Source organism: Pseudonaja textilis, chromosome 3 (genome assembly GCF_049901715.1).
Source record: "Pseudonaja textilis isolate UNSWEBS1 chromosome 3, rPseTex1.2, whole genome shotgun sequence".
Taxonomy (NCBI): domain Eukaryota; kingdom Metazoa; phylum Chordata; class Lepidosauria; order Squamata; family Elapidae; genus Pseudonaja; species Pseudonaja textilis.
Window position 1 is genome coordinate 33,385,975 of NC_141992.1, and position 268,714 is coordinate 33,654,688.

A 268,714-nucleotide genomic window follows, 5' to 3' on the forward strand; every position below is an offset into this window, starting at 1 on the left:
ATTGGGTGAAATAGCTAGTATTGTATTCTGGTAAACAGAAACATAATTCAGAACATCACTGAAAGATTCAAGTGAGCTGAAAAAATAAAAATACATCTAATAGACATACGCCAAAGCCTTTACTAAAAGGCAAAAAAAGTACGCAGAGATAAAGAGGCATACTTGGGTTACTGGAAAAGGTTTTGTACGTTATGAGTATGATATGACTGGAAGAAAGGAAAATTCATTTTTATGTACTCTATAATAGTCTTTGCAGCTGGGGAAGAAGAAAAATATTGTGCAATTTCTCTACATACATCATAATTTTGCACCCGTGTATAGGTTTAGGAGATAGCTGAATAGATAAAGGATGACACACTGCTTAACATTTGTATTTACATTCATTGGAGGGGAAGGAATTACAAGTAAACAGGCATACAATGAGTAATATATAGAGATGAATGTATATAGTACCTAGGAAACAGTGCCAGCTGTTTGTCTAACATATTTGTGGTTCTGTGCCAGAAGCAGCTTAGGAGGCAAAAGCCTTCAGCATGTAACTGATTTAAGGTTTTATCACTTTCAGACAACAGTACAGGTGGGAAGTTTCTAATCAACTAATTAAGGTCATAGGTCTAACTTTGTTAACTTGCTGTTAGCACTTATTTGGGAAGCTCAGATCTATATTCTTCTTCTGGAGGAAAGCTCAGATATGCAAAGGGGAGGGGCAACATTTGACTGTCTGCTGGATGGAGGTCATGAAGACAAAATGGAAAACACATCCTCCTTTGGCTGGATATCTGGTAATTCTACGCCTATGTATAAAGGATGCATAGCTTTCGTATCACAAATGCAGCTAGATAATGCAGAAGCCCAGGATTACCATAGACAATTCACTAACCATTCAGACCTGAAGTTGAAAGAATAGCTTGATTTACTAATAGAAGCAATGTTTGAAAATTCTTTCAACTAGGCCAAATACTGTACAAATCCATATGGTAAGCAGGTCTTTAGGAACTTCACAATTTCTTTCTCTTCATATAAAACCTGAGCTTGTAACAGTTTGAGTTCCAACAACTAACATAATGATTCGCTGTAATGATTCAGTCTACAGTAGATCATTGAAAAAAAAAAAACCTGAGGCTCTCCGAACATAAAAACAATTAAATGTACTAAAAAAAAAACCCCAATATATCCATATTCTAAATCCACTGAGGGGTAAATATAATTTTCTGCACATATTATATTTTAATTGCAAAACTCTAGCTTTGTTTAAGCTTGAATATTTTTAAGAAAATTGAAGAAAGGTCAGTTTCAAACATATTAAGGCATAAAGCAGCAGGATGTTATTGCTGAATGGAATATTCACCGGTTGATATTCAAATTCAGGCTATAAAATTTAAAGTTAGGCTGGACTGAGTATTTTATTAGCTAAATTCTATTCTCAGTGTAACAAGGGGGAGGATGTCCACCAATCCTTTACAAGAGCCTTCATATCAAAGGTGAAAGGTAATGTAGGAGCTGCAGAAGGAATGCATGAAAATAACTTTTTGTTTTCTCTAGTGGGAATATGTATCTTTCTTTTATGCCACAGAAACAGTGGTTCATGGAAGGGCAAATCTGTAGCCAATCCATCATATTTTTAAGTTAAAAATGTAGAATTCTTCTGAAACATACTCTGATTCTTTGGATGGGCCTAAAACAAAAATTATACTTTAGAATTTAATATTAGTTCTTGCAATTAACAGAAACATGCTAAGTTAATGTATAAAGTACATATTGTAAAATTCGGTAAAGAAACAACAGACTGTTTTAAACAAATAATCCATAATATCTGATTACTACAGGACATAAAAATGCATACAAGTTGGCTTCAGAGAAGCTGGAAAAGCTTTCCTCTTACAGTTCCTTTTTGTATCTTTATGGTTCAAAATAATTTTCTTGTGTTTCATTGAAAGCATAAGACCTATATTGTTTTATAATTGTTTATTATTAAAATGATGATCAAAATATTCATAACATTAAAATATTGTAATATTTATTGTGCTAATGAATATTTAGCTCTAAATCAATATATCATACATTCATCAGCTGTCATGATTAAGGAATTATGGAATAAACCCTTCATAGAAAATATATGAATTTCAAGCAAGTAGCACAAGATCTTTGCCCCTCTAAGTTTATTTTATATATTTACTCAGAATATATATGAAGCTATGGGTTTTATTCACTGGTTCATTTCACAGTTGATGGTTTGCACTAGTGTGGAAAGAATACACTTGTGAATACCAATGATCCCATTTTTAATTTAAACAACACTGCCTGAATACTAAGGCTAAAGTTAGTGTGAGGAACAACATTTTCATGAGATCAACAAAGTATGCATGGGGAATGGGCTCAGCCATCTATATCACAGACATCAGTTTTGGCCCTGAATATTTCTGCAGCAGGATATGCTGCTCCAGAATGGAGTACACATGCAAAGCTAGCTGACATCACTGTCAATGAAGCAGTACACACAGTGGCAGGATGCCCTAAATCCACACCAATTGAGAAAATGTACCCTCTTGCTGGTATTGTTCCACCCAGGATTAGGAGAGAAGTAGCAGCAGATGCTGAGAGAACCAAACAAATGATCTCTGACATCCTCTGCAGCAGGGTATGAATATTTAGCTCTAAATTAATATATCATACATTCACCAGCTGTCATGATCCTCTGAATGCCCCAAACTCATCGACTTAGATCTAGGAAGAGGTTGTATGGTAGGAGCATAAAACTCTATTAGAAGATGGAGGACAGAATTCCTGGAACAAGAAATAACCTCAAAAGAGAACACGGCTGAGGGATTTGATCTCCCGATGTTACTTGGAAGACATTGAGGGTGGGAGTGTCTAAAAGAAAGACCAACATGCTCAGGTGGGGGTTGCTGGCAGATAAAAACATGCAGTATGAAAGTGGGGAGAGGCAGAATCCAGCCCATTTGTTAGCCTGTCAATTACTACCAGTAGAATGGACCAAGAGTGATTTGTTTCTGGTCAAAAAGGTAGCTTCATTTTGGAAGTTTAAGATTAGATCTGGGCACGAAATAAATAAAAATTACTCAGGCCTATTTAGTACAACTTCTCTCCCCATCCCTTGAGGAAGCATTTCTGAAATGGGCGGCGGCACATTTCAAACAGAAGATAAAACCTAATGAAAATTGGTTATCCCTCCTTGTGCAAATTTAGAAAATTTACACTTATAAAGCCAATGCTGGAGTCGGTGAAGTTTCAGATAATTTTAGAAAAATGATTTATATTGTAAAACTGAAATCTACCTGTTAGTTTCTTGATTTTTAAATCCTAAGGTATTTTTGTAAGTTTGCTATATAGAATAGTGATGCTTAAATTAACATTAAAATCATGTTATTATTTACACAACTTTCTCAAATTCGCAGTAAATATACAATTTTGGGTAAAAATCTAGAGGTATTTTCCACTGCAGTTTTTCAAAGGCACTATGCAGGCTTACTCTATAATTTTACAGAATATCTTTTGAAGAAAGTTTGGCTAGAATACATGCACACACACAGAATTGAAGGAATATACTAACTCACTCAAAAAGTTTTACTTTACAATTTAAACCACTACTGTTCCTGTCTAAATCCTGATTTTCATCATCCTTATTCCACCCTTCTTTCATTGGAGTAAGTTCAGGAGCAACCACATCACCATCCTATCAAATAATAATAAAAAAAAGAAATTAAGTTTTGCATTTCAGGTCAACTGTTAAGATATTTTGTCATCTTCTCTCCTGACAATTGTAATAAATATGTGTACATTTAAGGGATAAAATATTACCAGGCCTGACATATCTCTGTACATGGTAAATCATGATTTTTTAAATTTCACAATGATCTTTTTTTATTGTTAATGAAAATACTGATTTCATGTAAATAACATTTTAATTTCTAGTAAGCTCATTAATATAATTAATATAGCATATGAGCAGGATTCGTGTCTTGCCAATGCTTATTGCAGTAGCCCATTAAAAAGTATATCGTAAAGAATTACACTTTCCAAAATTTTCAGGAGGATGGTACATTATGAGTGTACCCTCATTCACATTTGAACATCTTACCCATGGTTTAGTGAATTGCTTATCCATACACCACTTAACAAAATATTTTGTAGCAGCCTCAATTATCTTTGTATCTTTTTTTTTACAATAAACTCTGATGATCTGCTCTGCAAATTTTTCCGGGAGCAGCTTTGAAACCTTAAAGATAGAAATAATTAAAACATTTAACTTCAGTGACTTTCCTGATCTTTCCCAAGCAGTAAAAAAAGATAATTGAAAACCATTATAAAAGGAGGATCCAATATAAGCAGAGCTGGTGTAGAGGATTCACCCTTTAAAACCAAATATCATTATTGACTTATGACCAGTTGCTTAGCAACTATCCAAAGTTACAAAGAACCCTCCAAAAAGTACTTTTGACCCAGATTTGAAGCAGCAATGGCTGTTCTCCTCCCCAGTCACATATCATATTTTGGGCACTCAGCAACTGGTCCACATTTACGGTTATTTGCACAATCCTACAATCACTTAACCATGATTTGCATTCCCCCCTCCCACCAAGCAACCAGCATTTGCTTCTGATTTCTAGCAAAAAATGGCCATTGAGGACAAAGGATTCACTTAATGATTGCAGGGTTTGCAGTACAACCACAGGGTTCATGTTATAACTGCTATAAAAAACACTGTAAACTCAGATATGATCACATGATAACCTCATGACTTCTGAACATAATCCTGGGCTCAATTATGCTCATAAATCAAGGACTACCTGCAATATAATGGCTATTTTAAAACCAACACAATAAACTGGCAAAACCAACCAATCCCATTTTTACTTACTTGTTCTCTTGTAATTTTAATTGCCTGAGTGATGTCATACTTGCAGTAAAAACGAACACTATTGATGGGATTCCTTTTTTTCATTCCATAATCCATATCAATAACCTTTATTTATACGAGGAATTCAAAATAAAGCACATTTAACAACTTATATACATACACTCTAAGAAAGCAAAGTAAGATATTCTATTAAAAAACACAAAACTTGAGCTTGGTTGTTTTCTTGCAGACGTTTCGTTACTCAAACTAAATATCTAGCACTGATGATGTTACCTAGTTGGGTAATGAAGGATCTGCAAAAAAACAAGTGACCTCAGAGAGCACAAAGAACCACTCATTTCAACTCTGAGCTACAAATATTCTCCTTTACCAGTAAAATAAAACCAAAAAAGGTGCACCTTACTTACATCAACAATAAAATCTTCAGCCTTCAGTTCCACATCTTCAGACATTGTCATAGGTTTGGAATTAACAATTTCAGCACACAATCCTTCATAATCTTCCTAGAAGGCATAACATTTTAAACTTTTTATTGAGTCAGCAGACAACAGTAATTTCAGAAACTTGATTAATATCTAGAAAAATATTTGAGTTATGTGTATCATTTACTGCAACAAATATAGCATTGCTATAACAGTATATCTACAGTCTATTGATATCATATACATATATATACATATATATTTACATACATACATATACATACACACACACACACACACACAAGTTGTAGCAACGTTTCGGCAGAATCTCATCTGCCATCATCAGGCTTCTGTATAGTGTTCATCTGTGAGTCAGACTTTTACAGTGGTTTCAGATTTAAATTTGGGGCAGCCTATTGCTGCGCCAGAATGGTTTTTTCTTCATCCTGATTGGTTGGGAGTCTTGGTCTGTGTTTATTGGTCTTGGAGTTTGCTGTGTTCTGCTTGATTGGTGTTTCTAATATCTTCTGCCTCCAATACAGGAATGATGTATTTGATCATGAACAACTCAATCATGATGATCTTTATTGGAGTCTAGTCTTGCATTTATACACATTTTTAGTTATCCTCCATCACTGGTTAACTTTGGTTACTGCTTAACTTTCGTTACTGTTTAGCACAGTAATCCATACAATTAATTATCTCTAGTTAAAGTCTAACATATGTTTACTTCCTCTCTCTAATCCTCCTTTAGATTAGTGACTTTGTTTACCTGAGTTGTATTTGCTTGGAAACATTCTTTATCTGAGGTTTGCCACCCGAGATTGGAACATTCCTGCAATTACAACTCTACAACAGACGAACACAATACAGGAGCCTGATGATGGCAGATGAGATTTTGCCGAAACATTGCTACAACTTTAAAAGCACAACTATAATGACATGGGAAAATACCCGAACAAAGCTGAATACCATACATGTAAGTACCCGTGAAAACTTAAGAAAATAATAATATATAAGAATATATATATATTTCAAAAGAGTAATTACATCACCATCTGTTTTGGCAAGAGCATTCTGAACTCTTCAGGTGGACTGAAGTTGGGAGTGAAGCTAATCTCCATTACAAAGAGAAGGCAAATATAGGTTGGTGTATTTTAGTATTTGCTATTTCAGGATAAAAACTTACAATAACATTTTTCTTGAAAATATACAGTATGTAATTGAAATATGGATTAAACAAAAAGTATGGCTCATATGCTCTAGCAGCCCCTAAGGCACATGCAGTATTAAGATGCAGCACTTTTATGAATGAAAAGCAATGATTTAATTTCACAAAAAGAAAAATAAGAATATTAGTTATGTATCTGAACTATGGAATGAAGAATTGGAAAATCCACAATCTAATATAAAATTATGAAACATGAAACATAATTATTAAATATGAAATGAATTTATTGGAAAATTCACTTTTGAAATAAAGGTTTTGGGGAGGTTTTTTTTTAAGTGCCTTGTACCTTACTGAAAGGTAAGAATGAAGTATATGCCTTTTGAGAGCATGTGTGCCTGCACAACAATTTAATTCTACTGCTAGTTCCAACAGAAGTTACTGTATGTCTTGTACATACAAATGGAAATTGCAGTCATGCAAGCTTCCTAAATGAGCTGCTTTATTGTTTCATGAGATGTTTAATTTGGGCCAATTCACCTTACAAATTATCACTTTTGAATACTTTGCAAAAATTAAGTATGAGTAATAAACTATACTATAAGAGTTGTAAACATAATGCTTGGCTACACACAGCAATTTTTAACTTTTTTGCAAACAATTAAAGAAAAGAGCTCCAATGTATGCAAGAGAGCAAATTTAAAGGTGCTAATAGAACAAATATAGATGAAGCAACTGTTTTCTTTATTTCCTGTGATGGCTGTCTGCCTTAGACATTTTAATTAACTCATTGAAAATTCTGTTGCAAAAGGAAATTCAGTCTGTTTCAACTAATTGCAAAGGGAGTTTTTAATGTTCAAAAACATTTTGTTTCTTGCAAGTTTACTACCAAGTAATTACAAAATGCTGCCATCTCATCTTTTCTTTTGCAACTGGAACGAAAGGGCTCATTCCCATGATTTTCTATGACCCAAACATTGAAACATTAATTATGATTAGACAATCCTTGCCTTGTTGGTTATTGTTTCATAAATATTTCCTTCCCAAACAAGGAATAAAGTTGGGCAAAAAAAAGCAGTCAGAATAGAAGCGACTGCTTCCAATTTTCTATTGCCTTCCACATTGAGTTTCCTTATGGGAATCTGTCAAGGAGCATTGGAAATCTGCCTTTCCCTCTCCCATTTCCTTCCCTTCCCTTCCCTTTCAGGTAGGCAGAATAAAGATCATACATGATAGCAGCCACAACTTTCCCAAATTTTATCTCTTGGGAGTTGTGGGCCCTAGATTTTGGACGCCCTCTGTAAGTTAGTCCATTGGAAGTAACTTGGTTCGGGAATTGTTCTATGATGCACCATTTCAACCAATTAAAGGACATGATAAGAGTTTTAATAGTATAGAAATGGAGCACCCAAGCTATTAAGAATTATGTTTAAAGGTTAGCACCTTTAAAACTCTATATGGCACAGACCAAGGTTATCTGCAAGATCACCTTTTTCTAAGGATGTCCACCTGTCTTGCCAGGTCTGATAGGTTGGGCACAGTTCTCATCGCTTCCCTTAAACATTGCTACCTTATGAGAGTGAGGAAGCATGCATTTTGGGTGGCAGCCCCTGCTCTATGGAACGCTCTTCTCCCTGAAGTTGGGCAGGCCACTGCTTCCCTAGCTTTCAAAAGACCACTGAAGACCTGGCTTTTCCTCCAAGTGCTGGCATAGGATGAGGTAACTGCTAGAAGTTTGACTGGATGCCAGGCTTTTTTGCTTATAATGTTTATTGTTTTAGTGATTTTTTATGTGGTTTATATTCTTGATTGGGAGCTACCCAGAGTTTGGTATAAGATGGGCAATTATAAAAATGTTTTAAATAAAATACTTAAATGCATACATATACATATACCATTTTGGACCATCACATCAGAAGTAGCAGTACACTGGTTCCTGCAACATTTTTAGATGTCCTCAGTCATCATTCCCTATTTTTAATGATCCAAATCTCAAAACATTGCCAAACTTTAGCAATGTTAGCAAATCTTTAGCAAATCTCTTATGAGAGATTTATATTTAGAAAATATAAAAGATATAGAAAATGAATAATTGTTCAATTATTATACTTAAATGAATTCATACAATGAAATGATTTAACCAGTGCAAATTGCCTCAACCTTTTTAACTTCCTCGCCCTCTGGTGGCTGTGTTTCCCCCAAGCATTTAAAGAGATCGCGCCGCTGTACTTTACACAGAATTTCACGTGCATCACTCAACTCTGGTTCATCAGAATGTAGAATCTTCAAAAAGATTTCATCTGCAAGAAAGCATTATGTAATTATTCTCACATATATTTTGTTAAAAATTTCAATAATAAACAATAATACAAACTAAAAGAAAGAAAAGAGAATAGAAAGAACAAAATGTGAAAAAAAATAAAGAAAATGAAATGAAATAAAGAAGTGACTTCCAACCTTCATTACAAGTATAGACAAATTTAGTAACTCTTCACATCTTACATGGCAACAAATAGATAGCTCTTCATCCCATATCCCATCCCTTATCTATAAGCAAACCCATAAAACATCAACTTTTCAATCCTGGTGTTAGCAAATAGTTTGTAAAGGGTTGCCAGAACTTTGTAACAAAATCTTACTTTAACCTTGGTCAAATAAACCAACCTGTGGTTTACTCACCAGTTCTTCGGTCTTTGCTACAATCATCAGCTCTTTAATGCCTTAATTATTAAAGCTAGCTATAAATATTCTTATATCCATGAAAAAAATAAGAATATTTTTCCTAGTCTAAAATAGTAACCAGTAATCTCCCACAAACAGAAATGCTCATTTTATTTACAACTTTTAATCCAACTGAAGAATCTCACTGATAAAATGGAGGAACAGGGTAAGATCTTTTTTTCTCATTCTCTAATTCCACAAACTACTTCTGAACTGTGGACTACATAATTGGAGTACCCTGCAGAAATACCTGGTTTTTGAAAGGATTTGCAGTTTCAATGGAAACACGTTGCCACAACACTGAAACCTGAGAAAAATACTTCTCATACTTAGTGTGATAAGAATTTATGCAGAATCCACACATTCACCTGTCAGCTTGGTGTAGGCTTCCATGTCTTCCAGTGCTGTAGAGATCTGGAACACTTTTCCACCTGAGCCCTTTATTTTGATATGTGGATCAGCCTTTAAAAAGGCATCAGTAATCCTAATATGAAATAAATACAAACTGGAAATTATTAAAAACTGGGTTTCTAGAAACTATAGATTTAATTATACTTAAATATAAACAATATTTACCTACTTCAATGAAATCTACTTTGACAATGATTAAGAGAGAAAGGAAAGGATTTGTTCAACTGAGCTAGATTAGCAGAGAAAAAGTTAATGGGGTATATTAATTTATTAAAAATCTTTTGAGAAATCAATGACACTTCTAAGTATATTAATTGTATGCAACTTATTTATAAAAAGTACATCTAAACATCAAATCTTATTGAAGCATTTCCCTCCCTAATCATGTAGAAATATAACTTCTTCAAATAATACCTTGTTCATTGCAAATGTATACAGATTTAAAAATATTAAAATGCATATTTTTATAAGGATTGATTTAATCAACAACTCCCACAGAGTAAATCCTTTCAAACTTACATGGTTTCAATAACGTTGACAACTTTGTGTTGATATGCTCTGCGGTACAGACAGTTTCGTGTGTGGAACATGTCATACAAATTTCCAACCTCCTTTTAAATATATAAAAAATATTATTTATCTATTAAAACTATAATTGCAAAACACTTCTTGAACACTTCTTGAAATTCATTGACTGTTGCAAAATATTTGTATGAGAGTTCTATAAAGATAAAATTATTTTAATCAGTAAAAAAATATCCAACAGTTATTTTTGCAATCAACATTGTTTTGTTATTTAGTAGAAGACTTTTCTATCATTATGTTTCAGATATCCAATCTTATATTTTAGTAGAACCATGAGGCAATCCTTCTGCCTGTAATATGAATTCTACATTCAGCATTTAAAATGGCAGTTCATGGCTAAAATAGCCAGTCCAGTCGACCTGAAAGGTCCTGAGGGAGCCCTATCATCCTTCAAAGCCTTGATCTTCTTTCCCTTCAAAGAGAATTTGAAAATTCAGGTGAAATAAAAGAGCCCATGGGGACACTTCTGACCCTTATTTGTCTTTGATGGTGATGAGCATGGCACTAAATCTGCAAAAATAGAATAAATAAATAAGCCATCTAGAGTCGCCTTGAGACAAGATGGACAGCAAACAAATCTAATAAATAAAAGTTAGAGATTACATAAAAAGGCATCTTGCCTTGACTTTTATTATTCTGCTCTTTAAATTAAGGCTTTCACTGCTACTCTTTCACCATTCAATAAACCCACTAACTTTGGCAAGCAAAGAATTACAGCACTTCAGAGGATTAACGTCCTTGCCCAGAAGATTATTGGTTGCCCTCTCCCCTCTTTGGAAGAGTTTTGTAGCTCCCACTGCCTTAAGAAAGTTCAAAGCATTCTCAAAGATCCATCTCATCCTGGGCACCCTTTTTTTTTGAACCATTACTATCTGGCAGACAGTACAGAATAATAAAAGCACAAATAGGCTGAAAAACAGCTTCTATCCCAGGGCAGTAGCTCTGTTGAATTCTATTGTATAGTGCAGTGTTGGTGCAGTGTTGGGGGGGCTTGAGTGTATAGAATGTGAAGGATGTGTGTTATTTTCATGGTCCTGATGTGCACTGAAGATGGTGTTTGACTTAGTTGTATGAGGTGCAATGACAATAAAGTAAACTAAACTAAACTAAATTAGCTTTCTAATCTTTGGAAGTCAGAATTTAGACTTCTAAGAAATCCACTTCTAAAACTTTATTCTTCTACACAAGAACTATAACCTTCTCTTATTCCTGCAATGTAGTATTCTCTTATTCCTGCAGTGTGTACCCTAACTGATATTTTTGTGAAATATACAAAATACACAATCTGTCCAAGGAATTTACCTTATCACGGGTACAAATATGCATCATATCTTCCACTTCGCAAACCCGAGCAAATTTAATGAAGCGCTCATAATCAAAATTGTTTTGAATTCCAAGATGATGACAATCCCTGAGTATATTCCAAAAAGACAAATAAGATCATTCAATCATATATTTTTTTAAATCTAGTTTGCACGTGAATACATTTACGATTCTACTAAATATTATTGCACACAAATTAACATACAGTACTGATTTAAAATATCAGTAAAATAAAGCAAAACAAAATTATTAGCAAAATTATTAAACCAAAACAGACAATGAACATGAAATAAATCAGTAATTTCAACGTTATATAGCAATCTGCAGTTTTAATGTTCACTTATTTGATTTTCCTAAGCAGTTTTCCATGATATTAAGCAATTCATAAAAGTTTATAAAACAATATTCTTTCTATCTATCTATCTATCTATCTATCTATCTATCTATCTATCTATCTATCTATCTATCTATCTATCTACACACTTAGTTTTAAAGTCATAAGTATCATCTGACCAACATTCTTTCTCATTTTCTACCATATTTTTCTCTACTATGAATAACAGATCCAAGTATCATTTCGCTGAGAAAAACACCAAATGTAGAGTAATCAGGGTGCTTATTTCTACTCAGCTTCCTCTACAGCTTTTTGATATATACTGCTCAAAAAAATAAAGGGAACACAAAAATAAGATATCCTAGATCTGAATGAATGAAATATTCTCATTAAATACTTTGTTCATTACAGAGTTGAATGTGCTGACAACAAAATCACACAAAAATTATCAATGGAAATCAAATTTAGCAACCCATGGAGGTCTGGATTTGGAGTTACACTCAAAATTAAAGTGAAAAAAAAACCACTACAGACTGATCCAACTTTGATCTAATCTCCTTAAAACAAGTCAAAATGAGGCTCAGTAGTGTGTGTGGCCTCCATGTGCCTGTAAGACCTCCCTACAATGCCTGGACATGCTTCTGATGAGGTGGAGGATGGTCTCCTGAGGGAACTCCTCCCACACCTGGACTAAAGCATCCCCCAACTCCTGGACAGTCTGTGGTGCAACGTGGCATTGGTGGATGGAGCAAGACATGATGTCCCAGATGTGCTCAATTGGATTCAGGTCTGGGGAACCGGCGGGCCAGACTATAGCATCAATGCCTTTATCTTGCAGGAGCTGCTGACACACTCCAGCCACATGAGGTCTAGCATTGTCTTGCATTAGGAGGAACCCAGGGCCAACAGCACCAGCATATGGTTTCACAAGGGGTCTGAGGATCTCATCTCGGTATCTAATGGCAGTCAGGCTACCTCTGGCGAGCACATGGAGGGCTGTGCGGCCCCCTGAAGAAATGCCACCCCACACCATTACTAACCCACTGCCAAACTGATCATGCTGGAGGATGTTGCAGGCAGCAGAACGTTCTCCACAGCGTTTCCAGACCCTGTCACGTCTGTCACATGTGCTCAGTGTGAACCTGCTTTCATCTGTGAAGAGCACAGGGCGCCAGTGGTGAATTTGCCAATCTTGGTGTTCTCTGACAAATGCCAAATGTCCTGCACGGTGTTGGACTGTAAGCACTACCCCCACCTGTGGACATCGGGCCCTCATACCACCCTCATGGAGTCTGTTTCTGACCGTTTGAGCAGCCACATACACATTTGTGGCCTGCTGGAGGTCATTTTGCAGGGCTCTGGCAGTGCTCCTCCTGTCCCTTCTTACACAAAGGCGGAGGTAGCGGTCCTGATGCTGGGTTGTTGCCCTCCTACAGACTCCTCCACATCTCCTGATGTACTGGCCTGTCTCCTGGTAGCGCCTCCATGCTCTGGACACTATGCTGACAGACACAGCAAACCTTCTTGCCACAGCTCGCATTGATGTGCCATCCTGGATGAGCTGCACTACCTGAGCCACTTGTGTGGGTTGTAGACTCTGTCTCATGCTACCACTAGAGTGAAAGCACCACCAGCATTCAAAAGTGACCAAACCATCAGCCAGAAAGCATAGGAACTGAGAAGTGGTCTGTGGTCACCACCTGCAGAACCACTCCTTTATTGGGGATGTCTTGCTAACTGCCTATGCTTTCCACCTGTTGTCTATTCCATTTGCACAACAGCATGTGAAATTGATTGTCAATCAGTGTTACTACCTAAGTGGACAGTTTGATTTCACAGAAGTGTGACTGACTTGGAATTACATTGTGTTGTTTAAGTGTTCCCTTTATTTTTTTGAGCAGTGTATTATTCTGCAGAATCAATAGAGATAGTGCTATCAGTCAAGATAGTGTAGAGGTGGAATGAAAATAATTGAAAATTGGCATTTGTATGGATATCAACCTACTTTACACAGAACTAAATTTGATACTAACTATGGGCTTATCAAAGATTTCCCAAAGTGATCGAATTAATAGCTTAATTTCTTCATTTATTTATTAAACTACATGATATAGCTTGAGGTAAGATTGAACTAAGATCTACCCATTTCTTGCTGACTTTTTATATATATGAATACATTTTTATATCTTCTGAAGGATACACCTTACATTATTTATTATTTCTGTGTATGCTTGCCTTTCCATCAAGATTAAATCTAAAATAATACATAATACAAATAGCATAAAAACAAATCACATAAAATTGAAAGAGTCTAACTGCAAAGAAAAATACATTCCTGTTCTTTTAAAAATGGGAAAGAATTACTTTGTTGAAGGCGTTGTAGGCAAAACTCTTTCAATAACGCTTATAAAAATGTTTTCAAGTCTAGTAAATAGTATAAAGTTTCCATACCTGGCAAAATAGTCCCATTTATCAACATCAATGCCACTTGTTTTGTTAGCTACTATTTCATAAAGAAAACTCTTGTTTTTGAAACGACCACGATAGGGCCACTGTATGAGAAGGACAAAAATGTAAGTGAATACTGTCTTCTAATCAGTACCTACACCTATCTCATGGTGAACAATCAAACCAAGATTTTTAAGCAGTAACTTTCCAAAATTTTGCAAATGCTGCAGCATATTAATTCCTATAATCAGTATTTTAACCATAAATAATTAAAAAGTAGATAGTCCCAGTCCAGCCCAAGACAGTGGGGTATGGGGGCTGAGCAGCAGCAGTAATGGGAGAAGGGAGGCAGCAGGGGACAGGACAGTGGTGAAGTATTGGCATTGGGGACAGGGCATCAGTGCAGCATCGGAGGTGGACAGCAGGGGGCAGGGCAGCAGTGACCATCCACAACAGCCCGTTTCTTGTGTGGCTCTTTTGGAAAATTGCCCACCTGTTACAAATGTATTCCATAATTATTCCCATTGCTGCATTATGTCTGTTTAAAACGTTTTGCATCTTTTTTAACATGCAATGTTTTATTTGTTCTGTCTCCATGTCTTATCTGAGTAAAAGCTTATATATGGATCCTACTGGGTGTCTTTATTCTGTATGACATTTCAAAATTTTCTTAGAAGCCCTGCCTCATTTTTGCATTCAGTTTTTAATTTTAGAACAACGTTTAAAGTAATCCATATTTTTTATTTGAACAGGATTAAGGGAAAAACATTTATACATATATTCTAATGATGGTTCTCAACATGTCAGCAAACAACACCTTCCACCCTCAGAAATGTCAGGACTAAGCCTGGGCCTTTCTGCATGCAATGGTTTGCTCCGCTACTGAACTCCTGAACTTTATATATTAAAAATAAGTAACTAACAAAAACTAATGATCTTACCTTTTGCCCCTTTCCTTTTTTGATCCAAGTTCATTCTAGTAAACTGCACAATATCTAGATAAGATCCAGGAATATGAAAAAAATGGAACTTACCTCTTTGCCCCCACTTTTCTCCTGAACAGGACTATCTATCTGTTCTTTGATAAAATGTATGTCTTCATCAAGCTTGAGACCATACTTTTCCATAGCTGGCTTTAAGTTATTGGAATCAATTAAGTGTTCAAACATCTGAATGGAAGCCTGCTCATGCTGTAAATATATATAGATAGATGTTAAATCACCTTTTTAAAGAGTATGGCATAAATGTGCCAGGGAAGCCTACAATGCTTTTTAGTTTTGGCATCTTATGATTGCTATTTCATTTGGTTAGCAGCGTTTGGAGAATATCAGGTCATCTAGGCTTTCTTTCAGTGACTTTGCCTCACAATTGGGTAGGTCTGGTGCTGGTTCCCACTTCCACAAGTAATGCTGCTAGCTTTTCCCACTACAGTGATATCTATTTATCTACTTTTCATTCTCTTTCAAACTGCTAGGTGGGAAGGAGCTAGAGGCAAATGATGGGAGCTCACTCTACCACGTGGTGTCATGGGTTCAAACAGCCAGAGTGCCGACCATCTTTGGCAGATATATCCAGGGTTATTAAGCTGCTGTGCCACTGTGCTCCCTTATGTTAAGCACCATATAAACTATCCATCAATCCAGCATAACTGATATTTCATCAAGAAAAGCTAGAAGCCCTTGTTTAAAATCTCCACAATGATTTAAATTTGGCTTATGAATCCCAGCTATTGAGATAATACGTCACAGTTTTAAGTTTGTATGTATTACAAATAATATTTACAGTAACTACAGTTATTGTTGCTTTTCTATCCATTCAAGGAATAAGCAGAATAAGACATTTGCTCATTCAGAGAGTTGTCAGCTTACGACAGATCGCTTTTGACCAGAATGTTGACTTTTGCTATCTTCAAAAGAGACTTTTGTCTTTCAGAAACACACGGAAAGGCAAAGACACTCTTACAAAGACATCAAAATCCATATTCTGGGCAGAGAGAAACACTGGTTTGAAAGAGGAGTTAAAGAGGCCATCTATGTTAAAAATGAAAAGCCCCCTCTCAACAGAGAGGGAGGGATGACACCACCTATCTCCTGTTTACAACACAGTCCTTCCAGCAATTCCACACCAGTGATGGGATTCAAATTGTTTTACCACCAGTTAGGTGGGTGTGGCTTGGTGGGTGTGGCTTGGTGCTTTCCCTAATGCCAGTGCACAGCTTTCCCCGCACCAGCTGAGACCTGCAGCACCAATCAGCTGAGAGGATAAAGAGAAAAACGCAGGGGCAGGTAGGAGGGCCGATCCTACCTTTTCTCTTCTTTTTCCTCTCAGCTGATTGTCAGGATTTTTTCTCCTCCTCTCAGCTGATAGTCGGCTTTTTTTACTACTGGTTCCACAGAACTCACCTGAACTGGTAGCATACCACCAATGTTCCACACCCATTTGCACTTCGATTTAGGTGACTCTGAGGACACAGATAAACCTCCAATTGACCTCAATGACTCTCAGAGAGCTAATGATCTATTCTCACAGTGCTAACGACAAGGTGACTGCAAAGAATATAAATCCTTCCATTCCTCACCATTCAGTCAGAACGGAAGAAGCTTTTTGGATAAGAAGCGAAATGTTTTCAAGAAAAACAATCTCAAGGAAGTCCAGTTGCCTCTTGGAAAAGCACCTTTGGGACAACCATGACCTGGATGATTGAGAATCTCCATGAGCCTGTCTCACCTACAGTACATATAAATTTAATAAATAAAATAATATCCACCTTCCATTCTAATCCTGGGCGAGCAAGTGGAATGAATCTTCCATCAAACATATGCGAAAATGGTCCATGACCTAAAAGTAAAGATTATACAATTAATCTTTGGCAGAGTTAAGATGTATTTGTATGTCTTTAAATGCATATAGATATACTCAGATACATAGACAAATGTTCCTCAAATCTATTAAAGCCAAAGTTTTCACTTATTGTTTATTGAACCTGAGTTGGTCATTTTTTAATCCACTCCCTCTCTCTCTGATTAACAATTATATTAGAATTTAGGATTTAAGTTTCAAACTCTTTTCAGAATATTGGTGTTTTAATTGTGTTGAAAAGACCATGTTGAAATAAGTAATTTAATTTATAGAGTAGAACTTTAAAATTTAAAAACAATATTAAGCCAGAGAAACAAACTAGAAATAAAAAATGGCATGTTCTTCTTGTTACATTATTGAAAATATGGTTTGTAATCATCCTCAAAACAGGAAAACCTTATCATTTGGACTTACTATTTGTGCTAATTGATAATACACAAGATGTATCTTTCTAACAACTGCATCACATATTAAGACCATGTTTAGTTTTCTTTTCATAGAATAATTATGCTAAATTATTGCCAGAGTTTCCAAGGCAAGATCCTCCTGCCTTACCTTTCTTTTAGATGTTTCTAAATATTAACATTAAATGAGTATTATTAAAAAGCTGGCATGCTGCAAAGCAAAACATTAGCAATGACATTAGTCATTTACAGAGTTATTTGTGTAAAGAAATTCAGAATTTTGTGTTGAAATTCAGAATTCAACACAAATGTGGTGGCTAGCTATGTCTTAGGTCTTTGTTATAAATGAACAAAGTAATCAGGGACCTGAAAGCAGGCAGCCTGAGGAACTGGACAGTGTAGGAGGGAAACTTTAATGAAGTACAACATTGTAATAATATTCCTGACAAATTCAATTGCTGGTCATAAAAACTATCTATTCTGTAAGCTTTATAGTTTCCTGTACAAAATAATGACAGCTGGGGGTAAAAATAAGATTTGCCACTGTAAGCCCAAATTAAAACTATATATCCAAAGAAACAGTGGCAGAAAGCTAACAACAAAATAAATTATTTTGAACTGAAAAGCTCCAATCAGCAGCAGCAGAAATATACTCTTGTGGATGATTAGCTCTTTTTGTTTCAGCATACTTGATGGGATTGACCTTGTGACTTTCTATCTATCTCATAGGATTTGGGATGGACTGTCACCCCGCCTAGATTATTTCTATGTCATCTTCAGGCACATTCCATTGGTTGACAAACATTGAATTACCACACTGAATTATCGGTCAAAATAATGAATTCTAGTTGAGGCATTTCATAATTAAATTGACTTTTGTAATCCCTTTGTATAACCTTAGCCACTTTAAGCTCAGCAACCACATTTTAAATACCTGACACAGTTTACATCAAATTAGTATATTATTTTAATACAACTGTTAAAAGTGTTACAAGAAATAGTTTGAAATGGTATGTTTATATATGCATATTACTTATTAACAGAACTTGCTTACCCAAGTCATGACAAAGTCCAGCAATTTGAACACAGAGAATATCCCTCTGATCAATATTCAGTTCAGGTTGTCGTTCTTGCAACGCCTGCACCAAACGGCCTGCAAGATGACTAACACTTTTCCAGAAAGGGAAGAAATTAACTTTTCTATGTCTTGAGTTTAAGATTTATAAATAAAATAGGAATTTAGGTGACAAAAACAATGCAATTATGAGCTATGCTATAAGGCTTATTTAAATTCTGAATTTCCATATTATATAACAGAGAATGTTTCATGTTACTGATCTTTGTTTTAAATAATGTGAAATGTGAAATTTAATGTGAAACAAGGAAGAATATATATTTTTCTCATTTTTAAAGGAAGAAAACAATATCTGCATATTCTTGCCTGTATTTTATATACACTATGTAGAAACCAGTTTTCTTTAGCTCAAGCAGAAATTAAGAAAACTTTTCCTCTATCTCTTGAGCATGAGAGAGCACCATGGAGCATAGAAAGCCTACAATATAGAGAGTCTCTCTTCAAAAAGCCTAGTTTTACTAATGGTATACAACATAATAAAATGCATTATACTCAAGATACTGGCTACATAAACTAAGTAGCCTTTCTTTTCATCTACAATTATTAGTGGTGATTCCCAAAGTTTAAGAAAAAATATTACGTATTGTAAATTTTAAGAGTATTTAAATATGTGGCATCATAAAGCAAAATTTAAATATAAAAATCTCCGTCAATGGGAAACATATAGCAGAAACTGTTTTTTTTTAAATTCAGCATAATCATTTTACTTATACAAAAGCAATTTCTGTGTATAAACTAAGTAAACATTACTCCTTACCCAAGAGAATGTTCAAAGCGATTGTGTGATGCTCCTGGGAAAACATAGTAAGCGCCACCCAACTGTTTAATATATCGTAGACGCTGAAACTGAGGTGTGTCAATGATGCGAACAAGAAGAGGATGCATTTCAATATGTCCATGGATTGGGTCATTAAATACCTGGAAAAAGCAAAACAAAAATTTAAAATATCAGTTAATCTATAATAAATAATATTTCAATCAAGAAATATTCTAATTTCTAATTTTTCTAATTCTAAAAAATTAAGATAAACACAGGTAGTTAAAGTCCTGACTCACAAGTAACGAATAGCCCAAATGAAAATCAACAGGGACAAATTAACCACCCATATAAAACAAAAGTGGAAAACCCTAGGCCAGGATGAGTCACATGCTACCCATGCCTGGTTTAGTGAAGGGGAAAAAGTCCTGATATGTCATGTTATGCCACCGTGATGATGCAGTTTGACACACACATCCCGCCCTAGGCTAATGATTTAAATGTTCGCTATTATCTTTCTTCTTGCATTCCCAGAACTACTATAGATGGTTACTCTCTTACCATCTTGAGCAGATTTTGGGCAGAAAATAAAGCTTGCAGAGCAAGGAGGGTTTTTTTTTTTAAAGTTATCTGTTCCAAAAATATTACGAAAGTTCTGTTTTTTTGTTTTTTTGTTTTAAAGCAGGGAATTTTAACTTTCCAGATTTCCAGTTTTATCATTGGATTAATCTAAACTTCAATTTCTTCACCAAATTTAAGTAATTCTCAAAATAATATGGTCATACTTAGAAAGTTAATGTTGTCCCCATTCATATCCTGCCAAGAACTCACTTCTGGTTTTACTCAAAAATCTCCCTTTCTTACATTAGAAGACACAAGACATATTTGGATGCTGCTGGGAAAGCTTAAACCAGGTCTCAATTATCAGGAGAAATTGACACTTTAACATAACTCCAGTTTGAGAACTGCAGGTAATAAGTGCTTATTTTCCTGCAATAATCTTCCCTGTGTTCACAGTTACATATATAATTAAGGACCTGATGTTCTGCTTAACTTTGTTCTGGTTGTATTGGATTTTTTTGCTTTGTTTATTATAATGATTTATTATGTGCTATCAGGTCAATGCTGACTTTCAGTGACCATATACTTTTTCCAAGGCACTCTGTCTTAGTCCTTAAAGTCTTCCAAGTCTCTTGCCACTGGTCATCTTCCTTTCCTCTTCCTTTCCACCCTTCCCAGCGTTGTAGAGTTCTCCAGAGAGCTAGGCCTTCCCATAATGTGTCTGAAGCATGACTTAAATCTGATCACTTGTGTTTCAATTGAGTGCTCTGGGTTGATTTCTTTAATGGCCCATTTGTAGGATTATCATGTATAAAGTAGGAGGCTATATGTTTTCCAAGCAAATATATCAAATTAATGAAATAACTTGTTATATTAGGTCTGTGGTGGCGAACCTATGGCATGTGTGCCAGAAGTGGCACGCAGAGCCATCTCTGAGGGCAGGCAAGACGTTGCCCCAGCTCAGTTCCACTGTGCATGCGAGCAAGCCTCCCGTTAGCCAGCTGATTTTTGGGTATCTGCCATGCATGTGTGGGGAGCAGGGAGCATACGGGAGATGCTTGCGCATGTGCAGGGGAATGGGGGGAGCACGGGAGGGTCATGCATACATTGCATTATAGGTGCAGGTACGCATGCGTGCTCTCGCATGTGCACATGCGCACTTTCAGTACACAACGACAAAAAAGTTAGCCATCACTGTGCTAGTGTAGTCTTACACTAAATTAAATGTTCCAGTGCACACAGAGGCATAGAAGAAATTAACATATCCAGTTGATGAATAGCAGTGAAAGACAATTTCAGCATTCTGTTGGCTATTATTTTTATCATTTAAAGATTATAGTTAAATTAACAAAAGGTATATTTTTTATGCTGGACATCCATATATCCTTTCAGAAAGAATGTAATAGGGATTCAGCTAAATATTGGAGATGTGTAATTCAAAACACAACATTGGTTCATACGATCCCATCCCGTTCATGTCAGAAGCACCTAAGGTGCTTCCAGATTTAAAAGATTAGCTGGTAAAATCACCGTTGCCCAGTTGGGGGCCCTTTCATATCCTGTAAATGTGCCCACCAAAGTGGTACCTATCTATCTATTCAAGATTGCTCACTTTTGAACTACTAGGTCAGCTGGAGATGAAATGACACAGCAGCACTCGGGTCTCTGACTAATCGTCAACCCAGAATCCTAACCACCACAGTCCTGTGGGTTCATATGATATGGCCTTCTGTTACTGTGACTTCCTTTTAAACAACTGTTATTTCACATATTAATTTTGTTTTAAAGTTAATTGAATTTTATAAACACTAATCTTCTTTTGAATTATATAAAAATGATTTAGAAATTAACGGAGGGCAGAAAACAGATCAGGTGGTTTAACCATTGTAAAACAATATCTAAACAAACAGGAAAAATGAAAGCATGTCTATTCTCTACCACTTATACAATGTCTAAAGACTCTTACATTCTAACAAGGCTATTTTATGGACAGGAGATCCAATTCCAAGTCTATTTAGAAATTTGGATTGAATTGTAGCTTGTTTCCCAATGTCAAAATAAACTGGCTTAAGTATTAAAATAATATAGCATTACAAGATAATTTTGTTTGGTACATTCCTTTTTCAACATACAGAATAAATAAAGTGTTTGTTCACCTTTGTTATATCAGTGTAACTTTGACTTTGTGCCAGTTTGCGCATACAAATTAGCAGCTTCTTTTTCACTCCTGTAGCACTGAAAATGAAGCATATAACATGACTTAAACAATAATAAAATATTTTATTTAGTAATGAAGTTAATATGGAAGCTAAATTAACTGCTACTAAGACATGAATTTTATAGATGTTTTTAGCAAAATATCTTCTGGCAGAAAGCGATGGTGATAAATCACTCATTTTTAAAGGATAACGTCATGAAGAAAAAAGACATTTATTCCTATTCTAAAAGAAAAGTTACATTTACATTTCCACATTAATTTTATTAATAACAACATATACATATTTCACTTTCTCTTTTTACCCTGAGCAATGTCCTGCACAGTGTAACTATAAAATGGTAAGCATAAAATGATATATCCTCATTTACATCCTGCAAGCAAAGCAATATCCATAGTTAGTATGCTTTATGGCAGTGTTGAATCAATGATGTATGGCATCCCTAAACCACAATGACAAAAGCAAGAAACCTTTGGCAGAAGTCAAAAGCTTCTTGGTGCTGGCTCTCCAAGAGATAGGCAAGTCCCTCAGAACAAATCTTGAAGAGACTCAGAGAGGCTGAAAAGACCTGCACAACTTTGATTGGTAACAGTTCTTATCAAAAAGGACACAGTTAAAAGAAATAAGGTTACAAGGGTCAAGAGAAACAAACAATAGGGTGCAGAAACAGGATGTAAAATTAGAAAATAGAGAGAGACGGTAAGAATATAAATTAATAGCATTAAAAGGGCAATGCTATTGTCCTTAGATAATAAGATAAAATATAAAGTCTTATTTAAAAATAAGACATTACTAGCAATAAAAGGTCACACAATGCTGTATCATCAGGGATAAACTTTACTTTGTTATTCACCAACAAAAGTTACTAATTGTTATAATAAAAACATTTTTGTTCAAAAGACAGATGCGAGTGTACTGTCTGAATGTGTACTATCCATGAAATTATACAGCATGTACCAGAGAAACTTGTCACAATGTATCCAGAATTGTCATTTTGGATAAATGATTTGTGAATTCGCTCTCTAGCAACACAATGGGAAGACAAATTTATTTTGTGGGGGCAGGATATAAGCAAAGTTTAAAAACAGAGGTTAAATGTTTGGTATGTATTATGTTTATTCTTTTTCCTGTATTTTTGCTTTTTTATATCTTCATTTTTTTGTGTGTACCAAAACAATATAAAAAAAAATCTTCCAAAAAAACAGCATCTGAAAATGAAAGTCACTTAAATATATTATAGTATTTAGGCAACCAATAATAACCAAAAATGCAGGTGCAGAAGACATAACATTCTTATAATTTCTTCAATTTGAATAGATAAAAAGTTGCTTACCAAATTCCCATTTTTTCAAGATCAGATTCAGTGAGACCTGGTACACCTGAACCATCTATTTTATGTTCTAGGGAGTTAAATACATAAACTTTAACATTTCTTTCTGAAATTGTCATTTTGAAATTATTTGACAGGTTACAATTAATCTGACTACAGGACTACAAGTAATGAATAATATATACATTAATAAACTTGAAATACAGTATTGCTTTGATTCAAGCAATTACACATTCTTCAGAGAAGCCGTGAAAATATAGTGTATGAAGAGACTACTAATCCATGTTAGTAGTTTATTGAGAATCAGGCAACATAAACATTTAATAATTATAATTAAACGCACATATATCCTGTGAATTATGTTCATATTACTGTAATAAAGTGATTCTCCTTGTTCCCTAAATATAGATAAACTTGATATTACATTTATCCTGGAATAAATTAGCATAACCAAAAGACATCCAATATATATTCCAAAACTTCCCTGTGGATACAGGAAGGAAACAGGAATACAGGAATCCATAAGGAATGTGGGTCTTGCTAGTACCCTGAAGATTTGCTGATTGTATGGTAGTTTGATCTTGCTTACTTATAAGATAAGTACAACATACTGAGCAGAGCAAGCTATTCTATGCCAGAGCGTCAAGTATCACAGCCGCCTAGATTCAACTCAATTCACAACTCAATTCTTATTGGGCACACCCTCTAATATTACTGCAGGGGAAATAGTAATCTCAGAAGACTATGATTTCAATATCAGAGCAGATGATGCTTACTATGAAACAGAGAATCCAAGTGAATATATAACAATATATTGTCTATCCCATGTAGTTTGATTATAACATGTTTCTACATATTAATCTCCTTTGCAATGATCTTGTTTTTTGCCTATTTCATGGATAAGTCCACGCAGATTTTTTGACAACAGTGGAGAAGTTTTCCATTTCCTTCTTCTGAAATGTTGACCTGTCAGTTATTGTTTTTTTTTAACCTAGTATCAGGATATTTGATTAGAGGATTACTGTCTGACCTGCCACAAACTTAAACCTCTAAATACAAGTGATCCTTGGCTTCATTTGTTGAGAAAGATATAGTGTTATTAGAAGTGCACTGCAGTAGTGCATAGCCAGAACTGAGAATCAGGTGCCAAAATCTCTAAGCTCAATTTTTCCCTCCCTTAACTATCTTGAATTGCCCACCCCTGTGCAACCAGAAAGATTCAAGCAGGCTTGTCCAAGCACAGATTGGTAGGCAGCTGGTATGCCAGGTGACTTTGAAGCCGAAACTCCCAAGAGATACAGCATTTACTTTCACTTTCCCCCTCGCTTCACCACTCGCCTTAATTCATGGCAGTCTGTTACAATAGAGTAGAGCAAAGCACAAGCAAGCATTAAGATGGAAGCTGACTTTTATTAAGATTCTGAAACCAAGTCTCACTCTGTTTTCTAATATATTGTTAGCCTTCTTACTTTTCACAAGTCTTGAAGATAGCTTACCCAAGGAAATGAGATAAGGCATGCATTCCAAGGATAGCTTCACTTTAGATAAAAGTAATCTCAGAAAAGCCCTAGCAAGGAAGAAGGGAAGGAAGGGAGTCCCTTATACAGAAAAATGTTGATACAAGAAAGGAGTGACCGAGTAAGGGAGTGATATTCTATGGGAGGGCTGATTGTAAGGCATATAATGTGTGCTAAATGGATGGGGAGGGGGCTCTACAGTTCTCATTTAATGGACTGCTATCATTCTTGAAAAACAAAGTACTTAATTTCATCCTGTTGTTTCTTTGATCCCAATTCATGACAAACTTGTTAAGGAATACAATTCCAACACAATTTAACCTAGCCGTCTCCCATCCCACACCTGACCCTGGTTAGTTTCCAAACCCAGGCAAGCCACCATCTGCAAAATCTCTACTGTATCACCTAGTATAATTATTTTTATAGCCAGACTCTGAAAAATTATACTTAAAATCCTACAGGTTGGTCAGCATTTAATATAATTATCATAATACATTCCAGGAAAACATTAGTTTTACTAAGTGATAAATCTGAACACTGACAGGGCAAGTCACTAGACTAGAATATAAACTGGCAACAAACCACCCCTCTTACTAGCACTGATGATGCTATCTTGTTTGGGTTATCTTTTTATCTTGTTTGGGTAATGAAATGTCTGCAAGAAAACAAGCAAACTCAGAGAGCACCAAGAACCCCTCAGATAATTTTGAATTATATTTTCTAGAAATTCATTTCTAGAGTCATATTTCTAAGATAGTAATAAGTACAGATTGCCTGTATGTAAACTTAATATATCATCTGTGTCTTATAGGATTAGGCTACAAAAAAAATCAATAATAACCCAAACTCACCCAGTGAAGAACCTCATAGCAAACAGAGTTCAACCTGAGTTCCAACCTCCTAATCCACTTACCTAAAAACTCTTTATAGTATAACCTAAGCAAGACAATTCACAGGAATCTAGAGAAAGCAAGATCATTGTTAGGTGATTTCAATTCAAATATTATTCAGACATTAGCAATGATCAATTAAGAATTGGCTATAGCAACATTAGGAGGCAAATGAAACTATTGCTTCTGGAGGTGAGTTCCACATGCAGGACTAGAAGCAGTCTGGAGCCATTTCTTCATCAATGATTGTTGCACTGATGTAACCATAACAAAAGCAGGCCTGATATTGCTGCTCCTTGTCCAAGGGCAGTATAAACCAAAAGTCATGACATCATCCAATAGTAAACAAGGTGAGTAACTAAATTAATAAAATTCATTTTAAATAATCAGCATAATAGAATGTTTGTAAGCATATAAATGTTCTCATTGGAAAAAATGGTCTTTTTTCACAATGGAACCTATGTTTTGGATAGAGTTAATGGTGGTTTAAGATAAGATATTGGAATACAATCCAGTTGCTACAAATCTTGGATTAAACCAACAGCACACCATTTTAATTCATTTTAAAAGTGTGCTGCTTAGGTCCCTAGACGGCAGCGTTTAAGAGAAGGGACCTAGTGTTTATCCACTCTATTTTACCTAGAGGTATGGGCAGATACCCTCAAGAGAGGGGATCCATAAGTAGCCTAAGCTCATGCCATTTATGGCTTTAAAGGTGACAACCACCATCTGGAAAGAAACTGGAGCTATTGAAATAATGTTGAAATATGAGCAAAATGTGAGGCACCTAGAACTGCAAATACCACCACATTCTGGAGTTGTAGTTTCCAGATAATCTTCAAGAGCAGTCCCATGTAGAGCCATTGCAGTAATTCATCTGGGAACTGACCCGGGTTTGAGTGACTGTGAGCAAAGTATCCCAGTCCAGGAATGACTGCAATTGGTGCATGAGATGGATCTGTCCAAAGGCCATGATTACCACTTGTCCACAAGCAGAATTTTCAAGTCCATGAGTAGCCCCAAACTGTGCCAGCTGGTCTGGTGGAATACCAGCCTGGCAAGAATCAAAATGACATATGCCTGGACTCAAGAGTCCCAACAATCCAGAGCCACTTGCTACGGCTAAGTTGAAACTGGCTCTTCCTCATCCAAACCCTAGCAGCTGGCAGGCCAAAAGCAGGATAGTATCATTTAGCCAGCAAGGAACAGAGATGTACAATTATGTATCCTCAGCATATTGATACTGCACCTGTGAGATTAGACTGAAGCTGCTGTAACTAAAGATAAAACAGGTGCAAAAGCAGAGAAGACAAAAGCCAGGAATCTTATCTAAAAGATCCCTTCAGGGAAGTAGATAAGAAATAAAGTCATTAAGAAAACAAAGGAAAATATCACTTGAATCAGTCAAAGGAAGTTGGGCCCAAGCCATGAAAAAAGATACAATCCCAGCTAACCAACAAAGCAAGAACTTTGGGGAATAAAGAGATCCTAGCCTATTCCTACAGTCTTCTTTTGATTCAGACTTGGCAGCCTTGTTTAGTAGGACGTTGGAATGTATGCGTGAGAATGAGTTTTGCTGTTACTTTAACTGTGTCTCTGTGTATTCCAAAGAACACGTTGTGCCTCAGTGTTTTCCTGAAGGTGATTTCTGTGTGTCCCTAGTTATTTCCTGCTATTGAACAAAGATATGTGCCTTATCTACTGCAGATACATCTATTTGGAAAATCCATTTAGGAAGCAAGGGAGGCTTGCAAGATCTGCATGTAATACAGTGCAATATTAGATGACCTCTCTCTTGAGATGTTATATATTACTGCTTCCTTCAAGGCAGGCAGCACCAGCTCTTTCCATGATAAGCATTAATTATCACATGGACCCAGCTGTGAGTGATCTCTCAAGAGGCCTTATTTTTTATTTATTTATTTTGTATTAGATGTTTTTTATCCCACCTTTATTTTATAGGTAACTCAAAGCGGCAAACATATATAATATTGATGGACCCAATCTGGGTTGGTCACTGGGGACCAGAAGTTTAGTCTTCTGAGCTTTTGGACTCATGCTGGAACCCATCCTTGGGGAATTTCTCTCTCACCAGAGACATTCTGGTGCAACACGTTCCAGTAAAAGAGAAGTTCCTTCCAGCACGAGTCCAAAAGCTCGGAAGGCTAAATCTCCGGTCCCCAGTGACCAACCCAGATTGGATCCTGCAACATTCTCCTGGGACACATACATTTGCCTTCATTTGTGAGACACAGTATTCCTTCCTTGTTCTATTTTCCCTACAACAACTCTGTAAGATGAGTTGGACTGAGTGAGAGTGACTAGACCAAAGTTGCCAGCCACTTTCATGGCTAAGGCTGAACTAGTTCCTGGTTTCTAGCCTGCTGCCTTAACCACTAAACCAAACCAGGACAGGGCACAGGTATAAAATTTAGGCAGTACAGCTTACAGCCCCATGGATTCTGTCCAACTGTTTTGCATTAATTGGCTGAAGTGTTTCCGAATTACTTCCAAAGAATCTGCCCAGTTGGCATCTTAATTCCAAGAAAAGTCAAGCAACTTTATCCAACAGATGCTGAAAATATTCCTCACAGTGGCACTACAAAGGCTCCCATAGTCTTCCCTCCTTACCCAGAAAAGACTTAAGAGGGCTGTCCATTTGCCCTAGACTACAAAGAACAGCCCATCATCTGGGTCATTTCCTAATATTGATTTAAATCAGGGATCTCCAACCTTGGCAACTTTAAGGCTGGTGCACTTCAACTCCCAGAGTTCCCCAGCCATCTTTGCTTTGCTGGCTGGGGAATTCTGGGAGTTGAAGTCTACCAGGCTTAAAGTTGCCAAGGTTGGAGACCCCTGATTTAAAGTGCTACCCAAATATACTTGAGAAGACAGACAGCTATATGCTATGGAGTTTGTTCAATTCCTTTCCTACCAGCACTGTGGGAGTAAGTGGGAGACAATTCCTAACACATGACTGTGGAGATTCTCAGTCACCCAGGTCATGGTTGTCCAAAGGTGCTTTTTCAAGGGGCAACTGGATGCTCTGGTTTTTCTTTGAAGATGTTTTGCTTCTCATCCAAGAAGCTTCTTCAGCTCTGAAGACCTAAAAAGCACCTTTGGGAAATCCTAGTAGAGTTTAAATATGCCGAGGCTGCCTTTGAATGTTACTGGGAGAGGGGAGAAAACATCACTTTAACAGCTGCACAACTAAGGGTGGTGATTCAAGCTCTCTCATTCATGGCTGAAGACCAAATGAAGCCAAACACAGCAGGAAAAGGCCAGTGTATAGGTATAAGAGCATGTCAGTGAAACCCCCTTTGATTCTGAGGTATTTTTTCACCACTGCCCTCTCTCTAGAGCACCCAGCATGAAAATAAACCTGCCCCTTGTTCCCTGGCAATGACAGGCATCACTTTTGGAGTGCCCTGCCCCAAACAAAACTCTTCGAAAGAAAAACCTTTCTGATTCTAGGCAAAATCACATCAGATATTGTACAATTAGCACAGGAGCCCACCAGGATTGTGTGCTCTCTCCACTTCTCTTCTCTCTATACACCAATGACTGCATCTCAAAAAATCCCTCTGTTAAAGTACTGAAGTTTACAGATGATACAACAGTGATTGGTCTCATTGGAGGCAAATGACAAATTTTGCATACAGACAGGAGATTGAGCCTTGTGGTACAACTAGAACAATCTGGAACTAACCAAACTCAAAACCGTAGAAATCGTGGTAGATTTTAAGAGAAACCCTCCTATACTACCACCTCTTACAATACTAGACAGTACAGTATCTACAGTAGAAACCTTCAAGTTTCTAGGGTCTATCTCAAGACTTAAAATAGACACCTAACATCAAAAATGTCATTAAAAAACGACAATAAGAATGTTCTTTCTGTGCCAACTCAGAAAGCTCAAACTGCCCAAGTAGCTGCTGATACAGTTCTATAGAGGAATTATTGAGTCTGTCATCTGCACCTCTATAACTGTCTGGTTTGGTTCTGCAACCCAACAAGACAGACACAGACTTCAATGGATAATCAGAACTGCAGAAAAAACAACTGCTATCAACCGGCCTTCCATTGAGGAACATTCTATTGAGGACCTGTATACTGCACAAGTCAAAAAGTGGGCTGTGAAAATATCTACAGACCTTACACATCCTGGACATAAATTGTTTCAATTTCTACCCTCAAAACCAGGCTATAGGGCACTGCACACCAGAACAACTAGACACAAGGACAGTTTTCCCCCCGAATGCCATCACTCTACTAAACAACTAATTCCCATAACGCTGTCAAACTATTACTAAGACTGTATTACTATTATTCTCCTCATCCTTCCTATTACCTATCTCCTCCCACTTATGACTATAACCACGTTGCTTGTATCTTTATAATTTATATTGTTTTATTTATTTGCTGGTATGTTTTGATTGCTTATTAATAACCTATGACTATCACTAAGTGTTGTATCTTATGATTCTTGATGAATATATTTTTTCTTCTTTTTATGTTTTTTATGTACACTGAGAGTATGTGCACCAAAGACAAATTCCTTGTGTGTCCAATCACACTTGGCCAATAAAGAGTTCTATTCTATTCTATTCTATTCTATTCTATTCTATTCTATTCTAATCTAATCTAATCTAATCTAATACTATTATATTTTATTCCTTCTTTCGGCAAATACCCAGTAACCGCCCATAGCAACACTAGGTGGCGGCTCCTCAATAAACCTTTCCCTCCTCAAATAAAGGTTTCCCGCGGCCCGGCCCACCGTTCCACTTGCCGGCTTTCCCGCGCACCTCGAAAACACTGCAGCTCCGCATCTTCCAAGCCCTGAGCCTGAAGGAAGGCGCACAGCTGCTCCGTGTCCCAGAACCGAGGACAGAGGTGAACGGAACCCGCCGAGTGTACAGCGGTAACGCCGCGCTTTTGAGGCGTCTGGAAGTCATCGGCTGGGCTGATAGGCCGGGCCCGCTTAAGGGCGCCTTCCCGGTTACAGTTCGACATTGCTCTGCCGCTCTGACAAGGAGAACGGCGAGCAGCAGCTTTTCTTCGCTTGCGCGGGCTCCGGACCCGCCCCTTGGCTACCTCACCACAGCGAGGTGGCGGAGGGAGGGAGCCACATGACTGTCGCTGGCCTCTCCGAGTCGGGAGGGGCGACCAGGCAGAGGGACCCTTGCGCGGGGAGTACCGCTGCAGACTCGCTCTGCCACGTTAACAAGAGATAGAAACGCGTGGGAGTAAGAGCCGACCTTCAAACCACGACCCGCCAGTGGACCCATCCATTCGCCCACTCCTTGATATTTTTGCCTCCCCCGCCCCCTTTTTGAGAAATGAGCAATGGCTCAAGCTGATGGTGATATCGGGACAAAGGGGACATCTCTACCCAGTTTCGGAGGTCTAAATCGACCTGCTTGTCGGCTGTTCCGTGTTTTCAAATAAAAAGGCAGTAGTGCTTTTTTTTAAAAAATACACACTGAAGTCGCTACAAATTTAATATCTAACAACTAGTGTGGTTCCATTATTGTAATCTCCCTTCCCAAAACTCTTCTGATGTGTTAGCTTCCATTCTCGACGTTTCCTCTCCATGCAAAAAATGTCTCGGGGAGGGCACCCTCCCCTCCTCAGACATGAGTGTGTACCTTGGGGCCATCGTTGAGGCCTGGTGACCATCAGTTTTCTTAGCAAGATTTAAGAAGTGGTTTGCCATTGCCTGCCTCCTAGAGCTGAAAGTGACTGGTCCAGTTACCCAACTGGCTTTGGCAGGACTAGTCATCTGGTTTCTAGCTTGAACCCTTAACCATTACACCAAACTGGCTATCATTCTCAAATTTGAGCCTTTCCTACATATTGTCAAATGAAACTTCAGGGAATGCACTTTTCTTTTCCTACAATTTGTCTCATTCTTCTTAGACATCCATTTTGTCCAACTATTAAGAGGCAGCATAAAGGTACATAGGTAGGACGTGAACTGAATTGACATTTTCATTGGAGCTGCTTTCTTGCAAACTTATAAATTATGATTTTCCAACATATAGGCACACAAGCCCTTCTGATTTAGTGCAATGGAAATCATAAAACAAATCTTAAGTCCTAAATCAAAATATGTTATTTCCTTTTGTATTATTCACTTCCTTATCCACATGTCTTGGCAGATGGTGATCTTTATCTCTGAAACTAAAAAGGGCTGGGCCCACTTCTTGGATGGGAAAATGCCAAGAGACAAAGGATGGATTAGAAAATAATTTTTAAAAGCTTGAAATATAGTAGCAAATTACTTCTGCAGATTGCCATTAAAACTAAAGCAGGACATAAAAGAAGAAATATATTGATTTTAGAGAAATAATGATATAAGTCTTATAGATAGTGAAATAAGTGTATTAGCAAGAGAAAGAACAAGGAAATGTGAAATGCTAAACCACAGGATCATCTGCAGGTCACTCATATTTGTCAAGCAGGAAGCTTTGTTGCAGATAATCTTGCAACAAAACTACAAGCACACTGCCGGAAACTAGAAGCTGTGGAAATTCGCCTTTGACATAGATTAGTGAGAGGGGGAACTATTTTGCTACTGTAGCCTAGAAACAAGGGGCTGTGTTTCAAGTAAATATATGTGAGTGTAAAATCTATAGGAAGTTGTTCAGATGTTGCTTTGGCTAAATTGCATCGGAACCTTTGTGCAAATAAAACTATTTCTGATTCCAAGGTCTGAGTCTTGTAATTTCCTGCAACAAAACTGCATGATTGTATCAATTTATCAAACGTGGAGCTTGATTTCAAGGCATTTTACAGTACTTTAAAAAAAATGCCTTCCCAGAGTAATATCTAGAATATAGACAAAATAGAGTAAATTGCAAAATACATGTGCAAATACTGAGTTCTTAAAAATCCTTCCTCAGAAAAAAAGATAAGTAATGCAAAAGACAGGAAGAAAACAAAACAAAGACAGATTGGTACTGTAGTTTTAAATTCACATGGCATTTGCTGTGTTTTAAAGAGCAAATGTTTTGTGGCCAAACTACTCCATGATCAATTGTTGCTTGATGTTGCAATGTACTGTTACGCTAAATGTTGCAATGGTCAACCTTATAAAAGTGATGGATGGACAATCTAATGTTGCCATGTGATAAAGTGCTGACTGTGTGGAAAAATACTGGCTGAAGAAACGAAAGTTATATGGGAGATAAAAGTAAGTGGCTGAGGAAACGAAAGTTATATGGGAGATAAAAGTAACTGGGCGGGGCTAAGAAGTAGGGGCGATAAGACACCAGCTATGGTATAGTTTTTGCATTAGCATAATTATGTAGAAAGCTTCTTTGTTTCTGCTATGACGTGTGCAAGTAGCCTATAAAAGGAGTACCCACCATTATTAAAGTGCCTTTTCATCCCGAGTAAACACTGTGTCCGTGTGTTTATTTATTTACCATGAGAAGGCCCAGGGCTCTGAGTTCAGACCCTGTCGTCGCCAGGAGGCAGGCAGTGAAAAGCCACAGCTTGAAATATTTATTATTTCTATATTTGTTTCTTAAAGTGATGGAAAGCTGATATCTCCCTCCCCTAACACCTTTATGTTAGAAATATATCTAAAATTTAGAAGCATATGGGCCGCTAGTGTGAAAGGATCACGAATGCTTGCTCAAGTAAAACCACAGACATATCACTGGGCAAGGCAAAGCTTGGGAAAAAGGGAATTTAGGAACTATTAATTATACTAATTATAGTATATTTTACTAATTGTTACTGGAAATTAGGGACAAATGTGCTGATTGCTGCTAGATAGTGCTGATGTTACTAAGCAATATTGGCTGAAGTATTGGTAACATGGACAAAGTGGGAGTGATCCCCCTTTTCTGTGCAAAATAAAATATTTTTTAATCTTCACCTCAGAGCTTGTTTTCATTGGCATTGCGATTTGGGCAAACCAGTTTTCTGGGATTACAAAAGCCTCTATCACCATTGTTGTTATCTATTATTCATGTGCACTGTCTGTATTTTGAAATTTAGGGTGGGAAAATTGAGCAGTTTGGAATGGAAAAAAACTCTGGCTAATGTGAAACAGATGGAAATGGAAGATATTGAAAAAGAAAATAAAGCTCAGAGAATATTAAGAATCCAACAATTCAACTCTGAACTACATATATTCCTAAATGGAAGGATTCCATTGTTCCACAGTCCACTATAAATGGAAGAATATGAGAAAATGGAAAGCAGAGCAGCTAATAAGAGGCATGAAGTAAAACAAAACAAAACTGTATAGCCTGATACATTTAGCGAGTACTGAATAAAATAAGAAATTACTGTTCTGTAGTATGGGCCAGCAACTATTAATCTTCTTGAGAACCAAAATTTGTATAGATAAAAATGAATTTGGATGTAAGATATGATTTGTTTTAAAGATGTATATTTATATTTAATTATACTGGGAAATTTTAAGATTAAGCATATTCATTACCAGTTATATAGGACTAATTGTCAATTTACCCTATTGATATTCCTTGAATTCTGATATGTGCATTTGCATCAAGAACAGAACTGAGGTACATTAAACTCAAAAGCACAAATAACTTGGTAGATGACAATCATGATGCAGCCAGTGACAGTTCTTATATGTATTGCAAACTTTCCTCTCTCTGTGTGCATCTCTGTGTGTAAACATACATACATTATATGTTATAGAACTTACACTCTGGAGGCCTCGTTTTAGTTGTTTGAATGGTAATGAAAATTCTGGAGATAAGGCAAAAACTGGAAGAAAGGGGATCCAATCCAATCCAAAAGAGATCATAAAACATTTCAAACATATATTTTAGCTAACCGAAGTAGAGAGTTTATTCAAATATTAGAGGTCTACAAAGAAAATAAAGGACTATGTTCTGGCTTTCAAGTATTTAAGGGCAACTAAAGTATTATAATACTACATAGAATATAACAGTATCTAATGACAATCTACACACTGATGTTTAAGAAGTTTTAAGATTATCTGATAAACATGAACTAAAAAAGTGGAAATGTACACCTTTATCCATAGAAGCATAGCTATACACCATGTGCATTATTAGGCAAGTGAGTATTTTGACCATATTGTTTTTTTATGCATATTTTCCACCTCCAAGCTGTATAAATTTGAATTCTTAATGGATATAAGCATATCAGGTGATGTGTATTTGTGTAATGAGGGAGGGTGTTACCTGAGGAAATCAACAACCTATATCAAGGTGTACATAATTATTAGGCAGCTTCTTTTCCTCGGGCAAAATAGGCCAAAAAAAGTTAAACATTACTCTGAAAAGTCAAACATTGTAAAAATTCTTTCAGAGGGATGCAACACTCTTGAAATTGCTGAGATATTGGGGCATCAAACGTTTTGTTACAAATAGTTAACAAGGTCACAAGAAACATGTTGGGGGAAAAAGATGCACATTAACTGCCAAAGATTTAAGAAGAATCAAACATGAACCCATTATCCTCCAGTGCTGTCATATTCCAGAACTGGAACCAGAAGTACAAGGTGTTTAATGCTCAGAGACATGGCCAAGGTACAGAAGACTGAAACGCAACCACCACTGAACAAGACACATAAGTTGAAATGGCAAGACTGGGCCAAGAAATATCTGAAGACAGATTTTTCAAAGGTTTTATGTACTAATGAGATGACAGTGACTCTTGACGGACCACATGGATGGGCCCATGGCTGGATCAATAACAGGCAGAGCCCACTTCAACTCAGATTCTAGCAAGGTGGAGGTGGTGCACTGGTATGGGCTGGTAATATTAAAGATGAGCTAGTTGGATCTTTTTGGGTTGAAGATGGACTCAAAATGAACTCCCAAACCTACTGCCAGTTTTTAGAAGACACTTTCTTCAAGCAGTGGTACAGGAAAGTGTTGTGACTGGGAGGTTTGAGCCTGCTGTGCGCTTTGAGTCTGATGTGTCAGAAGACACAGGTTCAAGTGATGAGGAGGGTTTGGCATTGGGATTTGAGCCTGCTTCAATGGGAGATGCAGACGTGAGCCAGGAAGATGAGGAAGTGTCAGAATCATCATCCTCTCCCGAACCTTCCACATCAGTTATGCCTCAGGTGTCAGCAGCTGATCCACAGAATGTGCCAGAGTCTTTGAGTGATGATCAAACTGACGAATGTTGGGTTGATGCAAGGACTAGACGTAGGCTGAGACGTCAAGCACAAATTGAAAGGAAACATCAAATCAGAGACTAATTAGAGAGACTGACACGCCCCTTCAAGGAATATAAGGAGGCGTGTTAGCTAGAGATCCTTATTCAGGTCAAACTTTGTTAATTACTTTCGCAGTTTGGAAGAAGCCTTCTGTTTGCCTTTCGGATTTGATTTATCGTGCTGCTCGTTATCTGGGTTGGTAGACAGCTTCTGGGAAAGCTGCCAACGACAACTACAGAGGAAAGTTAACTCTGTTGTTCCTGATATTGTCTGTTCGCGCTTTTTCCTTTGGACATTTGGACTCTCACCTTGTGGCCACAGGTGAGACAGAACAGGAAAGTGTCTGCATCTTTCAAGAAGACCATGATTTTTATGCAGGACAATGCTCCATCACATGCATTGAAGTATTCCACTGTATTACTAGCCAGTAAAGGCCTGAAAGATGAAAGAATAATGACATGGCCCCCTTCCTCACCTGATCTAAACTCTATTGAGAACTTATGGGCCCTTCTTAAACGGGAGATTTACAGTGAAGGAAAACAGTACACCTCTCTGAACAGTGTCTGGGAGCTGGTTGCTACTGCACAAAAAGTTGATCGTCAACAGGTCAAGAAACTGACAGACTCCATTAATAGAAGGCTTATATAACTGTTATTGAAAAGAAGGCTATCTATATTGATCACTGATTTTTTTTAAATGTCAGAAATATTTGTTTGTACATTTTGAGTTGTTTATTATTCTCACTTTAAAAGATGAAAATAAATTGAGATAGGCAAATTTTCATTTTTCATTTAGATGCACAATAATTCTGCACACTAATAGTTGCCACCAATTGGGCATACATAGATATTCTCCTAAGAAAGCCAACATCTTACTTTTTCTTTCTTAAATATTCAGGTTTGTGGTTTCATAACATTTTGAATTGACCGAGCACTGTAGTTGTTCAATAAAAAGATTAATCCTCCAAAATACAACTTGCCTAATAATTGTGCACACAGTGTAGAGGGTAACTGCAAACAATACCTTTCTGTACAATTTACATTATTTGCCAGCCATTTCACTTTCATGCAACTTTGACTTACAAACTGATAGAATATTATAAAAGATTAAAACAGTGACAATAAATACATTAAAAAATAAAGAAATAGCTAAGTTAGCAAGGAGTATATAACCCAGTACTCTAGAAAGAGACACCCTGTTTGGGTCCCACAACAATCAACAAAACGAGGTTTTAAGGCCCTTAGGCCAAAAGGGTGGGGGTCACATTCACATAAGGAGGGATATGAGGTTCCAGAGAGTGGGAGCTGCAGCAGAAAAGGCTCTTCTCCTGGACCACACCAGCTGAAATTCCTTGGCCAATGGAGTCTGCAGCATGCCTCTTCTGCTGGGATGGTTGCACCGGCAGAAAGGGCGTGCTGTGAACCCTATTTGGAAGTTGGTGGAGTAGTGGTGCAAGGGAATGTAGTTTGGATTCCCACCAAACAGTCCAGACTACATTCCGTCACATCAGGTGAGGCTGTATCAAGCACATGGAACCAAGATGTGGGCATATGGGTACATGTGAGAGAAGACAGAGGTGGTAAGTCTATTTTAGAGTTTATATTTTTTTTCAAAATCATGGGAAACTGTAAGGCTTATTTATAACAAACATAGCCAGGTGAAGGGGGATTGGGGGAGGATGCCCCAAAGTTTTTTTTTAAAAAGAAGCAACGTGCACGAAAGAAAAGGTCATTATCCCTACTCTCCCAGTTATTTCCTGTTTTAGTGATTCCCTTGGTAGTTGAAATGTAACATGCCTCAGCATTTGCTCTATTGTATCAAAGGCAATAGGGGAACACTTTTGGTAACTGGAAGAAGTTTTTCAAAGGAAAAAAGGTCATTCATTCCTCTGAAAACATAGCTCACACATTTTTTTGAAACATTTAAATGGATAGTGTTGATACATTTCCTATTTAAATACACAGAATGCTTGACTTGTTTTCCCTCCTTCATCATCTTCAAACTAGATTATAAACTTACCAAATGCATCTATACTCTGAATAAACTAAGATTTCTGATGGGAAGATCCTGACTTGGGTCTGGGTAAACATTCATTTCTAGTGTAATTTGGATTTATGATAAAAGAGATCAGTACTATTACAAAGCTTAGGGACTATCAAAAATACTTGCCTTGTGTGCTAATTTCTTCATTTTTAGTAAACAATCATTGAGGTACTGTAATTCAAATACATAATTTTCATATGGTTCAAGATAACGAAACAGATTAAATCAGATCAGAATGAAGTTTTTTTTAATTAAGAAGTTCTATTTACAAGGATAGATCCAAAGTGTTAAGTTCTCAAAAATAAAACCAATTTTTAATCTGGAACATCAATCATATATCATAGTCAACTTATAATTAATACAAAAAGTATAATACAAAATTCAATATAAATTAATGCATAATTAAGCCAAATTTCAGCACCAAACTTTTAATGTTAGACCTGAGAATAGGTCTATTGGATAGATAAAGAAAGAAAGCAAGGATATAACTAGAGTTCCATGGGTAGTAAGGCAAATCTTTGGGAGGTTGGGGCTTCCATCCAAACATTAGTCATCAACATGGCTATATTGGAAGTGGGTAGACCTATTCTGATGATGGGTGGGGGGGAGGCTTCTTTCAAAAGTAAGACATTAAAACTGACTAGGAAAGAAAGGTAAAAACCAATTGCATATAATTGAAACAACTATACTCTGAGTATAATTTTATGCCATACTCTGTGATAACAAGCCAATATTTCAAAAAGTAAAACATTTTTCTCCCCAAAACAAAAAAACACTTTTTATAAATATATATAAGTCTATTGTAAAACATTTTTCAGCGTATTATTTGGCTTTGTGGTGGTTTATTAAATGATAGATCTGAATGCATTATACTATGGAATACTAACTAAATATAAAAATCCTTTTTAGCTTAAACTGTTAGATTTTAGATTAAACTGTTACAAAAGCAATCTTAACAAAACTTTCTATATATGAATCAGAAATACAAAATATTTTATGGTTCTTACTTTTAATAGTTAGAATGATCCTTTATGATGGAACTTCTACCTTTCTATATTTTCATAAAATATTTCTAATGAATTTCCCTCTTTATAAAAAAAATCAGCATTTTTTTTAAAGTAGCCAAATAGAATACAGTTAAAACCTTATAATATTTCATATTGATTTTATGCATACACTTAATTTGATAAGGCTTATATTTTGTGTAGATACTACACAAAGGAAAGTAAGCTTTTCAGGTTGAAAAAATTATTTTAATAGAATATTACAATTTACAGCTGCTTAGCAGGTGGTTAGAGCTATCAAGTAGTTCATTAAAGAAGGCTGGTGTACTTTATAATATTGAGCCATAATTTTCCTTGACTTAGCAAAAGTTTTGATAATGCATAGAAACAGTATTTTCCTAGGAAATCATTTTCAGTGTTTCCTAGGTTTTGGGGGGATGAAGGGAGAAAAAGAAATCTTAAGTTTATAGGGGTTTTTTTTCTGCTTCTCAACAAATATTGGAAAATCTTTTTCAAACCTAGCCAATGGTAAGATAAATACAGCAACATGGTAACTTTTTTATCTTTTATACAGTAGAAATATTTTCCATTTTAAGAGCAGAGGAAGATACCTGTTTAGACAATGCTTCAGCCTTCCCTTGAATGAGAGGGAAGAAACACTTGAGATGCCACATAGTCAGACACAACTGCATCTTAAATAAGCAGCTATAATATATCATGTACAGATTCTCCCTGTGAGAAACCATATTACTGTATTTCCCCATGTATAAGCCACCCCCTTTTTCCAAAATTTTCAAGCCCAAAAAGTAGGGGGGTGGCATATACAAAGCAGGTACACTTTTTATACGTGAAAAATGCATAAAATAATAAAGTAGGAATAAACTGGTTTTCCAGCAGTATGCTATACTTTTTTGTAAAAATTGTAAGTGATGATACGATTACGAGTGCGAGTACGCGATAGAAATGCATACGCTAGGCATCGGCCTGAATGCTTCGTTCCTACTCTCGTTCCGATGCGTAGATTGCTAGCGTCGCCCGCACCGCCGACGCCATGACCGGGTTGTAGATCTAGACGGCGCGGACGACTTTCGTCTGAAGCTTTTTCTTCTGTCGCCGCCCGTACGGACGCCGCCCGGGCTTGGCGGTGACCGTCCAGTCGACCTGCCGGCGATCGCGGGGCAGACGGTGTTGTAGCACCGTCGTTTTTTTTCGTGCGACTTGCAAGATTGTACACAGTACTCGTTGCTGTGTTATTTTGAAATTCTAAAATGGCTGAAAAATGAAGAGACAAGCCTACACTGCAAGCTTTAAGTTAAAAGTCATTAAGTTTGCCAAAGAATTTGGTAATCATGCAGCTGAGCGGGAATTTGGACCTCCACCAGATCGGAGGGCAATCATCAGATGGAGAAAGCAGGAAGAGAAACTTCGAAAAATGCCAAGGATGAAAAAGGCATGTTGTGGAAAGTCTGCCAAGTGGCCACATTTGGAGAAGGAATTGAAGACATGGATAGTTGAGCAACGTCAACATGGTGTAGTTATTACAACCAAGATGATTTTGCAAGAAGCCAAAAGAATAGCAAGAGAAAAAGAAGTTGAAAACTTTACTGGTTCAGCAAATTGGTGTTATCACTTCATGAAGAGAGAGAAGCTGTCAATGAGGACTCGCACCAGACTTGCTCAAAGAATGCCTGAAGATTATGAAGCAAAAATAGTGGAGTTTCATAAGTTCATCATCAACCTTAGAAAGGACTGGAATTACGATGTTTCTCAAATTTATAATATGGATGAAACTCCAGTCACATTTGACTGTCCAAGCAACAGAACAGTCGATCTGAAAGGTGCCAAGACAGTTTCCATAAAGACAACTGGAAATGAGAAGAACAGATACACTGTCGTCTTGGGTTGTGCTGCTGATGGAACCAAGCTAAATCCAATGTTGATTTTTAAGAGGAAGACTTTCCCTAAAGAAGAAATTCACAACGGAATACTTCTTCACATGCATGAGAAAGGCTGGATGGATACTGATGGTATGCAAATTTGGTTCAAGAAGATATTTGGATGCCGACCAGGAGCTCTGCTTAAGAAACCGGCTTTGCTTGTCTTCGATTCCTTCAGGGGACACTTGACTGAGGATGTTAAGAATATTGCCGAGACTATGAAAACCCAACTTGCGGTTATTCCAGGTGGCCTGACTTGTCAGCTTCAGCCCCTTGATGTTTCCATTAATAAAGCTTTTAAGGTGGCACTACGAGAAGAATGGAACCACTACATGACGACGACAGCAGGAGACAATCTTACCAAAACTGGTCGACTGAAGAAACCATCAATTGGAGAAGTTTCGAAGTGGGTAAAGAAGGCTTGGGACAGTGTGAAGATCGAGATCATTGTCAAAGCCTTTAAAAAATGTGGAATATCTAATTCTCTTGATGGTTCAGAAGATCATTTGATATATGAAGATGACGATGAAGATGACACAGAGGAAGAAGAAGAACTGTTAGCTAAATTAGATGCCAATAATATTGAAGAAGACGTGGAATGTGATGGAGCAGATAGTGATGATGAGTGTATGAGTGATTATTATGAATCTTGAATTTTGTTTCTTTGTAAATTTTCTTTCTTCATAACTTGTTTCTCTAATAAAATATTTTTTTCAAAACTTCACAGTCCAAAAATTGGGGGGGTGGCTTATACAAAGGGGGTGCTTATACATGGGGAAATACGGTAATTATAAATGCATGTTACTCATATCATACACATACCAAGAGGACTGCTTCTGCACTATAGATGCCTATGCACCTCTTAAACTCTATATATACAAGGAATGCATCCATTTATTCAACGGGGGCTCAGTATCACTTTAGGAAATTAATTTATAAAAAAGTAAGCCGATATAGGCTATAATGAAAGTATATTTTTACACAATTGTCCTAGTAGCAAAGCTAAAATCAATTACTTCAAATCCTACTCCAACTCATCCTGTACAAAGATTGCCATTCTATTAGGAGCTAACAGTTCAGTGCTTTACAGCAGTGGTCCCCAACCTTTCTGGCTCTGCAGACCACGGGCAGTGACAGTGACAGGAGGGGAGAGGGGATGCTTTTGTGCAAGCAGTGAGTGTGTGAGTGCATGCATTTGCACAAGTGGCAGGCATATGCACCTGTCACTTGCGCAAATGGAGCTGCCTGCGCTCACATGCTCCCCAACTGCTTGCACAGGCCACGGCCCAAGGGTGGGGACCCCTGCTTTACAGAACAGCTTATTCAAAGCATTTATCCAACCTTTCAAACAGGGGAAATATCTCCATTCTAAATTACAACACCTTATCTTACTGTATTAATGATTACCTTATCTTATTTTATATTAAAATAATGCATAGATCCTAATATTCTTTTAAACAATACCAAAAATGTTTTGAAATGAACCACATAACTTGCCAGCAAATAATAGACATTGTAAATGTTGAGAAAGCCAACTTAAATCAAGATTTTCTCACAAGCTCCTACTTTCACATAATTATCCCAATAACCTTTTAATAACCTTAAAATGCATTATTTAATATAGCTGTGATCAAAACCTTCAAAATAATGACATAAATTCAGAGTATAAAAATCAAAATTCATAACTGCCATAAATTTTGTTTTGATAATGGAGCATCTTAAAATTTTAATACACTGATAACCGTCTACCTACAAAACATAAAAACTTTAGGAAGGACAGAGAATTGAGTCACAAAAAAACTTTAGTGCTCACAGCATCTTTGCTGATTTAATGGTTTGCTCTTTCACTGACAACATCTTGAAGACGTTTAAGTAAAACATCATCATTCTCCTGACAAAGTCTCTTAGCTGGTGAGTCTGTGTCACTATCAATTGATATTGCTCTCTTCTTAGGTCTCTGTCCTTCTTGTTTAATCATATTGTTAATTTCCTTCAAACTCTGTCAAAATGAAAACATCACAATTAAAAATAATACTAAATTTCACAGTTAAAAGAGCTTAATATGTTTGATTAGGTTTTGATTTTTCAAAGTACATTTGTATACTGCAATTAATATTTTCATGTAATAGTCTAATTTTTATCACTGTCAGACCTGCTGCAACTTAAATCTCTAAACTGAATGATCCTTGGCTCCATTTGAGAAAGATATCATTTTATTAAAAGCTAGTGCTTTGCAATCGCATGCCAAAATTCATAAGTTCAACTTTTCCCTCTCTTAGCTGCCTCCCCCACTACACACACACACCCAAATAGTTCAAACAAGATGTTTTGAGAATGGCCATTTCAAACATAGGTTGGTATGCAGCTGCTTTCTTCTCCCAGCTGGATGACCCTGAAACAGCCTTCAAGGAGGATGTGGGGTGGGGAATACAGCAGTTACTCTCGCTTTCCCCAAGCAGCAGTCACTTTCACTTTCCCCCCAAGCAAGGCTCCCCTCCTATCCACCCTCCCCAGAGTTCTTAGCAGACTAGTCACCTCATGGTATCAAAGTATAAGCTGAGTGAGGTGGCAGTTGACAGTCACTTTCAAATTTTCAGTCTAATATTTAATTATCATATTGCTATCTAGATCTTTTAAGAAAGATCAGAAAGACTATACTGAAGTCAACATTTAAGGATTACATTTTTAACTCTTAATTGTAAAAAAAAAAATCTTACCTTAGAGGGGCTCCCATTAAATTTATATAATAATGCACTCTTAGGTGTTAGACAAGAACCATTCTTGTGTGGTGAAACATAAAGAGAATGTTGCTGAGAAATTCGCCGAGGAGATATCGGTAGTTGTTTAATGCTGGGGAAGGGGGAAAGTGGAGGTGCTTCCACCTGGGGAGAAAAAAGATTACACTTACTTTTTATTATAACTTGAATTAATGTGTGTTAACTTTGGCACTCTTTTGCATCTGAGGGCTGCTCTTTTAATATTATTGTTTTTATTCCTTCTGGCATCCAGGCAGGACAGTGATATTTCACGATTTCTTTTCCCATAGTACTAGTTGTGTATACGAAGGGTTACACAATTGGATTTTTGTTTGCTTCTGTAATGCAGTTATGGTGATTTTTTTTATTTTGGATACATGTGTTTTCTCAGTTAACTTCTCTTCTAACTGAAGCTTAAAAAATGAGTCATTTCTCTGCTCAAGTTATTTTATACTCCAATTAGCTGATAGCTCTTTTTTCTTCACTTAAGATTTCTAGAAACTGTAGCCATTATTTAGCAAAAACTAAACCAAAATCATCATCAGATAGTTCAGCTGAACTCCAGTTTTTGTTACAGAGATTTTAACTCACAGTATGTTTTTCAAACATTTTAACTTCCCATTAAAATATGAACATTTAGAACATGGTATGTGAAAGGAAAATTATCTGTGAAATACAGATAAATTATTTTTAACTTATGAGTTGCATTTATATCTTGCCTTTCTTTCAAGAGATCAAAGCATGACATATTCACCCTGTGAATTTAATACTTGTAATAACCCCAGGAAATAGATTGGTGACAGTGACTGGTCCAAAGTCATTCAATGGGCTTCATAGCTGAAGAAGAATTTGAATCCTATTTTCCCCACTCCCAATTACTATTCCACAACAATTAAAAATATGCTATGTTATATAATTAAAATAAAAGAACCATGGATTCTTGAATATTAGGAAAAGATGACTGAATTAAGGTGCACGGTCCCTATTTTTTTATTTGCATTTTTATATGCTTTCAAACTGCTAGTTGGCAGAAGCTGGGACAAGTAATGGGCACTCACTCCATTACGCGGTACTAGGGATTCGAACCGCTTAACTGCTGACCTTTCTGATTGACAAGCTCAGCGTCTTAGCCACTGAGTCACCACATCCCTATAAAGATAATATAGATAATATATAAATAAATAATATAATATTATAGAGATTAGCCTCAAAAAAAAAATGAAAGCAATTTGCAATTATTCCAATAATAGTAGATAGAAACTTTATGTTTTGAAGTACATTATAAGACTGATCTCCCTTGGTTACTAAAAAGATGTTTAAAGGATTAGAAAGATAGTGTAGTAATTAAGTTGTTGAGCTAGGAATAGGGGGACCTAAACTGGGCATCACCTGCTGTTGAAGTTTAATTGATTAAATGTGATTAAGTTTTAGGAAATTTTAGCTAACCCATCCTTATATATTATCTTTGATTTTTTTTCATTTGCTTTAAGTTCTATATTCATACAAACTATGTGATAAATAAGAAGTTTAAAAACTTAGAAAGATAAATAGATCAATTAGTGCAGTTAATGAATCCTAAAAATTGTCGTATTATTCAAATTCACATTTGTTGAAGTGATATTTCTATGGAAAATAGGAAAATTGGTTCCAGCTTAATGGAAATAGGCAATTAACATTTTAAAATATATATGTAACATGCTTATCAATGATTACTGAACATCATTAAATGATAAACCACATGCACTGCATACCTATCTCTTGTATTCTGGTGTAGGTGTTCAAAATGAGCTGCTTTTTTAAGCTTCTCTTGAACAAACAACAGATTTCTTTTAGACAACAGATTGCAGAAAGACTTAAAAGATTTTTAAATGAATTTATCGATCAAAACTGCTGCAAAAAAAATATCAGTCACATGACCACACCTACCTAGCCATGCCCACTTAGCCACGCCCACAGAACCGGTTGTTAAAAAATTGAATCCCACCCCTGGAGATTACTAATATCGGAAGGACATGATTTACAATTAGGAATCCCACTAGTACTTCCACAGGCATTACATGCTCTACTTAAGGTATGGATAAAAATTAAACAGCAACATTACATAAAGACTCCAGCATGGCTCTCAACACTAGAAGCATTAGTGCACCCAAACTTTATGAATTTGAAGAAAGTTATTACATACAAAGAATTATTAAATTAAAAAGGGGAACTAAAATCCAGACAAGAATTGAAAGAAGAAGGGATGCAACTTGAATTGTGGCCGTACCTGCAAATCCAATTAAGATACAGGAAAGATAAAAATGAATGGGAGATATAGAGAGAATGTGTAAAAGCAAAAAAGTACAGGTGGAAAATAAAGGTATGGATAGAAGAGATGATTAGCCAAAAAGTAGAGGTTAGACCAGAAATGTTCCCACTGGAAATTATTGATGAGAAATATAGTAAAGGAATAACATATTTAATGCTACATATAATGACTGCTGCAAGATTGGTGTATGCCCAAAACTGGAAGAATGCTATAATTTATGGCCAAAATGATGGCCAAGAAAGTTGCACTGTGTTCAACTGTTTTTAATGTTTACTTAATAATAATTTATATTAAAAAAGGAAAGGAAAGGTAAAAGTTGTCCTCTGAGGGAGAATATTCTCTAGCTGAAGATTACTATTGAGATGACCAGCTTTTCTTAATCATATAAGCTGGGAATCTGGTTTTCAATTATAACCTCAATGGGTGTATACTGTTAGAGGTAATCCACTCCTCTTAGTATCTAAGATAAGTGTAAAATAAACAGTAATCGAACTATGAATCCATATAGAAATTTGAGATTCACATACCATATAATCATGGTTGGAAACATATTTCAGTACAAAGTTTATCACTTTTTTTATATAAATAGTGTTGTAAAACATTATAAGATCGCCTCTCTCTTCTTTTTCCAAATCTCTATAATCATTCATCTTCCTGCAGACACCTTTGAAAGGAAGACAGAAGGCAAGATAAATATAATTAGCTTCTAAATTTAAAAAGGGAAGCAGAAAATATGTTGTCTTTACACAATGGCTATTTTTCCTCCCTCCTCTTTCCACCACCTTCCCAATCTGCAAAATCAAAGCAAACACCAGTAGATGCTTTATTTGGAAGCAAGTCACAAGAGGAATGTAAGTTAATCTTATATACCATAGAGTTGTAGACTAAATAGTATTGCAATAAATATGGATTGACCTAGTGCACATATATGATATCACCAGATTGCCATGTGTTGAATACAGACCGGGTCCCCTACCCACCACTGTCAGCACAACACATTTCTGTATATAAGCTATATGAAGAAAAGAAAAAACCAGTAAGAAGCCATGGCTAAATGTCATGTCAGGAATTAATTTATACTGAGAGTAAACCTATTGAACATGGACATCCTTCTGAGTAAGTACACTTACGTTGGGAAAAATATTGAAGAAACAGTAACATATTTTGAAACCACATGTTTTTTAGAATAGATTTAATTCTATTTCTGGGACTGTTTTCTATAAAATCCAAGTCACTGCAAATATCATGAACTAAAATGCTTTACTTGATCAAAAAATGGTCACAATGCAAATATCTTGATAATATTTGTTAAGCCCACAGGTTAAATTTTCAGCTATATTTTCTTATTTGTTTTATAACATGGTTGTTCCTATTCTCTCCTTTATGTAATAGTTGGCCTTTAAATATGTTAGAATGTTTTAATTTACGATTATATGGAAAGAATTTAAATAAAACAGTATTTTCAAACCTATAGACATATTTAAAAAGAACAAAATTGTTTCCATCTAATTTTGAATAATTAGGTAATATATTCTAAATGTTACATATTCAAGAGAATCCTGTTGTCAAGTATACATTTTAGCTTTAAAATAGTATAATATAATTACCACCGTTACCTTCATTTGACATGCTTTCATATTTTACATCTATTACATCAGTTTGTACTTTTTTCAGTAAGACACTTCTGTATACCTAGAGAAGCAAAGACATCAAGATTTTGTAATTTGAGGGAGCATGATTGGAACTATTCTTAAAACTGCAGATAGCATTTAAATAACAAAATATTTATAAATATGCTGAAATATACTTACATAGCTGTTAGCTTGTGGCTGATTTCTATAACTTTTCATTATGTCCTGAAAAGTTCTTTCTTCTTTAGACACCTGAGCAAGAAGCAGTTGCAACTAATTAAAAAGAAAAGGCTCCTACTGATATACATAAACCTAAAATAGCTTTTCACGGCATTTTCAAAGAAGAATCATTGTATATAGCACAACTAGAAAAAAACCCATTCTCTATTCTTTCTGAATCTTGTTAAAAATTTTGAACTCAAATATCATAGAGGTTCACACTAATAAAATTGAAGTATTTAAACTAATTCCACATCTTATTTGCTTAGCAACTGCTAGCTAAGTTTCTCACTTCTAACAAATTAGAGAACATGATTTTTCTTCCCATAATCTACTATTTGATTTTCATATTCATTTTCCACCAATCACATAATTTAGAATTTAAAAAGCTCAGTTAAGAGGAAATTACAGATTGCTTCAAACAATCACAAATACTTTAGATATGAACTGAAATAAGATTGTTAGGAACTGCTGTATAACAAAAATCTGATAAGCTACTAGTGGCAGTAGTAGTAATTTTATTTAACATGTACTTGCAGAGAAAAGTATGTTCTAGAAAAGGACTAATTATGTATAAAATGCAAGGACATCTAATCAAACTTCTCTATAATTATGCTATGCAGTACTTCAGAAAAAATGTAAATTATTTCAAAGCTTGCAAGAACCAATATAGCTCTAAAGCAGCAGTGTCTTCTTTAGGGATCACAGTACATACTGGTTGCTAGAAATAAAAAAGATATTATTGCTTTAAAGAGTTGCACACAGGAGCTACATTTGTGTTCCTACTATCTTTTCCAATTTATTTTCAAAGCATAATCTCTTTTTTTGCATATAACCATCTGTGCTGTGGTAATAATGGAAAATAGCCTATTACCTATTGCAGCAGTATCCTTTAGCTGGCCAAAGGAAAACATTTATTTAGAGTACCTGGAAACAAAGAACCTAGGAATATGAAAAACATTTTAAGAATATTTGTTCTTTAAGCAATTTATTAAAATAAGGTATTACAAAATTCATTCAATAACATTAAAAAATTACATTTTGAAGGACCTCTTACCTTTGCCATGATATAAAAAGCACAGAGAAGAAGCTGATCCAAGTGTCTCTCTTTCATTAGATCTGTACAATGGACTAACGTGAATTCAAAACAAGTCCATATCTTCCCTCGTAAATCATTGGAAACATCCAGTTTTGAGCATAGATCACGTAATCGAACACTTGCCAAATTGTACACCTAAGAGGAAAGGCCACACTAAGTTATTTTTGTTTGTTTATTTTCAGGAATTTGAATCCCTTCTGAAAAATAGGTAGTGGTATAATGCAGCTAATTTAAATTTTTTGCAAGTTTATGATTATAATGCTGAAAATTACTGTGTAATTTAATTATTTTCAGGCATCCTTTGAATAATGACTGGATCCAAAGACTCTTTTTAACATGAGATTTTATTATATACATTATAGTTGCTTGACATTATTCAAATTGATAGTATAGAACATAAAAAAATTTGTTTTATATTTTTTGTTTTAAATATGATTTTACATTGTGTAAGCCACCTTCAGTCTCCATGGGCGCATAGGCTGCAATATAAATCAAATAAATAAATAAATAAATAGAACATAAAATGTAGAATGAAATACTGAAACAAAACTGAAAAAATAAAACATTAAAAAATCATAAGGAAGAATTTTCAATAGCTCATTTCCCCGCTTCTTTAGCCATGTTCTTAGCCACTAATCGCTATGCTGGTATTTGTACTTTTCTTGAAATATTGGTCAGGTACACTCAAATGGCTGATTGACGATGTATAACATGGCAAAGCACCTAGACAAGTAGCCTCCTTTACCCATGTCTTTTTATTGACTAAATATTGAATAAATAAGATAAAGGCAGGTTTTGCTACACAAGCTACGCAAATGTGGAAATAGTAATCATTTTTTATCTTGAAAACTAAAACTCAGGAGCCTTTACATAGGAATTCTATCAAGCTTTTAGAAACTCTATATAAAAAGCAACTATCAGATTACTCCTAAAGATACCAGAGAAATATGGCATGACTACTAGGTCTTATCAAATGATGTGTTTTTTTCATCAATTTTTTTCTTCCATATTTATCAATTAAGCCAGAAAAGGTATTAGCCAAGCAGATCTCTGTGCATACAGGTGTTTGCTTTTTGTTCCCTTACCATTTTCATTTTTTCTACTCTTTGAGGATGTAAGACTATTCTTTTTTTGCCTTCTACTTTCTGAGGTCATTATTAATAACTTTCTTGCTTTTGCTTATTAATCATGTCATCATCAGTGATATTAAATATCACTGAACAGTGATATTGTTAAATTAGAACAATTAATCAGTGAAAAGATTTGCTTCCAGAAGTTGTGAATGCTCCAATACTGGAGGTTTTTAAGAAGAGATTGGACAATCATTTGTCTGAAATGTTATAGGGTTTTGCTTAAGAAGGGTTTTGAACTAGAAGACCTCCAATGTCCCTTCCAACTCTGTTATTTTGTTATACTGTATGTTTCCTGACTTGAAATTTATTTGCTAATGAAGGTCTATGATTATTGTTTTAAATAAGTCTCAAATATTCTGGAATATTGATTCTGTTTCTCCTTCATACCCTTCTAATTTGAAGTTTCCTAAAGTTCAATGGACCTACCGTATGTGTGACTTCCTCAGCATTTTCAGTTATGTATATGTTAAATCTGAATGCACTATAGTCAGTTTATTCCAGATCAAGTGAGGAGTGCTACTCAGAATTAATCCTAAATTGATTTCACAAGCAACTCTATTAGCGCAGTTTTTAAAGAGTTTTTAGAAAGTTAACCTCTTTATCGTTTTTATGAAAAGTTTTGGAACTATCTCGTATACTAGTTGGATATCTCTCTTATTCTAATTTCAACATCACTTTGAGAATTTTAACCAGGGAAATACTCGAAATACAAAAATAGTTTAGGTTTCCATCCATAACTATTCTGCAGGTCATATATTTCTGGCTTTTAAATTGTTATACTATTGGTGCAACACATTGGTAAGGTGCGTATTTTCTTTTTCTTAAAGAGTTTGAATCCAGACATACACTTAAATTCCCTGTTTTGATTTATAAGTTTCTAACATCAACATGTAAGCTCTGCACAAAAGTACCTTTCCATTTTTATGTTACAATTCTTTGTTCTTTCTGACAAGTTATATTCTACTGTGGATTCATATTTGAGTTCATCTCATTGTGATTATAAAAAACTGAATTATCACAAACATTTTTATTTTCTGGAGATTATCTATTATAAGCAGAATAGTCTTCATTTCATGTTAGCTCTCAATGTGTGTTGTGGTTTTAGTAACTCTATTTTTATATAGCTTTTACTGATTTTAACATGTTTAGATTATTTTTACGAAAGATTTCTGCTAGTGGTCATGGTGGAATATTATTTTAATACAAAACATATTTACAAATACATTTTACCTTTCTGAAAAAAAGTGCTAGGGATCCAGTTTTCTTTGGCTTGTTTCCTGTTGAATGAAAAGGTTCACTTGGAGAAGGCTGACTTGGACAAACAGTCATTAAAGCATCAGCACTGAGTGGGACTTGTCCAAAGCTGTCCACTTTAGAGTCTTCAGATATATTGACTGCAATAGGTATCAATGTGATCCTTCCTGTCTCATTTGTATTACCTAAGATATACACAAATGTTATTGACCTGTTGTAATATCCTTTCTTAGGCTAGAATAAACATTCTGAAAATGCATATTAAGTCAATACAGAAGACTCTACATCTTAATACAACCTTAATTTTTTTCAACAGATTAATGTAATTTAGGAATGGTGATTCATGGGCTTACTGAAGTTCCTCATTGTTGCCTCAATAAACACTGCATTTTGTATTTACATTAATGTGTATTTGTCTCTAGCTATTCCTATGATACAACATAAAATGGAGTCAAAAAAATTGGCCAGCCCTGAAATATTTCCCCATGGATACCTCCAAAGCAATGCACTTGTACAAAGATTATACCTAGAAGTAACTAAAGATTTTTTGCTACCCAAGTGAACTCATATTTTATTTCCACACTTTCATCAGGGACTGCCCAGTGATAAGAAGCTAAATTATTTGGATACCAAATACACAAAACGCTATTAAGTAGCTTTCCCCCCCTGCTGGTAAAAAAATGTAACACTAAATTGAACAACATTTTGCTCTTTTTTCATACCCATGTAGGTTGTTTAAGACAATTATTTCAAAAATGTTCCAAAAATGTTCACTACCATTACCCTTTGCCATTAAATATTCTAACAAAAACTGTATTATTTCATACCTACCGTGTAATGGGATTGTTACTTTTTGTCTTGTTACTGCAGTTTGTGCCATACTTAGAGCAATTTCATCAGGTGAAACAGGCATATGCTTGTCTGTTGTCAGCTTCATTGCTTCAGCATATTTTTTTTCTGCAGGTTTTGTGGGAGGGCTTTCATCTCCAAAAAGCCTTCTTTTAGCACTCCCTGCCATAGGAGAATTGTAACGATCATGAATAGAGATTGGAGACAATAGCTGCAAATCTAAAATAAAAGAGAAAAGCATTACTTCAAAATGCAGTAAATCAGAGGAACAAAAATATTTTGTGTTCGGAACTATACAAACTAGACAGTGTTCAAAAGTGGAACATATAATAATGGAATTAGTTTCCATTTTAAAGTAAATTATACTACTATATTCCACTGGAATATTTTTTGAGTTTATATAAGTTGTCACATTTATATCTAACTGAATTTTTCAGTTCTCTACAAACCAAGGAATTTACTAGAAAATGTAGTATACTCAGTTTGTGTAAAATAAGGAGTAAAGAGACAACATTATCTGAAGGATCTGTTCTTTGACAATTCACTCATTTAGAATTCCTCTCCCCAAGGGACATTGAAAATCATGACTATCACTCAGCCTTCTTTCATATTGCTTTAGAATCCATTTCCTGGTACCAATTATTGTCATTTCAATTTGGTTGCACTTTCTCAAACACATGTTACTGAAAGGGATAAGCTTTCATGAGATGCAGCTTATTTCATCAGATCATAGAGTAACTAGGCCAGTGGTGGCTAATCTTTTTGGGCTCCTGTGCCAAAAATTATGCGCACGCTTGCACACTTGCACTCGCATGCCAGCACCCAGAAGGCAATGCGCGCGCCCTCAGGCCCCCTATGCATGCACATGTAATCCCCACCCACCCATCCCCGCCACCCTCTTATCTGCATTGTGCCTCACAACTGATTTTTGGCCTCCCAAAGGCTTGAGGAAGGCTTCTGCGGGTTTTGCAGGCCCCAAAACAGCCCTGTTTCATTACTTCCTGTTTTTCCGAAAATACCGGAAGTGACAAAATGGGGCTAGTTTTCGGCCTGCAAAGGATGCAGAAGCCTGTAGAAGCCTTCCTCAAGCCTTTGGGAGGCCAAGAAAGGCCTTAAACCGGCTGAAAATCAGCTGTGAGGCATGCACATGCCCAGTGAGGTAAGTTTGCCTGCAGCTCACGTGCCAGCACAAATGGCTCTGCATGCCATCTGTGGCACGCATGCCATAGGTTCCCCATCATGGAACTAGACTGATCTAGGATTTAATATGGGATGGGGGGAAGGGAGCTGCGGGGTTATATTGATGCAGGCTACATATGAGAAGATTCCAAGTATCTTATCAATTAACAGTTGTAACATGTTAAAATCAATTGTGTTTGTGGAGACTTTCTGAGATTGCTTGAAACTTTATGTATGTGAGTCCAACAATCTCTTCAATTGTGTTTATTAAAGACTCATTTTTTCCAAAACACTCTCTTTAAGGTCTGCCATAGAATGTCTTAAGAAGTTGAAATGTTCAGATATTACTTTGTCCTTATACTAAGTCCTGATATCACATTGTGGCCATTAATTATTTTAATACAAGTCTGTCCCATCTAGAGAGGCACTGCTAACAAATCATGGTCTATAATCATATTAGAAGAATAGCATGTGAAGGCACCTTTAATCTTGAGTATGAACTTGTTGGGGCCTGTGAAAGTATAATTGGTATAGATTTGATGCTTTAAAAAATCTGAGTTTCTTGCAAGGACTGGGCAAGGGAGGCCCATAGTGGATTGATACATGTACAGAAGCATACCTGGCATATTTGAGAGGTCACTGAAAGACAGTTTGGTATAATGGTTAAGATATCAGACTAGAAACTAGGAAATTGAGTTCTAGCCTCACAAACCTTAGTCCAGTCTCTTCTCTCAGCCCTAGGAAGAAGGAACTAGTAAGTGACTTCTGAAAAATGCTGCCAAATACTGTAAACCTGCAGGGGGTAGTTGCCAGCAATCAAAACTGACTTAAAGGTATAATGTTTCCCCTGTCACTATTGCACTAAAATAGATTATTGATGCATCAGCAGCATTGGGCCACATTCATACTTGCAGCTAGCCTCCTCACTGTCTTCAACAGTATTTGAAGTATTTGCCTGTACACAGGTGGATAGCCTTGGTATGTCATGGTGGAGAACTGGATGGAAATGACAATTCAAACAAGTTTAGTTACAAAATAACCAGTTCTCTTTTCATAGTCTAGTTTTCTTATTTCCAAGCTCATATCCTTTCCTGTTTTTCTTTGGATGTTTTCTACAACTAATGCTTAAATGTAGAAATATTACAGCACTAACAACATTGAGGTAAAAAAACTTTAGTTGTATGGTTTTCAGAAAGAAAAAAATAAATTATGTTTTGTCTGGATTTTAATTAATTTAATTCTATCACTGTATGTCTCTAAGCAGATGTTCTTTTAGATATAAAATAATTCAACTTACCTCGCCTATGACTGCCCTCATGATTTGTCCGAACCTCTTTTACTCTGGGGTGCATGATAGGAGATGCTGGCATCATAGGAAGATATCCTAATCCTTTTCCTCCATTTCCTGTTTCAAAATTACTCGGAAATATTACCTGTAGAAGAAAAGGTAACAAGTTCAAAAGGTAAAAAAATCATATTGTTTTACAGTTCTGTTATAACTCATGTTTTTAATACAAAGAATTGAGCCTTCACATGTTTTAGTCAGACAGTATTTCCAGCATTTCAAATGAAAATGATATATGTATTAGAATAATTTTTCAGTATTAAATATGACTTATTTGCCAAACAGCATACTTCTTCACAGCGTGGAACTTCATCTTCTGAGGCTTGAAGGGCATCCCAAAGTACAGAGTTTTCTCTCCAGGCTAGATTTTCAAGTATCTGTTCCTCAATGCTGTTGAGGTGTTTTACCATATCTCTGGAGAGTCCTTCTTCCGAACGAATCAATACTTCAATCACCTTAAGTGCAAAAAGTAATTTAGTCACATACATACATAATACAAATCCAAATTTTATCTACCCCAATGTAGGAGCACAAAATACTTCATGTGCATTTCATTTTACAAATTTAAGCATTTGTGATTTTTCACAGCAAATGATTGTTTAAAATATTTATTTTCCTCAGAATAGTTTTTAAAAGACCATATATAATACCACTTTCTTGCATATCTTAAGCTTTTCCTGTGCTTACCTTATAGAAATAGAATGGCTTGACATTAAGAATATCAATGATCCAGGGAAAAGTTCTTGGTGAACCATATGCAAACAGCACTATTTCAAAACAACATGCAAGCAAAGAGCAATGGAAAATATCTTGTTCTAAAATGGTCTAGAAAGAAGAAGAAAATATTTGAAACCTATAATCATACAAAAATTATTATTGTTTCTTTTTAAAATTTTAAAAATATTTGGAATACCAAATGGATTATTTGGAATTATCTGAAGTTAGATTTTATGGAAATTACTAACATCATAAAGTAACCATGATACTCAATTTTCTGAGTATGAAGAGCTCCAATATTACAACTCATCACAATACTTATTTATACTGCAGTGAAGCAGCCAAAGTTAAGCATTGATACAATAAGCAAAGAACAATAGGTGCCATTGACTCATTTGTTGAATAATGATTAATAGAATATCAAAACATCAATGTCTTAGAAACATGTTGATAGAATATTGCTACTGTGTTTCTCACAAAATAAGGCCAGGCCTTTTTTTTTTTGACCCCTGAAAAAACAGCTAGGCCTCTTTTTGGGGGTGACTTAATTTCCTCCCCCACCTAGAGCGGCCCATTTGCATGTACCTCGCCGCGAGGCCGCTTCTATCAGCCGACGAAAGCTCCCTGAAGGCAGAGTCCCCAGCTGCTTCAGGGCAAGGCGTGGCTGCCTGTGTCCCCTCGCCTTTAGGCAGTCTCTTTCAGGCGATGGAAGCTCCCCAAGTGCAGTCATCGGCCACTTCGATCGGCCAGTAGAAGCGGCCTTGGGGCGAGCGCACACACACACTCCCCTCGCCGCAAGGCCACTTCTATCAGCCGACAAAAGCTCCCTTGAAGGCAGAGTCCCCAGCCACTATCGGCCGATCGAAGTGGCTGGTGACTGCACTTGGGGAGCTTCTATCACCTGAAAGAGACTGCCTAAAGGCGAGGGGACATGGGTAGCCATGCCACGCCCGAAGCAGCTGGGGACTGCCTTCAGGGGGCTTTCGTCAGCCGAAGCAGCCTCACGGCGAGGGGAGTGTGTGTGTGCGCTCGCCCCGAGGCCGCTTCTACTGGCCGATGACTGCACTTGGGGAGCTTCCATCGCCTGAAAGAAACTGCCTAAAGGCGAGGGGACACAGGCAGCCACGCCACACCCTGAAGCGGCTGGGGACTCTGCCTTCGGGGAGCTTCTATTAGCTATCAGGGTATTCTAGTCTAGGCTACCTTCAGGGCACTCCTAAAGGTAAATTTTCTCCCCACCCCTCTGCCCTTCCCCCACATTTCTCTTCACCTCATGTAGTTCTAACGAACGATGTGAGAAATGGCAGGGAAACGCATGGTTTAAATAGTCCTAAATTTTGGGGGCGGGGCTTAATTTCACCTCATGCCTAGAAAGCATGCTGGGCCTTCCTATTGGTGGAGGCCATATTGCTGGAGAAACACGGTAATTTGAGAAATCAGTTTTATTTTCTTCTTTTGCAAAATAATCAAATCATTATTACAGAACATAATTCATTTTTCGCACCCATTAGTTCACTATCCTTGTATAAGATCACAAGATCACTGAATTTAAAAAATCCCTTTAATATATAAATTTTCAACTCAATGGTATGATAGTTATTATTTTGAACTTTGAATTGCAATCTAGTTTTCCATCACCCTCCCCAAATTTAATAAAACACGGTACCTGCTGTTTGAATTATCCACCAGAAAGCAAACATTTAAAGGACATTAAATACAATGGCCCTGCTACTAACACAATGTCTAAAAGAGGTATTTTGGAATCCTTTAAGATTTGTGAGAAATAACAGAACTTTAGCCCAATGTTATTTATTTCTTTGTGGAAGAAATTTCTTTACGAAACCCATCCAAACAGATTTGTTCAGGAATATTTCAGTTCATGTAGATTCTGGAGAATCATAGCTTTGAAGAACATTTTTCACAATAAAATATCATTTCCAAAATAAGATAATTCACATGTGAATTGAATGAAGTAACAATAATCTGTGAAAAATATCAGAAGATGTGAGAAGTACCAAAATGGGACATTTTTGACAGACCATGGAGCCTTCATATAGAATGAGGTACAGGTAGTCCTCAACTTATGAACACAATTGAGCCCAAAATTTCCATTGTTAAGCAAGTTGTTAAATGAGTTGTGCCCCATTTTATGACTTTTTGTGATGACCTGGACCATGGCACAAAGGCAACACAATCAGATAATCAGTAGGAATCCCTTAATTAGCTCCAACTTTGCCCCCAATGTCCTGGTTACCTTCTGGGCTGGAAAAAAACTCTCCCAACCTTTGGCTACAGAGAATCAAGTCCAAAATGTGGTCAACAAAAATTGTAACCATAACTCCAGTCAAGGCAAGATGAGGTAATTAGTCGGGCAGGACAAGAGAAGGAATTCCAGACAGCAGTAATGCAACATGGTTGAGAGGATGCCAGGAATGCAGATAACCAAAGTCAACACAAGATAAACTCACGTTTGTTCCCAGAAGATGCCACACTCAGAATGCATCTCTTTTAAACTCTTCCCAGGTGTGGCTAATGAAGGTAATCAGGGCCCTTTCCTCCCCCGTAAGCCATACAACCCACGTTGCTCTCTTCTCTGTTCCTCCCTGCATGCCCTTGGATGAAGATGGGGTGGGCCTGGGTCTTCCTCTGAACTCCCTTTCCCTTGTTCTAACTCTCCACTGCTCTGCCCAGCTGGATTTTGCCCTTCTCCAGCTTCCTCCACAGCCAACAGAGCCACACTCCCACTCCCTGTCAGCTGTTCGTCTTCCTCCTCGGATTCAGACTCCGACAGGGGCATTATATCTTTTTTGCCATGGTTGTTAAGCAAAGCACTGCTTAGTTGTTAAGTAAATCATGTAGTTGTTGTGTGAATCTGGCTTCCACCATTGACTTTGCTTGCTAGAAGATAGAGCTAGGGATGTTACAAATAACCCATGGTCAGTGCAACTGTCATAAATACATGTCAAGTTGTCAGGCACTCAAATTTTGATCACATGACACAAAACAGGAGTCTCCAATCCCCCAGGCCACAGCCCACTACCAGTCCCTAGCATGTTTGAAACCGTGTCACACAAGTGATAGACAAGCATGCTTGAAGCTGCATACCTGCACTTGTGTGAGCGACAGGCAAATGTGCATGCATGAAGTTCCACTCATGTGAGTGGAGCTTTGCACACATGCACAAGTCCCCTCCCAGGCATGATATTCCCCTCTGAAAAAAAAAATCTGAAAAGTAGCCAGGGGTGCCTTTTTTTCCTGACCTCGCCCTCCTCCCCAAATCTAATCAACCGCCCCACACCGCCGACAGGATCCTGGAGGCACCAGATCCTAATTATCAACGGCGGGAAGGGAGTAAAAAAAGAAACGGGAAAAAATTCAGAATTGTTAATCAAGGGAGCTCCGGTTCTAGTCGCCACTCCAAGCTCTTTTTTTTTTTCCCCTCCACGCGACTTCCCGCAGGGGAATTTTCCGGTAAATGAACATTGCTTTCGCTCTCCGGAGGGAGCTGCAGCTGTCTGGCTCTTTCCACATCTCCGCATCCCTGGGAACCCCCCCACCATGCCACCCCCGTCTTCTTCCCTTCTCCCGCCTTCCCCTGCCTCGCAAGGTAGGTAGCCAAGCCGCTGTTCGGCTTGTCCCCTTGCCAAGCCAGCCAGCCAGCCCGCACGCCCGCTGCAGGGATGATTTGCCACCATGGGAATGAGGCTCGACACTGCCTCTCCAGACTCCCTCCAAAAGGGTTTAACGTTTGCGCAGCTCTTACTCCCTGGCGAGAGAAACCAACGGACACAGGGAGGCAGACCCAAAATTCGCCATCCATAACACATTTTATTTTTATTTTTTTCTTTCTTTCTTTTTTTTGCATGCCTTGAGAAACACAACTTCCTTCTCCCAACCACCCAAAAGAAGATGATGACAGCGGGAGGCAGGAGTCACTTTCTCCCTTGCAAGCCCCCCAGCTCCCGGGGCTGGCGAAAAAAGCAAGAGCCCTTCTTACAATCTCTGTCTCTGTTACCGGAATACAGTCAAGCCCTTTCCAGCATGCGCGATTCACCACCGCCGCTTTGCACCTTGCAAATACAAAAACCACGGAGGGCTCCGGGATTTTGTTTTTGCAAAGAGCAGCACGAGCAAAGAAGAGCAGCCAGCCAGCAATCTGCTACCGGTAATCCAAACTAATAGCGCTGCTTATTGAGTCGGAGGTGGGGGGGGGAGGTAGGAATTAGGGGGAGGGGACAGAGGGGGTGAGGAACAGGAGAGGAGATGCCTTGGAAACCATGCAAGAACTTTTCTGCTTCCGATTACCCCCATGCTTACAAGTTGCAAAGGAAACACGGAACTCAAAACAGCCCAGCTGCGCGGCTCGGCTCGGTTCGGGTCTTCCTCCCCACCACTTAAAAACATGGAGTTCCAGCGCTTCCCACGCTTGCAAGCGGAGAGAACCGGCTGGCTTTTTTCCACCGACTAGTAGCAACTTTGCAAAAAAAGCATAATAATGATAATAATGATGATGATGATGATGATCGGAAAATAAAAAAATTGGAATTCCGATTTTAGTCGGAAGAATATCATGTATGCCTCCACTTTGCTTGCGTGAGTGGAACTTGGCATGAGAGTGCATGTACCCACCACTCATGCAAGGGGAGCTTCATGTGCAATGAAAGGACCCACCACTCGTACGCAAAACTTCATTTGTGTAAATAGAGGGTCCATGTCCACCACTCGCAACAATGGAGCTGTGTGCACATTCACCCACTCACACTCAACCTCCCCGTGCCATGCCTACAAGCTGTAAAGATTGGGGACCACTGATCTAAAGGACAAAATGAACTGGAGGAAAAGTAATATAAATGAAGACTGATGTGCTCAAGCTACTTTATATTGATATTTGGTTCAACTACAGAATTGTTGCTTCTCAAAAAATTGACAAGGTTAGTGTCTCCAGTTCTTCTCAAAACCTTTTAACCAGAAACACTAAAACTTACTTATGAGATCTTCTCAGTATGTGCTCCATCAAAAAACCTTGTATAAATTTAAGCCAAATTCTATTTTTAGAATGAAAAAACAATTAAAGCAAATAACAAGTGAATTATGAAACCGTTTGATTTTTTTAAAAAATATTCTATTATTTTTCTACATAGTTCTGAACTTACAGACATGTCTTTGCCAGGCAGCCTTCTCTTTTCTTGTATCATTATAGTTTCCAAACTTTTATAATACAAAATTTCTGCCAATTTTAATCGGTGAAGAGCGAAATCTGAAAAATTAAGTCAAATACTGATGTTTAATGATTAATAATGCATAAATAAAAAGATTAAAAGCTTGTCCAGTTTATCTGTAATTTTTCTATAAAACAGTATGTGACTTTATATTGATAAAGAAGGCATTAAAGGCACATCTTAAAGAGTAAATTGTATGCAGTATTATCAAACAACAATTTCCGCTATTTTTAGTATTTATATTTGAGTAAATGAATATAGACCTGTTAATGCAGGAGATATTTAATAATAGTTAGAAAAACCCAGCATAAAACCTGTGGATAAATATATGCCAGATTTGTTATAACTTCTTATGTAAGTAATTTGTTATTATTCTATAATATTCATATATGCATATACATATCCAGATAGATAGATAGATAGATAGATAGATAGATAGATAGACAGACAGACAGACAGACAGATATACATACAGATATTGATCACAATACATACTATATACATAGTGGAAGAGAGTCTTGATAGTTAACAAGGTTGATACTATATGATATAAAGCTATTACAGAAACTAATTGTTCTGTCTCAAAAATTGTGAAGCCTCCTCCCAGAAGGTAACAAAAAAAACTGGTCATGGAGAGGATGTGTAGCGTCCCTGACAATACTGTGGACCCTGGTCAAGCATCATTTATATGCTATATCCTGGATAGAAGGAAGTGAACTTCCAATAATTTTTTCTGCCATCTTCACCACTCTCTGCACCACCTTCCTGTCTGAAATAGTAAGACTTCCAAAGCACACAATAATACAATGCGACAGGATGCTTTCAATCATGACAGGATGCTATAATATTATATAATTGATGTTATTTAATAGATTTAGAGGTCACCAAATTCTAAAACTGTCTTTAGTCCTGTTTGTACTCTAGAAAATCAATCATTATTTTGTTTACTTCTATAAAACTAGCAAAATGGAACAAATTTTCTCGATAAAATTCTAGACAAGGATTTTCATAAGAATAAGCAATTTTAGTGGAACCATTTCATTTCCAGACTCTTCAGAGGAATATAAAAATTCTTGAGCAGAATGTTTTAAGTCTTCTTTTGTAATACTTTATACCTTCAAAGTTATAATATAGAGAACAATCAGAGTCATCTGTGAAATAAAGTTTGCATTTTTATGGTAGTAATTGTTCATCAAAACAGGGACCAACAATATATAATTTCCTACATTCTATGCAGTTAATTAGCTGTTAATTAACTCAATTAACACACGTCCAATGTGTATCTCTGAGACCGAAGAGAGAAATATTCTTTTAATAGCTTTGGCTTTGCGACATATAATTTTTTTCATGTTCTTACCTAAATGGCATACTAGTTGATTATTGACAGAGAGAGTATAATTCTGACGGAAAATATCACCTATCTTTTTTACTCTTTTCAGGATATTCTCCATAGGATTCCGTATACATGATCTATAGTAGAATATAAAAAAGACATACTTTAAACATGATTAGCAAATAGCATCATGTTTAAAATAAAACATTAATATGCATTCAAACTAATTACAGGTGATGTAATATTTTTTAAAATAAACTTTACAAACAAAAAGTCTCCCATGATCATTTTAACAAATAGGTGCTTAATTTTCCCTGGTATCATTTGAGGTTACAATTCAGGAAACATAGCATAGTTGTTTATTATCAAATAAAACATCAAATATTCTAAGATATCATCAGAAAAATGAAAGACAGAAGTTAGAGATATGAGCAACATAAAGCAAATGAAATACAACTTACTCAAAAATAGCTACAAGCTGTTCACTTGGTGCATTTTTCAACCCTGCTACAATACTTTGTAACCGGCTCACACTCTGTGTTGCAGAAGCAACTGGTGTAATTACTGATTCCTTCTCTTTCAAATAATTCCTGCCAGTTAAAGGGGTTGATGGTGCAAAGGATCTTTTCTGAAAGTCAAATTAAATTTGTTTAAATTGTTTTGGCCAACTGGGTAGACCAACACCACTATATAAATTTCAACAATTACAACATTACAACAGATTCATTCTCAGACTTTCCTATGACAACAGGTCTTTTGTGCCAAAATCTATTGAGTTTCAGATAGTCTGAAATGGGTGGAGAATATCGCTGTTCCTCACACAACCCTCCCGCCTCCAAATCTTTCAATTATATGCACAATGAATTATGTATGACCTGTAAAATTATTGGTTTCAGCTAATATGGCAAGTCTCTATCCATCATGGTGGAAATAAACCTTAATCATTTTCAGTCTATATACCTCCTACATATTCAGTTCCTGACCTCTGAAAATCAGTTACGTAATAGTTTAGCAGTAAGTTCAACATACTTTCCACATATTTGGCAATATTCATTTATCTGCACTAAAAACAGATTAACCATTCCAGCGGTGTGAGAGCACCATAGAAAGATCCTTTTTTCAAAATTTTTATAACTGCTTGCCATGTCAGAGATAATTAATGACTAGGCTAAAGATATTCCATTCCAGTTATTCTTTAATATTCTTTAAGACTATAACAGATGCATTTGTTTAAAACAAATTACCTCAAAATGTTGTTGAAGATGACATTCAGCATGAGCTCTTATATTTCCGCATGGTGTAGCTGCACAACATTTTTGAGGTGTTCCAATTTCTTCTTCTGCGTCTGCTCCCAAGAAAATTCTTTCATCAAAATCACCTTTTGTGAGAACATATTCTTCATATTCTTTATTCAGGGCTTTGCTTAAAAAACAAGTAATACGTAATGTTGATTTATTATTCCTTATTAATATATACTCAATTATATTTTTTCTTATCTTCCTGCTGATTAAAAAAAATGAATACATTGATGTGATAGCAGGGGAAATGAAGCACCCACAATTGTATTATATAAAGATCTTTAAAACTCCAATCTTCTTTCATGATGCTGGAAACATTCTGATTAAATGCTTAGAGACCGCTCTGAGAGGGACCAACAGACCGAAGCTGTGGACGGTTGTCTGGCCCAAACCGGTTGTTGTATGCCTGCCGTTATGCCTTTTTGAATTGCCAACTCCATCCATGCTCTCATGCTGGCGGGGATTTCCTCCGGAAGTTGCTCTTCCTGACAAAGGCCAGCTGCAGTTGGTGTAAATGTCGCCTCCAGGGCCCTCCTTGGGGTGGGCACAGTAGAGGGGGCCTCTTGGAGAACCTGTCTAGCTATGCTGTGCCTTCTAGACAAGTCCTGGGGCAAGGGCTTGGGGCCTGAGCGGTGTTAGGAGGAATGTGTGAGGATGATGCAGCCTGTCCCGTTTCCCTGGTACGTTTTTCGACCTGTTTTTCTAAGTTTTTCCTTTTCAGCTGCCTTGAGGGCTTTTTGGGCTCCGTGGACTTGTCCTGGGTCTTGGATACCACTCTGGATTTAGAATTGTAACTGCTTGCCATTATAGATCTTGTTTGTCAAGCTCAATATTTAAGGAGACTGTGAGGTGTGGTGGCTGGCACACCTAGGGGCCTGCTCCCTTAAGGGGCATGTGATCCTTGTTAATAGTTATTCCCCCTTTGTTTCTTCTTCTTCTTCTTTTTTTGTTTTGGGAAGGTAATGAACCCTCCTTCAATTTGCTTCCGAATTGATTAAACTTGCAATTGTCCAATGAGAAGATTTAAGAGAGAAATTTGAATGAAAACCAATTCTAGAAACAATTTCAGAACGAATTCCAATTTAGGTGCAGAACACCCCCTCAGACCAATATCCTGTAATAAGGACAAAGAGGCCTGCAACTGGCAACCTGCACAGACATTAAAACCTATTGCATATAGTTGAGCTGCTTAATTGGTTGCTGTGAGGCTGAGCCAGCAGACTAAAATTCGCTACCACCCAGAGAAACTGGGGGTAGGGAAGCCTTTCCCCAGGTCCCCAGGAAGGGAAACCTAGCAGGGAAAATCCTCCCAGTCAACAACCAGACCGATGGAATCGCCATGCGGCTGACTTAAAATGGCGGCCACCTCATGGTGCGATGTGGGGAGAGCAGCTAATCATTGCCCGATCTGCCGCAGGCAAAACCGCTCAGTGGGAAGGGTACAGAGGCTAAGTCTCTGCCCTCGAAGATGCTCTGCGGGGGAAAACTTCAGTCGCTGTCTGTGCACTCGTTGTTGGGAGCTGCACCAGACGATCAGAAAGAAGATTTTCTTTTGTTTGCGGTTTTGGAGGCTTTCGCCTCAAGTGAAATCAGATCGTTCAGAGCAGCAGGTAAACGATCGGAAAGATAAGCCTCTGTTCTTTTTTTGAGAGCCTCTGTTCTGTTTTGAGGCCGCCGCCTCCATTGCGCTTGTGCTCTTAATCTTGCGAGCAATTTAATAAGTCCCGACGGCCAGATGGTAATGTGGAAAGCCTACGGAAGCTACAGAGGTTTCTAATGAATGAGGGATTCCCCAAATGTAATAAAGCACCAAACCTCGGTCTGTAATTCTCTGAAATTTCTAGCTTTATTCCAGCCAAAGTACAAACTGCCTGTTTCTATGAAGGCTGAGCTAAAACTGGGGGCGCTAATGAGGAGTCCCATGGAGGAGGAGGAGTGTCCTCACAATTAAGCCCAGTCTATTTTGGAAGAGACTGAAGCACCTCCCACTACTGGATGCTCTGAACAGCTCATGGGAGAATGGGGTAGTTTCAAAGTTTTTTTATTTCTAGGACTTGAAATCTAACATAAATAAATTCCCTAAATCCTATCCATAGCCTGTTCAGGGTAATTATAATATGGTTTCACCTAACATTCATAAATACTCCCCAACAGCAATTCACCTTATATCCCAGAGACAACAGTAAAAACATTAGTATTAAAAATCCAGTGAGCAAATATTCCAACAGCTACCATGTTTGTTATTCAAAATCAATCTAATTTGCATGCTAAAATCACACAGAACAGCCACTTTTAGAATATTTTAATATATATTTTAAACAGTGTGATTAAACAAAACACTTACTTGTTATTTACAAAGTTGCTTGGATCCAAGAGACAATCTCCTTTTAAAATCTAAAATCATTAGAAAAGCAGAAACAGATAAACAAAAACGTATCAGATTATTTTCTGATAGTCTAAGTAGTTTGTTGTAGTTAGGAAACTAGAATTGAATATTGCTTTCTTTTATTAAACTTTTTTAAATAAAAGAAAGCAATATTCAATTCTAGTTTCCTAATTTTTTTATCCACTCATGCAAAGCTCATAAGCTTCTAGTTTATTATGTCAGAATTAATACTTTATTGTGAAGATAAGTGTTCTCCTAGAGAACTGTTACTATTCAAACACTGAGTAAAATTGAAAATAAATAATAAGCCCACCTCTCTGTACGTCAAAATTGGATTGCAATACAGGTAGTCCTTGACTTACGACCACAATTAATCTCAAAATTTCTGTTGCTAAGCAAAGCATTTGTTAAGGGAGTGTTCCCCATTTTATGACTTTTCTTGCCATAATTGTTAAGTGAATCACCAGAGTTAAGTTAGTAACATAGTTGTTAAGTGCATCTGGCTTTCCTATTGACTTTGCTTGTCAGAAGCTTGCAAAAGTTGGTCACATGGCCCTGGACCACTGCAACTGTCATAAATGTAACTCAGTTACCAAGTGTCTGAATTTAGATCATGTCACCATGGGGATGCTGCAATGGTCATAAGTGTGAAAAATGGTCAGAAGTCACTTTTTTCGGTGCAGTTGCAACCTCACTAAATGAACAGTTGTATGTCAAGGACTACCTGTACCCATACTGTTACTAAACAGAGAGACCATTGCAGGAATGGGATCCGACCGGTATAACTACCGGTTCGGTGATTTACCTTTTGCACGTGTGAACATTGTCAGCTTGCAGCCTGGACAGCTGAGCAGCGCTGCACGCAGGTGCACAGCAATTGGAAAAGCACTTTTTCCCTGCTTTTTCAACTGCAGCTGTGCCACACAAAGCAGCTGAGGTTGAAAAAGCAGGAAATAAAGGTCAGGTAAGAGCCCGGGCAGGCGGGTGGGCTAAAACAGCAGCAGACATAGAACCGGTTCTATGTCTGCTGTTCTTTAGAGCTACCAGTTCTACAGATCCAGGCAGAACCAGTAGAATCCCACCCCTGGACCATTGGTAATTGTAGAAACAAATGCTTTCTTTGTAGATGCCTTCAATAGAGAAATCATAATCAACTACCAATCCTAATATTTCTTTAATTTTAACTATTTATATTGTAGGCTCCAACCTAAGCACTGTTCAGCTTTATTGTTCTTGAACTCCTAGAATTCTCAACTATGGCAATGCTCATGGAGAATGCTGGGAGTTCCAGAAGTCCATATTTCTGAAAAATATCATGTTGGTGAAGATGCCATATTGTAATACACTAACACACTGTATAACAGTGTTGGTAGAAAGGTTGTTTGTAAGAGTTGAATTGCTTGATAGCACTAATAAGTACAATAGGCAGAGTGTTTCTAACTTCTGATCAAAGCCAGAAGAAAAAGGGTTTTTGGGGAAAAGGTAAATACAGTGCTATAATTTACAAGAGATAAAGATTGTAGTCAGAGGTGATATTCAGCCAGTTCAGACTGGTCCTGGCGTACCAGTAGCAGAAATTTTGACTAGTTCAGAGAACTGGAGAACCTCTAGCTGGCTCTGCCCACCCACCCCCACCTTTACTTCTCTTACATTCCCTTGTTTTTTTAGCTCAACTGATTTGCATGGCAGAGCGGATTGTCGCGCCTCAGCTGAGCTAAAAAACAGCAGAACTCACCAATGTTGACACAGAGGGCGGTCCTTGAGCCCTGCCCGCACACACACAAAGCGCTCTCTTAAAAGCAGCAAGAAAAAAATTTGGAAACTCACCAATTGTAGTTTCATAGCTAAATCTTTGACAGTACATTTCCAAGTATTCATTTAAAATGAACATTCCAGATAAAAATTGTTCCTCCTAGCCATGAAAACTTTAAACACAATTACATGATTAGTTACTCATAATTACTTTTGATTGTATACCTTCCTATCATAGAGCTTTGAAATATATGGCTTAAAGTAATGTTCTTTTATGCCTTTGGCATCTACCAAAAGTCCATCATGTAATTCACACAGTGTAGAAATAATGCATGGTGGCCTTTCAGAAGTTCTGGAGTCAGTTGTATGAAAGTCTTCTTGCAAACCTTTACAAAAAAAGAAAAGAAAAGCTCAATAAATTTATTATGTATTCATTTTTAAAAACAAATTAAAAGTTTGCATTGTAGTTGGGAGAAGATAATAAGGAATGTACCTTTGAAAGATGGATTTATTAAATCTTTTTTATATGGACACAAAAGTGCACTTGCAAAAACCATATCCAAGCAGCATAAAAGTAAATGATATGAGTTCACTAGATCATCTCCAATCATACTGAAATTACCTTTAAAACAGAATACATCCAGTCATTTAACAATACAGCTAAAATATTTAATAAAAAACAGGCAATAAAGTTTAGTCATTATAAAATTACCCTTTGTGTAGACAAATAGAGTCCAGCAGAAGTTGAATAGATCTTTAGCACTACAGGGTACCCGTCTGTTGGAAGAGAAGTCTCATTTTAATTCTAAATTATTACTTAGAATTACTGAAAATAACACAGAAGACTTAGATTCTATTACTTTTAAGAAGAGCCATAAATGATTATAGCAACTTAACACACCATTTTGGTATGTTCAAGCATCTGCTACCATACCAATCCTATTGTATCCATGTTTTTACATATACAATATTCCATTAAAAGGTTCACACCATATTATACAAGCCCTTTACTTTCTCAACTACATTACTGAGAAAGATGTCTTGGAGTCTGTATACCAAGGAATTTTATAATATCATATATTTCTATTGCTCACTTTACTTTTTTTAGCAACATGAAATCAAAAATATCACAAAACCTTTGAACATCTTACCTTTGTTTCCTGCTTCTTTGAAATTTAGGTTGTTCTTCATAAGGATTTTTAAATATATCTAAAAAGATTGGGGTATATTTTTTGAATATTACTGTGGACACTTCAAAGTTTCTCTCCAACTTCTCTATTCTCTCTCGAAATTCTTGACACAGGTTTGACATGTCCATCCATTTTTTCATTTTACTAAAAAACTGAATTAAGCTTAAAAGAAAACAAATCAAATTATATATTTAATTTCCGTAGATATTCTCAGTCTATTTTATAACAATTTCATTCACAATGCATTAATACAAGTGTATCACTTAATGTTAATGAACACAGCTGAAAATGCAAATAGACTTCACTAAAACTGCTAACTGTATTAATATCAAAGTCATTAGGTAAACATGACTGAACCAGCTAATTATAATCCTGTAAAATAGGCATGTGAAAAATGGTGATTAGCATTACTCGGTGTACTTGATTACACTGATTTGTTGAACAATGGTTTATGAATACACTAACAATGGCTGGATTCATACTATACACTAAATCAAACAAAAATCACATTATAGTTTAATATTTAATTATTTGACTAGACCGCCTACTTACATAAAGTCTTACGTCCAATATATTAATGTTATTCTTTCTTTGGAATTCTTAATAAAAAACAAGATCAAGTCTCTGTGCTACTCTTAACAATGACCTTAAGTCATTTTTATTTGCTTTTGGTTTAGCATATTGTATTTACTCAATTATTGTGGCTTATAAAATACCATAAAGACATTTTTCTGTCAGTCATCGTTCCTTATCCCTTACAACATACCATGTCTTAGACTGATCTGTTCAGTTAATATAATTACTATATCCCTCTTTACCTTGCTGCCTATGATCCTTAATAAGAAACAGTAAATACATTTAACGCTGAACTGTTACATAACCATTTTAATATCACAACAAAAATGCTTTATTTAGGTAACAATTGATAATGCTTTATTTAGGTAACTAGTAACATAATCATTGTTATAACATTAACCAAAGTGCAGATACCAAGTTCACTGAAATTCCCACAAGGAATGTTAATCTCACTTGTATCAGGGGTAGACAATAAGAATAGGCATTCATTTATGCAAGCTTTGAACTGAAATTAAGATTTCTATTGCACTTTTAGACTAGAATGGCACAGGGAATATTGTTTAAAACAAAAATACCTTAACTTTGCAGAACGCAGAATTCTGGTCAGTGAGACACAATTTCCTTTCATCAAACTACTTCCTACAGTAGGCACTACACTTCTACGGCAAGCAACATAGAGAGCACAAGCCAACCAATGTATAACGTCTCCCTGCAAAAATACGTTATTTACAGTCTTTAGGAGTAATAATGCTGATTATAGTGTGAATAAATACTCACTTTTATAAACCAAGTAGCTTTATAAATTATTAAGAGCAATTCTGATTTGGTAGATGAAAAGTTTTTTAATGTATTTAATTTACAACATTAAATGTAAAATTTAATAAATACTTCTTTAACTCAAGCTATGTTATTTCACTTTATTAGAATATTTTAATTGTTGATATTTTAAATTTAAATGACTCCTACTGTTATAAGAGATTGTGCCTAAATATAATTTTATTTTCATTCAGTGTTTTATGTTTTTATGCTTATTCATTTTACTGCTTTAAGCAGCTTTCTATTCTGATTATTGGATGAAATAAAGTAAAATTTAATTAATTTTTTTATCTTTAAACTCCCTTTGGACAAAACCACTGGGAGGCAAGTTCTTTGAAAGATCTATTAAAATATATGAACTACATTCTGATATGATTGCCAGTTTACAAAGAATAATGGTGTACAGCATTTCACGTGAAAAAAATTACTTCATTTTTCAATTGAATTCTCAATGTCATAATTCTCTGCCTTGCATAGTCACATGAAAACAGTTCTTTTAAACCAAAGAATCTAATAACTACCAGTAGTCCTCAACTTACAACCATTTGTTCAGTGGCCATTCAAATTTATGATAGTGCTGGAAAATTGGACTTGCAATATGTACCTGAAGTTACAGCTGCTGCAGTGCCCCCAGCTTCATGATTAAAATTCAGCCACCTAGCAGCTTGCATGCACTTATGACCTGCAGCTTTAGCTGGAAATGGGAGGTTTCCAAAGGCTTTATTTTAATCAAAAAAAATCTATCATTCAATATTTAACCCTATCCTATTCCCAAGGACCATTTATTCAATTTGAGAAGTGAAATTCTGTCCGGAGGCCAACATTCCAGCAACTCAGGCTACCTATCTATTCTATTAGCAGACATTTCTTATACAGATAGTCCTTGACTTATAACCATAATTGTGCCCAGCATTTCTGTTGCTTGGTGAGACATTTGTTAAGTAAGTTTTGCCCCATTTTACAACCTTTCTTGCCGTAATTGTTAAATGCAGTGCAGTGGTTAAATTAGTAAAACAACTGTTAAGTGAATCTGGCTTCTCAATTGACTTTTGTCAGGTTGCAAAATGTGATCATGTGACCCCAGGACACTGCAACCATAATAAACGAGTCAGTTGCTAAGAGCCATGGTGGCACAATGGTTAGAATGCAATATTGCAGTCTAATTCTGCCAACTGCCACCTGTTTGATCCTGACCAGCTCAAGGTTGACTCAGCCGTCCATATTTCCGAGGTTGGTAAAATGAGAACTCAGATTGTTGGAAGAAATATGCTGACTCTGCAAACCACTTAGAGAGGGCCGTAAAGTTCTATAAAGCTGTATAGAAATCTAAGTGTGATTGATGTCTGAATTTTGATTATGTGACCATGGGTATGCTACAAGTCATAAATGTGAAAAATGGTAATAAGTCACTGTTTTCAGTGCTGTTGTGATTTTAAATGGTCACTAAATGAACTGTTATAAATTGAGAACTACCTGTACCTGTTTCCATTTTGATGTTTATGAAGGTTTATCTATAATTCAAGTGATCTTTATACATCTTGAAGGTATTTTATGTTTTGTCCCAAGGCTCCTCTGAAATTCTTTTGTGGATTTTGAATTCCTTTATTTCATTAGCTAGTCAAACAACTACTATGTATGTGTATAGAAATTTAGCAGGTATTTTAAGAAATCTAACTGAAACAGTAGGAAAATAAAAATATTATAAGACTGCAGAATGAAAGCTCAGAGGATGATATTGAAGATTGCAGTATCTTTTATTCCAATAAACTTTATTAAAAGTGTATTTTCAGTATTTAATGCAAACCCCACAAATACCAAAATAAACTAAAAATTATGCCAGCTTTTTAACATATCTCACATGACATGTGAAAGAAATGTGTTATACTCTGCCAGCTCATACATCTCATTAAAATGTAGCATAAAATGAAACTGGAGACATATAAAAGAACATTATTTCCTTTGTTGTGGAAATACCTTGTTTGGAATTCCATAATCTAGAATAGTGTAAAAATCATTGATTTGCTCAATAACTCAGTTTTCTAGGTTCATACAATATACTGAATCATAAACCTTACAATTTGGAGTCACATAACATGACTCCAAAAGTTATAACTCTAAGTTATACATTATAATTCACTATTTTTATACTTCATCATATCAAGGGATAATCATCCTATATTTGGAAAGTAATTCTTATTAGTTAATAACTTTTTTCAATGTGATTAGTATTCAGTATTTACATGTTAAGACTTCTAAAACTGTAGTACAGAAAAAGCAAGGCTCCATAATTCCTACTCCCTGAGGCAATATTTTAATAACATCTTCAAGGAAATGATCAAATAAAGAGTTAAAATAACACAGCACAAGAAGTTCAGGCCATCTGCATTTTTTTTCCCCTTGGTATTCCGCTTTCTATCAAACTCCTTCCCGGGCTTTTCTGTGACTTATTTGCCTTGAGTTAAATGGTTCTTCTGTGGATCTCAGAAGATTTAAGACTCGTCAATGATCGTTCTTACTTCCATGTACCTTTGGCGAGCATTCATCCTTTCCGACGTCCACCCATAAGGCCGCTGAAGGTCCCTGGGTCACGATTAAGTGCTTAAAAAGGCAGTAAGAAAAGCCTCCTCGGGAACGGGACACTTGGCAGCCCCGCTCAGGACATGCCCTAGTCGAGTGTTGCCGAGGCCCACAGGAGCCCCAATCTTGGATTATGTACACGCAAACACACACATTCACACATACACACATACACCAAGAACAAGGAAGCCCCGGGCTCTGCGTTGCCACCTGGGCATTTAACCAGCTGCAGGGATTCAGCCGGCCGGCCAGCCACCCAGGTACCATCCCCTTCCTTGACAGACAAGCCGCCTCCCCACCTCAAGGCTGTAGGTGCCCCGCAAGGCTGTGAAATCTCGAAGAGCTGCCGAAGCGCTGTCAACGTCCAGATTGAGTTCCTGACACAAATGGTTGAGGGCGGCCCGGACAGGGCACTGCACAGCGGCAGCCTCCTCTCCTTCCTGCGACATGAGAGCAACCGTCCCCTCAGCCATCGGCGCCGCTCCTCTACCCACAATGCTTTCCGCCGAGCGCGCCAAAACCCTCAGCCTGTAAGTGGCCAAGGAGACGCCCTTTCCGCCCCGCCCCTTTTCCCCTTCCTCGGTTACGCGAGGCTGGCGGCTGGTCGGAGCCTTCGCTTAGCGGGTGCTTACGTCATTGTGTTTTGCATAGCCTCGAGCATCTTTGAGAACGGCGAGGGAGGTTCGCGCAATATACATTGTGGCTCCTGCATGGTACCAACTCCGACCTTGGCAACTTTAAACCTGGCGGACTTCAACTCTCAGAATTCCCCAGCCAGCCGGAGGCTGGGGAATTCTGGGAGTTGAAGTCCGCCAGGCTTAAAGTTGCCAAGGTTGGCGACCTCTGAACTACAGGACGTTTGCCATTCCTCTTCTTAGGCACAGTTAGCGGGGAACAATGCCGAGAGACGTTGATTCTCGGTTTTATTTATTTATTTATTAGAATTTGTCGAACAAAAACTGACAAGAAGAATAAAAGGGACGTGCATAAGCGCACCAACGTGCCTAATTGTCCCTGTCCTAATGTTCCCTTTTATTCTTTCCCATTTCATGTAATCGTGATTATACTTATATCTGTTATCTAATACATGCTTGACAAATAAAAGAAATAATTACTATTGACCTCACCCCTTTCCTAAGAGGACTGTAGGGGGCGTGCATAAGCGCACCAAAGTGCCTACCATCCCTGTCCTATTGTTTCTTTTATTTTTCTTATATATATTTTTCTTATACCCATTTCATGTATTCATAACTATGTGTATACTTATACCTATTATCTTGTAAGCAATTGACAAATCAAATAAATAAAATCAAATAAATAAATAAATAAAAATGAAAATACAATGACAGGGATGATAGGCACTTATGCACGCCCCCTCTACTGACCACTGAAGTATGAAGTAAGGTCTGCAGAAGTCAACTTGTGACTTTAACTTTTAAACGCTTGGCTTAGAGCAGGCTTGTCCAACCCGTGGCCCGCGGGCCGCATGCGGCCCAGGTCGGCTCGTAATGCGGCCCAGTGCCCACCCCAACCTTCGTGCAAAAGGACAAGCCAGCGAGGAGGAGGAGGAGGAGAGGCAGGCGCGAGGCGGGGCGAGCGCCACGCCAAGCAGCAACAGAAAAGGCGGGCGCCGTCAGAGCCAAAATATCTGATGAGCACCTTGAGCACTCACTGAGAATTGCAACAAGTGCCATCGAAGCAAATATGGATGCATTGGTGGCTGAGAAACAATGTTAAACATCTCACTAACTTCATTTCCAAATAAATTTAATATGTTAACTATGTTTTCTATGGCTTTTTTGGATGATCAGGTATCGTTACTGTTATTTTATTTTATGTGTGGCCCAAACCAAATTTTCATCTTCTAATGTGGCCCAGGGAAGGTGAAAGGTTGGACAAGCCTGGCTTGAAAGCCCCTTTTTCACAATTTGCAGGGAAGAGTCCAGCCTTCTCAAATGGAGTGCTATCGGGTGCAAAGGCTTAGGAACAATTGTTACGTCTAAGTAACACCATTACTTCATAATTCTCTGGAGATGGTATGTTTTTATAGAAGAAGAATATTATATATAACCTGAAATCCAATAATCTCAGATGGTAATAAATACAGAGATTATTAATAGCACTTACCTGTGTATATTGGTTATGATACGTTATTGCGTTTATTTAGGACAGTAACATCCAAGAGGGCATATTCGTCATTAATAGACAGAATTCATTCACTCCTGCCAATATGAGTACAGGTAGTACTCAATTTACAACTACAATTGACACCTAAATTTCCATTGTTAAGCAAGGTGGCGGTTATATGAGGCATACCCAATTTTAGGACATTTCTTGCCATGCTTTTAAGCAAATCACTGCAGTTGTTAAGTGAATCATAGTTAAGTAACTCTAGGTTCCCCTCCCCCCACTTGACTTTGCTTGTCCAGAGCTGCCTTTGAATATCACAAATAGTGATCACATGACTGCAAACATTGTAAATACATGCTGGTTGCCAATGTCCAAATTTTGATCATGTGACTGGGGATACTGCAACAGTCATAAGTCACTTTTTCAATATTGTAACTTTGAATGCTCACTAAGCTTTATGTTGAGTAAAAGAAAACACTTTTTCTTCCTGGCAGTTCCGGTCAACCTGATATTATTCTAAATTTGGTAAGACCTAGTTATGTAATGGGCAGAATGAATAACCTTTTTGGAATAGAAGGAAGAGAGACTACTGAGACCACAGTCAAATACAGGTAGTTCTTGGTTTAAGTCCATGGTAACAACTGAAATTTATGTGTGACCTATGCCAGCCCTCTGATCCATACATGGTCTGCACTCAGCCTCCCACACTCTCCTCTTCTCCGCACCACACATGTCCATCCCACAGCATTCCTGCAGTGGGAATCCTGTAGCTTCCTGCTAAATGACCTACCCATGTCTTGGAGTTGCAACAGAAATTGGGAAAGCCAGATTTGCTGTCACTAAGCAAATCAGTCATGATTTCACATTTCACAACATTGCTTAGATACAGCAATCTTGGTTCCAATTACCATGGTAGCCAGAGAATTACCTGTAAAGCCAGAAGTTGGGAAGAATTGCAATCCAAGTAACACAGAGGGAGAGAAGAGAGAAACACATCCAGATTTGCAATATGTTACTGTAAACATTTAATAAAAGTAAAAGTGCATATTGGTATGCACTGCTTTTCTAATCTAGTCTACCTTGAAGAGCCAAGTTTCCATGTTTGGAGTCATCCCACTCAAGAACACATCTGGCATGGTATAATTGTAGCCATATTCCCTTTATTTCTCCAGCCAACTTGGCTGAAAAACCTTTGAAGTTGAAAGTTGGCATTATTGAATAAAATCTAAGACTTACTTCTTGTGGCTCGCATGGCTACTGTTGTTATTTTAATAAGCACAATTGGTTTGTGTAATGCCTGAGACTATATGATGGGGTGATTTCTATTTAGAATGTTCTCATTTCAACACATTCTGGAAGACCAGCTGTGTTGATTTATTTGAAGAATAAATAAGTGGTGGCAGTTTGAAGACCAACTTATTCTACAAGTAAGACAAAACCTAAATTCATGTATTAAGATGGTCACGGTATACTGTATTGATTAAGATGTAAGTAAAAAATGGATTGGATACACAAATACATACAACCACAAAGAGAACAAAGAAAAAGAAGATGACAAATTTGACTTGCTTGGTTAGGAAAAGTCAATAACTATATTTGTTAGGGACTGGAAACTTTTCACCATTTTGCTGAAAATAGAAAAAACAGGCATAATGTAACCTAAGATAGGATAAAATATAAATGCTGCTTATATTTAAAATTATAACTGCTGTAAAAAAGATCAAAGCCTTCTTTCTTTCCTCTCCGTCCCTTTTCTTTCTTTTTCTGTCTCTTTCTTTTATTTACTTATTACTTTTACTTATTTATATTTTCTATTTCTTAACCTCCCATCTCCTTCAAAGAGGAACTCTGAGTGGTGTACAATATAATCAATATATAACAATGTATAAAATTAACATTAAAATCAGAATTAAGATTTAAAAGTTTTAAAATTATAAAAAATATAATAAAAATTCAAAAGGTGAAAAATTCCAAGATGGGTTAGCCAATGTTAATACAGACGGGGGGGTGGGGGGGAAGCAGGGTTGTCTCATAGGGCTATGCAGCCCCACATTCGTGAGGGACTCTATCCCCCATGCCAGGCTGCATAGTCAAGTTTTGACCACTTTGCAGAAAGCCAAGATATTGGTGGCTAAGTGCAGAATGTTCCACATTGCAGGGGCAGCAGCAGAGAAGCTCTTCTTCTTAGTCCTTGTCAACCAAAGTTCTTTGACTGACGGAGTCTGCAGCATACCTTCCCTGCTAGAATGAGTGGAAGGGGCTGATGTGATGGGATAAAGCTGGTTCCATAGATAGCCTGGCCCTATGCTGTGTAGGGTTCCATAGGTGATGACCAATACCTTGAATTGAACTTGAAAAGCAAACTGGCACTTAGTGCAGTTCACATAGCAAAGGTATTATGCCCTTCTTTGAGGACTCAGTATGGCTCACGTGACCACATTCTGCATCAACTGAAGCTTCCAGATACTTTTCAAGAGTAGTCTCATGTAGAGCCCATTGCAATAGTCTAATTGGGAAATAGCCACAGCATGAGTGACCAACGGAGAGTCTCTCTGTCCAGGGAGTGACTGGTGCACAATGTAGAATTAGATAAAGGCTCTCCTGGTCATAGCTGCCTCTTGCTCTTTGAGCAGGAGCCATTAATCCAAGAGAATCCCCAAGTTATAGACCGGGTCTGTCTGGGGTAATGCAACCCCATCCAGGACCAAAGATGATAAACTCCTGGATACAGAGGGGTCCACCACAGCCTCTCTATCTTACTAAGGTTCAGTTGAAGCCTTTTGTTTCCCGTTCAGACCCCGAAAGACTCCAGGCACTATGAAAGGACATCCACTGTATCATTCACTATATCCGGGACTAGGATATATACCTGGGTCTCATCAGTGTATTGGTGGTACCACATCCCATGGTGATGGATAATCTCACCCAGTGGTTTCATTGTAGACATTAAAAAGGAGTGTAGCATTGAGTCCTGTGGGACCCCACAAAGAAGGGGCCATGAGCTGAACCTCTCACTCCCTATTAAAATTGATTGGGACCAGCCTCGGAAGAAGGTGAACCAGCACAAAATTATGCTGACATGCCCAACTCCCAAAATAATACCATGGTTGAGAGTATCAAAAGCCACTGAGAGGTCATAGAAGAGCAAGAATGAATGTACCATCTCCATCCCATTCATGCCGCAGATCATTCCTGAGTGTAACCAATGCAGTTTCAGGCCCATATTTATGAGCCTGGTTTCAGATATGTGCCTGAAACCAGACTGAAAAGGGTTCAGATAATCTGTTTTCTCCAGGGTCTTCTAGAACTTTTTGCAACTTTTCCATCCACCTTTCCTAGAAAGAGAATGTGGAAGACTGGACAAAAATTGTCCAGCATAGTAGGGTCCAGGAATGGCTTCTTGAGTAGGGAGCAAACCAGCAGCCTCTGACAAGGATGAATTCACCATCACTGTAACCCACCCATCTACTTTACTTTTCTTTCCCCTTTTCTTAACTTGGTACTGTTTTATTTTGTAAAAAAACTTTAATAAAAATTAGTTTTTAAAAAGGACAAAGAAACAAATTTGATGCCCCAATTAACAGTAATGAAACCAGCTTTCCATTGTAAAAAATACATGACAATTGAGATTACAAATGGAACATCAGCTATTCCCTTACCAACAATTACTGGTACGTTTGATGGTCATGGTCCAAGACTCTATCAAGGTATCTATGAATATGATTTATATTTTTTTAAATTGGAAATTATTGCCTACATATAACCCACCCCCTTTTAATACTCTTGGTAATTTATGATGATTTTTAAAAAAATCATTTATGATAGGTGTAATAAGGATCTAGAAACATCTACTGGATTTATAGAGATCTAAGGAGAACCACATGGATTAGAAAAATTATTGCCAGTTTTGGAAAAGAGAATATGCTACATTTAATACCAAAATAGCTGCTTATATACAAAAGAGTTGTCAATTTTATTAACAAATATCTGCCTATTAAAAGTCTTATGTGGATCCAGGTGTTTTAAGTCAAGTAATTTTTCTTTCTTTCTGTTGTCATCCATGTCACCTTTTGCGTACTTGTTTTATTAATGGATTTGATAATTCCATTGTCCAAGAATTGGCAAAAACATCCTTATCCTGTTTCTATATAAAGGTTACTTGTTTTTAAAATAATAATTCATAGCGAAGGAACTATAATCGAAAGAAACAGAATATTGTACTGCTGAATTTTTAGGGAATGTTCTTACTATATGCTGTCAATCTACATTATCAAAAAAGAAAAAGAAAACATTAAGAACCTAGAACCTTTTGGTGCTTTAATTACTATATTATTCAACTGAATTGCACGTACTACTGTTGTACTTCATTTACCTAGGCCATAACACATTTGTTATACCTTTTAGGGTACTTTAATATTCTAAATTAATTTGACTGCCCTCTAAAATTTGTTTAAGTTAAACATGCACACAAATTTTCACCTGGATTGTGGAATGTTTTTAATGATTTTGAATTTTTTTCCACAGTTCTCCCCATTTTCAAGAAACTAAACCCTGCATAGAATGCTTTCCAACTGAACAGAAATCTGAAGCTAAGGCAAATTGAATATATGCAACAAGCTTTTAGATTTAATTTCAGTAATTGATCAATTGAAATATAGGGAACTTGCGTTTTTTATTTTCCTAAAAATCAAATTCCCTTCTTTACCTTGTTCAAAGAGCTTAAGATAAGACCAGCAGGGTGGAGAGGTAGAGGTAGCAGGAATGTGATATAATCTGCTATTTAAAAAGCTGCCTAGTTTTGACGCTGGTTCCAAGACCAGGTTTGGGTTCACAATGTGGAATCTTTTCTCAGTAATAATGGTATTTTTAGATACATTTCCTTCCTGTTTTGAGATAGGAAGTAAATACTCAACCTTATTCTGATAAACTGTTGTTTTGTTGAGATAGCAGGAAGATAGCACCTCAGTTGTGAGTCACCGAACAAGGGGCAAATGAGAATTCATATATCATGATAAAACTCTGAAAATATGATTTATAAACTATAATTGCTAAATTTAGCTATGTTAACACTAAGCAAACAATATTAATGCTTGGCAAGATTTCTGTACCCCTTCTCTGATGATAGTGACAAAGTTCATCATACTCAAAAGTTTTCTATTCAGATCAAACGTGACAGTAACTGAGTAGCTTATCAGCTGATGCTGGATCAAATTAAGATATAAATAATGGAACTAACCTCGTAGGTTCTTTCTCTTTAAGAGAAAGTCCATTGATGAGCTTCAATTCAAGTCCCTATCCAGCTTCAAATTTCTTATATAATTTTTTCATTTAAAACATTGAGTGTAGTTGATGTATTATTGCAGTGATTACTATATATTACAAATTTTACAATGCATGCCTATAATGAAATTGATTCTCTTGAAAGATATCTGCTTAAATAGCATATTCTAAATAACAACTTTATTTTTATATTAAATCCTGTCATCCAAGATTCGGGTTTTTTTTAAAACTTCATATTCTGGTTAACTTATTGCACACACAGATTTTGAATGACAACCTGTTTATCTTACACAAGTATACTATTCCTGTTCTTAAAAAAATAACAGATTTAAGAAATCAGAGCAAGCATGTTCATTAGTGATTTTTCTTTTGGAAATTTAATATCGAAATCATTTATTGGCATCTTCATTGTAGCACATTCTTCAAAGAGATTCTCAGGATCTCAGCTGGTGAAACTACCACATTTTCCTCTTGCTAGTTAAAACATGCTGTGCAAATTCAGTGAATGATATGCATGAATTACTAGAAGATTATCCTAATAGTGAACTTCTTTGCAAATCCATAGATACACGAACTAGAAATATTCTAATTATATAGCTTGGGCTTCTCACCATGGAAAAGTACTATCCGATGTATGGGATGGCTCAAAAATATTACTGTTGTTTAGTTTTTTGAATTATGTGTAAATATTCTATAATCAGAGAAATACCCTAAGCTATTTTTAACCATTACAGAGTTATCGCAGCAGGGTATTCTTGGGTCAATCAGATAGAAAATATGAAAGAAAGAAAAGCTGCAGGCCAAAACAGTGCTCATGCTAAGAAAAAGGCAATTCATGTTTAGTTCCAAATCAAGCAAAACAATCAGAAATAAATTTCCTAGAAAAAGATATGTACATTTTTTTTGCAAGGCTCAGCCAAGTTTTTTTAAAAAAAGAAACACATAATATAGGCACTAAATTCAAAAATTAAAATTTTGACCTTTAAATCTATGCATTGTACAAGCACAGACACTTTATTTTAACAGCACATCTTTTGGTGATTTATGTTGGTGTGAGTGTTCATGAAGTAAATGAGAAATTCGCATATGTTTTTAAAATGGATATGAAAAAAGCCATTTATGCCTTTCACTGTAAATCAGCCAGAATAGCTTCACACTGCAAAATGATCACATATTGAAAGTCAAACGAAGCCTACAAACATACATTAAAAAAGAAAGGACAAGGTATATAGAACATGCTGACAAACTAAAATTCAGTTTCAACCCTGTTCCTTATAAATGTAACCCTGCCACACATTCGTATATATTACAAGTAGACTCCAGATAGAGATTTGCATCCATTGACAGTAAGGCTTTCAAGATATATGAAGTTTTATAGCATTTGTATTTTAAGGATTTAGGGCAAGTACATGGTTTTTCTACTAAATAAAAAGTTAGTAGCACTTAAAAGGTTCAAAAATATATCAAGTGATTTTTTTTTACATAAATAAATTATATTGATTTTGGATTTAACAGCTGAAAAAACCCTCTTTGCTTCCATTGGAGGCAAAGCTGAACAAAATGTTAGTCAAACAGAGATAGCAGCACTTCTAAGAAATCTGTCAATAGTCATACAGTATCTGTCCTATACAGCTGTATTAAATAGGGTCTATAATATTATCCAATTGTTCTACAACAGTGTAACCAAATTGTGTAATTTGTTGATATTGATTCCAACCCAATAGTATAAATTCACCGCAACATGCAGCCTTAATTTTAATTCATGGGTAACAGACTTCTTTGAGATGCTAATTTTAACATGTACACACTTTAAAATCCCAAATGTATAAAAGACAATGAAAAAAGCATCATAAATAAATAATGCAAACTGAAATAGTTGTCAAAAACATTTGGACCACCTGATAAATTAGCAAACGGTAAAAGGAAAAAAAAATACAGTAAATTGTGACAAACCAAGTGTGAAACCGAATACTAGCAAACACTCCCAAGCCCCTTTAAATGGTCTGCCATTTAAACATCGCACCACATTGTTTTTCAAGTCTCAAATCACGAGCTATAAATTAGAATAAGCCCAAGTGAAAGAAAAGTGACACAGGAGTGGGAATAAAGATAACTATGTAAGAAATGCTTTTGGGTGCAATTCAATGTTAAAAATTGGCGTATGATTTTAAACAGTTTCATTTAAAACACAAACGTATATGTGGAGATGCTAGGAAATATCATTTAAGAGTGCAAGGGCTCAAGAGGAATGGAAAGAAATAGCAAAAATGTTTTCACAGTCTGATAAAGAAATGAAGGATAAAGCCAAGTTATGAAACTTTGACAATCCCTGCCAAAGGCCAACTTTGATGGAAAAATCCATTCCACAGCTTTAAAAAAAATCAGTTTTCAAATTTTTCACAAAGAAAGAAAAAAATGTTAAAACTTAGGTCCAGTTCCCACTTAAGAAAATTTCACTGCTTTCTTCTTCCCTGGGGGAAAAATGCCAAGTGCCTTTGTGAGAAATGGGTAGTACAAAGTTGAAAAAATAATTGGTAGTTATTATAACCCTCTTCATGCCACTGTATTTTTTTTTAATAAAGGTTAAGTTGTGCATAAATTTCTCAGCAGGAGCTGAAATGGGCTTGGTATCTAAAGAAAAAAAAAACTGAAATGCATCTTAAACATAAAACAGGATTTTCTTTTAGAAATATAAAAGTTAAGTAATCTTTCCCCTTACAGCAGTTTGTTTCCAAAACTTTGTAGTGTGAACAGGAAGAAATTATATATCTACTATTAATGCCTTAAAAAAAGAAATGAATATATGCATTTCAATCATTAGTTATATACTTCTGTCTATACTACTATTCTAGTAAACATGATAAAATAGGGAAATACTTTAAATCAAAAAATACACATTAGCACTTACTATAGCTGTGCTTTTTACTCCAAAATACAAGATTTGTTTTTTTTTTTAAATTCAGTGTCATTGTAAAAACATCAACCTTTTCCTGTGTTCTTCTGTGTTTTCCTCTAAAAGAAGCATTTTCTTTTACCAGATTTTTTTTCTTTTACACAAGCAAGCAGTTTGGGGAATGACCACATACTTACTTACTATTATTTGGAAGAAGGGAGGGATGACCAGTTTTAGAGATGATCGGATACCTTACTAATGTTTGAAAGAAGGGAAGGGTGAATGAATAGTGGACAAATGAACCAGAATTCTGTTCCTCCCACACTAATGTTAGAACACTGCTTATTTCTATGGCAAGACCTTGCAACTATTAAAATGTTACCATAGTTTTCTTACCAGGAATTAGGTAGATAATATTACTTACAGAAACACAGTTTTTATGAAGGTGAGGTGGGGACAAAGAGCAATAACAAATATTTATGGAATGAGAAACAAGCCACAATATTATTTTCAGGGAAAACAAAAACAAAAAAAATCTAATTGATATCTTTAATTTCTTTTAACTCCTCCTCTTCCTCCTCCTCTGCTGGTACATCACGTTCATGCTCCATTGACACATATGGTATTTGTTCTGTACAGTTTTGCTTGTTAGCATGTTCCTTGTCAGATATTGAGAGTGTTTCTGGTTCCACATTTGCTAATTCCCCTTTAGGTTTCTTTTTTTTCCTTTTCTGACTTTCTAGGTTTGTTGCCTCTGAGTGTCTGGTTTGTTGAAGTCCTGGCAAGGCCATACCAATACCAGGAGAAAGAAACATCGAGGGATATATCAATCCAGATGACATTCCAGGAATAAGAAAGGGGTTAAAGGCTACAGGACTACTGGTTGTTATTGCAGGTTCTGACTGATCAGAAAATGAATTAGGACTCAATTTGTCTTCAGAAACAGTTTCTATTTTTAAACCTTGGGTATTCTGTTTGTCTTCAGTTTCATTTTCTGAATGTATTGTACCACTTTTAGTTGTGCTTGCTAATGAAGTTGGAGCAGTTGAAGTACAAGTAGTAGCTATTGATGGATTAAGAAGTCCTCCAACACCAAACATCTGTGGTACAGCAGCCATGCCTGGTAACATCATTGGCAACATACTCAGAGTACTTTTGACATCCTCACCAGCAGGTACTGCTGCAAATCCAGCAGGAAAGCCAACCAGTCCAGCCAGAGGAATGCCTTGCATGTTTCTCATACTCTGAAGTCCTACTAAATCCATTCCAGCTATAAGTCCATTCATGAATAATGGTCCCATTCCAGACGAAGCATCTGCTCCTATTCCTGGAGTTTTAAAGAGTTCACTTCTTGGCCTTCTTCCTCTTCGTCGAGGTCCAACATCTCGGAGTACAGGCTCAGTGAGAATACGATTAAACTTGCTTTCAGGTAAAAAACCCTGAGAATGGAAAACAAAACAACATTTCCACAAGTTATTGCTAAGGATAATGAAACTCTGAGGTTAATGAGTATCTTAGCTGTATTTCCTACAGTCTCAAACATCATTATGGACAATGTGGAGACAAAGTGCTATTGGATTAGGAAAGCAGTCTAATCCAGGATCCTTTCACACACTAGTCAATGGTATGCATATCTACTCAGAGCTTCCCCACTGAATTAAACAGAACTTATTTCTAAGTAAGTGGATTTGGAACTTCAGCCTCAATTATTTTATTGCAGATTATACTCCATTATACTGGAATGCTATTCATTCTGTCCCTTACACACTCATTTCAAGAAGAATCTAATTCTTTTAAAAATGTTGTATTCTTATTCAAAAGTTAGCCAAAAATATTATTGCAGTCATTGTAAACTTTTGACATTATTTTGTCAATGCATTATGGATGACATCCTGAATAGAAGGAATCATATGAATCATAGAATACCTTCTCAATGAAATCCAAAGAGTTTAGTGAGGAAAAAAAATAATTTAAGTTATTACTTGATATTTTGGCTAACTGTTCATACAAATGAAGCATCAGTGCAAAAAGGCAGTTTGACAGGGGTTGTTGAGCTACGTGTCTAAATAAAAATGATTCACTTATACATAAGGACAAGCCATAATATTTGCATTTTGGCTTAACATGTTGTATGAAACCAAGTACTGTATTATACTTTGTGGCTTAACATAATGTGTAAACTCAGTGGTGGTTTATTCAAATGATCAGTGGTTAAAATAAATGTGACTTAGGTCAATCTGACAACTTGGCCATTCAGTATATCTCATATTTAATTACCGACGTCTAGATCTACAACTTTGGTCATGACGCCGAAAGCGGTGCGGGCGACGCTAGCAATCTACGCATCGGAACGAGAGTAGGAACGAAGCATTCAGGCCGATGCCTAGCGTATGCATTTCTATCGCGTACTCGCACTCGTATCATCACGTACAATTTTTACAAAAAAGTATAGCATACTGCTGGAAAACCAGTTTATTCCTACTTTATTATTTTATGCATTTTTCACGTATAAAAAGTGTACCTGCTTTGTATATGCCACCCCCCTACTTTTTGGGCTTGAAAATTTTGGAAAAAAGGGGTGGCTTATACATGGGGAAATACAGTATACCTCAGGGGTATCATTAAAATAGTATTGCAGTTGCATATTGTTGGGTATATGGATACACCAACTAGGTTTGGGTGACTAAATATATAAACCTAGGTTTAAGTGTTTGTAGCTTTAAGCACCAAACTGCAATGTAATTAGATAATTAAGGATGCGGTTGCAAGCAGCAATAAGAAGCAGTGAGAGAAACGTAACACTTCCTGGTTACTGGTTCCTGGTCACTGGTCCTGGTCTCTCTGCTGTCTGCTGCCTGCTGTTTACTCCTGTTAGAGACGTCTGCTTGTTGGCTACTGTGCTTGATACCGTTTCTACTGAACAAAAGGACTGTTTACTTGGTGAGCTGATATCCTGTGTATACTCAGCGTTGTCTTCGAGAGAAAGGTATCGGAAGGAGAAGATTTACAAGCAGATAAAGACTTTGTACTGACTAGTTAATGAACTAAGTTACTGGATGGATATATTGGAAAATGACATATGGACTGAATGACAATGCTTAAACTCTAAATGAATTAAATAACTATTTAAAACTACAAACAGTGTGTTTGTCTCCAGTGTGTGTATACTCTTGGGCCCAGCCTCTCTCTCATTTGGCTGCCTGGCTTGACTGCTGCTGTGCACTCTGCTTGGGGGTTTGTCCCCAAACACTAACATTGGTTATGGGCCCAGCAGTGAGCACAGTCTAACTAACCAGGTTATAGCAGAGAGAGTTGGGGTGAGTTGCTCATTACTGTAAAAACAAACTGTTTGTTGAATAGTTATTTATCTGAGGAGCAATGGCACAAGTAAATTTGCCAAGTCTGTCCATGATATCCAGACTAGATGGAACAAACTATGTTTCATGGTCAATGAAATGTAGTTTACTGCTACGAAGAGAAGGTTTGTGGGACATAATAACAAACCCACCAGATGTATCTAACTTAGATCCTACTGTTGAAGAGGATGCCAAAAAGATACAAGACTATAAACAAAAGAATGAGCAGGCTTTATGCATCATAGGACTGACTCTCTCTGACCAGCAACTGATTCATATCCGTGGAGAGGAAAATGCTGCTAACTGCTGGGAGAGTCTCAGGAAGATTTATGTTCGAGACAGTGTAGGAGCTCATATCAATCTTACACGGAAGCTGTTTAGAACACATCTTGAGAAGAATGGAGACATGTTAACTCATTTAAACTGTATGAAAAGCATTTTTCATGAATTACAAGAAAAAGAGCTTATATTTAATGAGTTGCAAAAAGTATACATCATACTGTCTTCATTGGATCGAAGCTATGATGATTTTGTGACTGCTTTAGAGGTATTGCCAAAAGACAGTTTATCAGTAACCGAGATTACTGGCAGGCTATTAGAAGAAGCCAGAAGAAGGTTTGAACGTGACCAGCTGAGAGAAGATAAGCCTAATAAAGAAGTGAAATTATCTTCAAAGCTTGAAAGAAACCAACTTAGTAAAGTAAAGCACCCGGAAGAAGAGAATTTATCTTCGACGGCATACACAATTAAAAAGTGTTTTAATTGTGGAGGCAGAGGACATTTGGCAAGATTCTGCAGAAAAGAAAAAAGCCAGAATGTAAAGAAGCCAAAGAAATCCTTTGAACTAGCCACGTTTAGCAACTGTGATGTGAAGAATGATTTATGGGTGGTGGACAGTGGTGCATCCCACGAGATAAGACAAAGTTTATAAAAATGTCTACAAGCTCTCAACGTAAATCACTCGCTAACAGCTGGCACCTCAAGGCCAAGGGTGAAGGTATTGCATACCGTCCATGTTTAAACCAGAATATAAAAATGTTGTATGTACCACAGTTAAAGATGAATTTACTTTCTGTAAGAGTATTAGATAAACTAGGTTATGTAGTTACATTTAAGAATAATAAGTGCATACTTGATAAAGATAACAAAAGGGTAACTGCAGCTTTAAATGGAACTTTGTATGTATTACATGATAGTAAGAAAGGGGAGGCACAGACTGTATTTAACAATACAAAGCCTCATAATGAATGTATCCATTTATTGCATAGGCGTTTGGGGCATGTAAATTTTAAAATGCTAAAACGTACAGTAGAGTTATCTGAAGGAATAAGGTTAAAACCCTGTGATAAATATTTGCGTTGTAATGTCTGCTGTGAAGATAAGAGTAAAATATTGCCTGCAAATAGGCTAAATGGTTTTAAAACTAAAGAACCTTTAGAAGTAGTATTTGCAGACATTATAGGTCCAAAGAAACCCAGTATGTGGGGTGCTCGATATATACTGAGCATTATGGACCATTACTCTAGATATGGGTTTTGCTACCTAATGAAAAGCAAAACTGAAACATATCAACATTTCTTCAACTGGTTAAAGTTTGCAGAAAGAAAGACTAAACGGCAACTAAAAACCCTGGTGACAGATAATGGTACGGAATTTGTTAATAGCAAATTCCAGAATAGATTAAAGGTAGCTGGAATAGAGCACAAGAAATCTGCACCATACAGACCACAACACAACGCATTTATAGAGAGAAGAGGCCAGACACTACAGGCAATGGTTAGAACAATGATAACTGATTCTGGATTACCTGATTCTGTGTGGGGGAAGACTGCAATGTGTGCCAATAACATATTGAACAACGTTGTTAACTCAACTACTGGTGAAATACCATTCACCATGTGGCATGGCAGGAAGCCTGATCTGAGTTACCTGCACACATTTGGTGCACCAGCATGGGTGCATATCCCTACACAACTCAGGCGTAAAGGGCAACACAGAGCTAAACAATTCTTCTTCGTTGGTTACCAAGCTAACCATAGGGCATATAGATTTTGGGAGAAAGGCACATCTAAGGTGTTATGTAGTGCCAATGCCCAATTTCTAGAGCACGTAGGATGGGATAAGTTAGAACAGGATAACAATAAAGAAGTGATTATTGAATCCTATAGAAATCCCATTAGGTATCCCTGTAACTTTAAAAATAAGGTAAAGAGAGAAATACAGGAAGAAATTGTGCCCATAGAAGAAGAAATAGAACCAATAGCTGAGCAAGATGAGGAACAGGAACAGGTAGTAATTCAAAAAAGTCCTCATACAAGCCCTGTAATTCCCAGAAGAACTACACGAATTTCTAGACCGCCTGATAGATACCAGGCTAATACAGTGTGCCAGGTAAATAGAGTTCCAAATACTGTGGATGAAGTAAAAAGGTATCCTACTAAAGAGAAGGAAAGTTGGTATGCAGCAATGAATAAGGAATTGAAATCCTTGAAGGATATGAAAGTATATGAAAATGTGAGATTACCTGGTGATATAAAACCCATTGGCTGCAAATGGATTTTTAAGATAAAAACTGATAAAGATGGAAATATAATCCATAAGGCAAGATTAGTAGCCCAAGGTTTTAGACAAAGTGCCAATGACTATGATGAAGTATTTGCACCTAGTCTTAAAGCAGCAACATTAAGGGCAGCCTTAGTGTGGGCAGCAAGCAAGAAATATATAGTTAACCATTTAGATGTGGAAACTGCTTACTTGCATGCTCCACTAAGACATACTGTATATATGAAAAAGCCTATTGGTTTTAAAGGTGAAAATAATAATAATTGTTGGTTGTTAAAGAAGAGCCTCTATGGTCTTAAACAATCGGGCTATGAATGGAACCAGTATATTGTAAAGGAACTGAACAATATAGGGTTTAAAGCTGGTTTAGCCGATCCATGTATGTTTAAAAGGGAGACAAATGGTAAAATATCATTATTATTATTGTTCACTGATGATATTGCCTTGATTACTGAGACTAATGATGAAGCAAATAAAATTATAGCATCATTAGCTAAGAAAATAAAAATCAAGCAATTAGGGGAGATAAAGAGATATCTAGGTTTAAATATAGTGAAAACACAGAAAGGTTTTAAGATATCACAGGAAGATAAGATATCTAAATTGCTAATAGATTATAAGATGGAACTTTGTAAGCCTGCAAAGACTCCAATGAGTCAGGATATTTGCAAAATGGATACTCAAAGTCCCAAGTTTGATAAGGCAATATATCAATCTTTGATTGGTAGCTTATCATACATTAGCAATTGGTCAAGGCCAGATATAGCTTATGGTGTTAATCAGCTGGCACGACATAATAATGATCCGCTTCAATGTCATTGGAATGCATTGAAGAGAATCTTAAGATATCTTAAAGGAACATTACACCATGCACTATATCTAGAACCAAAAGGTGATCTCATATTGAGTGCTTATGCAGATGCTAGTTTTGCATCAGAAAGAGACACAAGAAAGTCGACTTCAGGAACAGCCATAATGCTGGGTAAGACATTAATAGGTTGGAAGTCAATAAGACAACAGCATATAAGTTTGTCTACTATGGAGGCAGAATTCTCCTGTTTATCGCTATTATGTACTGAGTTAATTATGTATAAACAAATGATGAATGATATGGGTATAACTGTAAATTATCCTATAATTGTACATGAAGATAATCAGGCAGCAATTCAAATGGCCACAAATATTGCAGTGAAAACTAGGAGCAAGCATACGGATTTAAGGTATCTAAACGTTAGACAATCTGTAAAGAGTAAAATGATACAGCTGGAGTACTGCATGTCGGAGGACAATATAGCTGATAATTTTACTAAAGCCCAAGGTGCCATTAAGCACCTAGAGAGTTGTGAAAAGTATGGGTTTAGATTGTAAAGGTATTATATATTTATATCACCCAAAAGGGGAGAATGTTGGGTATATGGATACACCAACTAGGTTTGGGTGACTAAATATATAAACCTAGGTTTAAGTGTTTGTAGCTTTAAGCACCAAACTGCAATGTAATTAGATAATTAAGGGTGCGGTTGCAAGCAGCAATAAGAAGCAGTGAGAGAAACGTAACACTTCCTGGTTACTGGTTCCTGGTCACTGGTCCTGGTCTCTCTGCTGTCTGCTGCCTGCTGTTTACTCCTGTTAGAGACGTCTGCTTGTTGGCTACTGTGCTTGATACCGTTTCTACTGAACAAAAGGACTGTTTACTTGGTGAGCTGATATCCTGTGTATACTCAGCGTTGTCTTCGAGAGAAAGGTATCGGAAGGAGAAGATTTACAAGCAGATAAAGACTTTGTACTGACTAGTTAATGAACTAAGTTACTGGATGGATATATTGGAAAATGACATATGGACTGAATGACAATGCTTAAACTCTAAATGAATTAAATAACTATTTAAAACTACAAACAGTGTGTTTGTCTCCAGTGTGTGTATACTCTTGGGCCCAGCCTCTCTCTCATTTGGCTGCCTGGCTTGACTGCTGCTGTGCACTCTGCTTGGGGGTTTGTCCCCAAACACTAACACATATATTAGAAACTATTCTACTTGTCCATGAAAATAGAAGGGTAGGGAAAAGAAGATAAAACAAAAAAAATGTTTATTAACTGTTCAGTTATCACTGTGCTGAAAAAAGTGACTCACAACTGGTCTTTGCATAATACTGTCAGCATCCCTGTGGTCACATGATCACAATTTAGGTGCTTGGCACCATCATGTATTTATGCATAATGGTTGCAGCATTCACCATTTGCAAGCTTCCAAGCTGGCTTCTGACAATTCACTCAGTGAATTTGTTTAATGACCACAGTGTTTCACTTAATGATTGCAGCAAAAAAGATTGTAAAATAGGTTGCAGTCATACGATGAGTCATTTAATGACTGCACTGCTTAGCAATAGAAGTTTCAAACCTAATTGTGGCTGTAAATCAAGGAATATCTGTAATGGCACAGATTTTCCCAAATGTTTTTACTTACTGAAAGCTTAACTATGTCAGACCAGTCTGCTGCAACAGCATACTCCATGTTTGCATCAAGCCACCTTGGTAACTCCTTCAAAGCTGGTGCCATGGCTCCCCCTAACTGCAAAACAACAGGGAAAGAGTGACCGCTTTTGCATACAACCTCTAAGCCACAAAATTAAGCATTCAAATATTTAGCTCGCTACTTATTTTTCTTGTCTTTTTAAAAAAGAGAGATTCGTTTAGGTTATGCAGTTAATACCTTATACAAGAAAATAAATATCTACTTTCCCAGCTTACTCTGTACTAATGAATGCCACAATGTGGGAAGACACTTCAGACAGAAAGAAGAAATATAGTTTATACAGTATTTAAAACAAATACTCTTAAAGGGGAGGAGCAACTAATATTTGTTCTTCCTCAGGAAACTTTAGAGGCAGTAATATAAAAATCCTAATCATGTTCAGGAGACAGTTTAAAACTAAAACTGAACTTTTACAAAAACTGTCTAGAGCTCTCTGTTCTTAACAATTGCTCTACAAAGAATTTTTACCTTTATTTTACTAGGAAAGAACCTAGTGATATAAATCAAATATTATGTATTTACTAACCAATATGAACTCAACAATGTGATGAGAGGTTTGTCAGGTGATAAGACACAAAATTCAAGGTGTTAGAATCTAGCTTATATGTGCTTTCCTAAGGCTATAGCATGAGAATAGTGGTATAAATTTCCACCTATTGCTTGTGTCTCTATTTAATTCCTACAATGCATTCTGGGGAAATCACCTTAATACTACCTGTTTTCTCAGCCAACAAATTAATCAGCAAATAATTGTAGCTTGCCATATAATACTGCTAACTAAACTTTCCAGGTTTTAATAATCAGTTTGCTGAATTGATACAGTTCCAACCTTTTTTTTAAAAAAAAGATTATCTTTCCTTAGCAATTCCCAATTTCAGAAAGAAAGCAGTCTATAAACACCAGGCCAAGGTTTTTACAAGAACCATATCTATTTGGAGACTAGAACACTTATACTTAAATTATTCTAGTGCTACTCCTTTCGCATATGCAGTTCAAGTGCACAAAGCACAGAACTGTAATGAAGAAATGAAAGACAAATCTTAGAATTTTCACTCCCTTCCCTAAAAGGAAATGGACTGATGAAGACCCAGATCAAATTTCCAGATTGTGGACTGACTGACTGATTGGAACGGTATGGTGTAAAATAAAGGCAGAAAAAGCTCTACTGTCTCAAGCCAAAGACTACATTATTTGTAAGAATGCTTCCACTTACCCTCCGCCCTGTGCCCTTGTGCACCACAGGCACCCGTTCCTCTCCAGTGAGAGAATTTATGTCTAGCTTGCTAGGATCTTTACAACGCTGCCTTCTCTGTTTAGGCTTTTCTATAAAATTCTGAAAGGAAAAGAAAGAGTGAATATGAGTGAATCCCAAATAATACTGTCCAGCATTGGAATACAAAACTTGCACTTACTGTGCCAAAGCCAGGGATTTCAAGGGTGTAATCAGACTGCTGTCTCAGCCAATCCAGAAGACTCTTGTTTGGAACAATCTTATCTGTCTGGACATTAGTAGATGGAACTGTCTGTTGACTTGAGGTAGTTATAACTGGCCCATCTGAATTAGAATTACTTGTTACAGTCTGACCTTCATCTTCCTGAGTAACATAAGGAGGAGAAACAGAGAAAAAGGCATGCTTCAGATATAAATTCTAATGTATAGATGTAGATTTTTACTGCATAAATTACAATTGCTTGTAAGGAAAGAGGGATTTAATCTTTCAAATTTTGTATTTATCATTATTTAATCTGGGTTAATGATTGCATAGAAACTTTCAGAAAATTAGCTCTTCTCCCACTTCAGCTTAATGCTATTATTTGACCCCGCTGAAGCCCCATAAGTATTAGGATCCCAACTGTTCTTAGATTTATTATATGTATTACTTGCTCTTAATGCAATAAGACACAATTGCTTTAATGCTTTTATTGGACTTAATACCTAAAGGAAAAAAATCCACAGAATAGGGATATGGTGTAATAAGATAGCAGTAGCAGCCGAGAAAGAAAAACATGTCTGGGGAAGATGGGAAGAAAATAGGCACACGCCTCTCCTCCAATCTGGAAGCCTATGTTATTCTTGGCTATGCTGGAATCTATCAAGGTACTGAGAATGAAGGACCTTTCACATGTGAAGGATGGCCAAAAGATTTACTACACTTTACTATTGCTATGTGTTGCTTGTCAATAATTGGTTTAGACTCCTTTCATCAAAGCAACAAGGAATAGTACTTTTGAGCTATTTGATTAATTTGTCTGAGTTGTTCTGCTTATAATAAAACTTTTCAGTTTTTTAAAAGATTTGACTATCACATCGCACTACAATAAAACAGTATATGATTGCTTTATTTGTGTTAATTACTAATTCTATTTGATGTATCCTCCTGTTTTGGGTATGTGGTATTATGATGATCAGAAAGGATATTGAAAGAGGAGAAAATAATCCACACGGTTCAGCTACAAGACTAAATCCATCGAAGCTAAACCTCTAGAACCTTTTGCCAAGAAAGTCTGGCAAAAAAAAATAAGAAATTCATTTCTGATCAGCAGCAGCTAACAACAGCATGTGACTTTTAATAAAATATGTTAGAGAAGATGCCACCAGACTTTTTCTGATTTTTTGACAATGTACACCTAACACAGCTGTCCTCCTACAGAAAAGCCTGGGAAATTCAAACTTGAAGTAACTAATCAAAAGCATCCAACTGCCACCTCCTCAGGTGAGTTCCTAAAAGAAAGGAGTCCCACTCCTTTAGGTTTTGTTCTTTTGTCTTTATTCCAGGAAGAGATGCCTCAGCTAAGCAGGGGTGGGATACTACTGGTTCTGTCCACCTCTGTAGAACCGGTAGTTCTGAAGAGCAGCAGACAGAGAGCATACATAGAACCGGTTCTATGTCTGCTGTTGTTTTGGCCCACCCGCCCGTCCGGGCTCTTACCTGACCTTTATTTCCTGCTTTTTCAACCGCAGCTGCTTTACGCAACAAGCTGCGGTTGAAAAAGCAGGAAAAAAGTGCCTTCTCAACCGCTGTGCACCTGCATGCAGCACTGCTCAGCTGTCCAGGCAGCTAGCTGATGACGATATACACGTGTGCACAAAATGTAAAATCACCAAACCGGCAGTTACACCGGTCGGATCCCACCCCTGCAGTTAAGTAAGAAATATCATCCAGCCTGCAGAACGACTGGAGAATTGAAAGGAAATCACCATCTAGAAAAAAATGGAACTAGATGGAAATTAGGCTTGGCTAAAAATATTGTATCATGGATTAATGTGAGCTGATTCCCTGTATCTTAATCTTATCTTGCACTGAGAATGTGTCTAGACATAAGGATTCATGTCTGGAGATTAGCTGTGATTAAAGCAGGATTCATGAGATTTTACATTTCTCCATTGTCCTAAATTCTCATTTAGGTGCTTAACCTTGATATACATAACCTTATCTTCTGAAACCACCAGTTTCATTCTGATGGTGAATTTAGCTTACATTTCAGCCACTCTACTGGCTACAAAAAAAGCAAGAAAGCTGGAAGCAAAAAGAAATGTTTCCAATTGTATTCCTCTAAATTTTACACAGAGTAATTTTCTCTGTAAAGAGAGACAGGTGACATTGGCCAAAAGTACTGTCTCCACATCCAGGATTGTGAAAGAGTGCAATAGTAGGGATTATGGGATAGTTGATTCAGGAAGCCAGAAGGGTTTAGTTGTTTATCATGATAGATTTTTTAAAACTATTGCTAGTGAGCTTGTCTTTCTGCTGAGTCTGGGTCTCCAAAGCAGCTTTCAACAATTGTAGTCTCCAAAGGCTGTAACAAGTGCCCACTGGGAGTTTGGTCCATTGTCCAAAGGAAAGTGAAAATAAGAAATGAGTATGGGGATTTGTACTCACAGGCAGCCCTGTATGGAGGCTTCTCTCCTTCAAAAGTATCAGGTCAATCCCTTCCACATTTTTTCTCCTACCCCGTCGTCTTCTGATAGCGGCATCATCTCTTCTTAAGCTTCCATTGACAATCTGCCCCGTGACAGGATGAATAAGCCCCGCTTGAAGGATTCCAGACAAGTCCATGCCAAGGGAGCCCTGCAGAGCATTCATTGTCCCTAGCTTAGGTATATTTGTGCTCATGGAAAACGGAGTGCTGCTTGCTGAAGTTCCATCTGGCACTCTTGAGAGATCTACTGTATCCCGCCAGCCATTTAATGCAGCTGAAGGATGGGAGTGGGAGGCTACCAGCTGATCAAGACTCCGGTGCTTGGCATCTCTCTCCAGTTCAAATTCATATGATTGCCGGTGCTTGGATTCATCTTTGACAAAGGTGGGAGCCAGAAAAGTTTCCTGTGGTTAAAACCAGAGTCAGAAAAGTCACTTTTTATGATTAGCGGTATACATAATGTACACCTACAGAATCTATAGCAGCCCTTTACAAAAGGGATGTCTCCATGGCCGTAACAGTTAGAAAAGTTGACTTCTGCTCCTCCATCATTCCCTCCTTTGCCGAAAATGTTAAGAAAATTGTCTTGAAGAAAGCAACAATCTCCTCTAGAGTGGTAGTATCACATTCAAATTTAATTTAAATTAAAAGCAGAATTAACAAAGTATTCATATCTTATATTTTCCCAATATATTCAGGGAACTCCCATTCAATTTTTTTCTACAAACATCAAAGAGATGCAACTTCCCACTAAGGAGTTATATCACTAACTGGATATTTGGATCACTAATAAATAATGTGAATGAGGTCTCTCTGGGAGCTTACATTAATGGCCTTCATTGTCTGCCACATAACCTTAATACACCAAATATATCAGTACATTACAGTGAAACAGGAAATATGCAATAGTTTTCTCTGTAGCAACAGAAATCTGAAAGATGATACAAATAACTTTTAATAGAATGAATATGCAAGCTTACCTTTGGGAGCTGTGTAGCTAACACTCCATTGCTGAAACTGGATTCAGAGACTTCTGGTTCAGTATAGCCACTCCTATTGCAAGTACTGCTGACTAAGGCAGGAGTGGGCATTATATATGGTATGTCAAAAGATTGACTGGAAGAAGGCCACTTTCCCTTTAAGATTGCATGACAGATGTTGTCAATACGGTTAATGATCACCCGATCCTGCCAAATAATAGATATTCTTCGTTCAGTTGTATATGTTGGCATACTCTCATAATGCGTGGGAAAAGTAAAATTAGTGAACATTTTCAACCTAGAACTCTTTTCATATAGGATGTTAAGAAGTTGATTGAGCTGTGCATTTACTATTCTGTTTATCAAGAATATTATCATGTCCCAGGCCTGGGAATGCAGACACATAGTCACTCTTATGAATACAGTACATACCATATGAAGAACCTATGCATTTAAGAGATAGCATGTTACAAAAAAGTATGAGATTATTAGTTTATATCTATGAAGGCAACGATAGGTTTCTTCAACATGATACTCTCTTGGAATTGCATTTTAGGACGAGGGAATCAAGTTGGGGAGGCAAATAAAAGAAAAGATGGTAGATACTATGAAGGAAGATTGCCACCAAATCTTACTGATTGAATGGCCAATGATGAAATGAGATGAACATCTCTTCTTGTCTTTTTAAAAATAATATGTACTTTAAAATATTTTTTTTCAAAGGAGAAATGACCTAATCTTTATAAATATGAAAAACAGGGAATTAGTACTACATACGTTCACAAAGGAAAGGAGTTGTGAACTTGACTGACCCCCTCCAAATGATGGCTTGCCATTAGAATCACACATACCAAACATCTTACTTTGCATAATAAAACACACAAATAGCTGTAGAAAGTAACATGCATGTCTATCAAAACAGAGTATAACATAAGTAGCATGTCAGAAGAATGTCCAATTTACAGAAATAAATCAGAGCTACGTAGAAAACATCGTTAGTTTCATATTAATTGGCACCTTCCTGTATGAAGTATAGAAATAAAGAAAACTTTAATATGGTTTCTGCAGTTTAGAATGATCTGTGAATCCAGTCAACAAGACAAACCTGAGATGGCTGAAGACTCATTAAAATAAGTCCTCTTTTCCAATGAGGAGGACACCATTTTTTCACTTGATTTATCTTCCTTAGAGAATGCTCTAAAACAGGGGTCCCCAACCACCGGGCCGCGGACCGGTACCGGTCCGTGGATCATTTGGTACCGGGCCGCAAAGAAAATAAAAATAAAATAAAAATGGCGGCTTTCTTCGCCTTCGGTGAATGCTGCTGGGATCAGGGATCAAGGACTCAAATGAAAGAAGGGGAGGGAGGAAGCAACCAAAGCCTGTCCTGCTCTCCGGCTCAGCGGCTTTGGTTTCCTCCCGCCTCATTCTTCTCTCAGTCACTCTCTTGCTCCTCCACCAGCCCAGGAAGAAACTGCTTCAAAGAAGCCAGCAGGGTAGCTTTTCCTGTCGGCGCAGCTCCTCCGAAGCGCCCATTCACCCCCACCCCACCGCCCGCGGTTCAATCCAGTGCTCCGTTCTGCCTGCCTGCCTGCCTTCGTTTCTGGTTGTTTCGGAGTAGCTTTGGCTGAGAATAATAACTATTTGCCTCTTTTACTCAGCCGAAGCTGCTCCGAAACAACCAGAAATGAAGGCAGGCAGGCAGGCAGGCAGAACGGAGCACTGGATTGAACCGCGGCGGCGGGTGGGGTGAACGGGCGCTTTGGAGGAGCTGAGGGATAAGGCTGAGGGAGGGAGACAGACACCTGAGGGATGAGGCTGAGGGAGTCAGGGCTGAGAGGCGGGGCTTCTCAGCCATCCTGCAGGGACTTGTCCTGAGCCTCCCTGAACTTGGTGGTTTGCTGGCAGACGTTTTATTACCCAACTAGGCAACAACATCAGATGTTATCTAGTCAGGTAATGAAACGTCTGCAAGCAAACCACCAAACTCGGACTCCTCCCCCTCCCCCCTCCTTGAAAAAGTGTCTCCCCCCCCGGTCCTTGAAAAAGTGTTTCTGCGTGAAACTGGTCCCCGGTACAAAAAAGGTTGGGGACCACTGCTCTAAAAGATAAACCTGGCAAACCATATAATTCCAGATACTGTTGATGTAGAAAAAAAAACATCTTGAGAAGATATGGAAAGTTACTCTCAGTTCTCACTGAGCATTGATCTAAATCCTTTATTTATGCATACTGAAAATACAAAGTTACCTTGGGCCACTCTGAGAAAGAGTAGAGTGTCTTCTCCTGTAAAAGTTGAGCTATAGTAGGTGCCCGAACATCATGAAGTTCATCACTGTCCCCAGGAACAGCAAATGCCGAGCTCTTACTTTCATCTTCAGAAAACTTCTCAAAGCCATCTAAAATTACAAAAAAAGTAGACTTGAAACTACTACTGTACATTAATGACTCTCAACAAATGACTGAAATAAAATATACTTTGATGTCAGTTGCAGTATTCACTGTTTCGGGGCTTTCTTCACTCCTAAAATAGCCCTTAGACATATACTGCTTCATAGTGCTTTATAGCTCTCTCTAAGCGGTTTATCTGGGTCCTCATTTTACTGACCTCAGAAGGATGAAAGTCTGAGTCAAACAGCAGTACTGTTATGCAGAAAAATGTCTAAATATGGATTAGAACTTGAAATATAAAATGAACAGTAAACACTGTAATAGACTACAGATCTGAAACATTCCTGAAGAAAATAAAATATTCATCAAATAATTTAGTGAACTCTTCAAACTTGACAACAGATTTCAGACACTGTAGCTAATAGTTAACTGAAAAACTAAACACTCAAAGATCACACAGCAGAAAACCTTCTGTACAGAGAAATGGGAAAAATTATTCCTCCCAGTCGATGTCAGAGAATGCTAGTCAATTATAAGAATCCCCTACTTGAGCCTGTTTCTGCTGAAGGGGCAATAAGAGGTAGAGCCAAAGGCATAATTATTACTATTAAACAATAACATTATTTAACCTTGTATGCCACCTATTTTAAAAATCTCTGGGTGGCTCACAGCAATCCAAGAAATTACAATAAAACCAATAAAACATTAAAGAGAAAGATAAAAAATGGCAAGCACAACAAACCAGATGGAATGAAATGATGGGTCTAACTTTCCTTCCCCAATGGCTTGGGTGAAGACCCAGGTCTTCAAGGGGCAGAACTTTTTCCAGAGGACAGGTGCTACTATAGAAAAAGTGCATTTCCTGGGGCCCCAATGGATGACTGTTTAATCGAAGTGCACCAACTTTGCAGAATTAAACCAGTTGGGCAGAAGATATGGGAGAATCCCTAAAGGAACCAGACTCTATACCCGTGATGGCGAACCTATGGCATGCATGCCACAGGTGGCACAAAGCCATTTGTGCTGGTACACAAGCCACAGGCAAACTTACCTCACAGTGCATGCGTGCACCTCCCAGCTGATTTTCGGCCTGTTTGAGACCTTTTTCAGGCTCCCAGAGGCTTGTCAATGGAAGTGACAAAACGGGCCCATTTTTTGGCCTGCAAAGCCTGCAGAAGCTTTCCTCAAGCCTCTTGGAGGCCAAAAAAGGCCTCAAACAAGCTGAAAATCAGCTGGGAGGTGCAGTGCAAGTAAAGGATGGCGGTGGGGGATTGTGCGTGCGCATGCACAGGGGACATGGGAGGGCACACATTGCCTTTTGAGTGCTGGCATGCAAACATGCAGTTTTTGGCACAGGAGCCCAAAAAGGTTAGCCACCACTGCTCTATATCATGTAGGGCTTTATACTTACTTATTTTTAATACAGAAGGAACTGGCATATCTGTTAATTTTTTTGTTGAATAAATAATTGCAAATCATTTTTTTCATATTTTCCCAATTGCATCTTAATATTTTGTTTGAATGATGATTAAAATATTGACATGGCTACAAATGTTTAAAAAGGAAAAATCTTACACGGGGTGCACTTACTTTTTCATGATTGCTTTAAATAGTATCCTAGAGAATTACAACAATTAATTAGCAATCACAGCTACATGAGTTTCTCATCCTTTTTTAAAATGGAGTAGAAAACTCCTTTTGCTAATATCTATTTTTCTCTTTTAGATTATTTTAATTAACAATAAATGGGAAGCCCTGATGCCTCAAAGTGTCAAACTGTAGCATCATCTTTACTGATGTGAACATTTCTAGCCCAATATGTGCCCAAATTGAAAATTGTAAAGAATTGAAATATTTATTCACAATATTCTACCTTGATTTTGACGGATTCCATCCCTCTTGTCTAGGTCTTGGTGCTCACACTCTTCTTCTTCTCTCTTTATTTCACTCTCATAAAGAGATTGAGTAATAGGACTTTCTCTCTTCTCCTCAGAATCATCTCCCCAGAGGTCTCCTTCCATGCAAACCGGGTGTGACTTCAGGAGTTCCACTTGAATTGCTGAAGCCTGGCTTCTTGCAGAGTGGTGGTAGTGGTGATGACAGGTCTGAATCTCCTGCAAGCTTGGGGTGTGCTCCTCAAGGCTTTCACATTCAGCTTGATCATCCTCACCCATCCCTGGCTCACTATCATATTTGGATGCTGCCAGCTCACTTGAGACTGATTCAACTAGGACCTTATTCCTTTCTTCCATTAATGCATCCAGAGTGGTGAGAATACATGAATTGTGTTTCTGTTCCTCCTGTGTGCTACATTTGGCTTTTCCTCTATCTTTCCCAATGTCAGCTACGGTTTCCAGATGATCTTCCTCTTCCTCTTCCTCCTCTTCCTCCTCCTCCTCTTCACTATGGCTTTGACTCTGCATTAATTTCTCCTCCAAACTCTTTTCATGCAATAAGCCCATCAATCTCTTCTCAGGTTGTACTTTAATATCAAAATTATGAAGACTTGGACCATAGACCCCTATGCTCAGGACACTCTCCATACCATCTCTTTCAAACGGAACTGCTTTTGGGCTAATATACTGATTTTCCATATGCTGAAGGGCATTACAGGTTTCCTGAGCAAAACTCTCAGAAGGCTTTGCCTCCTTCTCTGAAAGCTCCTGTCCTATATGTTGACCTTCCAACTGATCACTGCCAAACTGCAAATGATCCAAGTAGGTGGACTCTCGTATGGTCTCAGCATCACAGCTAGAGAGGTCTTCATCCCCATCTGTTTTGCCCTCTGCCACTTTGGTAGCATTGCTGCTGATATCTGTGCAGCTAGGGCTGTCACGAGCAAAAGAACTGTGCTCACTGTTGCAGGCCTTTTCATCATACAGCATGCATGACAAAGAGTCAGGCAAAGAACTCTCATCATAGTTAGCGGAAATCATACTTCGGACCTTAGACATGAAATTTTCACAGCTGCCATCCTGAGAGATGTTTTCTGCCTGCAAAAGATCATTCCCTGAGTTCATTAACTTAGCACAGTTATCTGTTTCTGCCTCTGCAGGTGCCTGCTTTCTCTCTGCTTGATTATACAAAGATGAATAATATAGTTTAGAATTTGCTTGGTGGTGACAGCACAAGTGTTCTTCTCCAAGGACCCCTGTCCTTTTATTCTGAGCATAATTTCTATAGGCATCCAGAAACGACAACTGTGGATCATTCATTATGTAATAGTCTGTGCGATTCAGTCCGTGCTTTGCTGTACCAATTAGCAGATCCCGATCATGTTTGCCACATTCCCACCACACAGGGAGGTATAGGCTTGGGCGGCAAAGTTTGAGCCTTTCATGTAACTGTGGACATCTCAATACTTGCTCACGAATCTTCCGCAAGAGTTCAATTCGATACAGTGTCCTTGCAGCACGTTCCTCTGTGATGGGTTCCACATAAATATTGGGATCTGTTGGGCCTACACAAATAGAATATAAAGAAACAATAGATAAAACCAAAACATATGCTAGAGAGAGTAAGGAGGGGGAGGGGGATGCTGTAGCAGAATAGTTTTAAATTAAATCAAACTGAAATAAATTTTCTGTATCAGGATATCTAATAATTGATAATGACTCTAGGGTTCAAAGCTATAGCATAAGATGACATTGAGGAAAAATAGTTCAGAAAAAGGAAGATAGCTTATAGCAGAGGTGGGCAACTATGGCCCCTTTATGACTTGTGGACTTCAACTCCCAAAATTCCTGAGCTAGCATGGCTTGCTCAGGAATTTTGGGAGTTGAAGTCCATAATTCATAAAAGGGCCATAGTTGCCCACCCCTGGCTTATAGCCTGGGATGCCCAGCTACATATATTGGGGCCATTACAGTTCACATCAGCCTAGACAAAGAGGGGACTCAAGCCCCCATACATAAACAAAAGCTTTCAAATAATTGACAGATATATCACTCTTCTAAGAGCACTATATCTGGGGATCTCCCCTTAATTTAATCTCAACAACAACCCTGAGAAGCAGGTCATATTGAGAAAAAGTGACCACTCCAAAAGTGAGTTTCCTTGAGTGAGAGTGGGACTGAGTCCTAATCTCTTCAATCCTAGCCTCCTTGGTCATTTCAAGGCCTCACTTAGTGATAAATGGTCTCCTTGGATTTCAGAGCTTTCAATCTGAAGATGAAACTACATTGGAATCTTTGAAATGGAAGGAAAGCATATTTACAGCAAAAGAGAGAGATACTTCGAAGACACTCAGAAGCCATGATAATTATAAAAGTATAAAAAATGGAATGAAAGAAATTTTAAGCTGGAAATACTCAAAAGCAACCCTTGAATGTTTCTTACTCACCATCATCTTTCCAGTGGGGCAACCGACAAACATTTTTACACATAGCAACAAAGTTATAGAAATATTTTTCTAAACTTTCATCAGTTTTCTTCTCCAAATGTGAAATGGATCGGAATTGAGTCCAATCAAAGACTTTCTTTTCTGGCTCATAAATGACCCCAAATGAAGAGACAGTGCGATAGAAATCTGCTTGCTCTCTTCTGGTCCATCTGAAGAATGCATGAGAAATACAAATAAATATATAAAAATTGCATTTTCATCCCAATGATTTAATTATTATTTATTGTATTTATATATCATTCCACTCCCAGAAATTCTTCCATGTTTGCAGTTTGGAATTAATTTTGATCATGAAAGAAGTCTATGTGTTGAAAACAGCTTAGTACTAGCAATTATGAGGAACACGGCCCTGTCACAATCCAGTTTCTCAGTATAATCCCAGTTTATTAAAACATAAATACCAGGTTTCTTCCTTAAATATTGATCAGAAAGGCATTTTGTACCTATTCTATAAAACCATTTGTATGCAGAAATCTCTTGCTGTGTCTCATCCCCCTTTCCATGGGCAAAGGAGGTATTACATGACTGAAGGAGGACAAAACTTAAGGTTTCTTTTTTGTTTAACAACTAACAACTGTGGCAACTAATGTAAAATAAATTAATAATCTTATTTGGTTCTGACATTCCTATAGTTCTTTTCAAATTCATCTACTGAAAAGATTCATTTTATTTATTACAAGACAATGCTATTGGAGAACCTATCATTTGGCACTGCTGACTGAACATCCTCAGAATACCTTCAGGAAACAGCACCCAATACTCTTATATTTCCTAAAGGGAAACCTAGAAAAGTTCATAATATGTACTGTTGTGTACCACTGCAGCATCGTGCAACAGAATCTGCTTATCCTGCCTAACAGGGAAGAACTGATTTGGGCCTATATAATTTAGATCAGGGGTGTCCAACCTTGGCAACTTTAAGACTTGTGGACTTCAACTCCCAGAGGAGTTAAAGTTGCCAAGGTTGGACACCCCTGATTTAGATCCTTCCTTGCCAAATATAGTGGTGCTTAAAAGTTTGTGAACCCCTTTGAATTGTCAATATTTCTGCATAATAAAATGTGATCTTTTCTCCTAGATAAAGATAAAGAGAAGCCAATTAAAGAAATAATTAAAACATTCTATGTTCATTATATCAAGAAAAATGATCCAAAGCTATATATTTCTGTGTGTAGCAGAAAGATGAGAACCTCTAGAATTATCAGTTCATTAGAAGGAGAAATTAAGAGTCAAATGTTTCAATCAATGGGATGATAATCAGCTGTAAATGTGAATGTTCTTTTAAAGAACAAAATTGTGGGAAATCATTTTCAAAGTCTGATCTTCACAGCACACGTATATGGAAATGTATCATGGTTGAACAAAGGAGATTTCTGAGGATCTCCAAAAAAACCCACAGCATTTGTTAATGCTCACCAGACTGGAAAAAAGTTATAAACTGCTTCCAAAGTCTTTTCAGTCCACCAGTTCACTGTCAGACAGATACAAATGGAGACAATTCAACACCATGGTTATCCTCCCCAAGAGTGGCCAACCAACCAAGATCACTCCAAGAGTATTACTCCTATGTAATATTCTTGGAGGCCTCAAAGAACCCTAGGATAATAACCATTAGGAGAACACTGAACAGTAATAATGTGCAATGCAGGGGTTGCAAGGAAAAAGTCACTATTCTCCAAAAAGAACATTGCTGTTCAACTACAGTTTGTGAAAAACTACAGGAATAAGCCAGAAGGTTATTGGAAGAATGTCTTTGTACAGATGGGAACAAAGTGGAACATTTGGGTTTGAAATAAAAGTGTTGTTTGGCAAAAGGCAAACCCTGTATCTAGCATCCTTATCCCATTCATGAAACATGGCAATGGCAGTATTGTGGTTTTGGCCTGCTTTGCTGCCTCTGGACTTGGAGAGCTTGCTACCATTGGTGGAACCATGAATTCTGAATTGTATTAGCAAATTCTACAGGAAAATGTCACGCAGCAAGACAATCTCCAAACACATAAGTTGCATGATTGAAGAATTGTTAAAGCAGAAGACATTTTAGAATGACTGAATCAACGTCCTGACCTTAATCTTAGCAAAAAGTTGTGGAAGGACCTGATGCAAGCATTTCTGCAAAAAAGTCCACCAAAATCCCCGAGTTGCTGTTTTGTAAAGAGGAATGGGCTAAAGTTCCTCCAAACTGACTGACATGTAGGATTAATCAAGAGTTATCAGAAATGTTTAGTTGCAGTTGTTATTGCCCAAGGGGCAATACAATTATTGAAAGCAAAGTTTCACATACCTTTGCCATATGTCGAAATGTACCTTTGGATTTTCCTAAATAAATGAACAAGTATGCTTTTGACTCATTTGTTTAGCTGAGTTTTCGTTATCTAGTTCTAAGATTAGTATGGAGAACAAGTCATGTTTTAAATCATATTTATACAGAAACATTGAAAACACAAACGGGTTCACAAATTTTAAGCATGACTGTAATCCTTGGAGTTTCATTAAGTTTGAAGCTAAGAAAATGGAGAATAATGCCATGCAACTGTTCAAGTGACTATTCTATGTTTTCAAGTTCAAAACAGGGAAAATAGTTTCCAATACTTGCCAGAAAGTGACTTCAGAGGATCACAATAAGCATATTTAGAATATATGTATTAAAACATGTGCAGCCTACATTTTGGATTTACATTATACCAAAATCTAAAGTCAAAATATGAATTCAGACATCTAATCGCACAGTAGTATCTGTGTGATTACAATCAAAATGACAAGCCAGAGAATAGGGGACAGTTGTTCAGAATTAGCAATATCCAAATAAGCTTAAGGCCGATCTTTACAGTTTACTCTGTTTACCTCTTTTGTATTTCATTGTTCATAGAATCCATTTCATTGGCTCTCCTAATCATTTCCTCTTGGAGCCAATAGCCATGTTTACAAGTTCCAATAACGTCAGGTCTAGAAGGCAATTCTTTGCGGTTGCAACGCTGATAGATAGTGACTAGACGCCGAAGTCTGGCTGTGAGAGCAGATGACACAGGCCAACTGGATTTGTCTGGGTTGGAGCCATCCTGGGCTTCAAACATCAGCAAGGTTATTAGTATTTAACACAACCTGAAGAATCCTTTCACAGACATCCTCTATTCCAGTGGTGTCAAACTCAATTTCATTGGGAGCCGCATCAGGGCTGTGTTTGATCTCAGGGGGCTAGGGGTGTGTGGCCAGGGTTCGCATGGCCAGCTTGACGTCACTCGTGTTGGGGGTTCCTGTGATGGCTGGAGCGCTCTGCCAGTGAAAATGGAGCTCGGGAAGGCCGTACATGGCTCTCCTGAGCTCCATTTTCACTGGCAGAGGCACCACAGGCCAGTCCTTCACTGTTTCCAGGGCGGCTCCATGGGCCACATCTAAGCACCCTGCAGGCCAGATCTGGCCCGCAGGCCTTAACTTTGACACCCCTGCTCTATTCACTTATATATATTGGAATATATAGCTTGATGAAGCATATTCATATGAACTCTGATTTACTTAACCCAATTAACCCAATTTCCTGAATTCCCTTGAAACACAGAATTATAACTGGCTAAGTTTTCACAAGCTAAAATATGCTTCATTTATTTATGGCTGAGTATGTCTTGAAGGCAATAATCACTCTTTGCACTAGCTTAGTTCTGTGGTTGTGACAGGCACTCAACATTTCCTTTTGAGTCCTTCAGTGTTCAAACATTCCTTAACAATAGAAGTTCCACAATGGAGTCAATTATCCTTTGGTAGAAATGGTCAACTAGACTTAGGCAGCCATCTCTTATAGATGATATCTCTTGGGGGGTTAGACTAGATGGCCTAAAACAAATGACTCCATTCAAGTCTTTGATAGCATTATTTTGTTTATTTTGCTTTACTCAGTCTCTTTCATAACAATAGTAACAAAAACTGAAGGTGAATGATAAAAAAAATGCACACAGATAGGTATGCATAAATGGAATAAAGCAAACTTGATCTTAAATTGCAAACTACTTTGCAAACAATTTATTAAAATGGCCTGCTGTGGTCAGCTGTACATCAACATCTGTTCTAAACAATTTTAAGTATTCAAAGGACAGAAAAATGAAAGCATTTAAAGAAGCAGCTAATATTTAGAGAAATATATCTCCAATATTACTGAGTTTTTCCCTAATGATATTTGAATTATGTTTTCTATGGTAGACTTTTTATAGACAACAGTTACACTAGAAAAGCTAACAAACTGCTATTTGAGCCAATAATTTTATTTCAAGGAACATTCACATTCACAGCCTCACCTGCCACACTATCATCCTTCTTCTCAGGAACTGGACCACAGGTATCAGAAATTTCCTATGGAAAGACAAGCTACTATCAATAAAATGCAATTTAAATACTGGCTCCTAGGTCAAATTTGAACACACAAAACAAGTAATATTTAGGGACTGATATGTTATTTCTATAAATTAGAAATGCTGAGTAGGAAGTCTGGGAACTGCAATCTTCATTCCTTTAGGGAATGCAGGGCTGAGAAAACTGGCTACATCTCTTAAAATATACAGGAAAAAATCAAATCCATATCACTTTTGTATGTGGCAAAGGAACTACTGCGAATCTACTTGAAAACTATTTTAAGGTCAATATGATCCAGAATAAAATTGTTAAAGGTGGTACTTGCTTTTTTCAAGTTGCAGAACAACTTTAAAACAGAAAACAGATAGAATGAGCAATCCACTTTGTGCCTTGGACTTACCTCTTGTTTCTCTATTCCAGCAAGTCTATCTGCACTGCTCTCTTCTTTGTCTGTATTTCCTCTGATGAAAAGAATCCAATATGAAATTAATTTGTAGCAACTTTGCAAGTCCAAGTCATTCTAATAAAGCTCTCCAAAAGCAAATATCACTGAGGTAATAATTGTGTTGGCTCTTTTACTTCTGCTATATACATGCATCTGCTTTATACAGAAATTTAGGAACTTGCATGTAGTACAGCACAATTCCATCCCCATGTTTTTGCAGTCTTAATGTGACAGAAACACTAAAAATTGTTCCTATTTAATTTTCAAAGATTACTGCTCTATATGTGTACGCAAAGCTCTAAGTAAATAGATGGAAAAGAGGAGAAATTATGTAAAGGAGATTTTACTATAAGTCCTAACAGTATTTCAAGGGATGCTTGTTTGTCAGAGGATTTAAAAACTCAAATACTATACTCTTAAAACATTTTAGACATATTACAAGAGTAACTAGAACACAAATACAATGCATATTACAAAATCTGAATCAGTAATAATTGTCTATGAAAAGATCATTGGTGATGGTGGAAACTATAGGGAGACAGGAAAAGTAAAGCACTGGGAAAATTGATAAGTAAGCACTCAGGGGACAAGCCATGTTGGGGGACGGTGGGGAGGGGCCAGAAGTACACTAATATTGCCTGACTTTGTGCCATATGATTCCTCTAGATTTAGTTTCAATTCAAATCCAGAACAACTAACATGTTCTAGGGTCTTGTGCTGTTGAAATATAGACCACCCAAAAAGGTTTGGCAGAACTTTTGAAACACAATGTAGTTGTTTTGGATTCAAGATTTTTTGGTTTTGTACATACCCTAATGCACTAACTATTTTAGAAATACAAACTCTCAGGCAACTCTATTCCTGTGATGGTTCTCCCTGCCCAGTCTGACTTACTGTTCTGGAGCATCCTGTACTCCATCAGTGACATTCTGCTCTGCACACAGCAGTTTCTCATCTGGCATGCCGACTTTCTCAAGAAAGCACAGAGCTGGGTCAGCTCGCATTGCATTGTACCGTTCATAACCTAATAACATAATTAAAACAGTTCAGTATTAGCCAAAGAACAACTTAAAGCCATACCACTACTCCCTTAGAAACCACATAAACAAGCAAGGAAAAGCAGAATGACTAGTTTCTTTATAGGATTCAGTGCCATTTTTGATTTTATATGTGAATCTCCAAAACCTAAAGAAACCAAAGAGGATTTCAAACATGTAGTGTTCAGCATAGGCCAACCATGTAAGACAAGAAAATGTATGAAATATTGTATTTAAAAACTATTTTTGAGATGCAGAGACACGTAGAGCTAGTTCTTGGTTAACGGCAGTAATTGGGACTAGAATTTCCATTCCTAAGTGATGTGGTCATAAAGCACAAATTCAAATGAATGTCAAGTGACTACATCACTTAGCAAAGGCTATCCCAGCCATTTTGGTTGTCATTATACACTGAATCTCACTGTTCATTAGAAAAGGATCCATCCCAATCCAATCCATTCCAGGATTGGTTCCTCCCAGTCCTTAGCCTCAGTGAGATAGCAAACTGCTTCCTCTTGAACTCCCCACCCCCTCCACCTATGCCCTTTTTCCTAACCAGACCTGTTCCCAATACCCAGACATGCCCACCACACCTGTCACATCACACATCACTGTTGCACCAGCTGGGACCTTTTGCACCTCATCCAGGATTTCCAAACATGCCATATCCAAGAAATCCATTTACACATCAGGTGGGCTTACGTTCATACCCCACCTGGGGCCTTCATTACCAAAAGAAGCCTGGTATTTGAAAGAAGGCCTCAGCTACAAGATTCCTTGTTTTGCACCAGCATTGAATGAAGGCCCTGACTTGCAGCATAAAAAGAAGACCCAAGTAGAAGGAAAAAGGTAACATGAAAGAAGACAATGTGAAAGAAGGCCCTGGCCAGTATAGTACTGCTTTGCCAGCGCACATAGCAGTAGTAGGCAGAGCCAGGTGGCAGGACAACTGTGGCAGGTAGGCAAGGGGCCAAAAAAGGCACTCATAAATGGGAGGGAGAATTTAGCCAAATTCTGTTCACATGACCACAAAGAAGCTTCAACAACCAGAACAGCCAATCATAAGTCCCTTAGTTCAGCATCATCATAGTTGCTGGTTGCTGAACAAATGGACATTAAGTGAGGACTACCTGTATTTAAATCACAATCCATGTAATGCATCACTCACACATTCTTTTTCACAATCTGAATCTATAATACTCACATATTATTACTTTATAATTTTATATATAATTTTATATTACTTTATATATTATTACTTAATAATCACATATTATTACTTTACTTTCCTTTGGTCAAATTGTACAGGAGCTGCAGCAGCATACTGTTTGTGTTTCCTCAGAAGTCCAACAAATTTAACAAATCCAATTCACTGGTAGGTAGTCATTGGAGTTCCCACAGAAAAGAATTTGATCTTTATTTAGGCATCTAATATATACTGATGTGCAAGAGCAGCACAACTCTTAAAACTGGCATGTCTTTTTTTAGGCTTTCATGGAAGCCTGAAAAGAGAGGTGGCAGGAGAGAATGCTGCACTTGCACCAGTAATGAAGTACAGTATTTCCTCCAAAGCATTTTATACAAGAGGAATGTCTACGAAAGGTCCATCCCACATAAAAGGAAATACCATGTTTAAAAACTCCAATGAGGAGGGATTTATCTGCATCAGCATTCCACCAGTCCACAGGAATCTCCACATAGTCAATGTCTGGCAGCAAGAAATCTAAATCTCTGCAAAGGACAAGCATATTTCAACAGTCATACACAGGGCTAGGCACATGTTTAAATTAATTTTAGAAAAGGTTTACCTTAAAGAATGTTAAGAAAAAGGACTTGATGAAACTCTGTGTAAAACAACGATATGAAACCACTGTAAAAAGCTGTACTTTATTACCAGCTCTGATAATTATTCATTAATCTAGCATTTGGCTTTTAAAGGCTATTTTAAAGTCTGGGTATTTTTATAATCACACTCAAACTGTACTGTATGACATCATTTCAAATTAGATTCTAAACGGTGCTTCAGAGCACATCTACCAACATCTAACTACCTCCATCTAACTCTTTAAAATAGCTGCAACTCTTCTCATTGAGGTCAACTGCAAAATTTGGGGAAAAGTCACAGATGTTTTAAAGAACTGCACAGATCATACTTGAGGAACCATCCCTATGGGACAGGCTGCCGCACCCATGCCGGCAGAGAAGACAGGCCGTGGATCCCATCAGTCAAGGAATTCTGTCTGATGGGGATCAGGAAACAGCCTTCTCTTCCATGGCCCCAGCCCTTTGGAATATTTAGCCCCCAAAGTGAGTTTGGCTCCCACTCTCTTGACCTTTCGCAAAAACTTGAAGACCTGGCTCTGGCCTCTGGCTTGGAGCCCCTATGGGGGAGGATCACATTGGAGGTGGTTGATCATTTAATAGCAATCCCCCTTCGCTCCCCCATACATTCGACTCCTTTTCTCCCCATCTTTTTGTTTTAGTTATAATTTGTATTTTATTACAATTTTATTGTGATTTTACACATTTGTACATCTATATTTATAGCTTTATTTTGATGTTGTAAGCCACCCAGTCTCTTTGCAACAAAATGAACAGCAAACAAATTTAATAAATAAAATAATAAATAAGTAAAATAAATATCACTTAATTCAAAGAGGTTGCTTCAGTTGATAGTGGTAGTATTTTTAATTGAAACTGATGGGGTTAATAATTAACTAATAAGTATATATTGATGCTAACAAGTATATATTGATGCTAATCATTGAATCAATAGAATTTCAGCATTTTTTCATATATCAATCATATCTACCTAAGCTACACTATGAAAGGGGCAACTCTCACTCAAAAGAAAACCAATAGGTATGATTCAAATTTGTTCATATTTGGTTCAGTTAACTTTTCTGTTATAATCCTGGAATACTTTGGTAATAGGTAAAATTAAATTAATACTGTTTATTACAGTACTATTTGTAAATTTCAAAGCAGTACTATTTTTGTTCAATATTATTTAATCTGCTAAAAAAGACTGAATTCATATGTCATGCTATATTTTAATGTGGTTTGTTTGGTTTTGTGCTTGTTATCTGAACCCATCATTGTGGTTGTAAATCATTATTTAACACTTAGTAATGTCTGAATCCAACACATCATAATTAAACAATTATAACTTATACAATATATGAACTCAGTCAAACACTATAGACTACATGCACGTAGTTTGCTCTTAACTCTCTGTGTGCGTATTCATTCATTCATTCATTTATTCTCTTTTAACTAAGAGGATGTTTACAATATGAGTGTGTGTGTGTGTGTGTGTGTGTGTGTGTGTAAAACTTATGCACATGCAAGAACTGCAATCCAAGTACATGCTGTCTATACTTCCAATATTGTGGTTGTAACACAACAGATTATAAAGCAAAACTCCAGAAGGCTAACGTAACATACTTGGCAGGGATTCCTTCAAAGGCTTTATCAGCTGCCTCCCCCAGCACTTCAGCTTTCAAGTAATAGAGCATCCGTACTCTCAACAGCACTCTGCCAAAAGGAAAAGCAGAAGGTAATTCAGACAGTAAATCTGAGTTTCAACATGCTTTCCAGACCCACTTTAAGTTTACAGGATGTGTTGCCTTATTTGTTAGCAACGCGAACTGCTATTATGCCATTCAAAGTTAGCACCATAGGGACCAAATGCCATTCTTCTAGAAAAGAAAAAGCTTCAAAAAGCTGATATTGGTGAATAAGAAGTAAGAGATAGCTCACTTGTAGATGAAATTCATTCCCATAAAAATCCAACTGGCTGTAAGATTACTGGGTGATGGTAAATAATAACCAAGTAAGTAAACCAGCCGATAGCAGTAGACAATCTATTCCACCCAATAAGTGTGAATAAAAATATTTTAAAACTATACATGAGTTCAGGAAATGATAAGGAACTAGACACTATAAACAATGAAATTAAGAATAATATGATCCTACAAAAAGCATGGTGCTTATTAACATCTCTTAATATCTACTTACTGATACATGTCCTCCCCCAACACCCCATATCCTTGCTTCATGGGGGGCAATTTATAGTACTTACATGAGTTGTTGAGATGTAAGTACTTAATGGCAACATTTGTGTGACATCACTATATCTATGTCATTAATTTGGCATCACTATAGTTTGCTGCAGATGTCACTGCATCTTAATTATATTTGGGGCATAGGAGATTACAGATTCCTATCATGTCTTCTGCACATAAGAGACGTTACTAAATTTTTCAAATTGAAAAATGGCTCACAGAGCATCATAAAAACCTAAGAAATATCTACAAGGTTTTCACAATATTTGTTCCATGTAAATATGCCTTGTAATTTTTAGAGAAATGGAGAAAAGATAAAATAAATTAGAAAGCCCTGCCCCAAACCTGGGTCAATTTGTTTTGGTTGTAAATGCATGGATTGTTTTCCTAGTCCCATATATATGTTATGGAAAAGAATGTATGTTAAAAAGAAAAACAACAATTTGTCACCTATTCTCTAGAACTTGTTAGCCAATTTTTAAATACAAGCACAAATTCATGAGCCACTTCTAAGTTACAAGACTGGCTTCAAATTTAGAACTGAGGGAAAATCAGATAAGTGTTCCAGAAGTAATGCTTTCATTTGCTCACTTATTGCAATGTTGTTTCAGATGCTTTTTGTAGCTATCATCATGTAGGACGATTTCAGGGTTGCAAGTAGTAAGCCAGTCTGCATTCTTAATCTCGGGTAGCAGCATTTGACTTTTGGTTTTCTTCCCCTTCCTTCCTCTTGGCACTGGAGCTGATAATCCTGCAACAGGCAAGGGAAAGCATATGAGTAGCACTGCTGAATCAGGGTGTGTCTATATAATTGCAAATCAAAACAGAAAAAATAGTTCAGATGTAAATGGAACTGGCAGAGCACAAAGTAAACACATTCTTCTCTTTGTAGTCCATCCCAGACATCTAATTATTCAAATAGAACCTGGGATTGGAAAAATGTACAATTCTTGCCCACATCTGGTAATTGGAGTGGCATATAATCATAACAAAGTTCCTGGGTTACTTGTAGACCACACATTATACAGTTAAGTTTCCAAAAATTTAATTTAATATCACAAAGATAAATGTAGAATTCCTCTTTGCTAACTTCAAATTATAAACACTTAGCTCTTCAGAATGTCAAGAAACTGTCAAGGAAAAACTGCATTAAACTGTACTGCTTTATTTATTAGTAATTATACATATGTAAACACACATACATCTCTCTGCTCCCCACCCCCACTGAATTCAGACACAGATTCTCCAAGGATTTCATTGACAGAATCCTTTTACTTTAGCAACAATGTTTACTTAGGCCTCTATGCTGCTCCAATCAGAAAATTAAAAACAATAAAAGGAAAGCCAAAAGTAATCAAAACCAATCATCACCCCATTCTCAAGTCAATCAACAGTGCCAATCAAGATCCTCAGAGGCAGAATCATTCTTTCATCCTGCCCCCAAATGACTTCTTGGAGAGCCAGGTATTAATTGCTTTATGGAAACTTAAGTGGGAAGGATCTGACCTTATGTTGGGAATAGGCTGTTTCAGAGGATGGGAAATCTTGACCACAGAGTCCATCATGGCCATATTCCTTCAGAGGCAGGAGCAATTTACTTTTTCTTCCCAATCTCACTGGATGGGCAGATTCCACCTGGAGCAGGCAGTCTCAGAAATACCTAGGCCTCAAGCCATATAGAACATTAAAGGCAACAACTACCAACTTGAATTGTACTGGACACTAAACTGGTAGCCAATGCAACTCCTACAGTAGAGGTGTCACAAAAGGAAACCTAGGATTCCCCAAACTACACTTTCAATCAGTTTCCATTTCTAATTAGGCAGACTCATGTCCAGTTGGTGGCGATAGTTCACACATGAAATGACAAGGGCATGATTGATTATCAATAAAGCCTCCCATTCTAGGAATAGTCAACACTGGTGCACAAGATATAATTGTTTAAAGGCCCTCCTGGCCAAATCTCTACTTGTTACTCTAAGCAGGAGATGTGAGTCAAAGAGAACCACAGACTGCAAATCAGTTCTGCCAAGAGAAATGCACCCCTGACCATAGCAAGAGATGAATTTTCTCCAAACTGATGTATGAATTCATACTATAGTTATATTACGGTTCAGCCTAAGCCTGTTTCTCTCTGGCCAAATTGTGACAGCCTTAGCTGCCAGAACAAAATCTCCACTGCCATCTCCTGCACAGCCAAGGGTATACAACTGGATATTATCAGCATATCATGTTGACAGATGACTTTCCTCAATGGCTTTATGTGAATGTTAAACATATTGGGGGAGGGGGGAGAAAATAATCAAGCCCTGTGGCATCCTATAATGTAGAACCAATGGCTTGATCTCTCCTCCCCAACTGGTACTGATAGTTTAAAATGGAAGATAACTATTGTAAAAGTGTCTCCTCTCCTAATTATCACAGGTATTCCAGAAAGGTACTGTTTCTTTAACTGATTTCTTAGGCCATACAATTGCCAACAACTCAGCCGCATATAAAGAATTACAAACAACAGCAATAAAAAATGATTGCGCTATGGAGGAGACTAGAGAACCATACTATAGTTGTATTGATCAAAGAAGAAGCATGATAATCCTGCCTAAAAAGAGAAAAGGCAAAAACAACCTGAGAAGGCAAGTCCCACAGATGCCTAGGTCCTGAACCACGTAAGCCTATATAGATGACCATCAGCAGCTGGAATTAGAAGCCAAAACCCACCATTAACCAGATCAAACTAGAGGTGTACCATGTGTACATTGAGGTGTGCCACAGCTACTTGAATAGCCTCATTCAGGATCAGCTACATCCACCAAATGGTCTTCAAGGTCAGATACATATAGCACAACCAATGGTTTTGAAGCAAATGAGTTTCAGGAGCACTAGAAGAGTTGTACTGCCACTATCCTGGTCCAAGCACTTTTAAAGGCTCCTTTGGATCCCCTGAGGCAAAATACTGAAGAACAAAAACATATTGATTTTCCTTCTAAACCTTCTAAATGAATAGCAACCTCCCTCTTGAGTCAAGAGATAGTTGCAAAGAAAACCAAAGGCATATAGAAGGCCCCACCTTATTTAGTCATTGATAAATGATACCTAAATTACCCAGATTCAGTTTCTAAGATCTGTAATGTTAAGTGTTTTCTTGTCATCAACCTAATTAATTAGACCCAGACTTTATCTATTAATTAATTAATCAGACTTTCTTGGCTGTGAGCCACTGATAGGGATTTGAGCGCCCAAATTAAAACCTCTCTCCCCTCAGTACAATGCTAAAATACATTAATGATTCTCATTTGGCGAAATAATCTACTTTTCATGACAATATACAAAGAAAAATGTAATTATATAGCCATATCACCTCCTGAAACACTCCCCACATTATACTATATTGCTCCTACTACAAATATATACAGTTGCCATTAACATAGGAGTACATAAACATTGTAAACAAAACAAAGATAACTATCAACATATTAAGTAAGCCGAAGGGGAAAAACAAGGAATTCTTTTCTCAAAAAATAATTAATCCCAGATTATAGAATATGAAGCCAAATTGCCTGGAAATATGAATGTCAAAAGAGAATTATGAACGTGCAATGAAGTCACCATCAATCAGAAATGAGCATAGGGAACAAACAAAAACTAATTGTTCGCCTATATTCAGTCCATCATAGGGCCTGATGTTGATTCCAGAACTCCAAAACCTTGACATTAGCTGAAGAAAGCAATGCTATTTCCTAAACCACTTCTACTAGTTCAGGAATGGGAAGAAATAGCAGTAATCAATAAATCAACAATACTTATTTAGGGATTCCACACTAAGCATACGCTCTGAATAATGGAAAATGGAAAATAATTACAATAACTGATCTAAAATCACTCTTAAAACTTCATCTGGAATACACATCTGTATGTTACTAACAAAACTCTATCAACCTACAGAGGAGTGTTATATAATAGTCAGATTGTTGGAATAGGATTGGGTGACCCTATCTTATCTTCAGGCATGGATACTCTCACTGGTATCCATGTGAGATAGTATTTCTCATCCCAGCCCATCCAACAGGAGAACTGTTATGGGAAAATTATCATGAAAGAAGGCTTGTGCTCCTAGAGAAAAAAATGATATAAATCTAACAAGCTGTGAATAAAAATAAAAAATTGAAAAGGTATCTTTGAGTGCTTCAGGATGATAAGTTTCTCATGTAATCATTTTATTTCGTTGTTGAATTTTATGGGGAGTTCAGGTATTATAATCATTCATTTGTAATTTTCCTGCTTTTACCTATTTTCATCTTTCTTCCATTTCTTACCTTATTACAGAAAATTATTTCGAGTGTTTAGTATAGAACAGGCATCCAATTCACTTTGATTGTATAAGAAGCTGTTTTATCTGGACATATCTGTTGTTGCAGATAAATGTCAAACAAGTGATAATAAATGTTAAAGAAATAAAATACAGAATGTACATTTTGGACTTCACTAAGAAGCATTTTAATAGTTCAGTTTGAAAAAAAAATTAGATGGACATCTTCAGGATTAACAAAATCTGAAATTCTCTGATTAAAAAATATTCTCCAATTGAAGAAGTCTCATCTTTCAGAAAAGTATGATTCACTAATCAGATTAATCAATTTGTATTTTTTTTTAAGTAGCTTAAAGAAATAAGCTTAGAACACAACAAAATTTATTTCTGGTACCTGAATGGTTCTGTAGGGCTTGGTTTTGTCCATCCTTTGTTGGAGTGATCAAATCCCAAATAAAACTCTTAATCTTCTCATCTCCCTTATAATGTCTAACACAGTAGACCAGCAGTGCTCGGCAGATCATCTCCATATCTTTTTCATTGAGATGCCATTTAAACCGGCCATGGGTCAGAATGTCTTTCCAACGTCCCCAGCTTGAGAAAAACAGACGCACAATATACAAAGACTATCAGAATTTCTGAAGAAGGTTGATACAATTACTTTCTCATTAGTTTTATCACTACAAGATTGAAAAAATAGAAAAGTTATATGGACATTAGGAAACAAAAATTAGGAAAAAATGGTAAAAGAAGCAGCAATGGAGTTAAAAGGATCTCTGTTTACCATAAAAAAATAACTATTACCCCACAAATTTTAATGTATAGCAGTGGAAGAAAGTGCCAAAGGTAGCAAAATTATAGGAACTGGAATGTTACCCTGATTTCAACATTCCAAATATTACTAATTTTTAAAAGAACTGCAATAATCCTTGTCTATAATACAGGATTGAACATTCAAGATATGTTTAACAAAGAAACACACCCAAATATAAGCAGATTTTTCTCCACACGAAAACATTCTGCCCTTAAGTACCGACGTGTTTTTTCATTGAGACGCCGTGAACGTGTGGGTCGCTCATCAGAGTCACTGTCCAGCTCTGAGAATTCCATCAGCTCATCTTCCTCAAAGGAGTTGTAGTGTTTGGTTTGCTTACGGACACGGGGCCTGTCAATCACTAGGCTCTCCTAAGGGGGGAGGAGGTTAACAAAAAAAAAAATACATAACTTTTGTATCTTACCCCAAACCGCTCAGCATGCTTAGCTACACATTTTGTTTTTTATACTAGTGGTTAATACAATAATACATTGATCTAAGATATGACTGAACATTCAAATTTTACTTAATAATGTTTTTAAGTTTTCAAAATTCTTGATTTCACATACTTTTTCTTTATCTCAAGGTATATATTGTTTTAATATTCTTGTTATATTTAATATTCTTGTTATAAAAATTAGTTTTAAACTCTTTATGATATAAATTAAATAGTTTTGCTGAGTTTGAAAAATAAATGAGCTGTTTATTGTCACTAAAACCTGACCTGGCTTTGAAATGCGTGTATTATTTTTTTTAAAGCTATTATAAAGCGGCATGATGGCAATCAGTTTAAAATTGCTTATACAGTTATTAATCAACCTAAAATTTGCATCCACATAAGGATCATCAGGAGAAAAGGCTGAAAACAATGCCAACAAGCTGAAAATTAGATTCTGAAGCATCAGCTTGATTAATCCTTTTTTTAAAAGAAACAAACAATAATATCTCTTTTATTATAAACATTTAAAATTTAACAGCTGGAACGAAAATGAATTGGCAAATACAGTTACCAGTTACAGTTATACTTTGCCAGACATACACACAAAACAAAGACTACATTTCTGACCTCCCCATTAAACAATCACACTGATTTTCAATTATTTCTAACCAAAGCCATGTTACTCTTAATTTTGTTAACAACAACATATGCGGGGGGGAGGCCCTTTGTGATCTGTTGCTTAGCAATCTTCCTTGTGCTGCTGTCTACGCTCCTTTTGCCGTACTGGAGCTTTACAAGGTAGGAACCCAAGGGTTTACTGACATAACTTCTGCCAGAGGAAGTTAGCATTGAGAAAACCAGCTGTTTAACTGAAGAGGTGAACAAAATGATTGGGCACAAAGAGGAAGCCTTTATAATATTTTATTTTTGTAGGTATATAAAAAAAGAGTCTCCACGAAATACACTGCGGTCCATTTTTTTAAAAATTTTATGCTTCCAGTTTAAAAAAGGTTGGTTCTGATGGTTGGAATAGTCTGATATACCAAAAGCCCACTGCTATTCAAAGGGAATCTCATATTTTAGTTCTGGAAAGGAAGTAGGTGGTATATTTTCGCCTTTAATGCAACAGCTTTCTGTTTCTAAACAAGCTTAAAAAGAAATAAAAGAAAAGTCGACACCTTGGGAATAAATCAGCCCTACATCTGGCACTGTGTAGAGCAGGGTGTCAAACTCGTGTCGTCATGGCAGCGTCACGTGATATATCAAGACTTTTTCCCCCTTTGCTAAACCAGGTGGGTGCATAGCCAGTGCGTGACATATCCAGCTCATGGGCTGAAAGTTTGACAGCCCTGGTGTAGAGTAAAAGAGTGATGTTGAGGTATTAAGTTGAAACAAATTACAGATACGCCTTGACTTACAACCATTTATTTAGTGACCATTCAAAGTTACAACAGCACTAAAGTGACTTATGACTGTTTTTCACAAATACAACCACTGCACCATTCCCATTTTCACCTGATCAAAATTCAGACACTTGGCAGCTGGCTAATATTTATGACAGCTGCAAAGTCCTGGGGTCATGTAATCACTTTCTGTGACCTTCTAACAAGCATTCAATGAGGAAACCAGATTTACTTAACCGTGCTATTAACTATTACAGTGATTCACTTAATAACTATGTTAAGAACGGTTGTAAAATGGAACAAAATTCACTTAGCAACATAAATTTTAGGCTCAGCTGTAATCATAACTTGAGGACTATCTGCATATTGCTGTTGGAGAAAGATAATGCAAATCTACTGGACCACTGTGATCCAAAGATTAAAATACTCATTTCTTTCCAAGTGAGATTCAGAGTTCAATTAGCTGTTTTATTGCTCAAGCCTACACACAAAAATCTTTCAGACTGATGGGTCTGCATCTGGATTAGACGAGGTTCAACAGCATTCAAAGGAGGGTCAGATTTCACCCTCTTCTGTCCATGTAGGGATTCCAGACAAATTCCCCGCTTGACTACTTCCCCTGGCTTGGGCTGTACCTCTCCAACATCACCAGCATGTTTGTTTTAGATATATAAAATCCTAAATCAAAGTATCTTTCTATTTTCAAAAAAGAAATTAAAACAGAAATTAAAAGATGTTCACCTAACTAAGGCATCTTTTTAAACATGTTTCACAAAATATTAGAGAAACCTAATTTTTTATATATCAATAAAGTTTCTGTCTCGTCCTTGTTGTCAACATGGGATTGTAGTGGTTTGTTTCTTTAACTAGATGTTGCAAAAGCAAAAAAAAAAAAAACCACTTAATTACATATGCCAAAATTTTACATTTCCACAATATCCCTTGATTTGCTGTCATAGTATGTAAATTGCGACATGTAGAAGATAAGGATAAATTGCTTTTTAGGTTCAATTTAGAAACGGAGTTACAATTTTAAATAGTATTGAGTGATCAGCTCTAAAATACAACCCAGCATCATTCAAAATGTTAACACCAAATTCAATCACTGCCTTTTATTTTGCTATCTATCTTGAGGTAGTTACATTTTCTTTCATTTTAAAATGTTTTTTTTCCTGCTGATTTTAAATAAAAACACTCTTAACTTATTCTGAATGATTTTATGCAAGTAGATTGAGGGAATATTGTGTTAAGTAGACATTTTACATTCAATATGGAAGGCTGTGCAGCTATAATCCTAAACAGAACAGCTGTGGCATAGCATGAATAGGATTTTATAATTCTTATTAAAGAATTTTTAACAAGATGAAAATAATACAAATTTTAGAAAAAATAAATAAAGAAAAATAGTGAATAAATAAAAAAGAAAGAATCTAAGAAAAACAAAGGATTATAAAGATTATAAAGAAGTGGCTTTGCATTTCCTTAGCTTTGCCCTCTCTCAAAGATTACATAATTTCCTTCTTTTCAAAGTTTACCTTTTCTAATCATCAGCCCCATAAATCAGAAGTTTATTTTTTTTCTTTCTTCATCAAAAAGTCCATAAGGGATTTCTAGTCACTAATAAAAGTAGTCAATGTCGTTTTCTTAATCAGACAAGTCAATTTAGCCATCTATACTAATTCCATCATCTTCACCAACCATTATGGGTATTTCAGAATCTTCCCATGTTATAGCAATAGCACTTAAACTTATATATGGCTTCATAGTGCTTTATAGCTCTCTTTAAGTAGTTTACAGTATCAACATATTTTCCCCCAAAGTCAACATATCTGGCTCCTCATTTTACTGATCTCGGAAGGATAGAAGGCTGAGTCAACTTTGAGCCAGTCAGGATCGAACTCCTGGCAATGAGCTGAATTAGCCTGCAATACTGAATTCTAACTACGGTACTGCACCACCAAGCCTCCTAAATACCACGACTCCTTATAATAAAAATAATGTTGCATAATGTTTTCCAATTGTCTAGCTATCCTGTAGAAGTTATCTTCACAGACTCTGCATTCATCCCATATACCAGTAATGGCAAATCTTTTTGGCATCGAGTTCCCAAAGCATGCGCGTGCATACCCAAAATGCAACATGCATGCGCCCCTCATATGCGCAGCAGAGATCCAAAGACCAGCTGGCTGGCAGGAGGCGTGCATGCATGCGCAGTGGAATTGAGCTGGAGCAACAGTACGTGTGCCCACAAAGAGGCCTCTGTGTGCCACCTCTGGCACTCGTGCCATAGGTTCACCATATACTATTAGTGCCCCAAAACCTCAGTAAAACCTTTAACCCTAACCAATGTGCAATTAGGGGAACCTTTTGCAATCAGCTCTGACAAAATGTAAATCTGGGAGTACAACTTATTTTAAGTTTCCAGAGTAAATACATCATAATTACCTTTTCATCCTTTGCATCAGTATCCAGTTCAGCTATTTTTGCCCATTTCTGCCAGAAGTTGGGATCATCTAATGAAATGTCAGTTCTGTTTCCTGAAGCAACAAAGCTGGCCTGGGAGTAAATGCAAATTAATAATTCCATCAGTAACTGACAGAATAATAGAATAAAATCCCCATAAACCTTATATGCCAAGCCAACTATTATGTTTAAAAAGACCATCCAAAAGAATTTGCTAGAACCTGTTGCCCTCCAGATATTAGTAGACTACAATTCCCATTACCTCTGAACATTCCCACAATAGGCTGAGGCAAGTAGGAACTGAAATTCAATAACTGGATTTATCCTGTAAAAAAAAAGCGTTCAGATCCTAAGAGAGTATTCTCCAATCTGGATAGACCTCTAGATGTCTCAGCAACTCCCATTAGCTGGGAAAGGCTGCCCTGGCATAGATGAGAACAGCTGGTTTGTAACTCATAATACTTCTCTGAAAATTAAGAATTCTTAAACAAAGACCTCATCAGAGAAATCCATAGGGGAGGATGAGCAAGGAGAAAACGATTAAGGCAACTGTGTGCCTTCACAACTCAAGCTATGTCCTGCACACAATCATAACATGAATTGAAGCCACATTGTAATGGCATGCTGCTTGCTTTTATTATTTTTATGAAAGCCTTGATCCTATAGCTACTTTTGAATCTTGTAAGTATGGATAACATGGCTGAAAGCAGAAGACAATGGCTTGAAACCATTGCTTTTCATCTCTGTTAAAATATTCTTCTCCATTCTTTGCAACAAGTTAGGTTTAGTGATCATGGCAAACTATAATTTGGCTTGGTACTTTGACAACCATATAACAATTCAGCCATTTGGCTTGAATAAACTATACTTAAGACAAGTCTCAACAGAATATGAATCAATCAGTTTATAATTCTGATTAAAATTTGCTTTCTAAATTACTGTATTTTCATTGATACATAATACTATCAAGTTAAGAATACAATGGGATATGAAAGCAGAAAAAAATATTTTTACATAAGGAATGGATAAGATGTAGCCTTCTAGATGTTGTAGGACTGTAACTCCCATTATCCCTCATGATTAACTGGTTCCGACTGATGGAAGCTGGAATTCAACATGAGGAGAATTATATCTCTGGTTTGGGGGGAAATGGCTAACTAATACCAACAGGACTTGTACAAAGCAACAAGAAGGTGTCGTCTCCTATCATGCTGTTTTCTGCATGTAGTTAATAAAAACAAAAAACAAAACAATTTCCCACAATAAACTTAGATGGTTTTGTCCCCATAGCACACAACCAACCTTGGAAAATGTGGAGCCTTTCCCTTCAGTTTGAATAGTGATGGTCTGGGTCCTACGTTGCAGGATTTGATCGATGTCTTCTTCACAGAATTTGGACCCTTCATCTTCCTCATCCATTAAAGCCCCGTAAGCACCTTTTCGCAATAAGTCTTCAACCTCCATCTTGGAGAGCTGCTGCACCTTCCAGAAACAGACAGACTGATTGATTCCAGAATGGGAAAAAAGACAGGAACTCATGACAACTTCCAGACATAAGTTGACATGAAAATCTAAGGAGGAAGGGGAATAAAGATTAGAAGACCTCTAGGTCTTGCCTGTATAGGATACCCTTACCCCATTGTTGCTTCCCTTGCGGTTGATATCCTGCAACACTGCCTTGTCTAATCCTAGTTTCAAGCTGGCCTTGTCAAACATCTCTCGTTCATAGGAATTTCTGGTGATGAGGCGATAGACTTTAACTGCCTTGCTTTGCCCTATTCGATGACAGCGAGCCTGAGCCTACAGGAGGAGAAAGACATCACTCAAAGTAGAGTTGGCAGAACTGGGGTGAGGGGAATATTACGTTTCCTCAGGAAGAATATCTCCCACTCATTCCATCATCTAAATAATCATTCCCCACTCATGCCTTCACCAGTATCATTCCATTTTTTCAGTGGCACACTAGAAGCCATATTCTAAAAAATAGGTGGGGTCAGGACAAAACTAAAGATCAATTTAATTAAAATTTAAAATTAAGTATAGTAGGGCAATAATTCCCTCATCTAGCATATTTAAAATTATAACTTGATAACTTCTGGAGTTCTTGGGAGAGACAGAGTCAAGGCTTCTGAAGGGTAGATATCGGTAAAGATCTGACAATGTTTACTTCTCACTTAAAATATTTAAACTACTTCCCAATAAGGATTCACAACATCTGAACTGAGCCAATGAAGATTAGCTATCAGGCTAAGGGCCCTAATATGAACTTTGAAACAAAAACAACTGTAGTTAAATTAATCCATGCTAAATAATCAATTAAATAATCAAAATATGATCCAACTGAATGTTCACATAACTTTTACCATATAATCTTAATTTGAAAGACAAAATTGAGGTTGGACATGTCCTCTCACCCCTTCCTTTATACAAAGATATAGTTTCTTTCATAGAGCTCGAAAGTGTCCAAGAAGGAGGTCTATGTCCTTTATTGTGGATGCAAAAATATGGCACTCCAGAAACATAGTAATCCTATAGCAAGTGTAATTAACAGGACCCTTAAATTCTTTCTTTGTAGTTTCTCTCATTAGCTGTCACCTGCAATGCAACAGGGCACTTTAGGTTTGGTTTTCTGAACATCATGCAAGTTCCTGACAGTTTGAAATAATCAGGACACTTAATGTATATTTTTATGCATGCATAATTCTACTTTTTGATTAATCAAACATTTAGATTTAACAGATACTTCTGGTGTATACTGTATACCTTTTATTCTAGTTGAAACAATATGCCTTGGGTCTTTGTTGTTCTTTGCTGTTTTGTGTTTTTATGCTTTTTAATCTTATTACTCTAAGGATATTATAAGCTGTTCAGAATCTCCTTACAGAAGTGGCATATCAATCTGAGTAACAACATAAAACAAATTAAATGCCTGTACATATAAAACTGGAAGAGGCACTCTGTTAATGTGGTCCATGCCTTGGGCCATCTGTTCTCATCTCTCAAATACCTGCAGATCATTCTGTGGATTCCAATCTGAGTCAAAGATGATGCAGGTATCAGCAGCAGTAAGATTGATGCCTAGCCCTCCTGCCCTTGTGCAGAGCAAGAAAACAAAACGGTCTGAATCTGGCTTGCAGAAGCGATCGATTGCAGCCTGACGTAAATTCCCACGAACCCGGCCATCAATACGCTCATAAGTATATCTGTATAAATGGAAGTTCATGTAGCATTTTAGAAATAACACAAAAAAGTTTACTATAAGACTAAGAAACCCTGCTTCTGCCTACTCACATTAGCGATACAGCTTTGGAATAGTAATACATTGATTCAATTACCCTTAGTCTAGCACAAGGGTGTCAAACTCACGTCGTCACGGCAGCATCATGTGACGTATCAAGACTTTGTTCTCCTTTGCTAAACTGGGCATGGCCAGCACGTGACACACCTGGCCTGTGCGCTGGAAATTTGACAGCCCTAGTCTAGCATAACTTAATGACTGATGGTCATTAAGAAAGCAAAAGTTGCAATCCAAATATATCTGATAAATGCGGAAGAAGGCTAATCTAGATGATGAAGGTATCAATAATCAGCCTCCACTTTTCACAAAAATGCCAAAGATATTGTGAGATGATGCATGGTTGAAATCCAAAGATTATATTATATATGCATTTGGAAAAGTATTTCTCAGCTTGTCAGATATCATAAAACAAACAACTAGATGTTTCTCAGTCTTGATTGATATCGAAGTCTACAAGAATAATGTTACTAGTTTGCTACCTGACTAGCTGTATGAATGGCACCTGATGGAAATCTATTTTTTTATCTGTGAGTATAAATATTCAAGCATAGATCAATGCTCTCTCTGAAAAACTGACGTACAGCATCTGAGAGTCAAAGGCATTCAGTAATATGATAGGTTTTTCTAAATCTTGGTTCCTTTCCTTCAACTTCCTCTCTACGTTTTTCCACTTCCTTTCCAAACTGAAAGGAAAACTGGACATACTTCAAAGCAGTGGGGGGGATACGACAAGGTTGACTACCGGTTCAGGATTTAGGAGCTTCCCTGCAGGTTGCGAGCCTATAAATCGTCATCAGCCTGCAGAGAAGCAGCCTTTGAAACAGCCCTCTTTTCTTGCTTTTCTAACTGCAGCTGTGCCTCATTCGGCAGCTGAGTTGAAAAATCAGGAAATAAAGATGAGGTAATAGCCCGGGTGGGTGGGCAGGCAAAAACATCAGCAGACAAAGAACCAGTTCTATGTCTACTGCTCTTCAGAGCTACCGGTTCTACAGAGGTGGACAGAACCGGTAGAAACCCACCCCTGCTTCAAAGTCATTCATAAGAGAGGTAGATGCTGTGAAACTAGCAAATGTGCCTAGTCCATAGGGCTATTCTCTTCTCTGCAATGCTATATGAGTGTCATTCAAGTTAATCTACAGCTTCTGCATAGCATTACAAATCCTATTTTTCTTGAGGACTTTGTTGCTCTTATGACAGGATTTTATTTTAATGATTTGCAAAATGACTAACATGAAAACGAAAATGTTGCCACCAAATAATTGGCAAGGGGGAGGGGGGAGGCAATCCTGCAGTTCTAAGGACTACATTGACAATTTGATTGATCTCTGAGCTGCAGCATGCTCCTTCTATAAAGACATATGCTGGATGATATCAGTATTTCAAAAGTAGTCTTGCAACTAATTACGTTTACAAAGAGCTGGAGAAATATTTCAGTTCAACATTTTTTTCAATATAATCCTTACATATGTTTCGAAAATACATTTCTTCTGCAAAGTATAAAAATGGGCAAAGAGTGAAACAGCATGCAGAAAGAAATAAAATAGAGAGAAAAGAGAAAAAAACAACAAGGAGGTGAAAAAATCTAAGACAATGAGAAGAAAATAGTATATACAGAGGCACTAGAAGATACATATAGCCAAATGAACTTATAGCCAAATAACTGCCTAGAAGTGATCCAAATGTTGCTCTTTTGTGTATAAGCTTCTGAGCTGTACTGACCGCCGCTGGATGAGATAATCCTCCAGGATATCAAGGCAGCGCACCATCTGGGAGAAGATCAACACCTTGTGCCCGCCTGCTATCAGCTTTGGCAGCAACTTATCAATCAGCACCAGCTTGCCTGCTGCCTGGATCATTGCCTGCAACTGGAAATCGGGAGCTTCTGAGTTGTGGGTTTTACGGAAATCTTCTAAGATCTTTTCCTCTGCTCCTAACCCAGAAATAGAGAGTGGGGGAAAATCAGTAGGAATTAAGTTTCATAACCAATATGAAAAGCAATCCTATCATACAACATTCTAGCAGAAAACCTCTGGTGCTATTCCTTATTTTTACGGTGGCTTTGTGAAAAATACAAAGTAAATGCAAGTGCTAGTTTTTAATCCCTTTATGAAACATACATTCTTATGAAATGTACATTCTATACACATATATAAGCGTCCTCCATCTTTGATTCATCCACAATCTTTCAGCTAAGTATGCAGCTAAGTGACATTTGTTACTGTTAAGAGGCTTTCCAAATGAAAATAAATAAAAGCAATCATAACGCTACCATCATCAACTAACTAGGAAGGTAGCAAAGAAAAGTAAGCAAAGCATTCCTGACTATCGATGGGCAAATGGAAAATTGAAGCACCATTATTTCCCCATCATAGGTTAAGTGGGCTGGAGTGCCCAACTTCCAGCCCTACCTCTTACCATTAATGAGGTAGGGGTGATTGCAGCACTTGCGCAACTCCATCATAGTATTGATGAGGTTGGGCATATTATGCTGGTTAGCACCCTTGGAGAGAAAGCTAAAATTTTTCTCCAGGATGGCTCGATAGTATTTCTTCTGGATGTTGGTCAGCTCTACTTCAATTATGGTCTCCTGTTTAGGTGCTAGGTTCTTCTCCACATCATCCTTCAGCCGTCGCAGCATCATGGGTTTTAAGAGAGACTGGAGTTTCTTCACCTGCCAAGATTAAAAAATACAACCTACAAATACCATATATAACACTTTCCCAATAATTCATGAAAGTAACACAGAAAATAATTCTCAGTGATGCCAGGGCTAGTATATTGAGGAAATATGTAACTGCTCAAATTCTAAGATTATCATATTAGGGCAACACCATGTAACGGTTCTATTTGTTTTCCTGCTCCCAGTTTCAGCAAGAAAGTAATCATATTAGGGCAACACCATGCAACAGATAGCAAAGGCACCTTTGGAGAACGTGAGTATAAATGCATATATACCTAAATATCCAGTGATATGTGAAAAATGAAAACCTTGGTGAATTAAGTTTGTTGGCAAGTAAGTTACATATGGTTTTCAATATGGTTGCACATGTCCAGAAATATTTTGGTAAGAAAGACAACATTTGTATATGAAGAATTTGAGGATATGTTTGTGTATAATGAATGTTTGAGTTTGCTGCATTGTGTTCTCTCTTTTTTAAAAAAGAGTACACATTAGAATACAAAAACAATAAGAGAGATGTATTTTATCCAAAAAAGTACGGTCACACCATAGTTTGGGCAACCCTTTTGCACTGTTTATTTCTATACCCTTTTGCCACTGGGTAGCCAAATGCTTACTCAGTAGACAACTTAAGTTAATCTGCAAGGAACTATCAACCCCCACCCACCCACCCAACCCCAATTTCCTCAGGCAAAAACCATAGGAAACCCTCATGTGTGGAGAATTTACTAAACTGTTTTCTTGTTACCTGTTCCTCTGTTTTGAGATCCCCAAACTCCTCAAGAAAGGCCGTCTCTGATGGGAACTGCTGTGGTTCCAAGAAGTTCAGTAGGCTGAAGAGCTCCTCCACTGAGTTCTGCAGGGGTGTCCCAGTCAACAGCACTTTGTGTTCCTGTTTACCATTCAAGGACAGATCATAATAGTCAAGTTAGAGAAAGAACAGGATAGGATTAGGCTTTATTTCCAGCCAGTATTTTGCAATATTTTTGTTGAGCATAGATCACACTGCAAGTCAAAATATTGTTTTCAATTTATAGAAGCCTGGGACTGTTTTTACATCTTTAAAGCCAGCAGATAGACAGCTTACAGGAAACCTTTCTGTATTTCAAGTCACTTAACTGTAAGCAGCATTCACAGGCCATTAGATTTAACTATTATTAAAATTGAAAACCATACAAAAATCTTCAGTTTCTATGGCTCAAGTATGCACACAGTAGAAGAAATATTTAGCTAGCAGAAAACTACTGTACAATGAACATTTTCTGTTATATTTTTGAAGCCACAGAACAATGAGAAACTATAAAGTATAATTACAGACGTTTAAGAAATATTAAAGAAATGAATACATTTTCCTTTATGCACATATGCCTGCAATATCTTTCATATGTTTCAGAAGAGCAATAACATTTGGAAAATTCTCACCAGACACATGAGCTTTAATCCTTCCAGTAATTTGCAGTTCCTGTTCTTGAGCCGATGGGCCTCATCAATAACCACACAACGCCAGTGCATCTTCTTCAGCTCTGGACAATCTGCCAGGATCATTTCAAAGGTGGTAATAACTACATGGAATTTGAAGAGCCCAGGAAGAGGAATACCCTAAGGATGATATTATAAAAAATAAGTTGGAATTTACATTCCTAGATAGCAATTAGTGCTGATCAGTTATGATTGCATTCCTGGTAGATGTTCTGAATAGTGCAACAAACTACATGGCGACTGAAACAAATGCATCAAAAGGAGATTTACATGCTTTACTTAAACTTAAGGTTATGGATCTACTTCACAATACAGGTAGTCCTCACTTAATGATCGTTCATTTAGTGATTGTTCAAAGTAATGCTAGTGCTGGAAAAAAATGACTTATAACCAGTCCTTGACACTTGCTCATGCTCACATGTTTGCAATTTGGGCACTGGGCAACCATTACACATTTACTAAAGTTGCAGTGTCACACAAACACATAATCACCATTTGCAATGTTCCCAGCTGGCTTCTAATAAGAAAAGTCAATGAAGAGCCACTTCCAATGGAGGAAGTTGCAAGTTGTGGTCATGTGATATCTCATGGGTGATTCACCTAACACCTGTAACCAGAACTGTAATAACTACGCAGGGCAGTCACATGTTTTGCTTAATGACTACTTTGCTTAGCTGAAGATTGCTGATGAAAATTAGGGTTGTTAAATGAAGACCACCTGTGCTATTAATTAGCCATGACCATTTTCTTATTCGTACAAATATTCAACATTTAAATTATAGTGGTATAATTCTGGGATCCTCTAAGCATATCTGTCCACATGCAGAAAATCCAAAGAAATGCAATGTGAATCCAGACCTACAACCAAAGGCAACCAATCCACACAAATATATTTTTCCTTAAGGTTTCCATGTTGTAGTGTGCCACTCAGGTTTTCTGTATAGGTAGTCCTCATGTTACGACCATTTGTTCAGCAACTGTTCAAAATTATGAAAGCATTGAACAAAGGGACTTACAACCAGTCCTCGAAGTTCTGATCACTGCAGCACCCAACATTTAGGCACTGGTTGCACTTATGACTGGTTGCATTGTCCCATGGTTACATGATTGCCACTTGTGATCTTCCCTGCCAACTTCCCACAAGTCACGTCATTCTGGAAATTCCCCTTAGCCTTTCTCCGCTCACACACATGCGTTCCCCTTTTGCTCATACACATGAACTTTCCAAACCCTTCTTTCCAACTTCATTAGCATGCATGCACATGGTATCCTCCTCCCCCCATTGCTCACTGAAATGTACTCACCACCAAACTACTTTTCCTGCACCCTGTGTTCTCTTCCCTACACCACCCTGCATTCACATGCACCCAGGATGCTCTTTCTCCAGCCTCCTTGAGGTCCCATACACATATATACCAGTAGTCTCCTTCCCCAGCCTCCCATGGCACCTCCTTACAGCCTCCTTCCCAGGCTTCCCTGCACTCCCATGCACTCCTTGCCTTCCTTCTCTGGCCTTGCTGAGCTTGCACAACTCTCCCTCCTCGGACTTGGGTGCACCCTGTGTCAAGCCTCCCAGATCCTTCCTACCCCCTGCAACAAGCCACAATAGTGCCCCCACCGTTTTTACATGGAACTCCATTCACTTCCTATTTAACAACCCACATGTCTTGGGTCACATTAACAACTGGAACTCAACCCGGAATAACAAACTGCATTTGTGTTACTAAGTGATTCAATCACATGACATCATACTTTACAGCCACATTGCTTAATGACTGCAGTCCTGGTATCAATTGCCATTTTAACCTGAGGGGTACCTGTAGTGTGTTTGACTTTAAAAATGGTGAAGAAACATCCATATTTTTAATCTTTATTTTCAAAGATTATATTTTAATCTTTATTTTCATTTCTTAGCTTAAGAAATGCCTAAATACAAGTTGGCCTTTCTTGTTACCTCTACATTTAGTGTCCCCACTGTCCCTTCTCAAAAGCTTTATTTTTAATCAATTTTCCCCACTCCATTCTGCACATTATATTCCCAAGGCTGAAAACAAACAGGAAAAAGTTCCTTAAGATATATACAATGGCACAAACCTGTGTATCCCGATAAACCATCTCATATTGCTGGATCATCTGGCGGCTTATCTGGCTGCCATGGTACACAATGGCATTCATCTCGGTCCAAGTGCGGAATTCTCGCTCCCAGTTGGTGATGGTAGAAAGTGGAGCAATGATGAGAAACGGACCTCGAAGACCCATCAGATAGATCTCAGAGAGGAATGTAATGGACTGGATTGTCTTCCCCAAACCCATTTCATCAGCCAGAATGCAGTTCTTCCTATGGAAATACCACAAACAGCCATTACAAAACTTTGGAAGCCCTTCTGAAAATGATTCCTTTACCAATGGGTGAATTCCCCTGCAGACTAATACTGGCACAACATATTGCCTAGCGAAGTTCATTTAACCAACTGTTTATTCACTCTGCCTAATTTAAAACAACCTTCTTTGTTCTTGGGATTTATTTCCACACTCTGTGGTAATGAACAATGCATATTAGCGCATATGGAATATTAGCTTTTTCTTGAAGAGTCTATTCATCTTGAGAATGTAACCCTTTTGCAGTTCCTAAGCAAGGCTTCTTTCTCAATTTTTCCCTTCCCTATCCAGTTACCTCTTTCCTTCGCCTCATTCACATCCAGTTTTGTTCTCCCGTTCCTCTTTCCTTCCCTGTCCAGTGCAGCTATCCCTTCTCCTTAACTCATCTCCAGCCTGCTTTTTTTTGTCCTTTTTGGGGGGAGTTTCTGCTGAAAGGAGGGAAGGTAATGTGTGTATAATGTGTTTTTGCATGTGAGAGTTGTTTGTGTATGGTAAAATAAATGGTTGGTAAATGCCAATGAGCGATCAATTAATTTTATAAATGGGACATCTTATTTTACAATGAATTAATTTTAATTAGACATTACTCATTCAGCTAGTATCCTTTTTTCCCTTCCCTTGTCTTTTTTTGGAACATGGATTTGACAAGTAGAAAAACACACACCCATAAATCACACACAAGTGTGACATGCACATACATTCACAGGAGACAGGAAAAGCTCCATGTCTAGTTCTGGCTGGAGATGGGACCCTTGGTTCAACAGATCTTGCGCAATCCAGAGGAATTTTTATCGGTGTTTATATATATATATTTTTTATCTACTCTTCCTTTGGGCAGAGGAGCATTAAACTCAATGTAAATATCTTTTCAGGTAAATATGGTAGGCCTAAAAAATATAGCAACTTCATATGTACAAAATGCTGAGTTAACTTCCCAAATTTCATGGTTTTCACTTTCACACGTATTGTCCGAAGTGGTTAAAATAGTTTTAAAATGTATGTAAAGATGTGCACCCACACCTACACCCACAGGCAGGGTGTGATCCAGAAAGGAATTAATAAGGCAAACCAGAAACTATTTCCAGGATTTCAGGAATAATTTGTCAAATTATTATCCCCACTGGAAATGCCTACTTGCGACTCACCTATTATACCAGTTAAAAAGCAGCCAATTCATTCCCTCCAGCTGGTATTCCCGCAATTGGTTATTGTTCTTATAGTCCCGAGACTTCTCTAGCTTTTGCCAAGTCTCTGAGGCAGGACGCTCCTAAGATTTAAAAAACAAATTAGGGAGGGTGGGAGGAAGGATGCGAGGAAGCAAGCAGGGAAGAAATTGTCCTGATCAGGAGAGTCCCTGACCCGTCTGAGTCAATAGACATATTTGAAAAATGATGAGTATGTAGAGTATCAATGTAGATATACTACAACCTCCATCACCACCAATTTACCAGAATACGAAATTTGATCTCAGCTATATTCTCTTGCTCTCTATAATACATGAATATTTATCAGCAAAACATAAGAATAGCAGCTACTCATCATATATATTGTCTAAAAATAATGATATGGTCTTTGTACTGTATTAGAGAGGGGGCAATGATGACAAGTAAACCTCAAAGATCCATCAACTAGACCTTAGGGAATAATGTAATAGACTGGATTGCCTTCCAGGATATAGATGAATCCACAAGGACTTCGCTGTTCTGACTCATTTCTGATCATTTAGACTACTGCAATCAGTTCTATATGGGACTGCCTTTAAAGAACTCTTGAATCTTCATATGGTCCAAACTGCAACAGGCCAGTATATTTCTAGTATTCACTGCTCAGATTAATTATGAATTTGCTGCAGAGTCTATACTGGCTTTTTAAATACTGTTGGTACTAAAACCATTTATGGCTTGACACAAAGCTATCTTCAAGAATTCAGCTCTTGAATAAGCCAGAGCTTTTCTATCTTGCCAGGAAGAATAGCAGGTGGTTCCCTGCTTTCAGGAAGCGGAGGAGGCTGAGGCATAGAGGCACTGTTTTTGTAGCAGTGTCAGGCATCTGGAGTGGCCTCCCACTATAAATTACACAAGCCTCAATTTTAGTTACCTTCCAGGAATAGTTGTCTTTTCGATTGTTTAGATGGACTAATTTTTGGATTTTTGGTTTGTATCTTTGTCTTTACTGGGTTATCACTATGTTAATTATATATTATTAGAAAACCAAAGTGAGCCCTAAGGAAGTGCAGTAGTGTATAAACAACCAAATAAATAAAATGTTACATTTCAGTAAAACATATGACCCAGCGCAGTGATCCATAAGCTATGGGTTGGAAACATGACAATTAAGTAAATACATCAGTGGCTTGAAAATAATACTCAAAGGAAGCTAATAAATAGATTTTAAAAAAACTATTGCCAAATAAACGATCTGAAAGAGGAAATTACGTTATTCTTTATTATTACAATATTCTTTAATTAATGTTTATTTCATGCATAACTATCAGTTCTTTTCCCCATCAAAATTAAGGATTAATTTATTTTTTTTACCAAGGATTTAAGTTCTGGTGGAATTTGGATAAATTCAAACTCTTTAATCTTCCCAGGATCAACATCCTCCTCAAGTTCCCAAGTACTTTCTTCATAGGGTAAGGAGCACCACTTCACCAGGTAGTGAGTCACCTCCTACAATCCAGGAACAACAAAAGGACAATCAGTGAAGGCTCAAAGCAAAAAGTGACAAAGAACAAATAACGGAACTCTTTGAGGAAACATAATCTGGAAGATAATGATAAGATCATTTGATAAGCTGAAACATATGATGTATGCAGGGGTGTAACCATGATTGATATGATCATGGATACAACTTTAGAGCCAACTATCACATGCTTCCAAAGAAAAGGGAAAGCTTTATATAAAACAAACCTTTATCATTCCAGAGTCATTTTTGACTGAAAGATGGGCAGCATATACATTTAATTAATTAATCAATCTTTCTCCACAAAAAGTGGACATCAACTTCCAAGGGTACTTTTTAATGTGAATGTTTAAAAAAAAACCTCATGAAACATTTAGTCATCATTTGTTAATCAATAATCTATGTTTTATCTTCAGTTCTTTTTTCTTAATAGAAATAATTGATTTATCATGAAAGGCAGGAAGCAGAAATATGAATTTTCAAATATATGGATGTTCCATGGGATTTCCATAGGCCTTGGGAGAGAGGGATGATTTAGTATCAATACTCTCACTTACCACTAAGTTTTAAGATCCTGTACACTGTACAATTACACAAGTACATGGGGGGAGGAAAAATACACCCACAATTTTGTCACCATGTAAAAATTATTTCCATACCTCATTTCTAACTGTTGTGTTACTAGCAGAATAATATAATAATACAAAGGTTCATGACCACATAATTCAAAATGTGGAGTGATAACTGAATAATGCTTTATCATTTATACCCAGGTAAACTGTAAGAATTAAACCAATATATCATTTTAATTAATCCAGAAAGGTTTAGGGAATTTGTTAAAAAATAGAAGATTTCTCTATAGTCTCCTACTATCTGATTTTCACTAAAAGATTTTATGTTGATTCCATTCTTTTTTTTAGGTACAAGAATATTGACTGTATTGACTGACTATATTTTCACATCAGGAGGCTTCTCTAATGCTGAAGCAACTGGGTTGCAAAAATGCAACTGGTTGCTAAGTGGCAACAAAAAGATGCACAAATGTATAAGCTACCATCTAGTAGTCATTTGGATCTTTGCAGTCCAGATGTGGTAATGCCTACCCAACTTAACTGAATCTGAGGTTTACTGCATGCAAAACTTATGGTGCATGTGTTGACAACTGTGGAGATTTAAGGCCCATTTAAAATGTGGTGAGCATCTTATAGACATCATCACTCGAGGGGAGTTGGAACTCTCTATTTACAAAGTTGATACTACTATGGTCTGTTCTCAGTCAGATGGAGCCTGGAGCCTGGAAGATGCCATAGTACCCAAGGTACTATGTTGTGGGGCAGAGCTCTGAAGCATGAGAAATTAAAAGAATCTGAGTTTTTTTAAAGCCAGGTAAGGAATTTACCTCTCAAGTTTGGAGTGGGCTCTGCCTAAACTCTGTCACTTTTCCATGAAGCAGAACACCTATACCAGAATTGTGCTGATCTTACCAGCTCTAAACCAAAGCTATAAGGCACTACATCTCTTCCAAGAAACCTATGCAGTTCAAAGGAAAAGTCCCTTTCTAGACTATATTTGAGTATGGGTTATTAAGATGGAAACAAAGGATGCTGCTTTTTATAGTTGCAATTTAAATACGCACATGACTACAGAGATTTCAGACATTTAGCTTGTCTAGCCTGTACTTTAGCCTTAACTGTAAATTTTGAGAAAAACTGTCCTACAGAAACTCCATCTTGGACTCACACAATGACTACATTTCAGTAATCTCTTATTTCCAGCATCAAGCTTGCTGAATCAGCAGTATACCTTGCATGGACATTCACAATTACTTAGCTGAAAAACTCTTGGCAATTAAGAGACAGATGTGGGGGAACTGTATCACTGTGTTTTCCTAAGAAACTCCTTCTGTTTCCCAGACTGAGGGTCAGCCATGAAAATCAAGAGGGTGAGGAATGTGAATTGCAAATAACAATCATGGTGAGAACAACATCTACCTCCCCAGTTTCGGAGTCCTTTGTGTGAGCCACTTCTAGAATTCTATCAACTTCCACATAGTCTGGATTGAATAGATCTTCATCAGGCTGGCAAAATAAGAACCAAATAGCAGATATGCATTAAGTCACGTTAGGCCTAGCCAGGAAAAAAAAATCAGTTTCTCAAGTTATTAATTCACGTCAGATGTTGAAACAAGAAAGTCATATAGGCTGACCGAAGCAAGCGTTGGGCCTCCTGAACTAGCAAGAAGGAAGCAATTTTTACTGTCAAATAATTTCATTTTATTTTTAATAGTGTTGCAGGCAAAACAGCTCTTTATCAGGTTCTTTCCTTGACTTTCTTATAGAAATAAAAGCTTTGGCAGCTTTTTTCCTTACATACCTCAGTTGCAATCTTTAAAATAAGATGTGTGAAGACCAAGAAATATTAGAAAAACAATTCCACCCAAACTTCTTTATTTTCTCTTGTAAAACTGTGAATTCTGCTTATATCTAGAATAAAAGTGTAAAGGCAGAATCTCAACTCTTCCAAATGCTCCACTACTTCCCACCAAAAATAAATAAAACTGAATATAAGAAAAAAGATATCAGTGGGATGATGGTTACATAACACAAAAGGACATACTTTGGAATCTGGAGCGGTGTCGGGATCTCTGAAGAATATACGGGTGGATAGCATGCAAATAGTCCAGCTGAGAAGACTATTTTCTCTTCTTCAAGCAGAGAGTTTGCAACTTATTTCCACTTCTAACCTTTTCCCAACTAGTTCCCCATACCTTGCAATTAAAAAAATGCTTAATTTTGGAGAATGAAACTATAATTTCCTATAGGTAGTCCTTGAGTTATCATGGAAATTGGGGCCAGGATTGTTGTCACTAAATGATATGTTTGTCAAGCACCATGTCATGTAACGGGATAGCAAAGCTATGGCAATCCTGGCAGTCCTGGATTCCCAGGAAAGAAATACAGTGGTGCCACTGAGAAATGGGGGAGGCCAGGGAAGGTTGGGGAGGTCCAGTACAGGTCGCATGTGATTTGGGAGAACCCAAGGAGGGCCTGGGAGGGCTGATGGAGGCTGTGAGCAAGTAGGAAGGTTCTGCGGGCTAGAACAATTTACTGGAGCAACTTGAGACCTTTGCTGCCAGCTTCCACATTGACTTTGCTTGTGGGAAGCTGGGAAGGAACAGCTATGGTGTCTGCATCATCCTGATCACAAGCTGAGCAACTAAGCTCCTGGAATGTTATCATGTGATGGGGATGCTACAACTTTGAGTATCAGTCCATTCTTTCAGTGCCACCATAACTTTGAATGGTTGCTGAATAAATGGACAGAAGCCAAGGACTACCTGTATGGAAAGCATGAGTTTTATGTCAACAGTTATTTCTTTTTCAAGATGCTGGTTGAAAGCAACTATCAAACAAAAACAGCAACTGTAAATCAACCAATATTCTCATTGAGTATTCATCTTGAGCTGTCAAGTAATATAAATATCTATTATGATAAGCTTGAAATTACCCTAATGAATGAACAGGACATCAATTATTTATCTCTAACTCAGGAGAAAACCAACCTCCTCCATTCTAATTCCACAATACTTTCACAATAGCATCACACATGATGACATGATAGTTAGAAAAAGAGCACTCTAAAAACAAGATTCTCAGGTATCTATTGACTGGCAACATGCCATCATGTTGCCTTTCTATTCCTGTTTTCTCCTGGCAGAGGTACAATAATTTTGTACGTTTATCCATCTAGGCCATCATCATCATCATCTATTAATTTAAATGTATTATCTGCACCAATTCCTATAGACTCAGAACAGTTTGAAAAATCCTAAACAGAGTTAAAATCAATTTTAAAAAATTGAATACAGGTAGTTCTCGAGTTAGAATGGCAACTGGAAACACAATTGCCATAGCTAAGCAATTTGGTTATAAAGTGCAACATTACATGACTGCATGCTTAGCAATAGCAATCCAGGAATTCCTGGACATGTGGGTTGTTAAGCGGAAAGTAGAAGGCGTCCCAGTTAAGAAGCATGAGGATTCCATGAGTGAGAAGCTCTGGGAGATCTGGCACAGGTTGCTTGGAAGTTGGGTGTTGCTGCAAATGCGGCATGAGCTCAGGCAATTTGGGGAAAGAGGATGCAAGTCCCTGTGTGCAAGTGCAGGGAAACTAGTGAAGGAGGGTAAAGCAAAAGCTGTTTAATCACAAATTTGCTTTGGTTTACAGTGATGGCGCTGCTAATATGTATACACATTGCTAATTGCATACATAGACAATACCACAAAAATTTGCCCCAGTTAACAGAGCTTTTAAAAATATTCTGAAAAAGAACATAAAATCAACCAGGAAAATTCATTACTGACCTCAGTGAAAATGTGCTTCATTTGGGCCTGTTTATTGCGAAAGCGTTTAATCTTCTGGGAGATCCGGGGATCTTTTTCTAGCTCCTCCATGGTGGCCCATTTACAGTGCAAATAAGAACTATGAATTAATGAAGAGTATCATTCAGATTATTAAGAAGGAACCAGCAAGATAAGTACATGATTGGCATTTTAACACAAACTTATCCAAATCTCACTTCCTTCAAATATGCAATTGCATTTATATCTTTCCAAAAACTGAACTGTAATTTCCAGTTAATATCATGTTTAAAATGTTAAAAATGCAACCAAATAAGCATATTCTGGCAGAAGTATGCATAAAAATGTGATGTATTAATTACTAGTGTTTCCCCAAAGATATCAATTGAGGGGGAAAAATACAAAAATTCAAATATTAGAAAAAGTCAGAAATCAGGTATAAGGAATTTAAAGTTAGAAAAATATGAAATTGAGCAAAATCAAATTTGACAAATTAGTCAACTTCTAGTATGAAGAAATAGATGCTACTTTATATGTTTTGGACATCCAAAACAGGACAGTACGTAGCACATTGATAAGACAAACACATGCTATACGTACAAATTGCGGTACTTTACATAGAACTCTTCCTGTTCATAAGTTGCTCCTCCAGGATAAATCTGGAACAACAATTATTTGTTTGTTTGTTTGTTTAATTATATAGATATATTATACCCATTAATGCTTAGCATCTATATTTATCTATTTTTATTTATCTATTTCTCAGTTTCTCTATTTATTTATCCATCCATCCATCCATTCAATCTATTTCTATAGCTGCCCATCTCAGTCAATGACTCCTGGGCAGCTTACAATTAAAAAAACACATTACAATTAAAACTACTGAAAACTTTTTAAAATAATAAGAACAATAAAAACATCAGATTAAAAACATCCAGTTTAAATATATCCATTATAGCCACTAATGCTAAGTCGGCATCATTTGGATAAAACTGAGGCTAGGTGAGGACCACACTCCACAGCCAATGGTAGCTTACTTGAATAAACTACTTTGCAACGTAACAAATATAAGATTCCATAGGTATGATGTTCAAGTATGACTGGAAAAACTACTTTGTAATGTAACAAATATAAGATTCCATAGGTATGATGTTCAAGTATGACTGGAAAAATATTAAAATCCACTTGGCAAAAAAAGCAAAAGTAAATAGGGAAAACAAATGATAATCCCATTCCTTACAAGTATTAAGACAAGTCATTCAAATCTCTCAGGAATAAGAAATAGCAAAGCAATACCTGAGATGTTCGTATAATAATTTTTTTCCATATACTTCTTATGCAGTAAGATGACTAAATATCTTAATTACAAGAAAAGCTGAACTGACCACGAGAAAAGGTCTAAATCCATTTTGAAATAAAATTATTGGCTCATTCAAGATTATAAAACAATGGGCAAATATCTGACCTTCAACACTCTTTCATAAAGCAAAATAAATTAAAATAAAGTACAGAAAAGTGTAGAAGCTACTTCATTGTGGCTGCATTAAGTTACAAACCTAAGTAGCATGTGGAAAAAGACAGCAGATCTATCAATTGGCTTTTATCAGGGCGGTTTGATTCTACCCAGGCTTCAATCAAAATTGGACACTCACACCCATGCACAAGCACCAACTTTATTATATTAAACTTATTTTCATCCTATTTTCACTCTATTTACTAATATAATACAGCCAATTGATAACAGAATTTTTCTCTCAAAAAAGCCTTTTATCACAGAGCTTGCAGTCCTAAATAAATGCTTCATGAGCAAGTGGTGTTAGGGAATAAACCATGGCAGCAGAGAGTATATTTCAGATCTAAACACCCACTTACATACCAGAATTGGCGAGGGGGCGAGGGCAACTTTTGAGGCACAATTTTGCCATCAGTTGTGTTCTGAATTTAAGTACCCACTCTAGGCAAACAGAGAACAATATCCCTCTGCCTTGAGCTTCAAACTGAACCCTTGCCTCTGTTTCCAACAGGACTACCAAACTCCAGACTATTCATTCACTGCATGAAGAAGCTACGCTCCGAACATAATAGTCCTACTATTTCATTATCATATTACTGTAGGAGACAAATTATAATAAAGTAAATAATTTACAGCATCTTCTTCTAATACCAATTGTTATAATTTAATGATATTCTTTCTTTCCAATAGAAAAAAAACTCATAAAGGAACTGAAAGGGCTCCGAGGAGAAGGAACGCTCTCACCTCCTTCTGCACCATCCTGGAGGCAAGAATTTTCTCAATGATGTTGGCATCGTCCTCAGGAGGTTCCTATAGAACAGAGACCAAAAGAAGGAAGTTTAGCTGCCCAGATGTGGTTGTGGCATTTAGTGTTTTAAAGCAATGTACATTAAAAGTTAAGGCTTCAGTATTTTAAGACATCCCTTGGAATTAATAGATAGGATACTTCTTGTCATGAAAAATCACATGATTGCAATTTACCTCTTGATAATTTCCCCACTGACTTTGATGGATGGTTGTTAAATTCAGTTATGTAACTGCAGGATGTTGTGACCATCGTAATTGTGAGCTGTTTGTGAAGTACCCAAATCACAATCACATCACCATCAGGATAGTGTGATAGCCACAACTTTGAGGATCGGCTGTAAATCTCCTTGTTCGGTACCACTGTAACTTTAAACAGACACTGAACTAACAGTCATTAATGGTAGATCATGCTGACTACTTATATATGATATACAATTCTATTCTGGTCTTGTCTAGTCTAATGATCTTATATATATTCTCATATAAAAAGAAAGTGGCAGTTAAAGTGGATGAGAGTGCCTGAATATTACTACAGGCAATCACTGAAAACAAGCTATCAGTTTAAGAACTGAATTTAGTTTACATATGTATTTCTGTTACTTGCACACTTTCTCTGCATCTCTTCCAGACCAACACCCCTGAGAGGATTATTCTTGTGGGGGAAAATAGGAGGAGGACAGAATTTTACGGTATATATGTTCACCTCCTTGAGTTACCTATAAAGTAATAAAGGCAGGATAAAATCTAATAAATAAATAAGGTATGGGGCAGTGGTGGTTGCTACCAGTTCAGCTGAACCGGTAGTAAAAAAAAAGCCTCCCATGATCAGCTGAGAGGAAGAAAAAAAGCCTAGGACGATCAGCTGAGAGCACTTTTCTCTTCTTTATCCTCTCAGCTAATTGGCGCTGCAGGCCTCAGCTTGTGTGGGGAAAGCTGAGCGAGTGCGCTAGGTGCACGCACACCATCATCAAAACGGTAGTGGAACAGGTAGGATCCCACTGCTGGTATGGGGGATGTGCCATTGTGTCAGTGTTGAGTCCTGGTGAGTGCTTGGACAAGTTCCTGCAGTTTTCTTGGCAAAATTTTGGATTGATTTGCCATTGCCTGTTTCCTAAGAGATAAATGGTCCAAAGTCACCCGGTTAACTTTGTGCCTAAGGTGGGACCACTACTTAAAGAGTCTCCCAGTTCCCAGGGGGATGCCTTAACTACTACACCAAACTGACTCTTAAGTCATTTTTATGCTGTTTTGACTATCACAATTATCAATCCTTGTTTATAATTAAATATAAAGGACTACTATAAGAAATGTTCTAAAATGGAAGAAATACAGAGAAATCAAAATCAGATTAGAATTTCATTTGGGAAATACTTATTTTGTAATAAATTAAATAAGAATTGCTTTTGTGTATATGTATATATTATTACATTCCAAATGACAGAAAATAATTAATTAAATGATTCACTTATTTAGAATAATTTAAAATTACAGAAAAAGGTTAATGCTGCATTTTTCTGGTGTATCACCAGAATGTGATATCCTCGATTGGGAATTTGTAACAAATGAATGCACTCTACAACAATTCAGTTTTAAAAAAAAACCATTGATTTTACTCAAGATATGTAATTATTTTCAAATTGCTGCAAACACGATGTCACATGTCTACTGTGCCATGAGTTCACAGGCAAGTGGATTTTCTAAATGGAACTAAGTTTTCTTTCCCAATTGTCCCAGCCATACCTCTGCTTGCCAAGCCAAGGTAGATGCAGAAAGTGCAGAAGCTCGGCCAGCACCCAATACAGCTATTGTTTCACCATCATCATCAACCACCTTGAAATCCAAGTCTTCATTGTACTTCCTACGCTTTACCTGGCGTCCAGAACGGCGCTTCTGCACAGCAAACACAGACTCAAACATGGTAGAAGAGATATATACAATACTGCTTAACTGAAATCCACCACTCGTCCAGGTTATACAAAGAAACACACATTGCTTAGATTTGGCCAATATATTGCCAACTAAGTGAAAAGTTAGGGCACCAGTAAGCCTGAACTAAACCAAATGTTGTAAGCCACAGACATATGATTTAGCTTCTCACTTCAAAAGTTTGAACATCCCACCCCAAGAATAAATATGATGCCAAATCAATCAAGGCGATTTTTCTTTCAAACAATGGAGAGAGCATCCTGCTATGTATTAGTTTAATGCATGCTGAAAAGCCCTAAACAATACATCAACATAAGCCAAGGCATAGACAAGTTAAGACATATAGCAGGAAATGAATACAAATCTCAGTACTCTGTGTGTGTGTGTGTGTGTGTGTGTGTGTGTGTTCCTACTTTGTTTGATTATTTTTCATAATACATTACATTTCTATTCCATCACCACCTGGTCCTCGAATATTTTGCCAACCCCCTAGGCAGTTTTGGATAGCAAGGAAAGAAAGGGAGAAAACTGCCAATCCTAAAAATTGCCTGCCAATTTATCTAAATTCTGAAAGAGAAGAAATTTGTTTTTGCCCACTTTCAGTCTTTCCTGGCATCATATTTGAACCACTTGCTGCTCCTGCATACTGCATATATATTTTTAAGTAAACACACTGCTCAATTCAGAAATCACTTTCAGACGGTTCTCTTTACATCAACTAATCTTTTAATGTAACACTTTCAGAAAATTCCCTATGGAGTGCCTCTCCTGCTTAACTTCAGCTCTTTCTGATCAATACCGGTGAATCCGATAGTTCTCCCTTGTCTGTTGATTACTTCATGATTCAACCCTGGAGAAATCACAACCAAATATGCAAACTGACATGCTCTGCATCAATGGCCTAAGTCAAATAAAATGTTAAAGTTATTAATCACTTGGGGCTAGGTTCATATATGATGCTAAGCAAAAGCAACTTCAATGTACCTTAGAGTGATAGGTGAACTAAAGCAACGTGAAGGGATGTCTTCGTTATACCTTATCTGTGACAGACCATTCACATGATTGTAAGTCAGGATAATACTTTGAGTCAAGATGGTGCAGCCAATGGCTGCCTTGGTGAAATGCTCTCTAATGGTTTACACTGAAAGCATATGCACCAAGACAAATTTCTTGTGTGTCTAATCACACTTGGCCAATAAAGAATTCATACATACAGTGAGCATATAGTGAACATACTCCTTCCAAAAGATGTGTGATGTTCCTTTGATTGTTTTGTGAATTTATGGAATGCTTGTGGCCAACAGAGGTCTGTTGATTGGGAACATGAAAATGTGCACACATTAAACTGAATGATGTGCTGCAAAGCTCAATAATGCAACAAGCATATGAAAATTATTGTATCATGGATTAAGGTAGTCATTATTATTTATTAAATTTATATGCTGCTCATCTTGCAGTTCAAGTCAAAATTGTGCTTAAGAGGGAAAATATAAAAAATAGAAAAGGAATGGAGACAGAATTGCAAAAGAAGTATCAAGTGGAAGATTGGTGAGAGGAAAGAGAATATGTCAAGAAAGTTATGATTTAATTTTTCTGATGTGATCCTCACCAATCTGTGATAAAAGTTTAGGCAACTAAAGGCAATTAGAGCCACGGTGGCACAGTGGTTAGAATGCAGTATTGCAGGCTGCAATTCAATCCTGACCAGCTCAAGGTTGACTCAGCCTTCTATCCTTCCAAGAACCTAGATTGTTGGGAGCAATATGCTAACTCTGTAAAACGCTTAGAGAGGGCTTTAAAGCACTGTGAAGCAATATTTAAGTCTAAGTGCTGTTGCTGTTGCTAATGTATAAATTGGCAGGTGGGTGTGGTAGAAGCACTAAACTGTGTCTAGAAACAATCTTACATTTTTGTTTTTAAAGGCCTTATTTGAATGACTACTATTTGACAACTTTCCACACTTACAGTTCTATGCATAAGCCAACATACAGGTACATCTTGGTGGGACCCTAACAATCAGAACCAAAGTATAATAGGAACTAACAAAACATAAACTGGTTGTTGTACTCATGAGAGAAAACTGTAGCAACATTAGATTGTTTCATGTCCATAAAGATTCAACATTCAAGTATACCTGACTGTCAACTGATTCAACAGATTCCTCAAGGTTTTGTCCAGACAACGAAAGGAGGCCTTGATCCAATTCTAAACTATCAAGTGATGTGTCGTTTTTCCTTTTTCCTTTCTTCTTCTTTTCAACAGGAGTTGGTCCTTGCTCCATACTGCAGGTACAAATGTCAGCATTATAGTATCACAGTAAGTATCATTGAACTCAGTATCTGTCATTCATATTTTACCCCAAAACTACCCATGACAATCTTTTTTTCCGTTTTTTTTTCAGAAAGTCATTAGCCAAATTCAAAATACCAAAAAGAAGCAACGTCTTTGTGAGGGTTCTCTTTCTACTGCACTCTGCTTACGCAAACACCATTTTAAAGGCAAAGGGATTACTCTCTCCAACACTGAGCAATACATATTCAAATAAATACAATTTTAGTCTGAAAAAAAGGACTTAAAGTACTTTAGGCTGCTCTCTTTGATTTCCAGTCAAGTTTCTTTTAAGGAAATTATTTCACATAACTATTATTTCTGAGCCTCTGCAAACAAAACACATATAAAAATATGACATGTACAAGTTCACAACCAAAACTATTCTGACTACAGAAATTGCTTATTAATCTAAGACATTCAGCAAAAATACAGGCCCTGTTAAAATATTGCATTCATAGGCAAGTTTCTCTATTTACACTGTCCCCTTGTTCCACTTACGTAATTGAAAAACTTTCCACTTATAAGTAACCAGGCAAACTAAAAATAATTTATGAGTACCACATTATTAACATAATCATGTGGAATATAATTGGGAATCTTTTTCTTCTTACTATTCTCACCTGTAATGAGTCCAATTCTACAGCTCATAAGGGAAGGCAGATGTCTTCTTAAATGATATAAAGTAGAGGTGTGTAATTTTCTTGGCTGAAAGCCACACTTGGCCATTGAATAGTGTACCATGGGCTACATTCCAAAAAGTAATATGTAGGGCCAAGGCAAAATTAAATTTGATTTTGTTTCATTTACATTTACCTTGTATTAAAATTAACTGATAGTTAACTAATAGCTTTGAAGGATTTTGGAGCAGCACCCAAGATTTCCAGAAGAAGCATGCAGACTTGGGACCTCTTTTTATATATTTCTGATGCAGCATCAATTACATAAATGGATTATTTGTGTATAATAATATCATTTGTGTATAATAATAATAAGATTAATGGATAACAGCAACTATAGTAGTATATTTAAGATGTGAAATATTAGAGAATTGCAGCTTTATCTTTCAAATAAGTATTTAGTCAATTTTCCAATATTTTTATTCAATGTTACAATTAAAAAGCTAAAGGGTAACACAAACCAAAAGAAACAGCGAAAGAAAAAAATAGAAAGTGGAAAAAAGAAAAAGAATTGAAAGAAAAATAGAAAGAAAAAATAAGAATACTGCATAATAAAGGAAAACAGAAAGAACGAACTTCCTCCTCCATCAGAACAAATATAAACAATTTATGTAACTAATCACCTTCTCCTAAAATACAAGAAATGTTTCCTTCATATCTCATTTCTTACCTATAAACAAAACTTTAAAATCTCTTTATTCAGTTTTTGTCAGCAAAGTTAATTAAGGGTTATCAGTGATAGCAACATATATACAGTATTTTAACCCTAACCAAGTAAATCAACTTTATATTTGTACCCTTTTAACAACCTTCAAATTTATTGCCCTAAATGTCCTAGAATTTGATTTCTTTTCCTTTTTTTGTTTCTTCTCACAAAATCGTTGTAAATCCAATATACTATAGGAAAGTCACTCTACTGATCTGTTGTTTATATATCCCTTTTAATTACAGGTAGTTCTTGACTTTTACTGACATCTGGGCCAGAAATTCCATTGCTAAATGATGCAGCTGTTAATTGAGGCATACCTGATATTACAATCTTTTTTGCCTCTGTCATTAAGGGAATTATCACAGTTATTAAATGAATCATATGGTCTTTAAGTGAACACCAGCCAGCTCTTTCCATTGACTTTGTCGGAAGCTGCCTGGAAATATCACAAATGGTGATTACATGAGTCTGGGACACCACAACAGTTGTAATTACATATCACTTGCCAATCATCCAAATTTTGATCATGTGATGATTGGGGACACTGCGACAATTTAAGTACAAGGACTGATTGAAAATCACTTTTTTCAGCGCCATCAAAACTCCCAGTAGTGGGATTCAAATTTTTTTTACCACCAGTTCTGTGGGTGTAGCTTGGTGGGCGTGGCAGGGGAAGAATACTGTAAAATCTCCAGTCAGAGGTGGTATTTGCTGGTTCTCCGAATTACTCAAAATTTCCGCTACCGGTTCTCCAGAACTGGTCAGAACCTGCTGAATTCCACCTCTGCTTTAAACAGTTGCTAAAAAAGTGATCATAAGTCAAAGACTACCTGTATTAAGACACCAGCAGGTTTCATTTTTTCTAAAGATCATTTTTGTAACCTGTCATGTTTATGAAATATATTTTTACATTTTATATTATAATCAGTCTTTATAACAATTTCTGTCTTGTTGGGTAAAACTTGTTCCTCTCCCATAATATCACTATCTATTATAGCAAACATTCTTAAAATTAATTTTTGATCCACTGTCCCCAAATATTTTTAAATATGTCCCTATGTTAAAATATTTTGCTACATTCTGTATTAGCAAGCTGAAATTAAATGTTCTTTCCCTTTAATTGTAATTTTAGTTCTTTCTGGTTCTAATCTATGAAGTCCAAGATTCACCGTCTGGCTACCAATCTTTACCATAATACTGTCTACTCTTTCAGGTATGTCTATCTCGCCTTCTCTTTACTGAAACATTATTTAGTTATAATATGATCATAAATAACAATGGAATGTTACAATAATAAAACAGGAGTGTTCTCTTTCAAGAGCATGTAAATCCCTTTTTTATAAAATAAAAAAGAACAAAAAAGTCAAGATACAAAGAAAGTAATTTTTATCTACAATATCAAATTGAGAAAGTAATCCAAGAAAATATTGGAAATGATTATATAAATGGATGTTTATACGTTTAAATAATTCTAACCATTTAAGTTATGAAATCTAGTGCAGATTTCAGTATCACATGCCAGACAAGTATAGCTGTATACACACCAGTGGGAAGTTCTAGGTTGGCAGCTACTATGGCAATGCCATAGCTGGATTCATCTTTTAGCCAAACTGCAATCAAGCCAATATTTTATTTAGCTTCCTACAATCCTAATAAAAAAGCAAACCTCACTCCTTTCTAGCACTTATGATGTTACCTAGCTGGGTAATGAAACATCTTCATGTAAACAACTAAGCTTAGAGAATACCAAGGACTATATTATGCCATAATATAGTTATTTGTTCTTTGGCTTAGTATCAAGTACAAGCCTATCCATTATGACCTAGCAATATGGCTTATTAAACAAGCCATTTAAAAAATCCTAACGAATGCATAAACCAAACTCATTGATATTTCATACATATAGTTTCATACCATTTCTTGTGTGACCATTTCTAGAAGAAGCTTTGCCTACATCCACATATTATTTGATTAAGACACTCCATACTTGCTCATCCCTGAGTTTCTGAATGAAAGGCAGAATATAAATGTAACAAGTATGAATAGAAAATAAGTAAATTCAGCAAATAACTACAGGTGAAAATAAACATTTTCTTCTAAACTGATATTAGGGGAGATACTTCTGTTTTTACCCAACTATTTTTAAAAAATGAGGATTCAGAAGCTAGCAGTGACCAAATTCATGAATATTCTTAAATTCCACATAGAAGTAAATTACTCAGAAAAGATGACATGCTGTAACTGTGCAACAGAAAATGGGATAGTTTAAACAAATGTTTGGGGAAAGGTGACTGGAAAATTATGAATATAATAGACAAGTGATTTAACTCACTTGGGTGCTTTTCAAAAAGAATTAGGATCGAGGGAGAACTATGCTAATTGGATTACAGATTATCTGATGAGTGAGATTCCATTATCCATCTTCATAAATGGAAGTAAAAGTTAGTTACAATATTTTCTTCAGGATGCAAAAAAAAAAAAATTCCAGTGGGGAGAGAACAAAGACTTTTAACTATGGAGTACTTTTCTATTTTGTTTCTGAAAAAAATGTCTAACAGTTGTGCATATTGTAAAAAAGGTAGCTAGAATAAATCTAATTGAAATAATCTAAATACTCCAATATTTATCACTCTGATAGGGTACACATCACCTGTAAATTGCAATTTATTTTTTAATCACTGATGTGCAGCACTTCTGCAAAAGATTCATGGTTGATCTATATCTATTTGTCATCCTATTTGATGTTCCTTGGGAAAAAAAACTGGGAAAAGCATTAGTTTTCACACATTCTGAATACAATGGGTGATGGTCTGGGAAGAGGTTACTTGCAAATTGCTGCCAACAGTCTGCTATTTTGTAGCCATACTGAATGAACACCTTGTTTTTCTCAGACAGTCAGGTCCAGCGCTGTGAAACCTAAAAACTCATCAGTGATATGAAAATTGGCTGCTTTAGTTATAATTTACATGGATGTAGATTTAGCAAGTTAAAAAGGAAAGCCTTGTAGCAGCTTCATATACAACAGCAGCTGCGTATTAACTGCTGTGTGAGAAGCCTGAGACCATACTGGTTCTCTGGGGAATGTACTTACACGTTTATAAATAAGCTCTGCATATATGCAAAAAATTTACAGTCTGGAAGCGGGGTGGGATTCAAATTTTTTAACAACTGGTTTGGTAGGCATGGCTAGGTGAGAGTGGCCATGTGACTGGGTGAGCGTGGCTTTTTTTTTTGTAGCACCCCCCTTTTTTTGCCTCCTGGGCCTCAGGGAAGCCTCCTGGGGGGTGCATTTTTACTCCCAGAAGACTTCCCTGGGGCCCAGGAAGGCAAAAAAATGGAGCAGGGGGAGGGGCACTGCTCCCCCCCACACCCCTCCCACCTCCTTTTTGTCTCCTGGACCTCAGGGAAGCCTCCTGGGGAAAGCATTAAGACAGTGAGAGGGATCACGGCACAGCTGATCTTCAGAACAGCTGATCATCAGGAGCGGGGAAAAAGGAATATCTTAAAGAATGACTGGTCGGGGGAGAATGCAGTCAGCAATGTCGGGCATGCGCACAATATCACGCATGCACGATAAGGACTGACTGGACAGGGAGAGGAGGGGCGGATGGAGAAGGATGGGACCAGCCAGGGGCACAATTTGCTGGTTCTCTGAACTGCGCAGAATCATAACAACTGGTTTTATAGAACTGGTCCGAACCAGTAGAATCCCAATAATTCATTGTATAATTCAAATCTTCAGAAAACAGAAATGCAAGGAATCCTTCCTAATTGTACAAAGGTTCAATGTTTTATGTTTATGGAGATTGTCAGTCATGATTCTCCCAAAGGTGCTTTTTCAAAAGGCAACTAGACTTTTTTTTTGCTTGAAGACGTTTCACTTCTCATCCAAGTCTAGTTGCCTTTTGAAAAAGCACTTTCGGTTCAATATTTTATCTTACCATCCAAGTCTATTTACCATTCCAAAGAACATTCACAGTGTTCAATGTGGATTTATACCAAGTGCCTCAACCATTAGGCATTTCATCCTTTCATCCTCTATGCCTTGAATAATCAGTTTTCCAGTAACTGTCTTGTATGTGACAATGTTCCCTTCTTGATACTCAGTCTTTATGTTAGTCAAATCAGTTTCCCTTGCAAGCTTAATGTTATCTTCAACTGGTGAAATTTTCATCTCCTCCTGATCAGAGATCAACTGCAAGTTCATAAACTTCTGTATGACAGTTCATTGACAGTATTTCATTCATAAAATATGTATTAAAGAAAAGGGATCTTCTATACATACAACCTGAGTACATAATCATGCCAGGTCAGTTTTCTACAGTGCTTCTCAGATGAATGTCTAGTTTTAAATGTGTCTTCTTCAACATCACCCAAAACATAGCTCACTTTCATATTAAATAAAAGAAAATAAGCGTCTAATATCCTTTGTTTAGCAATGATGATTGTGCTAGTGCATCAATATCTGCAAAGCACAGAGGGCATATTTACATTTGTTTGGTTTCAGATATCTGATACCAGCATTTATATCAAACAAGAAACAGAAGAGCACTGACTGATGAAGAAATTAACAGTAAAATACTCACAAGTATTGCAGAAAATTCAACTTTTATATCCTGTATTTTAATCAGAAGTATAGTTTTGCATCTTGTTTCATAAAAGGCAATATATATATTTTGATATTATTTTCACATCAGATCTTTATGTTGCAGTTTTATAGAACATTGCTATGGTATTGCTTCAAATATGTAAAGAATAAATCCTGTAATGTAACTTTCTAGGGCAGGTGTGAGCAGATGACATACTTCTAATTGCATTAGAAGCTGTGGAAGTGCAGTGCTGCTGGTGCTTTCAATTTTGTAATAAGTCCCTAGACATTGGTTCTGTAGTTACAATTAGCAACCATTCCATTGATAGATGTTGAAGCTCACTATGATTAGAAATGATTTAGAGGAGATTATGCCACAATTACCAAATGCTTATAGAATTTGCAGCAATGGCTCTATTTGCATACACTTTATTTTGACATTTTGGAAGCAACATTCCTCAACTACCCTCTTTCTCCAACAATATGGCCTCCCCCAATAGGAAGTCCAGGCCTGTTTTATGGGCATGAAATGAAATTAAGCCCCTCCCCCAAATTAAGGCCTATATTAAAACATGTGAAATGGGGGGAATGGTGGGGGGGGCTTGCCGTTAGGAAGTACGTTTGTTGCACACCCGGATATGGTGCTGCCTGTGTTGACCCCAATACGAAGTGCCGCACCAACGCTGAGGTCAACATCCAAGCCATCGGCGCCCGCCCGCCCGAAGATGCAAGGGGGGGGAATTAAGTCACCCCCAAAAAAGACGGCCTAGCCATTTTTGGGGGGCTCAAAAAAAATAAGACCCGGCCTTATTATATGAGAAACACAGTATGTACTTTTGAACATGTTTGTGAAGGAATCAATGGACATGAATCCAGGTTCCTCAATCCTGAAATAGCAATGGTGATCAGTTTGTCATTAGCAAATTGCCCACAGACATCAGGGGCAAGATTTGCAGCAATCTTAAGGCTCATTGACAAGCATTTAATTAGCTAGTACAGTAAGATTTTTTTTAACATTCTTAGTATATTTTTATATGGTTAGAAGAGAAACCATTATAAATACATGTGGCTGAGCATATTTCTTCCACAGCCTCTTCAAGATTAACCAAATTCACTTTGTTTTCCATAAACTTCAGATGGTTTTAATAATGTGGTGCCAGTCTCATCTTAGTAAGAAGGCCAGAGGGCCTCACAGCAAGAAAAGGCCACTGATGTAGCAACCTGGAGAGCTCTGTGAAGAAAATGCTGTAATAAAGATACAAACGAGTTCCAATACTTTTCCTTTTCCAGAATCATTTATTTTTTCTCAGTTCTGCCCCTTACCGAAGATTTGAAAATACTACCTTTTGGCCTGAATTGCTGCTCAGTTAAATTTCTCCAGATAGATGCCAATATCAATTGGTTCAGCACAGGGGTGTATGTAGAGCATGCTAAGGACAGCCTAATATTTCCTGCCCCAACTAATCTAGCTGACTTCTGCAATTGAGTTGGGCTGAACATTGTTCATGATGAGAGTCATGACAACTTTTTGATTTCAGGAATGTTACGCAGTTGATATGGTTTAGTTTCATACTTAAACCTACACTGTGTGCTTTCAAACCTCTTTCAATTCCGCTCTCACAATAGCATGATTTTTCTTTTGTGGAATACATGCTGAATTTCCATAAAAACTGTTGTATAGAATAGGGGTCCCCAACCCCCAGTCCATGGACCGCCAATGGGCTGCAGCATGCCAGAAACTGGGCCATGCAAATAAGCGAAGCCCCCATCCACAGGAGGCAGGCAGCACATGAAACCACGCCCCCTCTGGTCCACAGAAAAACCTTTCTCCACGGAACCGGTCCCTGGTGCCCAAAATAATTGGGGCCACTACTATAGAAGTAATTATTATCAGCTTCTGGCGACTGCAGAACAGCAGACAACATTTTTTTCATTTAAGTGAAACACACTAATACTGTTACAAGAAGTATCTGTATACGTGCTTATGAGGCTTAAAATTTTACCAGCGCAAATTAGTAATCCTTCTCAAATCCAGCATTATATTTTTATTTTAATCATACAAATAACATAAATGCAACAAGTTATCAGCTCTACGAATATCTACAATCAGTAAAAGGGAGGCCAAGCAGCAAAGATTTGAGACAACTATGAGTTATATGAGTTTCTCTCAAAATCAGCAACTATTTCATAAATAAACAACCAGTTTACATACCCAGAAATGTAATATGAAGGCGTATACTTTTCTGTATCATGGCTTAATACCCCTAAAAATATAAAGGAGGTCCATATCATTTTGGAAGTTTATGAAACACTCATTCTAAAAGAACTGCATCACAATTACATTGGGAAACTGGGTTTTATCTCTGATTCTGTCACCAAGTAACTGTAGGACGACAGTCTGTCTTATTCAATTTTTACCAAATTTGATAAGAGAATGATGTTGAGCAAATAGGCTAACTTTTGTGTCCCAATTAGACTTTAAAATCATTATGCAAAAGGATCTCACAGAAAAGCAAGCTTTAGAGAATCCAGTTACTGATCAGAAATACAATTATATTTATCTATTCTGTTCAAATCCTTATATGTAGCATTCAACACAAGGTATTATTGCCAAGTCAATCAAAATAGAATTAGATCACTTTCATATCTACAGAACTTAGGACTTATTCTCTGGTAGAACATGCTATGCATGGACCATCTTACAATTTAAGGCACAGCCACAGATAACCATGTTGATACTAAAATGATTACACACATGCAATGATATCATCATGCATGTGTATTTTATGTACTTGAGTGTTGCAATCTTGTTATCAAATCATGGCACTTGCATGCTAACATCACCACCCACATGATCATACTCCTTGCCCTCCATGGACATCCATGGGCAGAGCCAATCAGATTTTTTTTTCCCAGCTGATAATCAACAAGCCATCATCACAAACAATTTCCATAGCACTGTGACTAACTAAATCAGCAACTTAGAGGAAATGAAGCTGAAAACAAATACTATAATTCCATTAAAATTCCATTTAATCCCCCTCACAGGGAGAAAAACATAAAAGGAGCTTTAGCAGCTACATCAAAATGGAAGTTATATGATTCCAAATTAATAACAATTAATGTAATTGTGGTAGTATCTATGAATTTTTTGAAAGGTACTCATATGCTTCTAATTTTCAGATCCTGCAACATACGCTGCAAATATATATTCTAGTAGTATAGCAATCTAGTATGAAAATGCATGAAATAACCTTGTAACTTTGCATTATAACTCATAGCTACTATATTTCAAAAGGTTCCTTATTTATATATGTATCTGTATGTACAATGGAAGAGTTTCTCTATTCAATTATCCTCTGGAAGAATTTCCCCAGGCCCTGGAATTCTGGAAACTCTCCCAAAGGAATAGAAAAATGCACCAACAAAACTTCATAGACAAGTTTAATTCAAAGATGTTGCACTAATGCTCTTCTGGGGTAAATTCAGCTGTAACAGTAAAGACTCATCATGTTCAAAGTCCACCAAAAGAAAACTACTGCCAGATAAGCAGCTAAATGAGCAATTTGACACATAAAGGCATGCAGAGCCATACCAACCTGGACTTCTTGGGCTTGGCTTTGGAGGAAGTCTCTAAGATGTTCTTCTTCTCTTTGGACTCCTTTGGGACTTTAGGCTCCCGAGGCTTCCTGGGTTTCTTGGCCCCTTCCTGCTTGGGCTCCTTGGGCTTTTTGGGCTCCTTGGGCTTCTGGGGATCTTTTGGTTCCTTAGGTTCTCTTTTCCTCTTTGGTTTTACTTCTCTCTCATTGCCCAGCTCTTGCTGCCCCAGCTCTTTTTTCTTTCGTTTCTTTTTTACTCCAGTACCCCCAACCCCATTGTCCTGCATCCCATTATGGCAGGTTATCATATTCTGCACAATCTCACTGGGTACCTCCACAGACAGCACATTTTGATGGTCCTTATGGGCCAGGCTCACGCTGGCCAAGTCAGAGATTGTCACCAAGTCACTCAAATCTTCCTGATCTGGACTTCCATCAAAAGGGGACTGTGGCTTGCATTCAAAGGTGATGGAGGCATCAGACATTGGGGAATGAGTCAATACTTTAAAATTTGGCAGCTATATTTTTTTTAAAAGAAGAGGAGAAATAAATATCATTTAAATAGAATTATTTAGCAGCTTACAAAGAGACATTCTTTATGGGAGCATTATTTTTCAAAAAGCTGTTTCACAAATATTATTTTGAAATACGACAATGGAATGCTTCAATCAGTACTCTATCTTAACTCCAGAATATACCTGCCAATGTCAGACTACTTAGCTCACTACTTTGTCTAGTCCTAAAATTTGTGTGAGATGAGGATGTATGAGAATAACATCCATTTCTCAACAGCTTTCACTGCTTCACAGCAGGAACTAATAAACATGTATGCCAGATTTTCCTGAAAAAGAATTGGTGTTACTTGCATGTTAAAAAGTTTATGAATTGCCCAATTCAGGATTCTAATTAAACACTGGAAGACGTTATATATGATGTAACTTCTTGCCCATTTACAACAGTAGAGGAATAACATTTGGAATTTAATGAAAGACTACAAGTTATGCCCATAAACAAAGACCTTGTTTAGCAATCATAACTGGAACTGGCAGTTTAGCGAAGTAGTCACTAAGTGAAATTGCAAGTAGTCCTATAATTTTACTTCAGCTTTCCTTTGCTTTATAGACCTGCAAAGGTTGTAAATGCGAGGATTTCTCATATAATTACTTTTTCATCATTGTCATAACTGCAAACTGTCACTAAATAGACAACATAAACAAGGACTATCTGTGCATATTTGTTGTTAGCCTATTTCCATCCTCCACCCTGTTTCAATATTAGCAAGAACTTTAAAAATCCACTCAAAAATCCACTACATATAAGAAGTATTAAGCAAAATCTAAAACATAAATTTGGTATTATGGTAAAAAACATGGCTCAACTTCCATCAATACCTTAAAATGCAGTACTCTATATTTTAACCAACACTACATTTCAGAAGAATTTCATCATTTGTTCATACTTGTGATCATTTAAATCTTTTCCCAATCGCTGTGTTGCTTTCGTAAACTGTATCAAGGAGCTCTATGACCTAAATCCAAAAAACCTTTAACAATCTAGTCAAAGTGGTCTGTCTTGGTGATTGTAATGTTGCATAAGGAAAGGAAAATAAAGTATTATCTCAATGTAGTTAAATTAAGAGCCACTTTAAAGCAATAGGTTTGTTTTGCGAAGATGAAGATTTCTGTGTCTCTTTTAGCATATGTGATTATCGGTTTTGTAGTTAGCACCTTTGCTTTTATTTGGAAACTGAATGTATCAGTTTTGACACACATTCTGTGGAGAATGTTGTCTACTCCTTTGTTTATATAAGTGCTGAAAAATGCTGGCTTTCAACTTAAGAATTTATTTTTAAACAAAACGTGAACAAAAATCTCACTGAAATCAAGATTATTCTGATAATCTGGGCTAGAGAAAAGTTCCCTGAAGATGGGCTTAGGACAAACACCTGTGGGCAGGACAAGGCGTAACGGATAGAAACTTAGCAAGGAGAGATCTAACCTCTCTAAGGAGGCGTTTCCTGATAGTGAGGACAATTAACCAGTAGAATGGCGTGCCTCCAGAAGTTGTGTGTATTCCATCGCTGGCGGTTTTTAGGTCAGCCATTTGTCCAGAATTGAATAGGATCTCCTGCTTGAGCAGGGAATTGGACTAGAAGACTTCCAAGGTCCCTTCCAACTCTGATAATCTGTATCCTCACTTACCTTACTCACTCCCCCATCCAGCAACCACTCAAAGTTACAAAGTTATAAAAAAAACCAACACAGTTTTGTGACCAATCATTGGATTTATGACCAGCATAGCATCCTGAAGCATAAGATCACTGTTCATGTGCTTTACAATCAGTTCCTGAAAAGCAGTTAATGGAGAATGCAGAAGTAAAAGTGTACTACTTAGTGCAGCAATAAAAAACTGTTAAGTGATTCATTTAACAACCAAATAGAAAGTGATGTTGTAAGCCTGTTGCTGTCATGCCCTGTGGGAGTCTGAATCCGAGGAGGAAGACAAACAGCTGACTCGGAACAAGAAATAGGTTCTGTTGGCTGTGGAGGAAACTGGGGAAGGGCAAAGTCAGCTGGGCAGATCAGGGAAGAGGTAGAACAAGGGAGAGGGGGTTCAAAGGAAGACCAAGGTCCACCCCCTCTTCATCCGAGGGCACGCAGGAAGAACAGACAAGAGAGCAACATGGGTTGTGTGGCTTACAAGGGAGGAAAGGCCCCTGATTCCCTTCACAAGGCACACCTGAGAAGGGAGTTTAAAGGAGAGGCAGTTTGGGAGGGGCGTTTGTGGGAAACTATTATCTCATATTGGCTGCTGTTATGTGAGTTCCTGGCATCCTCCCAACTGGTTTGACTTATTGCCGTGTTACTTCACTTTTGGAACTCCTTACCTTGCCCTGCCAGATTTATTACCTTATTTTGTCTTGCTGAATTCATAGTTTAAAGTTTTCTGTTTATAAAGTTTTGGACTGGAATATCTGTAGTCAAAGATTGCAGGTTCCCGGGAGAGTTTTTCTACAAACTGTAAGATAACCGGGACATTGGGGGCAAAGTTGGAGCTAATAAAGAGACCCCTACTTATTATTCTGGCTGTGTTGCCTTTGTGCCATGCCCATGGACATCACCGTTGTAGTCAGATGATTTGATATGTAGCAACCATGATGCTTAACAATGCAGTTGCTGGTCCCAATTCTGGTCACTAAGTGAGGACTATAGAAAAACATGCACTTTTCAAAAACAGTTTCAGCCCAATTTGCTATGCTAAACTGTGAAAAGACTGATTTGCTTCTGACTTTAAGGTTCAGGTGAACCCACCCACAATGATTTGTAAGTCATGGTTTATGGCTTAGTGTGGTATGTAAACCCTTTAACTGAAATTTAATTTTTTTAAAAATTGATCATGCAAATTATATCACAAGTAGTAGAAAATCACAAAATGAATTTTAAAAACAGGACTAAGTAAAAAATAAGTAATGCTGTTCTTGAATGTATTTAGCAATATTAGAGTAAAGATTTCCTCTCTCCAGTCATTTCCAACAACTTACGACCACAACTGAGCCCAAAATTTATGTTGCTAAGTGAGAAATTTGTTAAGTGAGTTTTGCCCCATTTTATTACTCTCCTCCCCACATTAAGTACAATTCTTAAATTAGAACCTGGTTGTTAAGTGAATCTGGTTTCCCTGTGGACTTTGGTAGTCAGAAAGTTGCAAAAGAGGATTACATGACTCTGGGACACTGTAATCATCATAAATGTGAGTCAGTTTTCAAGTATCCGAATGTAAATCATCGGACCATGTTGCAACAGTGTTAAGTGTGAAAAACGGTCGTGTCACTTTTTTCAGTGCTGTTGTAATTTTGAATGAACTGTTGTAAGTTGAGGACTCCCTCTATAGGGGGCACTGCTCATCTCTGTTTCATAGCCAAGGGACCCTGAATTGTCCAAAGACACTTCCATGGTCATATGGTCAGCATGACTATATGCCAAGGCGCACAAAATTCTATTACCTCACCCCACCTATTTATCTACTTGCATTTGCATGATGTTTTCGAACTACTGGATAAGCAGGAACTGGGCAAGTAAACGGAGCTCCCCCCATTGCATCGCACTCAAATCTCAAATCTGGGCTGTCAGCTTTCCAGCTGATCAGCTCAGTGCCTTTTAACCGGTAAGCCAACGCTCCCCCTACAGAAAAAAAATCATTTCTCTACATACTGCCAATAACTTCTGCTGGGTCAAAGTTACAGCCCAGGTGAGACCTTGGTATCCAGAATGATGGCAGACATTGTGATTAATAAGAAGTTCACAAGAACAATACTAAATGACACAGCAATCAGGATGATCACATTTTATTCTCTGTCGTGACAATATTAAAAGGAATGCAGTGTGTGACAAGCATATATTGTACATGTGTGTGTGTGTGTGTTCGTGTGTAATATATGTATGTATATGTGTGTATATACAGGGGTGGGATGCTACCGGTTCTGCCTGGTTCTATAGAACCAGTAGCTCTGAAGAGCAGCAGACACCAAACCGGTTCTGTGTCTGCTGCTTTTTGGCCCACCGCCCACCCGGGCTCTTACCTGTCCTTTATTTCCTTCTTTTTCAACCTCAGCTGATTTCTGCGGCACAGCTGAGGTTAGAAAAGCAGGAAAAATGTGGCTTTTCAAATGCTGCGCACTCACACGCAATGCTTTTCAGCTGTCCGGGCGCCACAGCGGATGGTTTTTTTATACACACATGCAGCGCGTGTCAGGCAAAACATAGTCACTGAACCAGTAGTAACACCGGTTGAATCCCACCCCTGTGTACATATAATTGTGATAATATACAAACACATATATATACATATCACACACAGACACACACAAACTTACACACACACACACACACACACACACTTTGCTTTTTTATGAAAAAAGGACATTGGAAGAATATCTGAAGGATAGTGAAGATGTCCTAAAGCTAGTATACCAGTATACCTACCAGGAAGGCTTACTGAGTACCGGACAGGCCAAAGTGGTCTACAAGAAAGATCAAATGGAGAAAAGAGATATAGGAAGACAAAGCATTACATGACCAGTACGTTAAAAAACATAGCAGGCAAAGCAAATAATAGCAAGACCTGGCAATGGCCAACAGCAGAAAAGTTGGAAAAAAGACAGAGGGGCTAATTCTGGCTGCACTTAAGAACAAATGCATGGAAAGCCAGAATTAAGAAGACAACAACCACAGCAAGTGCTGCCTCTGCATGGAAGCTGAAGAAACAGTGGACCACCTAGTGGGCCACTGCTACAGGAAGATTGCACAGAATGATTGCAAACAACAGCACAACAAAGTAGTAACGCTGGAAGATCTGCAAGAAATATCATTTGCCTGCAAGCAAGAACTTGAAGGACCATAAGATAGAGAAAGTCATAGAAAATGAAGAAGCTAAAGTACTCTGTGAGTTTAAAATTCAAATTGACAAGACACCTGCCACATAACAACCTAGACTTAATTATTGTTGATAAGAAAGGCTAAAAAAGTCTGGATAGAGAATGTGGCAGTACCTGGATACAGTAAAATAGAAGAGAAAGAATGGAGAAGTTAAATAAAATACAAAGATCTGCAAATAGAAATAGAATGACTGTGGCAAAATAAAGCAAATGTAGTACCAATAGTAATACAGTAGGCACCTTGGGTGCAATCCCAAAACAACTGGAGCACCACTTGAACACCATTGGGGTTATAATGAAACATTATCAAAATTCTTATTTGTAACTCTGAAAGCTATTTCCATTCAGTTGCTGCATTATTGGATCAAATCAGCCAATAATCTAATATATTGCAAGACTGCTCACCTTATTTCTGTTAAAAGTCAGAGTAAGAGTATTCCTGCCCATGTTCATAATGAAAGTTCCTTCTGTGCTTATAGGTTACCCTATGAATATGTATTTGTATTATTCCTACCAAGTCTCAATTGCTATGTTCCTGTTGCATTATTAATTCTTCTTGATTTAGGAAACGCTATTTTTTGTTAATTTTACATGATTGTATATGGACATCAGTAATTTAAAAGACAAATTAATGGCTGAATTAATTTTACACAGCACAACCCTATTGGGAAATAAATTTTACTTAGTTAAGTCTATTTCTGTAGTAGTATACGTAATTGTTCACCATGGAGAAAAATCTAGGAGTCTAAAATGACTTAATGGCATATAATCAATCCATGATTGCATGCATAAATTGTTTTTATATGACTCAGCCTCATACTGCTTGCTATTTAGAGTCATGATAGAGTTGAGCATCATAAAAGTTTAATAATAAAGTTATGCCCATATCTAAAAATTATAGCCTTTTAAATATTTTCCTTAAAATCTGATGAATATAAAAATAATTAAGTTAATTAAATGTGTCATTAAAAGTTCTGCTTTATCTACTGTTGCAGTTCTTTCTCTCTTTTACTTTTTCTATGCTTGCTCATTTTCTGTTCTGGATATCGTAATAGCAATAGCACTTAGACTTATATACCACGTCGCAGTGCTTTACAGTCCTCTCTAAGCAGTTTACAGTGTTTACAGATGCCAGAATAAGAGGAGGATTTGGTTTGCCTAATTGGGAGTTATATTACCAAGCTACAAATTTGATGTGGGTTAAGGAATGGATAACATTAAGAAATACTAGATTATTGACATTACAAGGACATGATCTGTTGTTGGGGTGGCATGCTTTTTTATGGTATAAAGGAATTAAGACACAGGGGTATTTTAGAAGACATTATATACGGGAGTCTCTGTGGTTAAACTGGGAGAAGACTAAAAGGCAATGTTATTTGAAAATTCCAGTCTGGAATTCCAGACTATTGAAGCATTTTCTTATCCTATAATATATAAAAAGGAACAAAGAGTTAGATATAGTGAAATATTGAATGAAAAGGGTGAACTTAAATGTATGCAAAAATTAGAGGAACAAGGTATAAAGATGAATTGGTTTTTATATGCGCAAATACATTCAAGGTATGGCAAAGATTCTAAAACAGAAGGTTTCTATGATAAACTGACTGACTTAGATAAGATTTTGACAGGTACTGATGAAAAGGTGATTAAAAAATTGTATGGATATTTATTAGAAATTAAATTAGAAGAAGAACAAGTTAAAGCAACCATGATTGCTTGGGGGAAGAATTTTGGATATGGGATTGATCTAGAGCAGGGGTCTCAAACTCAATTTACCTGGGGGCTGCTGGAGGCAGAGTCTGGGTGAGGCTGGGCCGCATAAGGGATTCCACAAAAAACATTGTTAAAAAAATATCCTCAAATGTCATCAATAGTTAATGATTTCTCCAATACATGAACTGTCCTGATCACATGAATGGAACATTGAATGAAGATCATGAACAGTTCCCCAGAACATGGCTTCTCCAGCTTACTCCTTGCTGCCAGAGACTTGACAACGCTTCCTCTCACATATCTGAGCCACATTTGGCTTGAGAGTAGAGGCACTTTATGGCTTGAAGATGATCATCAGTAAGTCTGGACCTGTACTTGAACTTGTTAAAGTTCAGGGTGTAGAAGAAGCCACAACGAGGAATGGTAGGCGGGACTTCCTTCAGAGGTCCATTCCCCCTGCGGGCCGCACTAATATTATATTTTCATAACATGGTGGGGGCCACAGGATATCGTCCTGCAGGCCGCAATTGGCCCACGGGCCACAAGTTTGAGACCCCTGATCTAGAGAAATGGCAAAAATTGTGGTCTCAAAATTATAAAATGACAATGTCAACAGCATATAAAGAAAATTTGTATAAGATGTTTTACAGGTGGCATTTTTCCCCGACAAGAATAGCAAGAATGTTCAAGAACAAATCTGAAAAATGTTGGAAATGTCATCAGATACCTGGTTCATATTACCATATGTGGTAGACTTGTGCGGATGCCAAAAAATATTGGGCTAAAATCCACACGTGGTTGGAAAAAATGACAAAAAAGCATATAGACTTGAAACCAGAGATATTTTTATTGGGAATTTTACCTGAAATATATAGTAAAAAATTGAAATACCTGATTGTAAATGTATTAACAGCGGCTAGGATTGTATTTGCCAAAAAATGAGAAAATACCACTACAGGAGGAAATCATTAAGAAAATATTGGAATGTGCTGAAATGAGTAGATTGACATTTGAAATCAGAGAACAAGATGATAAGCCATTTCATAAAATTTGGGATCTATTCTATCAATGGTTAGAAAATAAAACTTGGTAATGAAATATGTAAGTTCTTAGAAAATAATAAATATATAAAGATGTATTTTTTTCTTATTATATCTACAAAATGATTGTAGGATAGATTTGAGATGATAATATGAACTGCCATAAGACAAATTAAGTAAAATATGGATTATTTCATAAAACATGAATGAATAAAAGTATAGCCAAATGATTGATTAACAATGATATTAATGTATTTAATATTTGATTGAAAATATGAGAATATATACAATGTAATTGTAATTAAAGACTACAAAATGGAAGCATAAAACAATTTGTAAACCAACCGACACACTGTATGTATATATATGGAAGATGGCTTGATGTTTTTGTTTTCTTTGTCTATGTGTGTCTTAAAAACCAATAATTTTTTTTTAAAAAAAAAACAGCAACCCTGTGAGATGGATGGAGCTGAAAGAGCCTAACTAACCCAGAGCACTCAGTTGGAATATGATACGCTAACTTTATTAATGACTAGTTACCATATTTTTCTTCTTTTTTTCTCCTCACTTCTCCTTTCTCTTTCTTATGGGGACTTTGATATATATTATAAATATTCCAACTTAGCTAGAAGAACAGGTCTTGATATACTTAACATTATATATGTTGAACAAGCTATTATTTCAAATTAACATGTTAATAAGGGGACTGCTAGTTTAGAATATTCTGAAACAATGTTCTGTTTAAGCAAAGAGCCCATGTGCTACTACTGATGCAAAATATATATAACAGTTCATAAGTGTGGTAGAGGATGTTATCAGGAATTCAAGAGCATCCATAGTAGGACCAAAGATCTGTGCTTCCCATCAGAAATTGTGTAAACACTATGCGAGTACTGCACTTTAAAGACAAACTCAAGATAAATAGACTTCAAAAATGTGACCTATTTCTTTAACCATTTGCCTGTGTATTTGTAAAGTAGATAGACCTCCTTAGGCAGTTTTGAAAAGCACTTCAAAAGAGGTGACTAAAATGTAATTAATCCACCAAACATAACAGAAATATGACTGGCTTAACCACAGGCCATGGAGCACCATGCAATCCCAACAGATATTTAACTTGTAGATTTAACACTGCACATATCAAGGGAGAAAGGATGCTGAGTCTATCATTCAGCTTTTTTTCTACATGTCTTTCATCAACAGCAATTTGCACAGCTAACTTGGAAAAAGAAGAAAATGCATATGCAGAAGACAACCAACCCAAAAGCAGGTAGAACATTAGTTCTTATTTTATTTACTTAAGTTTTAAAGTAAGAAACTGTTCTTGATTTAAAAAGCAGTTTGCCACTCAAATCAACCTTATTGTCTTATATTTGCTTCCACTGCTGTTTCAGAAAATGTCTCCTGCCTTATCTAAAAATTGGGCAGTGTAGCAACACAACATGAATCTGAATGCAGTTGTCATGTTTGCAAATTAGAATAAAAATCCAAAATAGATGTAAACTTGTCAAGATGTCTGCAGTCACCAGCTTCTGGGGAAACAAGTCTTGAGAACTTAGCCATATAAGGAATTTACTTATTTATTTAGAGATTTATAATGTAGTTCAAGAGAGCTAATTCAATGTTTTTAAATTAATATGCTAATTCCATCTAGGAACTTCTTACCCTAAGTTTCTTTAAACCACCCCTTCTTCTAGAAAAAAGAGGGAAAAAAATTAAAGAAAACAACAAATGTTTAAAACTAGCCCTTGCTAGGACAGACATGGATAACAGACAAGTAAATATATTTACTTGCCACTTTTTGATATTCTTCTCAAGTGTATTAAACACTGCAAGTATCAATCTATATTTGGAACAGGGTTAACAGGGCATCAAAGCTATTTTAATTTCTCAGAATAAAACCAGAGAACCCAATGTTGTTTTATAGTCTAATATGCCATCATTACGAGTTGTATCAAGCTAGCTCTCAATACTACACAGATTAAATAAAAGCACTCAGTTAAAAATTATTAAAAGTCATAAATCTACAAATTTGTTTGACAAGGTGCACTCTATCTCTAGACATATTCACCTAAACATCTGATGAAATAGATATCCAAAGGATATTTACAAAGTGAAAAAGGGTCAAGAAAAGACAAAGGGCTGGAAAGTAATTTTGACTATTGCACATGGTAAAGCACAAATATTTCCCATCTGTGGTTGCATTTTTAACATGCTTCCTCTCTCCTTCCAGAATAATGCAGTTTGGAGAAGATATATTTCACAGCTCATCATTGTATGCTCCAAGTCACTTCACTAGAAATTATTACCAAAGAAAAGGAGGTGATATAAATACAGTTCTATCAAAGGCTTCAGTATTTTACAGAAAAAATAGACTTCCAAGGTAAAGCATAAATCTTAGTAAAACTGCTGTAATGCATAAAAGGAAACACTCACAAAGGGGCAGCAATACAGATTCTCCTTCAGAATACATTTGCTACAATCTGCTACATGACATAAAGCAGTTTCTCTGCTATTATAAGGCTTGCTTGGCAATTTATTATGCAAACTATAGAGAAAGAACATAAGGGGTTACTCTGTGGCCTTCGTGGAACACTTAGCTTCCTCTTTCCCTTCTATTTCTTACAGCCACTACTGCCTTTATCTTGGAAACCAACTCAATGGTAGGCTACCAAAGAATAAAAGCTACATCACTGAGAAAGGAGATTCAAGGAAAAAAATTTCCCATAGCATTCACTAGTATCCTGCCAATCAACAAATAAACATCCCCACGTCGTGCATTTGTGAAGAAAGATACACGTCTGTTTGTCCTACTTAACAAGAAATGTAGTTCTACTATGTCCTACATTGAGCTTTGAAGATTAGTAGCAGCAAATCATGGATTGACTTGATGTTCCTCTGAAGTTCAAAGGCACATTTCAAACTCTTCGAATTCTAATTTAGGAAAAATAATAATATAATTTCTATTCACTAGAAACTTAGGTTCAATTAGACATCTTACAGTTTCCAAGAGAAAGAGTCACATAATCAAACAAATAAAGAGAGGTACAGGTTCAACTTACTTATGGGACTGGAAGTTCCATCATTAAGTCACTGATATCGTAAGTGACACCTCATTTTACAACAATTTTTATGGTAGTCATTAAGTAAATCACATGTTCATTAAGTGAATGCAACTTCCCTAGTGGACATTTTTTGCCAGAAATTGGCAAAAAAAGTTTCAAATCATTATCATGGGACTGCAGGATGATGCAACCAACTAAAAATGCAAACTGGATGCTAAGCATCCAAACTGCAATCAAGTGACCATGGGGATTGAGTGATGGTCATATGTATGAGTACAGGTCGTCACTTTTTCCAAGACCATCATAACTAGAAATACCATTAAGTGAATGGTCATAATTCAAGGACTAAGTGTATTTCTTTTTCTCTCCTATTCAAGTAGAAATTATGGTACTAACTGCTGAACTACAACATACCAAGGAATGTTACACATATCTATTTTTGCAAAAAGTGAGCTTTACCAACCTGTTTTTCTTTCTTCTGTATTTTCATTATCATCAATTTGGGGGTATATATTATTTCTGCAAAATATAAAACAAAACTCATTCCAGAAATTCAAACACAGAAGATCAATCTGGGAAGTCTTTTACTATAATGCTCTTTCAAAAGTGCTACTGTTCACTTCATAAAAATATTATCCGTACAAGATGAGCTGCTAGAACATAAATAACAAAGTTCCTGTGTCACCTTAAAAGATTTGCTGGTTTACTGTGACATAACCTTTCAAAGTATTTATTAGCTTTTAAAATATCAAAGGACAATATTGTTTTTTTGTGGTGATAGAAATCCAATTTATTCCTTTCGCTGATGGGACAGGTTCATCTGGAGAAAGAGAATGAACACTTTAGACCCGGGAGTAAAAGCAGAATTGTGGTTTTTTTTTTAAAAAAAAACAGCTATGTCTTAACCACATTTGTTGGGCAACAAGCCCTATTAAATGTAGAAATTCTTACTGCTGAACATATATAATTGGGAATGCACTATAAATAAATTGCTGAATACAAGATAACACTACTGTACAGTGTTAGAGATATTGACAAACAGCTCTAGTTTATAAATAAAGGCAATACCTTTTCAGTTCTTAAGATATTCAAATTACCATAATTTTATTATTCCTGTTAAAAACATTGTTATCCATAAGGATATCTCACCACTAGTGCTCTTCTATGGAAATGAGACAGAAAAATAAATAAGCATGTACAGAATTCCTAATTCCTCTACTGTGACTGGGGGATTGGAATGCAGATCTGGGTGCTAAAATCACTACATTGGAGGACACTCAGTTGAAAGAGAATTATCTTAAAAGAAAGGGCTAAATATAAAAGTCATACAAAAGTTAGCTTCTGCTTTCCTGAGGAGCCCTTTCCCCTCAGAATCTATCGATGTTATGTACTGGGAGGAAATGTATAGAGCTCCTATCCCACAAGTAATTCAGAAATTTCATGACAGTTAAATTGCTTGCATTTTTGAATCTATACAGAAGCTAAATATCAACAAAATACAAGATCATACACAGAGCACATATACACATCAACCAATGTTGGTTTTGATTAGTTTGTTTAGCTTTAGTTACCATGTACTGGTGGTGATTATCATAAATTTTGGCTTGCATTTTAAAATTCAAAAACTTTCCTGCTGTTCTGATTCATTTATTCAGCTTTGATGTGTATATTCAGGTCTTCTAGATGTTGAGTTTTCAGAATACTTTTAAGTGAAGAATTTTCTATTTTGTAGACCATCATAGTTGCAGTGTAGTATTTTTTATTTTATAGTTGTAACGTTAAGATTATTTATATACAAGTTAAGCAGCAGGCAACACCCCTAATATAAGTATTACAGGCACAATACAAGCAACTCAGGTCCTGCAGAAAAAATAAGAATGCACGGCTTTTTCCTATGTTTGCACAGATCAGACAGGCAGACTCCCCCAAAACAAGTTGCTGAAATAGTTGCTTCTCTGTGGTGTAATGATTAAGGTATTGGACAAGCACTTGAGAGAGAGACACTTTAAATCTATGCTCATCCATAGCATTATTGCTTTTTGGCCCAATCTACCCAACAGTACTATTGTGGGGAAAGGGGAACACTTGTACCCTGCCTTGAGCTGCTGGGTCCATAAATTAACAAACACAAGAAGGTAGAGTGATAATAATCCATGCTGACTGCTACCCCCAAACAGTGAAATTAGTCAATTGGATAGCTTTTAATTGTAAAAAAAATAGAAAATATGAAGACAAACCCAATCAAAGCACAGCAAGAGACTATTTTCCATCCACCCTAGCAGCACAAAAAGAAAATGCACTTGCCTTTTCCAGGAGCAATACATTGCCTTTTTTTGAGGAGAGGAATGAAGGAACTTGTTCAGTTCAAAAATTGGAAACCAAAGAATGTGAACATTTCAAAGTAAGAGCTCCTCCATTTTTATTTCAATATCCTACAAGAGACATAAAATAATCTTATTTTTTTTTCCTATTACAAGCAAGACACTACAAGAGAAAGGAGAGTTATCACAGTTGCCTCTCTAAATATAAAAACAAAACAGAGGACATGTGAAATGATGTATAAATCAGTGATAAATCAAATCTTTCTTATACCAAAGACAGAATGTTTCATCACAGCTGACTAAAAAAGAGCCTAGACCCTGCAAATGATTTGTTTTATTACAATTTTAATTTTTTTAACCTAGCTTGCAAATCTGTGTAGATAATTCCTAAGTATTAGTAAAGACCATTAGTATTAGTAGTAATTAATTAGTAATAATTAGTAAACTATTATTATTTGCAAGTGAAAAAACATCACAAATCCTCTAAAATCAGCCCGTTGCCTAGACAGAGATGCAGTGCTTGCCTTCCCAGTGTTTTGTCCTCCAGATTATAGTTGGGTTGGGTTGGGTTTTTCCCATGAGCACTAAAACATGTTTTGTGTCTTCTGCTTTCTTGATGCATAGCGATTTACTATTGTGGCAAAAGCCATGCAACAAAGAACTTCACAAGGATAGTAGGGCAACTAATTAGTGGTGCTTTTGCAGAGGACAAATTACACCATGCATACATAATTTGGGAATTGCTACTGCCATTTTAATTTGAGAATGGGCAACTAGCAATGGAACTAATATCTCAGGAAAGCTAAAGAAAGATAGATACACCAAATTTAGGAAAAACATTTCTGGAGCAGGAACGTTATTTTCTCAGTTTCCTGGAATAAATCTCTCTTGAAACTACTCTCTTGAAAATCAAGCTGAAACAAGGTTACAATATTCACAGTAGAGCATGAACTCAGAAACACTTGAAGATTAAGAAAGGTAATTTAGCATTATACAGAGGTCTAGCATTTTATTTTAGAGATTCCAATGTAATGGCTCTATTAGGTAAAAAGCAAACTTGGACCAAGAGCCATTGTAAACCATTCAAGTACCCCTTACTAATCTCATGATGTAAGAAAATTCTGCCACTCATGTACGTTTTATTGGATCAAGCAGGTGTGTCTGCGGGGGGTGTCACTACTACAAAAGACCTAATGGAGTCAATTGGATAAAATGATTTGATTACAAATTATATCCAAGGCACTTCTATTTTTTTAAAGTCCATGTAAAAAATATACCCATGTATACAAATATTTACAATTGTTCCAAAGCAAAGCAAAATATACATAGTCCTACAATGTAGAAAACAAAAATAGCATAACAATCAGTTGATTATCAGCTATTCCTGAAACATGTGCAATGAATGAGAGAACAGTTTGCAAATTCACTGAGCAAAATAATTAAAATCTCTTTTGACTAAATTATATTTTACTCTAAAAAAAATCTGCATGATTAATATTCTGGGCTTCTTTCTAAAATAGTATCTGTTGGAAATGTGCAACTATCATGTCTATGCAGATAATTTAAAAGTTCAATAATGCACAAAATAGAGAATTTAATTGGCATTTTATTTGTTCAAAAAGGGCAAATGCAAAATTGTAACTCATTTAGAATACATTGAATAGCTGGAGGCAGAAGGCTGCTTTTATTCTTATACTTGAACGTGGAAAGCTGAAATAAGGATTTTTAATAAATGTACCCAAATAGCAAGGTTGGTTTTAGGTACTACACAATTTGATTTACAGAGATAAATGAGTGGAATTTACTGTTCTGCCACAGACATCAAAATGACTTAGGCTAGGCCCTTCTGTTCCACAGCTTCCTTGTTGTATGTTATTCTTTTTCAACTAGCAATTTCATGATTTGAATTCAGGACTTTCTGCATACAAAGCATGTGGTCTTCTATTAAGCTGCAAGTAACCTATTTGAATCCATTCAAAATGATACCATGAAGCTTCAAATGAATGACTATAAAGGATAGGTAGCTCTAACATAAAAACAAAGGTATTCAAGTTAATCTATAATAAAAAGTGGCAACCCCACCACATGAGGTGAACTTAACTATCTCAAAACTCTGCTAAACAATTGGCAGAAACCTTTAAGAGAAACGTAAAATGTGGCTTTAGCTTTAAGTATTGCTCCTGCCTATTGTTCAGTGATTTTTTTAAAAAGTATTAGTGAACACTTATGCAGTTAAATTCTAATGCATCAACTTTTTTTAAAAAAAATAACATACACAGGTTTTTAAAAGCTGCAAATTGCAACAAGAAGGGACTATTTGTTCATGGAATCCTAACTAATCAGCACTGTGTATAGCCAGTTTCTGCTGCAAACTCACAAAACTGGTTTTCCGTCAATTCACGGTTTATAAAAAAAAAGTTCATTTGCATAGATCAATGTACACCACTTGAATAATGCTTTTGTTCAACAGTCTGTCCCTAGATGGCCAATGAGATGCCTTTAAGAGGCCCACAAGCAGGAGCATTCTATTGTTAATATTCCTAAGAACTGTAGTCAGAGACATACTAGATATACTGTATATCAGCAATGCAACTAAATAGAATTACCTTTCATTAAATATCTAATCATCCTTTTCCTCCTATAGCCTGGAAGCAAAATCTAACTTTTAATCTCCTTTCTTATTATAGTCCATTTTCTTGCTCTATTTTTTTCTGCATGACTGGTATCTCCTTAATCACCTTATTATCCCAACTTAATTTTTAGTACTGTTAACTTGTGAAAGAATATTAATAATTTATTAATTCACTGATGCCCAAAGCAAAAGGAAGCCCCGATTTTTATTGAACCAACTCAAGACAGGCCTTTCTCAAGGAAAGAATCCAGATATTAAAATTCGTTTCGAATTAGTCAAATTTATACTGACTTTACTTCACATGGTTTTCAGGCATCTCTAGGTTCCCTATATTCTTTGTCTTGAATGTTTGTTCTCAATATTTATAATATTATATTATTAATATTCATTCAATTTTTATAGCTGTCCATCTCAACCAAATGACCCTGAGCAGCTTACAATTACATGCTTATAACACTTATTTTATGTATTTTTTAATATATTGCAAATTGTTTGGGAAACCATTCTCTGAGCTGCAAAACAGTATGGAAACATACTATAAACAAGTATCATGTATCTGCTGCAACAGCCTCACCTCTGAAAATTTACGCATATAAATTTTAGCATGGTTAGAAATACTATATATACATTGTACCATGTAATTCATAATTCCTACTACAGAACCATCAGTCAATTAATATGAATGGCCAATGGTCACTTTTCAGATTATAGCTACTAATAAAAGTAGTTAAAAATAACTGCAAAGTAATAACAATAAGGACTGAAGAATTTCTTATTATCTACAGATTTACTATCTGGTCCTATTCTTGCTTGCAGAATTTTCCAGCACACCAATTTCATGCATCTGATCATCTCTGGGCTTTTACAAATAGATATGCTGAAATTCTTTCTCTCTATTTAAGTATCCAAATAAAATTTCTCTGTTTAAATCTCAAATGAGACTACCCAATTTTCTAAATGATTACCTTGTGAACATCAGAAGGTTCTCACAAAAGCTTTGATTGGTTGGTTGGCTGGTTGATTACTTTCTTGGAAATGATTTTATGCTTCTCTCAAGGATATTTTTATATAGATATTTCTTAAAAATTGGCTAAGCATTTTATAAAATAAGCAACAAAATCTTCTTGCAAGCAGTAATTCAGGCAAAAAGCTACCTCCCACATGAACAAAAATGTTTCCAAATAAGTGTAATAATCAATTGAATATATCCTAGGTAGTCCTTCTTTATTACTATTGCTGATAATCATTTGCCTGTTATACTATTCTCTTTGATTAATTGTCATTTCCTAAGCATGACACATTCTTGAACAAAACTGTAATAAAGGCTGAGTGGAGTTTTTGAACATTGTCCTCTGATAGGGTTCTCCTCACCTTCTGGTCAAGTTGTTGGGACCATTTGACCCTACATCTTGTTGGGCCTGCTGGAGAAATTGCAGGAATAAATTGGGTTATATTATAATCTTAAAGAGTTTTTATACACTGATATATAATGTGAATTTCAACCTTTTCAGCTACATATTTTCCCATTGTTCCATTTATATTATATAAGGAAAAATTTAGCAAAAATTTATATTATATAATGAAAAATTTATCATACAGATTTTTAACATATAGAAGAGAATATTTGTAGCTCAGGATTGAACTATGGTGTCTTTAGTGCTGTCTGAGCTTGGTTGTTTTCTTGCAGACATTTTATTATTCAATGGGTAATAAAAGTGCTAGTACAAATTATGTTACCTAGTTGGGGAATGAAACATATGTAATTTCAGGTTCTTTCACTTATTCTTGTTTCAAATTTCAACAAACGTTTATATATGTTAACAATTACATGTTCATTATTTGTTCACAATTCTATTTCAAATGAAAGTTCTTTTATGTACTTTAAATCTTTCTAAGAATTGTAAGAAAACCATTGAAAATTATATCTCTTTGCCCTCAGTTCTCTTAATTTTATTTTACTCTCCCTTTGACAAAATTCTAATATTTCACAAGTTAACCATTTGTGCTTGCTTATTATTTCTCATCTATCACATGCTCCTTGTGGTGACAGCCACAGATATATTTTTGGGTGCAATCTAGGTTTGCATCTATATATTCTCAACATGTTACACCTAACATAATGGTTTTTAAAATTCACAGTGACCTTGACTTTGTCATACCACAAATATCCTTGCTACCCAAGTCTCAGATCATGTTTTTCTAACTCCAAAAACCTTCTGTTTCTCAGCAACATTCACTCTATCATCCAACCCAAACTGAAATGCAATTTCAAATCAGATAAACCCAGTCCTCTGCATTTTGAAGCACTTCATAGCTCATGTTTTTTTTTTCCTGTCATTGTTTAAATGGTGCATCAGTTGTCACAACAGGTATTTTTTGAAACAAAAACATCATTCTGGTAAGACTTCATTTTTATCACTGAAATTCTCCCTAATAATGACAGCTGTAATTTCTCCAATTGTAAAGTATCTTTTTAAACTTCATTCCATACCTTAACGTGATTGTTTTGAAGTAATGTACAGTTCACATGTGCCATATATTTTTTTCTTTTTCTTCCTAGTACTTTTCCTGCAAATACAAGACCTGGGCTAGGTTTTTCAGATCAACCAAGGAACTGACCAACCAGTTTTTCACCTGAGCCTGACATGGTAGACTGAGAGTAACTGGCCCAAAGCCACCTATCTGACTTTCATGCCTCAGACAGGACTAGAACTGACAGGTTCCTGGTTTCTAGCCTGATGCCTGAAATACTAGATCAAACTGACTCTTATTTGTCAGGGTACCCGAGTATTTTACCTTTATCAATTCTGTTGGTCTTCTATTTTCACATTTGTCTTGTTTATTAATCTCAAAACATAGTAATTTGCCCATTAATATTTCAAATCCCTTTAAAGGATCTTCGAGAACGAACACCAAGTCTCTTGCAAGGACCCTTGTTATAAATTTAGTTTTTCATCTTTACTACTATAATACTCTCATTTTGAAATCTCTATGAAGTATTTCATGAACATTCAATATTTCTTGGAAAGAATGAGTATCATCATTCTACTGAACACTTAATTCTCACAATAATACTGTGTTATGTCTAAGTATATTTACCTATATTATATGTGAAGCATTATTATTATCCTTATCTTCTTTACCATTCATTGTTATGATGATGATCATCATGGGTCTATTGCTCTGCATGTACACAGAGTGGCTACACAGCCAAATAAAGTATTCTATTCTATTCCAAAATAAAGAAGAGTTAGGACAGCGAGCATCCTTGTCTTACTCCTTTTGTATCTCATAGGGATTTGTTAAATCTTCATTAATAATTATTATCCATTTTATGAAATTTTCTCTAAAATTCCTATCTTCCAGAACCTTAAATAAGAAAACTCAGTTCAAATTGTCAAAGGCCTTTTCTTCATCTAAGATCAATCATTTTCATTATGTTGTTCCAAGTATTCCAAAATATCCAAGGTATTTCTGATTAAAAAACACATCAATCCTCATGAATAAATTCTTGAAAAATTATTTTCCATCTGTCAGCTAAAGTTACAACAGAGATAGATTAAGGAATATAGATAAATGTACAAATAGTTAAGATTTATGTAAAAGTATATGTACTGTCATGGAAGCATTGCAATGAATGGAAATGATGTTGTATATGGGAAAAATTGTTTAATAAACATTATTTTAAAATAATAACAGTTACAACTTGTAGTTATTATTCAGTAATATTCAGTTTGTTGTTAAAATGAAATCTTGCTCCTCTTTAATTCAATATTGCCTCTTTCAAATGCTTTACATTTTTCCTACTTGTAGATAGAGTTCATCATGTTTTATAAAGGCTGTAAAAGTTCATTCTCAAAATCTGTATAATAACAACCTGATAATCCATCTGTTCCAGGAACATTTCCTAGTTTATTTCTTTTTTATAGCTTCAGAAACTTCCCTTTTTATTATAGATCCATTCATAATATATCACAGTTCCTCTGCAATGCTTGGTAAATTTCGTTTCTTTAGATATTCATCTATTTTCTCTAAAGAAATGTCAGGTCTTTATACAAAATGAGAATAACATTGATGAATGTTTTTAATGCCTGTACTGTCCATTAATACAGTATCTCTTATAATTTCAGTATTATTTTCTTTTCTTGTTCTTTTCGTAATTTGTATCCTAACCATTTTCCTGGTTTATTTGCACATTCAAATTTGTTTGATTTGCATAATTCACTTTTATGTCCATTTCTCTTGCTGTTAACATAGATAATTACTGTGGTAAAAGCTTAATTTTTTGAGAAAGGGACGTTGGTATAATTACCTGTGAACGTCCTTTCTCATTGGACTGCGAGAGTCTAGTGTAGGGATCATTAAGAACAGTTTCTCTGCTAGAGTCATAGATATTATAGAGGCATCTAGAAAGGCTTTTATCAAATGCATTTATGGTGCAACTTGGAGGACCTTCTGCACTTGGTGCAATGAGACTAGTTGTTTGACCATGGAAGCCTCTATGGGGGACATTACTGAATTTCTGCAGGACGGGTTGGACAAGGGACTGTCGCCTAATACACTTCACAGACAGATAGCAGCTTTGTCTTCTGTCTTATCCATGGGGTCATTGGAATCTATTGCTTACCATCCTTTAGTCTGCAGATTTCTCAGAGGGGCATCAAATCTATGTCCTCCGGTTGTCCACAGGTACCCTACCTAGGACCTCTCCAAAGACCTACAGACTCTTACAGAAACTCCCTTCAAGCCACTAAGAACTATTGGGTTGCATTTCATGACTATTAAGGTAGCCATCACGTCGGCTAGAAGGGTTTCGGAACTGGCAGCACTCTCTGTTAGGGCAGATCTTTGCATCTTTCACCATAACAGGGTGGTTCTGAGACTTGATATCACTTTTGTTCCGAAAATTAACTCTTTGTTCCACAGAGCGCAGGAACTGGTATTACCAGATTTTTGTCCTAACCCAATTCATGAACTGGAGAAGAAATGGCATGCTCTGGATGTTTGCAGGACACTGAAGATTTATGTTAAAAGGACTTCTTCATTCCAAAAGACGGAATCTCTCTTTGTTTCCTTTCAACTGGCTTCGTTAGGAAACAAGATTTTCCCTTCAACTATGGGCAGGTGGATTTGATCCTGCACAGCATCAGCTTATGAGACTCAGGGTCTCCCTGTGCCCAGTAGACGAACAATTCACTCCACTAGGAGTATAGCCACAATAGCAGCTTGGGCTACTCAAGCATCTATTGAGGAGATTTGCCGGGCTGCCACCTGGTCATCTCCTTTCCTGTTTATCCGTCATTACCGTTCACATCTTCGGCTTTTGGCAGACGGGTGCTCCAGAGGGTTGTATCAGAGCAGGCGGATAAGGACCAGACCTAACCTTCCCAGGGGACATGCCGGCTTTGGTGAGCCCCACACTAGATTCTCACAGCTGCCTAACGGAGAAGGGACATTGGTATAATTACCTGTGAACATCCTCTCTTGTTGGACTGCGAGAGTCTAGGCCCACCCTGAGGAAGTCTGGGGGGGGGGGGGAGAAGGATGTTTTAATATTTTTCAGAACACGAAAACATCTGTCAAGAATCCTTCACCGAAAGCTGGGATAGCCATAGCAATGGTGGCATGGTCAATGACCTGTTAACATAGATAAAACTGTGGTAAAAACTTAATTTGTTGAGAAATATGTATCTTCTCTGGATAATTTATTAGTTCTCTTTTTTCTTTATTTAATTTAAAATAGCTTGTTTTTTCTTTTGACTTCTTTTTAAGTTCTCTATTACGTTTTATAAAACAACTTCTAATAGAAATTTTATTTGCATCCCAAATCAATTTTTTTACCAACTAAAAAGAAACCATTCTTAAATCAGTGCCTTTACTTAAATTATTTTTAAAAATATTATTTTACAACCCTCCTTCACTATTGCTTCTTTCTGTAACAACATTTCAGTTTCCATTCCCCAGGGAATCTTCAGAGACACATCACATATAGTATAGAGAAAAATAATTCTGAATCAGTAAAAATCTATTTACTTTAGAACAGATACTATTCACACTGGTCCCAGATTTTCTCCATCAGAAAATGCTATAGACTCAGGAGTCCTATAGACATGCTTAAATATAATATAAATATTGTAAATAAATAAATAAATAAATGTCCCCAAAACATCTCAATGCTGTTAATAATTTCATTGTTGTAGAAGTATCCTGGCCAAATTTGAAATGAAAAGATGTTTTCTTTAAGTTGTCCTAAAGAATGAATATCCTTGAAGAGATCATTAGTTATGTTTTAAGAGGAGTTGATAACGTACTACAACTGTTTGTACTTGTGGTGAAGGGAGAAGTTATTTCTTTCTTTTTCTCTATATTTTCTTTTTTTTCTGCACTTTTCTTTTTATTCTTTTATTTTTTAGTTTGTATTAGTTTTTATCTTTTTAACTGTAATGTTTAGTAAAATTATTATAAAAAATAGTATCCCCGATGAATTCCAAAATAAAATGTATACAGTTTTCAAACAGAGGTTATCCCTGCATAAATTTATCATGTGACTAAGTGTCAACATTATACTTTACTTCCCGTATTTTACAAATATGTCTTGTAGCCTTTACTTATGACAACAGAGCTGAATATATATATATAATATTCAGTTAACCAGGGCAAGTATTGTACATTATGATAATGTAGCCAGTGAAAGATTCAGAAACAGAAGGCCAAATAAAAAGCAGATAATGAGATTATCAGACATTCCAGCATATGTGTCCTTGAAAAATAGAAGTGCTAATTTAAACAGATTCAGAGCTAATGGGTACACAAACATTCATGTCAGCCAAGAAAATACTCTGCTCTCTAGCATTTCATTTGGCAAAAATGCAGGTAGAAGAAGTGATAAGCAGTGAAAGGGACCTTGAAAAATAATGTCTTCTAAAATGGCAATAGAGAAAGAAATTTAAAAATGCTAAGAGTGCAAGCTATATTTGCACATAAACTCATCCTTCTAAAGCTGAGTAAATTAGTGGCATCTCAGCTAGTGCTTTGGGCTAAAAACAAACTTAGCACATTTTGTGCTAAGCCATGATTTGCTTTAGAATAAATTGGTTCATTGCTTGCATTCTACTAAAATCAGTAGAGTTACTTGGGTACTTTCTTATAAGAAAGGAGGGGCAGAAAATAAAGAAAAGTTTGTAGTAGGTAGGGCAAAAAAGGAATTGACTCTGTAAGAGTTAAACGAGGAATGGAAAACAAGACAATTAGTTTATGAGGAGAGGAATATCATCCTTTTTTAAAAAAAGCTGTCAGTCTATAAATATACATGAAATTCTGATAATTGAAATCAAACAAGTTATGTCTATGGGTAGTAATTGACTTACGTTTGTTCAATGACCAATGTTACAGTATCACTGAACAGACTTACAACCAATTAAGGTATGTTATGGCGGTCACTGGACCCCCATGGTCATGTAATAAAACTCAGGCCCTTGGCAGCCTGCTCACACTTAAGACCTCAGGGAATGTTTCAACTTCTCCCACCTGCCTATTCCTTCCCCATATATGTTCTTTTATCTTCCTGCACTCTGTAACCCCTATTATACTAGTTGACTTTCAGCATCTTCTTGTTTCCGCTGCTGACCAAGCATCCCGGCCTGGTCCTGTGCAAGGCAGTTTCTGAGCACACAATATTTCTTCCCCAAGTGGTACATGGTGGTTTTCTCACAAACCCTGGAGAAGATGGCCTTGCATGCCCAGCAGCTTCCTTACAAAAGACCAGGCACACCTCAGCAGCAGCCGCAGCAATAAGATGGTGAAGTCAGCTAGGGTGGTGGGGTGATCACGGAGTGGCAGGGGATTAAGAGTGCAGGATGGTAGGGGTGGCTATGGCTTCCTGGGGCAGTTGTAGCTACACCGCTGGGTCAAGCCTTCCCACTGCACTACAGTTCGGGGGCTTTGTGCAGCCCCCAAAAACTCTTTATGACAAAAACCCACTTTTATGTCACATTGCTGAGCTGAGCTGGGGTGGTTGAGGTTTCCAGAGGTGGCTGAAACTTTGTGCAATGTTGTGGCTCAGAAAGTCCCATTGCCTCTTGAAAAAGTACCTTTGGCACAACCATGACCTGGATGACTGAGAAAATTCAGAGACAAGACAAGCAATTTCAGGCTTTTTCTTTGCAACCCTAACCCTTAGCTCCAACCCCAAGCCTATTTGCGTATTCTTCCCCCATCTCTGTCCTTTTAGTCACCCTGTACTTCCTTGTGGGTTGGCAATGCACTCACAAGGCAAGCAGCCCCAGAACTGCACATATCTGGAGCTGCTTGCCCTACTGTAGCTCAAGCTTTTTGGGGAGCTGCAGTTGTTTGAAGATGTTTCGCTTCTCATCCAAGAAGCTTCTTCAGCTCAGAGCTGAAGAACCTTCTAGGATGAGAAACAAAACGTCTTCAAAGAAAACCCCAGAAAGTCCAGTTGCCTCTTGAAAAAGCACCTTTGGGATCTGAAATGACTTAAATTGAGGTAAGTCCTCAGCTAATGATGGCTGGAATTTGATGGCAATGGGTAATGCCATGATTGCCATCACTAAGCGATGCAATCACATGACATCATGCTCTATAACCACATTGCTAAGTGACACAAATTCCAGTCTCACTTACGATTGTAAGTCAAGGACAATCTGTATATTATTTCTTCATATAATGGTATTCTTAAATAAAAAATTAATTGCTCAGGAAAACTGGTCCTCTGAATAAATGGCAGCCATAACACAATAATTAACAGTCACCAGCCTTTTTCAAAGTTAAGAAAAGAACACATAAGAGGAAAAAAATTATAAATTTATCATATTGAGATGGTGAGCTTTTTATTTATTCTCAAAATAAAGAAGTAATTAGGTTTCCTGACCAAATAAAAATAATTTGCTTAAAACATGATTTGTTGAATAGCTGTAATTGGATTGACTAACAAACTGCACTAAACATACAAAATATAGTTTGCAAATTATAATGGCTAAATATACACATCATAGCAAATAAAAACTGTACTACTAGTTATCACAGGGTAAGAACACCATTTTAATGTATCAATTACTATCAGTCCAGTTATCTGAAATTCTTTAGAACTAAACAAAACCTGCTCTCTATCAATATGAAATGCTGTTCTGAAGAAAAACTAATATATTTTTTCCGGGCTCCAAAATGTCCAGAAACTTTACATTTTTAGTTTATGCTAACTGGCACTAACATTAAAGAAAATCTGATGGTGAATTACTATATACGCAAAAGTATTTTAAAAAGTATTAACATCTAGATAAACTTAACTTCTATGGGACAACTATCACCCTGTCTCCAACCCTTTTCTTTTAGGGGCAGATGTTCAGGGTCTGATGAGATGTTATATAGAGAAATGTATGGGTCACTTTCAGTCAGGATTAAGGGCAATAACTGCTTGTTGATTGATGACCTTTACTGGAACCTCAATGGGGGAAAGATAAACCTTCTGGTCCTACCAGATCACTCGGTAGTCTTCAATACCATCAACTATGGTATCCTTTCAGACCATATGCAAGGCACTGTGTCCAATGATTCCACTCCTTCCTCAATGGATAGTTCTAGTCAATGGCTGTAGAGAAGGAAAAACTGATCCAATGCAACAGAACTTGGTTTTCTCCTTCCTACTTTTTATATCTACATGAAGCCACTCAGAGAAGTCATCCATCAGTTCAGAGCGTAGCAACATCAATATATTGATGATTCCCAGTTGTACATGGCCATCCGGATCACAGAAATGATGCAGTCAAAGTCTTGTCCTAGTGTCTGGAAGCTGTTGGGATCTAGATGGGAAGAAACAGGTTGAAGTTGAAACTGAGTAAGATGGAGTCGCTGGTTGTTCATAGAAGTTCTTTGTCATCTCTAGTACTGTCTCTTGAAAGAAAGGCACTATTTCTGTGTATTAGTCTCCAACCAGAGGACACTCACAGCTGGATGGGCAAATGACTGTGGCCAGGAGAACCTCTATCCAGTTTCAAATGTAACACTTAGATTGCAAGGATCTTGCAAGAAAAACTCATCTGATTAACACTTGGCTGGATTACTGCAATGTGCTCTGCATGCGACTGCTTTTAAGACTGCCTGAAACTGCAGCTAGTACAAAGCATGTACCCATCTACAAACCGGGCCAAGAGTTCATTTTTGTTATATTATGTCCTTACATTGATTGCAAAGAGATTTCTGAGAGCAATTTAAAGTGCTGTTTTTATTCTGTATGGCAGTGTGGTACCTCCAAAATCATTTCTCTCAAAATGTGACATGAAAGTTCTAAGAAAAACAGTTGGTGATTCCATGAAATCAGGGGGGGCTGAGATCAGGAGTCAAGAAGCCCTCATGTTATTGAACACCCTTTCTCTGGAAGTCAAATTTACCTAACATCCAGAAACAAGTTAAGACAAGAGGTCGTCTTCTACAGAGCTTTTAATATCATCCTATTATAGTTTTAGAAATTGCTTCAATTTTAGACTCAATGGTGATTGTTTCTGTTTATACAATAGATAGCCCATGTACTGTAATTGCACTTTGAATATTTTATATTCTTTTTGAGTACAAACTAGGGTCTTATAATTGCAGTAGTAAGGAAAGATAATAAATGAACTACTTCCTGGTGACTTTATGGATATTTCCATTAGGGAAATATTGTTAATATTTTGTTAATTTCCCAATCTAATCTTCAGTGCTAAGATTCCCTGGGTGCCATCCACAGAGCAATAGAGAGATGGCCTTAAATATGGAATTCAACAACTATTGTATAAACATCAACTTAGGACAGATAGACTGGAGGGAGGGAGGGAAAAAAAATCAAGACTGCACTCCTTTATTTCCTTTACTATAAAGGGAGAAAGAGAAAATCTCTGTCAGGCTTTCCAGATTACAGGTAGTAATTACAGGTAGTCCTTGATTTATGACCACAATTGAGCCCAACATTTCTGTTGCTAAGTGAAACATTGAGTTTTGCTCCATTTTACAATCTTTCTTGTCACAGTTGTTTAAGTGAATCATTGTAGTTGTCAAGTTAGTGACACAGTTGTTAAGTAAATCTAGCTTCCTCATTGACGTGCTTGTCAGAAGGCCGCAAAAGGTGACCACGTGAACCCAGACACTGCACCCATCATAAATATGAGCCAGTTGCCAAGTGTCTGATTTTTTATTACATGACCATGGGAATGGTGTGTAAAAAACAGTCATAAATCACTTTTTTCAGTGCCGTTGAAACTTTGAACAGTCACTAAATGAACTGTTATAAATTGAGGACTACCTGTATTATAACCTACAATAATAAAGTAGAATTCCGGTTTTTTTTGTTAGAGGGCAAAGAATTGGTCAAGGTAAGTTAATTGCTATGATATTTTAAAGAAAAATGGCCTCTTCCTTCTGATATTGATTTTTTTAACTTTCCACATAATATTGTACTACTCCTTATACTGATTCATTTAATAACCATCGCAAGAAGGATCATAAAATTGGGCAAACTCACTTAACAAATGTTTCATTTAACAACATAAATTTTGGGCTCAATTGTGGTCGCAAGTCAAGGACTACCTGTAACATAAGTGTATTCTCAGAATTTTAGCATTAAAAGTTTCCCCTATTGAATGCCTGTTTTTATTTATATTTATATATTTATACATACATACATACATACATACATACATACATACGCACATATACATACATAAACAGGCTGTCAGGATGCATGTTTTAGAGTTGCCACAAGCTTCATGGACAGTGATTTAAAAATGCTCTAAAGATATTTTGCCAGGTGATGGGAAAATGGCATCACCTGGCATAACAAAGTTCCAAATAGCACAATTCAGCTGCCACTTGGAATGTGCTGAAATTTCTAGTATGTATATAGTATTGAAACAGTGATGTCTACACTGGCTTTGGCATGTTGTGAGGATAGCTGATGACTGGATTCCAAAAGACCTCTTGTATGGAGAATTAGTGCAGGGAAAGCGCTCTAGAGGGAGACCACAGCTGCAATATAATATCTGCAAGAAGGATCTAAAGGCCTTGGGAATGGACATCAACACTAGGACCTCTCATCGTTCAGCTTGGAGGCTAAAAATGCAGCATGGCCTTCTTCAATTCAAAGAGACACTCATTCAGCAGGCTGAGGCAAAGAGGCAGTCCCGGAACCAGTGAAATCCGGGGGGCTGGACAGGAGACAGACTGTATCTTCTTCAGTGTGGAAGGGCTTGCCACTCTCTAATTGGCCTTTTTACCCACACTAGATGCTGTTTTAGGACCTCTTTTCAGAGCACGATACCATAGTCTCTTGAGACTGAAGGATGCCAATTCAAAGATATTTTAAAACGAAAGTAAAATCTTTTCTAAAAATCTATCTTATTCTCTTAATTTTGAATCACAATTTAATTCAATCAAAATTAAAACTTTTCCTAATATAACTGTAGATCACTATGCCAAGATAAGCAAACAGACTTTTACCCGCTCCCTTGTGTTTCTACCACCACCCCTACAAAAACATGTTCCAGTAAGACCACAACCACATCTATACTCTCAGATACCTGCCAGGCAGTAATGGCATTATAGCAGAAGCATATAGCAGAAGTATGGTTGTAAAACAATAATGTGATTTGCTTACTGTTCTGACAGCAATATTTTGGATTTAAACTATAGTTTTCACATATTAGTAACAAACAGAGTTTAGAAAATCTTTATTCTCCAGGGCAAACAACATAGCATTATTCTAAAGTTTTAACTTTCTTAGAATGTGACAGTATCATTTCTGATTGACAAAACTAATTATACACTATGGCTATGCCCCAACTCAGTGCACGTCCCATTCACTGGATTTTGAACATCATTATCAAGGACAATATAACAAAAACATGATGAGTGACTATATCTGTGGCCTTCTTTGAGAAAGTGATTTGCAGTATAGCCACATATCTAGAAAATCTAATTTCTGAAGCATTTTGAGTGATTTTGACTGTCTTTGTGTATTTGTTGCACAATTATATATTATTCTTTATCTAACTACTTATAAAGATAAAAAAAATATCCTGTTTTGTCTCTACAAATACAAAACTTTTGTAGGCTGTGGTCACAAATCAATGTATTTGCATATACTTTAGACATAAGCAGTTAAAATATAACCCTTAGAAGCCAGGAACAAAAACTGTGTTACAAAGGAGAGATTGGGAGGGGAGGGAAGAAGAGAATGATGGAAAGAGGAGAGGAGAGGATGATGGAGAGGATGATCTGAAGCAAGGTAAATGGCCTCAAGTAATAGCATAATGGGTGCACTGATGGAAGACCTGAAGGACCAGGTTGGGGACAAGTAATTTTCAATAAAATCTATATGGTTGTTAAGAGTCAATACCAACTTCATGGAACATTATCATTATATAAAGCCACCAATTATATCTGACAATAACTGCAAACTAAGTCATTACTCAAAAAATTAAGGGTTAGAATTTTGCAATAATGTAGTCAATATTTATCTTCATTACTACATTACCTCCAGAATTTTTCTTGACCTTTACAAAATCTTATGAATAAAGTATTATCACAGTGAAAGTGCCTGAATACACAAAGCATACTATGATGGTAATTTGTTTAAATCAACTACAGTTAACTTAGTTTGCATGATACAAATAATAAATCATGTTTTGCAAATACAATGGCTAGATTCACATCACACGATAATCCCCCCCTCAGAAAAAAATTCTGGATTAACATGCTTCACATATCCAAACCAACATTTCTATTTCTCTTGGAAACATGATATGTTTTGCTTTACGCCTACCTCTTTTCTACTTTTTCATATGTTCATTACATGCTTCCTCGGCCAATATTTCTTACTTTTTCTGCCATATTGTTGTCTTACTTTCAAAACTAATCAGCTTACCATGGAACATTTCTAATCCCTCTATGGACCACTGGGTGGACACTTTGTATGATGTATTATTGTAGCTGAGATTGATTCTAGATTTAACACTTCTCAAAATGCATTCAATTACATATCTGATAAAAATAATAACAGAAAGACTTACACCAGCAAGCTGAATGTAATAATACAAGTAATATGCAAGACAAATCAGTATATTTATTGGAAAAATTCCAATAACTGCTTCCAATATCACCTTGGATACAAGTGATATTATGAATGTAAAAGACATTAACGGTAAAACAAGTGTTCCATTTTTTAATTCTTCCATCTTAAATCTGGTAGCAGCATTCATGTAGTTACACTCTTATTTTAAAACAACTGGCAAGGTATAATGATTAAAATGCAGGATTGTAGTTACACTCTTATTTTAAAACAACTAGCAAGGTATAATGATTAAAATGCTGGATTATGATCAGAAAAATCCAGATTCAAGTCATCTCACAGTTCAGGGAGTGACTCTTGGCCAGACATTACCTCTCCGCTATAATTTGTTTTATTCACATGGCTATTATTTTGAAGAGAAAAAAAAACACCGAAGGAGGAAACGCTATATACACGTTTGCACGTTCATTGATGCAAAAATTTAAACTAAAGTGCTACCAATTACATTATTGGCTGGGACAAGAGAGATGAAACACTTAAATCTAAATGGGTTATGAGGGGTTTTGCTTTTTTGCTATGGGGTCCATTTCAGGTTTAATTCAAAGTGCTCGTTCTTACCTAAATGGATCAGAAACTGGAAATCTTACGAAATATTCTACCATATTTGTATCATCCTTCTCATAGTGTCCATTCAATTGCCAATACAAGTTGGCTTTGTTCCAAATTCCTGTTTACCAAAGTAGTCTGAAATCCTTTACTGAGTACCATTTCCCTTGAAGATATACTTTTGTTATGCAAGAAGAGAAATTTGGCTTTCTGGATAAACCTTGATCAGGTCTGACTTATGATTCACAGCACTACTGCTTTCTCTACTACTCGTGTTATTGATTTGTCTTCTGTTGTTGTTACCCTGTGCTTCTTTCTCTCTCTGTTTCATTAATTTTTTCTTTGTTTGTGATTTTGAATTTTCTTTAATTTGTCATCATGTAACCAGGCTGTCTAGAGGTGATTATGGGCAGGAGGTAGACTAATGAACTGAAGTTTAATCAAGACAAGACAGAAAGCAATTCCTTCTAGATAGTATTGATTTAAAATACAAATCCATCTATTGGAAGACATTACATTGCTAGATTATAGTCTGAGAGGTCTGAGATCTAACTTATTCCAACATGCCCAAGAGTTACTGAGGCCAGGTGAATCTTTGATCAGTTAATTTAATATGGCAGTCACTATCTGCCTTTTCTGAGGACTAAACATCTAGCTCTGGAGAGGGATGGTTAGCTACATCTCTTGTGCACTATTTGGGATTTTTGTTTAAGAAAAGTATGGAATTGTAATCTGTACACCAACAATGCTTATTGAGTACATGAATTCCTTCTTATTCTAACTTCTAAGATTATTGGCATAATTCAAAGAACTAGCCAAAAAACTTGGCTGTTTTTAAAAAATCTACAACTTAGGGCTATGAAACATTTTATTTAAATCTTTCCATTCATCAAGGTTAACTGGGACTCAACAAACTTTAAAATTTGTTCAGCTTGTTCAGAGTTTTCCCATTAGCTACACAAAGGCTCTGCTATCTTATAACAGAATAACACAAAGAAAAGCTTTGCCTCTCAAATATTGCCATTTTAACTGGATATCTATCATACAGCAAAATCTGGATATCATACAGATATAATTACAGTTCCTGCGGTACAGAAACCCTAAGGGTATATAAATTTGGATATGGAAAAATTATAACTTTATTTTCAGTAACCTCTAACTAAAATGCAGCTTTTTTTCAATTATGTATATGGCAACAATGAAATTTATTGTCTCTAGGCACCAAAAACATGTGTTAACTTTAGTGAAGTTAAAAGTTTGTTAGCTCCACTAAATGTTTATGGTATAATTATATGGTATATAAAAGAATATTGTTATTCAAATAACGGATTAATAAAAAACCACATCTTACTATATTATATATTTGTTATTTAACAGTTCAAACACAATTGATTTCCTTCGCAATCAATTTATGTGTGCTGTTTTATGCATTTAAACACATTTTACTGAGAACGGATCTGGCATTTTCACAAGATCCTCAAAAAAGTTTAAGAACAACTGCCACAGAAAATGGCCCTTAGATGATAATAATGGTGAGTTTCTTTTACTCTGTTAGTATATTTATTAATAACCATATTCAATTATTGCTCTGGCAATGGCAGAAATATTTTTATATTCTTGAAATTATGGGGTTTTTTTTATTTATTAGAATTGTGAGCCACCCATCTTGCCTAGAGGTGACTCTGGGCAGCTTACAATCATTAAAAACCAGTAAACATTAAAACATAATAATATAATAAATAATATATAAAACATAATAATTATCGATTAAAAGATGGGAGGAAAGGAGCCAGATGCATAGAGAGCCATGGGAGGTTGAAAACGGGCCCATTTCAGTATTTCCAGAAGGCCCATTTCTCAGCCTCCCAAGGCTGCAGAGGCTTTCTCTCAAGCCTTCAAGAGGGGAAAACGGCCTCAAAGGGGCCGAAAATCAGCTGGGAGGGGTGCGCATGCGCAGTGCAGTTATGTTTGGCTAGGGCTCACGTGCCCGCAGAATTGGCTCTGCATGCCACCTGTGGCATGCATGCCATAGTTTTGCCATCACGGCTCTATACAGTCCATTGTATTATACAATATGCCCAATCTCAAACTACAGATTGAACAGAAATTGGGTCAGGTTAGTAGTTTAATGGAAGCCTGCAGGCTGTGAGAGATGTTCTGGAGATGTAATCAGATTGTTAATTAATAAATATGCCTAGAAGCATTACCACCTGTCTTGTTTCTTTTATCAAGTGCCCTTCTATAATTCCCTGAAGTAAGCAAAGATGCAGAGATAAAGCACTGGCAGCCTACAAGAAAAGCCAACCTTATCAGCTTTTGTTCACAGCTATGGCTGCTTGCATCTTGGCTAGCAAAAAGGGCTGCAATATTAAAGCAAAGTATCTGTGGTGCAATCCAGAGGGAACTCAAACAACAACATTCCTGTGGTCTAAAGAGGAGTGGGAGAAAGAGATTTGCTGTGAAAGATGCAGCCAGCCATATGAAGCAATTCCACTGAGAAATGTCTCCTTCCCTTCCCTGGAATTCACCAAAATGTTTGAAAGGAGGGGGCAGGTGCATTTTACGGTGTTAAGAGAGATAATCCATTGCCTTCAAATATGAAAGAAGCAGACTGCACCACAAATCCTGCAGTAAGTTCTCTGTATGTCTACAATGCAGCTGCTGAGCAGACGGTGGGGGAGGGGGGAAGGGAGTAAAGTGTACTGACAGTAATGTAGGAATTCAAGCTGAAATGCTTGTGCGGCAAAGCAAAAACTCAAGTTTGCTATGTTCTTACTTCACTGCCTCAGAAACAAGAATCACAAAGCAAGAATCAGCAGGAAGATGTGGTTCAAACCCCCTACAAAGCCGATAAACCACAATCTCTTCCTCTATATGCCACCTTCTTTTGAAAGGATGCAGTGATTTCTATCAATTAGAAAACAAACCACCAGCTAAACAGTGAAAAATGTTGTATAAGGCTCCAGTAGAATTCTTGCTCCAGTAGAAAGTATCTCTTTTAAATAAATAAATATTCAATGCAGAGACTCTAATCTGGAATTTTAGTGGAGGGGCAAAAGGAGATTCTAATATTTTTACTGTTTAAAGGCATACAAAGATGAAGAAGTTACAAGTAAAACAAATGCAGAAAATAAAGCCAGGATTCCTACAAAACTGATCCAGTATAAATTATGTTAATACTTTATCTGCTCTACATTATGTAAAAGTACAAAGGAACCTCTCCTACAGTACTGCCTTGAAAATCAGGGCTGTCTCTTGATAAGAATATGTGGATTCTCCTGAAAGACTGGGCCTCCAATGTTTTGTTTCATTTGGTTGTTAGATATGAGATTTTATTTCCTCAGTTAATATACTACAACCTAAAAAGCAAAGTGTGATATGCTTTCACCGCCCCTTTTTTATTTTGGATACCACTGAAGTACACGTTCTTGCTTCTGCATTTCTTTTTCCTAAGTATTTTTCTGGTAATTATTTTTCTCACATCAATATGACAAGGCTCTTAAGCCATCAGGTGAGAAAGAAGTTTTAGATGTCCCTTTCTTTTCCTACTTGCTCTGGAGTAGCCTATTTTCCCCATGAGCTGGCTTAGTACAGAGTATAGCTCAGGATATCTGGGATTTATCAGTGCCAAGCTCATCCAAGTGGGAAGGCTGGGCCAATAAAAATCGTTTCCTCATCAGAGACTTGAACCACCATACTGACCCTATTTAGGTCAACTCATGTCTCTGGGTCCGTCAAACTCTTTATTCTGACCTACAGTCCAAGATTCAGTTGCCATACCAGCAATGGGAAGAACGGAAGTCAATTCACCTATATTGGCGGCTGCTGTACTGCCCCTATGAAAAATTCCTGGCCACTGGGGATGGGGAGGGGAACAGTTATTGATGTTGGTATCACCTGGGGCAAGTCTGCTAGAAGGCCATCTCTGCTGTTGCCATCAAACAAAAGAACAGAAATATCAAATCCCTGAGAAGGGGCATTGGTTCTTACCTGATACTCCCATTTTCTGGGGGTAATGCTTCCGTCTGCCGTTCAATAGGCTGAGCAAAATTCTGGGGACACGCTTCCTTGCCACTTGTCCCCAGTTTTGGCAAAGTCAAAGTGGTAGGTTACACTGTTGTTCTTCCTTCACCATTGCTCTTAGTTCTTGACCAGGACCAGACCCAGAACCAAACGGTCATCTGGATGGGGCTGGATGCTATTCACAGGTCCCAGAGAATGGGCATATCAGGTAAGAAGCAAAACCCCTTTTCCTGTGAGCTGTTCCGAACATCCAAGCCAGGGACATACCCAAGCTTCTCCAAAAAGCCTCTCTCCCTTAAAGGGAGCCGATGCCAGCTTTAATTTGGTTCTGGCGTCCATCTGCCAATTTCTTCGCCAGAGAAGCCTGCATGCTGTTATGGAAGAGGCTATGGCTCTGGAAGAAAATTTGGCTGACATGAGGGTGGCATCAGCAGTCAATTGAGCCGCAGCTATAATCTTATTCAGGTCCCGATGCACCCTGAGATCCTCAGGTGGGATTCTGTCCTGTAGCTGCCTCAGCCATCCAAGTAAAAAAAGATGCGGCCATCAATGCTCTGATGGCCCAGGAGTCAGCTTGATGAGTTCTCCGGAGCGCCATCTCCTCCTCTGTCTTTAGAACATCCTCTGCATCAGGTGGGATGACAGATGAGGAAGCTAGGACTACCACTGGACCATCTACCTTTGGCACTTCCATAATGTCCAAAAGGTCTTTGTCCACATTAAATAAGGTAGACTCAGACCCACTGGGGCAAATGTACTTCCCAGGGGACTCCCACTGCTTTTTGATCAGGTTCAGAAACATCTGGGGCACAGGTACAGTGTCCATTACAGATGCTTTCTCAGTAAACAGGAAATCCTCCTGATCCTTTCCCTCAGTGGGAAGGTCCTGAGTGACCAAGTCCTTTTTGAGATGAGCCGTGCTCTTGGCCTTAACCAGCAGTCTTGAAAAGGCCCTTAAAGGAGGGGAGACCTGCTACCTCCAACTCCTCATCTGAAAAATCCCTTTCTGGAAGGAGGTCCCTCTCGGAGCCATAAATTTGGCTGCTTTCTGAAGTGGAGGCCGAGCACTCTATGAAGTGGACCAGCTGTTCAACAGAAGCCTGCTCCTGCAGGACTCCTCTGTTAGTGTCCAAATAAGACAGCTGGCGCAGCTGGTTGACCTCTGCCTGCAATTCCTGCCTTATTGTCTGGGAGATCCAGGTTCTCATGAAGGATGGCATTTCTTGCATCTGGATCTCCTCCAGTCATAAGCCAGCTGCTGTAGGTGTAAACATGGCTGCAGGTACAGGTGCCGCCATCAGATCCCCTGAGGCAGCTCAGAAAAATTGTGAGAGGTCTCAGCCCTGATTTGGAAGTTTCCTTGCAAATCCTGAGTACTTGAGCTGCAGGAGACCAGGCAGTCATATACTGCCTATCTGCCAGTTGGTCTGGCTGCCTGTCATCTTGAGGAGGTGAAGTTTGAGAGATGGCTCTGTTTTCAGCCTTCCTGGAATCTCTCACTGCCCTGTCAAACTGTTTGTCTATGGCTTTTTGTCTACGATTGGCCTGTCTATCCTCAGCCCTAGAAGATCTCTTAGGGGCTAGAGCCCTGGCTCTAATCCTAGCTGCTGCCTCTAGACCAGCAGATCTGGGCTTAGGAGATGCCTTTACAGCCTTCTCTCTACCCTGCTGGGGAACTGACAATCCTTGATCAGCTCCCTTGGCGGCCATCTTTGAGCCCGCCCAAAATAACTGTCACTTGACAGGAGTAGAGAAAGAGAGAAAGAAGTAAAAATAAAATAAAATAAAATAAATATTCAGCCTAAGCTGTAAGCTACAGCCACAGTAGCTGTCCACCACTTCAGGAGGCTAGTGTGACCCAAAGTGGTGAGCTCAGCCCAGCTCCGCAATTCAAAAGCCAAGTCAAGGAAAAAAAGTTGAAAAAACAGCTGCCTCTTTGAATTGCAGCAAGCCCTGGCAGGTCAGAGGCTTGCGAGCCTGGCGCTGGCTGCACCGCAATTGTCAGGCAGACTCAAGTGTCTTGAAGCTGCCACGGGTCCTGGGACTGGATGGGGGGGGTCAGGATTTAATCTGATGGCCAGAACCCCCCCAAAGGACAATCCTGGAGATGAACTGCAAGATTGTCCCTAAACAAAATAAATGGCCGCTGCCACTGAAAAGGGACAGAAGCGCTTAGTAGCAGCTGCGGCTCATCCCAGGCAAGGGAAAGTGGATCGGGAGGAGGCAAGTTAAATAAGACGCCGACTCCCACCCCAGCCCGGGCCACACAGGCTCTCAGGGTCACCTCCACTCAAGTTTTGGCAGAAAACAAAACAAAAACCAGTCCACCAGCAAGGAAAGTCAAAAATTTAAAATAACAAGCAAAAAACCACAAACCGGAAAAAAGGTGCGAAAAAATGAAAGTGCTAAACTGGCAAGCCGGCTAGCTGTCAAACCTGATCTAAGCCTCTCTGCGAAAAAAAAGCTTAATCCAGGGGGTGAATATTCTTCTACAATCCTAACTATTTAGAGCCCTTAAAGGGTGGTCTGAACATGCTGAGACCAACATACAACACCCAGAGCCATAGTAGCTCCATCTGGCCACCTGACGCTTGAGTGGAGACTTCTGAAAGGTGAGTTCTCCAACAGGGTTATTGAGACTATCCAGGCTGTGAGAAGCTATGGCTCGGGATGAGAATTTTACCGCATTCCGAGTTGCATCAGCAGAAAATTCTGTGGCCGCCACTAGCTTTGCAATGTCTTGGTGTGCCCTAATGTTAATGGCCAGAATGGAGTCCTGCAGGTGGTGTAGCCACCTTAGGGAGATGCAGGTGAAAAAGGATGTGACTATGGTTGTCTTAATGGCCTAAGCATCTGCCTAGTGTGCCCTACAGAGTGCTAGTTTCGCTCTCTTATCCTCTGGTCTCAAAGCATCCTCCGTCTCACTGGGAACGGTGGAGGAAGCTGCTAGGACCACGACTGGTTCATCTGCTACTGGTGTCTGAAGCAACCCTGCCAAGTCAGGAGCTAAATTGTAAATTTTTCTGTCATAACCAGTAGGACTGGAGGTCCACTGTCGTCGGACCATCCACGAACATCTTAGGAACTGGTATGACATCTGTCTCTGCAAATAGTTCTGAGAAAATTAAGTCATCCAATCTGCAGTGTTTTTGGCCTTGAACAAGGACTTGAAAAGATGCGGGCAGAAGTCCCAGTGAATGTGGGCTGTTCCGGAGGTAGCCCTTCATCCTCTAACATAGTCTTGTCTAGCTGGCTCTCTGCCTCCAATGGGATGGAATCAGTGTCCTCAGATGAGACTGGAAAGTAAGAATCCTGACCTCTGCAAGTTCTCCCATGTATTGCATGGGGTGAGGTGGCATCTGAAACTCCGGAAGATTTCCCATCGGGTGCATAGCTTGGAGTGGTACCTGGAAGTCAGGGAGGCCCGTCCTGTGTTGCATGAGTGGAGGTTGCCCCTGGTGTTGGAAGGGGCCTGACATCTGGGACTTTACCTGGCAGATATGTTGTACACCCGCAGCAATGCCATGTCTAAATGCCTCTGACATCCAAAACCTCATAGATGGGGGAATATCCTGAGGTAGGAATTCCTCTGCACAGAGCCCTGCTGTAGTTGGGGTGAAGGTAGCTTCAGGCACTAGCCTGGGTCTCTTAGTTTGGTCAGCTACCTGCCCTGTTGGCAGCATAGAAACAGGGAAAATCGAACGGTGGCTGAGCTAAAACTGGGGACAAGTGGCAAGGAAGGTCCTCACTTTGATCAGGCAGATGGAAGATTACCATGGCCTGGATGATTGGAACAACTTACTAGAGAAAGGAAGCCTGACTTTCATTTAGAACAGCACCTATATCTTCTCTAGGTCACAATATTTTTCTTTGATTTATTAAAATTACATTTGACTTTTTAAAAAAAGCTTAGTAATTTGGGGGTTACATAGAAGAGAATATGTGCAGATCAGAGTTTAATTGCTAGCACTGATGATGTTATGTAATTGGGAAATGAAACATCTGAAAAAAATTACCAGGAGTCAGAGAGCATCATAGTCCACACAGAAAAAAACCTATATGAAACGATGTAAATTATAAAAGGCGGAAAACAAGAAATAGAGAAAAAAACATGAATTAAAACACATACTTTGTGCCTTTTTGTCTACCTATCTATGCACTCCAATTTAAAGACAGATACTATCAAAGATATCAAACATTTATTCAATTTTTTCAATGTTGTGATTCAATTTTTAAATCATGAATTCAATCTAGATCAGAGGTGCCAAATTGATGGCGCAGTCTATGTCAACCCCAGCTCCGCGAAACATCATGTGATGGCAACTTTCTAAACTCTAAGTCTACCTATATGCATTGAATTAGGACAAGATTTCTGAACAAGGACATATTAAAATTGGAGTAAAGACTCAGAAACAGAGATTTCAATCTTCCACAGATTTTTAAATGTAAGACACTTGTATTAATATACTAACTTTGTACTAAGAAATACTATGCTCATTATGTTTTCAAATTCCAATTAGGAACAATGAGAAATGAAAGCCTTGCTTGTTTCAAACCCACTTAGTCTGCAAGAAGTCATATACTATAGTTAACTATGAAAAGGAAAAATACATTAGCAGCATGTGCTTTCTAACTAACATATGTGGCCTAGTATATTGGCAATGCTACCTATTCTTTATAAGTTAAAGATATATATATATATACATACATACATATATATATATATATACACATACATACACATATGGTATTCAGCTTTGTTCGGGTATTTTCCCAAGTCATTATAGTTGTGCTTTTAAAGTTGTAGCAACGTTTCGGCAGAATCTCATCTGCCATCATCAGGCTTCTGTATTGCGTCTGTCTATACGAACACTATACAGAAGCCTGATGATGGCAGATGAGATTCTGCCGAAACTTTGCTACAACTTTAAAATATAATGACGTGGGAAAATACCTGAACAAAGCTGAATGCCATACATGTAAGTGCACACGAAAACTTAAGAAAAAAAAATACATACATACATACATATATGGATCTTTGGTTATTCAGATTTTCTCCCGCGTAAGATTGGAAGTATCTAGGCAACGTTTCGATGAAGTCTCATTCATCATCATTCATGCTTTTAACTAGCAGTGAAAAGGAAGAAGCAGCTGCAAGCTCACATCACTCTGAGAAGCACAGAGCCAAAGACACAAGCCTGAAGATGAATAAGACTTCATCGAAACGTTGCCTAGATACTTCCAATCTTACGCGGGAGAAAACCCGAATAACCAAAGATCCACATACAAATACCTGCAAGAACCTCAGAAAATATACACACACACACACACACACACACACACACACGCACACACACACATATACATGTATGTATGTATGTATGTAACATCAGTTTACTGTTATTCTGAAAGTTGCAAGTGTATAATTCAAAAAAATAGAAAATAAAATCCTATTGTCTCTTAATTTTGAATTCATTATAAACATGTTTCATTTTCAATTTCTTCATTAGAAGTATAACTAATTTTTTACACCAGCATGACACTGTCATGCATATTCTCCACTGTATTGACAGGAGAATCCAGATTGGGTAGTCTTTTGTTGCTTTTCAGACTGGGTTATTACCCAAACTGGATTCTTCTGTCAATTCATTGAGAAAGGGCGTATCAGATAAGACCAATGCCCCTTTCTTTCAATAATTAAGGATACTGATCTCTTAGCTGTTCACGATGTTTTTGTACAATCCCTCCTTCTCCTACCACCATTTGTCTAGACCAGGGGCATCAATCAGGCAGTTCGCTGGCCAGATGCGTCACATGCAGGCCACACCCATCCCAGCTCAGCAAAGGCAAAAAATGTTATAATACATCACAATATGTCACATGACGCCATGGAGTTTGACACCCATGGTCTAGATGCAAGAAAGCTTACAGAAATATACTTTTGAACCATGGAAGTCAATATTTTAAATGCAGGAACAAAATTAATTAAATCAATTTGTACATTTCTAATATATATATTTGCCATTAAAATTTCAATTAAAGGACAGTACTTTACTACACTGCTCAAAAAAATAAAGGGAACACTTAAACAACACAATGTAACTCCAAGTCAATCACACTTCTGTGAAATCAAACTGTCCACTCAGGTAGCAACGCTGATTAACAATCAATTTCACATGCTGTTGTGCAAATGGAATAGACAACAGGTGGAAAGCATAGGCAGTTAGCAAGACATCCCCAATAAAGGAGTGATTCTTCAGGTGGTGACCACAGACCACTTCTCAGTTCTTATGCTTTCTGGCTGCTGGTTTGGTCACTTTTGAATGCTGGCGGTGCTTTCTCTCTAGCGGTAGCATGAGACGGAGTCTACAACCCACACAAGTGGCTCAGGTAGTGCAGCTCATCCAGGATGGCACATCAATGCGAACTGTGGCAAGAAGGTTTGCTGTGTCTGTCAGCGTAGTGGCCAGAGCATTGAGGCGCTACCAGGAGACAGGCCAGTACATCAGGAGACGTGGAGGAGGCCGTAGGAGGGCAACAACCCAGCATCAGGACTGCTACCTCCGCCTTTGTACAAGGAGGGGCAGGAGGAGCACTGCCAGAGCCCTGCAAAATGACCTCCAGCGGGCCACAAATGTGCATGTGGCTGCTCAAACTATCAGAAACAGACTCCATGAGGGTGGTATGAGGGCCCGACGTCCACAGGTAGGGGTTGTGCTTACAGCCCAACACCATGCAGGGCATTTGGCATTTGCTAGAGAACACCAAGATTGGCAAATTCGCCACTGGCACCCTGTGCTCTTCACAGATAAAAGCAGGTTCACACTGAGCACATGTGAGAGACGTGACAGGGTCTGGAGACGCTGTGGAGAACGTTCTGCTGCCTGCAACATCCTCCAGCATGACCGGTTTGGCAGTGGGTCAGTAATGGTGTGGGGTGGCATTTCTTTAGGGGCCACACAGCCCTCCATGTGCTCGCCAGAGGTAGCCTGAGTGCCATTAGGTACCGAGATGAGATCTTCAGACCCCTTGTGAAACCATATGCTGGTGCGGTTGGCCCTGGGTTCCTCCTAATGCACGACAATGCTAGACCTCATGTGGCTGGAGTGTGTCAGCAGTTCCTGCAAGATGAAGGCATTGATGCTATGGACTGGCCCGCCCGTTCCCCAGACCTGAATCCAATTGAGCACATCTGGGACATCATGTCTCGCTCCATCCACCAATGCCACGTTGCACCACTGACTGTCCAGGAGTTGGGGAATGCTTTAGTCCAGGTATGGGAGGAGATCCCTCAGGAGACCATCCGCCACCTCATCAGATGCATGCCCAGGCATTGTAGGGAGGTCATACAGGCACGTGGAGGCCACACACACTACTGAGCCTCATTTTGACTTGTTTTAAGGACATTACATCAAAGTTGGATCAGCCTGTAGTGTTTTTTTCCACTTTAATTTTGAGTGTAACTCCAAATCCAGACCTCCATGGGTTGCTAAATTTGATTTCCATTAATAATTTTTGTGTGATTTTGTTGTCAGCACATTCAACTATGTAATGAACAAAGTATTTAGTAAGAATATTTCATTCATTCAGAGCTAGGATGTCTTATTTTTGTGTTCCCTTTTTTTTTTGAGCAATGTATATTTCTCATTTTAAAAATTATTATACAGTAAACAAATAAATAATGCTCCCGTCATAGGATTAAAATAGTGTAGTCATGCTCTGAGGAGCTGTTAAACTGATCTGGACATGATATCCAAATCAAACTCCCCGAAAAAGCAAGCCAGGACCGGAGATAGCTGCTCTTGAAATGACAGTCCAAAGCAGTTTGCAGCTGCCGCGGCTGTCAAAAAAAAACTCAGTCAGACCGAAGTATCAGACAATGACTCCGGTCCCAGCCTGGGCAACACAGGCTGTCTAGGGGCACTCTAGGTCCACAATCCACAAAAAAACCCAATAAAAACCAGTCAATAAACTGAAAGGAAAAAATTAAAATTAAAAGGAAAAATAAAGGGTATGAAAATAAAAAGGCGCGAAAAACAAAAAGCGGCTGAGCCAACTAAGTTGGACAGCTGTCAAAAATCCAACACACCAGGAAAATCCAGGGAGTAGTATAATTCTTCTAAAACTCAAATGATTCAAAGCCGTTTTAGGGCTGTCTGAACGAGCTGAGATTGAGTTGAAGAACAGGGGACGTTACCAGGGAGGTGTGTCCTCAGAATTCAACTCTGTTTGTAGAGCAACAAGGCTAGAGACTACCCAACCTGGATTCTCCCGTCGACTCAATGGAGAAGATGTCATTCTAAAGAGAAGCTCTGTGAAGACAAAAAAAAAGCAAGTTTGTGGAAAACCCAGGAAAATTTAAAATGTATCAACAACTGCTCTATCATTAATCAATAGCATTTTAAAAAGCCAGTAAGATCTTGTTGCATAAATGGAAGAAAGTTCCAGTGTTTTATAATTTGGCTACAAAAAACTGGGCCAGTATTTTGCTTTCTTGCAATTCCCAGGCAGAAATGGACTACAGTATCATTCAAGATTCAGTTAATAACAATGAAAACTGGCAATGAAAAATCAGTTCTGTTTAAAATTGTTTTTAAAAGGTAAAGTTTTTAAAAAAATAAAACATTAAAAAAAATCAGTGCTGAGAGCTACTTCTTTAATCTCACATGATTACTTAACAGAAGTCTTTGTTTTCATACTATATTTTATAATCATATCTGACCATAATTTTCATTTTCATCGCATCTGCTTAATTAACTTAATCATACTAAATAAAGTTTTGTTTTGACTTAATTATCATTATGTCTTTGAAGATATTCTCTTATATTTCAGGAAATCTATTTCAGGGATATTGCTGGTCCAGCTGAAGAAGCTACATTATGCAATTTGTCCACATTTAATGGCCCATTTCAATCTGGTTACATTACATAAGTAAATCTGTACTATCAACAATTTTAGTCGTCCTAATAACTTTAAAAAAATCTGACATTTCCTTCAATCTGCCAGTAATCTATGATTTACAATTACAATTGGATTCTGGAATTTTGGGCATTAAATAATGCAATTGTTAAGTGAGTCCTCAATAATTAGACCCAATTTTATAGTCATTTTTACCATGGTTGTTAAGAAAAGCAACACAGTTGTTAAGAAAAGTACATGGTTATTAAGCAAATCCAGTTTCTCTCATCAACTTCACTTCTCAGAAGTTAGCTGGGAAGGTCACAAATGATCATGTGACCACAAGTTGCTACAACTATGTAAATGTGAGCTGGTTGCCAAGCACCCAAACTGCAATGTGTGACTGTGTGGGTGACGCAACAGCAAGGCCATAGTAAATTTTAACCATGATTAAATGGTCACAAATCAAGCACTAACTGTATTTGTTCTATTGTGTAGTACAGGGGTCGCCAACCTTTTGAATCTCAGAGACCACCAAACTCATACTTTTAAATCCCAAGGACCACTAAAATGAATTTTTTTTTAAAGGTAATATATTTAATATATTTGCTATGTTAAATATAAATCATATGTGTGTGTGTGTGTGTGTGTATGCGTATATGTACATGTATATGTGTGTGTTTTCTTAAGTTTTCACGGGTACTTACATGTATGGTATTCAGCTTTGTTCGGGTATTTTGCCATGTCATTATAGCTGTGCTTTTAAAGTTGTAGCAACGTTTCGGCAGAATCTCATCTGCCATCATCAGGCTTCTGTACAGTGTTCGTATAGACAAACACAATACAGAAGCCTGATGATGGCAGATGAAATTCTGCCGAAACGTTGCTACAACTTTAAAAGCACAGCTATAATGACGTGGCAAAATACCTGAACAAAGCTGAATACCATACATACATACATACATACATACACACACAAACATGCATGCATACATAAATACATATACATACATATATATATATATACACATACACACACAAGATACACACACACACACACACAGACACACTTATTTAATTATAACAAGAATGTAAATGCTTAATGATAACAAAATAAAACATTCTGGGCTGGAAGCCTCCCCCCACCTGGCACCTTCCAAAGAGACAGAAGAGCGGGCGGTGTGTGTGCATGTCTGAGCTGAGGTGCCTCGGGGCAACTGCCACTGAGAGAAGCAGAGGCAGAAAGGCGGCTTTGCTCTCCTTGGGGGGCAGCGCCCCTTGGCTGCCACTCCAGGGTCTTCTCAGCAGATATCTGCCTGCAGAAGGACCACCGCTCTTGGTGATTAATTGGGGAAAGGGAGGGAGAGAAAGTGGAAGCTCCTTTCAAATGCCGGGTGGAGGATTGAGAGGCTCAGATCTGCAGCTGAGGAAAAGCTGGGGGGGGCTCTTCCTGCATCACCTGGAGACAGGCAAGGAAAGGTGTCCCTGGGGGCACTTCGCTCACTTTAGCAGTTCGCTGCCAAACCCAGCCACAGCCAGTGATTATTTGGGGGTTGGGGGGAGAGAGAAAGCATCTCTCGCATTACCAGGGGAGGAAAGGAGACGAAAAAAGCTCACTCTCTCACGGAGACCTACAAAACGCCAATCTACCATGTTCCAGGATTTCTTTGAAATCATCAAATGCTCCCACTTGCAGTTCCCGTGCCTCCTGGCTCAGGTCCCTGAGATGCATGCTCCCACACACAGCGGCAGTGACAACAACAGTCCCCTCTCCCAGCACCCGCTGTCAACTTTCCCCATTAGTTTTCTAGCTTTGAACTGCTCCGGGCTCTCTCTCTTTCCTCCTCCCCCGCCCATGTGCAGGCAGAAAGGAAAGGGAAATGGAGCTGTGCACAGCTCTCCCCTTTTCCGGCCTTTGCTGCCTCTCCCAACATCAAAGCCTCAGAAACGCAAGCAAAGCGGTAGCGTCCTGAATTGCTTGCTTCTCCACTACTGCCTCCTCCTCCTCGAGCACCACTTCCTTCTCTGGGTAGGGCAATTCTTAACTAACCGAGCATGCTAAGGCAACTCAAGATGCTACTGCTGCGGCAGCTTTACCTGCGTTTCCGAGGCTTCGATGTTGGGAGAGGCAGCAAGGGCTGGAAAAGGGGAGAGCTGTGCACGGCTCCATCTCCCTTTCCTTTCCTGCACGTGGGTGGGGGAGGAGGAAAGAGAGAGAGTCGGGAGCAATTCAAAGCTACAGAACTAATGGGGAAGAGCTGACAGCGGGCACTAGGGGAGGGGACTGCTGTTGCCGTCGCCACCGGGTATAGGAGCTGGTTGGAGTTTGCATCTCAGGGGCCTGACTCCGGGGTCCCTCAGAGAGCTGGGAGGCACAAGAACTGTGCGGCCCAGATTAATTGCTTTTGGGGGCATTTCTTCTGTGGCCCACCAAAAATTGGCCATGGCCCACCAGTTGGCGACCGCTGGTGTAGTATGATAATAAATTGTTGTTAGATGTGGAAAAGCAGTAATATCTTGCAAACACAGTTTAAAATTCCTACTATATTACTTTTATAACACACTTCTCACCAGACAACCAGCAATGAACTAGGACCACAATGGATGATATACAATATACATACTGTACAATGATATGTACAGTACATAAACATGTCCATACATAATTTTTCCTCTTTCTATACAAAAGATAAACTACCTCAAACAAAGAGTATTTCTAAGGTATCTCCTTAGCATATTTTCATTTTTTTCAGGTTTTCTTCCAGTAGTAACATTTCCTCCATTCCTTTTCCCCAACTCCATTTGTACAGTAAAACAGTCAAGTATAGTCAGGTACATGTAATCTTTGACTTTTGACCTTCATTTAACAACTGTTTGAAGTTATAATGGTGCTGGAAAAATGAGTTTTGACTGGTTCTTGTTTTGCAACCATCACAGCATCCTTGCAGTCATGTGATCAAAATCCAGTTGCTTGGCAACTAGTATATATTTACGACAGGTGCAGCAGCCAAGATCACGTGATTGCCATTTTCCAACCTTCTCAGATGGCTTCTGACAAGCAAACTCAATGGAGGAAGCTAGATTCACTTAACAACTGCATGATTAATGAATGAAGCTAAAAAGACTGTAAAATCTTCACTTAATGATCACTTGCTTAGTGACAGAAGTTCCAGGCTCATTTGTGGTTTGTAAGTCAAGGACTACCTGTATAAAAAAATAGTCAGCAATCTTCCCATTAACTGAACTGAACTCTGCTGCTTTATCACTTAGCAGAGAACCATGCTCCAGACAATGAGTCATAAGTCTCAGGTAGCCCAGTCTTCCATATATTTTAATTTCCATCTCCAACAAAGAAATGTCAAAAGTGTATTTGTTGCAGCTCAATAGGAGGAAAGGAAATTTAAATAAGTGGAGCATATTTCAACTTACAATCAAGCATATCAGAAAGCCAGACATGTAATTACAGAATACTGTATTTTAATTGTACATAACAGCAGGCTCCCACTTCTATGAGTTACAGTCTAACATCCATGCAGTCTAACATCCATGCTAGAGAAGGCAGGGCCATTTTAACAGCATTATGGTCCCCGGGCAAAGCAATATATTGGGGCCCCTGTGACAACTACTCACAGGAATAAAAATGTAAATGGTCAATAAAATTAAACATATATTTATTTTATTGGCACTTCCAACAAATATGTTGCTGTATTTATGATACAAGGTGCACTGAAAGGTTAACATACACAGATTAGTATGGGGCCCCTATGCTCATGGGGCCCACGGCCAAGTGTCCATCAGCCCCATGAGTTAAAACAGCTCTGAACGAGAGAAGACTAAAAAACTTTGACACTGATTCATAATTAATTCCAGATAAAATATAGGAGTTTAGCTAGTTCTTATTTGCTGTAGTCCCAGCAAGAATGCCTCTCATGAAATCAGCATTTTCAAACAAATGTAGTAAGAGAGAGGTAAGGAAAACTTACTGGGGAACTTACTGGGAAACCAAAAAGAAAAAAAATGACCACACATTTCATTTTTATTTAGATAGTAATCACTCAGTGAATCTTGTACAATTATTTAAAAACAAAAATTATGCACACTGAAGCAAATAGATATATGACACATCTCATTTGGTTTTATAACTTTTATGTTTATGGGGATAGCAGATTCTAAAAGCAGCAAAAAAAGGATTATGCCTGAAAAGTTCTTACACAAACTTGTCGAAGTGACTAGATGACAAATACACTGTGCAGTTCCAGTCATCTAATTTCCAAAAGGACATAATGAACTGGAAAGGATTCAGACAAATGGAAAATAGAAGTGATGACATATTTGGAAATTATTTCATATATGAAAGTCTAAGAGCATATATTTGGAGAGCATATATTTAACTTAAGAGAATAAAGTAGTTTAGAGCATGGAAAAAAATACATAAAAATTGTGCACAGTAAAAAAAAAGTAGATTATTTTTCTTACTCATAACATCAGAGTTATGCCAATGGACAAATAATATGTTCAGTACAGATATCTTCAGAAGACGTGTCTTTAGGTTAGCATTATGTTTGGGGATTCCTTTAACTTGAGGCTGATGTGGAAAAATAACCCTTAGAGCAGTGGCCAACTGGTGGGCCGTGAGAAAATTTTGGTGGTCTGCAGAGAAATGTTCCCCCCCAAAGCAATTAATCCAGGCTGTGCAGGAACACAAGGCTGCGCTGCCCACATGGCTGCCCCTCCCCACCTACTCACTCCTTACCCAGCAAACTTGCCTGCTAAATTGCTAGTATTCCTTTTTCCAACCATCAGCTGTTCTGCTGTGCTGGAAGATTTAGATTAGCTAGAAAGCAGGAAATTGTTGGATTTCTTGCTTTCTAGCTAATGTTTAGATGAGCTGAACCTTCCTTAGGACTGAAGCAGTGCAGACTGAGCTAGCCGATGGCAGAAACACAGATCTCTAAGTGAATCTGTGAGCAATTCAATCTGCCTGCCTGCTTTGCCTGATTTTGGGTAAAAGTTGCTCTTTTTTTATAAAAAATTCAATGTTTATATAAATATTTATAGTATTTACATACAAGCCATGCCCAGGCAGTCACACGACCACCAAGCCACACCCTCAAATTAGGCCACGCCCACAGAACCAGTTAGTGGTACCGGGATCTAAAATTATGAGTTTGGTGCTCCCTGAGGTCCAAAAGGTTGGTGACCCCTGCCTTAGAGAATGTTGCTCCCCTGGATAAATGTTGTCTTTTTAATAAAAGACAACAATAAAATTACAATGTAATTTTGTAAAAATACCCATAGTTGTATTGAGGTTGGGCAGCCTAGAAACTTTAATAACAACAATGTATTAAAGCACAAACAGAATGCTGGAAAGGAAAGATTTTATATGGTCAATTTCTACAAAAGATTGAGAAAAAGTGGATAAAACCTGGCAATGTCTTATAACTGGAACATTAAAAAAAGCCAAAGGGTTGATTGTGGTTGTTCAAGAATAAGCTATATTAATTAATGCAATTAACATCAGAACTGAAAAATCATCAATGATTCATAGTGCAAGTTATGCAAAGAAACAAGAAACAGTGGATCATATATTCTGCTCAAGATCGCACAGACTGACTAGATTATTTTTCTTACTCATAACATCAGAGTTATGCTCAAGATCGCACAGACTGACTAGATTATTTTTCTTACTCATAACATCAGAGTTATGCCAATGGACAAATAATATGTTCAGTACAGATATCTTCAGAAGACGTGTCTTTAGGTTAGCATTATGTTTGGGGATTCCTTTAACTTGAGGCTGATGTGGAAAAATAACCCTTAGAGCAGTGGCCAACTGGTGGGCCGTGAGAAAATTTTGGTGGTCTGCAGAGAAATGTTCCCCCCCAAAGCAATTAATCCAGGCTGTGCAGGAACACAAGGCTGCGCTGCCCACATGGCTGCCCCTCCCCACCTACTCACTCCTTACCCAGCAAACTTGCCTGCTAAATTGCTAAATTGCTAGCACAGACTGACTATATCATAGCAGTTGCCAAAATGATTCACTGGAATATCTCTAAAAAATTGCATATGCCAGTAATAAAAATTTGGTGGGAACATACAGTTGAAACAATAGTTGAAAATGAGCAGATTAAAATATTGTGGGATTTCTGAATACAAATTGGTAAAAGTCTTGGCACAAAAGACACCAGATTTAACTGGTTGAAAGGAACAAAGTGTGGATAGCTGATACAACAATACCAGGAGATAGTACAATGGGAGATAAAGAATTGAAGAAAATCACAAAGTACCAAGATCTGAAAATCAAAGTTGAAAGAGTATAGCATAAACCACCTAGCGGTTATGAACACACTGGCTGTCATACCAAAAAAATCTTGGACACACTTAGAAAATCTGCACATTGATAACATGTGCATCTGTTAATTATAAAATGCCCCCACAATGCTTGGATGTACATATATCCTATGCCAATAAATTACAACTTAATGTATTTCATTCTAATAAAGTTCATCTTGGGAAAAACTTGATGCAAATGAAGGCCCAAAACCAGCTAAAGAAAGCTATGATTTCATATAGTAGTGTGTGTGTGTGTGTGTGTGTGTGTGTGTGTGTGTGTCAGTCAGCCACACATTTAGTCTTTGACGTTGTTATCAACCTATTCAGTCCTTCCCAGATATAGTTTTTGTAGTTTCATGGTGTTAAAGATATCATTGCAAGATATAAGCTGTTCCAAGTAAAGCTGCTTTTTACAATTGAGTGGTGGTGATTTTATCACTACCAATGGTGTTTAGATGATGCTCTAGTAACTTTGGGATTGTACCAAATGTACCTGTTACTATTGGTATTACCTTTGCATTATTTTGCCACAATTGCTCTACTTTCATTTGGAGGTTTTTGTATTTTGTTTATCTTCTCCAGTTTTTTTTCTTCTATTCTGTGTCCCCAGGTTATATCATCTAACCATAACATCTACCTAAGTCTTTGGGAGGATAGGTGGATAGAAATGCTAAATCCAGTCTAAAAATCTGGCTGATTGTGCCATAATAATAATGTGTGATCTACTATAAGTTATACAAAAGGCAATAATGTATGATCTGCTATAAATTATACACTCTTTAAAAATGGATTAGATAATTTCATATAAGTTTTCTTCAGCCTGGCACCACCCAGATATGCTGGATTACTACAACCACAAGGAAACCTCCTTGATCCTACTCATGAACTGTATAAAACCATTCTTCACAAAAAAAAACACCATTTTTTTTTCTAATGAGAAACTTCCTCACTAGGCATCTGCAAATACTGGGAGGTTATCTAAAGATTATTAAAAGTAACTAGATAATCCATGACCTATTGAGTCATCTTCCCTTACTTAAACAGAGATATTTAAGATATTTCCTTAATTAAACAAAAAAACCAGAATGAACCCCCCAAAAAGGCAAAAAAAAGCAGTGGAAACAGGAGCTGGCTTCCCCATTGACTTTGCCGGTGGGAAGTTGGCAGGGAGCATTGGAAAACATGATCACATGACCACAGCTAACTGGCAATGCTGCAGTGGTCACCACTTCGCAAATATAAGAGGTGTGAAGATCCTTGAAATTTTAATTATGCGGGACTAATGGATGCCAGAATTTGCACACATTGTTTAAATCAGCATTTTTTAGGTACATTGATTCAAAAAAAATGCTCTTAGATGCACTATTTGGACCAATTGAAGGTTACACAGAGACAGAGCGTTGGTCTTACCTGAAACGCATCTTCTAGTTGTACAGGAGGAAAATCCAAAGCGTGGGCTGTCTCCTGCTTCCTTGCTTAAAGATGGAGTCAAACAAAGTTTAGTCCAGCCCCCCTTTCCACTGTGCATGCCCAGTTTTTGATGAAGGCTGATGATTGACTTGGAGAGTTCTTGGTGCTCTTTCTTCACCATTCCATGCTCGGGACTAACTATCTAAGGGTGGGATATGGCTTCTCCTCCCATAGGTAAGACCAACGCTCTTTCTCAGTTGTACAGGTCGGAGAATTCAAAACATGGGACGTACCCAAGCTAATTGTCCTGAGGGTGGGCCAACGCCTTGTCCCAAGCCCCCATCTCCATGTGAACTCTTTGTAGCACCCTTCTTCCAAAGGATGCTTCCACTGATCCAAATGTATCCAGTTTATAATTTCTGATGAATGGAGATGGCAATGACCACGTTGCTGACCTACAGATCTCTTCAATCGAGGCCTGTGTGTTCCATGCCGCTGATGTGGCTACACTCCTGGTTGAATGTGCCATTATGTTACCCGGCAACTGCAATGATTGGCCTTCATAAGCTTTTGTGATACATATCCTGGTCCATCTCCCTATTGTTGATGGCGAAACCTTTTGTCCCAACAAACTTGGTCTAAATGAAATGAACAATGCCTCCATTTTTCTAATGGGCCTTGTTGTCTTAATATAAATGCGTATAGCTCTCCTTATGTCCAAGGAGTGCCATTTCCTTTCTAGGCTATGGACTGGTTCCGGGCAGAAGTCTGGTAGTACTAACCCCTGCACTCTATGGAACGTAGAATTGATCTTTGGAATAAAGGTCGGGTCTAATCTTAATTCTACCCTGTTCGGGTGGACTATAGAGGTCCTCCCTCACAGATAGTGCTGCCAATTCTGATATCCTTCTGGCTGATGTATTGGCTATTAGGAAGGCCACCTTAAAGGCGAGTGAGGGTAATCCTACTGACCTCAGTGGTTCCAAGGGCTTAGTCATGAGCACCCTTAGCACTCTTTGTCAAGTCGCAAGTAGGGTACCTGTGTATCACTGGTGGCTTTAGATTGGTTGCTCCCCTGATGAACGTGCAGGTTAGGGGGATGTTGTGAGAGGGACTCCGAGGTCCCACAACCCAACACTGATGCTATCATCACTACTTGCCTCTGTAAGTTGTTAGGGGTTAAACTCTTCTCCAGGCCTTCTTGGAGAAAATCGAGCACTTGAGTAACTAACACTGTGGTTGGATCTATTTGTTTCTTGGAACACCAGGTTCCAAATGCTCTCCAAGTGGCATCATAAATTCTGTTGGTTGATGGCCTCCTGGATGCCTGGAGTGTCTGTATTATATTAGCTGAACACTCTAATCGCTTTAGCGTGGCCCTCTCAAGTGCCATACGGTTAGTTGAAGCCATTGTGGCTCTGGGTGTCATATGGTTCCCTGGCTCAGCTCTACCTGTCTGGGGGAATTCTCCATGGTCTGGATACCGACAGATCTACCAGATCCGTGTACCAAGACCTCCTGGGCCAATGAGGTGCTACCATTAAAACCTCTGCCCCCTCTTCTATCACTCTTGATTACCCTTGGTACCAACAGAAATGGAGGAAATGTGTAGAGCAATCCCCTTGGCCATGCTCCTTGGAGTGCATTAGTTCCTTCCGCTCCCTGTGTTGGGAATCTTGAGTAGAATCTCAGCAGTTGGGCATTTGCTGGAGTTGCAAATAGGTCCAGGACTGCTGTCCCGAATCTGTGCGACATTTCCCTGAACAGGTCTGGGTGTAGGCGCCACTCTTAGTGGTTGACCGTTGTTCTGCTGAGACAATCTGCCTGAACGTTTTCCACTCCTGATATGTGTTCTACCCTGATCGATAGGTGTGTCTCCTCCCAGCGGCCCAATCGCTCTGCTTCTTGCATGATCACTAGGGAGTGCCCCCCGCCTGTTGATATGAGCCTTGGCGGTCATGTTGTCCATCAGGATCAACATATGCTGTCCCACTATCACTGACCTGAAGACCCTTAGAGCCAGGTGAGATGCCCTGAGCTCTAACCAGTTGCTGTGGTTCTTGAGGTCTGAGACAACTGACCCCGTGTAATCTGGTTCTGACAGTGGGCTTCCCAGCCTACTAAACTTTCATCTATTGTGATAGTCAATCGGATTGGTTCCTTGAACACACATCCCCTCGTCACTGCCTGTGATCACCACCACTGGAGTGACTGCTTCACTCTGTGGGGGACTGGTACACTGGTTCCCGCATTGCCCTTGCCTGCTCTCTGGTAAGGTAATAGGAACCACTGCAAGGTCCTTGCATGCAGTCTGGCCCAAGGTACTATCAAGATGCACGATATCATCTTCCCTAATATTTGTGACAGCAAGTCCAGGGACACTCCTGGGGCTGTGCTCACTTGATTTATTGATGACCTTATGCTGTCCTGTCTTTCCTGTGACAGGTAAACCTCGCAGGAGTTGGTGTCTATTACAGCTCCTAAGTGTTATAAATGCCTTGTCGGTTCTAAGTGGCTCTTTTCGAAATTCACTGAAAAGCCACGCTCTTGTAATGTATCGTGGTTTCTAGATCGCTCTTTGCTCTTAGAGTCGATGTTGACTGTATTAATATGTCGTCCGAGTAGCATTGGACCCGTATGGACTTTGTCCTGAGAAAGGCTGCTACTGCTGCCAGTACCTTGTTGAATGTCCTCGGTGCTGAGGACAGGCCGAATGGTAGAGCTCTGTACTGGTAGTGTCTCCCTGCGTAACAAAACCACAGGAACTTTCGGTGCCTCTTGGTAATAGGTATGTGTAGGTAGGCATCTGTGAGGTCTACTGATGTCAGGACATTCCCCCTCCCAGATGCTCCCTAGTATAGATTGCAGGGATTACATCTTGAATCTCCTGTACACTATGTGCCCGTTTGGTAATTTGAGATCCAAAATTGGTCTCCACCCCGCCCGATGCCTTCTGCACAACGAACAGGTTTGAATAGAACCCTTCTCCCTGTTTGTTCTCTGGTACCACTTGTACCGCCCAAATGTTCAGCAGATGTTGAACTGCTGTTTCCATAAGTACTCTTTTGGCTCTGTCTCTTGGCATCAGTCATCTTCTGAATGAGCTTGAAGGTAAGGAGAGGAATTCCAGAACTAGGCCTCTTCGTAATGTGTCTAGAACCCACTTGTCTGTTGTTGTTGTCTCCCATCAGTAGGTGAATAGGCCCAGTCTCCTGCCAATGAGCACATTGTTCCAGCCATCACTTTGTATGCTGGAAGGCCCTGCTGGTCAAAATCCTGAAAGGGCGTCCACCCTGGAACCGTTGTCCACCCCATCTCTAAATCTTGAGCTATCTGGATGTCTAGTGTACTGCCTCTGTGGGTACTGGGAGTGGCTGAAGCCATCCCCCGAGATAGGAAAGGACTGTTGCCGTGTATATGGTGAAGATCGCCTATCTGCCTGACCGAATTTCCTCGGTAAGACCTTCCTCTTGTCCTTGGTTTCTATCAATAATGGCTCAATGACATCCCTGAAAAGTTTGTCCCCTTTAACTGGAGCTGATGCCAGTTTCCACTTATGTTTCAGATCTGCCTGCCAGTGATGGAGCCAAACCAGTTGCCTTGCAGCAACTGAAGCTGTTATGGCCTTGGTTGCGTACTTGACCCCAATAAGTGTGGTGTCTGCTATGAACTCTGTTGCAGCAGTTATTTTGTTCAAATTCTGTTGCAATTGAAGATCGCCAGGTGGTATCCTTTCCTTCATCTGCTGAAGCTATATCAGGACTGCTCTGCTGAAAAAAGGATGCCGTGGATGTTACCTTTACACCATGCTGCAGTCTGGTTTACCTTTTGTAGGGTCTGTTCCATTTCTTATCCTCCCCTTTTAGACCGTCCTCAGCTTTGTTAGCCAGCACTGTAGCAGATGTGGAGGCTGCCACTGGGCTGTCTATCGTGGGAACTGGAATTAGGTCCGCTAGTTCCGCATTATCAAATCTCTTCTCATTCCCCCCTGGCATGGGGAAAATGACTGGTCTGTCCAACTGTCCTTCCATCACTTCCCTGAACAGTTCAGGTGAAGATATGAATTCACTTTCAACCTTGGTTCTAGCAAAAAATCTTTCTTTGGGATCAGATGGTTCTAACTCGGACCCCTCTGTCCCTGTGATTCTCCCCAGACCTGTTGCTATCTTAGCCTTCCCCAGCAGCATCTTAAACAGCTGGTAATGGAATAGACCTGTGAACGTTGGGATCTCTGCTTCATTTGCCTCTTCATCTGAAAAGGCTGATGAGCATCCTGCCTCCTCTCATTATGTATCAGACTGGGTCTGTTACCCTGACTCTCTCTGAATTCTGCCATCATTTCTCTCATCATGGCCCTCATTCCTCTTTAAAGGACTGTTCTCTGGCAGTGGAAGTAACATTGACCTCTGTTGATAAGCCTTCTTCTCTTCTTCCACACAAAGAGCAGGCTGAAAAGACTGTTCTTCAGCGCCCTCTAGTGTTGCACTCTTTTCCTGATACTTTGCTGTCATTGGTTTGCCTTTCTGAGTGCAGGAATTTCCATTCTTCTCTGCCACCTTTTCAGCCCTTGAGAAGCACTTCTCAATGGCCTTTTGCCTCCTTAATGCCGCTCTCTCTCTCGTCTGCCTTGGACACCCTGCTGAGAAGCCCTTCCAAAGATCTCCCAGCCTCTCTGGGTCCCTTTGCGTTTTGCTCTCTGACCGGGTTCCTAATCTTCTGGACCTGCCTCCATTTCAGAAAAATCAGCCATATCTCCCCTTGCTCTTTCGGCAGCTTTGCCCTTGCTGGGGTTCAGCAGAATGCACATATGCTCAGCCTGGACTGAGTATGGACTCTAGCCTCCCTTTCTCCTGGGTAACTGTTTTGGGAGCTCGCTCAGCCTTTGACTGAGTTTGCTCCTACTAAGGGAACGCTGGGGACTTTGTGTGGCTCCTGGCTGTTTAAAGGTTCTCCTTGCCGTTTTACAGCAGTCTGCCAATCCTCCCTGCTTCCTCTTCGCCTCGCAGCTATGGGATGGCCAAGCATCTGTTAATTAGCCCTCTTTCTCTGCTAGCCGATCAAGAGCCCTCCCGCTCTGAGGCTGCTGCCGCTTCCCCTTTTAAGCACCAAGCAACTATGTGGGGCTTTCCCGGCTTGGTATGAGATCCCGGCTCTTTCGTTTACTGACTTTCACTCTTTCTCCTTTTTTCTCGAAGAATCCAAAGCGTTATTACTATATTTTCTATCTTTCTTTCTGAGCACTCTCTCCTTGTGTCCTCTTTGCATGAAGATGGAGTCAAAAACTGGACATGCACAGTGGAAAGGGGGCTGGACTAAACTTTGATTGACACTGTCTTTAAGCAAGGAAGCAGGAAACAGCCCACGCTTTGGATTCTCCAACCCGTAGAACTGAGAAAGGATAATTTTATTTAAACTATCTGCGGTGGTGCAGTGGTTAGAATGAGGTACTGCAGGCTACTTTTGCTGACTGCTGGCTGACTGCAATTTGACAGTTCAAATCTCACCAGGCTCAAGATTGACTCAGCCTTCCATCCTTTCCTTCCATCCTCACCCCAATTGTTGGGGGCAATAAGCTGACTCTGTAAACCACTTAGAGGGCTGTAAAGCACTATGAAGCAGTATATGTCTAAATGCTATTGCTATTATTGAAAAATTGCCTTTATACCATTTTTACACAGCGTGCTACTTGTTCTGTAGCTGAATTGTTTTACCATGTTTAGAAATATGCATTTTTATAAATACTGCATTCTTTCAGCTGCTATATATTTACAGTTTTATATTATACTCTATAGTATTCATCTCAGAGTTTTATTCTTAATATATATTGATATTTTTGATGAGCACAGAACCAAATTCTTCATTATTTTTTAACTGATTTTTCAAAAGTTGCAATATTTCTCACTTTTAATGTTTTCCATTTATATCATAAAAAGATTCATAAAGATTTACAGGTGCACAATTCAAAACATATATTATACAGAATGAGAAACTCTTTTGGAGACAGATGAACAAACCTGAGGTAATTTTAGAACCTCTGCCAAAAATGCATGTCTTATTTGTAGGAAGTTTTGGGATAAATGTGCAGCTTGAATCTTGAAGTGTTCTTTTAAACAAGTTTTTCATGCCTGATTGTTTTATATGCAATTGATCCTGGATGCACACAGGTTGTGGAAAACTGGGTTACATTTGTACTAGCCAGAATAATAGGTTCTACTTAGTTTAAAGCATAACCTACTTAAAATGACTTTGACTATATTCCCTGCATTTGATTAATTTAACAGTGATCAAGGAAGCTTACTTTCTTTAATGAAGCTGTACTAATTACAGAGCAAATTCTATTTAAAATGAAAAATAGAATAATTCCTCTCCTCAGATCCATTCCTCAAACTCATCTAATTTGCTGGCCCCATTCTTCCTCTGTCATACTTTGTAGAAGCTGTCGAGTTTGTGACAATGATCTAGCTCATCTCTTGTCATTTGGAGTTTTGAAGAGATTCCATGAGTCTTGAATGTAGTTGGTGAGCAATATGTCTTTATATAAGACATTCCTCACAGCATTTTAACTCTTCTTGGAATAATGCAGGATGGATTTTACTGATAGACAAATGATTTTTCAACAACGTAAGTCAACGATTGTATAACTACAAAAAGAATGTACAGCTTAGGTGTGCTCTTCTGATATTCAGCAAAGAGAAAGAGTTGTGTTAATTCTGGTACAGAAGAGCCCATTCTCCTCTGACAAGTCAAAGAAGGCAAACAGTGATCAGCTCTCTTTAACTTGATCCTAATCAGCAGTATACTTAGAGTATACTTAGTAGACAAACTGGAACAGATGCAGAGAAGAATAAGGATTAGAACACTAGGAACCAAGTCTTAAGAGGACAAAATAGGATACTGGGTACAGGTAGTCTTTCCACTGTTATCCTGGGATCCAGGCAAAGGCACAATGAACACAGTAAAGTGGCAGGGTCTCAACTGACAAAGGGAGCTTGCCAGGCCTGCCTGGGGAGGAGTTAGGGCAACAGGACAGATGTCAGCTCCAAAGGTAGTAGCTGTCAGCACTGTGAAAGTTGCTCTGGGAGCCACAGCCTGAACCACTAGGCTTCTTTCTCCACTGACTCCATCCTGATGCCTCTTTCCCATTCAGGTCCATCAAAATTCCCTTATGTCCCTTGCCCAGCACCTGGATCTTGTTAAACAGTGTTGTATCGTGGAAGCATTTAGTTAGAAAGAGGGTTGCCTTTCTTGAATGAACGTCTTCAAGAAGGAGCTAGACAGCCATCTATAATAAATACCAAAAATTGGATTCCTACATGAATGCTGATAAGGAATTTTTGAAAGTTGGATATTCTGAAAGCTAGTTAAACCAAACAAAATGCCTGAAAATGTAACTGAGTGCAACTTATGAATTTTTAACTATTTTTTTCATTTTAACAGGGGCTAAAGGTGAAGGTTATTTAGCACCTTTCCATTAGGATTGTTAAAACAGCATAAGGTCCTGCCTCTTCAGTTTTCTTTTGGACTAAAATAAATTCAATGCTGATAGGCAAAATGCCTGCTTGGTTTTATTCTGGGTTTAAGGATGCTATTGATTTGCAACACCTGAGAATGCTTCATCTCAAATATGAATGTATGAAGCTGATTTCCTTATTCTAAATTCAATCCAAAACTATTCTGACTACTTACCTGGCAAATTACTCTGGCTATATTATGTGTAATAATCTCCCACTTGGGTTTGTTTACTATTTTATTTGTGTTTGCAATACGTTTTTAATAGTTTTTTTTAAATCTGCCTAGAATCGCTTTGTGTAAGGTGAGTGCCCACATAAATGTGACGCAGAAAATGAAAATAAATAAATCAACAAAATATTGAAAGGAGAGATAAAATTTTGTTTACTCCTGATATGATAGTTTTCTATAAGTAAAGAATTGTATTTTTGCATTGATGAGCATTGTAAACAATGACCGACTTGTATTTTGAAATGATTCAGAAGTATTCAAAGGTGAACTTCCTATCCAATAGAAAATTGTAGAATAATTGACTAATAAGGCAAGGAAAAGAAACCATTACTAACAAATAAACATTTTTTTAGATCCTGACCTTAACAGCCAATTGTAAAGCTACTATTAGAATTGGTAGGAAATGTTAAGAATGTTAGGTACAGCATGACATTCATATAAGATAGGAACAACTGGCTCACACTGCTAACATAACTAGAGAAAAACACAGTCTCTGCAATTCTTATGTAAACTAATAGTGGAGTGCATAAGTAATCAGTGCATTGATGATGTCACCTAGTCAGGTAAATGAAATATCTGCATGCCAGTGGTGGGATTCAAAATTTCTTTTACTACCAGTTCTGTCAGCATGGCTTGGTGGGCATGGCATGGTTTGGTGGGCATGGCAGGGGAAGGACACTGTAAAATCTCCATTCCCTCCCCACTCCTGGGGGAAGATTACTGCAAAATCCCATTCCCTCCCCACCCCACTAACCTGCTTTCCAGCTCCATTCTCCAGTGCAGGGCAATGAAAGAAGACCCAGCCGATCAGCTGGGACTTAGCAGGCAGCAAATAGATGGGGGCGGGACCAGTCAGAGGTGGTGTTTGCTGGTTCTCTGAACTACTCAAAATTTCCACTACCTACCGGTTCTCCAGAACTGGTCAGAATCGGCTGAATACCACCTCTGCTGCACGCAAACAATTGTTCAGGGAGCATCAAGGACTCTATAATTCAATCCTGAATTACATATATTCTCTTCTAATATAAATTAAGAGATACAATAAAATCACAGTTTATCTGGATTATTTCCAATGCAAATTTTATTGAGACAAATGAGATGTGCCCAAATAAAGACTGCACACAATCAAATGTACAGATGTGCAATTCTCATTCACCTTAATACCAATAATCTTGCAGCAACTTTGTAGTAAGTAGAAAGCAGCTTAATTAGCAGCTGATTTCCAAATCACACTGAAGTAGTAGTTCTACTTTCATTACTGATCTTGCATGAATACACCTTAAAATACATATTTCATACACTTTGATTGGGAGCCTCCCAGTTGGTTGAAAGATGGGTAGTTATACACATGCTTTAAGAAATAAATGAGCTTAAAACCTTAGGAGTAGCACACACACAAAAAAGACAAGAAAACCATTGAGTGACCATGACAATATCCTTGAAATAATTTCAGCTAAATTTCCAAAACTATTTAGTTGATAATATAAGACTCGCATAACAATATTTAAATGCGCATTTCTGCACAGAAGCAAGTCCATTCCTCTGTGCCTTATTATGTTTTAAGATTTTTTTAGTTCATTTTGGTGGGAGAAAATACAGTTCCTTTATTTGTAACCTATATATTTATAACCTTGAGGGGCAGGTTTTAATGCCTCTTGATTCTGCTGAGTTACTGGACTTCAGGTTTCTTTGCAATGGCAAGATCTCTCATCCTCTATGCCAAATTAAATCTGGAGCTGCAAATAGGCTCAAACCTATTCCCTGATCTGCCTCATTGTACAAACTCTACTTCATCCAAATCTTCCCTCTCCTCTTTTCTACAGCATTTTTTAATTGAGGTTTCTAAACCCAAGTTGTGAAAATGCTGCAGACAACTTGTACTGATTCATATATGTAATGAAACTGGCAACTGTCTAATTAAGCTGGAACAAAGCAAGACTAATCTCTAAAGTAAAGTATAAAGTTAAATAATTTTGCCAAGAATAGCTTCCATAGGATTTTTTAATAAAAATGTTCAAATAGAGGTAAGAAGCTTTTTTAGCAAAATTCCATACCAGTTTGTATACATTCTTTTATCACCGATCAAACAGGAGCCCAAGTACTTTAAAGCTATCAATGAAGTAATTATATAGAGATTTACTTATTCATTAAATGTCTTATAAAGCTATCATATACTGAATTTCATCTGGAAAATCATGGATGTATTAATATAATATGGTAACATGACATCTAAGTAGTTACATTTTGAAATGATATTAAAGGAGAGTGTCTGTCCATAAAAATATAGGAAAATAACTTATAGCTAATTTGAATGTCCATGTTTCTAGGTTCTAAATACATTTGTTTTAGAATTATAAAGGAACTGTTTATCAGGATTTCTGTCAATTACTTTGACTGGTCCTGACAACTGGGAAGTGGTGAACAGATTTAAGAGGAGCCAATGTGACCTTCTACAGGAAAGAAAGAAAAAGAGGGTGTTGGTACTTACCTGATACGCCCGTTCTCTGTGAGCTGTGAAGAGCATCCAGAAGTGGGAGGTGCTTCAGTCTCTTCTGGAAAGGCTGGGCTTAAAACTCCGGGACGTTCCTCCTCCTCCACGGGACACCTCCTCAGCGTCCCCCAGTTTTGTGAAGACTGAGTGCCAATGTCCGGGACTCACCACCTAATCTAGATCCCTGACCGGAACGGAACCCCACCAGATGGAAAGAAATGGGTGGTGCTGGATGCTCTTCACAGCTCACAGAGAATGGGCGTATCAGGTAAGTACCAACACCCTTTCTCTCATGAGCTGTTCAGAGCATCCAGAAGTGGGACATACCAAAGCTTGGCCTGTCCTTAGGAAGGGATTCCATCTGGATCGAAATCCACTCTTAAACTCTATGGACCCTCTGCAGGACTCTTCTGCCAAATGAAGCGTCCGCTGAGGTGTAAACATCAATTTTATAATTTCTGACAAAGGGCGATGGTGAAGCTCAAATCGCCGCTCTGCAGATTTCATCTATGGAAGTCCAAGTGGCCCATGCTGCTGATGTTGCTGCACTCCTTGTAGAGTGGGCTGTAATGCCCTTAGGAACTGAGAAGGACTGGCATTTGTAACTTTTAGCTATGGTGGCTCTCAACCATCTACCAATGGTCATCAATGACACCCTGTGTCCTAAAGTGGATGGGTTGAAGGATAGGAATAGAACCTCAGATTTTCAAAAAGCCACCGTGCGGTCTAGATACCTAACGCCCTTCGAACGTCAAGTCAATGCCATTGATGCTCCAGTCTATGAGATGGTTTCAGACAAAAATTTGGAAGCACCAACTCCTGCGCTCTGTGGAAGGCTGAATTTACTTTAGGAATGAACGATGGATCCAATCTGAGAACCACTCTGTCCGCATGAAACACGCACGGGTCCTTTCTCATCGACAATGCTGCCAACTCGGAAATCCTCCTTGCTAACATGATTGAAATTAAGAAGACCACCTTATATGTCAGGAATTTGAGACTAGTGGTTCTTAAAGGCTCGAACGGGTCAGTTATAAGTGTGGTTAACACCTTGTTGAGCTCCCAAGTGGGATAGCGGTGAATTACAGGAGGTCATAAGTTTGCAGCATCCTTAAGAAAGCTGCGGATATGTGGATGGTGTGCTATGGAACGGACGTCACCCCAGGATATCACTGAGGCTAAGGCCGCCAGCTGTCTGCATAAAGTATTTGGAGATAGGCCCTGGGTCAACCCCTCCTGTAAAAAGTCCAATCATTATCCTATTGGTGGGGCAGTTGGGTTGATCTTAGGCCCCCGGCACCAGCAACAGAAAGCAGACCACGTGGCCTCATATATATGATTTGTAGAGGACCGTCGGGATGCTTGTATGGTGGCAATGGCATCCTCTGAAATCTGTTGGGTCCTTAAATGGTTCTGCTCAACCTCCATCCGGCTAGGCTGAGCCATTGTGGGTCCGGGTGAAGTACCGGCCCTTGCGAGAGGGAAACCCTTGACGGTGGAATTTTCCAAGGTTGTTCTCTCGACAGCTCCTGTAAGTCCGCGAACCACATTCACCTGGGCCAGTAAGGGGTGACCAATATTAGTTCCGCTCATTCCTCCAGTAACTTCTAGATCAACCTGGGTATTACAGGGAGTGGAGGAAACGCATATAGAAGTCCGGGAGGCCACTGACATCGCAGAGCATTGACGGCCTCCGCCCCCTGAGTTGGGTACCTTGAAATATACTGGGGCAATTGGGCGTTGCAGGGAGAGGCAAATAGATCGATCACCGGTTGCCCAAACCTCTGCACTGTTTCCTGGAAGAGAGACGGGTGTAGGTGCCACTCTGCCTGATCTATCAAGGCCCTGATGAGCCAGTCCGCTTGTGTGTTTAAGGCCCCTGCTATGTGCTCTGCCTTGAGTGACAACAGATTGGCCTCGGCCCACTTGAACAACCTGGCTGCCTCCAGCATCAGAAGTTTGGAGTGGGTACCCCCATCTGTTTACGTGGGCCTTGGTTGTGATATTGTCTGTCAAGACCAGGACATGGCGTGAGTGGAAAAGGGGTAGAAAACTGCGTAACACCAGATGAACTGCTTGCAGCTCCAACAGGTTGATGCTTTGTGATTGTTCGGAAATAGTCCAAATTCCCTGTGCGATGTGGGATTGGAAGTGAGCTCCCCATTCTACCAGGCTGGCGTCAGCTGTGATCGTTGCTCTGCAAGGTTCCTTGAAAGGACACCCCTTGTTTATCATGTTTTCCGACCACCAGCGGAGCGATCAGAGAACATTGCGCGGTACCTTTATCTGGACGTTGGAAGTGGCTCTTCCGGATCGCTGGAAAGGTAGCAGGAACCACTGCAGATCTCTAAAATTGAATCGAGCCAAAGGCACAATGGAAATACAAGAAATCAGTTTCCCTAACAGTTGAGACAGAACTGCCAGGGAAACCCTCTTTAAGGCTCTGACATCTCTGGCCAAAGACTGGATACTATTCAACCTGTCCTGAGAGAAAAACCTTGCCCTCACAGTATCTATCACTGCCGCTAAATGAACTAACCTAGTTGAAGGGATCAAATGGCTTGTATCCCAATTTATGGAAAAGCCGTGACCTTGAAGGGTCTCCAGAGTAATCTTGGTATCCAAATTTGCTTGATCTCTGGAAGATGACAAAATTTAAATATCATCCAGTTAACATTGTGAACGAATAGATTTGATCCTGAGGGAGGCAGCCAAAGCCGCTAGGACCTTGGTAAAAGTCCTAGGGCCTGAAGCCAGACCGAATGGTAGGGCAATATATTCGTAGTGCTGATCACAATAACAAAATCTAAGGTATTTGTAGTGAGCAGGTCTAATTGGTATATGTAGATAAGCCTCTGTCATATCTATAGAGGTCAGGACATCGTTCTCTCTGATGCTGAGCAGAATGGACTGGAGAGTAGTCATTTTGAATTTTCGATGAACCAATGATCTGTTCAGACGTTTGAGGTCCAGAATTGCCCTCCAGCCCCCAAACTCTTTGGGACCACAAACAATAGAGAGTAAAAGCCTTGACCCCGTTGTTCAGATGGGACCTCTCTAATGGCCCGAATATGCAGAAGATGATTGATAGCCTCCTGCATCAACGCTCTATTAATGGGGTCCATGGACCTAGGGCTCCTAATGAAAAAGTTCGGAGGGGAGCATTGAAACTCTAGCACCAAACCAAGCCTAACAGAGTCCCTGACCCACGCATTGGAGGTGGAGCTGACCCATTGATCAGCAAACAATTTTAGCCGCCCTCCAATGGGAGCTGCTGTCAAGGACTCACTTGGGGCGATGAAAAAAAATCAGCCTCCGGTACCTCTGGGGTTTCTTCTGTTTTGGCCTCCCCACTGACCTCTGTCGGAAGATTCTGACCTATCCTATCTAAAACTGGGTTTGTAACCTGATGTTCTTTGCAATCTGGGAATGTATGGGCCTTGATAGTAGGTCCGAAAGGAACCCCTTCAAAACGACTGGGGCGTTGTTTTCAGACCTCCGAAAAAGAGGGGGAAGCACTTTTGTCTTGTTTCTATTCTCAATAAGCAGGGGCTCCAAGACACTGCCAAATAATTTATCCCCCGAGATTGGGGCTGATGCCAGCTTGCATTTATGCTTGGTATCCGTCTGCCAATGTCTGAGCCATAGCAGTCTCCGTGCTGATACATGAGATGCTATAGCTCTAGATGAGAATTTGACTGCATTAGATGTGGTGTCGGTGGAGAATTCTGCCGCTGCAATAATCTTAGCAATGTCCTGGTGGGCTCTGACATTTGACACCGGCAATATATCCCTCAAGTGGAAGAGCCATCGTAGGGAGGACCATGTAAAAAAGGATGCAGCTGTAGCTGCCCTAATGGCCCAGGCGTCAGAAACATGCGCCCTATGGAGTGCCAACTCTGCTCTCTTTTCCTCCGGTCTCAGGGCTTCCTCGGCCTCATTGGGAAAGGTTGAAGAAGAGGCCAGTGCCACAATGGGCTCATCCACCTCTGGCACTTTGAGAAAATTTGAAAACTCTGGCGCCAAATTATAATGTCGTTTATCGTACCCTGTTGGGGCTGGATAGGATGCCGCTGATGCTCATTGATTTTGTACTAATTCAGCAAACATATGAGGGACAGGAATAGTTTCTGCCTCATTAGCCGGTTGTGAGAATATTAGATCCTCGGATTCATCCTGAGACCCTGTTGACAATGGATGAGGGCTTGATGTGCCTAGTTTAGCGGTGTTCTTTGCTTTGAACAGTAAAGATTTAAAGAGGTGCAGACGAAAAAGGCCAGAAAAGGTAGGTTGGTCCGGAATGAGGCCTTCGTCATCCGACATTCCTCGTTCTAGTGGGTCAGCCTCTGACAACCCCAAGTCCATCTGATGGATCGACCTCACCTCCATGGGAACATCCTGGTCATCTAATTCCACCTCCTCCCAAAGACCCTGGGCTGGTATGTCAGGGATATTGGGGAATACCTGAGTTTGATGATGTCCCATATGCGCAAAGGATCGAGGAGACAGGGATCCTGCTTCCGAAATAGCCGAAAAGTGTCTGGTCCAGATGGATTGCTGAACTCCAGCCGCAATGCCCTTTTGTATGGCTATCTCCATCCACTGCCTCATTTCGATGGGAATTGTCTCAGGTAATCCCTCCTCCTGTCTTAAACAAGAGGCTGTAGGGGTGAAGGTTGCCTCTGGGATTCGCCAGGCAGTGCTCATTGGAGGAGATATGTCTATGGGAGGCTGTCCAAAAATAGCCTGTCTGGGCTGGGTGGATAAGTCCAAGAGCCCCAACAATGTACTTGGGCCCTGATCCAATTGTTGTGTCATAGCCATCTTGTCCACCTCCCTGGCCCGTTTCTGCCACTGCCTTTCCAAGGTTGGTGCCGTCTATGAGCATCCTTATCAGCCACCTTAGAGGCCTTTTTGGGGCCCACTGACTCTTCTTGGGACTTATTTGTCTTGGAGCAGAAGACGTTGTCACCTTCCATTGTGGAGAACTGAATCTCGTGTCTTTAACTTTTATTATTATTAATATTATTATTATTATTATTATTTGTACTTAGGGGTGGCACCTACCCGTGGTTGAAAGTAGGGTGCTTCTCCAGGAGTGTAAGTTTTATATATGTATATGTATGTATGTATGTATGTATATATATATATATATATATATATATACACACACACACACACACACACACACACACACACATATATATACATATGCCTATATCTATATGTAAGCCCGTATATATGGGAAACAGTATCTAAGGGTCCCCAGCAAGGGAAACCCCCCAAGCGCTCCAAGCAAGAAATATTCAGGATCTCTAGTCCCCAACAAAGGAAACCAGCTATACAGGTCCTGGATGGATCCTTTCCTGTCAAAAACATCCCGCTGTTTGAAATGGCACTTGAGGCTTCGCTCCAACGTATCGACCCAAAAGCAATTCCTGTTTAAGGACTAGCCTGCTTATCCAACGCCAGCAGGCTAAGAGAGAAATAATCCCAGGAAAGTGGAGTAGGAAAGTACTTGCCCCCGTCCCCAAGAAGGGAAACCAGCGGGGAATAGCGCCTGTAATATTTAGGTGCGAACTTGAAGCCAGCCATTTAAAAAGGCAGGAAGGCAGAAACTCCAATGTTAAATGCCTGAGCAGTTTAATGAGCCGCTGCTGCTGACTCTCCAAAATGTCAGAGAAATGATCCTGTAAGGAGAAGTGAGCCGCGGCTGCGAGCGTTCCAGCAAGATTGCAAAGATAAGACGATCGGGGAATTAGATAGGCTAATTGCCTGAAGCGGCCGTCTGAGACGGCCTGCGAAGTGGCAGGCTCTACCAGTCACAAAGAGCTGCTCTCAACTGATCGGGGTGATAACCTAATAGAGCCACAAGCCTTGAAATCGCCAGATTAATAGGGGGAAAAATTTGCAAGCCGAATTAACCCAAGAGCAAACCTGAATCTTGACTAACTGAATCAGAAACCGTTCCAGTCAGGGAGCGCACAGCCTCTTACCATGAAGGCTGAGCTAAAACTGGGGGACACTGAGGTGGTGTCCCGTGAAGGAGGAGGAGCGTCCTGGAGTTTTAAGCTCAGCCTTTTCAGAAGAGACTGAAGCACCTCCCACTTCTGGATGCTCTGAACAGCTCACGGGAGAAAAGAAGATTCAGGTATTATTGACCAATGATCCTAATATGAAACCTGCAAAAATGTTGGAGCCCTGTAAAAAAGCAAGCCATCTGTAAGAACTTTGAAAGCCATGCTATTATTACTAAGAACCAACATGGCTTTGTAAAAAATAAATCAGATAATACAATCGTTGTCTCCTTCTTGATTTAGTAATTATTCTAGTGGACAAGGCGAATACTGTGGATATAATCAATCTTGATTTCAGCAAACCTCCTGACAAAGTCCTACAGGCGTTCTCACTAATAAGTGCAGTTAAGTGAAGTAGGAATTAATGAGATTCCACAGGGATAAATTTTTAGGGCGGTATTATTCAACATTTTTATTAGCTACTTGACTGATGGCACTGATGGACTGTTTACCAAATTTATGAATGACATAATACTAGAAAATCTAGAATACTCAGGATGACAAAACAAAATTGTAGCCTAATCTTGGCAGGTTGGAAGACTAGGCTGAAAGGAACAAGATGTTTCTTAACAGGGAAGTATGTAAGGTATTACATCTAGGGGTAAAAAATGAGGGATATAGGTATATTCATGGCTTGAAAAGCCTAATTCTGAGACAGACTTTGATGAAGTTATTGACAACAAGCTAAACATGAATTAGTAGTGTCAGACAGCTGCTAAAAGGGCTAATGCAGCTCTGGGGAGCATCAAAAGAACCACTGGAAATCATTATTTCTTTCCAGTTGGCATTGGTGAGATCACAGCTGGCATACAACTTCAGGTATCCCCTTACAGAATATTGACAAGTAGAAGATGGTTCATAAGAAGGACAAAAAAGATATCTCTGATGGTCGGCTGAAGGACCTTGAATGTCCATTAAGATGACAAGGGAGAAATGTTAGCTGTATTAAAGTGCATAATAGGAAGCTCCAGGAAAGATATTGTGAATTGTTTTCTATGGCAACAGAAACAGAAATGACATGTATAAGTTGCAGCTACCTAGATTTGATTTAAATATAAGGAAAATTTCCTGATAATTAAAATCTATATAACAATGGAATATTCTACTAAAGGGTTCATCTCTGGAAATGTTTAAGAAGCCAGCCACCTTTTATGAATGAGTTAAACAGTTTTTCTGTATGTTGCAGAAGGCTGGACTAGACTATTCTTATGGTCCCTTTAAACTCTATAATCCTATAATTATATGATACTGAAATAAGCTCAATCAATGCATAGTTTCACTTCTGGCTTTAATATATTAAAAATGACAGCATAATAATAAATACTTAAAATACTGGCAAAGTCATGAAAACTAGATTTATATCCACTGATTGTACAAAAAGCACGACTACGGTAAACATTGTTTTTTGTTTCGTTTCCAAGCAAATACGCCATGGCTGCTTTGCATGTCAGAGAATTAATCCAAAGACTATGTGTGATGTTCAATAGCATTTTTTTGTCAAAAATTTGCATTTATCAATAGGAAGAGGATTTCCCGCCGTTTAAGTACACTCAAATTCTGTTTTGGAGAAGTTTAAATCCTATGGGGTAGTTTTTGAGATTGCACATGACATCATATGGGTGAGGGTAGGACAAGGAAACTGCTAATGTGAGATGATTCTTCCTCACATTAATGAATTCCTTCTAGAGTCCTAAAGGTAGTACAGAAATACAGTGAGTAAAGACAAAACATATTAATGAAAGGATGATCTTAACAGCAATGTATTAAACAAAAATAATTTTGTATTATATTAGTATTACATGTAGTATATGATAATCTCAGACATTATTTCAATATATCTGCCTGCAATATTAAAATGCCATCACTGGAATGTCACTAGAGCACCATCAACTAAAACAATAGTTAATATTCTTATCCAGTTTTGTCCAACAATATTAGCAAATTCTGAGTGATCCCCAAAAGCTAAGCAGGGGCAGACCTTGTTAGACAGGAGACCACCAGGAAATTGCACTTCTATAGTTTTCCCTAGAAAATCATAAAACAGTCTGAAAAATCTATATGTGAACTAGGCTGCTTAAGAAAACAGATTGAAGTCACAATGCCTCGAAATAGGAAAGGAGACAACATAGTGAGATACTAAGAATTTGGTCCAATCTTTTAGTAATAGTTTAGAAACATTATAGGCTAATAAATACTGATTGATTTTATCCCATATTTACTTTAAATATGTCAACTAAATGTTCTCCAAGACATTCACCATAACATACATGATTATAAGAGTCCGATTTTAGCCTTCCAACAGATCAGTAGGTTAAAGATCCAATATTGTAGCATGTCCAGTTCATTCAACCCACTATACCAGCTCTATTTTGCCCAATAATCCAACCAGCAATCTCATAAATATAAAATGCCTCATCAGTTTCCTATCTTTCCAATTTTAAGATATCAAACAATTGTCAGAAAGTCAAATCACTGCAGAGAAAATGTTTCAGTTTACATGAAAATGGTTTAACAAACTGTAACTTGTATGATTTATTATATTCCTTCTCTTTATATTATTAGCATGCAGGCTTACCTCTTGACTTCCTATACTGTTTAGGCCAACTTATTGATCAATACTACTCTATCAGAAAAAGTACCTAGAATAAGAAATAAATAATTTCCAAAGAAATCACCAACATGATGATTAAAGCTTTGTAATTCAACTACAGGTTCACTAGGAAACAGCAGAAATAGAATGAATGAGAAGTTACTTTAATGAGACTTGTTACGCTTTCTCTACCTTGAATTACCACTGCAAAGTCCCGAACATTCTATGTCTGATTTGCACCCAACAAAAGAGGAGGAACCTATGATCTGGCAATGATCAGTTTTATCCACAGCTGCTATTGCAGAAAGTCCTACTCATTAATTGCTTTCATTAGCAGATTAGTTTCCGTTTCTAATCATTTCAGCATTAGAAAATGTCCTTGCTTGCTCCGTGTATAAAGAAACACTGAGATAGATTATTTTGTAGATTTTAAATTGTGTAGCCGGCTGCAATGTTACAATACAAAACTGTGAAAGTATAAAGTATCTTAAAACCACAGCTTTTATTATACACAATATCTGTTAATTTGGGTTTTGGGTTTTTTTTGCATCAGCAATATTTCCCAAATCATTGTTTGGAATACTCACTTAGTGTAGATTCCCCAAAAGGGGATTGGGAAACATTTTTAACTCAACTAAAGGCTACAATACTCTCCATCACGTTACATCCATACTATACAAACTACAAGTTCCCAAGGTCATTTTCCAAGTCTACCAGTTTTTTTCCCTGCACAAAGCTATACACAGGTTCATGTGTATTGTATGGAATGTCCATAAATTGTGGGATGTTTAATGAACATGGTCCTCAATAGATATTCTGAGGCTAGGACTCTAAAAATTTCCAACCAGCATGGGCAACAGCTGCACTGGCTGGGGATTCTGGGATCTCCCATGTCTGGAGGACACCAGACAGGAGGTTATCATGGAATGTCTCACAATCCAGCACTGCACCACAGTAGTTTATTCAAGAACACCCAGGATCCCAATTTGCTCTTTCGCCCTGAAAGTCTCGGGAGTACTAGTACCTCGACTTTGTTTTTTCAAAATGTGCATATATCTGCAAACCGTATTACAAAATGACAACACCAGCTCTCGGTAGCATAACGCAGAAGATGGCAATGCCGCTGGAGAGAACACAAAACAATGCAGAGAGAGGTGCGGACGGGGGTTTCCAACTCTCTTCCAATGCTAAATCTCTCTCTCTCTAGCCCCCAAATTGCACCAAACTTGGTCATGGTTGCAGGAATGCACATGACTCATGGACGGACGGTCTGTGTGGATGGATCTGCAACCGAGGCAGGTGGGCAGGACTCTTGTGTTTGTGTCTGTATGAGCGCGCGTGTGCCAAGAGCGCCTTGAAAGCGGGGGGGATGGGGGGAGAGAAAGCAAACTGCAGTGCGTGGGACCAGACTCAAGGGAGGCGCAGCTGGGCTTGCACGGCGCATCCTCCTTATCGCCACCCATGCAAAACAGTGGGCAGGCGCAGAGAACTTCTGGGGGTGAGAGGGTCATCCGGAGCCGTCGCAGCCGTAGCCCTCCGCCCGCCTGCCTGCCCGCCCGGAGAACGACCAAGGGAGGAGCTGCGGATCGTCTTCCCTCCCCATCCCCCACCCCCGAAGCCTCATTCTTTGAAGAGAGGAGGTTGGCGCCGCCAGGGGCATCGCCGCTCGCTGGGTCCAGGCGGGCATCCTCCTCCTTCTCTTCTCCCGCTGAGCAAATCTGCGCAGAGGGCATCACATGAGCCATCCCCTCCCTGACGCCCAGGGCCCGAAGGTCCGCTCCCAAGGGCAGAGCCTCCCCAACGCCATGACAGTGCCGGAGAGGAGAATTAAGCGCTCGGCATGCCCCTTCCCACGCCGAGCTGAGGCCGCCTGGCTGCCCGGCCGGCCGACCGACTGACCGCCGGCTCTTTGGCTCTTAGCGCCTTGCCGGTTTTGGCCGGGCAGCCCGAGTTCATTCATAGCCAGCCGGGCTGGTGCACCCTGGGCGCTCCTGGCGAGCGCACGGCGCGCCAATAAAAAGTTCAGAGCACAACTTACCTAAAATGGCTCCTGCAGCAGCCAAAATACAAACAGCTATTATTTGGTGAAGTTTAGCCCAGACACCCTGCAAGGACAGCCTAGCCTGACACCGGCACGCCCCCACATCGCCGCCACTGGTTACCCGTAGACCCCCAGCTCCTGCCATTGGAGCGGCGGCCCGTCAGCCAAACGCAACCCGCTCCAAGCTTGGCTGCAGTGTGCTTATTGCCAGCTCCATTGTGCTCCTATTTGCATTGATGTGATCGCTGCCGGGATTGGCTGTGGCAGAAGCCGTGCAATTTCCTCCACCGCCCCCCCCCCACCGTCCCCAACACCTCCCCAACAATTCCTGGTGCTTCCCGGATCCGCAGTCCCGGTGCTTCTCTCTCCCCTTCCCTCTCTGCCTCTGGCACCTGAGCCAACTGTGGATGCAACTTTCTCAAAGCTCGGAAGGAGAAGATAGATTCCCCCCCTTCCCCACCCCCAATCAACGGCGGGGGGGAGGTTTACTTACTTCAAATAGCATTAGAAAAGAAGGGAGGGAGGAGAAGCGGGGGGAACCTCTCTGCCTTTTGCATTCCACGTCTTTGCTCGCTTTTCGTTTCCCGGATGTGAAATTTCCTGCATTTAAAACACCGTCTGGAGGTGGGACGTGCAACCTCCGAACTGGACGCTGCAGATTTTTCTTTGGTGCCTGCGAAGTAGGAATCCGGTTTGGTACTCCGAGGATGTCAAGTTGCCTTGGTTTAAAGAGCCGCCGAACACGACTATCCTTACAAGCTGTTCATCCGCAGAGCTGCTCTCTTTCCTCCCCACCTCCACTAAAAATTTTGTTGAGTAATTATGGCTGCAGTGGAAATGTATAAAATACATCCTGAACCAACACTAACTCCTTTTTTTCCTAACATAATTTAATATCAATTCTATCAGTGATCAATTAGACCCTACAATTAAAATACTATTTGAATCATTCTATAAAATATATTAATTCCTGGTAAATTTGAACTAATTTTATACCTTTTATCATTTTTTTTGCTTCATATGCCAACTATGGTTGGGATATTACTCCTTGGGAAATAAGATCAAATTGCTGGTGGCACTAGTTGAATAGATTCATGTCAAACATCTGTATATAGAGAATGATACATATACTCTATGAGTATATGCTAGAGTCCAGTTTGCATCACATTTACTATGTGCAGTGGAACAGTGATGTAGCATTACAAATCTGTGGGCAGATTTATAGGGTGGAAGGACTCCTTAAAAGTGCTTTTTTGTTGTTGTTGGTAAACCAACTTCTTCAAATTGATACACTTTTAGCTTTCCAACCATTGTCTATTTTGTAAACAATTTTTAGATGTGTCAATCAAATATATCTCTGGAGTTTGTCGAGTTAGGAAAAGTTGATGTACACATTAATTTACACAACAGACTGAATGAAAAGCTACTGAGCTATACTGTTAACCTAGTTTGTTATGTGAATCAATCCCATGTAGCTAATGTATAATTTGATGAGTCATAAATCTAAGTGACTGACTGAGTGAGTAAATCATACTAAGTACAGTTATACATTGTGCAAATGCTGCTTGTACAGAGATGGTTATGCTTTGATGACTTGGTGTAAGGCTTGCTCTAATGATACCCATGCTGGCTATGAATTCAAAGAATTAACATTTCTAAAAATCTCAGACTGAGGGAGATCAAAGTTCTAAATGAATCTGCATTGCATTCTTTCTATTCTTCTAACTAAAATTCTTTCTCATAATCCACTACAAATGAAAGATATAATAACATCTCAGAATAAGGTACACTACTACCCTTGGCAAAAACATGACAGAAAATTCAAAATATTAAAAATTAAAAGTTTTTCATTTATTTTAACAGTATTAACTTGTCTTATTCATTTTAATGAAATAAGATCAGACCATGCTGCTATTCTGTTGCAATAATTATTTTTCCTTCTTTTACAGTTATCAAATAGTCCATTGCATCTGTAGGATTGGCATGGTCTGGATTCCTTTGAAATTCCTTTTTTAAAATGATTGTAATTTATTTTTGGAAATAATTTAACAATTCTTGCAGGCTTCTCTTGTGAATAGAAATCTTATTCAACTCTAGAGAGATGCTAATTTGACGCTGAAGAGGGAGAAGTTTTTAATCCCACCTACTGTTTAATGGCTAATGTTGATGTAGTCTCACTGTAGAAACTTAAGGCAAGGAAGTTGCAAAGAATAGAAAGAGATTTTACTTATTTTAACTTTTCTATGCTATAGGTACAAAGTGCTGAACTATATTTAATTAATATAATATAGCTCTCCTAGAGCAATACAAAGATTAACCTATATTAAAACATGTAAATTACTGAGCCTAAATTATTTAGGCTCAGTAGTTTACATGTTTCAATATAGGTTAATCTTTCTATTGCTCTAGGAAAATTATTATATTAACTAAATATTGTTCAGCACTTTGTATCTATAGCATAGAGCAGCATGAAACATCAAATGTCCAGGGAATGAAAAATGATTTCAGCCAGTATCAAAATTGAAACAAATTTTCCTGGAAAACTTAGTTCAAATAATTGTTCTACTTGGTGTAGGCTTCCTAAAAAGATAAAAGTGCTGAAGTCCATTTTTGTTACCGGTAGTCCCTGACTTATGACCACAACTAAGACCAAAATTTGCTAAGCAAGACAGTTAAGTTTTGCTCCATTTTATGACTTTTCATGCCACAGTTGTTAAGTGAATAATTGCAGTTATTCAGATAGTAACATGGTTGTAAAGTGAATCTGGCTGCCGCATTGACTTTGCTTCTCAAAAGTTTGCAAAAGATGAACATATGACCCTGTCATAAATATATATGTCAGTTGCCAAGTGTCCAAATTCTGATGATGTGACCATTGGGATGCGCTAATGGTCATAAATGTGAAAAATAGTTATAAGTTAATTTTTCAGTGCCGTTGTAATTTCAAACAGTTACTAAATGGATAATTATAAGTTGAGGACTACCTGTATTACATATGGATGGTATCTGAATTTTTCCAGTGGATTCCTTTTATCCATGCAGGATGGCTTTCGTGAAGAAAGATGTTCCATATTTTGCCTTCCAATATTTTTATACTTGCTCTAAGTAAATAACTATTTCAAATTACTGTGTGACTTCCTAGTCACTGTATTGAAGTCTTCAGGCCATTTCTCAGGGGTTCAGAAGACACTCTCCTGCTTCATCACCTGACTTCTGGTAATGTTGATCCCTGAATTCCATATGGCCCCACTCTGTTCTTATTTAGAACAGCTATGAAGACTTGGGTCTTTATCTAGGAAAATTAAACCCCTCACATCATTACACTTGCCATCTTTTATCTTTATTTTTTATTGATTTTACTGCAATTGCTTTGAGTGTTGTGATTGCCCAGAATCATTGAGAGTTAGACAGCATACAACTTTAATATATTACTATTATTATAAACAACAATGTAAAATGATAAAAATGCCATGTCCAATCTAAACCTCTGGCTGACTGTATGACCAGCTATCCAATTATTATGGTACATCACACAGCCAGATGTTCAGACTACATTTGGCATTTTTGTCCTATCAACTCCTTCCCAAGAATCTGGGATATGCAGATATGAATGTTTTATGATGTTACAGATATCTTGCAGGATGTAAACTTTTCTGTACACTAATATGTGAAATCACAGCAGCCAGTTTTTAGCTGAAATTGACCATGTAATATTTTTCCTTGCCAGCATTCTGTTCATGGTTTTATTACTTTATTTCAATATGATTTCAAGCTATCCAAAGTCATGATGAGATGGGCGGCAAACAAACTTAATAAATAAATATTTATGTTCTGTTTCTTGTACCTTCAGTAAGTTCCCAATTTTAATTCACATCAATGCTTACTCTTGGCCAATCAGACAATGCATACTTCTTTTCTTGACAGTTTGTTTGATTTGAAGTAAAACTCTGTCTCCATTTCTGCAGTGCAGATATAATCTATCAATATCACTATGGAGATGTAATGTATAGTGAATACTGATCAGTTTTATTGTTTTTCACTCCAAACTGTCCAGTTTACGTTGTATCCAGTTAATAATTCCATCTGTGTATCATGTCATAGGTATGGCTCAGGTATTGATGGCTTTGATGATGTTTCCACCATCCAATTTTGTCTTTAGTATCTTTCTTACTATTTGGATCTATTCTTAACTAATCACACCTTTAACTTATGCATGCTTGATGTTATCTAACTGAAAAATGCCCAGATACTTGTAGGCTTCATGTCAATATCTCCTGGTGCTTTGGCCATTAGGCATTTCAATTCCACGACTATTCACTTCTTATTTGTATTTATTCTGTATATTTCTCTAAGGACTCATTTCATTGATATACCTGTGCTAAAATACTTACGGTATTTGTCAGTGAATAGGATTTCAATTTCTGATTTTCCATGAGCTTTCAGATTATCTGTACAAAGCAGATGTGTCATTTTATTAGCAGTTTTTACTGTTGGATAGCCACAATTTGTTTAAAATCCATGAAAGCTGGATTGTAGTAATGACAAATATAGCTAATCCTCGACTTGGACCAGTTGCTTAATGACCAAAATTATGATGGACTTTAAAAAATGAGTTACATCCTGTCCTCAAAGTTATGACTTTCATACCACCTCTGCAATCACATGATTGCATTTCAGATGCTTGGCTCACATTTATGACTGGTTGCAACATCCCATAGTCATGTGTTTTGTGAGCACAAAATACCCATTGGATAAGATTAGGGTTTGAATTTATGACCATGTGTTTTGCTTAACGATCACAGTTATTTAACAACCACTGAAAAAATGGCAGTGAGCTACAACCAAAATTTTAGGCTCAATTGTTGTAATCTGAGGACTACATATCATAAGCTTGATAATGAATAACCCTTGGAAGATGCTTTTCCTAATGTTGACAAACACATATTTTTCATTTCACACCACCAATTCTGCTTCTATTGCTTTATTTTTTTATAAACATTCTAGTGTTTTTACCAAAACCAGATGTTTCCAAATAATATGCATGTGCCGGAACCCGGAAGAGCAATGGGCGACTGCTGGCATGCCCGGAGAGATGGTTCTGTGTGCCACTTCAGGTACGCGTGCTATAGGTTCACCATCATGGGCCTAGGATATAGCAGATAGCAGATAGACACAAAGAGAGTTGAGAGTTTTTACCACTTAGGGATTATTGTGTTGGTTTGTTTTTGACTTGCTATAGTTAATAAACTAATGAAATTTCCACACTGTCTGCCCTCCCTATTTTTCTGTGCAATTAATAATTAATATCTCCTTGCAGCTTTCTTCTAAAACAGATTCTTCTAATTCTTCCTATTAATAGGTTAACAGGTTACTCCAATTTCATCTGAATTTTAATTATTTTCTGTTCAAGTGAGAAATTAATGAGCTTTTTTGTATAGGATATGCTTTTTATCTGATGTGTCAAGCTTTTTTAAAAACTACCTGATTTGGTTGATCTAGACTCAAAAGAGCCATGAAAGCACTGGATTCTAGATAGGTTGATTTTTATATATATACTCTCTATAAAGGTTGGGTGGATATTTTATGCAGATAGTCTTCAACTTATGACAGTTAGTTTAGTAACCATTTGAAGTTATAACACCTTTGAAAAAATGAATTTATGATCAGTTCTTTTACTTACATTGCAGCATCCCTGTGATCAGATTATCACAATTTGGACACTGATTAACTGGTGTGTGTTTATTATGGTTGCAGTGTCCCAGGGATCATGTGATCTCCATTTGCAACCTTCCCAACTATTTTCTGACAAGCAAAGTCAATGGAGGAAGCTGCATTCACTTAATAACCAGGCGATTCTCTTAATGATCGTGGCAAAAAAAAAGTTGTAAAATGAGGTATGAACTCATGGTGAGTCACTTAATGGCATTGCTTAGCGATGAACATTCTAGTTCCATTCTGGTCGTAAGTCAAGGATTACGTGTGAATGCTTCCTATTGCCTCTATCTTATCCTATACTCCAGTTCTATTACTATCATACATTTACAATGTTCTCTATACCAGGGGTCTCCAACCTTGGCAACGTTAAGACTTGTGGACTTCAACTCCCAGAATTCATCAGCCAGCTTTGCTAGCTGAGGAATTCTGGGAGTTGAAGTCCACAAGTCTTAACGTTGCCAAGGTTGGAGACCTCTGCTCTATACTATATTCTACTACTATTATTTCTATTCTATAATACAGCAGTGTTTTCCTCTTATGTAGCCTACTCTGTCTTTAATTCCTCTATAGGATTTCTTCTATTTTTCTTCTTCTCCATTAATGGCCAGCATATAAAGTTGTAGCTTCTCACCAATGGCTCCATATGTTGTGCCATTCCCGAGAAGTGGGACAACTAAGGTATGTTTAAGTTAACCATAAGTATGTCATGTGAATATAGCCAAAGTGAATATAGTTGAAGGCAGTCTGGATTTGCTTGAAAATGTTCAGAATACTTATGTGACTTGTATACATTTCCTAGCATTTCCAGAAAACAATTTAAAATTGTTCTACTATAAATTATACTTTGACTTGATAGTCTGGACAAGTTGACCAAAACATGGTTTTATTATGTTACCTGGGAATTGTTTGATCCTGCGATTCCTGAGGAAGTGGATAGGATCATAAAACCTGTTCAATACTGGAACCTGGATTAGATCCATATCCCTTATGGTTAAGGTTTCCTGGAAGGTGATATGTGAAGAGCTGGTTTTACTGTATGACACAACCTAAAGTCATTTGCAGCCCCATGTCATGCATCATGATGGTTTGGCCAGAAAGCAGACAATTATGCCAAAGGTTCCCCTGAAAAGCTATATTTGCACAAGATGCTTTCCCATGATCAACTGAATCATGGTTTACTCAATAACTCAATTTTCTGGGTTTGCATAATACTGAAACATAAATGACTACATGACTTGAATTTACATAAGATGATTGGCTGAAATATGATTGGCTAGTCTGTGCATCATGTGAATAGAGCCAGACAGCTTGGAGCCTCAAAATAAATCTTAGAAAATCACTGAAATTATTCATCTTTGGGATTTAACATTACTTTAGTCAGAAAGCAAGGAAGCATCTTATATGATAGGCATGCATAATGCATAACACGGGGCACAATCAGAGTTGGGTCTAAGATTTGGAGTGATATAGCTTCAAATATTCAGTTAAATTTATATATCTGTCCTGAAAAGTGGTCATATACTGGACCACTTGATTTGCAGAATTTAACCCTTAACAAAGGGCTACTGAAAATAAAAATGTAAATTACATTTAGAGATGTCTATTTGAGATACTGCATTTAGTATATGTTTCTCTATGATAAGTAAAAATTGCTGAAAAATTTAATACTATATGTATTTCAGCCTAATTTTATTATTTCATCTAAATACCTTGCATTCCACATATTCAGAACCTTTGCAGTTCTCAAGGGGACTGTATATAGCCGACAGACAGACAGACAAACAGACAGATACATACATACATACATACATGCATACATCTTGGAAAGAATTCTTGAACTTTGTTGTGGCAACTATCCAAACATACTTAAGATAACTAAATGGAGTTCATTTTGTCATTCTAGCTGATGAAAATATTGGGCATTGGCTATCCAGAAATCTACTGCAGTTCCTTTTGCTTTCACTTCCAGAAATCCATGCAATTCTCAATTGTTCTGGAGGCTAATACAGATATTGACTAATTCTGAGATACTAAACACACTGAAGAAGTATGACCCATTGAATACAGTGACATAGTTCTCAATAAATGCATATGTGCTTACAATTAAAAATAAAATTTAAAAGCAAGTCACTAATCCATTTGGTTGATAAACTACTTGAAAAATTCAGCTTTGGTTCTAATTAACCAAGATAAAATTGGTTAATTGAATATTCTGATCTCCATGTAGTTCAGGCATATTGTGATATATCAGCCAAAAATTCAAATTTCTTCTCCATAACTGCTTCTTGTTTTGTGATTAAAGAAACAGAGAAAAAATAAAAACAAACAAATAAGAAAGTCCCATATGTTAGCGATAGAAGAATCGTCTATGCTTAATCCTGGTTTTATATATCCTAGTAAGCCAGAAGTTGATAACTAGAAGCTGCAATCCACATTTCTGGAGGATGGGGTTAGATTACACTAGTGGGGAGTTCCTTTCCCTCCTCTTTCTGGGAAGGATATTATTTGAGTTATAATAACAATTATTTTGCAAATTTTTGCTTATTTACAAATTTTGTGAATTTTCTATTTCAAAACCCCAATTTTGAGTCACAGGGGGATCCAGAAAAAATAAAAAGGGAACTTTCATACAGACCTGATGCATCAAGAGTCTTGTACTGTACTTGTCTTGTACTTGTATCTTGTACTGAGCCATAGTTTAAGCATGGCTTAGTGGATAAATCCACAACTATTAGATTCACATGCTGTGCTATTTATTTTTTTTATTTTTTTATTTGGTTTGTCAATTGCTTACAAGATAATAGGCATAAGTAAAAACATAGTTATGAATACATAGATACATATAAGAAAAATAAAAGAAACAATAGGACAGGAACGGTAGGCACATTGGTGCGCTTATGCACGCCCCACTACAGACCTCTTAGGAAACGGGTGAGGTCAATAGTAGACAGTCTAAGGTTAAAGTTTTTGAGGTTTGGGGAAGAAACCACAGAGTCAGGTAGAGTATTCCAGACATTGACCACTCTGTTGCTGAAGTCATATTTTCTGCAATCAAGTTTGGTGCAATTAACCTTGAGTTTGTATATATTGTTTGCTCTTGTATTGTTATGGTGAAAGCTGAAGTATTCATTGACAGGTAGGACATTGCAATGTATGATTTTATATACTTTACTTAGATCGGACTGAAGGCGTCATTCTAGGTTTTCTAGGTCTAGACTAGAGTTTCAAGTCTGGTGGCATAAGGTATTCTGCTATGAGAAGAGGAGTGGAGAATTCTTGTGAAATATTTCTGGACTTTCTCAACTGTGTTAACATCAGATACGTAATGTGAGTTCCAGACTGATGAGCTGCATTCAAGTATTGGTCTAGCAAATGTTTTGTATGCTCTAGTTAGTGGTGTAATATTACCAGAGAAAATGCTACGTAAGATTAGGTTAACAACTCTTAATGCCTTTTTGGCTGTGTAGTTACAGTGGGCTCTAGCATTTAGATCATTAGAGACGAGTACTCCAAGATCCTTGACAGAGTTTGGATCATCAGCAAGGTCTTGACTATTCAGCCTGTATTTTATTTTCTGGTTGTTTTTTTTTGCCAATGTGTAAGACAGCGTCTATTTGTTGAGATTTGAAGTTGCCATTTGTTTGACTATTCTGATACATAGTCAAGGTCTTTTTGAAGGGTAGCAGTATTGTCTGTGGTGTTGAATAGTTTTACATCGTCAGCGAAGAGAACGCAGTTGCTCTTAATATGATCGCAGAGGTAATTTATGTAGAATATGAAGAGAGTTGGTCCTAGAACATTGCCTTGGGGGACACCACTGTTGATAGGTACACAATTTGATAAGACGCACCCAGTTTTGACCATTTGTTGTCTGCTTTGACAGGAATGCTTCTATCCAGTTATGCAGGTCTCCAGAGATACCATAAGATTTTAGTTTTATGAGCAGTTTGTCGTGTACCACTGAATCAAAGGCTTTACAGAAGTCTATGTAGATTGCGTCTATTGCTTTGCCCTAATCAAGTTGTGTAGTCCATATGTTTTTGCAGTGTAAGAGTTGCAGATTGCAGGATCGTTTTTTTCTGAAACCAAATTGTTTATTAGAGAGTAGGTTGTTTGTCTCTAAGTGGAGGATAATGGATTGGTTAATAATTGATTCCATGACTTTACAGGTGATGCAGCATAAAGAGATTGGTCTGTAATTTTCAACTAGGCTGGGGTCTCCCTTTTTGAAGATGGGGATGACCGTGGCTTGTGACCATAGTTTTGGCAAGGAGGTGCTTAGAAGTTCGGCTATGGCCGTGGATAGCTTTTTTAAGAAGTAGGCACATACTCCTCCATCCGGTCCAATAGATAGAGATGGTTTAGATTGCGTAGTGCTTTTTCAACATTGTATACTGTAAAATCGATATATATTAGATCATTGTAGTTGTCTGTGGTTCGACTAGGAAATACTGGGCATGATCCATTGCTGTTTACAAATACTGAGTCAAAGAATGTGTTAAAGAGGTTGGCTTTAATAGTGTCGTCATTGCAGTCTTTACCATTAGGTCCTTTCGGGGGTGGGATGGACCTTGAGTCTTTTAGTTTGTTGTTTACAAAATTGTAGAAAGCGCGGGTGGAGTTGGTGCATAGCTTTTCCTCTTGTTTAAAGTGATAATTGGTGCATTCAGTTTTTATCTGGTGGCATAAATTTTTGTATCGGCTTTTGAAGTTGGCAATATGACCAGAATTGTTTTTACGCCAAAGTGATTTCTTTTTGGATTGAAGCTTCCTTATTGTTATGGGTAATCTGTTTTTTCTGAGTTTTGGAGTTGTTATTGGTACATATAGTTTGATGACTCTTTTGACTTCAAGTAAAAATATGTTGTAATGGTCTTCAACAGTATTGCATCCAGTGAATAGAAATTGCCAATCAAGGGATAAGAGATCGTTGTCTATAAGATCATAGTTGCCTTTTTTGAAGTTATAATTGGGGATCATATCGTTGTGTTGATTTTTGTGTGGACATACGTTGAGACAAAAGTCAATCATGCTGTGGTCACTGTTGGAAAAGGGTTCTTTAATTTATATTCTGTAAATTGAATTCAAACTACTGCAGAAGATGAGATCGAGGCAGTTGTTAAGTCTAGTATTGTTGGTTACTAGTTGTTCCAGTCCCATGTTTGTATTGTAGAAGGTTGCATGTATGGGTTCAATTTTACATTTGTTTAGGGTCCAGTTAATGTGAGGTAGATTGAAATCACCAAGAAAGATAAAAGTGTGTGGGCAGAATGTTGCCCATGTTAGTAGTGAATTTAGCTTGTTTACATGTTCAATGTCATAATCAGGTGCTCTGTAACATAGTAAGAATTGAAATGTGATATTTAAGGACAGTTCACAGACGACAGTCTCAGGAAGAGCAAGCTCCTGGGTAACTTGGATGTTTTTTAGATGTAAGGACTTTTTATAGAAGATAGCAACACCACCTCCTCTACGGATTTCACGATCTGATTGGTAAACATGATAGTCTCTTACTGTGGTAATGGAGTCAGGGAGAGATGCATTGAGCCATGTTTCACAGACAAATATGATGTCGAATTTAGCCATATTTAGTAAGAGGAGAAATTCAGGTATTTTATTCACAAGGCTTCTTGCATTGAGTAGCTTGCATTTAAGGCCAGTTGTAGTTGGAATTGAGGTAGTTAGGGGTGTGCGTGCCTAGTTTTGAGTGATGGTGGGTTGGATGAGGTAGGGTTGGATATGGAGTTGTGGGTTGTGTGACTTACTTTTGATACAATCAGTGCAGTAGTCAATGTAGAGATCCTTCTCTCCATTGTCTAGACGTCTTTTGAGTTCCTTGCAGAGTTCACGGGAGCGGATTCTTTGCAGTATGGATAAGTCTGGTCTTGAAAAAAGTTTTTTGTGGTTGGGATTGGTTTTTGCAATGGCGTTTATTGTATGAATGAATATGCGTTTGCTGGACTCATTTTTGCAACCAGCTCTACAAAATTTTGGGGACACCGAGCCATCATTGTATTTGTACCCGGGGCCATCTCTGGTTACTTCAATGATATCTTCAAGAGAGATGTTTGTTGTATTTGAGTTGCTTATGATATTACGAACTTTGGTGATGTCATCTGATTCGTTGGTGTCTTCAAGACCAAATAAGATGGCATTTGGACGTTTCTGATCATGTTCAATGGTGTCTCTGATGAGTAAGGAGATATCATTTGTGGAATATATAATTTATATATTTATAAAACAAACCAGCAGTGCATTATGGCACAACACAATGTATGTACTCAATGAATACTTCAGTCAATGAATACTTCAGCTTCAACCATAACAATACAAGAGCACACAATAGATACAAACTCAAGGTTAACTGCACCAAACTTGATTGCAGGAAATACAACTTCAGCAACAGAGTGGTCAATGTCTGGAATAATCTACCTGACTCTGTGGTTTCTTCCCCAAACCCCAAAAACTTTAACCTTAGACTGTCTACTATTGACCTCATCCCTTTCCTAAGAGGTCTGTAGGGGGCGTGCATAAGCGCACCAATGTGCCTACCGTCCCTGTCCTATTGTTTCTTTATTTTTCTTATATGTATCCATTTCATGTATTCATAACTATGTTTATACTTATAACTATGTTTATACTATCTATTATCTTGTAAGTTATTGACAAATCAAATAAATAAAATAAATAAATGTGAAAGTGCAAAAGTAGGCTGCCTATGATCAGTGCTAAAGTTCAAGAGATCCGAGAGGATAATATACTGCTATTCTAGATGAGCCTCAGTGTCTGTAAAAATTAAAAGGCAGAGTAATGAACTAGATCAATCTGCCTGACATGAAAAAAAGAAGTATACCTTTGATTCTTTCACTGCATTTTTCACTGTTGTTCTCCTTAACTATCTTTTTATACTAATCTTGTCTGTCCTTCCATTAGAAAATTTGTGTTTAGGAATCTTTCATTCCACTGACTTGCAAATGTAACTGAACTCTGGAATGTTAGGCCAAAAGAATTCTTCATAATACCTCTACATAATTATAAAAGTGTATTTTTCTTTAAAGCTTTTAGAGCTGCATAATAAGCAAAGATCAGTGGAAGAATATTTCTGCATATAATGAAAAAAGTTGAATTTCTGTAATGAGCAAAATGTTTAGTTTTCAGAAAAATACATTGGCTAAGTTGCATTAACATGTAAGCCAACTAATTCCTCATTAGTTATGGCATAAAGCATTTCAGTGTTCTTTTTCCATTAGATTTCATTGTTTATCTTTTCTCAGAATACAGTTTGAAGTTTTTACTGTTATTCTTTTGTTACATTGTCCTTTACATTTTATAAAGTTTATTCAAGAAGGAGAAATAAAGTATATATATAGGCAGGATTCATATTACAATATTAATAATTCTAATTTTAAAGGTAAGGAAATACAAAAGCATTATTGGAAGAAGTGTATTCATGTGGCCATTTTTTCTGATTTGGTTGGAAATAATAGGAAATATGATGCAAAATAGCTGGATATCACAGTATTGGAGAAGACTGATAAACAATAAAACTGTAAAAACAAACAAATGGTATGTTATTCTCTATAAGTTCTTACATTATAAAAAAAGTATAATTAAGCTCTTTAATGCAATTTTTGAACATTTATTATAACCACACTTATTTATTATAATCACAATTAGCTATTTTTTAGACAGGGGTTTCCAGCTCTTGTAGTTGTCTTTGAAGTACAAAGCTGCATGTATATTGTGACATTTCTCAAGCAGCCAACAACAGCAGCTGCCACACAATCTTCTCTGCCAGACAGAAGAATTTGATGAAAAGTAGGAGGGAAGAGGAAAAAAAAAACCTAACTCCCATTTTTATTCTCTGCTGATTTAAGAGTCCAGATGTTCCTTTGTTAGAAACAGGCAGGCACCTTTATACCTCAAGAATTCATTAAGCAATTTCTGCTAAAAAGGACAAAACCAAAATCACAAGGGTATCAATTAGTACCTGTTTGTTGCTGAACTCAGGGCTAATATAGAGAAAGCAAACTTGTCTTGTTCACCTTCTGACTAGATTTCAAAAGGGGACTTTTAGTCTGAAAAATAGAATTGTAATTAGGTTTCTTACCTTGAATTAGATAGGAGCCTTTCTTAGAGATTAGGATGAGAAAACAGAATCCAAGGCATACAAAGGCACAGAGTTTTCAAGTTATTTTTTGGCAAACCAGCAATATTACCTAGAGAAAGGAAAGGAAAGGCAATCAAGTCACTATGGGCAACAATACGTATGACATTAATAAAGACAGAGTCAGCTAGAAGGACATAGAATTAGAAAAATTTACACTTTTATACCCAATGAGTACATTTTGCTGTTGAATTAAAGAAGAATTTGTGCCAGGAGTTTTTTGTTAATATTTTTTTAACTGGAACATGAAGGATGTAATGGGATGGGGTTGGGTACACGTACCTGGAAGGTGGCAGAATAATCCCTTTGAATCTCACCAATGGTGTCTAAATTCTCCATCCCCAATCTCTACTGCACCTTCCCACCACTTCTGGGGAGAACCTATTTGGTAAATATGCCACTACTTGTATCCAGAGAAATATTCTCTGAGGCTGCAGAAGGCAATATGACAGCCTTTTCATCTGGTTTCCTTGTTTAGCTTAACAAAGAAGGAAGAGTCATTCAGAAACAAATTTAAGACTCTTCCTTCTTGGTTAAACTAAAGCTATTCAGATTTTGTTAGGTGGGTAATCTGCTCTCCCACACATATATGTGCACCCACCTAACAAAATCTGAATAGCTCAGATCAATCTATGATACATGAAATAAACAAAATGTATATTCCATCTAACTCCATTGGCTCATAACTCTTCCAACCCAAATTTCAGATTTCTTTTTATATCTGGCCTTTAGCCAATCCCAGGGAGAAATGCTTTCATTGCTTCTGAAAAAGAAAAATGAAATTAGCCTTCTGTTCTTTGATTTTGATTGAGGTTCATAATTCTCACTTATTTTGAATCCATTTAAATTTTAACTTTCTAAATGTGGATTTTGTTCCAAACTAATTTGCTCTCTTCATGCTCTCTTCAACACCGACATATTGTGTGGAAAAGTCATTACAATTGCAGTTCAGTAGCCCAAGGATACTTCTTGTCCAAGACTGGCGAACAGAGACCATTCTTTAGAGTGGATTAGCAAGGCTATGCTTTAATGAATATATTATATAAACAATAGATTAGTTCCATATTTGAGGCATGCTAACAAGGAACCAATGTACAGCTATTGCTTCGGACAGGTGTGCAATAAGTATGCATCTGCACAATGTTCAGAGTGATGTTAATATTGGATTTTCTTATGTTGCTTTCTAAATAAAGAAGTTCAGTCTGTGTTTTTTCCCATTCCTAGCTTGTAAGTGCCAAAAATGAAAGATGGTAATAGATTGTGCTAATTGTATGGAAGTTGACCAATATTTCTGGAAAGTACTAACAAGCCATGAAAAGTGGCTTTGGCTTTTACAAAACAAACTGTTCAGTCTATTTTATATTTTAATAATTGGATGAAAAGCAAGAAAACAAACTGAGGAACTACTAACTAAATAGTCTGTAAATAGAGTTGAAGCATTCACACGTTGGTGCATTACAACTCTTATTACTTCTAATTATTGGCCATTTTGCTTAAGTCTAATGAATGTTGCAGAACTGCAACCTTTGAAGGACCTGGTAACAAATCCCTGAAACTGATCCTACCTGAGATACAATATTGAATCTTAGCACAGTTAAATATTAGAAAACAGTGCTAAATCATATCTGTTATGGTATGACACACTTGGATATAGTTAGTTGTCATTCAGAAATATGTTTCTGATAGGATGACTCTCCATATTTTGAGGCTCTTCCTCCAGTAGAGATTGTCAAAAACAGTATTTCTTAATCTCAGAAATTTTAAGATGTGCGGACTTCAATTCCCAGAATTCCCCGGCCACAAGTTATATTGAAGTCCACCCATCCCCAGGTTGCTAAACTTGAGAAACAGTAGTAACAGTAGCAAATTGTCTGGAGCTTTACTTTACTGGCTGAGGAATTCTGGGAGTTGAAGTCCACAAGTCTTAAAGTGGCCATGGTTGGAGGCTCCTGGTCTGGAGTGCGTAATAAGGCAAATTGCCTAAAAAGTAAACCTATTTGTTATAAGGGAATCCATGCAGAGGTGGTATTCAGCAGGTTCTGACAAGTTCTGGAGAACCAGTAGCGGAAATGCTGAGTAGTTCAGAGAACCGGCAAATACCACCTCTGGTTGGCCCCGCCCCCATCTATTCTCTGCCCCTCTGAGTCCCAGCTAATTGGATGGGTCTTCTGTGGTTGCCCTGCACAGGAGAACGGAGCTGGAAATCAGGTTAGTGGGGTGGGGAGGGAATGGGGATTTTGTAACCTTCCCCCGAAGTGGGGTGGGAAGGGGGATTTTGCAGTAACCTTCCCCTGCTATGCCCACCAAGCCACTCCCACAGAACCAGTAGTAAAAAAATTTGAATACCACCACTGGATCCATGGCCTAGATTTGTAAGAACTATAATTTGTTTTCCAAAACATCTGTTGTAAAAGTTCTGATAATAACACTGATATTGATTCAAACTGAACATTGAGTATCTGTGAATATCTGGAACACATACCAGTGACAAGGTGTTGGTTGTAATACAGACATGATTTCACTGCTAATGGAAACAAGATACCTGGCAGTTAAACTGATTGAAGATGCTTGGAGCTGAATACGAGAAGCAGGTGCTGGAAGAAGGAGACCTACTGTTCGGTCATTTGCATTTAATTGGCTGACTAGATACTGTATCAACCTGGTGATGAGCCTGATTGGATAAACTACCATACTGGTTTGAATCAGCAGGTGTTGAAGCAAAAACTTTCCTGATGGCCATCTGGATTATAAATTGTTTGCTGAACATAGTGGGTCATAAAATGTTGAGGTTTTTAAAAAAATGTTTTCAAAGATACAGGCTTCATAGGAAGTGTTTCTTTTCTATATTAGAATTGTTGTAATTTATTGAGGTTGCTCTTTTGTTACTAGATAAAGGCAAAATGGATTGCTGATGGATAGTCTGAGATACTTGAAAATATTAATTAAAAATGAATGTATATTAGGGTTGGTATAATGATGTCAATCTTGAACATTAACTTATTTATTTTTCCATTTTTCATTAAACCAACATACAAATCTCAGTGAATTGAAATGAAAATGTGAGATTTCTGAGCAAATCTAAGGTTCAACTGTATTGAATGCTGTATATAAATACTGTACAGTATTTTCCCACAGTATTCTAATTATACAGTGAGACAATGTTAAGTACATTCTCTAAATTTTAAATAGCAGCCAACACTGCTAATCAGAGAATCGGTAGGGCCACTATTGCTGTGAAAACAATTGGAAGGAACCTCTATTGGAATGGGAAAGGGTCCATTTTATCACTATGGCTACAACCTCTTCAGGGTTTGAATTAGTCCTGATTGAATACAGAGAAACAATGGGTTGGATTCCAGAATCCATAAATGAAGGAAAACAGCTACTAGTAGTTCTGGACATGTAAAACAGCACATATATCTTGCACTTCTTGTGCTTCTGTTTCCTCTTGTACTAACCCAAACGAGAGACAATTTTTGAACCAAATTTTATCTTTAATGTCCAACGGCCTAATGTATACTGTTCTGTAGATATAATCTTTCAGAAAGAAAGAAAAGAAAGAAAAAGAAAGAAAGAAAGAAAGAAAGAAAGAAAGAAAGAAAGAAAGAAAGAAAGAAAGAAAGAAAGAAAGAAAGAGAAAAAAGAAAAAAAGAAAGAAAACATGTCATATTCAAGAGGAAATTTTTGGATCCAACTCACTGATTTTAACATATACTGCATATTTTTTAAATCAAGAAACCAAATTTCATTAAAAACCTACAACCTACCAGAAAGTACAGTTGTTTGAAACAGGGAGAAGTAGGAGTAAAATCTACCTGGAATGTAATGGTGATCTCCTCTTGTTGTCATCAAATAATTAAAATAAATGGCAAGTTTATTCAGGCTTCTCTGGGGAGAGCTTTCTGTAGAGATAGTTCCATGACAATGGAGTTTTCTCTTAGTATTACAACCATGTGGCATTTTATATTGAAACAGATTGTGTCCTTCAGTTGTTCTTCAGATCCTAGGCTGGCTTGCCCAATAATCAGGAAAGATATCAAATCAATGGCAGACCGATTTTCTCATTGGTCAATCATTGTTTTTACCATTCTTTGATTGAATGTTGCTAGTAATACTGTATGCACACATACCAAAGGGGGTGGGGGAAGCAGTGCATTTATCACTTATTAGATGTGAGCCCCATCTTTTCTATAATGAGTTCATATGCTCATTTTAGCCTCACAACAAAATTGAAGGTTGAAATAAAAGAAAGTGAACAGCCAAAATCATTCCAAGAAATCGAGGGTCAAATGGGGATTTACAGTACATCTGAATCATTTTCACTATAATTATCACCCCCAAATGGCAATCTTACCTTCAGGGTTGATCACTATAATTTGTGAAATTTAAAATTCTAACATTTCTTTTGACACCATGTGATTTCTGAATCTGAAGGATAGCTAGTAGACAAAGTAAGTTTCTTTTCCCCTTTCATTTTCTCAAAAACGTATTCACAAAAACTGTGGTGCTATCTACTGGCAGTGCTCAATACTGCATTAAATAGAGATTTTGCATTCTGATTATAATGTTGCCACCAGTATGGAAAGGTATACAGTACATTAGGACGCTTCCACCTAGTGTAGAAAAATATTAATTGGCCAAGTCATATTACGATGCATTTTTCAGACTGATCAAATGGTCTAAATGGAGTGTTCCAGAAGACATTTCCAGTTCTATCAGATGCAAATCTTCCTTCATGTTTCACCAGAATGGATTTGTTGTGACTGAAAGACCCACTGGTTTCCTCTGATAGATGAAAAAGATGAAGGGAACCACATTTCTTACTGAATATTTCTGAGCAACCAAGTCAGTTTTAATAGCCCAAGAGATCCAAATCTGAAACCTTTATTTTAGCTCCTCTTCTCTATCATATGTTAAGGTTTTTCTTTTCTTTTTTTCTCTAGAACCAGGAAATGGGAATGTCCAGTGAAACCCCAAAAACTGAAGTAATTGTACCTTTAATGTATTAATTTAATTGAAAAATATTGATCTATCTAATCTGATTGTTTTAAGAAATATAACTATCCTGGAGGGGGGAATGCTTTTTTAAAATCCCCCTCCCCCACACAATAGGACCCTGATTTGCTAAAATGGCACCATCAGTTCAGAATACAAAAGCGTAAACATTAGGTTGCCTAAGATCCCTTAAATATAACTCAAGTATACTGGCAAACTCACAGGAATGCCCAGCCTCTTATATCTGCATATAAGAGAATAAGAGATGTTAGGCATTGTGATGCGCTATTTATTTTCTCATGCTATTTATAGATGCAGTCATCCCTAGTGTACCCATGTTGATTCATTGGAACTCCAGCTATTTCAGCATATCTGCCTCCAGCATGGGCTGTCTTTATTTCTTTTACTTTGTTTCTGAAGCCAGCTTACCTGATTAAATCAAGAATAATTCTTACTAAGTAAACATCCAACACGTGCACTTGTGCAGGTAACATCCTAGTGTCATTTTGCCCACAATTGTCTCTTTTTGACAACTTCCCCAAAGTCGAGTTTTCTAAATTGAATGCAGTATCTAAGTGTTTTAGTGATAGCTTAGAGGAAACAGCACTTGGTGTCCTGGAGATAAGATCTTTCCTTCTGGATTTCTCTTTCAGCAGGTCTATCATTTTGTTTTTATAAATAATTGTAAGATCCAATGCTTGTATCACAGCTCAAAAATGCAGCCATTTATTTTAGACAGATCTATTCAAAGTCATATAAATTTCCTTCTTCTTTGATTTAAGCACCTTTTTGTTTTGGACTCGAACTGTTCAAATTACGATAAAAAGATGTTGCTACAAGGATCGTGTCTAGAACTTCGTTTCTTAAAAATAGCATTCTGGCACTGTAGCATTCTTTTGTCAAGTACTATTTTATTAATCTTTTGCAAAATGATTGCCAGCATAATATTTTAAGAAGTTATTAAAAGCCCAGTGAAAAGAAATATGGAATTTTTTGCTTTGAAAAGATTAGAAATGCTGAATGTTGAACTGGGACAGATCCATCTATTCTGCCAATATGTTATTACTGTCATCAAAATCATACTTTAAAAAAATAGAACTAGTTGCACATGCAGTATATCTCTGAAGCTATTCTTCTATACTTCAAACCCAAAAAATGTACACTTTTTGCAGAAAAACAGAGACACCAAGCCCTGGGGTGACAAACAATGATGACGTCTGAGGGAACAAGTGCAAGTCACTGGGAATTCACATTTATTTATCAGTGTAGAACCAGTTTTAGATTGAAAAACCTACAGATTAATAATGTGATTCTTCATAACTTCATTGATATGTCTGGCTGGCCTTTTTTTGGCAACAATATACGTAGAAATGACTTTCTACCTCTTTCTTCAGGTTGCTATGTCAACTACCAGTTTAACCTCCAATCTTGATATCCTCTGGAACTTCCCAAGGCCTAATCAGCTGAGCATCTATCTCTCTTGGTGTAGTTGTCTTCCAGCCTATGCTAGGTTCTTTTCATGTACTCAGATGGGTGTTACATACTAGAACAAAGTACTGTAATACTTGTCTTACATTGGGACAAAGAGACAGTCTTTGCAGGGAAAAAGCAGAGATGTTCTTTCCAGTCCCCTAACCCTAGGCAACAACTATAGGAATGAATCAGAGTCTCAGCTGCTATTAGTTTCAAGGGTGAACAACTGCAGCAAGGAATGCTCCATGGTTCTGCTCACTGAGATTCTCATGTATGTGTTGGTTCATTGTGCTGTATTATTTTTGAATAACTGTATTTTGATTGAATTAAATGCTATAACAATATAGTATAACAACTGATGATGCACTACAACAGATAGTATGCAAGTATTTTAAAGAAGTCAAGAAAGTCATCAAAAACAATCTCCTTCACCATATTTTGAGAAGCAAAATTAATTACAATTTTAGAGGAAGACCATTCCATTCTTAAGACAACAGATTGTTAGAAAGGACTCAGGACTCCAATTATCTGTCAGCAGGATAAGTCTCCCCAAATTAACAGAAATATACCAAGTGAGTAGAGTCTCTCTTTGAGGGAGAAAAGCGGTTTACAAAAATGAAATACAAATAAATAAAATAAATGAATTCAGCTGCTGATTGAGGAGGCAGTGGCTAAGAATGTTGCTGACTGCTCCATTTTTAAGCACCCGCCCCCACCCCAGTCCTGTGGCCCAGGCCAAAACTGCTATAAAGATGCTGGGGGAGGGGGGAATCCAGCAGCCCTGGGGTGTTTTCAATTTACTGCCATTCAGTTCCAGTAGCTGTATCAATGGTATTTGAAGGAAAGGTGGAAATACTTGCTAAACATAATATTGCAAGCTCTACCATATTCTTTTTTTTCCAGTACTCTACTTTTTATATATTTTTATCACATGGCGAAGTTTTGGACAGGAAGTGCTTTAAATACCAGTAATATTATTTTTTAGGTAAGATAGTCAGAACTTTTTCCCAGATGTAATATACACTATAGATGTGTAGAAAGGCATCTGGATAACATCCATTTAATATTCACTGGTTTGTTTTATTATTCCTAACTTTAAATCACTGAAAGGAACTTCAACATTCATCTAGGGCAAGCCTTGCAAGCTTTTTATACCTGGAGGCTGCATGTAATAATCCTCTAGGGAAATGAGAATCGATCTCAGCCAGTCTTTTGAGTATTTAAGATTTGTCTTTAAATGAATCTGTCATGCCCCTGGTGGAGGCTGACGCTGAGGAAGAGGAAGAACAGCCAATAGGGAGTGGGACTGTGGCTCCAGAGGTTGTGGAGGAGGTTGGGGAAGGGCAGAGGCTGGCTGAGCAGTCAGAGGAGGACCCAGGCCCATCCCCTATCCATCCTAGGGCACGCAGGGAGGAGAGGATCAGGGTAAAACGTGGTCTACTCAGGAGGAGAGGGCCATGATACTCTTCATGGGTTGCAGGTGTGAGATCTGCATAAAAGGTTGGACCTGCGTGCTAACAGATGCTGGAGACAAATTTAGTGTTTTGTTCCTAAGAAAGTTTATCTTGGTTGGCGTTCTTCCAATGGACTGTCCCTGGTTATCTTCCTGAACTTGGCAATTATCTATCCTGGTCTGTCGAGGAACTTTATTCAATGCAGTTTGTTTTTGGTTTTTGCTTCATTATCGGCTCTTTGAATGTGAATTGTGTTTCTTGCCTTTAAAATGTTATTTTGAAAATATTTTACTCCTCCACTGTGAACAATTAAACAGTGAAGCCATGTTGAAGGCATTAAAGGACTTTTAGTTACGTTTTGGATTTTGTTATATTTCTGATAGACTCTGGGTCATCACAGAATCCAAACTCCAGCTCTATCAGCTAGCACACGAGAAGCAATACAGGTCCGGCGTCAGCAGAGCTAAGGTGATATTCTCCACTACCAGCTGACTTGCTGCAAGGAGTGTTCGGAGCTGAAGGGCTCCATAGTGAACTCGGAGCCCGACAGTCGAGATTGTGAAGACAGTGATGTAAAGGGATACAAAAATATGTTTTTTCCTGGGATTTTGACTTTACTTACCTTAAAAACAAGAAAGAAAAAAATCAGTGCTGCAATTATAAGGATTACAAAAAATAATGGTGGCCCATTCTTGAACTACTGAGATTAAAAAAAAATTGCCACTACTTTATGGCAAATCGGTGATCATTCAACATCTATTTAACAATGAAAGGCCCATCATTTTTTGAAGCAGTCTTTCTCACTGTTAAACAGTTTCGGCTTTCTGAAATCTGTCATTTCTGCAGCAGATAATAAATGTTTTTTTCTGTATTTGTGGCAGTTTTTCTAATATTTGAAAATTACAACATGACAATATGTCTACAATTTGACTTATTTTCTTATATTTGTATGTGGGGGTGTGCATACATATACCCCACTGTGTTTGATTGGTTGGTTTTTCTTTTCTTTTTCTTTTCTGTATTTCTTTATGCAAGTTATAACAAATAAAACTATTATAAAAAAGTAATGGCTGTGGTGTTTCAATCAAAATAAACAATAGCAAGGAAAGCTTAATGATATAGTAAAGGTTACTAAATATAATTTCCTTGTCAACAAAAACTGGGTTAAAATAAACAAGCTGTGAATGTCTGAATTAGTATTATTTATATGGTGTAACTGAACTACTTAATTATAAGGAATTAAATTACTGAGCAAGAACAAGTCCAGCTATTAAATATGAATTGAAGACATGGATAAAATTACTCTCACAGCAAACTTAATAGCTAACACCAAGCAACCAAGTGGCTTTGTTAAGGGATGCTTTGCAATTAGATCATTAATGATTGGCTGAAAGACCACCCATTCAAATAAATAAATAGTTTTAACAGAGTGCTTTGAGAACAAAAAAACTTCCATGCATGAATGATTTAAAAAAAACTGTCATATTTAACCTTGCTAGTCAAATGTTACTAGGCAAATATTGAATTTATCAGCCTCCTTTTATATTACACCATATCATTTTAATTCAGCTGAACATGTGAGCTCTTAATTCACAAAAGTGTATGCTCTAAAAAGTCTGATAATGTGTACTGCCTCCTTTTATGAAAAGCACGTTCATTTTTTGTTCACTTTTTTCTTCTGTCTTTCCATTCATGATGCTCAGGGCAAAGGGTAATTTTGGGATGAAAAAGTTGTAAATCTGAGGCCCACTGAGAGAAAGGTAGACAGGCGTGACGTTAGCATCTGGCATGCTTAGGCATTTACTGGAATATCAGGTAGCTGCCTCTGCAAGACTCCATTTCAGTTCTTGACTAATTCCAGGATTGGAATTTCAGGGCCTTATGAGAAATTAAAATGGCAGCTCCAGCCACAACTAGTATGCTCCTGCTATTGAGAGGAAGCAGCCAGCCAGCCACATCCGCATCTGGTCAGTTTAGAAGAAATCCAAATCATCCAGCTGGATTAACAGAAAATACGCTTGCCTAAATTTTACTGGCGAAGCTGTCAAGCCCTCATTTCACATAGTTTCCCCCTCCCCCCTTTCTTAGACATCATCTGTTGGTGAGTGAAACAGACAATAGTTACTCTTCTTAATATGTGATTAGTCAGGATAGGGTGAGTGTGCTTGGAAAAGAAAATTTGTTTACCCAGGCAGGAATATCTATGGGGAAGGGTAAAAAAGCAAAGATAGCAAAGATAATTGAACCTTCTCATTGGCCTGCTCACCGGCTGCTGCAGTCTGCATGAATCGTGGATTGTGAATGGCTTCATTGCAGTAGTCCAATCTGGCGGTGATGAGGGCATGTTTTAACTGCCAGGGTTTCCTGCTTCAGGTAGAAGACCAAATCATATTATGAGCCGGGAAAGCTTATTGTTCTTTTTGTAAGACATCCAAAGTCATGATAAATTAGAGCAGTCTATAATGTAATTAGTACATGAATATATAAATATATAAATAACATTATCTTCTTTAGAAGAGATTATAAAAATATCCCTGATTACCAAAACTATTTAGGCATACCAAAGAGAAAAAGGAAATGAGATACAAAGTCTGCATCTGACTTCAAAACATCTAAAAGTATGAGGGGAACCATGAATGTAGCATCAGCTAGTATGTGAAGGATCAGATGATGGAATGAGAGTACAGAGGAGGCCCTGGGGATCAGAGGAAGGGTCATATGTAGAGGTAGGACCCAGGTATGGATAGGATGGACATGAGAGCGAGGAATATGAATTATGATAAAACATTTTCTCTTGTCTTCATTTTTTTCTTAGCATCCTTGCTCCTTCCTGTCTTCTCTCTCTCTACAGAAGGAATGGGTGGGGGGGATGCTGCCTCAGACAAAGATTTAAACTGCTTTTATTTTTCTCTGCGGAAGGAGGGGGTTCGTGGGGAGTGGGGGAGCTACCTTGAACTGCTCTGCAATAGGAAAGGGGTTGGAACCGCACATTCTTAGCAAGGCAGAAGTTAACACGTTAAACCACTAGGCAGGATATCAGGAACAAGAATAAGTTGCTTATAAGAAAAAAACCCCAAACAGGGGTGGGATTCTACCAGTTTGCACCTATTCACTAGAACCGGTTGTTAACATTCTAAACAGTTCGGAGAACCGGTTGTTAGAAGAAATTACTGGCCTAATCCTGTAAGGAAGGTGGAAAGGAAACATTCTGGTGTTGCTTACAGAAACTGCCTCTCCGTTAACCCTTATTACATTCTTGGCAGGACTAGACTTCCTGTCTCTGGAACTTCTTTGGAGATTTTTCCCCCTCCTTTGCTGCTACTTTGCTTGTGTGGAGTGACCATTCAAAGTTACAATGGCACTGAAAAAAGTGACTTATGACCATTTTTCACACTTACGACTGTTGCAGCATCCCCACAGTCATGAGAGGCCGTGTGAGGAGATGCATGCCTCGATGTGAGTGATATTGAGTTGGCCACACACAGTCAATAACATGACCACCAAGCCACATCCACCCAGTCACATGACCACCAAGCCACGCCCACCACCTAAGCCATAGCCACAGAACCAGTTGTTAAAAATTTGAATCCCACCCCTCCCCCAAAACCACATAGCTGGCACATGAAACTGGGACACTTTGCAAGATACCTGTGACCTGATGTGTGTTGCAATATCATGACACATCAGTAGGAAGTCACGTACACAGAAAACCCAATACACATACAATACACATATAGGGCGACATTGTGGAACAGCAACGTGCAAAGCGTGAATTGGCTATAGCATAAGGTGTAGCCATATATGGCAATATTCCCTATTCCTGTCTAACTTCCTCATGTGTAACATAACCCCCCCCCGCTTGCTGCACAATAAAAGAGAGGTGCGTAAAAAATTGAACACTGCATTTTAAATAGTGAGGATACAATTGAAGGCTTCAGTAGGAAGGGTATTGATGCAGAATAGATATTGAAGTGTCTACAAGAAGATGGACTCTGGACTGAGGTGTCTCTTTTCTAAGATATCTTTGTCTTTTGAATGGTATTCCTAATCCCTGTTACTAAAAATAGTAAGATCACAGAAATAATTATAAAGCAGCAACTAACAGCTATAACAAAGATTAGCAGATACAAGGCACAAATTGCACACTATAGGCAGGATGTTCAAGTTCAGTTGAATCAGCAGCAGAGAGTAAATGTTGCTCCTGCAAAAAAAAAAAAGCTGAAGAAATAGTGGACCACCTTGTTGGTTACTGCAACAAATTCACACAGACAGACCACAAATAATGGCATGACAAAGGAGGTACTGGAATACCTGCAAGAGGTTCCATTTGCCTGCAAGCAAGAACTGGTGGGAGGGACCACAACACAGAGGAAGTCATAGAAAATGAAGAAACTAATGTGCTCTGAGACTTCAAAATCCAAACAGACAAGCATCAGGTCCACAGCACACCAGACTTCATATTTATAGGTAAGAAAAAGAAAAAAAAAGTGTAGATAGTGGATGTTGCAGTACCTGGAGACAGAAATAGAGAAGAGAAAGAAGTAGAGAAAATTACCAAATGTAAAGACCGACAAATAGAAATAGAATGACTGTGGCAAAAGAAAGCAAAGATAGTACCAACAGTGATAGGGACCGTAGGCCCTTTATTATTATTAGTGATAATTCTCCATTTGCACTTTTGGAGCACCAGTTAAACATCATCGGCATTAACAAAATTACTATCTGCATTAACAAAATTACCATCAGTCAATTGCAAAAGGCAGCTTTATTTGGGATAGTTTATATCCTGTGATGATACCTTTAACACCATCAAATAACAACATCTACCTGTCCCAAGGTCATTGGAAAAGACTCAATGGGTGGATAAAAATGCCAAAGTCCATCTAAAAATCTGGCTGATTGTTATGATGAACCTAATAATATAATTTGTCAAAATCAAAAATTAGATTAAATCAGTAAGAAATATAATCAAAATATAGAAAGATGTACAAAGAGGAATCTATACATAGAAAAAAGCACAATTAAATTGTATCTAGGCTGGTAACAGGCCTTTCTAATAAGCCAACTATTTACTGTAGGTCTCATCAATAAAAAGGTTATATTAGATCATAATTCATGGTTATGAAAAAAGAGATAGTATCCATGATTTTTGCCTTCAGGTTGAGAACAGATTCATGCAATTAGAATTAACTCTTCTTTCTTTCAGATATTTATGAAACAGATATAAACCCATGTTTATTTCTACAGATCGTCAGCAAACTGTGCTGTCAAAATGAACAAAAACAGATAAATGCAGAGCAAACAGAATAATAGAAAGAGTAAATATAATTTTTCTGTGCCATGACAAATGTATTAATTACTCTATCTTTCATGTTAGAGAAGTATCCAGCTGAGTTACATATTTTCAGTTTTGTAAAGCAACTTAATTAGGATTAATCATCATTTATTAATGAATAAATAAGATTTTCAAAAGCCCATGTTTTGTTTTAAAAGCAAAGAAAGATGTTTAACAAGAACATTCACTAATAAAAACCATATTTAAAACTATCATAATATTTCTTTATTTGCATAGAAAAAAATAACATAATAAAAGATAATTAGCAGCATGTGCACCAGTTCTACTACTCAATTTCCACAGTTTAGATAATTAATTATTGTAGTGAAATGCATCATTATGGCTAATTTTAGAATATCCAACAGCTGCGAGGTCATAGTGGTAACAATCTGAATGGGTAATTGGGGGAAAAAACATGAAAGCCAGACATATAATTTTTATTAGATAATAACGTTGAATCAGGCTCACATATATAGTAAGCACTTTAGATAAAATTAACTGCATGATTTAGCAATATTACCAAATAAATGTCAACCATGAAAATGAAGTTTCTTTTCATGATATTCATGTGATATTAATGACAATGGATCTAGGAAGCATTGTACCACCTTTCCCTAAACTCTGTAGGAATTTAGAACTATTCATGGGCGGCATATGAGACAAATGCAATATCAGAAAATGTACTACTGTTTCCAATACACGGGAACTCTCCCAGTGGGTTTCAGCAACTGCCTGAGAAAAAGTCCCCTCCTTTCTTCAGTCTATGTGAAATTAACCTCTGAGAGGTTAGAGTGAAATGCACATGTTAGAAGAAATCAGTGGCGATCATTTCATATTGTTCCCCCAAAAAATCCATAGGGAATCCAAGTTATCATGGTTTGAACTTGACTCAGAAAAGTTCAAATCATGGTAACTTGGATTCCCTATTTCAGTGATGGAAGAATAAGAAGTTATTATTTTATACTGTACCCTGATGCTGAGACTCAGGGATACAGGCAGTGATACAAACAAGCTCTGCCTGTCAAACTTAACAAATACAATGAATGTAGGCGAAATCTCTAGGGTTATAAATAGAATTATACCAATCCAAATCAGATCAAAATCCATTTAATATTTTTTTTCTAAAAATGAGCACTTAATATGCTTCTATTGCTTGTTCACTGTAGGTAGTCTGAGCTATGTTGCCTCCAAATTTCATTGATTTATTTCATTATGGTTGTTCGATAAAACAAACATTATTTCTGTTGATAATTTTAATATTGTTTTGAAAACCACTATGAGAGGATAAATTTGTCACTTGTTGATAGGTTCTATCCTTATTATTACAGAATAGTCTATGGATATTTTCTTGCAGAATTGACCATGTTGGAGACATTTGCTTATCTACCATTTATGAATGCCATTTTCTAGAGAACCTGATATCTTTTCCCCTGATTATGGTTTACATAGCCAAAAGAAAATAAAAACACATTTCTTTTTTGCATTTGCTCCAAGAAAAAAGCATCTTTCTAAGCCATTCACAGTCTGGTGTCATCTGAAGGTGTTGGACTTCAATTCCTATAAACATCCAATTAATATACTAACAACGAGATTGTGGGAGTTCCATTTATTGCATTTATTTCAAATCATCCAATGTTTCTGCATTATCATAAAAATATTTGTTTCTTAGATATGCCCCCAACTCTTTAGCCCTTTTTACCCATTTGGTTTGACATCATTTATTTGTATAGAAATATGTTTAGTCTATGAATTTAATATAAATATGTACTTGGCACAACATACTTATTACCCAAACTACCCTATATAACACTGAATTTACTATATATCACATGAAATACAACATTTTCCCCAGAAATATGTGTGAATAGATTTATTCCAGGAAAAGGTTTATGTCCCGGGGTTTTCTTTTTTAGGGGGGACTACTGTTACTTCTGGACCTGTATAATAGTTGTTCTTGGATTAACACAGTCTGAAAAAAAACAGACAAAATTTGGGTCTAAACATTTCTACGACAAGTTCTAACTGGTGCATAAGGATCCACTTTCAGCTATCCATGCTTTCATTATTTTCATACTGGATTCTTTTGTTTTATAGTATGTGATCCTGTCCCTAAAGGTTATTAATAAAGTTCCGTTAGTTCAAAATGTATTTATATTTTTATTATGTTTATGTTCAGTTATATCAATTACAATATTTGTAATCAAATATCAAGCTATTAATTTTATGGGATAGTGAAATGGAAGAAATTTTTCAGTAAAATAAGCACATATATGGGCAAAAATATTGATATTATAAGAGTTTGCAGAGACTTTGTGATCTATGAAATGGGGCAAAGTGTTTGGATGGGAGGGATTTCCTGTTGATCTTCATAGAACTATTGGCACCTATATTATTGCATAGCTACTTCACTAATTTAAATCTGTATGTCTTTCATCCTTCTATGAAGTTCATATTGACAAAAGGTCTACAAGTTATGCAAACTAGAGTTAGGATTAGGGTTAGTGTGCTTAATTGCACTCTAAAATATTAATGGCAATGCTATCTAAGAAAGTAGTACCATCTATATAATACACCCATCTCAGTCTAGATTTATTAAACATGACAAGTTTGAAAATATTTGCTTGTTGATTAATATTATGGCTATAGCTGCAATTAAACTGGAATCAGCCATCCTAATTTCATCAGGTACTGAAAAGGCATTCAATTCAAATTGATTTTATGAAGTAGATTTTAAAATGATATGAGTTTCTGTTACTTTTGTTCACTGGATTAGGCTAAACTTCAATCTGTTTCTTGAACTGTTGGGTTTTTCTTTTAGCTAATGTTAGGATATTAAAGACATAGTGGTACTCAACACTGCTTAGGCCTATATAGATTCTAAAATAATTTTTCTGGGTAAACATCTTTTTAATGCATTTTATAATATCTTGAATTCAATATTTCCAAATATATACACGCAATTTTAGTAGATAGAATTTAATGATTAAAACTCCCACTAAGTCTTTGGAATTAGATTAATATTATTGAAATATACAATGCATTGAGATTAATGCACATTTTAAGAAAGTTTCCAGTGTTAATTCCTATTAGATATTTCACATAAATAAATAAGTAAAAAAAAACCTAAAATTGCATCTATCTTATAACAGGTGAAACTCAAAAAATTAGAATATCATGCAAAAGTTCATTTATTTCAGTAATGCAACTTAAAAGGTGAAATTAATATATGAGATAGACTCATTACATGTAAAGCAAGATAGTTCAAGCCGTGATTTGTCATAATTGTGATGATTATGGCTTACAGCTCACGAAAACCCCAAATCCACAATCTCAGAAAATTAGAATATTACATGTAATCAATAAAACAAGGATTGTACATAGAACAATATCAGACCTCTGAAAAGTATAAGCATGCATGTGCACTCAGTACTTGGTTTGGGCCCCTTTTGCAGCAATTACTGCCTCAATGCACTGTGGCATGGAAGCTATCAGCCTGAGGCACTGCTGAGGTGTTACAGAAGACCAGGATGCTTCAACAGCGGCCTTCAGCTCTTCTGCATTGTTCGGTCTCATGTCTCTCATCTTTCTCTTGGCAATGCCCCATAGATTCTCCATGGGGTTCAGGTCAGGCGAGTTTGCTGGCCAATCAAGTACAGTATTCCCATGGTCATTGAACCAGGTTTTGGTGCTTTTGACAGTGTGGGCAGGTGCCAAGTCCTGCTGGAAAATGAAGTCAGAATCCCCATACAGCTCACCTGTGGAAGGAAGCATGAAGTGCTCCAAAATCGCCTGGTAGACGGCTGCGTTGACCCTGGACTTAATGAAGCACAGTGGACCAACACCAGCAGATGACATGGCTCCCCAAATCAACAAAGACTGTGGAAACTTCACACTGGACTTCAAGCATCTTGCAGTGTGTGCCTTTTTCCTGACAACCCTCTCCAGGCTGCGGTCATCCCTGCTGCTTGTGTACCTTTTTCGTCCACACTTTTCCCTTCCACATAACTTTCTATTAATGTGCTTTGATACATCACTTTGGAAACATCCAATTTCATTTGCAATTACCTTTTGAGGCTTTCCCTCCTTATGGAGGATGTCAATGATGGTTTTTGGCACAACTGTCAGGTCAGCAGTCTTTCCCATGATTGTGACTCCTACTGAACCTGACTGAGAGACCATTTGAAGGCTCAGGAACCCTTTGCAGGTGTTATGGCTTAATTAGCTGATTAGAGTGGGATACTTTGAGCCTAGAATATTGAACCTTTTCACGATATTCTAATTTTCTGAGATTGTGGATTTGGGGTTTTCATGATCTATAAGCCATAATCATCTCAATTATGACAAATCATAGCTTGAACTATCTTGCTTTGCATGTAATGAGTCTATCTCATATATTAGTTTCACCTTTTAAGTTGCATTACTGAAATAAATGAACTTTTGCACGATATTCTAATTTTTCGAGTTTCATCTGTAGCTTATAAGAAATCTTAGGAAGTTTTAGGGTTGTAAATCCTTAAATAAGGATCCTTATTTGAAAGCTGCCAGGTATATTTTGTTATCAAGAAATTCGCACTAAGTACAACTAACATTTTGAAACATTTATTTATTTTATGTTTATTTCCATTTATTTATTTACCAAATTTCTACACTGCTCAGCTCACCTGCCTGACTCTGGGCAATTTACAAATGAAAAATTAAACAATTACGAAAAAAGAAAGTAGAGATGAAAAAACTTAAGGAAACACCCTTGGCCTACATGCTTTAGCTGCCTTTGAGTTAGCTACAATTTCAACTTGTCTAAGGTACCGTATGTTACATTTGAAGAGAAACCATCCACTGAGTTTTATGAAGTATTCAAATATGAAATGCAAGTTAACATCAATTATACATTTGATATGTGCAAGCAAAATGGAAAAAGCAATTGATCCAAATGTTTAAAAATGTGAATTATACTTCATATCATTTAAAAATGAAATTAAATAATCAGAAATTGTTATGTTGGATCTATTGGACCTTTCAAAGAATGTTTAAAAAGGAATGACCATAATTTTTCTTGTGATAATGTAAGAAATCTGACAGTTCCTTATCTCACATGATTCGATCCTGTTCTGTTATAGCTTTGCTTTTGTTTCAAATCAATACATTAATTTAATTTTGGGAAATAAAAATTATTGTTATGGATCTCAACATGATGCTGAACTATATTTCAAACATGGAATTTGTGATCTCATGAAAAGCTTTGGCTCTATTGAGCCTGAGGCATGGCAAAGAGGATAATTCTATGTAATTGGACAGAAAGTCATTATCCAGATTTTAAGGAATGAATCCAGGATATGAGCTTGTTGTTTAATTTTTAAAGGCCTCTGTCTGTGTTCTAAAAATGATGAGATGACACAGAATTGTCTAGATTTAATTATTAACCTAACGCTTAAATTAAGCCTACATTGCTGTGCATATTTATTGTCTAGATTTTCATTTCTGATAATTGGGATTAGGGTACAATTTAGTTCATGTTAATTACCATAATATATTTAGAGGTGTGTTTTTTTCAGCATAGCTATTATTTAACGTAGGCTCTTTTCTTTTGTATTTCACCATTTTCACAAGCAAGGCTAATTTTAAAAAAAATGGCAGTGATCAATAGAATATTCCACCAAATTCCATTGATGCAAAAGTTCTGTGCATGTTGCCAATCCAAGAGTGAATATCTGCCTAATTTCTTCTTTCATTTCTTTGCTATACATTTGAGTAACAAAAAAAATCCTCATATCCTGGGCTTTTGTCATCTAGATTTTGATGAGGCCAAATCGGCAGGGATGAGCAAAGCCTTCAGAAGAGCTGTTAGGAAATGAGCAGTTCAGACAAAGCCTCTCTTTTCCCATAATCAAACTAGTGGGAGATTTTTCCAGGTTGTGTGGCAGCTCCGGATACTCCTCCTGGCGGTCCCCACATATCTATGCACAGCTGCTCTGTGGCAAAGAATGTAGAGGCAGCCAAAAGCAGAACCGCATGAGCCTGGGAAAAGATGCAGCTGCTTTGGAGATCTGAAAAGTGATCTTTCATATGAGTGTTCTGAAGCCATTTTTAAAGGATTTGCACAGTAAACGGAGTGATCTATATTTACAATAGCTATTGGTATGCTTGCTTGGATGCAAAGGCTGAGTCAGTAATCCATATGTTGTTACACTGCCTATTGTATCACTTGTGGCATCTGATAAACCTGATTGTCAGAATTGTGAGATCTTTCTAATCAAGAGAGTATTATCTTCTTCCTGCAACAACTACTTTTAACTATCACTATAAAAGTTGCCAACTTTGTACCAATAACCATGACTGGACCTTAATTCCTTGTTCTCATTATTATTTCAGGTTTGGTTTTTCTGTATGTTGAATTCTGAACCGGTGTTTTCTTGTGGGCTGGTACTGTAAATAAATTATTTGATTTGATTAGACTAATGTGATTTCAGTCACATTCTTGTGGCTACCCTCATGACTTTTTTTGCACTTCCCCACGGCAGAAGTCATTCTTAATATTCTTAGTTCATGCCAATTTATCCTGACCTTCACTTAATATAGTGAATCAATTCAGTGATTAATCTGAGTGAATTTTATTTTAGCTTGTGTAAATCACATTTAATAAACCTAAATTTGATTATGGGACCCTGATCACAATGGGAGCTGTTGTATACAGATGTAACAAAATGGATGTTCAGTGATAGCATTATTGTACAAAACACTTGAGACTTTCAAGAAGAGAGTGGACTGCCATTTGTCAGAAATGGTGTAGGGTCTCCTGCTTGGGCGGGGGGTTGGACTAGATGACCTACAAGGTCCCTTCCAACTCTGATTATCTGTATCTGTACCATGTATTCACATGGAATTCCTATACTCTCAGATATGATGTAGGGAAGGTTGTTACAAGTAATCTTCATTAAGCAACTGCCTCATTTAGTGACTGCAGTTACAAAGGTAATGAAAAAGTAACTTTACAACAAATCCTTGTATTTATGACTATCAGAGGTCTGTAAAGCAAAGCAAAGCTGAAGTAAAATCATAAGCACAGTTGCAATTTCACTTAGTGACTGTTTTGCATTGCAGCACTTTCTCATGTGTGCTGCATTAAGTGGGAGTGATAAATACTTGAGATTAAGACAACAGTCATTCAGAATGAGGCTATCTGCTCATGCAGTTATGTTTATTGCTTTATAAAAAAAATAAATTCACAGAAAAATAAAATCCCAAAGTAGGTTATTTCTTACATTACCAGTTCTGTTTGTTCATACTGGGCACCTTGCATCTTTTGGGGAAAAGAAGGTGCATCCATTACTAATAAATGTATAAATACATTTATCTCATGATAGGATGCCATTTAGAGGATTTGTCAAAGTTTTTCTTCTTTCTTTTTCTTTCTTCTTCCTTAGGCACATAAACTGCTGCCTGAGGGTTCATCTTACATTAGTCATGCTGACTTTGATTTCTAAAAACTATATTTCTGGTCCACAAAACAGTTTCTTCTTTTTTGCATTACGTTAATATGCAAATATGCAAATATCAAAGAGCCACTTTGATCTAGTGGTTAAGGTGCCAGACTAGGGGCAAATAGCCAGTTCTAATTCTGACATTAATTTCAAATTGTGGAAACTTTAGTAGTCTCTAAGCTTAGTCGGTTGTTTGCAAATATTTCATTACCAGACATCATCAGTGCTAGTGAGTGTAGGGTTTCCTCCCTGTTTATATAGGGCTTGCCCTGTCAGTATTGATGGGATTGTGGCTTTCCTTTGGTAGTTCCCTCCATAGGTATTATGTTATGCTTGATTGTTTACCACATATTAATCTCTGTTTATCTGAGTGTTAGTTGCTGAAGAGGATGTATTCTGGTCTTTTTGTTTCTTTCTTAGTTTTTTTTATTGTCTCTTTTGAATGACGTATAAATGTGGTTTATCTCTAAGTGTCTGTTGATGGCTAATTTGTCTGAATGCCAAGTTTCCAGAATTTAACTTGGTCTAGGCTGCTCAGAGTGTCCCTATGAAAACTATAGTTGAGTCCGTCCATGTGTGGCAAGATAAAGGAGTTTTCATCCTCTGTACTGATTACTAGTTAGCGTTCATGGATGGGCTCTCCTAGTCCTCTGTCGGTCCTACATGATGGGTATTATAATCCTTCACTGTATTTATTGATTGCTCCTGTTTTTTTCTCTTGTACTGTGGAGTTTTTAAATTCTAAAATTATGTTTCAAAAGAATTGCCTGATATTTTTTCATCAGCTATTAATACATCCTTGCAAAATAGAAATGAAGTTTTTAAAACCTTTCCCTGATATTTCAACCTGGCCATGAAATATTGTAACAGGAAGACTGCTCTGGTTCCAAACAGCGCAAATGCTTCATGCCTGACTCCATTAGATAAGCCTTCAAGGCAAAAGTGTTGCCATTCCAATTCTGTTTCCATTCAACAAGAAATAATGCAGACTACAATGTTGAGGATGGTCTCTTTTTTAAAGAATAAATCAGCAACTCAGCTGCAAAAAAAAAATCCTTTTAAAGTATCATCAGTATTTTTTAAAAAGCAGAACAGCAACACAAACACAAACAAGCAAGAGAAGTTCAGAGATCTTTTTATCTGATTAAGGTTGCTAAGCAACAGTTTTCTCGGGTCTCTATGTGTTCCTGTCACATGATTTCTATTGCTATGGAAACGACTCCCTTGATATCCATGTGCTCAGCATGTGTATTCCACTTTGCCGCTGGCTCTCGGAGAAAAAAAAAGGCAGTGATGCAAAATGAACGCAAAAACAAAACAAAACAAAAAAATCAGGAGAATAGGGAACAGAATCATTTCTTAAAAACTGGCTACCTTCACATTCAAATTAGCCCTAAAAAGAAAGGAAAAACGCTGGCCACCGATTCTAGTTGGTTTCTGCAGTGTTGGACTATGATGATATAGGATCCAAGAAGAAGATTGCGATGTTTAGAGTTAATGTTCCTTCTTCTCTACAAAGTTACACATAGGTTTCTTCATGCAGCAAAAGGAGAAAGGCTAACAATGGCTGCTAATGGTGATTTTATATTTACTAGTAGCAGATTTGGATACCTAAACTACAAGTATTTTTTGTAATATAATCCATATTTGCGGCATTATAGCATATTTTGGGGATATAACTTGATCAGCTGGAAAATTCATACATTTTCTTCATTTTAAATATTTTGGCTGATTAGTATCTGAAACCATTAGTAAATTATCATGTCACTTTTACAAATTTGCAGCAATTAGATTCTGCCAAAAGTTTTACTGATAGCAATGGCTTATGCTATGATCAGATGTTTATTCCAGACACAACTGAGAATACCACAGCTGTCACAAACCAACATAATTCCATGGGGACAAACAACATATATGTAGGGGATTAGATGCAGGACTACAAAAAGCAAGCCACCTGACCCCTCTATGAACTAAATTTCTATTATGGAAACCAAGCAGCCTTCAGTTTCTAAAGACACATAGGGAATTGGTAGAACTCCAACTCTTGGCACTTAGATTAATGTTACTTTGTGCATCACTGGATACAAGCAAAGGAAAAACTGGGAGTTGGCTATAGCGAAGGAATTCTTACCCCTTGATGTGTCAAGACCAAACTGCATGCTTCCTACAGCACTGCAGAGCTCTCTTCTCAGTGTCTTTCTCTGTGAAAATTAATTTGGAAAAAAATTGGCTCCAGACAAAAAAGTCTGTCCCGGTGATCCTTTCATGTGCTATTAACTAATCTGATTTCTAAACATTCCTAGAATGTAATTGTGTGTGCCTCTTTACACAGCAGAATAGCTATGTAAATCACCCTGCAGTTGGAATAGAAGTCAGAAAAAGATAAATATTACCTATAGCCACTGGCAGTCAGGGGACTGTAGAGCTGCACATTACATTTGCAACATGAGATGCAAGCCAAACTGAGTTAAATCCATGGAAGAGGAGAGGAAACTAAAGCAGACTCCTGTCTCTAAAGAAGCTAATCTAGAACCTTAACCTTGCATTTGCACTCAACAAAGCATTAGTGAGATAAACAGTATCTTTTCTCAAATCAAGCAGGATAGGCAAATCCGCAAGATTTAAATGAAAAAAAAAAATCTTATGGAATGCTTGATTTTTGACATAATGTAAGAGAGATTGAATAAAACCTGGTAGTAAAGAGATATTCTGCTTTGCTGCAGAATCATAATCCGTGTAGAAAATACTAGGGTACAGAGCACATTACATATAGCTTATTTGGAAAAGTATAGTGTATATGACAAAAGAATTGAAAGAAGCATTCATACCCTGCAAGTACTATAGTCAGTTATCAATATTTAACATTCACATGTAAAGCTTCTAGATCTGGGGACAAAAAGGCCTATTAAAATTGGAGATTCACAGTCTTTTCTTTGATTGATTGCTCTCTCATTCCCAGATTATCTTATTGGTTGTTCTTCCTTTCATTGGCTTCAGAACACTACAATTTCTAGTCCACATGCAGTATGAAACATATAATGGCTCAGAAACAAAAGAACAGAGGACAGAACAAAAAAGCCATATGCCACACAGCAGAGGCAAGATACACCTACCTAAAGCCTACCTCCTACTTGTAGCTTTTCTGGTAATGAGTTGGTAAATGGTTATGGTTGAGTTAATTAAACATTAACTGTGAGTCTGGCTGAGATGATGTCATGTTTTCTAGCAACGAACATAAATAATTTAGAAGAGTGGGAGATCAGTACCTAAGCTTTGCATATTAGAGCTTTGTACATTTGGAATCAGCCACACAACTACACAATGTTTTAAAAAAGCAGCTGTAAAAAGTACACTTAGAAGGTTGGATTTATTTTCTTTTAGATGTATATGCACAGTAATTTCTGAGGGGCTTGGGCCAGATGGGGAAAGAAATCCAAGGCATGGGTCACGCAGATGAATGGTGAAACTATGTATGTAGCACCAGATTTCATTTCAGTGCTTTCCATTAAGATCATTCCAGAGCAGGGGTGTCAAACTCAAGGCCCGCAGGCTGGATCTGGCCCACAGGGTGCTTAGATATGGCCCATGGGGCCTCCCTGGAAACAACAAAGAACTGGCCTGTGGTGCCTCTGCTGGCCCTTCTGGGCTCCATTTTCTTTGGCAGAGGGCTGCAGGATGTTTGAACTGGCCACACCTACCCTGGCTACGCCCACCCCACCCACTTGCCCCTCCACTGGGGTAAAACACATTGAGGGCCTGATGTGACCCTCAATGAAATCAAATTTGACATCCTTGTTCTAGACTATTAAGCACGCCAACTGAATCCTAGATCTCTGGATCTTCCTAGAGAAATAAGTGTACCCTATGTCTCAGTGGGGAAGACGAATTGCCCAGGTAGTTTGCTCATTGTGTCCTTTTCTGGAATGTGTGGCCTGGCATGCTTTTCTCACATCACAGACTGACTACCGCAGTTTATTTTTTGTAGTCCTGCCTTTCAAGACTATATTTAAAGATTATCTGAAAGAAGCTGTACCAAATCCAGCCTGCTTACTAGTGGGGAATTGTCATATAACAACACTGTTAAGGCAAGCTACAAAGTGCAATTGTGAAATGTTGCTTTTAGCCTAATAAAAGTCCCTTCTATCTTAGCCTAGGTATTCATAAGGTTACCTGCTTCATGGAGAAGCAACCCACGCAGACAATCCCCTCTTGCAAGGAGATCAAAGGGGAATTTACACCAATTGATTGATTGATTGATTGTACTGTATCTCTTCTGTGCCTTGCTTCTGGAGTTCAGCTGAATTTCCTTCTTTACTGTGTTTTAAAGGGTAACCAAGATAAGAGTTCCTCCACGGGACATTATTAATTAATTACATTGTCCAATTTCTATCCTGCTGCAATCTGTTTCAGATTCCAACCCTTTCAAATTTATGATTACTTTACTCTGTAGATTGCATGATTCATCATGTTTCTGTAGAAAATTTTGAGAGCACATTGTTATATATTTTTATTTATTAAATCTATATGCCACCTAACTCTCTGTATTATTGCTAGCAGACGTTCTTGGAAATAAACATTTGTTAAAAAAATATTGTGATTGAAAAAATAGTACCGTGTTTCTCCAAAAATACGCCCCCCCCCATAGGAAGACCCAGCATGTTTTCTAGGCATAAAATGAAATTAAGCCCCTCCCCCCCCAAATTTAGGCCTAGTTTAAAACATGCAAAATTTGGGGGGGGGGGAAGGTGGGGGGAACTTGCCATTAGGAGTGCCCCACGGGCAGCTATGCCTCATCATCAGCCACTCCTAACAGCCAATCATGGTGGACCACGGAGGCTCCCTTACCCCTCCCTTACCTGGGTCAGCAGGTGGGCAGCATCGGCGTGGATGTCCGGCAGCGTTTCAGCCGCTTCTCAGGCTCCATAGCTTCCACGGTTCCCACCAGTGCTGGCGCCTCTCTCGCCAGCACCATCTCCAATAACAGGGGCAGCAGCGGCGGGAACCATGGAAGCGTTTCACCCACTTCTCAGGTGGGGGAGCTGCCTCTGTAACTTCCACGGTTCCCGCCGCTGCTGCCGCTGTTATTGGAGACGGTGCTGGCGAGAGAGGGACAGCTGCAGCTCGGCCTGGGCGCTTGGAATGCAGGAATGGGCTGCGCACCGGGACTTTTGAAAACTTGCAGAGAGCCTGAGGCTGGAGCACCAAGGGTAGCAGCAGCAGAGGTGCTCGCTCGGCTCTTCTCACGCCCATCCAGCCGCTCAGGATTAAACCAAAACCCAGTGCACGGTGCTCCCAGGTACCTCAAAATCTTTTTTTTCCTGTTGTTATGGGGACAGGGGAAAAGTGGGAGCGACTCAGATGCTGTTGTTGGAGATGGCGCTAGCGCACAAGGGGGGGGGGAGAGAAATTAATTCACCCCCGAAAAGACATCCTAGCCGTTTTTTCGGGGCTCAACAAAAAAATAAGGCCCGGACTTATTTTGTGAGAAACCCGGTAGAATTTATCAATTCAAAATACGCTTTAGATGACTTGATTTAAACAGGGACTAGGACACGAGAAAAGCACGTCTGGACTTCAGAGCAAGGTATATGTAGCATGAAGACAGTGTTGACTGCAGTTGTCAATGACCTGTAACAGAGTCAGAATAGGGTGGTGCATCCATCTTTACACTCAATCTCTTTTAGTACTGCCAACAAGTTTCCTTCTGGACCAACTGTGGGGGCTGAAGGTGGGAGGCAATTTCTCAATGCTTAATTCCTGGCTGTGTGGATGGGAGGGGCTGCGTACTTGTGAGTTGCCCCAGAGTTTGACTCTTTCCTCCTTCTGTTTAACATCTAGATAAAGTGGAGTCATTCACATGGTTCAGTACCATCAGCATGCTGATAATACTCAGATTGAGATCTATGCCAGTTTTGCACAGGAAGATGTTGAGCTACTGGCCCAGTTTGGAGGTCTGGATAGGGAGGAACAGATTTCAGCCTGAGTGGCTGTTGCCACTGTAGTCCTGAGCCCCACGAGGTCAGAAGCATCTTATCATTGGTCTTCAAGAGTTGTAGTTCCCCCATTTG

General features: G+C 37.6%; 3 protein-coding genes and 1 long non-coding RNA gene across 17 annotated transcripts; all 4 read right to left on the reverse strand.

Moving 5' to 3' along the window:
- Positions 1-1,953: 1,953 nt before the first annotated feature.
- Positions 1,954-30,990, reverse strand: SAMHD1 (SAM and HD domain containing deoxynucleoside triphosphate triphosphohydrolase 1). Of its 5 annotated transcripts, XM_087929181.1 has the most exons (17): positions 30,769-30,990; positions 23,557-23,623; positions 22,164-22,242; positions 19,447-19,607; positions 18,609-18,724; positions 17,059-17,129; positions 15,326-15,481; positions 14,295-14,395; positions 11,489-11,597; positions 10,121-10,212; positions 9,559-9,674; positions 8,630-8,769; positions 5,287-5,382; positions 4,880-4,984; positions 4,100-4,237; positions 3,538-3,694; positions 2,408-2,536 (listed from the first exon to the last, which is right to left on the reverse strand). In XM_087929181.1, the coding sequence occupies exons 1-16, from the start codon at positions 30,974-30,976 to the stop codon at positions 3,572-3,574; spliced, it is 1,878 nt and encodes a 625-aa protein (XP_087785307.1). In that variant the 5' UTR covers positions 30,977-30,990; the 3' UTR covers positions 2,408-2,536; positions 3,538-3,571. The 5 variants fall into 5 exon arrangements, with proteins under 5 accessions (XP_026553450.2, XP_087785308.1, XP_087785311.1 ...); XM_026697665.2 differs by having other exon boundaries at positions 1,954-3,694; XM_087929182.1 differs by having other exon boundaries at positions 1,954-3,694; positions 30,753-30,990.
- Positions 30,991-39,743: 8,753 nt separating this feature from the next.
- On the reverse strand, positions 39,744-40,225 carry LOC148126063 (uncharacterized). Its single transcript, XR_015742731.1, has 2 exons — positions 39,878-40,225; positions 39,744-39,822 (listed from the first exon to the last, which is right to left on the reverse strand). It is a non-coding gene; the product is annotated as an uncharacterized LOC148126063 (long non-coding RNA).
- Positions 40,226-41,910: 1,685 nt separating this feature from the next.
- RBL1 (RB transcriptional corepressor like 1) lies at positions 41,911-73,262 on the reverse strand. The gene is made up of 22 exons (XM_026697670.2): positions 73,064-73,262; positions 69,947-70,080; positions 68,757-68,957; positions 68,318-68,382; positions 68,099-68,227; positions 67,831-67,991; positions 65,812-65,861; positions 63,414-63,591; positions 62,631-62,797; positions 62,194-62,306; positions 60,771-60,874; positions 55,588-55,725; positions 55,191-55,355; positions 54,853-54,988; positions 52,359-52,595; positions 51,504-51,712; positions 49,099-49,275; positions 48,003-48,074; positions 47,808-47,883; positions 46,719-46,855; positions 43,845-44,009; positions 41,911-43,126 (listed from the first exon to the last, which is right to left on the reverse strand). Exons 1-22 carry the CDS (start codon positions 73,235-73,237, stop codon positions 42,956-42,958), a joined length of 3,159 nt encoding a protein of 1,052 aa, XP_026553455.1. The 5' UTR covers positions 73,238-73,262; the 3' UTR covers positions 41,911-42,955.
- An 8,277-nt stretch (positions 73,263-81,539) lies between these two features.
- CHD6 (chromodomain helicase DNA binding protein 6) lies at positions 81,540-228,621 on the reverse strand. Of its 10 annotated transcripts, none has more exons than XM_087929193.1 (41): positions 228,523-228,614; positions 198,647-198,761; positions 181,259-181,582; positions 169,119-169,246; positions 167,278-167,333; positions 155,560-156,077; positions 145,790-145,937; positions 143,470-143,619; positions 141,667-141,732; positions 140,010-140,068; positions 139,413-139,530; positions 137,040-137,126; positions 134,901-135,035; positions 133,509-133,630; positions 132,079-132,322; positions 129,928-130,104; positions 129,254-129,397; positions 128,241-128,496; positions 127,545-127,755; positions 125,535-125,730; positions 124,163-124,327; positions 123,830-124,009; positions 122,510-122,620; positions 118,391-118,593; positions 117,803-118,002; positions 113,694-113,853; positions 112,483-112,572; positions 110,663-110,766; positions 108,893-109,022; positions 107,954-108,014; positions 107,499-107,553; positions 106,057-106,276; positions 103,153-103,361; positions 100,684-102,270; positions 98,670-98,818; positions 96,420-96,626; positions 95,400-95,843; positions 92,931-93,113; positions 92,732-92,851; positions 91,450-91,554; positions 81,540-84,506 (listed from the first exon to the last, which is right to left on the reverse strand). In XM_087929193.1, exons 5-41 carry the CDS (start codon positions 167,308-167,310, stop codon positions 83,604-83,606), a joined length of 8,250 nt encoding a protein of 2,749 aa, XP_087785319.1. In that variant the 5' UTR covers positions 167,311-167,333; positions 169,119-169,246; positions 181,259-181,582; positions 198,647-198,761; positions 228,523-228,614; the 3' UTR covers positions 81,540-83,603. The 10 variants fall into 10 exon arrangements, with proteins under 10 accessions (XP_087785319.1, XP_087785327.1, XP_087785318.1 ...); XM_087929201.1 differs by lacking the exon at positions 228,523-228,614 and adding an exon at positions 228,027-228,153 and having other exon boundaries at positions 123,830-124,003; XM_087929192.1 differs by lacking the exon at positions 228,523-228,614 and adding an exon at positions 228,027-228,153.
- Between the last annotated feature and the right edge of the window lie 40,093 nt (positions 228,622-268,714).

What these genes read in the sequence shown, in the direction of transcription:
- SAMHD1 (XM_026697665.2), bottom strand. Translation starts at nt 30,976, where the DNA reads ATGTCGAACTGTAACCGGGAAGGCGCCCTTAAGCGGGCCCGGCCTATC. An exon ending in AGCCTACACCAAGCTGACAG is followed by an intron (nt 8,770 to 9,558) that starts GTGAATGTGTGG and finishes GCTTTCTTGCAG; the next exon opens with ATGAAATCTTTTTGAAGATT. An exon ending in TTAAAATTACAAGAGAACAA is followed by an intron (nt 4,238 to 4,879) that starts GTAAGTAAAAAT and finishes TCTATCTTTAAG; the next exon opens with GTTTCAAAGCTGCTCCCGGA.
- RBL1 (XM_026697670.2), bottom strand. Translation starts at nt 73,237, where the DNA reads ATGGCTGAGGGGACGGTTGCTCTCATGTCGCAGGAAGGAGAGGAGGCT. An exon ending in CAAAGCTCTATGATAGGAAG is followed by an intron (nt 65,862 to 67,830) that starts GTATACAATCAA and finishes TAATGATTTTAG; the next exon opens with ATTTTAAAAGGAGATTGTCT. An exon ending in AGCAACTTTGTAAATAACAA is followed by an intron (nt 63,592 to 65,811) that starts GTAAGTGTTTTG and finishes TTGTTTTTTAAG; the next exon opens with CAAAGCCCTGAATAAAGAAT.
- CHD6 (XM_087929195.1), bottom strand. Translation starts at nt 167,310, where the DNA reads ATGATAATGAAAATACAGAAGAAAGAAAAACAG. An exon ending in AGCCCTACAGAACCATTCAG is followed by an intron (nt 113,854 to 117,802) that starts GTACCAGAAATA and finishes TGCCTGTTGCAG; the next exon opens with GATTATCAGCTCCAGTGCCA. An exon ending in GCCTCCATACAGGGCTGCCT is followed by an intron (nt 93,114 to 95,399) that starts GTGAGTACAAAT and finishes TATGTTACTCAG; the next exon opens with GAAGATGAAGGTCAGACTGT.